Source organism: Lonchura striata, chromosome 1 (genome assembly GCF_050655825.1).
Source record: "Lonchura striata isolate lonStrDom1 chromosome 1, ASM5065582v1, whole genome shotgun sequence".
Taxonomy (NCBI): domain Eukaryota; kingdom Metazoa; phylum Chordata; class Aves; order Passeriformes; family Estrildidae; genus Lonchura; species Lonchura striata.
The window spans coordinates 30,722,595-30,963,211 of NC_140703.1; the positions used below are offsets into that span (position 1 = coordinate 30,722,595).

Sequence of the window (240,617 nt, forward strand, 5' to 3'; positions counted from 1 at the left end):
AGACAAGATTAGATCTCCTTTTAAAAAATCATTCTTTGATCTAGTTCTGAAAAAACTTTATCCAGCCTCTGTGCAGGGAGGGTCAGCCTAGGTGAACAGGGAGGTCCCTTCCGTCCAGAGAGTCTGAAAGTCCTTGAACACAAATGAATCTCTGTTGATGTTTAATTGGTTACTGCAACCCTTTCAGTTTTTAATTTCCCCACAACAGTGCAGATTTGAATCCTGCCCATTTCAGAACCTTTGTTAGGTGTAATTCATCAATGTAATTCCAGGTTTCCCAAACTTTCTATGGGGTTGGCCCTTTTCATATTTCTCTTATTCTCTCCTTGCACCCTGCTGCCTCATTGTATTTTCCAGTGTTTGTTTGCACACTGGTCTACAGGCATTCAGGAATCTTCACTTCTGATTCATCTCTTCCTGCAGCTGCCCAGCAATAACATGAAAGGCAAAAGACATAAGTTAGAACATGAAAAACTTCAATTATAGATGACTTTTTTTTTTTTTTCTTGGTTTGGGTTTCTTTTTTTTTTTACCTTGAGAGTGGTCAGATACTGGAAGAGGTTGCCCAGAGAGGTTAAAGGATCTCCTTCCCAAGAGCTGTTCAAGACAACTAAAAATTGTCCAGAGCAACCTGATGTAATTATACTTTGAGCAGGGAGGTTCCCCAGATGACCCCCCAGAGGTCCCTTTCAACCTAAATAATTCATGGCTCTATGATAGACCTAAAACAAGATAATTGTATCTCCATTGTGCAATCCTACCTCTGAAGCTCTTTTTTTCCTCTCTATCTGTCTTAATCACATCATAACCAGAGGTGTTAACATTCACATCATTAACATCTCAGCAGGTCAATGTAATTGATAATGTCAGTGAAATTAAAATGTCTTTTTATTAAGGCTGTACCATTTCTTCTGGTCTTTTCCTCACCAGACTTGAACCCAGCCTTTATGCTTCATAAAAACAAAATCCTTGATAATATTTCAAGGGTTAGTTTGCCAGCATAGTGAGGTACTCCAATGCTGCTCCAGGCTTTTTGTAGGATATAAATAGTATGTAACAGAAATAATGCATTGAAGGAGGTGTTTGAATGATACTACACAAAAGCAGATACATCTGCCTCAATTAATGAGGTTTTGACGATGCCATTCTTGCACAATGCTGGTTTTGGTACTACATGAATGAATGCACTGGGCAAGGCAGTGGAGCATTATAATATATGCAGGAATTTCTGAGTTTTGAAGAGCCTGTCTTTGCAATAAAAATGTAAATCTAGAATGTATAAAAACCATCTTTGTCAATTATAATCATGTTTTGGCGTATTCTGCTGGACTAAATATTTAAGGCATTGCTAATAAACTCCACAGCTCTTCACTTGTGTTTGACAGATCTGTGATGAGGTACCAGAAGCACATGAAATCACCTTGAAGAATATTTCAAGATCCATTGGCTGTTATACATAATGCAAATTCAAGGTGAAGTACTTCGAGTTCTAGAAGTTACAGCAGTTAAAAAAGTAGAGCCTAGTTGTGGCACATGACAAAATATAGTGAGAACTGCAGTGTAGGTCAAATAGATTTTTGGAAGACCATAGTTGCACAAACAATCCATAAAACCTTCTGAAGTTACATTTAATTAGAAATAGCTAGGGATTTTTTAATATTTATTCCTACCCTGTTAATATAGTACTCACTGACACACAGATATATGTAGGCATCTAAAACCTAAGGTAATGTAAGGTATGTAGTCCTAAAACCTAAGGTAAGCAAGTGTCTTACCCAGAAGTGTACAATGTGCTGTGAAGAGCACAGGTACATCAAGAGATAGGGGTAAATATTTACCAGCAGAATTACTATAGCTTTTATAACCTTGCTACATTTCTGAAAGGGAAAAACCCTATGCCTGAGAGCCTTTTACAAGGGTGATTACCCATTAATAAACTAAGAGGCCTGAACCCAGTATTACCCATTAAGCTAAATAAAATGAAGCAGGATAGATCTCAAATTAAATTATAACTACAATAAAGTGAATTAATATACTTTTAAGATACAATATTAAGTCAACAACTGCACTTTATATGAGCACAAGTGGGATTCAGTTTGTGAAATTACCTGTCTGAGACTTAAGAACACACGATAATGGCAATATAACAAACATAACACCCTTCCAGCCTCTTTGAGGCAGCTGCTAGGATCATCAGAATTGCTGTTTACTGAGCAACTTACGCAATTTTCCATTATTTCACCTAATTGCCCTTGTTTCGTTCAAAACGGCTTAAAACCTTCTCTTTCCCATTTTGGCAAGCTAATACATGACAAACACAGTTTCCAACCCTTGGAATGCAAAATTATTTAAGACAGCAATTTCTACATATTTGGATGTGTATAAGTTGTCGTGCAGACACACTTAATCACAGTTTCTAAAGGTTACAAATATTACTCACCCATAGGGAAACCATCTATAGGCAAGTTTGCAGAGCCTTGAGCCAACATCTGCTTTGGACTAGCCCCAGGACAGCAGTAATCTGCATGTTGTTGGTCCAAGAGGAAACTTCCTGTGCTGCTTTCCCTTCTGGATGGGATCCTCCTTTCTCTTCAACTGCTCAGATGTACTGAGGGCTGTCACATCGGACATCTCTGAAATTTGCTGTTTTCTCTCCTTTTTTCTGTCCTCTTTAGTTTCTGGAGATTATCTTCAGTTTAGCCCCATGTCAAACCCTGTAAATGGAACTTTTCTTCTAGCAGTTTGCATGTTGTCAACCTCTTTTAAAGCCATGATAGGAGGGTCTCAAAATAGGAAGGTTTCAGGATAAGGAGATTAGTGCACAGCTCTTTTATCAAATCCCACATAGGATAAGAGGTGAATTGATGATGCTGTCAGTTTCTCCCACTTCCTCTGGTTGTTTCATTTCACTGATGATATAATTCACTAATATTTTCTCTGACTTCATTGATACTCCCATTGCACCTGCCAATATTTTGAACTCTCTCAATGATTTTTCAATCATTTTTGGTCCTATGGGCAGCAAAGGGTCAGGAGAATTAAGTCATTTTATTCACCCCAGCCAAGGGAAGGTCACCCCTGGCAGAAGAATTTTTTGCAGGTACATCAATAAGAAATTTAGTTAAGCAAGTAAAAACAATGTTAGCAGAGCATTAGGAGAGTATGGAAAAACAGCTTTAAATACATAAGCTTTGTCCAAAGGAGTTTATTATTTTACTGCTGTCACCAAGCAATGACTTCAAAGAAACTAATCATTCTCATATTTATTTTTAAAAAATGCACAAAAGTGATTGAGAGATTATAAGTTGTCAACTTCTGTGATTATTTTCATTTTTCAGCAATGAGATTAATTTATTTTAAGGTATATATAAAAATCCATCAAAAACATTTAAAAGTAAAATCTTATATTTCTCCTTTGATAATATTTCCACACAGTGGACTTGCACTGCAGAAGAGATTGCAGTAATTTTCTTCCATTTTCAGCCAGATTTTTTTTTATTTTTTTATAGGAGGACTGCCAGATTGTCTTATACTTGGAGAGGACTTGAATTGAAAAGAATATTCTCTCTGGTCTCAAATGTCATAAGTCTTCCAGCTGGCATAATATATAAGAAGAGTGAATAAGTATATAGCATGCATGGGACAAGAGCACTTCAGTACATCAGCATATATACATGGGTAAGTATTTGTAAATACTCATTCCCTGTATTTAAATTTCATGGATTTTATGCTCTTGCATGTTAGCATCACTTCCACATCAAAGAATCACATTTTATTTAAACAAGTTGAGAAACCAGATGCATGAGAATGAAATCCTCTCCAGATGCACTGGATGCTTTAATCTCCATCTCTCAAAATGCAGGCATTATATATCAAATAAACTTTGCTCCCAGTTTAACTGGAACATCCTGTAAGATCCAGTCCATTCAATAAACCTAAAGACTGAAGTTTAAATGTAGTTCCCCTGCCTCATAATAGCATCTCCTTCTTTCTCTGAGTCAAAACAAGCAGGGTGTGCCTGAGAGTTCTCATTCCTGGACAACTGTTAGGACTTGCCAAAATGGACCACGGGACTGGCAGAATTTTAAATCTCAGTCTTTTCTGAAGGGTAGAGGGTTTTCCCAGGCACTGCTGGCCATGGCTCCTAGGAACTGTAGTAAGTACCTCCTTCCTAAAGATTTCCTTTAATCTCCAGAAGTCTTATGGGTTGAAAAGGTGTGGGATGTAATTTTCAGCAGACATTGGTACTCACCAGTGATCAAAGACATAGCACAAAGCAGCGCAGAAGCTGCCCCTGGGCATGAAAGGAGAGAAAAAGTCTGTCCAGTTAGGACAAATCCACTGGAATGTCTCAGCACTTAGGATGGTTCCTGGCCTGGATTTAAGGCATCTAAATACAGTGACAAAGATAAAAGCCCCTTTTCAGCTGTTATTTAGCCTAAATTCTTTAGGCCTCCAGGATTTCAGGTTTCCAGGTGGCAAAACCTGAGATGCTTAGAGACAGTTTACTAACTTAGGCCCTACAAAGAGCCAGTCCCAGCTTTTCCTCTTGTCTTGTTTGACACATGTGACGTAGTTGGTTGTCTCAGAACATACATATTGAATGAGTCTCTGCACAAAATTGCATTGCAGGTGCTTATTCCTTTGGAAATATGGTTAGAGGAATGATGTCTCTCTCTCTGCCGACTGGACTGGGACTATTTTTACACTTGCTTAGTGGTTAGAGTTCTCATTCAGAGCTAAGGAGGGTGCAGGCCAATTCCCAGTCCTGCCTGTCAGATGCTGGTATGCTTCCAGCTCCCACATTATGGAATAGCACTCTAGACAGCTATTCCCTGGTAGATGGCAATCCTCAACCTCTCCCGAACCTTTGAATTAGAAAGGAGGAATATTGCTTTAGCTACATGATGCAAGCAGTCTCAAAGAAGAGGTCATTCCCGGTCTTCTTTTCACAGCCCCAACCACTGCCTGTGCATTTGGCATAATAATATTAACACAAAATTCTTAATACAGTCCTGGGTGCAGCAACATTAATCCAGAGTTCCCACATCCCACTTGAAGCACTAGTACATAGAGTACATAGTACATTATGCTCCTTCTTTTCTGACCAAAAGATTTTTAACTCTCCTGTGCAAAGTGGAGCTGGTTCAAAAGGGATTTGGTCCTACTACAGGACTGCCTTTAGCCTGCTACACAAAGTAGTCCTACAGTGTGAAAATAGAAACTTCTGATGAACCTGAGCCTCCTAAAGAAGGGAAAAGGGATTTGCTTGTGTCTTTATGATATAGTGGTGTACCCTTCTTTTTAGAGGAGGTGATGAAGGCACCTATTAGCAGAACAAGCTTTTGGACTGGGAATCCTGAGGGAAATTAGCATAGAATGAGAAAGCTATATTCCTAGAAATTGATCAGATTGAAGACATATTTTTGCAGGCTTCTCCCATAGATTCATGTAGGTGACTCCCTCCTCAGTGTGCTAATTGCCAAAATTTCCATTTGGAAGCATTGCATTCTCCCCATAAACTATATTTAGCATTTCTTGTTTTCTGGATGTGGGCATTCAAAACCTTAATTATAATAGCAGTATTGATGTGGCCAGCATAGTCTAAATGAAGTGAGATTTGTAGACAGATCATGTTTCCTATAAGAAAGGAAAAAACCAGGAAAAAGAAAGCAGGCTATCAGACATTTTTAAAGCCTTTTGCAGCTCCTCCTGTTTTTTTCTGACAATATTTGGATTAATAAAAGATATTTCTCTGTCTACAAAACTTGCCTCATCAATTCATGGTAAAAAATGCATCACCACCTTCCCTAGATTTTAAGATTTGTCAAGTACAACCCATTTTGGTAATATTCCACGCCTTTCATTTCTCAAAGTGAGCTGTGACTGTGGGAGCAGAAATAAGACAGCTTGGTTTCTCAATCTTTTTTGTACTTTGTACCCTCAAGCCACTTAGCAGAGGATTTGGCCTTGGTGGTAGCCAGAGACTCTAGGAGAACTTTGCCAAAGCAACTTCCTAATCCTATCTCCAGAGTCAAGATACCTCCTAACGATACCTTGGGTCCTTCCCTGTTGTTTACTGTAACACACCTTTGTATGGAACTCATCTTGCTTTTTAATCACTCAGGCATCATTTCTGCATTGGCATTTAATACTCTGGGGATAATGAAGAATATTTTGCCATCCCTTATGCCTTTAACAGAAAATTCAGATCCTACATATGGCTAAAGGGGTTCTGTCACTGTAAAATGGGTGGTACTCTTTGCCACTGATGCCACCACCGCAGTTTTGGAGTCCTCATGATTTCTCACCTGCCTTCCTGGTTGCTACATCAGCCTTAGGCATTGGATCACACAGTTCCTCTGGAAGCTTTCTGAAGTTCCCAAGGAAGGCAGCACTCATTTTCAGGCCACAATTTCCTAGGGCACTAAGACCCCTTCCTTCAGGATGTCCTTTACCTCCTTTCCAGTACAACCCAATATCAGCTTTCTAAAACAACCCTCTCCACATCTTCACATGGTTCAGTACACCATCTGCTTGCCTTTGATCATTTTATTCCTACTCTGATAAGCACCTAAAAAACATCTGCCTACCATAAGTAAAATCTTTCTAACAGTAATTGGTAAGTAGTATCTGTGTGTACAAAAAATAAGACTTAGGCATCCTCACTGTGGCCCTGTGTCAGCTTGGGGTGTCTGCTGAGCATGTCTGGGCTGCTCACAGCATTCACACCTGTGCTGTGGGTGACAGTCTTATGTCCCCATGTGTACCCATATGCTTCAGTCCGTCTTTTTTTCCTACAATCCTGCGGTAATATAAATGTATTGCAATATCACAAGCAGCTCCAGATTGCCAAACCTTTTTAACCTGCAGCCTTGATGCACAACTGTAAATTTCAGTGAAGCTTTGTGTTCACCATAGCATCTTGTCCTTGCTGCTACATATCTCCAAGGGAAACCTTTTCAAAGCTGGAATCTAGGCTACAAGGAAACATCTTTCTAAATACCTGTCAGCTTTTAGGGTTGTGCTATATTAGTCATACACACATTTTGTGTGACCCGGTTTCAACAAAGAACATGTTTCCTCTTTCTATATGTGCCAAGTTGGAGATCTATTTTCAATCCTTACTTTGTTATCTTTGTTATTTCTTCAATTTCAACTTCAAGGTCTTTCTTTTAGCAACAGACAATGGAGTGGATGAAATTCTGATGAAAACTGATGAAAACTCACTCTTAAGCCTGGGCTTTCAAGTTCAGTCCGTCTTTCTAAATAATTGCTTACCTTTTATTTATGACCTACCATGAAGTATGTTTTTTCCCCTAACATTATTAAAGTGTTCTCACTGACCTCTTCTTAAAAACCTTCTTATCATCTGTTAACTTATAATTCTATTCTGCAAAATCCCTGCCTCTCTATAATCTTCTCATGTAGTTTTTATGTGTTTCAATTAAAGCTTAATCTAGTTTCTCCTTCCTTCCTACAAACTGTCTTTGTCTTGCTTCAAACTTTTTAGATTCTCTGCTGATTTAGACACACTGGTTTCCTATTTCAGATGTCACCCAACAAGTTTTTAAGAGAGCATCACAAGCAATACATTGCCAACACAACTATCCCCATTAAATATATATTATTATTTTTTAGAAATATAGGTAAAGCTAATATATTAATGCATAGCAAAACTTTCACCATGAACTAGGAATCACATCCCATCTCATCAAAAGTTACCCAGGTTCATACAAAGAGCACTACCTTCTAATCCATCTGCAACCAGCCTGGCTGGTGGGGGATTTGACTCAGATGAGAACTGAACTCAATAAATTAGTTTGACATTCAGTATAAATGGTGAGACTCTGTAGGCAGAAAGACAAAAAATATTTAACGTTTCCACTTTGATTTATTCCAGTGCAATGTTTAGGTCTCATCCATCATTACTTTTGGTGACATCTTAGAGAGGGAGGAGCATACTCCATCATCTCTGAAAATCTTATGCACTTCTCCTGTTTTTCTTCTTAACTGCAAGACTAAGTTGCATGCAAGGAAAAATCTGAAGCCTGTAAATGCTCCTAGGTTTTAGATTTTTGCTGAACATGTTTGGGAAACACTTAAATTAGGTCCAATTAGTCTTCAATCAATCTAGTTGAAGAAATTATTCTTTTGGCTGCATTCACAGGAAACTGTTAAAAGTAAATTATAGTTCTCTGATTGCTACAGACTGGAGAAAAAACTTCCCCTTCTTCAGTCCTAACAGCCTACTTCTCTATTTTTAATCAGAGCTGTTGAGTAGTTTGTCCTGGGCAAAAAAAAACGTGCATACAGAAACTGATTTGGAATTCATTTCTAATAATAGGCAATAGATGCAGATGCTTAATAGGCAAAGGATACAGGATAGATTTTTTTTTTTTTCTCCCCAGGCAGCCCCTTTTTGAATGCCACATATAAAATTTGGTTCAGACAAAGGAGACTCAGGTGTGAATATTGTTTGATCTACAGCTGGCAAGAACAACTTCACTCATTAAGCTGGGCTTTTATGAGGCTCACTGCATGCTCATAAGCCAACTTGAAGCAAATATAAATTGATGATAAAATTACAAGTTTTACTAAGCTGGCAGAATCAAAATGAGCTTACAGGAGAAATCAAATTCCATGAAAATAAATTGGCAGTACAAGAAAATGAAGTTATCAATTTACCAAAGAATTATACATATAAATAGTCAAACATATAATCATGAAGTCTTTACTCAGTCATGTAGAAAAGTCAATGAGAATATGAGAAGAAGGGCAGATGTGGCATAGATATGGCCTTAAATTTCTTCCATTTCCTACAAATATTATGGAATCAATACTGATATTGCTGATTTTGCATAACAATCCATTCAGATGTGTTTTTACTGTGTCATCAGTTCTTAAATTAACTTGGTGACTTTCAGCAGTGGAGTATTGAGGAAGGACAGGCTGCTTTTTTAAATATCATTGTAGTAACTTCAGTCTTTGCCAAAAAGCTGTATTTTATATTCAAAGACTCATCTAAGCAAAGAAAAGTGAATGGTATTTGCCAGCCATAAGAACTTCTTCAAAAAGGGTTATTTCCTTCAGGCAAGATCGGAGCAAAGGTTTTCGTGAAGGCTGGGGTTACACAGCAGCTCAGGGACAGTGAATAACACTGGCACTTTTTTTGTGCTTGAAAGGGGAATTTCAACTTAAAAAGAGGAAGCTTCTTTTGCACAGAGAGTACTTGCTATAAGTAGAACAAAAGTATTCTGATAGGAAAGGGTGGATTTTCTGTGATCTGGGCTTTCTGCACATAGTGGAAGACAGGCACTGAGGGCAGAGGAAAGGATGAACATTTCTGTTATCAAGCATGATCCACACTGGAGTATTTTGCTGCCTCTGAGATAGAAACACTGGAGAAAGAAATAAGACATTCTCCAGTATTGTAGTAATCCTCTTGATTGAGTGCTTTAGCCTTTCTTCTTTATCTAATAATGATTTGGACAGTTACAGACACAAGCATTTGTAATGCTCCTATAAACAAGTAAGAGCACACCTTCATAAAAACATAATTGCTACTAGTGAAGTGACTCCACAGCTGCTCTCTTTTTCATTTGAGCCACAGCTGCTGTCATAGCAGCTTCGCACACATCCCTTACTTCCTGGAGCAAGCTGCTGTAGCAGAATGAGCCAGAGCCCATCCTATGGTGGCATCAGCACAATCATTTCCTGAATTCCTGGAACAAGATGTTTATAATCAGGACCTGGCTGAAAGGCCCAAAGTGGATCTCCAGGGTGTTGTCTGATCACACACATTATAAGGAGGCTGATCCTAATTTACACCAGTGAGTACGAGAATCAGGTCCTTTCTTCACAGCTCGGTTCTGATGGTTGAAAGAAGAAACCAAAACTGAAAGGCAGAATCTTTTCCTTTACCTTGTAAAGTTAATGTGCCATAAGAAGCACTGTGAGAAAATCAGTATGTGTCCCCAGAGTGATTTCTGCACTAGAACAGAAGCTTGGCTCATTTAACTGAGCTACTGAATATCACATCTTAATTTAATAATTGAGATTAATTTATTGCAAGAAAAGTAGCACTTGATCAGCACTCCTTCTGTTTGGAAAGCACTATGAGGTTTGTGTCACATGCCCAGCTGATTTTGAAAGACTCCCACTGAAAATGAAGAATGTAACACCTGAGGACTAAGCATAGAGTATATTGCATGGCAGCTAATCCTCATTAGCTGGGTTTGTATAGTTAGGAATCAAATACAGATTCATCTTGCTGTATACAGCACACACCTTGACACCAGAGGTGCCTTGCAAGCTGCTATTTGAAGTTATGCTTGTATGTGTATGTGTAGTCATGATGCCATTTCTAGGCAGTGTCCTGTGCAGAAATGGGGGGCTTGGAAAAGAGACAGCCTGGGAATGGGCATTTACATTCTCTTTTCTGTACAATGACTGTTGAAGAGACTCCAGCAACTGACTGGCCTGTGAATCAGCTGTCACCTCTAAATAGTCACCTGTGTGGGAATAGGGGTGTGCTCCCTCTCTGTTTCACTGCAAAGTCACACAGGCTGCTGTGATTTGCCGAGATGTGAACCCAGCAGACAAGTTTGCTTTACAAGACTTGATACAAGTGTGAGAGCTCAGAAAAGAGCACAGCCATCACCTATCATACCTGTGATGCAGAAGTGGTTCAATAAACTTGCCAACTCTGCGGCCAGGTCTCTCTTAAAGTGAGGAAAAATATGTACATCTGACCTTTCCTTTAGGTGGAACTCAAACACCACAGCTAATCCAAATGAGTGTCTAATTCTGGTTTGATGACGTTCTTCCCTTCCGAATTTCCCCCTCAGTTTCACTTGCAGGGAGAACACAGTTGTGTCCTGTAATTTGTGCAGCGGCACTCTGTGTCATTAGGCAGCCGCTGTGCCCTCTTTCAGAGATACCTGCCCCAAGTCGTGGATGAAGGATTCTGCTTGCAGAGGCACTGGAATGCTCCATGATCTCTGGACCAAAGGTATTATTTATATAATTGGTGTTTTTTATTGTTGTTAAAAGAAGAGTTTCTAGATGTTAGAGCAGAGTGATCCCAGAATCATAGTAAAAGTCATGGTTCTCCTGAAGGTATTAGGCAGAGTATAGGATATTGATGAATGGGAAGGGATACAAAATGCATTCAGAAATCAAACATTAGAAAGACAGAATGTTGGATTTTCTTCATGTAATAAAAAATAATTAAACAACAAGCCCATAAATTTTAAATGTAATTTTGAATGAAAGATAGTTATAAAAGAATGAGCAATAGAAAAGGTTTTGCAATTGATTAAAACGGTGGCGCTTTCCTGACTGGGAAAGCACATCGGAAACACAAGTTGCCTGAGTAATGTATGTTTTTAAAACGTGTCCCTTGTTGGACAGTTATATGGTCATATGGCTTAGTATGTTGGTGGTGGGGATCATAGAATCCTCTGAACTTGCCATGTTAAGGCAATTTTCTTAAAGTGTAATTTCCTTTGATAAGATTTGTAGAAATGAACCTGTATTTACAACATGGGGAAGGCTGGTAAATGCACTTGTAGGATAATTTCATTTATAAGCCCATGGAATAGCTTCCAAGTCAGCAGTGGAAAGTCTTTGTCACAGATGTCCTGCTCCAGGAGGCTCACAGCACTGCTCATGGAGCTTCTCAGTGTTGCATAGGGTGGAAACTTTTAGAAAAATTCCCCATGCTAGAAAAATAAAAAGAGTAATTTACTAGTTCAGTGTTTAGTTTTGTTTTGAGTTCAACATGGGGCAGGAGAGTCTTCCCATAGAATATGTGTACCTGTTTTAAGAAAACAAGATATCTACCTGTGGGAATATGCAAGAAAGGAACATTTTGGAAGAGACTTAAGGGTAATGAAGGAATTTAGGAGTCAAAGAGCACAGATGTGACAGTGTCTTTCAAAATATAATGACTACATCCAAACCTGCAAACAGCAAAAAGGAGAGCAAATGAAAATGCAGGCAAGCATACTCTCGGGGTTCTGTGGTCAAGATGACTCCGAGATCGTAAAAAGTCTTTTTCTCCCAGCCCCGCAGCCAAAGAAGAAGTCCACATGCATTGGTTTTGCTTCTCAAGGTTGTTTATTTTCTCTTATCTAGAACATTCTTTCTCTGACCTCCTAAACTCTGTCTAGCAAGTCGGATTGTCACATTCTTCCTGCCCTCTTAGGGCAGTGTTTACATTTTATACTATGAACTATGTGTACTTTATTTGCAATTAATTCCCAATACCTATCACCTACGTTAGACAGTGTGTCTCTACTCTAAACCAATAAAAATTGTCACCATCACAGTGAAAGATGGAGGACAAGAAGGAGAAGAAGGTCAGGACACGCCCAAATCCCTCCATCTTGTCCCCTTGAACCCCTTATTTGAAAACCCTAAAATTTTACTTTTTCACCCTGTGTTAATTCAACTACTACACTACTCAAACCCTTGTGGCTTGTAATTCTTCATACAAAGTTGGCAGCTTTTTCCACGGGCTAAAATTGAAGCCACAAGTGTTTTTGACTTCATGCCAAGGTCTCCAAGCTCTCTGCCAGGGTTTCAAGACAGCCAGGGCAGCCAGAGGGATGTCCTGGGTTCCCACAGCGTACCTGATACAAAGCTCTTGCTTACTCAAAAACCTTCATGCTTCACTGTGTCTATTGGGTTTTACATGCTGGTTTCACACACTGGACTGGGAGGAACAGGAGACAGAAAGCCAATCTCAATAAGTCGCACTGGGCTTTCTGGCAATTGCTCTCAAAAATAAAGGAATGAAGTTTCCTCTTTTTCCCAAACACTGGTGTTAGTTTTTGCCATCCAGAGGGACCTTGACATACTTGAGAGGCAGATCAATGCAAACATTAAGGTGTTTAATGATGCAAAGTGCAAGGGCCTACACCTGTGTTGTGGCAATCCCAGGGACACCAACAGGTTGGTGAAGTGATTGAGAGCAGCCCTGTGGAGAAGGATTTGGGTGTGATGGTTGATGAAAAACTCAACATGAGCAGGAAGTGTGCACTCATAGCTCAGAAAGCCAAGCATACCCTGGGCTGTATCTAAAGCAGCATGGCCAGCAGACTGAGGGAGGTGACTCTCCCCCACTACTCTCCTCTCCTTTCATGAAACCCCACCTGGAGTGATGCATAGAGTTCTGGTGCCCCCACACAGGAAGGACATGGAACTCTTGGAGCAAGTCTGGAGAAGGCCACAAGGTTGATAAGAGGACAGGAGTCACTCCCATAGCAACCTTCCAGTATATGAAGGGGGCTGCAGGGAAGGGAGAGGGATTCTTCATCAGGAACTGTAGTGATAGGAAAGGGAGGAATGGGTGCAACTTGCAAGAGGGGACATTTAGGCTGGATATTAGGAAGAAATTCTTTACTGTGAGGGTGGTGACGCACTGGAAGTAGTTGCCCAGAGAAGTTGTGGATATCTCAACCCCTGACCCTCTTCAAAACCAGGTTGGATGGGCTTGGAACAGCCTAGTCCAGTGGGATATGTCCCTCCCTATGGCAGGGGGAATTGGGACTAGGTGATCTCTAAGGTTTCTTCCAACTCTTAACATTCTATGATTTTATGGTTCTTGACAGGAATCCCCCTGTACTGAGCCAGGCTGCCTCATGAGTTTTCTCAGACTGGTTTGGACCAAACCAAAGCCCTCATGAATCAGGCTTGTAAAGTGCATGTGCTCATATGGTTTCTTCTCCTTTCAGTGATTGCACTGCAGAAGTAGTAAATAAAAGGTTGAGTGTGACTCTTGACTGCATACTGACATAATTTCAATTAATATGCTTCTCCATTTTCATCTCTGACACGTGATTTGTAATTGTGAGTCATGGAGACACCTCCAGGAATGGCTGAAAATGTTCCAAAGGGAAAGTAAGACACACCATATATGATAGTTTTATTTAGAAAAGGAAAATATTTACCTCCCCATGGACTGACCTCACATTATTCAAGATGTCAGAAGTAATTTTACAGCCCTCAGTCTCCAAGCCACTCCCATCTCATCAGTTATCACTGTCACCATGAAAAACTTCCACAGATGGATTCACTCAGCCTGTGAACAGCAGAACTGCACATCCACACACAGACCCACAATGTCTATCTTTCATTTCTTACCTGCCCCCCTTTGACTGCTGGTCAGTTCTGAAACACAACAAGACTTTCAATAGCCTGCACATAAAAGAGAGAATTGAGCACAGAATTTGTATATAATATGGCAAAGGAAAGGCGTAGGTAGCCCACAGTGATACTGTGTAATTCCCCTTCCTCCCTTCAGTCTTCTGGACAATAGCTCCAAGGATTTGCATTTGTTGGTTAAAGGCATTTTATAAAAAAAGGGGAAGAAAAGCTCCTTGCAGCACTGAAGTTGTAGTGGCCCAGTTAATGATTCAGCAATTCTCTATAAGCAACTCCTATGAGAGAAGCATCAATTCCCCTCTGCAGGGAAGGTGAGTGTACATCCCTCTGCATCATGAGATCCTTCTTCATGACAGCACCCCCAGCAATGTGACTTCTGGAAGATGGCAGGCAGGAAAACATGTAGGAACTTTGACGACTTCTGTGCTCACAACTCCAAATCCAAACCATAAAGAAAGGCATGCAGTGCTAATTGGTATTTTTGCCTGGGTTTTTTCTCTCTTACTCTCATTTTCAGTTCTTGTTTTGCTCTTTGCTTCTGTGAGACAGTCATTGCAAAACATGCAGAACACTCTCTCCACTTATATCAGTAGTTGCTGAATTGCTTTAATTTCTCCTCTTACACACCTGCACTAAATCCAAAAAAAATAGCGCTATCCTTTATTTTTCACTTGACTGAAAGCCAGAATTCTTATTTATAGGATGGAAATATAACTGCTGCAAAGTAGTTTCTGTCATTTTCAATGGCTTGGCACAGGCATTTTAACTTAGGCAATCAGTTCTCTGGTTTAGTTCAGTGGGACCCAGCCTGGGAGGGGAAAACCCCTGGATAAACGTTTACCATGCAGTTGGGGTGGCTGGAGCAGAAGAAGAATTACCTCTGTCTATGATAATGGATTCTGCATGAGTCTTCCCTCCCCTCCTGCCTCTTCTGCTATGACATGTGGATCAAAAGAAAGTTATCTATATTCTCCAAGCCATGTGGACTTCTTTCTCCCCTTTCCTAAGAAAAGGTAGGATGAATTTGGAAAAAATACCATTGTCAGTCCTGTACATTACAGTAAACTCACAAAACACGTCAGTGGACTGAGTGGAATTCTGTATTAAAGAGAAGAAGACACCAGAGACCTGGAGTAAAGACCCAAGTGTACCAGCCTAAAATAAAACAAAACAAAAAGTGGGAAACCATCCATTGGGAAAGTATATTACTAGTGAGGACAGCAGACAGAGATCTCACAGGTTTTAGGTAGTATGAGAGCTGGAGTTTACATCTGCTCCTGCAAAAGTGGTTTCTTCGGAGCTGTTTGAAGGAGGAGAGCGAAGGACTTTGGCAAGGTGGTATGGAGGCTTCTCCCAAATATATGGAAAAGGCACACATAAATCACAAAGGTGCTGCTAAAATGCAAAATAACAAACACAGACTGGATGCAGGTACTGCTCTCAGACTGCATGGAAATGAGATTTGGCTGTTTACCAGGACTATGGGCCCTTACTCCACAGGAACCCAAGTAGCTAGAGAGGTGTTTTGCTTAGGAGACAAGACATAGGGGTTTTTTTCTTGTTTTCTGAAGAGAAACTAATGTTTTCTTTACAATGAACTGTGTGCTGTTTAGCATCAGCTCTTTGTATTATATATCATATGATTTCTCTATGTTGTCCTTTGCTGCTGCTAAGGAGAGGTTCCTGTCACAAAAATGAAGATCACACACTTCATCACTTCTGGTAGCTGACATCACTAAAACATTTCCCCCACCTCTTCCTTTTTCATCACACTCTCCTCCCCCTCTACTTTCAATTCCCCATCTTCTTCCCCACACTGTCAGGCCAAGCATGCTTCCCATTCCTCTTTCCTCCATTCCAGGCATTTTGAGTATTTGTCCTGCCCTTTGGACCTCAGGGGCTCTGTGTTCCTCCCATGGCATACACAGTCTGCAGTAATCTTGCACCACATCACTTTCTCTGTAAACCAGAGATCTGCCATAGCATGCTAGTTGTGGTTGCTAAAGGCTGTGAAACACATAGAATCCCTTGCACCAGTCTATAGAAAAAGGTGAGATTAACTTTCTCAATACTCTCTCTTGCTAAAATGTCTTATTTTACCACTTCTTTGGGAGTACTGGAGTGTTTTCAACTTCTAACATATTTCTTTGTTTCTTTCCTTCTTCTTACAGTATCATGGAGGTCTGCATATTCTTCCTTTGTGCTATGATATTTCTCCCAGGTAAAAGGCACATTTTTAATTGTTGAAACTGTTTTGATTGTTTGTGTCCTGCTATGTGATACTTTCTCCTCCACTAAAAAGCTCATTCCTTAGTAGTATTAATCACTTCCATTGTACAGTCAAGGTCATGTAGCCTATGTGACATGTATTTAAATAGTGTTCAGGGACTCTATAAAACATATATAGTAAGTACTTTCTCTCTTCAACTTTATATCTTTACATTACACTTATTTTATGATGCTCTTAAATTCTCAATTTAAATCTGTCTTTAAAATGTGTGTGTATCACCTGTGTGGATTATAGAGAAGAGCGGTACTAAACTGAAAACTGGCAGTTTGATATGGGTCAACTGGAGTTTGAGACAGCCACAGAGATCATTTTGAAGTCTGGTTCTCTGGAAGAACAGTCAAAACTTTGCACCAGGAGAGACTGTAAATCTTACCCCCTTTTGAACACAGCAGAGATGTTTGTATCTTCTGGGACAGAGGGCTGCATTTCTTCTTCCAAGAAAACTCAGTCCCCCCTGGCCACCATTCATAATAATGGACACACAGACACAGTGGAAAGCAGTAGAAAAATCATCCCTTGTGTAGTGCAGTTCATCCTTTCTTTGCATGAAGGCATAATTGTGTTTATTGACCATTCCTGTTAACAAGATCAGCAACAGAACAGTTAAATCTGACATTTACTCTGTCATTAAATTCTAAATTAATTAGAGAACAGTTAAATCTGACATTTAATTTGTCATTAAACTTTAGATTAATTCTTCATTGAGACTGAAAGTGTTCACCTGTTTCTGACCTTCTGGTCATGCATTCCCCATGACATTCATATTTACCACACAGTGTGTATTTCACAGTTTCTTCAAAAATTTAATGCATTCTTATTTTCTTAGGAGAATTAACTCAACTTTTTAAACAGAAATTGTGCAACTATATTCTTTGTGGCAGAATCTCATTACACTCAGGATGCTGCAAGCAAGACTTTTTCGATCTTTGGCCTGCAGATAAGTCTTCTAAAATACAGATGCTCATGATCTCTGTGTGGTAGACCTTTTTTGGAAAGTAAAATATAGGAAGAAAAATAAGAAACAGTTTTATCACCTGAACTCCTCCAGACTAAATGAGTCAGTTTGAACAACTACATGTCCTGTCATGCCTAGTGGGAGAATTAGTGTCTAAATGCTAGTATTTTTATTTCCACTGTTGTTAAGTGTCGGGTCTCTGAGTGCACCTTGGTATTCTTTTGTAGCTGATGTAAATCTTCATTTTTCTCTCTTTCTGTCTAAGGTGTTGCTGCTGCCAGTGTGCATCCAGTGCAGGCATTTCTCCATCACACTGTATACCTATCCTGCTATTTTCCAAACTCTCAGAAATTTGATGTGAAGGATTTAATAATTTTTTGGCAAAAAGAGAGTAATAAAGTGCTGCATGAAGTATATCATGGCCAAGAAAAACATGACAACCTTAGTCCTGAATATATAAATCGCACCAAGGTGGACATGGGCAAATGGACCTTGCAGTTGTTAAATGCAGGAATTGAGGATGAGGGACTCTATCAGTGTATTATACAAAAAATAGTTGAACAATCAAAAGAGGTCGTACACCAATCTGAGTGCTCACTACGCATCATTGGTAAGTAATCACTTCCAATTGCCAGCTGGTCTGTGGGATTCTCTGTGATTTTGTTCAGTCCAGAAATATGGGTCCTGTCTCCAAGCCCCTGAAATTGTGCCTGTTCTGGAGCCAGAATTTCTAAAGATGGATAATAGATTTGCAAATTTTATGGCTTTTAGGACTCTGGAAAATAGACTTGTTTATTTGCATCTGACAAACTACCTTCTATTAAAAGTAGAAGTAGTTATCCAACCTTACCAACACCGGTGGCAAATTAGAATTGAAACATAGCAAGATCTTTGCAAACACACAGCTATTTTATTATCATATATATCATAGGGAAAATAAAGAAAAAACAGTCCACATGGAGGAGTAGAAATTCATATGTTCAGCTAAAGGATGACAGAAAATACCCCTGAAGAAAATTATATACATGCATTGGTGAGATTCCACCTGATTTTTTTTGCATCAGAGAATTTTTGGTAATCAGAGGACAGTAAATCTTTTAACAGGGAAATGGAAATGAGGCACCAATGTTTTCTTCAAATTTTCGAATATTTTTTAAATTCCTAATATATAATTCTAAAGTTTCTCTATTTTAAGCTATTCTGTTAGTAACCTTTATCTGTATGCCTGTGTTCTATCTTCCACTGTGGTAGTGCTAGTCATTCTAACTTGCACTGGTGTTTTCAGGCTACAGCATACTGCTTTAAAAGAGAACAGGCCAAGTGTAACAGCAGCCAAAAACAGGGTATCAGGACAATTTACCCTATTTAGCTTTGTGCTACTACCAAGTGTTCCCTTTATCCACAGACAGAAAATGTAGATTGTTAATTTTGATTCTCCCAGGATCTACTGGAGAAGCATTTTCAGTTTCGGAACTCAGAAACTCATAATGTGCACTCAGTATCAAGGTCCTCGGTTTAAGATGTGTAGCATCAAGTGCTCAATCAATTCAAAGAGTTGAATCAGTTATCAGCTTAGCCAAAATCTGAGCAACATGTTATCGATATCTCACACTTAGGACTAAAAGTTTACTACACCTTTTAAGGTTTAGCTTAGGAAGACAGTTTTAACAATGTGCTGTTGTCTTCCTTCCAAATTACTTTGTTCAATAAATGCCCAAAGGAAGGAACATAATAAAATCATATTTTAAAAAAACTCAAGCCCTTCAAAATAATTAGATGAAAAATGCAAATATTGAAATGTACCTGTGCTTACATGCTGCTTTTTAATTAGAATCTCATATCATGCATGGAGGGATTTTTGTAGTTTGGCATGTCACACTTAAAATGGGCATAAGAAAAACTGAGGGCTGTACAAGAATGACAGAGCAGTCACACAAAGCTATCTAGATCACTTGATGACAAAGCATTCAGAAATACTGCAGTACCTTCAAATACAATTTAAACATGTTATTTTTATTATTACATTAGTACAATATATAGATAGCATGTGTCAGGGGAGGTTTAGATTAGATAGAAGGAAAAGGTTCTTCACCCAGGGGTGCATGGTCAGGCACTGACAAGTTCCCCAAGGAAGTGGTCACATCACCAAGCCTGAGAGAGTTCAAGAACAGTTTGGACAATGCTCTCAGGCACATAGTTGTGACTTTTGGGTGTCCTTTGTGGGGCCAAGGGTTGGACTTGATCTTTATGCGTCCCTTCTGACTCAAGAAATTCTAGGATTCTATATATATGTTAGAGGTGTTTCATACAGCCATGATGACTTATATAACAACTCAGATAAGGACTCAGATCCTTCTCCAGATAAAAAAGGAAGGCTTCACAGTGGAAAACTTTGGCTCTTAAAAATGCGAGGTAGGGACCAAGCAGCTTAACTGGAAAATCTGCTATTGTGGCATGTCTGCAGTGCTTCCTCTGGAAAGATCAATAGGGGAAGTAGGTGAGACTAGGGAAGCTGTTTCAAAATATGCACTATTAAAAATGTTGAGACTGAAATGATGTCACAAGAGACACGGTCATTTTAAAGGGCATGTTGAAAAACTGAAAAGTGTGGAAAAAGCTCTAGTAGAGTTATCTGAAGGCTGAAAAAAATACAGTCCAACTAGAAACATAAAAACAACAATCTTATAACCTTATAACACAGAATAAGCAGAAGAGTTTTGTTTCCAGAATGTGAGAACCTGAAATACATGTAAAATACTGGATATTTAAAAGAAAAAGAAGTAAAAGCTAGTTAATTAATTCAGTGACAGTCAGTGTCTGGAAGGAAGTAAGGCAGATGGTCACTTAAGAAAATAGAACAAAAACAAAGTGATTAAGGCATTGAGAAAAATATTAAGGGCTTTATGGACTGCTGTCTCTTGAGGCATTTAATCTAATCCCAAAATTATTTGGAAGACACTATCTTTAAATACAAAAGACTTCCTGAAATGTATTTTTCTGTTAACAAACACAAACCCCATATATGTAGCCCACACCCTGAATGCAGCCAGCATCACTTTTCAGTAAACTGAGGTTCCAGAAGATATAAAAGAGAAGTGCAAGGTATATTCCACTATTTCCACTTCCTTACTGTCAATAAGATTGAAGCCCTTAAATCACTTGGATGTTGTGGCAAGTTTCATAGCCATGGATTACATTCTTGCCATCCCTATAAAATACCAAGGAGAGAATAAATACTCTAGGCCAGAAGTCTGACAGCTGTCAGCTAAGCAAGTCAAACCTTGAGCTTTTCTGAGGGACAACTTAACTAAATTTTGGGGTATAGAAAAGGGGGAGCTTTTTCCATTTTGAATTCATATCCATCAACTCTCTTTGGGGGATTTAAGTGGCTAAGCTAAATCCTATGCATTGTGTACTAGGATAGAGAAAATAAAAGCAACATGTTTCTTCGTTCATCCATATTAGGATTCTCTAGGGCAAGGATTAGATCCTTGTTCCAACACATTGAGTGTGTGTGCAGAAGAGTGAGACCCTCTCAAGACTCACATTTTTCTAAGAACCCTTTGCTCTTCTCCAGTATTTCTCCATATTGTCTTTAGTCCTATTTGCCCTAAAATAATGAACCATTTTTTAATTAAATCTTTTGTCTATTTCTCAGGATTGATTTCTGATTTTTGGGAGTTTGTTAGGTTTTTTTTTTTTACTTGCTATGTGCCAATATAGTGGCCAGTATTATGTCAACATTCCCTCCTTCTCATTTTCCATTACAATCTACTGGTTTTACTATGAACCTCTAACCAAATAAATCCTGGTTGAAAATATCTATATTAAGAGAGGATATTAGTTAAAAGTTTATATTTATAATTCATATTTTATGCTTAAATAGTTATTCCCAATCCTGTTTCACTATTTCTTGCATGGGAAACTTGGCTTTTTAAAGAAACAGGTGTGTTTTTCATTTATTGTGATGAGTACTCAATGACACAAAATCAAAAACCCTTATGCTGTAGTCAATTCCAGAATTGACTTAGAAAAGCTAAGGGAACCCTACCACAAAGTGATGATGAATTATATGCTGCAAAATGTTTACTTACAGTACTGACAGACACAGGGATATTTCTACTTAAACAGTGCTGCACTTTGAACTTACCCCATCTGAATTCTCTCAGATTATTTCTTTCTTTACATTTCCCAGTTAGAAGTGTGTGGGTTTCCCCTTGCCTATCAGGAGGCCAAAGGTATGGAATATTGTGGTCCCTTTCCATTTTCTGCTTAAGCTCTTACTTGTAAATAGGTCAGGTTTCATTATTCTGAGGTATTAATTGTCTTTAAGAGGTGGGAGAGACAGAGGTCCATTGTCTGACTGATCAGACTTACATCCTTTAAACACCCTGAGAACAAGAAGCAGGAAGTCTATATACACACCAAAAAAAAATGCCATACAAATCCTCTATTGGAATGCCCATTGTCTTCCTGAAGAAAACTGTTTAGACTTGTTTCTGCCTGAAAATCTTAAATAACTGGCAGAAAAACTTAAATAACTTTGGATTGTCACAAGCATGGTATAACTGGCTCATGATGCTCTGTCTTTGGTCTATTTCAGCCAACTATAGTCAACCTGAGATAGCAGAACTGCACTCCGGGGAACTAAAGCCCAATGGATACTTGAACCTCTCCTGTTCTTCCAGTGGAGGTTATCCAGAGCCCAAGGAGATGACTTGGCTAATTTCACATGAGAACATAACACACAGCAGTACGGCTCACATGGATGTCTCACAGGATGCTGTGACAAAGCTATACAACGTTACTAGCAAGCTGAATATCCCGGTTCCTACAAAGAGCCGCACTAATATCAGCTGCTTGCTTCACCTTAGGGAGCAACTGGGAAGCCTTGTCTCAGTCCCACTGGTCATAGGTGAGTCTCTGCCCATTCCAGTTTCTGCAGGGGTAGGAGCAGGCAGTACTGCAGCACAGCTGATCACAGATAGCAGCATGGTCAAGGCATGGAATAAACTCTAAGTAGGAGTTGGTTAAAAGGGTTTTATGTTCTCCATCCTGTTTGACACCAAACTTCCTCTTTTTTCCACGTGGGAAATCTTATTTCAGCAAGGAGAGGGCAGAGAAAAGGAATTGCTACATGATCCAGAACACAGCCCTATTGATCCCTTCCCTGGAAGATGCTACAGTAGCATCAAAGCAACCTAGGAGTCTGGATCAGGCAGCAACTGGTCTCTGAAGGTGACAGCTGTTGGGAGAGGTTGTCACTTCACAGAATCAGAGGACTGGTGAGGTTGGAAGAAGCATCTGGAGATGATCTAGTTCAACCACTCTGCTCAAAGTAGGGTCAATAGGTAGCACAGCACTTTATCCAGTTGAATTTTAAACATCTCCCAGGATAAAGACTCCACAATCTCTCTCAGCAAACTGTCCCAGAGTTTGACTACCTTGATAGTAAAAAAAAGGATCTTTTGCTGGTTTAAAGTGCTTGCACTGCTATCCTTCATCATTCCTTAGAAAGAGGCAGAAGGCTAAACCAAAGAGTTCCATGGACCATATTTGGTTCACAAACTGCAAAATAGACTGTGCTGAGTTTAAGTGTAAAGACCATGAAACTTGGACTATTATTAGAAGCATTCCTGGTGGTTTTCATAACATTTGGCAGAATTAAGTGCACATTCCAAAATGACTATTTGGGGATTTTTCTTCTATGAAATTGTATCTTTTTTCAGACACCTCTTGCAAGAAGAAGCTGGGGACCTGAGTTCCATTATGACTTTACTCCCGGATTATCTCAGGGTTCCACATGGCTGATCCTTTATTTAAACTAAAGCAGTATTTTATTTATCTTCTGGACCAGTAAAAGTTCTTTTCACACGTTTTTGTTTATAAGCTATGGCACATGAACATCAAAATAAAGACAATTCCCACTTTGGCCATAGGTTCATTTGGCTTGCACATGTCTCTTTTAGACAATGAGGAAGATGGAGAGCTGTGCTTCCATTAACAGGAACAAGAAGCCAAGAGGGAATGGTAGCATTGCAGGAAAGCCTACCAGGGTAGTATAAACATGCACCTTATTACTGCAGATGTAAAAGAAATTTGCCACTTGTTCTGAAAAAGTTTCACAGTGCAGTTTCCTTAATATAAATTTAGCTAAAGAGTTATCAACACCAGATATGACAAACTGCCTCTGTCTTTGAATTCTAGGACTTTTAAATACCATTAAAATACAATCCAAACGCCTTCTAATGTTTGTTCAGCTCTGTATATTGCTCATTAGTCTTGAAATTGTTATGTTAGTTATAATACTGACTCTTCCTCGTCCCTCTTCAATTCTTCTCTCCTCTCTGGCTTTATGAAAATAGATACCTGACAAACAGTGATGGTGGGTAAGAAACCAGGAACTCCACACAAACATAAGTTTTGTTTGGCAATAACTGAAGCTCTATCAGCTGCTAACCCTGCCAACCAAAACCTCAAAAACACAAAAACCAGAAATAGAGGGAAAGTCCTTTGAAGTCCCTGCTACTTTCACATCCCTTACAGCATTTCATTAGGCTTCGACCATCAGTTCCAATAGATACCATGTAGTAACGTGTTCCAGGATCTTCCAACTTGCATGGTAACATGGAGCAGCAGTGGCACAGTAGCTGCCTCATAGGCTGTTGTACCAATTAAGCTGCTGATCTTTCACATGCTACCCAAACCTCAGAAAGAGTGCTTTGCTTTACTGCTGTTGAAGTGACAAGTAAGGCCAGGTAATTTCACTAGTTATTGGAAAGGGAAAAAAAATAATATGGATAGTGATTTATTGACACTAGTAAAGCAAAAAAAGGATGCCAGAGGCAATGACCTAAACTTCTATTTCATGTAACTTTGGGATAGAGCATTTAAAGTAATTGTCACCAAATTAAATCTTTGCCATGTGTATCTTCTCTGTTGTCTTATTCAGAGATACAAGAGAAAGAAATGGAACAAGCAAAGATAAATTTCTTTGTCCCACTTATAGCTGTGGTTGTACTGATCACTCCTGCACTTCTTCTGGGTTTTGTGATATTAAAGAAGAACAGCAAAATCTTGTCTACCAACCAAAGTAAGTTACTACTTGTCATTCAGCTCCACTGTCCCTCATCTTACAGGCTTTACCCTTTGTAATTATCCCTACTTTCAAGCTGCTGACAGAAAATTAGATTTCATGTTGGACTTAATCTAAACATCCTAGGACAATTTAGTTCCTGTAGCAACTTAGTCCATCCTAAGTCAAAGCATCTTTCTCCTGTCTCATCCTGGAATCCACTTCTCCCTCTTTTTTGTGCTCTATGAGACTGCCATGGCACCAGCTTACCACCTTTTCCAAAGTTTCATCCTTCTTTTTTCTGGGTTTGGCGTATATTTGGCTCTTAAAATCATTGAACTATATAAATCTTTCTTGCCTATCACTACTTATAAGAAAGGTGGAGTTGAGGCAGGGATGAGATGAACTTACGTGAAGTTCACAGAAGGATCTCTGTCATCACAGAGCTGAACATTGCTCCACCACAAGCTGCCCACACACTGGGCTGGAAGAATCATCTTGTACTGGGAACAGACTTTGATCTTGGCATTTCATTTCTCTATTTTGTTCTGAGACTAATTCTTAGCAGTCCAGGGTTTATTCAGCACTGAATCATGTTGACACCAGAATTTATTTTCCTTGTAGCAAGAGGGAAATGCAATTCTCAGTCAGTCCTGTTTCCCTATACAGCCAAGGGTTCTGAGCCCTACCTTGTTATTTTCTCAAATTCTAAGATAACTGGATATTTACTACCAACTTCTTTACAGCTCCTATTTTTCACTTTTCTGTAAATCACATATTGATCTATTCTAGGTGTCAGTCTAGCAGTCTAGAAGCTATCCAGCTTGAAACTGAGGCCATCAGCCAGGCTGCTGACTGGGAACTATGTCTACACCCAGCAAAGCATGAGGTCCCATGTTTTTAGAGGTTCTGCCAGAACAAGAATCCTCTCCAGAAGCCCTACAAAACAACATGCAACACTTTTGTTTGATGGCTGAAACCTACTGCCCAGTGTTCTCTGCTTTTATTGTTGCTCCAGAATGGTAGTAAATGGTAGTAAATATGATGCTCTGCCTGTCTGCATGACTACCTTTTTGTTGTATCTTTTATTATGCTGTGACAATGTAAAATCCTGAGAGTCAATGGAGAAAGCAGAGCTGCATGGGTCACAGAATGTCTCAGAAATAGAAAGAGTTAAACCACACTCTGTGAATCATAAACATCACTGCAAACACAATCAGAGGTAAGCTATTACCCATAAATCATAGAATCATAGAACCATAGAATAGTAGAATGACATGGGTTGGAAGGGACCTTGAAGGTCATTAAGTTTCAAGCCTCCTGTCTAACCATGAGCCATAAATGCTTTTGGCAGAGCCACTGTGGCTTTGTACCAGTAGCTTCCTTGTAAAGCATCAGGAAGAAGAACTTCAGGGCACATCCGTGCTTTCTGAGAAAGATCATGGAATTCCTATCAAGCATTTGAAGCTAGAAATAATCTAAAGGAAATACTTGCTTTAAACATAATTTGTGATTAGCTTCATTTTTTTTAGTATCATCCAAGCTCAATATACTCAGACAGTTAGTACCTTCACACTTTGTTCCCCTGTATTCTGACTGAGAGTTATAAGAGTTGTTCAGATGGATGCAGGGATAGAAAATGATAGCATGAGGTATCATAAGTGTGTATATCTAACCATACAAAATTAGGCTGAGCAGATAATGAAAAAATATTGCATAAGTCATGTTCCTTTTTGATTGACTATGTTTTCCTTTTCTTAATTTTACTTCAGACCTTGATGATAGAGCTATTCATACACTGTGGTATGTTCAGCCATAGGAAGGAGTTTTATCCTTCAGAAAAGATCCTTTGTTGTGCTCAAAATGTGTCAGTTCTCCAATCTTGAATGATCTCTGCACTTTATATTCTTCAACAGCACTGACATCTTTCCGGAGGAAGAATGCAGCAGAACTGAGACAAAATTCTTCTGAGATCTTGATTGTGTTTGTAGGTCTGACACTTTCAGAAAGAGCAGGGACATTAGCATCATATTCTTAAGACAAATTTCAGCTCAGAGTTGCAGTCTGGGGGCATAAATTCTTTACAGTTGTTGGGTAGAAATATTCTTTTCTGTTAAATTATGTGAGTTGCTAGATTCCACCTCAATTTTTATTCCATTTTCAAGTGTGTGAGAGAAATGCATATCCTTTTGAGTTAGCTAAACTATTTGGGAGTCAGTTTAAGCTATTACACGAACATTCCAGATATTTTCATTCAGATTAATATCAGTCAAATATTATTAGAAGGTAAAGGTTTAAAATATTTGTAGAAGTTTATACTTTCTAGCAAACTTATTTAATGATGGATTAAAACATATGTCTTTTTCTGTGTTGCTGTTTTTATTCTCCTTCCATTAAAGCATCATGTTAGGGGATACCAACATTTGGTATTCTCAGGGAGGAAGCATTTCCAGAATTACATCTTGGAATCAAATTAATAAAAAAGGTATTGCTGCAATGACTGAGATTGGTTTCATATGTTCATTCATACATATGTATATATGATATGTACATCAGCAGCTGTAACTAGTGGAAAAGGCAACCTGGTGGGTGATGTTTATCCTTTGAAAACTCCCTTCCATCCTTAATTTGTTCCTAATTGGTGAAGTAGTTTGTTTTCTCCCTTGCCATCCCTCTACTTTAGGCTGCCAACCTCCTACTATTAACTGCTCAATTTCTCTACCTCCTCTATTCTTTCCCTTAAATCAAGTCTAATTCCTTCCTGCAGGTAAAGATTTAAGGAAAAAAGAGCAGATGGGCTTCAGGGAAAATCTTAATTTGTCTCTGTATATTGAAACATTAATCCTCTGCACTAGCAGGTGTAATGAGCACAGTAGCAAGGCACAGGAAAAGCATGGCTGATGTGCTGGTGTTTTTGTCCTCTGTACAAATGCATTCAGATTTCCAGGCTATCGCCTCACACACTTCATTTCTTTCTTTGGCAGCTTTCAGGCAGTTAGTGACTCCATCAATGTGTCAAGCACATGAAAGAGTGTACATCCACTACATACCACAGCATGGAGCAGCTTCAGTCAAAAACACCATTCCTTTATTTTTAGGCAGAACATTATGAATTTCAGAAAACAAAGAAATGTTAACAAAGAAATGGCAAAGATGTATCAAATTCACATCCAATGCCCTAATGTAAAATTCCATTATCGGACTTGGAGTTGTGATATTTTGCTTCAAGTTCACTGATTAACCAGCACTAAATTGAGATTGGAATGGATCTAGGGAGTGTGTCCAACTCAACCCTCCTGCTTTAGCAAGGTCACCTGAAGCAAGTTGCCTGGGTCTATGTCCAGACAGTTTGTGAATGTCTCCAAGGAAGGAGACTCCACTGGACATCTGGGCAACCTGGTTCAGGGCTGAGTCATCCTTCACAGTTAAAAGGATTTCCTTCTGAAAGATGTTCAGAGAGAACTTCCCATGTTTCAATTTGTGCCTATTGCCTTTGGGCCTGTCTGGGCACCACTGAGAAGAGTCTGGCTCAGTCTCTTTTGCATCCTCCCTTTGGGCATTTATACACACTCATGAGATCTCTCTGAGGCTTCTTTTCTCCAGGCTGAGCAGCCTCAGTGTACTCAGCCTGTGCCCAGACAAGAGATGCTCCAGTCCTTTAATCATCCTTGTAGTTCTTCACTGGACTCTCTCCAGTATGTCCATGTCTCTCACATACTTGGAAGCCCAGAACTGGACACAGGACTCCAGATGGTGCCTCACCAGTGCTGATTAGAGGGGCAGGACTACATGCCTCAGCCTGCTGGCAGCACTTTCCCCGATGCAGCCCAGACACTGTTGGCCGCCTTTGCCACGAGGGCGCACTGCTGCCTCATCTTCAGTTTGTCCACTAGGACATTCCTGTCCTTTTCGGCTCAGCTGCTTTCCGGATGGATTGCCCCAGCCTGTACCTGTGCATTTTGGGGGCTATTCCTACCAGGATGCAGGACTTTAGATTTCCTTAGATTTCCTCTGCCCATCTCCCCAGCCTCTTGAGATCCCTCTGGATGGCCACACAACTGTCTGGGGTCCTCTCCTCCAAGTCCTTTGTCATTTTTAAACTTGGTGAGTGTACACTTACTTCCAGCATACAGGTCATTAGTGAAAGAGGAAAGTCAGTTACTTTTACTGAAAATTCCTTCATGTCAGCCAGTGCTACTGCAACAAGCAATATTTCCCTGTGTTTAACAAGTGATAGAACAGTGGAGTGCTGCATTTCCAGAATATTCTACAGTTACTTCTGAGGAGATTGATATTACCAAAGCACCCCACGACAAGTATGCCTTTGGGCACTTTTTCCTCTTTCAGGTGAATTTTTTGCTACTGGAAGTTACACTTAACCACAAAAATACAGTAATTATATTAAAGAAATCTATCTATGCTTTGGTTTCAAATTATCTTTCTTCCTTGTTTCCAAACTCAGAAGGCAAAAAGCAAAGCTATACATATATATATATATATATATATATAATGTTGCTTTTTACACTGGAATGCCAGGCTATCATAATTTATAACTGATCTCTCCTTGGTTTTCAATCTTCTATACTAGGAGGACCATAATGCTGGGACAGGGAAGGATTTAAGGATTTAAGCAACATGTCTTCTGATTTCAGGATGGACTGCCAGAAGGTTTTCAAGGAAAAAACCTACAATTAGACAGGAAAGCTGGTGAAAGTTGAGAAAAATGGGGAATGGATGAGGACTGAGAAAGTCGAAGGGGATGAGTGATACACAAAGCTGGCTTGCAACAGGAAGTGCAACAGGAAATGCAAATGCATCAAGTGCAGAGCTACTTCACAGACTCCAGGAAAGCTGGGTAAGGCTTGCCCAGCAAAGATTCTGCACAGAGGTCCAGAAATTCAGTATATATATGACATTAGTGTGTCATACCTCCTCACATACCTGTCAAATTTATGGCAGATATGCAAACTCAAATTATCCTCAACTTGGTGTGTTCTTTATATTGAGACCAGCATACCTTTTGTCAGTCTCTTAAAACAAAACAAAAACAAAAAAAAACCAAAACCAAAACCAACCTCATTAAAATAATAAAAAATTATGGCCAGCCATGCTTCTAATAAGGAATGCTTATTATTTCAGAAGGGCACAGACCTAGGAAAAAATGGAACAATGAGTTGAGAGTAGCTCAGATTGCAGTTACATACCTATATGCACAGCTGGTGAACCATGTATATTGCCTGCCTTCTTATGAACCATGCTTTTGGTTTAACTTGTACAGGTTTTTAAATGGGATTATGACACAGAAGGAATGGAGAGATCTTACTTCTTTACCTTGCACTGTTAAATGCACTACCATATCCAGAAACTTGTCATATTTTTTAGAAAGTTAAAATATTAGAATTGGAGAAGAAGTAAAAAAAAGATTATTATGTCTCTAGAAAGCATGTTTATAATGTGGAGTTTATGGAGTTTGACCTATGCAGGTGATGAAGAAAATTGAAAAAGTACCTGATGAATCTGTCCAGTATTCCAACACTTTAAATGACTGATTAAAGAAGGAAGATGTGACAGATCCTTCCTACTAAGTGACTCTTACTGGAGAGCCCAAAAGTGGACACAGCACTACAGGTGTGGCCTCATCAGTGCTGAGTGGGGGAAGAACACGCCTCCTAACCCAGTCCAGGATACCATTAGCTTTCTTTGTCACTTATGTTCAGCTTGGTGTCCACCAGGACTATTTCTGCAAAGCTGCTTTCCAACTTGTCATCTGTCAGCATGTGCTGCTTCATGGAAAGGAGACAAAGAAGTTGGGTTGAAAGAGTCAGAATAATGAGGTTTCTTTAATGTATATTAAAGATCCAGCATATAATACATTTGCACTGTAGAATAGAAAGGGATTTATTTAACAAAATATGAGGAGGGAAAACAAATTATGACACCTAGCAAAAAATTCTATGTGGAAAGAAAAGCCAAGACAAAGCCAAGGAAAAAAAAATATGCTCGCTATCCTATTCCTTTATCACTAGATAGTTTCTTGAAAGAATTATGAGTAACCACAGCTTCTATTTCTCAAGTTGCCTATGGCAACAGAGCATATTGTGAGCAAGGCAGAAGCCTTTCCCAGTAGATCATACATCCAGAAGCAAAGGATCTTAAAACAGCAAGATCTTCTTTCTTCAGCAATTTTTCTTTCTGTGCCTGAGATACTGTGCAAGATCCGCTGTCCAGTTACTGTTTGGAGACTGATACAGCTGAGGCTGGATTGGATTGGATTGGATTGGATTGGATTGGATTGGATTGGATTGGATTGGATTGGATTGGATTGGATTGGATTGGCTGAAACTGCCAGAATTATACTGAGGGATAACAACAGGTCACATGGCCAGTCATCTTTGTCCAGCTGTATCGGAAAAGATTATTTAAAATAATGAACTCCTCAGTAACAACTTATTCCTTCTTCTGCTTTAATTTAATCAGACCTAGAATTTATACTTAAAAGGCAAAGCTATTGCTTAAGAACTTTGAAATCATGGGAAAGCAGGCTAGAAGTGCTCAGGAGTGAAAACTATTTTGCAGACCTAAGCCTTTATAGAAATACAATTAGACTTTTAAGAAGGTGGTTTTTTAATTGGGTCAGTGGTTAAGTCCCTCAATATTATGTATGCACCCAGAGCAGAAAGTATATAAAAACGATTCATCCAATTCAGTACAGGAACACAGAAGGTTTTATCAATGAAAATACAAAAACACTTGATCAGCATAACTCACTGAAACATCAAACCCCAGCTTCCCCTAAAGAGATGCAAAGTGGCCATTTGATCCCAGAACACAGAGTTAGGAACAGTGGCACCTTCTTGTATCAGTTTTACCACATCTAAGCTTCCTCTCACTGGCAAAGAGTGAGTGGAAGTCTGGATTCAAAGGTATCACATCCCAGACACCCATCACCAGAGGAATTTCAGGGTGCTGGCTGTATCTGCCCGCTCTAAAGCCCAGCACAAACACCTGCAATGGCTGTACACCGCAGAGGGCAAACATAGTTATGTCTGGTGATGACGGTCTCCAGTCAGGCCATTGGGCTTGAGTCTTTGTCTTTCTCTTCCTTTTTCCCCTCAGCAGCCCCCACAGACCCCGAATAGGCCTGGCGGCCCACATCCCCCCTCTCCCTCAGACTGCCTGAGGCAGGGAGCATGGCTGAACTGACATCACAGGACCCTTTGGGTTCCACATCAATTTCTCTTGAATTGCACATCGATTTTATTCCTTAAAAACCAATGCTGCGGCGCCGGCACCGCAGGCTGAGGCGCGATGTCCCCCTGCCGGCTCCGGGATGTGAGGGGCTCTGAGGGGATGTGAGGGGCTGAGAGGGGCTGAGAGGGGCTGAGAGGGGATGTGAGGGGCTGAGAGGGGCTGAGAGGGGCGGCTATGATGGAGCTGTGAGGGGCTGTGCGATGTTGTGTGGGGTCACAGTGCCAAGGGCTGGAGGCACCACCAGGAGGGCACCAGTTCCCTCATTCTCCCAACAGGGTCAGCAATGAGACCGGACTGGGCTGCCCAGGACCATGTCCTGCCAAGTCCTGTAACCAGAAGCATGGAATCACTGAATCAATAAGGTTGGAAAAGACCTTCAGGATCACTGAGTCCAACCTTTGAGCGAACACCACAACCAGGCCAGAGCACTGAGTGCCACATCCAGTCTTTCCTTAAACACCTCCAGGGACAGTGACTCCACACCTCCCTGGGCAGGCCATTCTAATGTTTAAACCATCCTTTCTGGGAAGAAATTCCTCCTGATGTCCAACCTAAACCAGTCCTGGTACAGCTTGGGACTACATCTTCTCCTCCTGTCACTAGTTGCATGGGAGAGGAGGCCAACACCACATCTGGCTATGACCTCCTTTCAAGTAGTTGCAGATAGCAGTAAGGTCTCCCCTGATCCCCTTTCTTGCAAGCTAGACACCCTCTGCTCCCTTAGCCACTCTTCATAGGACTTACATGCCTGATCCTTCCACAGTTTTATTGCCCTTCTCTGCACTCAAGGATGGAAATGGCACACCCTCCCTGGAGTACTTGTTTGTTCTGCTGCTTGAGTGTCATAGAGAAAAATTTTTACCTTGCACCAAACCTGAGCTGCTTTTCTTTCAGTTTCTGGCTGCCATCTCTGATCCTCTCACCATGCACCACTGCGAACAACCTGGCTCCATTTTCTCAATAACCTCCTTGTGGTTGTTGGAAAGGTGTAATTTGGTATCTCTTCTCCAGGCCAAACACAGGAGCTCTCTTGGCCTCTCCTCACAGTGGAAGTGCTCCAGTCCCATCACCACCAAACTTGTACTAGTGTATCTATGTCTTTCTTGCATTGTGGAACCCAGGAGTGGAAAGGCTATTCTAGAGGTGGTCCAAGTAGTGCTGAGCAAAAAGCAGTAGCATCATTCCTCTTGCATGATCTATTGGCAATGCTGCTGTCAGTACAACCCTAGCAAACATCAGCCTTCTCTGCTGCCACTCTTTTGTCATGAGCTACAGGGACAGAAGTCATCTTACCAGCATCTTCCCCTTTCCACCTTTTCCCCAGAGCAGCTACAGCACTTTGGGACATGAAGCATCAAGAGCCTATGCATTCACTCTGCTGGTGTTTAATATTGCACTGTAGTTTTCTTGTCACTTCTCCCCCTCCACTCAAGCCTGCATCATGATCAATCCCACAAGTCTAGCCCACTCTCAACAAATTCTTTGCAATTTGCTCCATTCTTATTCTGGGAAATTTTCATATAAAGCTAGAAGAAAATACAGGGAAAAGGAGAATTATTCATGTGAACAGAACTCTGAGGCAGTCAAAGCAAAGACAATATGGGACAAGAAGACTGAGGTTTAGAAAAGAGGGGAAATTAATTATAAGGTGTGTTTGAAAGTCTAAAGCTATTCAGACAACTGAATGCAACAGGAAGAATAGAATTCATCCAGAAAAATGAGAATATGGATGATAGCCCTTTGGAGACAGAGACTTTTTAAGGGTAAAGTTCCTATTTAATAAAACTTGCAAACTGTGCAGGTGAAAATTGCAGCTGATAGAAAGCAGTTTTCCTCTCAGAGAAATCATTAAGAATTCAAAGTATACTCTTAAAAAGGAAATTATTTTTAAAGTATCTGTAAAACCTTGAAAAAATCTAGCCAAAGCATTTAATTTCAATTGTGACAATACACCACAACCAAACAAACTTGGGAACAGAATGAGAACATATAAAATACAAAAAAAAAAAAAAAAAAAAAAAAAATCCTTTTAAATTTTTAATTATTTCCCCCCCACCCCCAACTTCCAAAGATGATCTTTGCAAATTTTTTCAACATTTCTAAGAGAAATTTTTAAATTTGTTGAAAGTTTCTGTTCTTATACCAGAGGTTTCCCTGCACTAAATTTTCTTTATGAGCTGATTTTAACTGGCCTAAAGAGAAGCACTCAGAGACTGATCTACCAGACCTGATAAGTTTGGTTATCAAACACAGGTCATAAGACATGTATCAGAATAAGTATATGGTGGATTTTAAGCTTCATAGTACTGCACAAACCCATTGTGTATACTCTTCTCCATCAACGGTTTCCTAAATGTTTTATTGGTGTGAATAAGTACAATTTCAGAAACAAGTAACAATATGAAAAAAGTAATACCAGTAAAAGAAGGAATGTCAGACTATAAAAGATGACGTCAGACAAAAAATCCCCATCAGACAGAACTGTGAGAAGCCAAGAGGTGTAGTACCTATCCTTTCAGTTTACGTTAACAGTCCATACTTCTGAGACATGGAAATCCATTCTTTTACATGCCTCTGACAATTCCCTTTTTTGGATGGACAAAACATTACAAAGCAATTACAAAACACTGAGAGGCAAATTGCACAAGAAGCTCAAAAATGTATGCAGGAAAATCATGCAGAGAAGTATTACTCCTGATTCAAGTGAACTCCTTAAAAAGCCTCTGATAAGTTTGTTAACAAATACAGTATTTTGTTGGACAGCAGGCAACTGCAATGGGTCTTTACCTTTCTTTCTCTTCCAGGTGATGTAAATGCAACCAAAATGTTCATGTGAAAAGATGAGGAAGACAGCAGATCACCACAGGCTTCTGAGCATTAGTGAGGTAAACCTAGATTTTGGTGCATTAGGACATTCAAAGTAGTTCAGTGAGAAAAAAAAATCAGAAAAAAATGTTCTTTCATGTACAATGGCAATACTACTTCTCAGTATTCAGTGGGAGGATGCACTGCTTTTATTTTAAGCAAGTAGTCCAATATAGCTGGTAGAAATGCAGTTTCAGGAAGAAGTGAGCTAGATTTCACACATAATTGAGAACATGGATTGTTCTGACCTGTGTGCCCAGTCCCACTGATTAAAAGTGCCTGTTATGAAGAGGAACAAACTTACTCTAGTCCTCCTTCTGAGAGCAGGGAGCAGCATATGTGATTAAACAAGTGAGTGATAGGGCCACTCTTGACTAATCTGAAGAAGATCAGTGAGAAGAGGTAAAACTGTGGAACTTTGAACTAGAAAATATAATGGGCCCTGGAAACGATCTTGTATGAACCATGCTGGCTGGGAATTACAAGAAAAATCACAGGCTCATCTTTCTAGTAAGTACACATAGACCTGTAAAAAGAGGTGAACTTACCTGTGTATACTTGCATACTTGGAAATGTGGGTGTTCTGTGTTTTTTTACACGTGAAAGAGTAAAGATGTTCAAAGCTTCACTCTGTTCAGCAATTTCTACAGTAGAACACTAGGTACAATTGATTTTAGCAAAGAGGGGTGGTTGCCCTGTTAGTCATCCAGTCTGATGTAAAATTAAACAAGAGGGAATTTTTTTTAAACTAAGTACAATTTCTCAATTTGTAAACTAAAGGAGGAATCTGCTACTTTAAGTCATAACAAAAAGAATTGCAGGCTCATCCTCTAAAATGTCCCTGATGAGAATGAAAACCAAGTCACTGGTTGTACTGGGATGACTTTATGATGCTTGTATTCTCATTTGTCTGTTTAGACCAGAAATAAGTTTTGCAGCTTTAAGATTATTTCAGAGAACAAAAGTGGGGAGTGGAGTTTGCTGTCAAGAGCTGCACTTGCTCCCAGCATCCTTCTCCTAGACTGTGTTGTCTGCAGCACAGACAGCGAGAGAGAGCTCTCCTTTAGTTTAAGTTAGTTTTTAGCTAGCTGAGGCAGAGAAGTTCCCTGGACTGAGGTTTTCTTCTTTTTCTTAGAATTGTTTAAACCTGCTCTAGACTGAAAACCCAAAAGAGCATAGGCAGCTCTCACCTATGGCCTACTGGAGCCTGGCCTGGGCCACAGCATTTCCTAGCACTGGTTGGACTGATAAGAGTCTGAGTAAGCCGAGCTACAGCCCATGAAGGAGACTTTCTGAGTTTGTCATCTCTTCAGAGTGGCACAAGGTTTTATTGTTTAATATTGTTCAATTTTTTTTTTTTTTTTTTTTTTTTTTTTTTTTTTTTTTTTTTTTTTTTTGTGCTAGTGAATCCTTTGCCACTTAAATGAACAGTTTTTCTCCACTTTTCTCCAAGGAAATATTTTCCCAAACCAATTGAGAGAGGAGACTCTTAAATTTGCTTTCTAGGAGAACCCCTTTGGAGGTTTTCTCCCAAATTTGCCCTAAACCAGGACACTGGTGTTGTGGACCTCTGCTACAGTAACACATTCCAAGAATGAGCTGCAATGGAGTCTCAGACACAAGGAAATGTACCTGGGGATTGTTAACTTCAGCAAGGGAGCCATGTCAAGGCTCTAGTTCTCTTCCTGTCACAGTTATTCTGTGTAGGACTAACTCACTACTGAAATATCTGAGAAGGACCACAGCAATTTTTTAACATTGCCTACAGAGAAATGGTTCAAATGAAATTAGAAGGATGGCTGACTAGTTGAAAATGCTAGGAAGCTTATTTCCTGCATTTGAAAGTAGATAGGAAAAAAAATTAAATGGCTGTTTCCATTAGCTACAATCTGATTTATAATCTGGCACAAATGAAACATTTCAGCAATAAGGAAAGCCTGGAATTGAAATAATGGAGATAAGTGGTTCCAGAGAAAAGCTGAGAAAACACTAGCTTTGAAACACCGAAACTGAGAAAAAGTTAACTGAGGGAAGGCATTTGTGAAGGTTCTGGTATCTTTGTAGCACTGAGGTTTATGTCAGGGCAGATACAGCTTTGGAGAAATTGGCATTGGAGTTATCTAGACATTTAGGTGCTTTATTTGTCAGCATCACAGCATTTCCCAAGAAAAGTAGACAAGTACTGTCACACTGCGAGAGAATTAAAGCAGAGTTAAGCAATTTGACCAAAGTCATTCAGGAAAGTTGTGAAAAAGCAAGGTACAGAATCTGATCTCCTGAGAATCACTCACTCTCTGATCCACAAGGCCATTCTTCCTTGTTGAGCCAACTGTTCCACAACAGATCTCACTCAGTGCAAACCACTTTTCCAACAGGAAATCAACGTTCTGGGCTTTGATTAAATTGGGTTAAAAAAGGATGTGCTTGTATCTGAGTGGCAATTGGATAACAAGCATATTTAGAACCTGGGCAGACTTTGATCTGCAAGGGAAAAAGAGCACAGTGGAGGAAAAACAAGTCAAGGCAGAGGCTTGCAAGTAGCATTTTGACAAATGTGAACTAAAGGAAGCATTGGTTTATTGGTTTGATTAACCCATATTCTTGTCAGAATATGCTTTTGCACTGTCTAAAGCAAATATCCCTGCTTGTCATTCATCCAAGTGAATACACCTAATCTCTTTTAATAACTTTGTTTCTTAAACCAGCCATTGCCATTTCCGTCGCATCTGATCCTAAAATATTGTACATGTGCAATCAGTACACAGCAGTGTTAATAGATTTTTTCCCATAATAATCTTTTTATAGTTGTTCACTTCCCAGACACCCAAGGAAATGCATCATATCTGCAATACAGTGCAGAGACAGCTAATGGGAAGTACCACGAAGCTGGCAACAGGCAGTAGGGATCAACTTCCGAATCTGATCAGGAATTTTTGAGCTTTACCATGCTGGGGACCATATAGCAAGACACATTTCCTTGCAAATGATTTCATGTCTCATTTTCAGACCACAGGGAACAAACTTTCTTGTGTGCTTATCCATGTGACTAATTGATGCCTCCAGTAATTCCAGCCTCTGTCTGTTAAAAAAAAAAAAAAAAAAAAAAAAAAAAAAAGCCCTCATGTTATCATCTCCTCATCTTACTTGGTCAGGCTTCATACTCAGAATACCCGCATCAGCACCTTTTTTTCTGTGCTGGTCTTGCTGACCTGTACCTTTTGACAGCTATTGATAAAAAGCTGGTTACCACCAGGTGATGATATGTTTGTTGCTGACAAGCAGCATGGGTTCCCAGGCCCCCATGTGAGGAGTTTTGCAGTGCTTTTGAACACAGTGCCTCTTAAAACTGGTTATAGTTTTTCTGAAATAACACTGTTTATTAGGAAAAGCCAATTCTTTTAAATCAGCCCTGCTGGTGAGAAAGTGCAGCTTTTTATTAATTGATTCAGTAAAATCTGGGGAAGAAATTAGGTGGTTATGCTATCTGAATTTAATATTTTCAAAATTAGGCATTCTTCTTCAACTGGAATACCTTTTTTCCAACATTTATGTTTTAAAAGGTTTAAAATATTTGGAAGTTCAGATGGAAGAAGCGGTTTTCAAAATCGGTGGAACAATATTTCAAATTTCCCCTATTATTTTTTACCCACAGAATTTCTGCTCACTATTTTTGGTAAGTTAAGGGTCTTTGTGACTCTTCAGGAAGAAAAGATACTTCAGAATCAGACCCTCACTGAATCCAAAACTACTTCACTTCTCTGTAAACTGCCTTCCCAGATACTGCAAATCAGTCACTCTTCTAAAGTGGTCCTTACTAGGGCCTTTGCCAATAACTTTGCCTATTTCTGAACATCTGCTTGAGTTTAGTGTGCTTCATTTAAACTCATAGACATTTGGCAACATGAGTACATTCCATCATGCCCTTTTCTATAGATCACTTCGGTACTCTAGGTGTTACTCAGATTTTCTAGATCAAAGAAACAGCCACTTCATATTTCAATTCCAGGATCTGCAGTACTGTAAGAACAATCTGGTCTACCTGTTCAGTACTGTGCTATTTAGAAATAGTTTCATTCCTTATTGATAAGGGCAAGTGAAAAGATATGTAAGCACTTAAAAGCATAGATCAAATCTGAACCTGGAGCACTGATGTTTAGTAGAAACATGGACAAAACATGCCTAGCATTGCTGTTGTCAAGCTCTGTATCCAGAAAATAGTTTATTTGATACTGATGGCATCAGTAGCCCAATGTGTGGTGTCCCAGGTAGAGAGTTGATACTAAGTGCTCAGGGAGAAAATCAGAGCCTACAAGAAGGCTAAGATTTCAGCAACTGTGCTGCTGTTTGTCTAAAGGTGTGTGTTTCAGTATGTGTCCTTTTACAAGTGGGTAGAGTAGGGGTAGAAATATCTTTTCATCCATTAGAACACAAAATAGAGTGTTGAATATCTCATCTTTAAAATGGAAATAATAATATTTCATTACCAGTGTAGGCATCAGTCTTTCCTTTTGATAAATCACAGTACAAAGTAATCTTTTGATACTCTTTTGGCTATAGGAAGCATTAGCCTGGTCATAAACACACTACTAAAAATTATTTGGCCCTTTTAAAAATTAAAGCTTTGGTGTTGTAAAAGTCCACGGAGAAAGGCACAGTCTCTGCTTTTGCCAGCCCTTACTTTCTGATTCCGTGACTTGACTTTGCACCTCAACTCTCTGTACATTAGTATCCCTGATTGTTAGATAAGGTAATGGTCCCTAGATTTACAAAAACGCTTTAGCATCCCTAGACAAAAGGAGAGGTACTGTGGAAGCACAAAGAATTGTTTACATGAGTTAAAAAATAACTTTTAACCTTTGATCTTGGAGATCTATTTCATATGTGCACCATATGCTCAAAGGCCTGACAGCTTCAGCTTCACCTTTTTTCTGTGGATGCACTCTTTGACTTCACAGCCCTTATGCTTTTAGCTTGATGGCATCCAAGATGCATCTTAGCAATCATATTCTGCCAGTAACACATATTCTTTGCCCCTCAGGATCTGGGAAATTTGCTTCATTCCTTTCTTTTCCACATGGCTCTTTGGAGAAGTTAACCTCTGAAGAAACCCAAGCAAACAAACAGAAATCCCACAAGCATAAGGGATTTGCAGCATGTTGAAAATGCATAGGGGTGGAAAAACAACTCCGTAGTTGTCAGCTGAATCTGATCCAAACAATCTGATCAAGAATGATAACTCAACTTTGTTTTGTGCAAAAAGATCTTTGTTTATACATGGGTGCACAACAAGGGGAAACCATTAGCAACATTGAAGTAGCTGGCCTGAAATGAAAAATGTGCTGGCTAGAAGAGAGGAGAGGCAGCCTGCAGAAGAAGTTCAATTTTTGCAGGGCTTCTGGTGACAAAGGGAATGTTATGGAATGTGTAAGGTTTATTTCAGGGCAGATTTTTTTGAACTGATACCTTGCCTCTAATATTTGATTTAGAGAATGTTGTGTGTCTGTGAAAGGGCCAGGAATAGAAACAGGCATGGCCATGAACACCTTACTTATATGATGACTATGCTGGAAGAGTTATTTGAGAAACTGCTTGACCAAGGCAAAGGGTCACAAAGACAATGTTAACATGGGGAAGGTAGAAAACCAGACAGCAGCCTTGCAGTGAAAACTGTGAGCTAAGCCACTTGAAAGTGCACAAGCAGGAGAGGAAAAGGCAGATTCTTCCCCTGCTCTCCTAATATCTGTCTTTCCTGTCCAGAAGTCAACTAGCAATCACATCACTCAGGACTGTCTCACTGGTGACTTGATCTCACAGCATAATGCATCCAGGGCCCCTCTCCACACCTCCTTCCCTGGTTCCAGGTTGCCTTTGCAGGTGAGAACAACCATACTAAAGGTCCAGATAAGAAGGCAGCATACTTCCCCTGTAGACCAGGGACAAATGCTGAGGGAGGGAGTACATGAACAGTCCAAATGTAGTTCAACTGTCTCCCAGGTTCTAAAATCCACCAGTTCTAGTCCTCCATGAAAGCCAAAACAGTCCTGAGGGAGGCATTGAAATGGCAAATTCATCTTTTGTTTTTTCCAACCCAGTCATGATCTTTCAGACTTCTACCATAACATACCTCAGCTGCCTCATTTCCAAGTTGAACAGCATATTTAATCTCTGCCTGTATGTAAGTTTTTCCAGTTCACTGACAATCCTAATTCTTTTGTACCTCTTCTAGTTCCAGTATATCCTGTTTTCAGTGGGAAAGACCAGAGCTGAGGACAGCATTCAGGATGTGGACGTGACAGTCTTTTAATCTTCACATGGCATCTCCTAGCCTACTACATTCAACAAGAAGCTGAAAGGTAAACAGCTGGTAGCTGAGATGCAAGCAGTTGTAATCACTGTAAGCCCTCTTGGACTGCACAAGTACTTCTAAAAACAATGAGTACAACAAATAAAACCATCTACCATTAAAATAAAAAGAAGAAAAAAGCCAGTGCAAATTACAAAATTTTTGCTATCACCCAAAACAAACCAGCAGTAGAAAAATAAGTTTGAAAAATGTTACTAACACCAAGCTACAGTGCCAAGTGTTGTCTCCTGTCTTACAAGATGATGGATGGTGGGTTTAATTCAAACTCCAAGCAAAATAATTGGATTCTGGAAAAAGTTAAAAAATTAATAACTACAATATCTTCTGAGGGCTGAAAGTGGTACTAGAAAAGCAAACAACTCAAGGCAAGCGTAAAGACTAAAAGAGAAAGAAAACAGTGAAAGCAGTAAGTGTGACAACTACTGATGAAGGACTACACAATAATCAACATAAGGAAAAAGGTAGAATACTAATATTTTGACTCTGGAACACTTAGAATAGTTTTAGGAAGCCTCAAGGAATAGAGGGATATTTCAGGCCACTTTCTACAACTATTTCTCCTGGTTCTGGCAGATTCCCTTTCCCTCCTATCTACCCTCTTTAAGTCATGGTGATACCATTTTTTGCAGGTCTGTATAGAAGACCAGATTAAATACATACATATTTTTAATTTTGACTCTTTAGTTGGACCTACTTCCCAATTTCCTGTCCACCTCCACAGTCAACCACACCAAAGAGGGGTAAATGAGTGTTTGAGTCTGAGGGAGGCAAACAGGAATCCCTTGGTCTTGTGGCTCTGCTTAGGATGATTTTCTTGGAGCCATAGCTTCAGATTCAACCAGGTGATGAATATTCATATAGATACTTAGATATTCATCTAAATATCTTGTTAGGCTCTTTCTTTTTGATAAAAATCCAGAACTATTTGGGTCAGGTTCTTTTGTTTATTTCAACAGTAACTTAGTTATTGAATCAGCCACCAGGCAGAGATGTGAGTGTGCCTGTAGAATCAGTCAGGTAAACTGGCCAGTCACTGACAGATAATGAGGTAAAGAATATTGGACCAAGATTTGTTACAGACAATTAGACCAAGTCACAGCTGGTAAGGTGGAAAGTACTAAAATCCTGTGGAATAGATCAATGCCCAGCAGGACAGAGACTGTTTGCGGAGTTTCTCATTCTTGCAACTATCTGCAACTTATCTCTGCAATAGTGGATGAGGATATTAATTCGAGTGAGTTGATTCCTGTGTACAAAGATAAACAAGTGTGGTTTTGGAGCAAAAAGCTTTCCAAGAAGTAAAAATCTTCCTTACTTGAGTCATCTTGTCATGGGAACTATTAAGACCAATGTAGAAAAAGAATGTTGTAGGACATATAGCTAAACATGATTACCACTTTTTCCCATGCTCTTCAAACACAAATATCATTATTGACCAAAACATGCGAATTTAAAAGCCAGCCAGAAATTTCTCATTGTCTGTAAAACCTTGAAGACTCACTCTACCCAAGAAGCACATTCTAAAGCATGGTAAGTGTGGGAAAGGCTATGACAAAAAGTAGGTACAACACATTAGCAACATTTTCAATTACTTTTTATGCTTTTAAAAAGAAACACAATTTACTTTCTAATCTACATTTTAAATATCATATCATCCCACTAGCAACTGTGACACAGATGACAAGAGGAGAATAATTATTTCCTTTCTTTAATGAGTAGATTTATTCAGTAATGGCTGAATAGTATGTGTGACCATTTCACAGGAAAGCAGAGGTGGTTAATGAGAGCTTCATTATGACTGATAATCAAACAATACTGTAATGAAAGCATAAATTGAGGCTGGATATTATAAAGACAGGAGCATTGTGAACACATAGTTTTATTCCTCTGCAATAGAGACTGTTTGATTTTGTATGAATGTCCTAAAACTAAAAAAAAACAGTTTTTAATAGAAAATATTTTGCATGAGTAATTCTTGGTAATCGTTCCGACAATTATTTGTCAGCAATATTACGAAATTTACTTGAATTCAAGTCTGAATTTGCATAAATTCAGATTCCAATAAGTGTCTCTTCCTGGACTAGGTGTCTGGGTGTAAATGCAGGAAAATGGGTGTCTCTCCATATCTGAGGAGTTGAGAACTTACCCATCTCTTTCTGCCTAGCTTGGGACACTAAACAGGAAAGGTTATTTACTTTTTTCCTTTTAGTACCAGAAAACTGACTTTGACTTTGAAACTGAACTCTATTTACCACTTTGCCCACCACCATGTTGGTGTTGAATGGCTGAGATAAATTCACACCTCCATCTTCCTTTTCATAAACTAAACAAATCTGTCTCTTTCAAATTTTCACTGAGGTTTTTTTTCTGAATCTTCCATCATTCTTATGTCCTTTTGCTTGCTCATCTCCAGTTTTAAGGCCATCTGTCTTAAAGGAAGAACACTTGCACTTGATACAGAATTCCATCTGTTGCCACAGTAGTGCAAATCAGAGGCAGAAGATCCCCAGTTTACAAATTAACACTTTTCTGGGAAGCATTGTTTGGGTGGACCTGATGTTCATCTACATGTCCATTGAGATGTCCAAGTGCTTTCATTGCAGTTGAGGCCTAAGCCTTAGTGAATACATGCACAAATGTCAATGTGTGTGAATTATTGTCTCATTTCTCAGTCAGCATCAGCTAAAGTGTTTAGATTGTTGTGAATGAGTAGAAGTGCAGAGGCAAGACTGGTGGCATTTTGTGTGAATCTAAAAAGATACGGAGAACTACATTCATCCTGGTTTTAAGAATTTTTTTCATTCAAGTTTTAAGGTCCTGGCTGAAGTGTCTTATTTAGGAGCAAATATTGCCACATGCTGACTCTTAACTTCACAAAGAACCTTCAGAGGGCTGTTCAGATCTCTTGATGGGGCCTTATACTTTCAGTCACTTCCTGTTACATGTTATACAGTAAGTATGCTAAAGGATCTGCTCTACTTCATTGCTCACTCCACCAGTTCTTCATGTCTATTGTTATTAGATAACAATAGGAGACAGTAACTAATTTGTAGAAAGGCAGATCCCTGTGATTTATTTAGAACAGTACATTAGCATTCAGTCTTTACTAGATTAAAAACTTTGACTTGCAAAGATTGTGGAAAAAAATAGCTATTAACTTTGATCATCAAGAATAATTAACCACGACAGCAGCTGAACTTAAGATTCATCTCAGTTAATGTTTGTCAAGGTAGATAATACCTGAACTGACCAAAATCAAACACAAAACCCACATCCAGCCAATCTGTCAAAATCTGCTCACATTTGCAATCACATGAAACAGAACTGACTGTTTCAATAAATCACATTTTAAGATTATAGTTAGTGTGTGAGCTAATTAAGATTCTTCTGTTCTTAGAAGGCTGCTTATTATTCTAAGTGCAAATTCTTTGGGAATGCTATGATTTTGGGGAAGATAGTATGTACAAGTCAAAAATGGAATAGAAATTACAAGAGAAAGAGAAAGGAGCTGGGATAGGAACTCAAAAAAGCAAGCACATATACATATGGCTAGAAATCTGCCTGAAATGCAGCACTTCTGTGACTCATTCTCTTGACAGAAGAGCAGCAGAATAGGAAGGATGGCAGCTAGGGAGCTGTGGGAAACATGAGAGAAGACCAAGAGGCTTCCCAAGAGTAAATGAGCACTTATGGTTCAGTTTTCACCTTGAAAATTTTCAGTATGTACATATAGGTGCTCAAAAAGCCCTTCTAAATATAGAAAGGGTAAAACACTCCTGAAACTTCAAAAGGTCTTCTGATTTCAATGTATTTCTGATTTCTGTGTTTATTTTTAATCCTACAGTATAACTCTTGCTTGGGTTGTCTATGCTAAAGAGATGTTTGGAAGCCTCCTCTGTGGTCAGATTTGGGGGTTTTCCATCCCAACATTTCACTAACTGCAGACTAATACAAAAGGGATTACATTTACAGACCTGCAGGCTTAATAATCACTATTGCCTCAGTCTGATGTGCTGCTTTTGCTCTTCAGCCTAAGGTAAAAAAGCCAGGACAATGTGTGCAAGCTTTTTCTGTAGCTGACCTGAACCAAATGATGAAAACACAGAGAAGAAATACGGATGTAAAAATAAAGGAAGACAGTGGCTCACATCTGGAAAATTTTCTTTGCAATCATAAAATGTGGTCATGAAACTGTTATTTTATCCATGGCTAGCTCCTGAAGCACAAGATGACTGTCTTGAGGGAAAACAGCCAGCTCACTAAGCTGCCTCAAGTAGACCAAGTGTGACCTGTAGATCATACCAACGCAGGAACTGGGTAACAAACAAAGGAACTGCAATAGTTATAAATAATCTCTTTAGCAGAATATTCCTTGCCAAAGAATTATAACAGAATAGGATTTTAAGAAGAGTGTGCTTGGCTGTGTTTAATAGAGGGCCAATGTTCTCTGTGTGCTTCTGCTTTGATATTCAGCAAATACCTTGGAGATTTTGTTTTGGTTTTTCATACTCCCCAGGACAGGATATTCCAGGGTAGGGTTGCTCAACAAATAACTGCTCGAATGATATTGCTTGGGCTGCTTGCATCTGCCAGAGTAATCCTGCCCAACTGTGCATATCCTTTTAAAAATCTAAGGAAGGAGAAGAAACATTTAAGGATAACCAAATAAGAAGTACCTGTGCCCAAAAAAGGAATGCAAGAACAAAGAAGATGAAGAGGGAATGGAGTAAAGAAAATGTGAGAATAAAGAAGATGAAGGGAGAAAGGAATGAAGGAAGATGATAATGGGCATCACCAGCTACTTCCAGATCTGTACACGAGGAATACAGACCCTCGCCAAGAAAGTAGAAATTTCAAAATTAGTTTGGAGGTGGTCCTGGAAAATGTACATGCAGAACAATTCGGCAGTGGCAGCAGGGGGGATGGACTGGATGTGAACTTATTGGGTCTCTTCCATCTTCAGTTTCTATGAAAACAGTCACCATTCTTTAGCAATATGATAAATATTTTAAAAAATCATAGATACAAACTAAATAAAACATATTAAATAACAAGTGCAGCCAATTTAATCATGACTTTTCAACTTTTTAAACCAAGACAGCAGGGAGGAAGAAGGAACAGGCTCGAGATTTTTAGTCCTCTTTGTTTAAGGCTAATTCGCATAGGACACACCTTCATGAGACTTGTTCAATAACATTTGTGGAGCTGGACTAGAGTTGTTGTTGGATTGTTCTCAGTCCACAGGGCTGCTGGTTTTATCCAATGCACACTGGGTGCTGTCTCTCTCTAGCAGCTTTCAATTCAGATTCTGCCGTGTTTATGCTTTACTCCTAGCTGGACCAGTAGATTTCATTTTGGGTAGTGCAATACCAGTCTAATCCTTAGGCATTTCATAACCAAAATCTGATTCCTCTCTTCATTCCTGCACTGACTAAAACAATATAAACTACCCTTCAAGAGCAAATCTCCTCCTCTCTAAGGAATCCATGTGTTGCAGATACACAAACTTCATGTTCCTCAGCAGGGGGAGAAAAATTTTTGGCTTAAAAAACATAGAGCTCATTATTTGAGCACGTGGTGTGTCCACAAAGTCTAGCTGCAGCAAGGGGACTTGTGTTCCATGGCACAGCCACTAGACAGTGATATAGCCACATGTACACAACCAAAGCACACCCCTCTAACAGCATCTCCTTCATATAACCTCTCTCCAGCATTTCCTTCACAACCCAGCAGCACAAATTTTCTCTGAATCCCTATAAAAACTTATCTTGCATATTTCTTCTGAGCAGAGAGGAAGGCTTTAATAATACCTTTTCTCCAGTACAAGCTGAAGCTGAAGAACATTCTAAGGTAGAGGGAGACAGGGATATGTCTTCCTATGGTGCTCAGTTTGTACTATGGGAAGAAGACCTCAGCTTTCTGGGCTGTCATTCTTCAAACTATCAGTCTAGCTTCTTTTATTTGTAGCAAAAGTAGTTTAAGAACTTGAAGCAGATATCATCATTCTCCTGGTTGCATTCTTCCCTGAACTTATGTTCCAGAACAAGACAATGGAGAGCCTGGTTTAGGCTCATTGTAAAATCCTCTTCAGCATGCCAGGCCTTGGGAAAAAGACTCAGCCATGAGTAAATTGGTACAATTTTGGGCTTCAGCTTCCCAGAACTGGCTCGAGGCACTTATATCCACACCCATTTTATGAGGCATATCTCTGACAAACACCAGCTGCTTCACTTCTGCCTCAGGAAGCTTTGTCAGAAGGAACATTAAACTTTGCAGTTATCCCATTTAACTTTGCACCTTGGCATCTAGCTTTTATATCTCCTTCCTGACTCTTTCTTCTACACCATGGACAAGGGACCCAGGTAAACTGGAGGAGGCTAACTTAAAAGAACAAGAAGCCTGTCCTAACACCAGTTCATACTCCTGACAAAGACTAGGTGAATCAAGTAGTTTTCCAAACCCTTTTACAGTGCTTCTTGACTTGAGAGACTCAACCTGAGAGCTGCAGGAGTTCTGTTTGTTCTACATTCTGTTTGTTTCTACATTTTTGTCCAAATGATGGGAAGAGTTGCCCCTTTGAAGAGTTTCTGCAGAAAAATGCCCCTGTGGGATTATTGTCCTCCACAGCTAGAGACAATTGATGAACAAAATGCCTGTATGTAATGAGAAGTCTTCAGTACTTTGTCTTACAAGCTGTCACCTACCCTGCTCACATCAACACAGGGCCTCACCACTCCCCTCACCTCTGTGAGACTCCATCACCTCATGGCATCTGCACATTTCCTACTCTGGCTACTCACTAGGAAATTAACTTGGAGTACAGAAAACAATTCACAGAGCTGGTGTAAGATGTCTGTGCAATGCCATCCAACAGAGCTATTATTCCTGACCAGGAACCATCAGAGACATCATCAAGACAATCATCAGTCAGCATAACTTGCCCAGTAGTGCCCTAAAAGACAGTCCATGAGACCCTATCTACCTTAGTTCTGCTCAATATATACATCATTGGTAGGCGCAGCTGATTACAGATGCCACTCCAATCACTGATCTCTTCCAAGAGTCCTTTCCAGCAGCTGCCATCCTCTCTCCCAGTCTTTGGTCTGAGTTTCTACTGCATCTGGGCATCTGATGAGATGCAGCTGAAAACCATAACAGCCTTTCAATCAAACAACACTCTTACAAGAAGAAAGTAGTTGTTTCTGAGCAACCTTCTGTCCTTCTGAACTCCCTGTTCTGTGAGACCCCCTTGGTAGCTCCCTGAAGAATCTGCCCACTGACACCCCTGGTGTCTTTCCATCACAAGGGACCTGCTGCAACTTGGTCAGATTGGCCTGACAGTGCAGCCTTTGATCCTTTGAGACCAAACCCGGAAGACCACAGTGCAGTAGAGATGATCACACTATCCTGGAAGCCAGAGAAGTCTCTTGCCACCTCAACTTTTCTCTCCTTTATCCTTAGGTTTGATATTCCATCTCAGCCCTTCACAGCTTTTTCTTCTTTCAAAGCTTGTGGTATTTTCAATAAATAGTCAAAGGCAGGCTTGACTTGTAGTTTCAAAGGAACTAAGGTTCAGTAGTTCTGTGTATTCTTTTTCCTTTTGCTCTCACATGTGCCTTTTAAGTAGAAGTGATTCTCGGTATTTGTTGGTTTCCTCCTTTCACAGGCATTGTATCACTGAGCTGCTGATGCTGTTCAGTATTACAATAGAGAAGGAAATAAATAAATAAATATGTGGATTTTACTTGTTATTTTTATGCTGTATTTTACATTCTTGTTGTATATGGCAAAGGCAGAGAGAAGCTGAGATGTAAGGACTCCAAAATCAGGTCACTAGTGAAACTGGCTTGGGTCCAGAGTCTCTACGACAAATGTCAGCTTCATCTGAAAAAGGCAATAGAGTCAAAACTGCAATTACTGTCATTATCACAAGACTCAGAATGTTAGTATTTCCCTGGTGTAGGTAGCTTACTATTTCTTTTCCCTCCCACCTAATTCAAAATAAAATAAAGCCATGTGAATAAAAATGAAGGATAGCACAGGTTTGAAAAAGGCGTCATAGGTAATTCTTTCTCTGGAATGCTCTGTGGTGAGCTGTTTAGGCAATGTCCTTGCTAAGTGAGAGATGTGGGTTCAATCTGCTTAGAAATTGGAAGAATTGAGCCTTCTACATCCTGGCTGGGCTCCCCAACACACTGGGTTCTGAGGGTTCTCTGATACAGCGCATTCTGGTATGATCTGCTCAAACTCTGTAGGTGAGAGAGAGGAAGAAAGCCTGCCATGCTGCATGGGCTTAAATACAAGGGCCCTGAATGGATGTCATCCTGCTGGCTTGCCTTGTGTTGCTGAGTTCTAGAAGCCAAAGAGATTCCCAGCAAGATCAAAGACTGTCCCAGTGGGCTTGTCCTGATGCCTCTTCCTTGCCTGATTTTTATTGCTGGAAACAGTTTTTGTTCTGTTGCTATTGTCATGGTAGAAGAAGCCATCACAATGTGATGAAGTCACAGACAATGGGGAACTACAATTAATATTGAGAGAAATTAAAAAATAAAACTTTCTGTTACATTGTTTTCTATTTGATACAACCATGCATGAAGTACCGGGCCACAAAAACCCCTGTGGCATAAATAGCATGGCTGGCTATGTGGGGGTAGTGCAGCAATGAATATAGCAGTAATTGATTTACAGATTTCGTGGAAGTTTGAAGGTTGCCATTTTAAAGGTTTTCTTTCATCTCTTCTGTCTCTGCCCCACAACTACATGATTATTTAAAATAACCAACTTCCTGTTCTCTCCAATTTTCTTAATAAGTGAACTGCCTTACAAAATAGTTCAGATTTATTGCCATGCTACAACATGGTCTTGAAGAGCCTGAGTCCAAATACTTGGTGTACAAAGAAATCTGTATTGTTTCTTCAAACAAAATTTTATTCTGATTTAGGATTTGAAACATTAACACTTTTGACTGCTGCAGGGAAGTGTTACATTTTCTTGGGGCTGCAAATCAAAGTTTAATACAACATTAGTAGGGAATCCTCTGAATCTGTAGACCTTGTATCTGGAACCATCTCCAGTTAAGCATGATTAAGAATTAAGAAAGCTCTTCTTCCCCCTTTGGAATCAGTAATTTTTTATTATTTTTTTTAATCTGAAAAGTATTTGCTGGCATTTTATTATGTTTGTTCAATTATACTGTATTAACTATCAAAAGAATGATTATCTATTTCTTAAAAAGTTACTGTACTGCAGTAGAAATAGGAAAGGAAAACTATTTTGCAAAATTAACTGTATCCTAATACGAGAAATGCTATTTGAGTATGTAAGCAACTTTGTGGGTAATTCTCCAATAATACATAGACTACACATTTACTAAAGTTAGGTCTCATAGATCTCCTTCAGAAATGAAGGTTTCTATCACCTTTTCAAGGTAAAAATATAACACACTTTAAATACATTCTAAGTGTCACTCTTAGCAGTATATTGCAACTCTAACAACATTTTTGCTGTTATTATTTGGCAAAGGAAAACTATATAGTCAGGACAGAGCCAAACCTCTAAAGTTGGGCTGGCTGTAGAATGGCACCAGAGTCTGTGTATAGGGCTACATTCTACTTTTCCTTTAAAAAAAAAGAAGCATTTTATGAGGTTAAGAGTTTTCAAATACAAACTGTATAATGATCCCAAAAGACTGTTGCTTTCAAACAGTGTTGAAAGATTTTTGGACTAGGGAAGCAATGTAATAATGTAAGCGCTACCATATAATAATGAAAATATTTTGTTCTCTGCATTTCAATTCTTAAGATCCAAATCAACTGGTGGGTATAACAGATCTGTAGCTGTAAAAATCTGCAAAACCACACCAAAATTCAACTGTACAGAGCAATATGACGATTTTCATCTTCAAGAAATACAGGTCCCTGGTGTCTGCTCTGTCAGCTTCAGGTACCAGGGAACAGCATAAGCCGGGAGGTCAGACTTTTTCGTTGAGAGCTGGAAGAAAACCCTAGTCTTGAAAAGAAAACTGAGCAAGCAATGATTTTTTATTAATATTTTTTTCCTCCCCCACAGTTGCGTCCCGCTGCAGGGTTAAGTACCCGTGTGCCAACCTGCCGGGTGCCGCTGCACGGAGAGCCGCAGGGTCAGCGCCCCGAAGCCTGGCAGCAGGGAGGCTCACGGAGAGGTATCCGGCGTCCCTTCCCCTCCGGGGCGGTGCGCTCGGAGCCCGCCCGGGGCCGCCGCTACCTGCGGGGCAGCGCGGGGCGGCGCGGAGCGAGGAGCGCCCGGGCGGGTCCCCGCGGTCGCCGCCGCCGCCCGCCCCGCCTTGCGTGGCCCGTGGGAGCGGGCCCGGGTGCCGGAGGCGGTGGGGAGGGCTGGGACGGGGCCCTGGCCAGGGGTTTCTCTCTCCCCCACCCCCTCCTCCTCTCGCCGCCGGTTCCCGTGAGGCTGCAAGTGCCGCCGCGGCAGCTGGGGGGCCGGCGGGGGATGCTGCTGCCGCCGCCCTGCCCAGCGCCGGAGTGAGGGCAGAGCTGGTGGCGGCAGGAGCAGCCCCGGCGGCGGGACGAGGTGAGCGGGGCGCGGGCCAGGTGGGTGCGCGCCCGGGATGGGAGCGGGGCCGGGAGGGCAGCGCTCCCGCCGGGACCAGCCCGCCCGCGCCGGGGGCGCACGGGGGAGCGACGGACGGGGTCTGACGGGCGGGGAGCGCTGCGCAGCGCCGGGTCTGGCTTTGGGGCGCAGAAACCGGGAGAAGCAGAGCCCCTGGCCAGGCGGGGTGCGGAGCGAGCCAAGGGCGATAGGGAGCCGGGGGCACTTCAGGCTGAGCCCGGCCGGCCATGCCAGGTGAAGACGTAATTCCACGGAGAGACCCCTCCGCCTCCCCTCCCCAAATCTTGGGCAGGATGATTTCTGATACATGTAGGATCAGGCGAAAGGAGAAATTTCCGCAGAGCTCTGAGGTGTTTTCTCTGGCTCAAGTTATCTAGGAATAATATTGAGGGGAAGAAGAACAGTAATTCATAACAAAACTTTAAAGAGCAACAAGTTGTTTTACTGAAATCACACGCGCTGGGGAAAAAAAAATCACCTCACTGATCCTGATAGAAAGAGGCTAATAGCAGTATCTTGAAACCGATTTATACCACAGTTACGAGTTTCTGAAGCCTTAGCACTATTCAAAACGAGTTCCACCATATATATATGAAGAGGGTTTTTGAGAAGTCCTGAATCTTCCCTTAAAATCTTCATTTTTACTTGGGTAGATATAGGATATGATAAAATTATTTATGTATTTGTTTGAAGTGTCCCCCTGGGGGTTTTTTGGGTTTGTTTTTTTTTGTTTTGTTTTGTTTTGCTTTTTTTTTTTTTTTTTTTTTTGGGGGGGGGGGGTGTTTACTGTTTTGGGGTTTTTTTTCCTACTTGAAACAGGTGGTCTATTTTGCACTGTCCTCCTGCTCCCTCTCAGGCTCTGCCCCCAAAACCACTTCTGTGTGTCTTTCTGCACAGTCATGGTGCAAACTAGATTAACCTTGTTGGACACTCTGGGCTGGATTCAGAGGAGCAGAGGAGGCTGGTAGCCCTACATCTTCCAGCCATGGCCAGTGCAGTTCTCCTGTTTGGTCATGTATCATGGAGGAGAGAGTGACTTTGCAGGCTTTCCCGATTTCCCCTTTTGCGTAGCGTCTCTATCACAGCTGGGACTTTTTTGCCTCCTACTCAAGTTTCACCGCCCGGTGTAAACGCAGAGAGGATGTGCTGGGAGGGCCAAGGTCAGGAGAGTATCAGTGAGGCGTTGCTAAGGCTATTTCCCAGGCACTGTGGTGCCCCTGAAAGTGTTTATGCTAATGGTGGAAATTAGAGCCCTTAAGTCTTGTACTTGATTTAGTCTGAGGTTGGGCAGTTGTGCACTTTTTTCACTTACTGTTCTATGCTTCTCCTCTCACAACACTGCAGGACTAAATAGAAGTTTCAGCCCCAAGAACAAAATCTGTTTCTCTGCTCTGTGCGTTCACTGGGTTCTGGCCATTGACCCCGTGTTGTGAAGACCAAATTTTTACATCTTTTCTAGCTGTGAGAGTGGAAAAATTAGTTGGATGATTATTAGGAGTATGTTTAACTGAGCAGTGGTGATGGCTGTTCAGATGAAGTACTATTCCAAAATCTAGTTTACTTTTAATTGATATAATTGAAGTTGTTGAAATGTAATTTTTTTTAAAAAGGATAGATTATGGCAGGTTAGTGACTAGAAACCATACAAAGCATCCCAAAGTAATTTCTTTTGTTCTAGGACATGACAAGGCTGATGTTTGGAGACCTCTAGGAAGTTATTAGGGTGATCCTAACTCTGTGCCCAAGTGTGTGTCAAATCTCATTACAGTATTTGACACCAGACTGTCCTATCCTTAACTTCTCAGGAAGGTCAGTGATGGAATGGGTGACAGCAGGCAAAATTTTGACATAGTTGTCAAAATGTCCATAGACCAATATAGAAGAGGTTGAACAGCTACTTCCTATGTTAAACTTTATGGCTTATTGGAAGAATTCAGATCCCACGTCTGCCAGCCTGACACTCTTTCTACCATTCTCAAACCTCAATATTTTCTTGGTATTTGATAAGATTATTAGAATTATCTTCTGAATTATGAGCAAAAATATTGAGTGAGACATGGGGACCTTTTCAGTTCAATCTCATTCCATTTACATGTTGGTTGCAAGCTGTTGGATATATTGTTGGTTGCAAACAACTTCTCCTGCATAAATTGACAGCCTTTCTCAGTCATTTATTAACTGCAACAGTGCAGAATTCTTTGGTTGCACTAATTCATGCAAACGATTTTGAGAACATTATTGACACCAAGTAAACGAAGGGAGGACATTGACAGAGAGGTGGTAGCTTTAGTACCAAAGTCTTCTCTGCTCATGTTTCAAGGTTGACTCCATGCAGGCATATTTTTTTGTTGTTGTTCAGCTGAGAAAGTTAGGTGAGATGAACTGCCCAGCTCACAAAACACAAGAGACTATAATCTCTTCATACCTACATTAAATGATGGTGAAGGCAACAAAATCTAGTGACTCAGTTGTAAAGACCATTCCAGAGCCTGTTCTGGGCTTGGACACTGACCTCAGACAAACCATTTTCTGTCAGTTTTCTGGTTTGGAAAAAATGAGGATAAGAACCGTACTTCACAGGGTCTTGTTAGAACTACCTTGGATAGAAACGGGTTTCTGAAGCACACTAGAATTTTCATGCAAAAAGCTTTGCAGTGTTTTATGGTAAGGTTGGCACATGAGAGCAGGCAAAGCAGAGGGGTTCAAAAGTATCTGATCCTTTCCCCCTCCACTTTCAGGACAATTCAACTGACTTTTGTGGTGCATAGGGTCAGTTGACCACTTCTCTGATCTGCAGCCTTCATGTGGTCCTTGTAACTAGAACCCCTGTGTCTGAAACCAGCTTTAGTGATCTAAATCCATTTTGGAGCTTGAGGGAAAACTTTATGCTACTGAACTTTTAATTTTTGTATATTAATAGTTAATTTGGGGCACTTGGGGCTGACATGTTAACCTGCCTCCGCCTTCATTGCCTGGAACAGACTACTTTGTGTTGAATACTTTGGTGGACGAGATAGAGAACACCTGGGTGAGTGTCCAGTATGGGCAAAAGAGTTATTAAGTGCTTGGGTCCTGATTTTTTTTTCTTGAAAAATACTGGGGTGGGGGGAAGGTGGGGGGGGCGGGGAAGGATGTATTAAACCCAGCTGTAACATTGCAGATATAAATATGCAATATTCTCTTGAGCAGAAAGTGAGGGCCATTGTGCTGTGTCCTCAGTTTGGAGAGAGATCTGAACCAGTGTTCCTCGGGAGTTGTCAGAATGCGAGTACTTGTGGTTAATGGTGGCACTGTACGTGTTACAGTGAACATTCCAACTCAGTGCACAGGGAGTGGGAATCTGCAATGATACATGCAAAGAGAAGAAAAGGAAGACAGAAAAAAGAAAGAAGGATGGGGAAGGGAAAAGGGACAGGAGGCAAGGGTGGCAATGATCCTAGCAAAGAGAACATTTTCCAGTAAGCAGTTCTGAATGTGATGTAAAAAATAACAACTGAAAGTTTTATTTTACTACACAGAGCCCAAATTCTTCCTTTGATCTCTGTACAAGCTTCCTTTTGGCATCTGTGGGAGATCAGTGGAGAGTGAGCAGTCTTGAATTTATGATGCAGCCTGTAGCCAGTCATGAAATGAAATTCAGTCCTCTCAAAAAATGATTATATAGCTGTGAGTCAGCCAGAAGGTACAGCATAGTTCTGAAATAAATTATAAAAGTCAGTCAACACAAAGACATCTCACAACCAAAACAGTAGGTAAGTTATGTGAATACTCTGATCATTGCAGCTAAACTGTTGGCATCTGTTTAAATAAGTTATCTTGGTGTCCATGCTAGTATCTACAAAAATTTCTTGATGGACTATTTTTTTTTCTTGTAATAGTTCACACAAATACAATTTTTTGAAACTTGTTTGAACAAATGGAGTACTTTTGAGACAGTACTCAGCATCTAAAGTCAGGTATTTCATCTTAATAAGTTAGAAACACATTAAGTGACCTCTGATGAACAACAATAATTTCACTACAACACTTCCTTAAATTATGGAGTCTGTTTAGTAATTTTTCCTAATGAAACATTCTACTTGAAAACAGCAGTTGGGAGCTTTAAAAGATAACAGATGCACCAACCTGTCAGAGCAAACCAAATACACAGGAAATCATTAAACTTAAGACAGATAATATCAGGATTTTTTTTTTCATATAATTAACACGAATAATCAACATATATATAGGTCTGCTAATCTACAGAAAGATCATTTTTACTTTCAAGAATTTGACTTTTGATGCTTCTTTTTGCCTATTGGGCTGCTGATATTCTTGGACACTTGATATCTTGAATTAAAACATTGAAAAACTAGGGGTTTGGAGGTTCTTTACATACTTACTATGAGAAGCAGAACATTGAGGAGCAACCCAAAGTAAAATCTAATATTGAAGTGTTGCTAAAAATCATCCCTGCTGTAAGCAGCTCTGCTAACTTTCTCCCTTCAGTCAGCAAGTCCTTCCAGCACCATCACCACTACACTGTTCAGAGTCTGCTGGATTTTGCAAGCAATAGGGCTCCTGATCTGATACTTGTCTTCACTTCAGAGAACATGTTATATACCAGAATAGTGGTCTACAGTATGTTCTGCAAACAGAGAATAACTGGTCCCTGCTGCAGAGTGCTGAAGTTGTCTTAGGCAGACTCGTTTAAGGAGAAGAAGGACTCTTCATCTTTCAATTTCATGTCATCTCCTCAGGACAGAGCTTAACAGATGTTTCTTTCCTCCAGGAACAACAGTTCCTTTCCTCCAAGTACTGTCTAACCTATATTTTCTGCTTTCTGTCCTCTGTGCTTTCTTGTTACCTTGTAGCCCTAATCTTCCTGAAAAGGAGGACATTCATTCCCCACTCCTGTTTTTCTACCCTCCGGCTCACCCATGGCCTGGCAGCATTAATTAAGCTTTTACTAGTGAAGTTTGTTTAAGAACTGCCTGGTAAAAGAACATTACTAAAGACAAGCTGTTGAATAAACGTAATACTTGGGGGCAGGGGGGTGATTTCCTCCAGCCCCATTATTCCTGGCTCCTCTAGTAACCAGCTAGACATGAAAGCATAAGGGTTGGGAGCAGACTGATTGTTCCAGTGAATGCAACAGATACATGTCTCTCATTCTCGTTGGTAGTGTCAAAGTGTCCATCAAACTCAGGAGCCCCATGGAACCATCCACCATGGCTGTTCACATGAGCCATTGCACAAAACTCCATAGTGTCAAGGGAAAAGGGAGGTTGAGGTCTGGTGGTGATAGAGTTCATAATTGTATTTACAGATTAGGGACCTGGGTGTCAACCTTTGCACCCTTTCATCTTCTCAGAAAGATTGGTACCTTTAAAGTTTTCAGTGAGTACCATTTCAGGTGCTCTGAGTAGATCTTTTGCAGGTCCTGTGTCACCTCTGCCAGATGCTGCAGTCATCTCTGATATTCCAGCAAGGCACAGTGCAGGCAAGTTTAAATGTCTGGGCTAGTGCCTCAGTAATAGGTGCTTGTGGCAGGGATTTTTTCCTTATTCCCATCTTCTTCCACCTTTTACCTCACTGCTGTCTTTGCCGCACAACACATGTTTCTATTCAGTTCTTTGAAACTGCTTGAAGCCCTGTTGTGGGAAGTCATGGTGGAATGAGTCCACATGTACCAGACTCAGTCTGCTATGGTAGTTGCTTCCAAGATGACCAATATAACTCTGTTGTTTTTAAATATTTTGAATGTACCATAACTGGTACTCACCAGGATCTTTTGACTAACCCTGGGTAAGCCAGCTGTCCAAGCCCTGCAACAAAGATCCAGTTTTCAGATCTCTGTGAGAACATGTTTTACACTGAGCCCTTGAGGAGAAATTTAACTAAGCTATAACCAGTCAACACCAAGCAGTATGCTCTACACCAGATGCCATTCTTTCTATATGAGTGTTCTGTAAGTATTTTGAATTGTGGAGGTAGTTCCTTTCAGGAACTTTGTGTTGGAAAGACAACAATCTGCTCAAAGGACAACTAATCTATGCCACATATAAATCCCACAGATATTTTATGCCTTCTGCATAGCCATATATTTTGTGAGACTGTCATATTCTTCTACAAATTATAAAATGTCATACCCTACTGATGAATTTCCTCCATTTAGTGGCCTTCAGTATGGGAAAAACACATAGATTTATAAACCAAGCTGTAATACTAAATCTTCTGCTGCCTGTGTTTATTATTTCAGACAACCTGCATATACTCTTTATCTCACCTTAGGGAGGCAACTGTGATTGTCCTGATTCATGTATTAGAGATCGAAGGGGCTGGATTCAGTTAGTGAGTGACAAACTGAGTATAAAAGTCTGGTTTCTAAACAACAGAGATAGGTTCCACTTTTTGTACCACTATGTCTTTTCAGTACATTATTCTATATGAAATCCTTGTCTAAAGCATTGTAATAAGGTTACAAACATAAATATCATCAGTGATATGTGAATATACATATATATATATATATATATGCGTGTATAAACATGGATTCTTCATAACATGTAGACTTCTGTCTTTAACAAACACATTGATAGCATATTGTGCTTCTTTTACTTCCCAGGATAGTCCTGCTTTAAGCAATTTCAGCAGCTAGCTAGGGTACAATTACTGCTGCTTTCATTTCTTAGGAAGCAGTGTTTACATAGTTAATGGTCTCTGATGTGTCATGTCCATTTTCATACCAAAGCCTTCAAAAGCATCAGTCAATCAGAAAGCTGAGCTTAATCTTAATCAGGCCTTTACCCTCCCTCCTCCACAGTTAGAGCACATATTTTGAATACTCTGCCTGGGAGCTTTCAGCTAAGAGATTTGAGCAGTCTCTCCATGAAGTGGTGCAGGATGTAGTGTCAGCGTACTGGCTTGCAGAGATGAGATCCCAGTCCTCCAGGCTTAAGTAGCAGGTGGATGACATTTCTGGGGGTGAAAAATTCTGTGTGCCTTAAGAAGGTGAAGAGTATCTCCAGAACTTTTGAGGACTTGAGCTTTAACTCCTCATTATTAGTAACTACAACCTCTTCCTCCTCTGGAGCTCCTGCAACACTTACTCTATTTGTTTTACTCTGTTTAAGCACTGGAGTTTTGGTTCACAGCTGTGAAAGGCAGGAGTATTTAGTTTAATTTGAAAACTGGGGTTGAAATGAAACCACGTGGTGGTGTCTGGTCACCAGTCATAGGTACATTCTTGCTTAGATTGTGCTCTGACAATGGGTACATGAGGAACTCTGTGGCTGGAATCTGACACAGGCATGATCAGTCACCATATGCTGGAAATAGCCACAATGAAGTAGATTAGGTATTTGGTAGTTGTTTGTCTTTAGTTGTTTTCATTCCTTGCATAGAGTCTATTTCAGTTTTCAGTTGGTAAACTGAGGCATTTTATGAAGGACAATAAAAACTGGACACTTAATGGAAAGGAACTCAGTACAATCAGAAATATCCATACATTTTGGTCATTGTCATAGATGAACAGCATGGAGAGAAAGTCAGTGGTTCTCTGTGCTGTTGGACTTCTGTGTGCAGTGATAGAGCTGAAGGTATGAATGTCGGAGCCTGGATGCAGCCATTCTCCCCTACTTGTCAAGCTGTAATTGCTCTAGCTGAAGCAGGACATGTCTGATGTTTTATCATCGGCACCACAGCTGGCAGCACAGTATAGTGAGAGATGCTGCAGGGTTAGCACTGAAACTAACAGCAGTGAGAGGGTTTGGAGCATATGGGGAGACCTGACAAGAGGCAGTAGTGGGGTAGGAATTGAGGCAGACAGAGAGTTGGCACTGGGCCAAAGTGCACAGTGCCAACTTACAGACCTGCCTAAGAGAAATGTGGGAAGAACATCATCCCTGTTGGAGTAAACAGGATCAACAAGATAAAACAAGGGACTGTGAGGCTGAGTGCTCCCTGTTTGTTGTTTGTATGAGATGCTTTCCTTATGTAATACCTGCTTTCTATTTCCCCTAACAACTTATTTCTTGCTTTGTACATCAAAATGTATTTGTACAAATAGACTTATTGCCTGCTACTGACACTGAGGCATAGCACTTAATTTTCCTTGGTTCTAGGCACAGAGTATTGCTAGTTATAGCTGCAGATGATCATATTTCTAAGAACCTTTAGGCTGGTGACAGTGCCTGGCAGATGACACTGAAAAGACATTCCTGTGAGAAGAGACCATTGACAGAGACTATTATAGCGGAACAGATTATTTTAAAGCCTCTATATCAAAACAGTGTAAATTACTTACTCTGAAATGACTTATTTTTTCTGAAAGTTTCAGAGTTTTACCAAAACATCTTTCCTACAAGCAATGCCACGACATTGTTCATATTTGCGGTTTTTAAAGTGAAAATCTTATTCTAGGAGGGTATTTGTAGCATTTTCATTTTTTCACACAATATGTCTTTTGTGATGTTTATCAGGGCAATAGCTGCAGTTACTAAAGTCTAAAACAAATCTTGGTGCTGTAATTTCTATTAACATTGCAAAACTGTCAGAGCTGACACAATAATTTGGATCCTCTCTCTGTTTACCTTGCCCAAAAAATTACTGACGTGTAACAGAGAGTCGTTGACAGTTGTACCAACAACCTGGGGGATGCAGAAGACTGTAGGTGACACCAAGGGTGCAGTTTATCCTCACAGTTTCCTGTTGCTGTTAGCGATTTGCAAACTGACAGGTAGGTTTGGAGTGATGTCCATTAAAAACAACAACATCTTGTAAATTATAAGGAATACACTTGCACGCAACACATGTGGACTAGTAAGATTTTGTTATTATAGGCACTTTGAAACAACCCTACATTATATGGCCTTGTTTGAAAAGTCTCTTGTAGTAAATCGAAACACATTGAAATAGCTGTCTCAGAAATACAAAAGGTTGACGTGATATCGTTTTAAACATACAATTCCAGACAGTAAAAATGTTGGCAACAGCTTGGCATCCAGATATTGTGTTTCATTCAGAGATCTGAAATAACTTTTAAAAATGTCTAATTGCAGTGTAATGAGTTCCCATTTTGTATCAAGGATTATTAAATTAGAAAAAATGCATAACTATAATTTTCAGATTCAGATTTCTATTGTTGGATGCTTATGTTCATATTCATGTCCTTGATCTAAATATAGGTTTTGATGGAACTTGCATTCAATTTTGAAAAATTATTTGATTTCCCAGCCCAGAGATTGAAAAGAGGAATTTTTGATAAGCATATGAAACATCTAAAAGCCTAAATATTTTGTTCCTCACTGGGATTCATCCTTTTTTCTTCTTTTTTTTTTTTTTTTTAATACTTGTCTCTGGCTTTAGACAGCGATTGCCAGTTAATTTATCTCTGTGATGCTCACACTAATATTACACCACCTTCTTCAGAAGAAAAGCAATAAAAATTATTCAGGTATCTAATAACCTTACAACCAGGAAGGAGAGTTCATCATTCTTAGTTTAGCATGTAATGCAGCAGTGCTGCTGTGTACCTAACAATGCTGGACATAATGTCCTCCCTAGGTTAAGCATTTTAGATGAGCAAGAGCTCACATCCTGTTGGGGAAAGGGATTATGAGACCTATATCTCTTAATTAAGAGAACATGATTTCACCAAAGAGCTGGCAGTAGAGTTAGATAACTCATGGCTCTCATCTTTTTTTTCAGTGCTGTGGCCTGATAGAAATTGAGCACAGTGACCTGCGGGATTATAGGATGGTTTGGGTTGGAAGAAGGCATAAAGGCCATTCCATTCCAACCTCCCTGCTATGGACAGGGAGGCCTTCCATCAGACCAGGTTTCTCAGAGTCCCATCCAGCCTGGCCTCAAACACTTCCAGTGATGGGATGGGGCATCCACAGCTTTTCTGGGAAACCTGTTCCAGTGTTTCACCACCCTCGCAGGAAAGATATTTTTTCCCTAATTTTGAATCTAAATATCTTTCATTTTAAGTCCATCACCTCTCATATGGTCACTACATCCTCTTATAAAAAGTTCCTCTCCAGCTGTCTTGTAGTCCTTTTTTTACTGGAAGGCTGCCATATAGTGTCCCTCAGATTTCTGTTTTCCAGTCTTCTTATGTCAGAGACCCCAGAGCTGGATGCAGCACTCCAGGTGGGGTCTCATGACAGTGGAGTAGAAAGAGAGAATCACCTTCCTTGATCTGGTGGCCAGCCAGAATGTGGTAGGTTTTCTGTGCTGGAAGTGCACTTTGCTGGGTCATGTCAATCTTCCCATCCACCAACACCCCAAGTCTTCCTTGAGCTGCTCTCAGTTGCCTTGCTTGTACTCGCTGCCTGTCTTGCCTGTATATTTAGCCCAGTTTAAATTAAAGTGCTCTAAGTTAATATTATGGCATTGTTTCATCCAAAAAGTTCACAGAGGAGAGTTTTTCAGTTGAGCTGTTTCTAAAATCCAGATACCCATTGCCTTGGTACCAGCCAGCTCACTTAATGTTTCCTGTGCCTTGGGAAAACACCTGTAACTATTAAAGTTCTCCTTCTCCTCATGGTCCTCAGTTATCAAATACCCTGCTGGAACCACAGGCAAGTGGGTGATAGGCAGAGCAGTCCTGTAGCTACACTGCATGCAGGGCTGGAGCTGGCCTCTCTCTGTGTTACTGATTTGGGCAATTGCAAGGATGACATAAAGCTATTTTTGTTTCACCTTTGCTGGTCTTATGCCAAGAACAGCTTGGAGAACCTTGGCATGACTTGTACAGCAATGATTACTTCTGTGTAATTGTTTGCTGCAGCACAAAGTCTCTTCTCAGTCAACTGTTCAAATTATAGGGGGGGTCACAGATGCTTAGATTCATTGCCTTCTGCTATCTTTAGTTTTTATTAATAAAGCAATAAAATCCTTATCTGCATGGATTGTGTAAATTGTAAAAAGGAAAAAAAATAAACCTCTGTCACAAGTTTATTTCATTTGTAAAGCCCTTTGCAGGCCTAACATCTGTTTAACATGGTGTATGTTTACAGTCCAACTTAAATGGTTGAGTAATAATTCCATTTAAAAATATACAGATGTCCTCATTCTGAACAAAATTCATAACTATGTCAGATTGCAAACCCTATCCCAATTCTTACTCACTATGCCTCTGTTTTTCACAAACACCCAAAGAAAGAGGATCTTCTGGTTCCTCTGCAGATTGATAACTGAGCTGTCCTTCTTACACTATCTTCTTGGACCATTTCTTTAGAAATATTCTGCATGTTTCAAGACTCTACATCAATATATATAAACTACAGTAACAGCTGCTTGACATGGTATTATTCTAGGAATACCCTGTGACTGTGTAAACAAAGATTGTATGATAAAGCAAATCTCAATTAAAAAATCAAAAGGTCATTTTCATTCATTCTATATTGAGATGAAAGATGAAAAAAAAATGGATGAATAGAGCAGTACAGACTTGAGCTCATGTTGTGAGGCTTAGCTAGTCATTTCTTCAGCTCTGTCCTAAGTCATGTGTTTCCAAGACAGAAGTTATTTAAAATCATTTATATAAAATAGCAAAATAATAATTCATATTCAATTGTGATTTGAGGAAAAACTCCTGCTCCCTGGCTACAGTGTGATTAAATCATGCATAAGTAATAAGTAATTACAAAAGAAATATGGGTAAAATTGAAAGCAGGTTCTGAAATTTTAATTAGCTTTACACAGATTTTAGTATTTGCTTAGAAATTTGCATTGGGAATCATTTTAGCTTACAGTTTTTCAAGTAATACTAGCTATTTCATGGTCCTAAATTGTTATTACTTTGGAAATCAGAAAGCATGTGGTACATGACTGTTGGGTCCTTTTAAGATCACACCATATCAAGAGAATGGAAGCTCGTCAAGTGTTGTTTGCCTGGACATCTCTTTTGCATTCAAAAATTAGAGCAGAGTTTGAACATTTGTTCCAAGCTATGTCCTCTTTTAATCCAGTTCCTGGCTTTGGGGGCTTTGCATTTTTCCCGTTGTCACACCTTCCCCACATGGCACGTTTGATTTGATCCTTTTGCTGTGTGGTCTGACCATTGGCAAAGCATGTTTGGAGGTTCATGTTCTGCAGGTGAGATACATGTTCTTCAGCCCAGGTTAAAACATCAGTTTTTGAGATCTGAGCCAGGCATCTGAGCAGACTGCCAGCATGTTCAAAAACAAGACAGCAGATGCTTGTGGTTCTCTGTGAATAGGGAAGAGGAGACTGAGGATGTTGTGGATTATACTGCTCCAAATAAGAAGTGAGGGTAGGATTTGACAGAGAAACTGAAATTATGTAAAACAAATTGTGGAAGCATATAAAAGTTATATATGGAATTTCTTACTTTCAGGTAATTTCTTCATTTCCTATCATCAATCATTGTAGCAATGTGTTTTGTGGACCTCTGTTGGAAATAGGTCTTTATTTATAGGTCTTCATAGGTATAGGTCTATATAAACCCCTCTGGCTTAGGGAAAGCTGATCTAACTGCAATGATTGCTCCATTTCAACATGTGTCAAATGCATTAACAGTGAATGGTGCTTAAACAGAAACCTGACTCAAGATCTGAACCTCTTAAGGTGATGGACCTGTGTAACCATATTGATTTGGAATCTCTGCCCTTGCAAATGAGACATTGGGGTTTTTTTTCCATATAAACTGTGTTGTTTTAAAGCTGCAAATTTTCCTAGGCTGTTATGATGCAGACTTTATTCAACATGGCTAGATCCCAGAAGATGCAGCAAAGTTGATAGAAACAGCTAGGCTGATAGAATATAGTCTGACAAACACACAAAGACACACTGATGGGTTTGTGTGTTTCTAAATACATAAATACACTAAATACCTCAATATAAACATGTGTTTATAAATTCAGAAATATTAATCACCAAAATACAAAAATATGAGCAATGGTAGTGTCTGATTCATAGTTCTCAGTAGAAGGTATGATGGCAAACACCCATGGTAAGGACAATTGGCTGAAAAATTGCTCACCTTTGAAATGGGAAAAGGAAGAACTGAACTTGGATTCCTGGATCTCCACATAGGAGTCCTCATTTTTTGTCTCCTGAGTACAGTTTGAGCACTGACTCTTCCTGATGGTCTTAACCTGTGCACAGTAATATGGCTGAGAAACTTACCCAACTGCGTTGTTCAGTCAGGACAGACTGAAGACAGAAAATCAGTGTGGGTTTTAAAAAACACCCTTGATATGTATATCAGTAAGTATGTCAGAAAATTTAAGCACCAGTGAAAATTTACTGGCCCAAGAATACAGGAGGCTTGTAAAATGGGTTTTTTAAAAGTGATGATGTAAGACTACATGATAAGTCTTAGGAGTAAGAATATTCATTGCTAATGATGACAGTGATAGAAACATTAAGCACTTTTGCCTCGGTGCTTAAGACACTTTAAATTGTTGGAGATGATGGTGGGACCTGAGGTGGGAAGTTAACTATCCCAGCTCATTGTGACTTGTTCTGAAATAAGCAGTGATGATTTCTGCTGGAGAGAGAACCTGGGCAAGTTATACATAGGTGAGCATACATTCTTTTTTTTTCTGTGTACATTAATTTTGGTGTACACTGCAATACTGAGAAGCTACTAATAAAAGTAATATGTTATTGTAGTTGTCACCTCTTAATAATCTTTCTCTAAAATAAATAATAGAATTTTTCTTTCGGTCTCGCCAGAAAGCTCTTTGCTGTTTTCCTCTAAACTCTGAAGACAAGATCCCTCGATACTGATGTTCCAGACAGAGCTATTAGATCTGAGCCTCCAGACAGAGAAATTGAATTTACACGCTTGATGTTGTAAGGTTTCAAAGAGCTGAAGGGGTGGAGAGAGACTGGCATGAAATAGTACTCTTTTCTCAGTTTCACTTTTGGGAAATTAAATAAACATTTAGAAATAAAATCATGAAAGCATTTTTTAAAATTAGATATGTAAGCATTAGCTGTTCATTACATTCTCCCACTTGCAAACAAATTGTAGCAATGTATCAATTGTCTTCCAAGAGTGTGGTGGCAAGGTTTAATTTAATGTTTGGTAGGAAGTCTTAGATCCATGGAGAGAAGCTATGAGAGCTGTCCACAGATCATTATCATAATTTTATATATAATAATATTGTGTTATTTCATTTTCCTGAGGAACAATTATTCAGTCTCAACATCCTCCATTCTCCACAAAAGTGGTCACAGCTAATTGCTATCTATTTATTGGATAGGGAAGCAGAGGTTTGTTTTTTTTTTCTGCATTCAACGTTGCACAAGAAGTAAATGAGCAAGAAATGAAGCTGGCAAGAAATTAAGCATATACAGTGAACACTTGAAATCTTGCTGATGTAGTTGTTCACTGAAGTACCTCCTATTACTGTTTTCTTAGCAATGTTTCTGTAGCTAATGGGTTTAGCTCAGAAAGAGGTTACAAATGCTAATGGTAGTTTTGTGCTTTCCTTGATTCCTTTCGGAAGGACTCAGAGGGGGGTGCTTTGTTTGTTTGAAATTGTTGCGTTTAGCATTGTAGATACAAAAGAGGTGAATATTCTGTGTTCTGAAATTTTAGGAACAGTCTGCCTTGACCCTTTGTAATTTGGAAAGGTCACGGAGTCTCTAGCAAGACTCTTTAACAATGTTGTCTGACATAATCAAGGTAAGCAACAAAAAAAGGGTTGAATGATTTGCTTAAAATTGCTCTTCCCAGTCACTTGGTAATGCTTGTTGCTTTGACTGTTGTGGTGGTGCTTTTTTACTGCCAGTCTGCTGTTTTAGTAGAGTTTTCTTGTTTACAGAAATCCAAGTGCATTCCTGTGGTACACCTTAGGTCTGTCTTCCCTTCCCTGTGGGAAGAGAATTCCATGGATAAAATAATTTTAAGAGTATTCCCTTTCGTTTTGTAACATATTGCTCTTTAGATGGCTACAGATCTGGTAGGTTTGGTCTTAGCAAGGGTATATTTTGAGTATTGAATCTGTACAGTCAAAAAACAGAGAAAATCAGACATCACTTCAGTGAGGGTTTGAGAATGCATTTCCAGGTTCAATGTTTGCTTTTCCCTTTGTAAGTGTGGGCAGCTCTCTAAATAGTGAGATATCAATGAAATAACCTCTTGCTCATCTATATTTATTCTTATTTTGAGGCCTTGTCTTTGCTCTCTTCAGTGTGTAAGTCAAAACAAGACATCACACCATTGCTAACACTGCAGGTTTAGCCTGCTATCTGAACATCAAGCCAGCCTTGTTCTGCTTCACTACAGTAGCACCCACAGGAAAAGGGCTCCAGATCTGGAAATTATCAGGGTTTTTTGTTTATGTTTGAGACAAGTATACATGTGACCTAGACTTCAACTTTTACAGTGCTGACACTATAGGAAACACTTTTCTTGTCAGTAAGCTGATCTGTCAACACCAGAAGTAGTTCTAACTAGTGGCTACTTTTTAGCCCATTTACTGGTCACTTTGGTTAGATGGGCTCTAGGAGGATTGCCTTAAACAGCTGAAGGATCGAAGTGGAGGAGTTACTCAAGAACCAAAGTTTTGATGATCTGCAGCAGAATTCAGTATCACATTGTTCTCATTTTACGAGAGTAGCACATCTATGGCACTGTCTATACACACTGTCTCTCCTTATGCCCTGAGGCTTGTGTTGTGTCCTGAGCTCTCAATACAACTGTTGTGAGACGTGAAACACCACATATACTTTTCCCATACCAAAACACTATACATGCTTTCTGCCCCTCATTGACTCAGGAGAATCAAGCCTCTGAGTCATGCAGTGATTGCAACCCCTAAAGAAATAAGTCCCTTTTTTATTTTAAGATCTTGTAAGTCTATTAAATCTCTGGGTTTAAGTTTGTTATTTGCATCTCCCTGTACAAGTCTAGGGAGATAAGAAGAGAAAACAGTGAGTTAGTTGCACTTGGGATTGTCGCCAGTCTTTGTGGGATGGAAAATTCCTTCCTAATTCCATATCTGACTTTAAATTTGACCCTCAGCGTGTGAGCAAGTTAGACCAACATACGCACTTAAGAAAAAATAGATCCTTTGTGTCCTAGCAGGACACTGGTGCAACTTTTTCAGGGTATCGGTCTAGCTGCTGCCAATCAGTGAAGCTTTGTCTTCCTTCAAGCATCCTAGAGCATGCGGGTAAATTGGGCATCAGAAAAAGAGCAGTCCTCTCCCTCCTGCAGGCTGTCCACAGAAGTCTTGAAACATGAGATTGAGTTATGGAGTTATTTCAATGCAGAGCCACGAGGAGGATGAGTACATTGAGCACAGCACACTGGTGCCCAGGGGAGAGTTTAGTTTGTACATGCCAACATTAGTGATCAATCATACATTTAAACTGTCTTCTTCACTGCTAGCTTTTGTGTTTGTATCAGCTTTTAAGAAACATGGCTTCATTTTATAGAGGACTGATCAAAAAATATGGACTATGTTCACAATGAGATTGATCTCTAGGTGGTGTCTTTAGAAAATACTCCTCTCATTGATACCACCCCTTAAACAAAACCTTTAAGATCTATTCATGAACAAGTTCTGAATCTATTAATTGCAACTTTTAATCTGGTTTGCTTTTAAACTTTTAATGCCTTGGACATGCCCATGTTGTAGCTATATAGTTGTCTTTATCTAGTTCATAATTTCATAAAAAGAACAGTGGAGGTTTTTAAAAGTAGGGCTTGAATTAATAAATATTTTATCCTCATTGATATTTAGAAAGACTGCTGGCTTATTTAATTTCATTAGTGTACCCACACTCATATTGGGGTATGGTGCCTATAGTTTCCTGGGCCTTTCTTCTTTAGTAGTTATTTAATAACTGCATATACTTGCAGTTCTCTAACCCTTCGAAATTTTCCCATTTTTCCATGAGTTGTTCAGTATCAACACTAGTGATTCAGAGAACTCCTTATTTAGTTTATGTTAGACTCCAGGCCTGTTGATTTGAAAACATTTAATTTTAGCAGATCTCGTCTCACATCTCCTTTTATTACCTACGGTGAATTTTGTTGGGCTGACGTAATATGGGATGATACTTTCTACAGCTTCATTCCAAGGACAAAGCAATGTGCAAAGGACAAAATGTTTATTCGATATTTCCGCCTTTTTTTTTGATTGTCATTTACAGTTTTATCACCCGCATCAAGCAATGGGCTCATGGCCAGTCTCAGGCACATTTCATATTTATAAAAATATCATTTTTGCCTCTTTACCTCTGTTAACTATTTACTACTTCCTTGATCTTATAAACTTCCTTCATAAATTCCCTGCATGTTTAGGATCTTAGCATTTATTAATGGTTTTTCTTTACCCTTCCATCAATGTTACAAATAAGTGGTCTTTAGTATTTTTATTGCCAACATTTTTTTTTCAGACAGCTTCTGGTTTAGTGTAAATATTTTTGTGCCTGAAAGTGCATTTTTGGTCCATGACTGGATAAGCTTAACACTTTAGTTTACATTTCCCATTTGATTTTACAGTACCAATCACTGGGAATAATGATTGTCAAAGTTTGCCCTGTTTAAACTCCAAGCCTGGTTGAAACCAGCCCCCTCTGACTGATTCATGCCACATTCTGCTTGAATATCATAATTGTAACCACATCACCAGTATTGGTACCCAGGCAATTACCAGATGAAGGCAAGCACTAAAAATTTTTAGTCCATCAAAAACAATTCTGTGGCTGCACTGACTGAACTCCCACAGGGAAATTTTTACGTTACCACTAGAGCCCCAGGAAGCTTAAAAATCATCTTGTTGCTGGCCACTTGATGGGTACAGCAATTGCCCCTCAACACATTTTTTTTCAAGTTAGCAAGGAAATTGTAATAAGAAGCAGGCAGGAAACAGGAGTATAAGGTTATTAGGAACAATTCCAGTGAGTTTCCCAAAGGAAGCATGAGAGGTTGCCTGAAAATCCTTGAGTTATTTTTCCTTGCATTGGCTGCTTGTGTTTGCTCCATGCTGTTTGCTGCCACTGATGTTGCGTTGATGGAAATGCTTATAGGGCTGTGATGTAAATAAGAACACCAAGACTCAATCAGATTTTTAAAATGTTACCAGTGAGGATGTGTTCTGATTTACAGCAGGATCCTCTGGAACTTTTATCAGCCAAGTAGCCAAATATCTATTCTTGGAAATTTTAATACGAGACATGAATAAAACACAGGATATTTTGTACCAGTCCCCAAGGCAGAGAACTAAAATAGATGTAGGTTGTCCTTTACATGGTGGCAAGTATGGAGTGCTTCTGTGACTCCAATGTATGAGCAATTTTGGCTCCAGTTTAAGGAGACTGTTCTCTGAGATGCTATAGGACTCCCACTCAGAGAGGAAAGGGAGAAACAAAGTCAGGTATACAGCTGGGATCTTGTTGGGAGCTGTTAAGAAAAAAGACCATCCAAAGGGAAGGCTATTCCTTCCACTGTGAAGTGAATTTTTTGGTTTATCACTTTAGGTGAAGGGGAATCTGGTTCATACCTGGTCTTGCACTCTTCTACTCTTCTTGTTGCTGAAGAACAGATCCCTAAAGGAAGAGGACCCTCACCTTTTGAAACTTATAAAAGGGTCTATATTTCTTCCACTTTTTCTGAGATTTTCTGAGGCAAGGGGTAGCATTTCATTCTTTGAGTGGCTTATGGGATGCCAGGAAAAAAAATTGAATTCAAAAGAGGATAGTATGGTTTTCTTTGGGTAGGTACCAAGATTCCTCCCAGGAGATAAAAAAGTATGGCTGAGAAATGGTGAATGGACAGTTGGCTAGTGGTGTCAGCTACTTCCTTTGCTGTTCCTGAAATAGTCACTCTTGTCACCTGCCTTTCCTCTCACCTTTTCTCCCACTCATCTTTCCCCTCCCACTTAGATAATGAAAGCACCTATTCTCTCAGCCCTTACAAGACCTAAGTGAGGATGGAGTGAAGCCCTATGGGTATGGGGCTGATTGCTGTGGAAAATAATTGGAAGTGGAAATGCTTGTCCTAATCTGGCTCCCTTCTGGTACTCCTTCATTTGATGCATTAATCCTGCTACCAGCAGGACTAGTCAGCATAATGTCCCATTATAAATAAAACTATACACATAAATATCTAGTCAAGGTAGAAAATATGTTTGGTGGGTTTGCCTCCTCTCCTCTCCTCTCCTCTCCTCTCCTCTCCTCTCCTCTCCTCTCCTCTCCTCTCCTCTCCTCTCCTCTCCTCTCCTCTCCTCTCCTCTCCTCTCCTCTCCTCTCCTCTCCTCTCCTCTCCTCTCCTCTCCTCTCCTCTCCTCTCCTCTCCTCTCCTCTCCTCTCCTCTCCTCTCCTCTCCTCTCCTCTCCTCTCCTCTCCTCTCCTCTCCTCTCCTCTCCTCTCCTCTCCTCTCCTCTCCTCTCCTCTCCTCTCCTCTCCTCTCCTCTCCTCTCCTCTCCTCTCCTCTCCTCTCCTCTCCTCTCCTCTCCTCTCCTCTTTTTTCCCCATGCTGAAATAAGCACAGCAGAGTTGTTTCTTTATCATGCTCCTGCTCCTGCATTTTTCCAGCCCAATTAGGCCATTACCAGGGCTAAATGAGGCATAGAGCCTCCAAAAGTCACACCGTCGTCCCGGAGATGAAACGCATAGAGCTGCAGAGCTGGCTGGCAGGCAGGCAAGGCGGCTGGGGCTCAACAGAGTGTGACCCCAGGTGTTTTTCTGCTCCAGAAAGATCACCTTCAAAAAGGAGTGAGGGGGAAGTCAATAAAAGAATATTATTTTTGAAAGTGCTGTGTTAACAAGAAGTGGCCATATTGTGGTCAATTAACTCAATTGTGTTTCTCAGGGATGAACAGAGGAAGTGAGTGGCCATGATGTCTTCTGATTTCTGGACCATGTGGCAGAACAGGCCATGAAGACCACGAAAGCTTTCAAGTATTTTCCAGTAGTTCTGGTATTAGTTTTTTGCTTGCTGGTCAAGAGTTCTCCTCCCTGCCCCTAGGTCTGGGAGTAGTGGGCAATCCCACTCTCCTGACATACAGCTGGTATTCCAGCATCCACGCTCCCTATCCAGCTGAGAGCCTTCAATTATTCATATCATGCCAGTTTGTGCAAGAAAGCAGGGTGCTCTTCAGTTCTTTCCATGGCACAAACCCTGTATTTGATTCTATTCCCAAGCTGCTGGGAACTCTCTGTTGGATATGGAAATGATGCAGAGGAGGATGTCGTCTCTCCTGCCCGGAAGCTCTGGTATTCCTCACCAATCATGCTTAAATTATGAACTGGAAAAAATTATGGTGTAATATCTAACACAATGGGAACAGGCCCTATTTAGAAAGGCGGAGGACACAAAGCCTAGCAATTCAGTTCATTAAAGCCTGGGATCCCTTGCTTTATTTCAGAAAGGAGCTGTGCCAGAAAAGAGGCTGATTTTCCATAATATGCTGTTTCAAGAACATAAGGTGTTGTGTGCTGAAAGAAAAATAACACATGCACGCTTATGAATTTTATTTTTGTGCAATGCAGATAATGGATGAAATCCTTTGCTGTGAATACAGATTATTTTGGAAGCTAAATAGCTTTGCTTGTCCCTGCTTTTACTTGAGTTCTGCTGCCTTTACTCTCACTGAAAAATACCTTAGTTACCAGCTAAATCATATGAAAATTCCTGAAGAATGTGGTAGTAGTAATACTAAATTCAACAACTAAATGAATCTAGAAGTGAGAAAGATACAATTCCTAGCCTTTTTCTGGTTTAAAAGCATGATAGAGGACCTGTTTGAGATAGATGTAGTTAAAAGGAGCCCACACTTTAGCATTATTAGACGTGTTCCTTTGGATTTAGTTATTTGAGGTGCTAGTCTCAAAAGAGCGTGCTCTTCATCTGGGCAGTCTCCCCAGCAAGTGTCATGCTCCTGGTCTTCCTCAGTGCCAAATCCAGCTGATTTTGTTAATTGAGTCATCACAGCAGTTTAACCTAAACTGCCAGAATTTGCAGGAGAAAGCTAAGGTGAGGATTCAAGATCTATTTTGATGACTCTTTGGAGCTCCTGATGACCTCCAGTAGTGATGCAATAAAAAATCACAGTAAGATTGTGATATCTGTGGTGATTGTATTAGCTAAGGAGAATGACAGGGAAATTTTAATAGGGGAATACCTTGTTCACAGGAGTGTTTGATTTTTTTTTTTTCTTTTTTAAAATTAAGGCTGGTTTTCATAAATCTTTTCCTATTTGCTAAGGACATTAATCAACTGCTAGCTAGTGGAGCAAGACATGCCCTTTATTACACCAGCCCTATAATTTTCTAACTGAACATTTTTGAAGCAGGCATTACTGGATACAGCTGGAGGCTGGTTCTTATACTGAATGGACTGTGATTTTCATCTGGATGGCAATTTCCAGCATCCTCTTATATTATAGGGCAGGTAACATGCATCTGTAGGGTTCAAGATGAATTCTATAAAAATTTAGGTGATTATACTTGTCCAGTCCATCTTTTACAAATCATTGTGGAAAGTTTTCTTCCTACAAACTTGTAAATAATATGATGTATCCCTGGAGAGGGCAGGGGGTACAATGGGGGAGAACAACACTGGCAGTTTGCACTGGTGTCGCTACTTGCCAGTACTGGCTCCCTGTCATGGATCCGTGGTATCACCTTACTGACATCCACAGCCACAAAATGCAGCCCCACAGGCCCAGGCAGCATTTCTTGGGTTAATAAAGTAAATAATCATAACTGACAAACAAGTTCTTGCATATCACATTGCATATCACATAGGCAGATGAGGGTCACTATTCCTATTCCAGGGGTCAGTGTATAGCGTACAGGATTGTATTCCTCCCTGCCCGTTCCATGGAACATGCTAGCACAAGATAGATCTGCAAAGAAAAGTCAGCAAAACTTGCCTTCTCTCACTGTAGGACTAGAATGGTACATGTGCCTGTGCCCATAACTCACTTCCCCTCACTCTTTCAGTTCTACTCTTGAATTTCTTCTGTGCCTTTCACTGTTCTATTTTAATGATTTATAGCTTAGCAGAGCTTCTGTCCTTGCTAGAGTTCAATATTTCTGATGACCTTTCCAAGACTCTCTTTACATTGAATCTGTTTTCTTTTCCTGGGGACCCTATTCACTCCTGCCTTCTCTAGCAGGAAGAAGTTACAGGTCATGTACAGGCAAAAGAAATACAAAAATAGACAAAAATGTTTTGTTATTAGAATGAAAGGAGGTGAGAGAAGAAAACTGGAGAAGGAACAATAATTATTCCATTCAGAAAATCATAATGAAGAGAAAATAAGCAATGGAGAAATGTTAAAAAAAAAAAAAGAAAGAAAAGAAAAATAATAAGAAAAAGAAAAGGCAGCCTGTGACAGCAGAGAACTAGAAAAAATAAAGGAAAATATTAGGAATAAAAAAGCCACAAAAATCCATAAGAATTTATTAATAAATCATGCTGGACTCATTATAAAAAGAAATTATCCAACACAAAAAAAATTGTTTATTTGTTTTTAATAATAGTATAAATGAGAAAGGAGCAATCACCCAGAGGCTACTTTAGCCTCTGATTCAGCAAACCACTGAAGTACATGCTAAGCTTTTAGAATCTACTAATTTCATTAAAAACAAGTCTCACTAAAGTTGGGCACATACTTAAGTGTTTTTACTGAATTGGATTTATGTTGAAACTGGCTCAGAATTACAGTTGTCCTTATTGTTTGGTTCACTGAGGATTCTGCAGGGGAAAAAAAATGTGAATAAAGCATTTTACTTCAATCACAGATGTTTTTAAAAACAAAATCAAATAAAATTAAAATAAATTACAAAGCAAAATATGTTTTCCATTTGAAGCAATTTGACAAAGCTGAATTTGAAAAAGTGTTCAGCTCTCAGTTCTGGTTTTGTTGTTTTTTTTTTTTCCCTAGAGAAAAGCCTGAATCAGCCTTGATTCAGCTGATATTCAGTTTGACATCTGTTGACATAGATGAAGCATAGTTGCAATACACTTCTAAAATTATTTCTGGACACTGTTACAAGTTGGGAAGCAAAGTCTCAAAGTAATTGACATAAGGCTGCCAAGCCAGGCAGAATAAAGAAACAGGTATCATGTCAAGGATCCTTCCCCACAATAGCTGTGGGAGAATGCCACTTCCAACAAACCCATACCAATTTGTAATCAGAAACATGCTATCCTAGTTTACTTAAAAGTTGCACTTAACAGACAGATCGACTTTTCTAGGGGCTTGCGCCTAGTCCTAACTGATCATAGGTTTTGGAAATAAGAATTTTGCTGATACAAATCAGATTCTTCTCATGCTTATTTACATGATCTGAGCTTACTGGCTCTTGCTGTTTTGTAGAGGAATAATCCAAAATTGGTTGATTAACTGAGAGAAATACAAAAAGGTAATTATTCATTGACTTATTTGAGAAATCTTTTTCTGTTATTTCATCTTCCCTGACCTTTCTGTTTGCTAACCAGCAGATCTAATGCTGGTCAATCAAAAAGCATGACATCTCTTTTGAATAACACTCCACTAAATTGTGTAATTTTAATTCTAACTACTCACAAATGACTGGCTGCCTTGGCACCTCTCTGACCCCTCTTCTGTTCTTTTCCGCCTCACAATGTAGAACAGAAAAAAAAAAGCAGTTCAAGATGCCCTACCCTGGTGACCAGTTGTTCTAACCTATTATTTTCTAAAGAGAAGAAAGAGAGGAAAAAATTAGAGATAAATTTAAGGTATAGAGCATCCAGGAGTTAATAACAACAATCCTTCCTCCTTATTCTTTCCAGACAGACTACAGCAACACAGTTTCATAAACTGTGTTCTTTGACTGGCATTTTTTGATATTAAAGAACTGAGCTGAAGACTTTTCATTTTCTTGTAGAAAAGCTCATCTTAAAAAAGTGGGTTTATGCAAAGAGCATAACATGATCATGTTGGTTTGTTTTTTTTTTTATGGGCATTCTGACCAAGGAAAAAGGACTTTGCTAGAGAGATTCAGTCCTTTTGTCAGCCTAAGAGATGTTTCTTCTAAGAGAGGAAGAAAAGACATTAGAAGCTGGGAAAGATGAAGAAACTTCCCAGTTACCTACCCAAGGTCATTTTGCGCTGGTGGACTTCACTTCTGTGGGCTGTGAACACAGCACCTGTTAACACTTCTATGTGTCTCAAGGCCAGACACACAGAAAAAGTCCTGCAAATCAGGAACTAAGAGCAATTCAGTTGGGTGACATTTGCTGGCAAAGCTCCTGCATTGGATGTCCAGGAAAGACTTGCTTGAGATGCAGGAATGTACATATGATGGTGCAGAAATTTAATGTGCCCTGAAAGGCACACAGGGTGAGTGCATGGCTGTTTCACCTGCAGGCAAAATCTGAACAACTCAAATTTCACAAACCACATCCCAGTGCCATATGCACCATGACACAAGGATGGAAATTGTCTTCATTCTCCAGAGAATCCCCCAGGCATTCTTTCTCTAGCTGTTCAGGAGCATCTAGTCACATCCCAAAAACATTGGATGGAGTAAAGTATCTCTGACTGAAGTGCACAGTCATTAGCATTGTTAGCATGGTTGAGACTTTCTTTAGGAGCAAAGAAAGAGAAATCAATTTAATAAAAAATTTTACCTTAGCAAAGTTTTTCACTTCCTATTTTATTGCAGCTCTTACTGGTCTCCTGTGATCTCCTCCTTATATAAAGGCAAAAATCATCCAAACTATGAAGACATCTATAGATTGGTATTATATCAAAGGCATATTTTATCCACTTTAAACAATTGGATAAAATGATGGGCTTTTTAACAGTCAAGGTAGGAAACAACCAAGGTAGCAAACCATAGCAGAGCAACAGAAGGTCAGAATCTGTAATACAGAGAGGCAAAACAGGACACCTTTAAGATGTAGACAAGATGGATTCCCTGGTGCTTGTAGTCTCTAGATCTGAGATTGCTCAAGGGTTTGATGCAGCTCACAGCATAAATTAGAGTAATCAATAACTAGTGGGTTTATGGCAATATCCCAAAAGGCTGCAGATCAGCTGCTGTGGCTCTGGAACTCCCTAGGACTTGGAAATCCCTCCAAGCCCACTTGTTCTGTATGGATCCTCTTTGGTGCTGTAGCTCTTAAGCATTTCTTAGCAGTTCTAGTGAATTTGTCACAGGTCCTTGTCCAAGATGCCATGATAAACTCGTGCATTCCAATGCTTCCTTGGATGTGTACACATATGCACTTTTCACTTATACTGAAGAAGGCACAGGATTGGAAAGATGAGGAGTTGTAGAATTGTCTTATTCACTTCCAGTATTTGTTTCAGAGGTTTGTGATATGGCTTGTAGAAGAGAGCTTTAGCTCTTATTGCAGAAAACACTTAAAGCCTTCAGAGGAGCAAAAGCAGTCACGCCTGTGAGGTCCCCAGAGCTGCTTCTCATCCGGACTTACAGCCACACCTGTGAAGAAATTACTCCAAAGACATAAGTCACCCTCCACATGGACTTCCACCAAACACTCACCACTCAAAAACCACTTACAGGTCTGTGTTCGCTAATGGTGTTCACTGAGTGCATCCAATGAGTCTCTAAGGTATTTTCTATTGCCACTTCTGGTTTTTTGCTTCCTGCCATCAGCAAACAGCATTATTTCCACAAAGGGATATCACATCCCAAATCACAATTATTATGGATATTGAGCGTGATACTGACGCAAGTTACTTGAGAAATGTTCAGTGAATCCCAGAGCCGGATACAGTCCTGATGGAAGGGTGGTTGCTACAAAGCTCTGCAATTGCGGCTACGTGGCTTGGCATGGGATTGTGTGCACTTTGTGAGCCTGTGCTGAAGTGGGAAAGAGATCAGAGGTCTTGTAATTCCACATTAAATACACGGAAAATGCTGCCTGTGGGCAGGTTTGGGTTTTTACCTAGTTATGCAACTCTCAGGAGATGATGCTCTTTTGACTGTTGTTTCTACAACTAGATTTGTTTGAGACTCCATGAAAAAAAGCATTCTGCTTATTCTTGGTTCTATTTCCCATACCTGCAGTTCCCAAGAGTCTGGGATATCAGCCTCTAACATTTTAGGCTTCCTTGATCCCAAGTTTCTCAGCTGAGCAGAGTATCAGCAGTGATATCCTAGGTATATTCTGTCACTCTGATATTTTGTAGTGCTAAGTAGATCAGGGTGGGACTCCACACTTTCATAGTAGATTCTGTATTATTTGGACACCAGTATAGTACCTTAGGAGTAAAGGAAAATTAAAGATCTGGCTGCTAAATAAAAATAATGTTATAGATAGGAAAGCTCTAGAAACCTAAATGGTAACTCTCAGACAAACTTGACGATGTTGGGTATGTCAGACACAGCAGGATTGAATGTTACAATTGCCTGGTTTACTTTACTGTTTTCAACATTTAGTTTATCCTGGAGAATTGAGAATGTTACTCTAGAACAAGTGGTCAGATTTTTCATGACCAGACTAGGTTCTTAGACCTACATTTCCTCCTGCAGTCTCTTCCTCCCTGTCCTTCTTAATTTGAAGTGGCCAAGTCTTGTTATGTATAAGCTTCAGCAGCTTCTTCAGTACCATGGCTGATTTGTGTGATGTGGTTTTGGCCTCCTCTCAGTTTTTGCAATGCCAGGTGAGACTGTAATATATCATTTTTAACATACATTTGCTGTAGTGTGATGGTATATTACCATCTTGACTTCTGCCAGAAAAAGACAATTTATAGCAGATAACATGTCCTTAAGCTAATAGCAGGGCATAGAAATACTGTCCTGGTGACCCTGATGGTCTTGATGATTTTTAAAATCTTTTTATTGGTTAAAGCTCTTGAATTTGTGTTTTGTATTTAGTTCAAAACCAAGTGTGGGGGTAGTGTTTCAGAGCAGAATCATTGATCTGAATTTTTCTCTACACTCATCTGAAATCTCCAGATTTTTCTAAGGCTGACATTCCATCTCTCATTCATGCTATTTGTCCAGATAAAAAAAATCTCCTCAACTTAGGCGGTGTTTGTGTAAGAATGGCCTTTTTCTGCATAGGCAGAAAGTTCTTTGTAGGAAATTTTGAGTTAACATTTGCCTTCTTTAAAGATGGAACAATCTTAATTCCACAAAATTCAAGCACATCTCCTCCATTTGAGCATCCCAATGTTGCCCTGTTGTTTTGAGAGTTTTAAAGTTATTCTAAAAGTTTTCTATTCTTTCTGATGTTTACATATTTCTACTTAATTTTCTCACACTGTTCATATAAACAATTATTGTTTTGCATTCTTCTTTGTGAGTGGAGAGAATTGATGAACTGTTGGTTTGACCAGTGTGGTTGGAGAGGTGGCAATTTCATCCTCCAATCCACTGTCACTTTTGATATTCTATGTACAGTGGAGTCAGAAAATAAAATCTCTCTTTTAGTTATTTTCTTTGCTCTTTTACATCTGGCATCCATGTATGAGTTATTTCATGTCATAGTGTGACACCCCAACACTCTGGTTTTGATTGCATCTTTAATGCACTTGTCCCTCATTTTGACCAAAGAGGTGCAGGAAGGTTAAGCTTGCTCTGGTGACAAAAGTGAACAATTTACTTTTTCTCATACTGTCATGGTACCTAACCATTAGAAGTCTGGTCTGGTCTTAAAAATATGAAGACATATATTTGTGTTCATTGTCCATTGTCCACTGAAGTGTCATTCTTTAGCTTCCTTGGGGCATCCAGGCCTCCCAGAAGCAGAACAAACCTGCTGTGTGTGAGGCCAGGGTCTTCTTGGGTCTGGGACAGCCCTTTTTCCACGGTTGTAAGCAGGAATCTTCCCCAGCTCTCTGCTGTGAAAAGGTCCTGAAAGCCCAGGAGACTTAGTTGAGCTTGTCCTTTTTGGTGTCCAGGATGATTATGTAAAATTTAGCAGGTTCTACCTTTGAACTGTATGTGAGGGAAAAGCTTTTAGAAAATGATAATTTCTTGTAAGGTTTCATGGCCTTGTGAATATAAACATGCTGAACTTTGCTTTGTGTTTAGCTTATAACTTACCATAAGTTAACAATATCATGCTGTTCCAAAAAAAGACAAATGCCATGCTAAGATGTACAAACAGGGCTGTAGCCTGCAAGACACACAAAGTAATTCTACTTTGCTCAGTGCTTGTAAGGGCCAAACAAGGACACTGTCCATTTCTGGGCACTGGTCTGCAGCAAATGTGAAGACATACTGGAGAGAGGCCAGAGGAATGAAACAAGAATAATCTGAGCTCAGGAAAGCATCTTTATGCAAAAAAAAAGAAAAAGAAAAAAAAAAGTTAATTTAATTTGCTTGGTCTAAGAAAAAGAGTAAAAAGGGAGGTGAATCAAATCCCAAATAAAGTGATTATGAGCAAGGAGGCACTGCCCTTCATGTGGTAGATGGGAGAAGACAGGCTTAAGTTGTAACAAAAAGCACTCATGTTAAATGTGAGAAAACATTTTCTTTGGTAAGAGCAGAGAAGCATTGAAAGAGGCTTCCCTGAGTGTCTGTTTGGTTTTCTTCCTGACAAGGTTTTAGAGAAAATATGCCAGGAACAGTATTACCATTGCTGAGCCCTTCTTGGGCTAAGGGGCAGCTTCATGGTCCCTTGAGATCCTTCCCATGCCAGCTCTTAGATGTACCTGAGCAGCTGCTGTTGAGACTTTTGATTAGTTCCTGTTTGATTACTAATTTCTTCATCAGTAATGCACGCCATGAGTGTGCCATTCAGCTTCCTTTCACCCCAAAAAACAAAGATTTATTGAACATTTCTGGTTTTTCTGCCTGATTTAGTCTGACAACTAAAATTTTCATTCAACTGGCAAAATGGTACTGCTTGCTTCAAGTTTTCCAAGTACCCACAGTTGTACCTGGCTATCATCCCTCCCCACCTCAGATACAGCTGCCTGTAGCTCATCCTGTCCCTGGGACCAGTTCAAATTCTCCATGGAAGCTTAGAAACTCTCTTCCAAAACAACTCAGAATCAAAATGTCTCATAGTTAATGACACAGAGTGAAAAAACTATTGAGGATTATTTTTAAAAGGGGAGGGGGATTAAAAATCAGGCCATGTCAAAAAAAAAAAAAGAGCTAATTACTATTTAGTTTTTATATTTTCTTGCAAAAATAATCATATGGAATTTTATTGGCTGAATATATGTACCAGGGAAAACTATTCTGCATTGAGGAGCTCATAGTCAAATACTAAATAATGTTCTACATGTAAAAACATTTGCAAAGGAAAAAGATACCAATGGATTCCTTCTTAATTCAGTTGCTTGTTAATTTAATCTTTTTTTTAATTTATTAGCTGAGACTGCAGGACCACAGTAATTTGTTCTATTAGTAGTACAATTTCCACTTGTAGTATGCTAAGTTTTATGTCTGGAAGCATACATCAGCAGGTAATTCAATCATTATCTGTGTAATGCTCTCTATAATAAGGAAGAGGCTCATAACCTTAACCTAATAAAAGAGAACTGAAGGAAAATTTGCCACAACTGAAGTTGATACTAGAGAATATTATCTGGGGCACTGGCAACAAGATCACAACCATTCATCGGAAAATCGGTGCCTTCAAATATTTTCATCTTCAGTTGTGCAGAGCACTTGAAAATAGCTGTGAGTCCTCTGTTTCTTGTTAAATTAGTTTAGTTTTCCAGCTATAGCTGAAATTTAGGTATGGAGAGTTGTAAATTTGGACACTGAGATTTATGAGGAGCTGAGCATACACTTAGTTTTGCTTTTCTGTGCTGGTGCATCTTTGGACATTTATCCTTCTGCTTTCTGTCTCAGGGGTGTGCTTTATATATACACAGCCCATCTTGTTCTCAGACATCACCTCTGATGTTACTTCAGTTCTGTGTCCTGTCCCTGAGAACTGCTAGTTCCAAATTACTCAGAGGGATACCAACTAATGCCCTATACCATGAATGAATGATTTTGTTTTCATAGTCTATTCCATTGTCATTCTCTTGAATGACAACTGGGATTTAACTGCTGTAAATACTGTTTTAAAATTTGCTGCATTTTACCAGTTTGGATGCTTTGACTTTGTCTACTGTGAGAAAAGAGAAATAAGAATGTGAATTTACTTTTTCTACATTCCATACTTCAGCCATGTACTGTTTTGTGGTGAAGAGTTCCTTAATATTCAGTAGCATCAGCCCAAACCCCTACACAGCAGCCCAGCAAACAAAATTATATTGTCTGCTGCTGATGGAAACAGTTTCCTTTTTCATAAGCCAATAACCCCAAAGGCAAAAGAAAGCCTTATTAAAGTAAAAGCAGCAAAACTGAGTAGTAAATCAGCAGGCTGTGGTCTTTTCACAGCAGACGGGGAAGCCGCTGACCTCATTCCACCTTGGCTGACTCCCATGCATGGTTCCTTGCCCAGACTCCAGTGATGCCATCCCTGCGCCTATCTGAGCATGCAGTTCCCCAGGTCCCTGCCATCCCAGAGGCAGCTGGGAGAGGGAATGAGCTGGACTAAAGAGCATTACTCAGACCATCCCATGGCTTTGCAGTGTCTCTTCAGAAATTACTTGCCCTGTTTCAAATGTCTCACCTCTAAGTGTTGGCCCTGCCTGTGCTGGTCCTCACCTCAGGATGTTGTATCAGCACTTCACTAGTGTTTGTCTCTTTCCTGAAGCCACAGGTGATGGGAGGAAGATGACATTTCTCTAACTGAAATATGGAAAAGTGTTTTATTCTTTATTGTGTTGGGCATGAAGAAGCCAAAACCACCATCCATCTGCCAAAGATCAAAACCCAAACACTTCATGACACTCACTCATTGCATTGCTCTGTCCCTTCCTAACCCTGGTTCTGCTTAAAATTTTATAACCCAGATGTCAAAGGGCCACTTGCCAATACCTATACATATCTTGTTATCTAGCCAAAGACTTGATTGCCCTTGCCAATAAAAATGCACTTGTTCAAACCAGGGCCAAAGCATAGTTTAGAGTGGACTGACCACAGAGAATTGCAGTGTCTGCCCAGCTAAGTGCAGTAACCACAGAGGCACAACAACAACAGGAGCTTTGTCTCTTCTCTCTCATTGACTGCTGCATCCAAACCTTCATTGTAATGAAAATGTATTAAATAGTTCCACATGCTTGGTGCTCATACAGCATGCATGATCATCCAGACTGGCTACCAGAAGAAGCCTCACAATCACAATTTTTCTCTGCAGTAGCTCTTTATTTGACCTAGGTGAAGATCAAATCCATACAGCTGCATTTAGTGATAATAAGTCAGCCTCATAAAAAGGTTCTCAGCACTTAAAAACTCTTGATGACTTGCTTCAGAAATTAATTGTCCTCAGGATTAGCAATGTATGCCTAGTTTCTACTATTAAGTTTGACTAACTTCAGATTCTTACTACTAGCTTTTAGACCTGTTTCAAATAGGCTGAAGAGCTGTTCATTGTGAATTTTCTGTGCTATCTCCTCTCCTGTAGTCATAGCCATTTTCATATGCCATAATTAAGTTAGTTCTTCATTTGGGAGCCCTGTAGACATGCTGCAGGGAAAATGTATTGAGCATGGAGATGCTGCAGTATTTTTCATCCCCAGGAAACAGGCTTCAAAGGCTGCTATAGCTAAGCTTACAAAGGCACGATTGCCGAACCTTTCAAGCCTTCGTGACTCATTATGGAGAAGTTTCAAATCTTGCTTTCAAATGCTTCCCTGGAGTTCATTCTCCCTTTCAATGCAAAAGAACTCTTTCTGGTGACCTTGCTTTGTTTTTATCAAGGATAAATTCTAAGGCAGAGGGTTAAGAATGATCAATGGATAGGAGATGATGGACCAATACCAAGAGATTATTATGGTTATTTGCTTAAGAGAAAGACTTGATTTTTACTGTGTTTGATGCTTCCTTATTCCCCACTTGCCCACCCAGGTCTCACAGTGTGCTCTGTTCATGGACACAGGTTTTACAGCATCTGCTATGACCAGAGTCACACAGAACCATAGGAAGATTAAGCCACCCACCTTAGGTATGTGGCAGAGAATCAGGCACCTGACATCGTTTGAGGAGGTGTGGCTGTGTCACCAGGGTGCCTGGATGACTTTGCCAAGGTTGTGATATGTCCCAGGTGGGTTGTTGAGTGGGGGCAGCTTCAGGGGCGTATTGAGGACTTAGCTTGACATGTCAATGAGGGGTCCTGGTGTATAGCTGGAGTCACTTTTCAAATCTTTCTCTTACAGTTTTCAGAGATGGGCTCACTATAATACTTCAGTTATGAAGGAAGAAGGGAAGCTGAATTGTTTTTTTGCAATGGAGAAGACAGAGGGAGAAACACCAGCACTGTGGCTTCCACCTTGTTGCTTATCTCCCTGCCAACATGTGCCCCAAATCCTCTTTGTGCTGTACTAAGGAAAGGAAAAGCTTTGATATCTGCTTTCTTACATCATCTTTTCCAATTTTGCATCCAATAACCCCCTGGTGAAAAGAGGAACAATGACTTCATATAGCTGCTGCTTGATTCTTTTGCTGTTTACCTGGAGCACTGTTGCCTATGGGCCAAACCAACGGGCACAGAAGAAGGGAGACATTATTCTTGGAGGATTGTTCCCCATTCATTTTGGAGTGGCTGCTAAAGATCAGGATCTAAAATCAAGGCCAGAATCAGTGGAGTGTATAAGGTAAGCTGGTAAAAGGGAAAATAAAAAGTTTTGGTGGGGTAGTCTTCACATTTCTTGACTGTAAATTGTGTAAATATGGTCTGTAATCTGATGCTTGCGATTGGAAGTTATGATGTAAATAATGAAAAAAACAAGTGTGTGGGTTAAACAATAACATAAATACTATTTGGACACTAAAAGAGGGCAAACTTTGTACTACCTGAAGCTGCCAAAACATTAATATACTGATCTATCTGGCCATTCACAGGGAACCTTTTAATATTATCAGAAAAATAGCTTCCCTAGCAGGACAGAAAATTACCAATAGTGCCCTTTAGTTCATTTGATTAAAGTAATGTATGGCCAAATAGTTTAGAAATCAATTTTTTGTCCAGTTCTACCTGTCATCTTCTAAGACTTTACAAACTGTTAAGTTGCCTAAGCAAGTGAAAATGTTAAAGTGAGATAGGTCAGGGCTTTTGAAAAAACTCAGTGAATGACACCTAAATGTCTCTTTTGGACTTTGTAAAAGTCCCAAACTTGAGACCAGGTTTTCCTCACCCAGGGTTCTTCTCTTTTGTGTAAACAACACATCTATGTTTTGTCTTAAGTGTTTGGGAGTTAACCTTGGAGTGAGAAATGCACATAAAAACAGTTTCTCTTATTGAAGTGTAGACATTTTTATGACAAAATGTGAGGAATTTTTAACATTACAAGCCTGCACATAACACACAGAACAAGTGGAAAGTGTGACAGAAACTGATTTCAACTGGAACATCATATAAACAAAATATAAGAAATTCATGTGGATTTCTGTCATGACAATGCATGAGAAAACACTTCATTGTTATGGGACTTCTATTACCATGTGTGAGGAACTGTGTATCTGTAATTATTTGGACCTCTCATCCAAGGCTGGGGATCTAGTACAGTTTTGTTGCAGATGGCAATGAGGGATGGCCAAGAGCATTCTTGTTACAGATTTCAGGTGTGGTTTCCCACTGAGATACTGAGCAAGACACATCTATCTAAGTTATGAGATCATCCCTGGAATCTGTCATAGGGAGCACGCACAAGTGTCAATAAGCAGGGATTATTTTGGCTTCTTCTGTGTGTGCACAGGAAAGTGGTGAACTAAAAGTTGTGCAATGTCTATTGCATGGAGCAAGAATCTCTGCCGGCTTTTCAGCATTTTTTTCCTCTACCAAATGCATAATTTTAAAAGTGGAATGCTGGAAAGCAATAGATGTTTTCAGCTCTAGTTTCTTCTTCTCCTGCTCCAGCTGGCAGGCAGGACAATGCAGATATTTGCAAACTGAACAGCTTTCATTTCCATCGACTCTGGGTCAGCCTCAGTGGCTGGTCTTGACATGGTCACATTATTGGAAGAGATGTCTGGAAAATGTTCTGCCACAAGTACTACAAGTGTGTGGTTGCCAAAAGGCATGTTAATGAGGTAGCACTGCCAACAACAGGCAAATCCTGAAAAGCCAGACTAGCTGTTCTGAGGACACAATGGGAGATCTTTCTGGGTGTCATTCAATCTGCTAAAAGGTATCCTCCAGCTGAAATTTGCCTGGATAAAATCTCTGTTCTTTTTATTCTTGTAAGTAGGTGATGAAGGTAGAAGATATAGGTGCAAAAGAGAAAAAAGATGTCTGCAGAGGCAGGCATTTGTGGCACATATCCTTGAGGGAGTTGGATAAATTGAGAGTTGATAGCATAACACAGTTGGAGAAAAAATGAAGGTCAGAGATCTAGCTGCAGAGGTAGTAGAAACTACAAAAGGAACAAGGGGATGATTGGACCAGAAGTAACTGGAAATTGCTTCATTGCACACATCTTTACCAGAAACTGTCCATTTGCAGAAAATGTATAATTCAAAAGAGGTTGGATTGACAAGACCTTTTGAGATTGGTCATCAGGTTTTAATGACAGAGGTAATAAATACATGGGAATGTTTGTGTGTATTCCTTGTTTTGGTACACATAAAATTGAGAGCAGATATTTTTTTCTGAAAGGATTTTCTATTTTAAGCAGTATTGAAGTCAGAAAATACCTTCTGCTCAAGTTGTACAGAAATCTCTCAACACAACCATGGTAGTAATTTTTTGTTTTGGACCCTGTGATTAGGCATTAGATTAGGCATCTTTGGCAGGGTTGTGCATGCTGAATCTAGGAGTTCAATACATTCTTCAAGTTTTTTGCTAAAATCCTACATTATCACATGGGAGTTTCTAGGTACCAGGCAACTGACTGGTCTAGGATTATTAAACTTATATTTTTAGGGGCAGAAAAAAAAAAGTAGGTTCTAGTTTCTTCACAAAGTAAGTCTCCAAAATTTTGTAATGTCAAAAACTGCTGTAGGGTGGGAAATCCACAATTAGCAAATTAGATAGAAATCTATAGGGAAGCACAAATGTGACTGTACATGGTTAAACCAAAGTTGCTAAATCTGTCACATACTTTTACCTGCCCTTGTTGCCCTTCTCTAAGCCTTCTCCACCACTGGTGTATCTTTTCAAAGCTGAGGTTAATAAGTTTAATACCCACCCCCTTTTCAGATGGCCACATACAGTTTTTAATCTCTTTATTATGTAGAAAAATGTATCTCATATCACATAAGAAAATTAGATCCAGCTCACTCTGGGATAATGAGCATCCTCTCTCTTTCCTCATGCTCTCTTGCAGCAGCACATCATCAGACTGTATGAAAAGCTCCACGACAAGACCTAAGGGTCCCACTGAAACCCTGTGGGTGGTCTGTTTCAGAGTTCAGAATCAAACAACTTAAGATAATATGGTTTTCCTCTATTTTGAGGACTGTTCAATCTGATCAGTGCTGTTTGGACATTTACCTGTGTTCAGTGCTATACCTGTGCTCCCAAACTGGACTTCCCAATGGATAGGACAGCTGGGGCTTCTCAAAAAGGATAGGACAGTTTTCTCTCCACTTTCTCAGTTTTTATGTTCTTCATGCTCTTGTGTCTCAGCACCTTTCTCTCCAGCTCAGCAAACCTACTGGCCTGAACCTACTGTGCATATCTGGCACATGATTATTTAGAAACAATATGCATAACTCAGCAGTGAAAGGAAAAGGGAACGGTAGCAATCAGTTCCCCATTCTTTTTGTGCTGTTGCTACTGATAATGCATCCTTGCGCTCTAAACACTGAATTGTAGAACCCAAAGTGAAAATATACCCATGGTTTTGCCACACTAAATGTCAGATAGGAATACACAAAGTGAGAGCAGTTTTGTTTCCTGTTTGTTGTTTCAGCAATCAAGGATCCTGCATTTGATATAAATACACCCCCTGTCTTTGTATGCCTCAGGTGCTGCTGCAGCAACTTTCCGTATAACGTTTGCTGATGCATATCTGATGTGTGCGGGGGAGGCAGAGAGTGAGCACAGCACAAGCAAGCCCCGACCCCCATTCCATCCCTGCCAGCACCCCCATAGGCCTATTCATAACCTCATTTCTCTGCCCCTTCTTGATTTCAGGAAGATTAGCAGTTTTCTTGTATTCTGATCATCAGTCTAGCCAAGGTCCCGCACTGTGACACAAAGCTTTCAAGCTGTGAAACTGTGGCAAGACATTGTCCGCACATCATAGTGCAAGACTTCACAGAGCATGGCTCCAGGAGTCTTTAGCAGACTGAGCTTCTCTGTCCATCTGAGAGAACAGAATTTTAATTCTAGCCCTTGCAGATGTATTTGCTAATCTCATTGCAGACCTGAATGTACAACAAGATATTAGGAATTTCTCTTCCCTAAGATGTAATTAGATCATTTTCTCTCTCTTCCATTCACCTTCTGAATTGTAATTTTTTAATTTTTTATTTTCTTTGTTCTGCATAATTCCTCTCACCCATAGTTCTTGATTGTAAGAGTGGTAAGCAACTCATTATACCTATGACTGCAGGAATCCAACAAATGAATGAAAGTCTCCCCCTTGCATAGCTTAGAAGTAAAAGTGGTAGTAGCAGTGATAACATGCAATTAATGTACTGGAAATCTAGAGAGGACAGAGAAATTAGTATGTGCATGCAACCACTAGAGAAAGAGGAGTGCTGGCATGATTGAAAGATATATGCAGGCTCTGCCACCATTTCTGAGTATAAGTACCTGTCAGATATGGGGGGGATAAGTGAAAGCTTTATTCAGAGCTTTCACATCACTTTCTCTCTTTTTTTTTTTTTTTTTTTTTTTTTTTTTTTTTTTTTTGCTTCATATTCCATTGCTTAGTACCTTGCAAGTGTGATAAATGAAGGTCATGAATACACATGAGGCTGTGAATTATTTCTTCATGGAGACTAGCAAGGATCAGGACCAATTTCCCTGCTGGATACAGACAGTAAGAGCTGTTAAAACCAAACCATACAAACAAAGAGGGGATGGAGCTATGGGGAGCTTAAACCATGCAGGCAGCTTTGCCCCTTAATTTGCATAGGGGGCAAATTGCTTGTTTTAAAACGTTGACTGGGGCATTTAAACCATCCTGATCACAGTTTGACAGACGTTTAGTTTCTAGCAAACTGGTCTGCTGCACAGCTGTCCTCTGCAGAGGTGACAGTTACAGCAAGGTATTGTTTCCAATTTCTCTCTCCCAGTTTGTGCTTCTCCTTGGGAATAGAGATCAGTGGGCTGAATACTCTGAGAGGTGGAAGAACAAGTATCAGAAGGGAAACCTTTAAGGAAGGAGTGTAAATAAAAATTCCCCTCTACACCTGTGGGCTCTGAATTATTTACATTAAACTCTCATTTAGAGCTTAATGGCCACTTTTCATAGCACCACATCTCACAAAATGCAAGACTAAGTGAACATACCTGTAAAGTAATACTGCAGAAAATGAGCTTTGGAGGCTGCTTCTTTTCCATCAAGAAAATACCAGTGGCTATTTAAATATTCTGGAAATCTAATGAAAGCTTGTTTCTGATAGTAAATACTGTACAGGTTCTTCATGTAAATTACCAGTCAAATTTCTGCATGGTTGACAGAGCATTCTAGTGACTGATCATATTAATCACAGCAGCAGCACAGCACAGGAGTTCAGCTGCATCAGTGGGACCTATTGCCAGGTTCAAAGGCTGCTCTTAGCAATCCCTCATGTACACACCAAGCAAAGAGGAACCTATCTGCAGCCCCTTGCTGGGATCTTTCAGTACAGTGGGAGAGAAATTGTCCACAAAATATCCATTCATAGAAATTGGAAGGATCTTGCTTTATTTGGAGCAGTTTGGCAGCACTGCCTTTGTCTGACCATATCTGTGTTACGGAATCGATACAGCACTGTCTCAGATGACAAAATGACAGCTTGTCTGAAGATCTATCAGGTGTTAGAGAAGACAGAGTGAGGAGTGCTGTCTTCATCCCATCTGATCCTCTCCTCCTGAGCTGCTCATGCTGCTGTCAGCAGAGGTGCAAGTGAAGAGAAACACAAGTCTCTTGCCTACGTTAGTTTAAGATAAATTATTGAAAGTATTTCAAAGATATTTTGGATTCTAGCTCCCAGAAAGCAGCCTCTACTCTCCTTTCCCTCCAAAATAAAATCATTCCAAATGCAAGTACCTGAACTAGAGGCCTTATAAATATACACTAATCAGGAGCATATGTCAGAAAGGAAAAAAACAGCAACTCTGTATCATTGGTCTTAGTCTGCATTTGCTGAATTAAATGCCAAACATTTCTTTGAAGTGAAGACGATCCAGATCATTGCTTTCAAAGATACATCTGAAGATACCACCTTGTGGCATTTAAAAAAAAATAAAGCCAAATTCCTTTCAAGCAGGCAAAATAATTTTCTTTCATATTTCACTTGTATAATTTAAAGTGAGCAGGCTTAAATTTGCTTTTACATATATTCAAATGTGTGAAGCTTATCCCAGTAGCATAGTGGCATCTTTGAATTTCCTAGGTTCTCAGTAGCCTCCCCTTTAAATATAGATGTGATCCGATTTTTCTCTTTTACATGAGGAGCCTGAATATGGCTCCTTGCTTCAAATCCTATTCATATTAAAAATATCTGTAAACATGTGCAGCTTTTTAAAAAGAAGTGTCACAACACCCTTCCTTGTTTCTATTTATCCCAATGGGCATTACTGACCACATGGAGCGACATGGTGTGCCCAGCACATCTTTTCCTGTACACAGAACTCACTGACTCGATCCCTCTGAGCCTTGCCCTTTTATTTCAGAGCTCTCTTGTTGCATCTCATTCCTTAATGGTTTGGAACTAGAGCAAAAATATATTCTAAATGACCAAATTACGTCTGTCAGTAACCCACGCTCCCATGCATCTAAAGACTAATCTTAATAGAGCTAACTGTCCCTTTGGTAACAAGTTAGTAATTTGCTATAACTAAAGACTCAAACTTTTTGACTTGAAGAGATCTGTACTGTGCTGTCTGGGCTTTGAGGTATAACCTCAGAGCTGAACCTCATTTGGAATTTGGCCAAAGATGTATGGAGAGGTGAAGTCAAGTTAAATAAATGAAGTTTTTAAGACTTAAAGATAAACCTTAGATGTGATATCATTAGAAATTCTGATCCAGATGAATCAGATAGAACTCCTGGAATGGAAGTAATGTGGCTTTGTTCATTCAGCTTTGAAAAAGTAAGACATAGCTAACATCAACTCTGGAAGCAATTAATTTAATCCAGCCATTAAAGATGTTTAGGTTATATATCTCAGAGGTTGAAAGGTTGTGATTTCATGAAGCTTATCTTTAGAAATCTTCACCTTAGTAATGGAAACATTTCTCTAAGCATTTCAAAGTGTAACTCATGTGAAACCTACAATTTACTATTTCATATAGAATCTGTTCTTGGGCAGGCTATTTCCCCAGGCTTTTCCAGTTTTGGAGCCTGTCACTTTTCCCAGTGTATCTCAAGCATAACAGCATTGACACTTTCCTGTTTCCACCTGCAACTCAGCACAACTGCAAACTAGCTGGTGTCCTGACTCACACTGCATTCCAAGGAAAGGGAGGTTTCAGCTGATGAAAGATTCTGCCATTCCAGCTGCATCGCCCTAAAACACGGCAGCCTCACAGGCACACAGCTGGTTGCCAGGACAACTTTTTAGGGGAAACACAGTAAAACTTTAGAATTATATGTATCAAAGATGCTTTCTTGCTGCTGCTTTCTACGAAGAAGTTTCTCTCCTTTGTGGATAAACAATCATCGTGCTTCAGCTTCTTCCACTGCCAGAATATTGATGCCGTAAACAGTGACTGCCAGCTCCTGCAGGACGGTGGCCACCAATTTCATCTGTGCCTTAGCTGCTTATCTATGAACAGGTGCAACATAATCAGAAAACTCAGATTCTCCATCTTAGAGAAAAGCAGAGGCTTCAAAAAACAGTTTCAGTGTCACAGACCAGTTCTGAGGGCATCTTCTGAGTTCGTGTATAGAGCAAATTGTGTGAGAGAACCATAACAATGAGAAAAGTTACTCCTTCCGTGAAGGCACTGGAGTATCCAATTAACAAGTTATCAGTTTGTACTTGGAGTTATATTTATAGCATGTCTCTGATCTCTGGTGTGAACAGTCTGACTGTGCTCTCTCTCACAAACTGAAGGGTGTCATGTGAGGCCGAATTCCCCTGAGCAGAGCTCCTGGGCACCTCTGCATCCAGCAGCATGCCAGTGCTGTGGCTCAGCCTGCTCTGCCTGCCCAAAGCCAGGAGGAGCTGACACGCTCCGGGAGTATCCCTGAGCCTAAGTGCCAGGCAGCATCGGCGCAGGCTTAGCAGACACTGCCATCTGCATTCAGAAACATGTCAGAGGAGGCTGGAAGCAAACCTGGTAGGTGTAGCTTTCAGTCAGAGGATCACAACATCCATTTCCTCAGGGATCATGAGACCAGGTTTAGGGTCCTGAACACAAGGGATAGGCCAGAGTCATCGCTCCAGACTGTCTTTCAACTTTCCCAGGTTTCAGGGGACTTAGAAAAGTTTATCTCTGGAGTGAGCACCCAAACTGAAAAGTTGAAAGCCAGAACTAAACCTTGTAGCAAAAACATGCCTCTTCTGTAGTAGAGACAAAAGCACAATTTTCCAAATTTTTAGTAGGGTGCAAGAAATAGCGTAAGTTGCTTTTGCCTTTTGTACCTGGAATTTTTCACTCTGACTTTGCCTCGTTCTCTGCTCTGCTCTGTTTCCCTCCTTCTCACTCTATTTTGTTTTTATTTTTGCTCCCCCAGGTACAATTTCCGAGGCTTCCGCTGGCTCCAGGCTATGATCTTTGCCATAGAAGAAATAAACAGTAGCCCAACTCTCCTTCCCAACATGACCCTGGGATATAGGATATTTGACACTTGCAATACAGTCTCAAAAGCCCTGGAGGCCACACTGAGTTTTGTGGCCCAGAACAAGATAGACTCCTTGAACCTGGATGAATTCTGTAACTGCTCAGAACATATCCCTTCCACCATTGCAGTCGTGGGAGCAACTGGCTCTGGCATCTCCACTGCTGTGGCAAATCTGCTGGGACTCTTTTACATACCTCAGGTATGCTTCCACCTCACTTATTTAGGTTACAGAAGTGGCCTGCTCCTCTACTCTGCAGAGATTAAGCAAAGATTGCTTAATCTTTGCCATTTCAAATAGAATTTATAGGAGAGAAACAATAAAATGGGGGGCAGGAGGGGGAGTGAGTGTCATTGTTGTGATAGAATATGTCTTACTAGCGCTCTGCAGTCCCCAGATACAAAGGTTACTGGGCAGCCATAACAGCATTTGGCCAACAGCAGCCTAGCCTAGGAGGACTGGAGTCCTCTAGAGTGGTTGAGTCTGTGAATACAGCAATAACTGTAAGCATTCTGACTCTGCTGGAGCCAGTGCCAGCATCTATGGCCCCATCCTTTGGTTTAAGAGGCTTGTTGATCTGCCAAGACCTTAAGTAAAGTACAAGGCTGGCTTAATGTTGGTGCTCTTGATTTTACTTTTCTACACTGAAGTCAGCTTTGGAATAAATGCTTGGCTTTATCCATTTAAGTGCTGCCTTGTACAGCCTAACACTTCCAATCCCTCTTCCAAAATTAAGAGGTGCCAGAGCTCACAAGAGCCCTTATAACAAGATTGTGTCAGAATGTGCTCTCAGTCTGTCCTGAGAAATGTATCTTTCCTTAGCCAGGGCTCCAATTCCCATCACACCATGAATGAAGAAGGAAGGATTCTTGATTGCCCTGTGCACAGTAATATATCTTGTCTGTTGAGTCTGATCAGTCTGACTCCTTTGCAGGAGTCTCAAAAACTGGACATTTGGTCTCTGAGCAGGGCAAGAATGATTTCAGCTGTGCTATCTGGGTATTGCTCAGAGTGGCATTGGAAGCTGGCATGTAATAAACACCCTAATGACATCTTATGGGGCATTGTTGATTTACACATCACATTACCAGGTGAACAAGGGCAGCTGAGAAGGGTTGGTGAGTTCAGCTGAATGTAAGAGATGTTTGCACTTCTCAGACTTCCTCTTTAAACAGAGAATGACATTTGTCCTATGAGGCAGTACCCTTATCTAGAGGCTGCAGTAAAGGGTAGATGTCAGGAGGTTCAGTTCTGGAACGAAGTCTCAGCCAGGTGGTTGAAGCATGACAACTGAAAGCAGGCTTTTAGACTGGCAGATGTTGGGTAGAATTGTCACAGCCATTTATAGCAAGGCCATTAGCAAATCTAGGCTTATTAGACCCAGCATTTCAGTAGGAGTTGGAGGTGTATTTTACAATTAATGTATGGCTCATTACTCATTCTGTTGACGTAGACACTGAAGATGTTACAACTTCTGTTCTGTTTCTCAATACCTCAGGTCTGTGTCCCCTTACAGCACACGTGGCATGGGGACACATTGCCTGTACTCCTGAAAAAAGGTTGATGGGTGTGAGAGTAGCACTGGGCAAGAGCTTGTCCAGGGGAAAGTACAGTTCTGTGAAAGGAGGATTTACTCCTGGGGCCCTTGAAACTGCACTATGAGACCTCCTTTTCTTTCTTCCTGCAGAAACATTAAATAAAAGAGTTTAAGGAGAAGATAAGGTTTTCTGTAAATTTCCAATTTGTACAAAATGAACTGTTTATAGAAGACTTTTTCAAATGAGAGTCAGTCCTAAAGAATTCAGATACCAATCTCAAAATGTGTTTTAGAAGTTCTCCAGATCTCTAAACAGTTATTATCTGGGGTTTATGGTTTTCTTCCGAATTGTAGATAAATTATATTCTAAGAGAATGTGGCACTAGTTGTGATTAGGAAAATAAAATACTTCTTGATAGTTTTAGAAAAGGAAATAAAATCCAGTTTTAACCATAAAACATGGTGGCTTATGAAGCATGGACTGGCTTCTTTGCTGATTCTGGCCAGCAATCAGGAAACATTGCTCAAGTAGCATTACCATAACACTCTGCAGGATCAAGGAATCTGATATACGTCACATTCTTCTTATGTCACCTGACAGGGATTGTATATAAAAGGCAAAAGGAGCCTGTTTAAGGTTGGAGATGGATGTCAGAGGTAAGAAGAGAAAGACTGAGTATCTTTGTAATGACAATACCATCCTGCTGTCTCAAGTCTGGTTCAGGACAGAGAAAGCCTGTGTTTTGTCTTAATTCGGTGCATTGACATCATTTATCTAGATGGCACATTCTTTTTATTTCTGGATTTGACAGAAATCTTTGCTGTTTCTCCAATCTAGTGTCCATTTCTCCCTCCCTTGGATCCTTGACCTTGTGGATGAGCACAGGCTGGCTCCAGCCTCTCAGGTCTGAGCAGCTGCTCCTGTATGAGTGCCTCTGGAGGATAGGCACAGCTAGAAGAACGTGCAGGCCCTCAGAGTGGATCATCTGCAAACACAGGCTAAGAAAATGTGGTTCCAAGGCTGACAGTGATGCTAGGTAAATGGAGGCAATTTATTTCAGGCATTTCACTTTATGGTGTGTTTTCCTTGTTTGCTATGTTCTAACAGGTCAGCTATGCCTCATCCAGTCGTCTCCTGAGCAATAAGAACCAGTTCAAGTCCTTCCTGCGCACAATACCCAACGATGAGCATCAGGCCACAGCCATGGCAGACATCATCGAATACTTTCGCTGGAACTGGGTAGGAACAATCGCAGCTGATGATGACTATGGCCGGCCAGGGATTGAAAAATTTCGGGAAGAGGCAGAGGAGAGAGATATCTGCATTGATTTTAGCGAGCTCATCTCCCAGTACTCAGATGAAGAGGAGATCCAGCAGGTGGTAGAGGTCATCCAGAACTCCACAGCAAGAGTGATTGTTGTTTTCTCCAGTGGCCCAGATCTGGAGCCTCTCATCAAAGAGATTGTCAGGAGAAACATCACTGGCAAGATCTGGCTAGCAAGTGAGGCCTGGGCCAGCTCTTCCCTAATAGCCATGCCAGAGTTCTTCCGTGTCATTGGCAGCACCATTGGGTTTGCACTGAAAGCAGGACAGATCCCAGGCTTTCGTGAGTTCCTGCAGAAGGTGCATCCCAAGAAGTCCACCAACAATGGCTTTGCCAAGGAGTTTTGGGAGGAGACATTTAACTGCTATCTCCCTGATGGATCCAAAAGTTCTCCTGCTTCAAATTCCTTCCACAAGGGCCATGAAGAGGGGCTGGGAGCTGGAAATGGAACATCTGCCTTCCGACCTCCATGCACAGGGGATGAGAACATCACCAGCGTGGAGACACCATACATGGACTACACACACTTGCGGATATCCTATAATGTGTACTTGGCAGTGTATTCCATCGCCCATGCCTTGCAGGATATTTATACCTGTACCCCTGGGAAGGGACTCTTCACCAACGGGTCCTGTGCAGACATAAAGAAGGTGGAGGCATGGCAGGTAAGCCCTTCATTCGTGTGCCTGTGCAATATACCTGCAGAAGGAACATTAAGCTGTCCTAAATACCCTTTAGGTGCCTTTTCTAATCCTGGGTCTCAGACACAGCATAAGGCTCCTGGGATACAGTGTGTGACTGTGTTTGAGGTAGGTGCATGCTCCTACCCCACAGGGAATGTAAGGTAAGTTGGGCTAGGCCTGCAGTGAAAGAGACTTAAACCAGGTTAAATTTTCTTGCATTTGCTGCGGGCCAAAAGTGCACACACAGACAATTACCACAGCCTGGCTGACGCAAAGTAACTTGATCATATATTGAGCCTTACATAAACAAGAGGGCCCGGGGAGAGCACATAAACAAGGAAAACAGTTTTTAGAGTTCATCTTCTTTGCCAAGCTTTATATCTTTTGCAATCCCACAGCAATTTTCCATACAGGCTGTATTTTTCTCCTCACAGTTTTAAGTTTATATAGGATCAAACTAAAGAAGATTGAGTAATGAAGGAAAATAATGTGTGGCTCTTGGGTAGAAAATGGATAGCTGCTTTGATTTGGCAGCAGTAATTGTGAACTGACGAAATTATATTAATGACTTAGTTCCATTTACCCATTCATTCAATGCATTCTGCCCACTGGCACATGGATCACATTTTGTCTTCTGATCCTTTATGAATACTCTCTACCTTACTATGTGTTTGATCATGATATCCAATGTGGTATTCACTTTGTGGTGTTAATATCTACTGCATTCTAAACACAATTAGCATGGACTGATGTTGATATGTCAATTATGTAGCAAATTCTGTCTGCCTCATTCTGGTTGTCACAGAACACTTGAGCCCAAACATGCCTGAAATCAGAACAACACAGGTGAATAAATGGAGAATCACCTCCCTGTTTGCATTGGTGTTTTCCTCTCTTTGGGATAGTCTAATCAAAATAAAGGCTGCCCTTGCCACAAACTGCAGATGTCAGGTCACATTCACATATGGGAACTGCAGTTTGGTTCCTGTCTAGTCTCTGTTAACTCAAAAACATCAGTCAGATCAAAGTAAAAGCTTTGTCTTGGCATTTATGGGAAACTTGCACTGCTCTAGGTACCTGAATAGGTTTATCAAAACCACTTTGCTCAGAGTTGATGAGTGTAAGGTTTGACCCTGATTTAGAGGAATCCTGCAATTGCTTTCTGTCTGTAAAGTTTCTGTCTTTCAAAGCTATTTCGCTTTTCAGGAAATACTGGCAGAAATGGGAAAGTCACAAACAGATGTAGCTTTCACTGTTGTCAGTAAAAATGATCCAGAATAAATGCAGATTAATTCATTCCTTTATGCCTTGTCAGCTTGGAAATTAAAGCTGGATATTTATGCCATTGCTAAGTAAAAGAAGGTGTTTGTTGAAGATTCCATGGTTGAGAAGCATGACCTCTCATTTCTGTGTTGCTTGTTGAGTGCTGAAGGATATACACATCAAAATGTAAAGCATCCTGCTGATCTAGGCATTTGGATATGCATACCTGCCTGAGGGGAGGGAATGAGCAAGGAGTATGTAAAGAATAACCTCACTGCACAGGAGGAGGGAGTGCTACAATGGAACAGGCTATACTTATAATGACCACCATTATATGCTGACTTTCAAGTCCACTTGTGCATTTTTTTCACTCTGTCTCAAAATCAAATACATGAAGAGCAAGTAAATACCAAATTTGTGTACACACCTACTTCATACCAGGCATTGCAGCTCATTACCTTCAGGAAGCTTTCCTCAGCCCTGGGAGTAATGAGTTCACTTCACAAACACGCAGCCTCCAGCATTTCCAGAGTGATTTTATGAGAACCACACAGAAAAAAAGTCTTTCTAGTAAAGCCAATCTCATTTGCAGTGTACTTCTGCCAGTGTTCACTGCCTGCTCCCTTTCTCACAGTCAGGTCAGGCTTTTCTTGATGGGAAGTGACCTGAGAAAGCAAGGACAGTGCTAGGAGGCCCCCACACCTGTGACCAAGGGCAGCTGCTCACGGTGTGTGCAATTACTGGCCAGGTGCTGTGGGGTACAGATAAGGTGAACCTGCTGAACTTGTGGCTCCATTAACCTGAGCTCCTGTCCAGAGCAGCCTTTGCTAGCAGGGTCAGTGGCTGGGGAGCAAAAATGATACATTCCACAATTTAATTATGTACCATTTAATTTTGTTGCCTTTCAATGGTGTTATCCTATTAACACATATGAATTTTTATTGTTGCCTGGTAATTGCTAATTTTATTTATTTATAACACAAATCCTCTGGGGGATGTGTTCTGTATCATTTGTGGACTGTGTGCTCGTGTGGGTCCATATATAAGCCCAGGTGTTTTACCTCAGTGATCAGTTCATTTGAAATGGACACCTAGCACAAATCACTGTGACTGAAGTTCTCCTGTTAAAAATTCACCATCTATAGTTTAAGAAGGCTCTAGGTGTGTTTCAGCATGGGGAGCACAGGATTTTTGTCTCCTAAGGTGAAATATCAAATACTACCTACTTTCATGTTTACTTATTTATAGCTACTTGTTTAAGAAACCGTTGGCTCATTTTCTCCACCTGGGTCAGTGATCTGTGACAGATCCTGTTCACAAACCCAGTTGTGCTTCCTTTTGTTTTACCAGTGCCTCTGAAGCTGGCTATGGCCATTCCCAGTGGAGATGGGACTGGCCAGCCTGAACTGTCTGGCTGCCCAGCCTGTGCAGAGATGCAGGCAGGACAGGTTCCAGGCTGTGCCTGGAGGAACCTGTGCCACTCATTCCATATGCAGAGCTGGCCAGGGAATTCAGAATCCTGTATCTGAAAATGGGGCAGCTGGCACTTCAGAACTCTGCAGAAAATTGCAGATTTTATTAGGATGCCTGTGCTGCCCTTATTCTAAGCAATCTGAGCTGTCTTGTTTTAAGAATCTACACTGCTGCAAGGCAGAAGATAATCGAGGTGCACACCTTTGCAAGATGCCTGCAAAGGGCAGACAGTATTGTCTGCATGTGCCATTGTTGTGTCCTGCACAATATTGAACAAGATCAGATTAATTACTTCTTTTCACACTGTTTTGTTCAGGTAACAAAAAGGTACAGGGCAATCCCTGCAAAACAAAATTGATAAATCCCCCAAAACAGAATGGATAGATTCTGTCACTTCAGGGCAAGGCAAAATTTTATAAAAAGCACTAAGAATTAAAGTGCATGGGTGCAAGTAGTAGAACAGAAAAATTCCTCATAAAGGTTTCCAATACCTCTGTCAGAAGATCACTCTTTTCTGCTGGAGAGTTGTGACTTTTTAGGACGCCATATAAAGTAGAGCTAATTCTGTGCATTGCTCTGGTTTGTGGACTTGCCTACCCCAAACACAGGCTCTCCCATAAGCTACAGAATGGAAGTGGGAAGTTATGGCAAGGGGTGGGATACAGGCTGAGAACTGCTGTACTGATGCTGCCTCTTTGTCAAAATTCCCTGTATTTTTGGCCTATTTCTCTTTAACTGCTTTAACAGTCTGGTTTTGAAACCCTTTTTTCTTAATATCTTCCCTGATAAGATTTCTCAAGTCCCTCAAGTTCCTTCATTTTCTTAGTCAAATGTCTCATGAGGCTGTTTCTGTGGTCACTTCTAGGAAAAAGTCCATCTGTTCTTTTTTCAGTTCCCCTCTGAGAAGGAGCCTCTCTGGTGTCTCCCTCTCACTACAAACACTCTGTGGTCCTGCAAAAAAATAGGGAGAAAATTAATAGGGAATCTGTCCTTCAGAACAAAGATTTCCTGCTTCATATTATTTCTGTGTGAGAAGTTGAAAGACCCATCTTTTCTTCAGACTGAGGTAGCCCAGTTTCTGCCCATTCATTTGGATTCTTGATGAGCAGCTGCTGGACCTCTTTTTGTTTCTTGCAGTAAAAGCATTGTGATTAAATGGGGATGACAGGCTCCCAGTGATCTGAGAAGGCAAAGGTGTGCAGCCACAGGGTCACTTAGCAGAGAATCTTTGGGTTGACTCCCAGACAATTTGCAGGTTGCTGTTAACACTGGAGGATTTGAACTTTGGCATGAGTGAAAAACAAGAGCTCTTCTAGGCACCAAGGCAATGCACACTGCAAGGGCTGAAAAATGTGTTGTGCTAATGATTCACAGCTTAGAGACATGCTTTTGTGTATTACTCTATGCCTGGAAATCTGACTGACCTCAGACTCAGTGAAAAGTTGCCATATGCTGTTCCACAAAATAAAAACAAATACAAAATGGCTTCACCCAGCAACACCTGAATTTTTTAATTACTCTTGTGAACCTCTCAGCCAACAGTTCCTTCCTCAGTGATGGTGATATGCGTGGTGAAGAGGTAAAAATGGACTGGTGCTGTCTCCAGCTTTACATTTAGGTGTGTCTGCCTGGCTGGAAATTGATTGTGCAAGGCTTTAAAGAAGTAAATAATGCCTTAGATGCCATAGACCTTTGAGCTTAATGGGTTATCTAATCAATTTTTGTGTCTATTATACTAGAGGCCAGTCTGAACAATTTAAAACCAGCTGCTTTCTGGTATACAGAATTAAATAGTATCAGAACAGCTATTAGCTATGGCTGGTGGGAAAATTAGTAATTTGAGGAGAATCACAAAGAAAACAGAGGAAGCTGTTGAATGTCAGGCAACTGCAAAACCTTGCCTTCTCTGCATTACAAACGCACTGGAGATGTATTTGTTGTGAACAGAAGGCAAGAGGTGTGCCTTTGTTGTGGGAGACAGAACTGAGAGGGACACTACATGAACCACATACAGAAATATGGGGGTCAATAGAGCAAACGCAGCTATTTCCTCTCCAGGCCAATAACAGACAATTGCTTATTCATCAGTTTGAAGATAGCAACTTGCCATCAGCTGAGAACATCAACTAAGCAGACAATAGATGGAGTAATATTTAAATCTCTCTACAGCTAAAAGGATAGAGACTTAACTGGACTCACCAGTAGAAAATGTGCTAGGAAATGATTGCTGTGACAAGACTGCTAGAAGAAGGGTGAATGAACTGCAGGCAGCAAATACAACAAAGGAGTTATGGCTATTAATTACTAAGTAAAGAATGGCTGAGATTCTTCTGAATTGGGGTAGTACACACTGCCTGATGACCAAACCCAGAGTGTTCTTGTCTGCCCCTAAGCACATTGGATTTTTCATAGAAGTCACTTTTAATATAGTGATTTATGCACTGCTTTACAACAAAAGCTGTATTTTAAAAGAACTTTTTTTATATTTATGAAGCTCATTTATGAAGTACTTCTGTCAGTTGGAGAAAAGTCAGTTTTTCAGCTTATAGTGGGAATTTTAGGGAAGGCTCCATGAAATGCTTATACAATGTCTCTCTGTAACAATTTCAGATAACAATTATCCCTTGAATTACCAAGACCTCAGATGCCAGTATCTGTTACAAAGACACAGCATGTCTTTGTTGCACAAAAGAATGTAAAATTTCTTCCAGGACTGACCTTTCCTGATACCACTCACAAATGGAACTGGTGACAAAGGGCACCTTGAGAGCTTCCTAAAGGCACTCACAAAGTGGGATGAGGAAACAAGTGGATATATAAAAAATTTCCATTTATACCAAGATGGGGTTGAAGCTAACTTCAAAGTCATTATAATCATAGCATAGGTTATTATTTCATTTCTTTCTGGGTAGTCAGCTATCTTCACAAATGCTTTACTAACCAATCACAGTTAGTTATCCCCAAAGTGAACTTTTATGCACTATGAAGGACTGGTGTTGCTCCTCACAGAAGTTAGAGGAATGAGAACAAATTACTTTTTACGGACCCTTTTGCCTTGTAGAATTATAAGAGTGATCTTCAAACTGGACTAGAAGCAATACTTTGCTTTGAAAGGACCTTTACCAGTGCCTGTAGGAAGAAATACATAAAAGACTGAAGAAATCAAAGTCTTGACATGAGATTTCTTTGTTGGCCAAGACTTATATTGATAGAGGAAATGGAAAAATCAGATTTAAGCCAGTAGGCAAGTGGAAGATGTGCCCAGACACAGTAACTGAATCCCCTGGAACATTAGTTGACCATTCATGGGACCTATGACTCTGCTTGCACACTCTGAATGTCTGAAACACCTGTGTGAGTGCAGTTAACTCACTGTGACTATAGGAAACTTTGGGACTCATTTTTTTACCCCCATGGATAGTACTTCTTGAATCAATTATAAATAATCATTGAACTCAGGCTTCATGAATTACCATGGTTTTGTTAAAAGGAATGACACCTAGAGTGCAAAATCTGTTGGTTCTCATTCTAACAAAGAGCTTACCCAAGGGTTGAAGGAATTCATCCTGTCACTCCAAATAGGAACCAATTTGCAGTCGAAAGCTCTGACTTTCTCCTGGCCTAGAGAGCAGCACAGTTCTTCAAAGCAGTATCAGCAGTGCTCTGTGTGGAATGCAGTTTCAGACCTCACTGGGACTTTGAAGAGACTGATCCATAAAGGGCTATTTGAAGAAAGTGACAGCAAAGGACTGTAAAGGGACATATCTACACAGATGGACTCTGCACAGCTGGGCAGGGATGGCATTAAATGCCTCCCAGAAAATAAACATTTCAATCTTATGTAAACAAAAGATAACATATATGAATTATACATATATGAATTATACTACTTGAAAACACTTGAACCTTTGGGTCTACTAGTAGCCTTAATAATAGGACAATTTTCTACATATTATTTAATATTAAACTTAAATTAATAAAAGAGCCCTATCTTAAGCTGTTAGGTACTTCACTGTAACAGTTATTGTGCAGTATGGTGATGTCCCAAGAACATTAAAGCATCATTTACTCAGTTAGGACTCCTGCCAACAGATCCTTCATCCTTAGTACACAGCAACCTGGGCTATTGTACCCAATGGATTTCTCCATATTATATTTGCTGCAAGTGAAAACCAAAGCAATAATGGCATCAAGTCTAGACTAAGTGGCTCTGATTTTCTTTCATACTATGCTAGGTAGGTAAAGACAGGAGAACACAACACAAAATACCATATAGCAGCACTGACAATTAAGTTTCATTGTACCTGTACAATTGCCTTTTTCTGTCTGGAGACCATCCCTCTCCACAAAACCTCAGCAGAAACCTAAAATATGTTTAAACAGGGTGAGTTCCAAATGATCATGCAGCTTGAAATCCTTTGTATAATTAGTTATGTAAATTTATGCCACGTTCAGGAAAGTAAGTAATCTTGATCCAGCTAAAGGCTGCTTCACATCAAATGTAAAACTTAGGTATTTCATTTCTGAAAGGCTATGTTTGACAGCCAAACTTGTGTTTAGCAAGATTTATTTTCCCCAAAGACATGCTGACTGGTAGACCTTTTTTTTTTAATTAGTATGATCCATGGCAGGCCACGTCTCTTGTCACAGATCATGTCTGATTTCCTGTTGGGATTTACTGACCTTTAGTTTCATTGGTCCTTACTTGGGCTTGCTTTATTAGATTTAAAAGTCCAGATGAAGTATGCATCATTTTTCTCCATGTAATATTTATGCACATTGATCAAATTATTCCTTGGTACCTTGATAATTTAAACACAGTGGTCTTTTACTCATAAGGTATGTTTTCTGCTTTAGTTCTATACCTTGTCCATTCACTCATCCCTCTTTTTGGCATGTATTTAGTATTCCTTCAACAGACTCAGCACAGCCAGACAGTGGAAAAAATCCCACATTTGCATACTCCTATTACTTCCTCATTTGTAGGAGCACAGGGTACCTGAGCCTTCAGTGCCACCAGGTGCAATGGAAAGGTCACACTTAGTTGCCAGTAATCCTTTGCAGCAGGTGGTACCCCTTCTGTGCTGGCTGTGAATTCCTTGTGCCTTGATGCACAAGCCTGAATTTCACTCTATTAAACACATATATTTGAAAGCAATCTGAGGAGAAATGCTTTTTCTTGAATATTATTTACCATTACATTAATCCCTGAATTGTCAGCAAATTTTGCCACCAGTGCTTTTGTAGCTGCTGCCAGGGTACTGATGAACATATTGGGAAACAGTGAGTTGTTTACTGAGGCTGGAGAAATTCCCCATGAACTGATGATCTGCCTCTGTTGATGTCTGTTGGGTAATTCCTGATCCATGTTACATGAAGTATAAAGCTCAGTTATTTCACTTCTGAAGGGTTATGTCTGTCAATCCAACTTGAATTTAAGAAGACCTGTATTCCTCAAATGTTACTAGGTGACAGCAATTATATTTGCATCATACAGTTTTGTATTAATTGCTCCTCAGCCCTAAACTCTTGTTTTCCATTGTTTTTCCTATCAGGCTAACTAGCCTTTGGCTTCAGAGGACCTCCCTCTGCCTTTTACAGTATTGTCTTTTCTTGGCAGCTGTTGTAGCCCACCAGAGGCTGACACTGAACAGAACTTTGGACACAGTGTTGGGAATGCATTACACTTGTAGGAGCAGCAGAAAGGTGGATTGGGGGTGCTGTGGAATAAGATTAGATAGCATATTGACTTTGTCATTCAAAGCCAGTGGTATTTTTATGTGTATATCATAAACCTACTGTATTAATGCTCTCTTTATTGCTCATGGACTGCTATGATGAACTGTCTGGTTCTGTCAGCCTTTTAAATCCAATTTAAATTGCTCAGGCTGCTCTCTAATCTCTCTTTAAGGACTTTCTACCTCAGTTAATGTCACATTATGGCTCCAAAACAAGTGCCCTTGAGATAAGAAGTCTGTGATTTTTTCTAATAGCAAGGGTACTAACACATCATTCATTTAGCTTTCCTGCTCCTCCTCAGCTCTCTCTTTAGGATTCCATCCTCTTTAGCTGTCTCTTACAGCTTACTTTATATCGTGAGGATCTGGCATACGTGACACCTTTCAATTTTAATATGCTCAAGGATCTTCTTATACATTGCCTGGTGACTTTTTTCTTCTTTCCTCTCCAGGATTTTTTATGTTCTGCTTTCTGACAATACAACATCTGTGGTTTTCAGTCTTATTTGGATGCTCCATGTTGGATTAGTGCTTTTAGAGCCCACCATGATAAATACTGCTATTTCAGCTATGTTTGTATTATGAGGATGGCAACATATCATTACTCTCTAATTAATAAGCTTTTATTTTAATGAGCACAGGCAAACTTTTGAATTGAAAATGGGTTTATCATGCATAGGGTACAGTCAGTCCTTTCCTCTAGCTTGTTCATGGATTTTTTTTTCCATTCTGTGGAGTTCCATCATCACTCTCTTATGCTTGTACGACATCAGAGCAGAGACTAGTCAGAAGCCTCCTTGATTTTATATAGCATTATATGCTGCATCTAGGGGTTTTCCACAGACATTATTTTTGATTTTGCTGCCATAACTTTTCTCCTGATTCCTAGGAAAAGAATTAATGCTCACAGAACTTAAGGAGGGGAGAGGTGCAGTCACTTCAGCCATTTCTCCCCACAAGAAACCTACTGCAGTCAATAGATCAGATTAAGTCTGTTTGGGATGGCACTGAACTGGGATTGAAGCTACTCCAAATGCCCTAACTCCTGAAGCTGCTTGTAGGAAGGATTTTTTTTTTACTCTAGGGAACTAATACTACACTATAATGCTTTGGGCCATATAAATATGTTGGGAGTACCATCATACAGCTGGATCTCAATTTAAAACAGAAAAAGGGAAAATGTTAGAGGTAAAAAAGTATTTTTCTACTCTCGAGCTATTCAAGTTCACTAATGGCAGTTAATGGAAACATCACTGTCCAAACCAGCATTTTGACAGACTCAAAATTAATTGTTACCCCTTTTTCCCCACTAAAAATAAGTACAGTTAAAAAACAAGCTGTCACTTGAAGGTCACACTTTTGAGTTTGACTTTAAAAAAATATGTTTGTACTGAATTTCATTTGACAGGATTTCACATTTCCCTATGTAAATCTTTGGTCACACTGAGTGAGATCATTATTCTTTACCATAGAACACCTATGTGAGGTGCTGTTTGCTATCACCTAAGCATTACACAGCACAGGCTTAGGACAGGTGTTCTATGGACAATTGCATTTAGAACTGTAAGTGTGCACAGGGCCAGCAGGAGTTGTGGAGGACCTTGGGGAAACAAAATATACTGACTTGTCCCATCCCTGCTGTGTCCTACAGCCTCCTAACTGATGATTAAATCAGTCTGGAAAAATCAGCCATGCAATGCCAAAATGATGCAAGGTCATTTCTTGATTCCTTTGGGAACCTCTGGGACTCATCAGACAAGTCTTTTGGAAGCATTTCAGACTCAGGTTTGCAATGGAATTGAGGCATCTGCAATCACCAGTAAATACTACATGGGTTTTTCTGAAGTATCACAATTGGACCTGACTTGTGCAGCCTCTGTTATGAAATCCACTAGGCTTGGGCTTTTGATTTTTCTCTGGACATCCTTGTAAATATGGTACTGTAGTTAGTCTGATCCTAGATCAGATTAGTCCCATTTTATATTAGTCCCATTTAGAAGTGCTTGCCTTTGACATTTTTGGTTTAAGTTACTTGCTTCTACTGCTGTAGTAGTAGCTATTATTTTGTTCATTTTGTCACCTTTCATTGTCAAGAAAGCATCAAAGCTGCTGCAGTTTTTAAGCAGCAGAGCAGTCACTTTGTTGCTGGTGAGAACACCACATAAGCTGACCCATGAAGCCCAGTTACAGGCACTAAAACTGGTCCTTGTCTTAGGAAACTCTAGGCTTCACCGTTTCCAAACAGACTAAGCACTCACAGCATAGAATGAGACACATGAAGCACCTTGCACCTTCCTCTGAGCAGCAAGTGAGGGTATTTCCAACACAGTACACATGAGTTCCTTGCTCTCCCAATTTCTGCAAGTTCCTGTTGGAGATCCTGCTCCTCTCTGAGAATACACATGGGTCCCCATGTCAGCACCAGTGCTGCCCCTCCTCAAGGACAGGGCACTGGTCAATGGAAGAAGCAGAGAGAGATCCAGCCCCCTTCTGCCTAGGGATCATATCCTTGACAGAAGCAGAACAGAACCACTTATCAGTTACAATATGACAATCAGCACATCTTGACATGTCAACTGGATGTCCTGTATTTCTCTGGAGACCTGAATAAGGTCAGTTGCCTTTGCAGGGACAGGAGTCTCTGCTTTGTGAGAATATACTACCTCTTTCCCACAAATCACTGTATGTGACATAAACAATTAAATAATTCCATTATTTCATTTCTCTTGAAATGGAGGACTGACTGTCCAAGAGCTATCATCACAACCTATGGACCCCTCTTATCTTAATTTAATTTATTCATATCTTCTGATCAAATTACTTGAACTAACAGCTTTTTCCAGAGAACACTTGTACTATTGGTGCTATATTTTCAGTATACTTTTTTCTTACTTTCATATTCTAATATTTAGTTTGTTCTTCCCACTGCATAAGGCACAGAGTGTTTTTACTGAGTTGACTACAATAATGAACAGGTCTTTGTCTTGTGGTTAGTTAATTTTCTTCAATAAAGATTATGAATAGCTTAAGTTATTACTTCTAACATATGGCATGTTGTTTTTGTCATACACATTTAATTGTGTTTTCCAATGACCTTCCCAGATTTACAAGGAAATAATTCGGTTCTTATCAAAGCATAACAACATTGAATGTTCTTGAGTTATTCTCAGGCTTCACACAGCTATTCTTGAGAATTGAATGAGCTCTTGCTTTCATTCTGTTTTTCAATTCAGTGCAGATCTAGCATTTCACCAGAGCTGTGATGTCCATCCTGTCTTGCCAAATTTCCCTTGGAGTAGTGTCTGTGTATCTCTGGCTGACCATCAATTCCTCTCTCTTTGACACCAGCCCTTCTTCCAGAGTCTACCTCCTTTTTTCATCTGCCCTCTTACCAACCTGACAGTTTAATCCTAGAGTACAGCCTAGGCCTTGTGCAGCAGGTGCTGACTGGTTTTCAATATTTTGGCATGAAGTGCTCAGCATCCGAACTACATCCCAGGCACTCCTTGTGCATGCAGCTGGATGTGTGTAACAGGCAGATATCCAAATTTCTTGTGAGGTATTTACAGTGAGAATCACAGCTCTGTTCCTGGGTACCTTTCAGCTTCTCCACCTAAGATACCCTTATAGTGATAAAAAGTATTAACAGTCACTTATTCAGAGCAGTAAACCAATAGACACCAGGCAGCTTAGGTGGAATCTGGTCACCAGAAGTAGGACCTAAGGGAATGTCCTGAAGCTCTGTCAGAGGAGGTTTAGATAGATATTAAGATAAGGTTCTTCACCAAGAGGGTGGCTGAGCACTGGAACAGGTTCCCCAGGGAAGTGGCCACAGAACCAAGCCTGACAGAGTTCAAGAACCATTTGGACAGTGCTCTCAGTCATATGGTGTGATTCTTGGGGTGTCCTGTGCAGGGTCAGGAGTTGGACTTGATGATCCTTGTGGGTCCCTTCCAACTCAGAATATTCTATGATTCTGTGAATGTAGCAAGTGGTGTGAAGCAATGAATCACATCCCTTACTGGCTGAAAAATTCCCTATCTTCTGAACAGCTTTTGGAAAAAGGTGAGATTAATGGTGTTGGCATATTCTGGCATCTTGGTTTTAAACACAGCATCAGCCCTACATGCTAAACCTCTTGGTGTACAAAGGGCAGCAGGGAAGGAGGAGAGGTCATAGAGGGGAAGGAAAGACCAGCTCCTGATGGCAAGAATAATGTTTTGGACAGAAGGGTGAAATTCATCTTGCCCTGCCTCAGGTTTCTGGAAACAGGTATTACTGACCCAGGGGGCCAGGGCCAGCACCTTTCTGCCTTCTCTGTTCCTGTGTGTCAGAACTTGTTGATGTTGTGATGACAGCGCTGCCTTTCAGAGAGCCTAAGAGTTGGCCCTACATAAAAAAAGGGCAGAACAAGATATTCCAAATTAGAGAATGCAGCAGAAATCGAGGATTTGATACAGAAAGTAAAAACCTGAGTTTTGGTATCCTGTAAATGAAGATTGACACATAGGTAGTTGAAAGTGAAAATAAGAAAGGAAAAAAAACCACCAAAAAACTGGTGCTTCAAACAACACTTCCCTTGAAGTATTTTATGAGTGGTCCTTCCAGAACTGGCCTGGGCATATATTACCTCGTGATACCTGACCACTGGCAAAACCCAGTTCCTGTGCACCATAACCCATGGCCTAATGCAATAGCTGATCTCTCAAGTCCTTATGCCTGTTGCAGCATTATGAAGGCATCTTCTCTATGTGCATGATGAGAGATCCTAAACTAGAGAGAAGACTGGGCCCTCTGCAACTGAAAGTGAAAGTCAAGACTTGACATCTTGAGGACAATTGCCGGCTTTTCATTTTCATTCACACTGAGCCAAGATGTGGCATTTTTGGCTGTTCTCAGCATGGGCACTCTACCAAACCAAAGAGAAAAACATGTGGTACCTATCAGTCCAGAACTGTTTTACAGGCCTGAAGAGAGATAGGTAGACAAAAATTAAAACTTAAGCATGGGAAAATATATGTTAATTGTTAAGACAGGATTGCTTCCAACTGTGTGTTAGGAGGGGTAATTGTCTGTGTTTTATATGGTGACAGACACCTATAATGTGCCCAGGTTCTCTTCTGTTGCAGGACCATTTGACCTAGGGAGGAAAAACATCAGAAAGAAACTGCAGAAAGAAGCCAAGGATATGAAACCTTTATGTTTCATATATGACAGTATATGGAGACTAGTTAAGGACCTGTCAGAGTTGAGATAAAGGACAACTCATAGCACACCTGGATACTGACTTTTATTTATTTTTATTTAGAAATTAACAAGACTACAACTTTTAACTGCTTGGTATCTCATACACTCTTGCTTTCCCCACAGTGTTACATCACCAGGTCTCATCTTCCCTTCACGGTAGGGACATGGTGGAGGTCTGTCAAGGTGGAAGTTCTCACTTTATGCTGTGCAGCTTCTCTCAGTTGCCTTTCTCAAGCATTACTGGCCAAGGTTACTGAGCATCCCCCAACATTGTCTCCACACATATCCTTCATCTGCAGGATCCTGCCCTACATCCACTGGTTTTCATCCAAATACGATCTTCACTTTCATGCTGCTAGCCCTGAGCCCTAGGTTTTGGATGCAATCAGCCTCCTAACTGGTGGATCAGTCTCCAATCTTGTTAATAATTGGAGTGGTTAGGACATGCATCTATTGTTTGGTCCAGCTGCTATCAAAATGTTCAACTAGTTTGTGGCTTGTGCTTCAGAGCACAGCTCAAAGTTCAGGTTTGGGCATGAATGCACACACAAAATTCTCTGCTATCTGACAGCATCCAAAATTTAAAAAGGATGTTTTTGCCTGCCACCAGCCTCAATACTAGTGACAGGAAGTGAGTGTGTACTGTAGATCAAGAAAAGGCTGAGAAAGGAAGCTGGTAAAACAAAGGTATTAGGTGGAGTTTGTTAAAAGTGAGACATCATCCTTCAAATAAATGAGTTATGTTCAGTGAGTAAAATTGAAAGATTCATAAACTCTGGCAGATTAAATGTACAAATAAAATAAGGCAGGCCATAAAAATGAATTGGCAATATCCTGAAATAGGGTAAAACTCATAAATTCTATTTGAAACATTTCAGGAGTAGGATTGTTTGTTGAGACATAGATTATCACTGCAAAAGACAAGGTAAGGCCATGACAGAAGAAAAGTGTGCTCCTCATGGGCAAACAAGAAGGTTTAGATATTTATGTGGGACTTTTAGAGGATCTGTCTAATTGAACTGACTATAGAAGAAACTATGGAACACAAGAGCAAAATGAACTTGATACTTCAGGGCAAGTGAACAGTATTCACCCAAAGGATATGCCAGCCCTCACAGATGAAGTAGCAGAAGAGCTGGCTGCAGTTTCCATCTCCTCACTTGAAAAATCCTAGGCTCTGAGGTCTAGAAAACTGAAAGATGGGACATCAGTTTTCTGAAAGGGTTCTGGAGGAGATCCAAGGAACTAGCAGAGCCTGATTGAGCACATTATTAAAAATTGGGGTTTAAAAATTTAGGAAGGAAAAATAGAATATACTGAGGAAGAATGACCATGACTTCTTTAAATAGAAGCCCTACCTCACAAACATCCTGAAGTGCTTTGAAGGCTTTGGGATGTGTATGGATAAGGGAACTTCTATTCATAGAGTATGCTTAGGCTTCTTGAAGGCATCTTCTGGTAGTCTGTCAGCAAATTCAGAACTTATGTGAGCATTGGTTGAAAGATAGTCATCAGAGGATAAAAATAAATTACAAGACCTGACTTATCACAAATGAAGTTGATCAAGTCTATGGTGGACTCCTTAGGTTTATCTGAATAGCAGTCAAAAAAAGCAAATGCATTTTTAAGAATAGTCACACTGGAAAAGGGACAGAGAGGTAAACAGGGTGTCCTGGGGCCACTTTCTCAACCCTTTGGTGCATCTCTCTTCAGTATCATGTGCAGGACACAGAATTGATGAAGAAGACTGGGAATACTTGGAGAAGGGTCAGTGAAACAGCTTCTGTACAAGATGTAGCAACATCAGATAGGGCTCAGCAGCCTGAGAAAGAGTTGTCTGAAGAGAGGTGATTGTAAAATCCTGAGAGGCATGGAAAAGATGATCAGCAAATTACAGTCCTTTGGGAATATAAGCTTGAAGGTCATCAAAAGAGATTCATATCTGCTCTGTTCCAAAAAGGATGAAGATGTGCTTGTCTCATAAAATGTAGGTCTCTGTGCTGTAGGAGGCTGTGGATGTGAAAAGTTCACATTGGTGCAGAACACAAATGTGCAACATCATGGAAGAAAAATCCACCCAAAACCTTTATCATGTACAAAACTTCTGGCCCAGGAAGTCACTGAGCTGCAAAATGGGTGAGGGTGTTCAGGGGAAGTACCACAGCCCCCGTGTTCTTATTGTAGGTATTTGCTCTTGGCCACAGTCTGAAACAGGTCCTGGGCAGGTGAGCTGCCAGCCTGGTCTAAGACAATGGCATTTGTGCTACAGCTTTATGATCCTCCCATAAAAGTGGAAACCACATGACCCAGAATATCTAGCCTGGGTAAACTGTGAGATGCTGCATGTCTGGGAATGGCCTTACCAGGAATAATGGGAAGGTAATCTAGAGGGCAGCTTACAAGTCCTTTCCAATAATAGGTGTTTTAACTAAAAGGCACTGCAATTCAACATGAAGTCTGTGACAGAGAGAAAAGAAAAGAAGGAAAAAATACAGAAAGAAGTATCTGAAGACAGCATCTTGCACAATGCTCTCCCCACCAGCTGCTGACAGTGTATCCAAGCCACAAGGTCAGCACTTCTTCCATAATCTCTTTGTTCCAGGATATGATACACCTACCCCTGACACATGCTGTTGGCCTGGCTGAAGCAGGGTCTTTTAGGTCTTTGTGGACTGAGTCCTGCTTATGTATGTTTCTATCTTTAGTTACAAAACACATTATTAACTTCTATGAATAGAAGTTCCCTTATCCATACACATCCCAAAGCCTTTAAAGCACTTCAGGATGTTTGTGAGGTAGGGCTTCTATTTAAAGAAGTCATGGTTAATAACACATTATTAACTGTAAAGCCTTTAGCTAATCGTTGATAGATTGGTGACTATAAAATAGTGTTGCAGTTATTCAGAGTCTACAATTTCCTCTTTCAAAGTTTAGTGCTTATATATTCCTTGTCTGTTTAAACTATATTTTCACCCTGTAAAGAGCAGAACTTGTAAGATACAGAGATATGATCCTGGGACTTTCTTGCTCTCTAAAAAAGGAACATGTTCTGGTGCTTCATTTTACAAGCTGCCCCTCAGAAATTTAGATTTGAAGAAAACTGTTGTTTTCTGGAAAGAAAAAAAAAACAGGCTTTGTTATTTCTGTTGTTCCTGTTGCCTCTCCATTTGGAATTTTAATCAGGTCATGTGCCTTTCGTGCATGAACAGATACACATTTTGTACCCTCTGGCTACAGTTGCAGAGCTGAAGCTCTTATACTATGCCTGGGGAAAGACAAAATTAATTGCAGATCAGTGCTCTTAATATGCTTTTATATGAATTAACAGTCAGACAGACATATCAGGTGATACATGAAATCATTTATAACCTGAATCCTCAGGTGCAGTGTGTGTGTGTGACCAAGGGAAAGATCCTATAAAACTGATCCTACAAAACCCCACTAAAAGCCAGGGGTATGTATTACTTCTTAAGAAACATAATGGCAGGAGGGAAGGCCAAAGAACAGACTAATTATTATGAATGTTATGAAAATAAACAAAAAAAAATTGCATTAAGGGAATCCAGAAGTTTCTCCACCATTCATCTTGCTGACTCTAAGGCCAGTGAGCCTCCTGCTGCTGCAGCTGACCAGGAGAGGCAGGACTTGAACAGACGAATCTTCAATATGCCTCTTGCAAGATTGTCTCCTAGTGTGTAGCAACTGCAGTCAAAACAAGGACGAGGTCTCCTGTCTATGGAGGTAAGAGTCCAGCCAGCAGTTATACTCAAGATATCCTGGTGTTGTTCAGAAGGATGCAGTAGTGCTGCATGAGTGTCATACTGAGTTGGAGAGAGGAGAAACATGGCATAAGGCTCAGCGTAGGGACAAACCTGATCTGGACATCAAAGCTGCAGCTGTCACCCTGTGGTAGGTGCCAGAGCCTGCAGAGGAATGTGAGCTGCCCTGCTGAGCTCCTGCACTGCTGACGGACAAAGTTTCTGGTAACAACCAGACCAAGACTGAAGCCCCTGTGCAGATGAGGCCAAAGGGAGGTGAGGCAGTACAACAGATCACTGTGGGGCTGCAGACCCTGTCACCCATTCTGACCTCAGAGCTGCTTCTGCTCTGCTCTCACTGTCCTCTGATGGAGTTGGGCAAGCAGCACCTTCCTGGGTACCCCTCAGGAATGAGGGGAATGAGAGGGGAGCAGCAGTCTCCTGTTTCCTTACCCAGCAGGCAATGCCCAGCTCTCCACAGCAAAGTGCCAGCACAGAGCACCTTCTTTTGCTGAGTCCATCAGGGGATGAGCTCTTCTAGGGACAGGTCCTGGTTCTTTTGTGAGATCATTCCAGCTGCACACCTTATGGGTGGACTGGTCTCCAGAGGAGGGGCAACAGGGATGAGAAAGGCAGAATAAAATCCTGCCTTCTCTGTCTCACCCATTATTCAAAAATAGAATACTGCAGCAATATTTTGATATCCTTCCATCAACATCACATAAGCTCAAAAGGTTTTGTTGGTCACATCCTTTGTAGTACTACAACTATTTTTCCAGACTTTCTCAGGCTGGCATTCAAACAGGCAGTGGGAGGAGGGTATCTGTGGCTCTGGGGATTTTAACTTGAGATAGGAGGATTCCAAAAGGAAACAGCGAAAAATGAGACAATTTAGCAAAACTGACAGGAATTAATGAAGTGATTCTGTTCCCCTGTCCCTGTGTTTCTAGGTGAGAAGGATTCATCAAAACAATATTGTCTGTTCTGTCTGTGGGGTGAAGAGGACTCTGCCTGCCCAGACAAATTGATTTAATTTTGGCTTCTCTTACATTTTGCCATCCAGAGTTGTATGTTTGGGCACTCATGGGAGGGGGGGAGAGGGAGAGAGACAGAGAGAAGCTATGGGCTTACAAGCTGTCACAAGTAATAGAAGCACAGCAGCAACTATGCTGCTGGGGTCTAGGGGCATCTGACATCCAGGACCCCTCAGAGTCACCTCATCTTTCCATGGATGAGCTAGGGGAGAAAACTGGTAGGTGTCTAAACCAGCAATTATTTTTTGAACAGAAATATGATATGGATGAATGATACCACAGTTGCCAGGACAGGCTTTCTTTCATGATGCAGTTTCTTAGGTCTACTTGTTAGGCTATCTAAGTCACGAACTTTACAACTACTGTTGTCCCTGGGATTAGGGACATGCAGCATACTAGAGAGCCAGCTGAACATGAGCCAGCTGTGCCCAGGTGGCCAAGAAGGCCAGTGGCATCTGGCACTATCAGCAATAGTGTGGCCAGCAGGACCAGGGCAGGGATTGTCCCCCCATATACGGCACTGGAGAGGCCACACCTCCAGTGCTGTGTCCAGTTCTGGGCCCTTCCCTACAAGACAGACACTGAGGTGCTGGAGCACATCCAGAGAAGGGCAACAGAGCAGGTGAAGGGTCTGGAAAACAACTGATGAGGAGCAGTTGAGTGGAGGAGGGGCCTGTTTAACCAGAGAAAAGGAGGGTTAGGGACCTTATCACCCTCTATAACTCCCTAAAAGGTGGTTGTGGCAAGGAGGAGGTTGGTCTTTTCTCACAGGTAACAAGTGACATGATGAGAGGAAATGGCCTTAAGTTGTGCCAGAGAAGGCTTAGATTGAATATTAGGAAAAATTTCTTCACTGAAAGGGTGGCCAGGCACTGGAATAGGCTGTCAAGGAAATTGCAGAAATCACTGTTCCTGGAAGGGTTCAAAAAACATATGGAGATGGTACCTGGGACATGGTTTGGTGGTGAATAGAGCAGTGCTGGGTTAATGGTTGGACTTGATAATCTTGGAGGTATTTTTCAGCCTTAATTATTTTATGATTCTATATAATACTTAAAGGCATAAGGTGAAAATTACAGGGAAGAATTCCTGGGAACAGGCAGAATGTGATTACTTTCAACTATGCAACCATGAGACAGAAGCCCAAAAAAAAGTGGCAAGAATTCTTCAGGTCTGCCATATGGCAAATGAGGTTGATTTGTTGGGGTCTTGTTACTGAAGTGCTTTGGGCTTGGGTTTTTTCAGTTGAGAGTCAAGTCTGAGTTCTGTATCTCAAGCACTCCTGTTTCTGAGTGATCAATCATTCAGAGACTAGAGATACCAACTGAGAGCATTCATGCAGTGGTTGCAAGAGCAGGGTGAGAGCAATGCATGGGTGACTGAAACACATGAGAGGCTGCTGCCAGTTCCCTGGTCCTAACAAAGAGCTCTGGGCTTGCAGAGGTGACTCAGAGGAGCAAAGAGGAATGTTAAATGCATGATGGGGTAGCATCAGTAAGTGTTACCAATGGGTTGCCAACCACCCAGAGGGCGGTTGTGTGTTCATGTGATCAAAAACCTTCTACTGCTGCAAATAAAAGATTTTAAGAGATTAATGTTTATAGTAAAGTGATTCTTCCCAGTTCTGTCCCTGTAGAAGATGTGTGCTGTGGTAGAGTTGTAACACACAGGCATTCATAGTGTCTCTCTGTCTCTCTCCAGGTTCTCAAGCATCTGCGACACTTAAATTTCACCAATAACATGGGGGAGCAAGTGGATTTTGATGAGTTTGGGGACCTGGTAGGAAACTACTCAATAATCAATTGGCATCTCTCTCCGGAGGATGGCTCAGTCGTCTTTGAAGAGGTTGGGCACTACAATGTTTATGCCAAGAAAGGGGAGAGGCTTTTTATCAATGAAAACAAGATCCTATGGGGTGGATTCTCTAAGGAGGTAAGTGCTTAAATTCTAGCAGCAATGTTTTCCAGGTCCACAAGCTGAAATTTGAACTAGCCCTGCACACTCCTCATATTATGGCTCCTCATGCTAGGATCCATTCACCTTACTGTATACACAGTCTCCACCATAGTCTTTCATACCCTTCTTATACACTAAAATAACAGACAATGTCTCCTCCCCTTCCATACATTTGTTCACCTTGAGTATTAATGTTTTAAATTATGTCTTTTTTTCCTAGCCCAAGCAGATACAGTAGAATTTTATAACAGGTTTTCAAAAGAGATGAAAAATCCATTACCCAAGTCTGGTTGTTGACTACATCAGCTTTTCCTGAGCTCAGTAGTTTCATTGCTGTAAAGAACCATCTCGTTCCCTCCCATTATCTCTGTATCAAGAAGTGTCTCTTCTTGCTCTTAGTTATATTTACAACTCTTTCTGTTAGCTTCACCCACCAAGTCCCAGAGCCTTCCTCACTCCCTTGCCTTGCAAACCAATAGAAAAAGCCCTGTCAATCTGCCTGGGTTAACTTGGACATGGTGCTCAAATAGTGGAAGATGCCAGCACCTACTACCTTTTTTTTTTTTTTTTTGTATTTGGCTTGAGGATGCTTTTGCAGCCTCAGACGTAGCCTCAGATATCTCAAGAGGTATCAATTGACTTAAGCCCTTCTCCACTGTCTTGCATATGTTTAATCTTTTCATCATAGTTATTGTCACTAGCAGCCAGGCTGTGTCTGACCCACATGATGGAAATGTGCTGCAGACATCTCCAGACCAGAGCCAAATGAACTGCTGTCATAGCTGGCAGCAGCCAGATAGGCAGAAACTCTGACTCCCAGAGGGAATACTGAGTGTGCATATGGTTTGTGGTCTGGGAATTGACACAGGGAGTAGAGATTTAGCTCAGAAATGTCACTGCCAGGCCCTGCTGGGATGTTTCAATGTGGTAAGCCAGCATCTGATTAATGAACAAGGCAATTCACTTCCAGGTGATTATTCACATTGGCTAGCAGATCAGGTAATGCTTCTGCCTTAGCTACTTGCCCAAAACACTTACAGCATAAGTTCAGCCTTTCCTTTACTCCAACTTCACTTCTGGTTCAAGTCCAGAGCACTCTGAAGGAGGCATGAATTGAACAGAGCATACTACCACAGAAATACTGAGCTCAGAGCTTTTCTAAGTCCACTTAGAGTCTCTAAGCACAAACTACAAGTGGAATTTAAAAAACCCTGATATTATAATCCCTCCTTCTGATTGTTGCAAATGCATCTTGCACTTTTCCCAACAGTTAGAATGTATTGCTTTTTACTTAATCTGAGTGATTGTGTTCTCTTGGTCTAAATTTCTCTGGGAGTGTGATATTTAACTTCATTCTCTGTCCTAAACTGTTAAAAATGTGACAGCATGTTGCTGAGTGTAGTGCCAGGGCATGTAAATTTTGTGCAGTGGAGGGCTTTGCAATCTCTGTGTCTGCTGCAGCCTTTTTTTCAGTTTATGTATTTCTAATTTCTTTCAGATAAAAGTAGTCAACACTTAACTCACTGTGCCTCTTGTCATCCCCAACAAAAGTTTAAATGTAGGTAATTTTAACATTCAGGAACTTGAGCATTGGGCAGACTTGCAAAAGAATGAGTTAAAGAGTAGGTAAGATAGATAGATTCATTTTGGCAGAACCTGATGAAATTCCCCACAGAATACTTAAGAATTCAGCTAAAGCAATCACAAAAGTACTAGCAATTCATCTTCAAGAGATGTGGAGGATGCATGATGTCTCAAAGGATCAGAGAGCAATCATAATATCTGGTTTTAAAGCAGTTATAGGAGAACCAAGGGAATTATACACAATTGAGTTGAGCTTCAGTAACCTAAAAGACTTGATAAAAAAAAATAAACCATTTATAAACACTTAAAGGATAATAAACTGATAAGAACAAGCCAACATGTATTTGTCAAGATAAACTCATGCCAAACCAATTTTAATTTTCCTCCTTGGAAGCTCAATCGACTTTGTAGATAATGGGGAAGCAGTGTGTAACTTCAGCCAGGCCTTTGATTCAACTGTGTTAAAAATCTGGTGGCAGCCTAGGGAAAGACAGCCTAGACTGATGAAGTCCTCTTGATGGATGCACTGCCTGCTCAAAGACTGTCCCAAGGAATAGGAGCGCTGTATTTATAGCAATAGGCACTAACAGCAGAGTGCTTCAAGCCAGGAGCTGCACAGAATTGCCCTATGTATATCCTATCAATGATGTAATCCTGATGAACAGCATTCCCAAACTGGGCTGCAGCTGCACTTTAGAGTGATAGGTAACAGAGACTGCTCTCACCCAAGCCATATCGTGGTCATCTCTGCATAGCAATTGTCATTAGCGAGGACTTTGCTTCCCCTGTGGCTAGGCAACTTCCAAACCACAGCTAGGATTCATTGCACAAGTGCATCAACACAGGAGGCTCCTGGAGATCAGCAGACTGGCAGCACTTGGGTAAACTAGCATCAAACTTCCAATAAGTTAATAGAGGCTTCCAAACAGAACAGCCATTAACTATGTATGGATCATGGTACTTTGCTAGCAGCAGTAATGGTAGGTTTAACTCTTCTGAGCTGAGAAGGCCACGTTCTGTGTCAGCTCTCTTTCTTTAATTTAGTTGTAAAGAGGTGAACTCAACCTCAGGTCATGACTCTGTGTGACAAAGGCCCAGGCTTCCATTCCTCATGCTGAAGCCTTTGTGTCAGTGTACTTCGGGCATGCAGTGAGCGTGCCCATGCAACCACGCTGCCAGGACACCACAGTGCTCAGGTGGGCTCAGGCACAGCATAAATGCACAGCCAGCTGGTGACATCATTTACAGCAGCGGTCTGGAAACCTTTGGATCTGTAAAGCACCACTGATTTGCATCTTTTGATGTTCAGTGTTCTTAAAGAAGAAGCGAGTTTCAGAAAACATTTTTTTAACAATTTCCATAAATTAGTAGCAGACAATATGCAATATATCGGATTGGGGATCAGACATCAGGGCCCATCAACCCCAAGGCTGACTCAAATTCCTGCCAGTAGAGATTGACTGTCTTTTCTTCTAACCATCTAATGATTGTTTTGGGGCATGTATATCATGGTCACACTCCAGTTTGCTATGCCCCCAACACCGTAGAGATTACAAAGTTCTGCTGATCTTCCTTACTATCCCTTGATGTGTTCCTTTAGAGACATCTCACTGCAGTGGGTTGGGGAAGGACTATTGTGCAAAATGTGTCTGTCTGTGGAAGGAAGAGGTGAGCATTTGAGGCTCTTCATCCAGCAATGCCAACCAAGCAACAATACCCTTGGTGGAAGCCAAGATCTTGCCATAGCAAGGCATTGACACCATTAACCTGCTCGGGCTCTTTTCTTGCAGGTGCCTTTCTCCAACTGCAGCAGGGACTGTCTGCCGGGCACAAGGAAGGGCATCATTGAGGGGGAGCCCACCTGCTGCTTCGAGTGCGTGGACTGCCCCGACGGGGAGTACAGTGACGAGACAGGTAACACCCACAGAGCTGCCCTGGGCCTTGTGCCCTCCAGGCATCACCCACAGTTGTGCTGAAATCACTTCCCTGTCAGCCTGGGCTGGTGCCTGCCTTGCCAGGAGGCTTCACAGAAAATCTTAGGGACTTCTGAGAAGCTTACAGGAGTTAAGTCCTGTGGTCCTGTCTACTGGTAAGCCTGCTTGTCCCTTCTGCTCTGCATTAGAAAAATTAAGGCAGAGAACCTGAAAAACAACTTACATATAGAAAGCCTCTGAGGCAGCCACCAGAAAATTCTACTGCACTGTAGCAGTAGCTTTTTTTTCTCCAAAAACTTGGAGGAGGGAGAGATTCCCCATCCTAAACTCTGTAGTTATCTGTCTGCCCCCATGTTTTCCTCAAACGGTTAGGGTTTTATTTCATGCTTTACAAAGAAATAACATCCATTACATCCCACATTTCACAAGCAGAGAGAAATATTTCCCTTTATGGACTCACCAACTACAGGTTCTCTTGATCACTGGCATACAAAAAATAAGAATCTGTGGATCCTACTGAGCACCCATGGACATGTTTTTTGTTTGTTTCATTGGGAGCTTGGATCAAACTACAGGTTCTGGAAGAGACGGAAAAGGTAAACTCAGGCCTAGAAATGGTTGAAAAATTTTGAATTTCCAACACCATTAGTGGTCCCTCAGTATTGGGCATCCCCAGGGTAATGAAGGCAAGTAAATTATTTCAGAATATCAGTCCTCTCTACACTGTAAGGCACTTGGGACCTCCTCATACTCTGTCTGGTGCACTGGTCCCAGCAAACGCTGCAGACCTTGCCAGAGATGAGCAATTCAAAACTGCTTGCAAAACTGAAAAAGCGTTCTTTGGGAGAATCTAATTTGTGTCCTATCAGACAGGAATGATATTTTTTTAGCATGACCATATAGGATAGTTACAGGATGCTTGAAAGCAGGATTTTCAGATTGAATAGAAGCAATTCTGGTCATGTGTAATAGGGATCTTCTGGTGTTCTTCACATAATTTTGAGAACTAGCTCTGGTGTGGAGGTGAAATTTATGGGGCTGAGCTGGTGACTGTCTTCTGACTCTACAGTTTCCTGCTGCAATTTCAGCTGACAGTAACAGTCTTTATTTCCTGTACTTGCCAGTTTTATAGGCATAGAGAGCAACTTTACAACCAGTTCCATCCAGCTGAGACAGCGATGCTACCAGAGGAAACAATCTGTCCTTTCCCAGATGTTTGCTCCCACACTTTGTCTGGGAGCAGTTCTGGTACTTGTGCAGCCATGGAGTGGGTTGGATCAGATCTTTGGTCTTCCTGAAAAGCTCTTGGGAGGCTGAGTTTCCAACTAGAATGAGAAGCTGCGTGGCCTCAAGTGTTAACAATGCAAAGGAGAGGGAAAGAACGAGTAGTCTGGCAGGAGGAGGGAGACTTGGTTTACTCCCTTCAGTGGCAGCATGGTCTCTAAGCCACCACAAGACAGCAGTGAAAGTTTGTCTTTAGGGTGCAGTGCTAAATAGCTGTCTCTGGCATTCCTGCTACACAAAATTAACTTTGCTTTGTCTGCTTGCAGTTTGTAATGAACTTCCAGGTAAAAAGCACAAGAAAAATAAGAATTAATGGCTGAATGGATGTAAATGAAATGATGTGCTGATGACAGCTTCTGACTGAACTTTTGCATCTAGTGGCAGATTTTCAAACACCTTAGGTGAGACAAAAAGTCCTTAGGGAAGCAGTGCCTATCAGGTCATGGATGATCTCCAACCACACCTCAAGAACAAGAGAGCCTGAAAGCCTTTGGCCTCATTAGCTGGGCATTCCTAACTTTTTCATTAGCATCAATCTCTGCTTTGGAAACTGTTGTCAGAGTCTGGGTCTGTGCTCAGGTGCAAAACTCAGAGGGTTCTTGCTGTTAAAGGAGTTTGTGGACCCTCTGCAGCCCCTTGCTATCCTTCTGGGATCCCAAAAGCAGAGGTAAGTTGAGACCTCCAACTCTCTGCTCTCAACCCCTTTCTACTGCCATCAAAAGAGTTGTGACCCTCCCTGCTAGAGCACAAGACCCATTTGAGTCAAAGAGGAAGAGCAGAAGCAACAGGTCCTTGCTTTTTGATCGTGCAAGCCATTGGCATGGCCATGCTATCACAATAGGCCCAACTACCTTCATGAAGGAGATGGAGGCACCAATTTTCCCTTTGCAAGCATTAGTGGGACATTTGCTGGGTGTAGAGAGAGTGATATTATTAAGACACATCTTTCCCTGGCATTCCAACATGAAATGAGAATGATCTGCAAGTCAAGGGCATTGCCTGCCTTCAGGGAAGAGCAATTTAAACACTAAGACTTGCCTCCATGGAATATGAAATAGGCTTTTGAAGCATTTAAGGAAGCAAGCACGTTTTTAATTTTCTCTGTAATAGAAAAAGCAGGATATTCAAATGATGATAAAAGTTTGAGAGGTAGGAAGACAGACAGAAGTAGAAGATAAAGTAAAGGAACAAGCAAGAGGGAAAACCAGAGCTTGTGTAAGAGCTGATAGCAATCAAAGTTTGCAAAGTTTTGCCAAGAAATGGATTACAAAAAACCATGAGTGCAGAGGCAGGACTTCTTTTAAGCCAGAACCAAGAATGCTTTCTGTTTTGCTATATAGCCCACAGGAGGTTGGTTGTTTCAGAGTAAGAAACTCTGAGGCATCAATACATGACTCTGGGATCTGCACACAGGAGCACAACACTCTGTATGTTTAAGATCAAGGCTAGTGTGTAGCTGCCATATATGTTACACTTCAGCCTCTCATTCTGACAAACTTTCCCTCTCCTTGTCACTTCTTTTTCAGATGCAAGTGCCTGTGACAAGTGCCCTGAGGATTACTGGTCCAACGAGAACCACACGTCCTGCATCCCCAAGCAGATAGAGTTCCTGGCCTGGACCGAGCCCTTTGGGATTGCTCTGACTCTCTTTGCTGTGCTTGGAATTTTCCTGACTTCTTTTGTTCTGGGAGTCTTCACCAAATTTCGGAACACACCCATCGTTAAGGCCACAAACCGGGAGCTATCCTACCTCCTCCTCTTTTCCTTGCTATGCTGCTTCTCCAGCTCATTGTTTTTCATTGGTGAGCCCCAGAATTGGACTTGCCGTCTGCGGCAGCCAGCTTTTGGCATCAGCTTTGTCCTCTGCATCTCCTGCATCCTGGTGAAAACCAACCGTGTCCTTCTTGTCTTTGAGGCAAAGATCCCCACAAGTCTCCACCGAAAGTGGTGGGGCCTCAACCTTCAGTTCCTCCTGGTATTCTTGTGCACGTTTGTGCAGATTGTCATCTGTGTGATTTGGCTCTATACGGCCCCACCATCCAGTTACCGAAACCATGAACTGGAGGATGAGATCATATTTATCACCTGCCATGAAGGCTCCCTGATGGCCCTCGGCTTCCTCATTGGCTACACCTGCCTACTGGCAGCCATCTGTTTCTTCTTCGCCTTCAAGTCTCGAAAGCTGCCTGAGAATTTTAACGAGGCCAAGTTCATCACCTTCAGCATGCTGATATTCTTCATCGTGTGGATCTCCTTCATCCCTGCTTACGCCAGCACGTACGGCAAGTTCGTGTCTGCTGTGGAAGTGATTGCAATACTGGCTGCCAGCTTTGGGCTTCTGGCCTGCATCTTCTTCAACAAAGTCTACATCATCCTCTTCAAGCCCTCCCGCAACACAATCGAGGAGGTGCGCTGCAGCACAGCTGCCCACGCTTTCAAAGTGGCTGCCAGGGCCACACTGAGACGGAGCAACGTGTCCCGCAAGCGCTCCAACAGCCTGGGAGGCTCCACCGGCTCCACCCCTTCCTCCTCCATCAGCAGCAAGAGCAACCACGAGGACCCTTTTCCTCTACCAGCCTGCGCCGAGCGGCAGCGCCAGCAGCAGCGCGGGTGCAAGCAGAAAGTCAGCTTTGGGAGTGGAACGGTCACCCTGTCGCTGAGCTTCGAGGAGCCACAGAAGAACGCCATGGCCAGCAGGAACGCCAAGCGCCGGAACTCGCTGGAGGCCCAGAACAGTGACGACAGCCTGATGCGGCACCGGGCCCTGCTTCCCCTGCAGATCAATGAGCCCCTCGGGGCTGAGCCTGGCTTCCAGGCAGCTTCCAGCCCAGAGACCAGCTCACAGGAGTCGGTGGCAGGAGACAACAAAGAAGAGGGACCAAACCCTGAGGCAGAGCCTTCCCTGCCGTCGGTTAACTCCCGAAATTTTATAGGCACCGGAGGTGGCTCTGTCACAGAGAATACGGTACATTCCTAACGAAAGAAGATTGCGAAAAGTACACCAGGCCCGAGAGGAACTTGCTCACCTCTTGCTTCTGAACGGGAAAGGTAACAAAGACACACTGCTGTGACACAGCCCCACCACACCTTAAAGTTAGCGTCGGCAGGGTAGCACATGTGCCTCCAGAGGAAGGACTGTGTCTGGGGAGCCTTGGACTGAATTTGCATTTGCTTTATTGAAACCAGGACATCTCAGAAGGACAAGTGAAGATCGCCTTGGGTGGGGCTTAAGCAGAAGTCTGCATGCTGCCTCGCCTCCTTAAGCTTTTCCTGCCAGACTGCAACTCAGCTGACTATGGGAGGCACTAGGCAATTCCACTATACCCTGCTTTTACATTTATGTATAATATTCCTCTTTCCCACTATGTATGATATTCCCTCTTTATCCAGTATATGTGATCTGTAACCATGTGCGTCAGGACTCTCAGCTCTACAAAAGCAAGGTACACGGTTTCACTTCAGGAAAGCACAGTCATGGGGAAAATAAAAAAGCCCCCAACATCCTGCATGCTGTGTACAGCCAAGGGTGTGAACATGTAAAGTATTTAATGTGACAGAGCGCCCTGCTATTTATATTTAGTAATGTCCCAGTCTCTCCTTTCAGCCCAACAGGAAATACTGGACAATACTCTCCGTAGACTCCATTGCACTAGACCAAGCTACTTAGGTTCCTACTGGTTTCCTCCAACTGGAATAGCTTTACCTCCAGCCTGCCTGCTTTGGTGGAGGGGGAGAACAGCTTGTAAAGCCCTCCCAGAGAACGCTGCAAAAGCACAATGAGATGTATCCCTGATTATGTCGCTAGTAGTTGTGTGCTTAACCAAGTGTTGCTGCTGTACTATCCCACAAGGCATACATGGCTAACCCTTTCACACCATAGTCAGTGTTGTGCTTTGCTGTATTAATCTGCCTCACACCTACACGGAACATTGCGACAGTCCTGGTGGTACTGGTGGGCCTGACACAGCAAATGAAACAAGGGGAAATGGAGGAGTTAGGGATGGAGGAGGTAATGGGATCACCAGAGCAGGTGAATATCTGAAGTGTTCATGATGGTAGATGACTGGGTGAGAAAGACATTCAGGCCTAGGTTCTTAGACACACATAAGTGACAAATAGATGAACTGAATACAGTTTTTCTCCTAAAGGCCACCTACTAGGTTATTTCTCAATTTGAAGAGAGGTGGACGTATCACAAGAATGGTGGGCTGTACCTAAAGGAAAACACTAAGGATGTCAGCAGAGAGCATAGCAGAACTTGATTACTCTTGTCCTACTCTTCCTAAAGCAGACATAAGTGCGCCTGGTTTTTCAAGGCATGCCTCATTCTTTTTGATTTGTGCTGGAAAAGTTGAAGAGAGTCATTTGCAGAGAGATTTGTTGCATCCTGATGAGAGAAGAAACATCCCTGGACAGCCTGGGAGGGAGGGCTAGAGTTACATTGCAGAATTTAATTCCCTCTTCCCAGATTCCCCATGGAAGATCAAGCATCTGTCAGGAAGATGTCAGTACCCTCCCTCATTGAGCATGAAGGTAGTCTAGACCTCTTCTAGAAAGATAGATGGGCCTGCAGCTCAGTGTGAGCAGAGACAAAAGGACTGTGTTCAAATGCATTGGGGGAAACACCACAACTCTCTTGTTATTGTTTTTGCTTGGTTGTTCTTCTGCCAGGGCAGGCAAATAAAACTTACAGGTGAGATTACTGTATAAAAACTTTGTTTTGCCACCTCTACTTGTTGACAAGGAAGAGAAGTTTTGACTAACAGGAGCAAAGTGGAAGTCCAGAACCCGAAGAAGCAGGCTATTCAGACCAGTTGTTTTAACCCTTTTGTTGATCTGTTACATCCCCCTTGGACTGGGCTCAAATTTTAACTACACCACATAAGGACCAACTCAACTATAATTGCAAGGCTTGCAAATCACAATATTTGATTAAAAATCTGACTCAGATGATTGGGGCGGGAGGGGGAGGGAAGTGAGTTTGAAAACACAAATCTTTCCAGCCCAAATTTTGGAAACAACATTTTGCCCCTGGACCCAGACAAGAGACGCTTACTGCTTCTGAAACTAAGGTTCCTTCCCCAGGCTGCTGACTGTGGCAGTGGGCTCAGTTTAGGGTACGGAATTGAGCTCCAGGGGCTCCTGAATCTAACTGCACAAGCAGGGATAAGCACTAGATGGCAGAGAGGTCTAAAAAAGGCATTTTGGTTATGGCCTACACTTCCAAAAATTCCAATAGCCAAGTAGTTTTAATGCTAGTGAATCATTCCTACTGGAGCAAACCCAGCTCAGCAATCCTTGAAGTGAAGCTGACAGCACTGAAACATGTAAGAGTTCAATGAATGAAATGAAAATAACACCATTTACTTGTGCAAACCAAAGACTGTGTATGAACATAGGCAATGTAAGAAACAGAAAGTCACCATCAGCTGCCTTGTCTGGAGAGCAATATTCACTAGCTGTGTATACTAGCTATGCATTTGGGTGCTTTTCATTCCTTGGGTGTTTTTAATTATTTACATTTACTTAAAAGGAATTTATACCCTGGCACACAATGAGTCTCCAAGAGCTGCAATCATTTTTTAGCATGGCCAACTGCACTGTATTTGCTGGGGAAGCCCCTTTCACCCTCCGTGCTCTCATACATGGAGTCCTAAGCCTGCAGCTCCAATGCTGCATGAGAGCTGCTGCTGCAGCTGATAGCAGCGCACACACGCTGGACACAAGGGAAGTTCAGTAAAAAAGGACCCCTTTGGGAAGGTGCTTTGTAACCAAATCCCTTTTCCCATGCAAGGAGAGGTGGATATGTTCTCATCCTGTGAGGTCCAGGAGAGGAGAAGGCTTGCTCCGGACAGCACTCATGAAGTCATGCTGGGGAACATTCTTCTGTTGAAAGCCTGAGCACCTCCACTGACATTTCCTACCAGAAGATGCCCACATGAATGCCTCATCCCACCCACCATGGCTCAAAAATCCACCAGAAAGTTTGCCTCAGTGTGAGGTTTCCTGAACTGTCCAGTGTGAAACAACAACAGTGTATCAGCTCTCTGGTGGGATTTCCACTGCAAAACTTGGGAACCACCCCAGTGAAGAGCCCAACCCTTCATTCCCAGTCTCCTGACAAACCTGGCAGAACTCTGCCTACTGAAAGCCCCAGCAGAGGATTTATTTATAGACTATACCAGAGGAAAGAAAACCTTCCCCATTATATTTCATTATATTTCACCATGTCCTCCTCGTCAATCCATGAGCTCTGTTCAGTTTGTAATACCTGCTATTGTTAAATTTAGGTTTATATTGACCAAATTTATCAAGGGGTGCTGCCAAGTGGGAGGAGGAAGGTAGGTGTTTGTTGTTGGTTTTGCAAGTCTGGATGTTTAAATTGTGAGGAAATTTAGGTAAAGACCTGAACGTTCAAACTAAAATCTCCCCAGGGATGTCCCAGAGGTTGGGTAATTCACCACCGCCTTCAGCTTGCTGGCTGGGGGGCGGCAAAATCAGCGTGGGAGAGGGAATGATGAACGTGGTGAGCGAGGGAGTCGGGAGACGGCCGCTTCCAGGCGGCGGAGGGAGCGGGGCGCTGCGGGGAAGCGCGGGGAGGGGACCGCAGCGGCTGAGGGCGGCGGCCCTGTCCCCTCCGGGCTGGCACGGAGGCGCCGCTCGCTGAGCAGCCCTTCCGTGCGGGGCGCCGAATAAATCCTGCCGGCAGCGAGCGACGCCTCAGGCTGGTTTTGTCTTCGATCGGTCCCGCTGGGCCGCGCTGACCGCAGCCCGGCTGGGCGGAGCCGGGCCCGGCCGCTCCCGCCCGCCGAGCCCCGCCCGCGGGCTGCAGCCCGGCCCGGCACCGCCCGGCACGGCCGAGGGGCGGCCCCGGGCGGAGCGGAGCGCCGCTGCTGCCGCTGTGCCGCCGCTGCCATGTTGTGCGGGGGTGCCTCGGCGGCCCGGCCCGCCACCGAGGAGACGCAGCGGATCGCGGAGCAGGTGAGCGGCCGGGGCGCGGCCCGGGAGCGTCCCGCAGGCGGGGAAGGCCCGTGCGGGCCTGTCCGGGGCCCAGCGTGGGCTCGGCCATTGCTCCGCGGCTGAGCGCCGGGACGCCGCCCCCGGTGTAGAGCGGGGCAGGAACGGGCCGTGCGCGGAGCAGCCGGCGGCTCCCGGAGCTCCTTCCCTGCGGCCCGGCTGGCTCCGCGGGGCCGTGGGCAGCGCCGGGGAAACCCGGCAGAGCCACTGCCTTCAGCGAGCGAGCTCCTGTGCTGCTGACAGAATCCGACCCTGTGCATGCCTTTGGGCTTTCGTTCTGTGCCTGGGAAAGGGGGGATTGATTGTTGTGTTTATTTTTGAGGGGGTGAAACGTGGAATAAGCAAGAAAGCTTCTTTGCTGCGTCTGCTTTTCCCCAACACAGAATTCGGCTCCAAATCCTGATACTACTTACAGTACCTGAGGTTACCGCTCGTGTTATTGGAGCAAATGCTTTTACTCTAAAAACGCCATCGTGCAACTAAGTTCCTTCAAACCACACGTTCTTCTTTTTGTCACAGAAACTCAAGTTCCTTCTGCTTTTTGCCTTTGTCGACTAAGATGTGGTAAGCTAGAGAGCAACAATTAAGAATGCGCTCCAGCTTCTGACACTTTGTCATTGCCTGAGCCTGTTCCCCAGGCAGGAGGAGTTCCCAAACACATACATAGCACCCAGAGGCACAGCAGCTACTGAAATGAACATTTGCCTTGTACAGTCTGAGGATTCTGTGTTTTAGGAAAAGGGAGAGATGTGCGTCTCCTAAGCACCAGCCTGAGTTTGCAGTAATAAGCACATAATTGAGAATTGCTGAGTTGCAATTATTGCTTTCACCTGAAAAGGCTTACATGTCACGTTAAAGGTAATGCAGATATGCCCTTAACATGGGCTTAAAACTAGGTTTGAAATCCTGACTTTTTGTTCTGTAGCACACTGCAGTGGTTTGATAATCCAAAAACAAAACCCTGTTGGATTCAGAAGTGAGCAGAATTAACAAAAAAACCCTCATGTTTTCATTTAAATCACCTAAATACTTTTAAAGTTTATCCAGCTTGTTTTGGCTGCCAGTTTAAATTACTTCCTTTAATGAAATACGGGTGGGAAAACTCAAACTTGAAACTTGCCCATGCACTCAGATTCTCATCTGGACACTGCTGGAGAAAACATTAGTTTTGTTAAATCGATGTAGCCTTCTCAAATAATTTTGTTTGCTTAAAAGTCAGGTCTTTTTGGAGATTTATTAGAGTCTGCCAGTTTGCTTGCCATAAACATATTCCCCATTCCTGCTTTTCCAGTTCTTGCCTTCATTTTACAGTTTCATAAGCATCCTTGTGATGGCCAAATGTTGTTCAGTTTTGTGACCCACAGCGGGTGTAGTGTCACACAGGGCAGGAAGGCTTCCTTTGGCAGTGTCTGGCTTAGGAATCCCATAGGAACAGCCTCCTCACAGCAAGGATTTCCAGCCAGGCCCGTTCAGCTTTGGCTCCTCACTGGTAATTGTGGCAGAGCTTATCCAGGGTGATTGTGAACCATCTGCTTTTTATTTAACTGCTCTGGCAGTGCAGGGCAAATAGGCCATGCAGGGCAGTGGAGAGTCTTCAGGGCATGATCATTTCCAGCCCTGTGACTGAATCATGGATTGTTTGGGTGGGAAGGGACTGCACCTCCTGCATGAGCACAGGGTCAGCATCCTCAGGCTGCTCAGAACTTTGTCCTGTCAGTCTTGAAAACTTCCAAGGATGGACTCCTGCTGTAGTGCAGTCCTCAGGGGAAAGGTTTCTCATGATATCCAGCCTGAACCTCCAGTTTCGGTTTATGACCACTGTGTCTCATTCTTGTGCCCTGTGGAAAATTTCATCCCTGTAAAGACCCTGGCTTCTTGTAGGTACTGGAAAGTTTTCTTCAAAGCCTTCTCTTCCCTGGGCTGAGTAAGCTCATTTTCTTCCTCTCCTCACAGCACAAGTGCTCCAGCCATCCTGGTGTGCTCGTGGAGTGCTCCTGGTGACCCTTCACTGGGCTCACTACAGTTCATTGGTGTCTGGCTTGTACTGGGGGCCCAGAACTGGGTGCAGGATTCCACATTTTCTGACAAAGGCCGAGTAAAGGGTAATAATCACTCCCCTGTCTTCTGGCTAGGCTCCTGCTGATGCAGCCCAGTATGCCATTAACTTTGTACCACTAGGACACAGTGCTGGCTCCTGTACTCCAGGATTCCCAAATCCAGACTGAGATCAAGAACCAGGTCTTTGGGAGAGTATTTCTGTCTGGGATCTCCCTCTGCACACTGAGGCAGGATGCTGGTTTGTCACATGCTGTGGTGACTCACAAACACCCTGACAAGCTTGCAGCTGCAGGACTCTGAGCTGTCTGTAGCCAGGGTCCAGTGTTCAGCTTCTTGGTGGAAACAAAAAATGTGCTGAGCTGGAGTGATTGAGTGACCTCAGAAACTAATGCTGCCCAGTGCCTAGGATTGCTAAAGGAGCACAGGACAGGATAGGGTCAGTGGGAGACCTATGTCTGCCCTGCTGCTTAAAATTTGTAAAAGTGTGATGAAAACTGAACACTTGCTCCAACCTCTGACTCGGGAGAAGGGGAGGAGGCAGGAGTGAATCATGGTGTTTCTTAGAATGCAGCTTGGATTCCCGTATGGCAAAGAACAAACAGGAAAGTGTTCAAACATCATTATCTTGCTTGTGACATACTGATCATAATCTGGAGGAAGTGTAGAGGTATGGCCTCTGAGAGGAGATAAAAAGCATGGTCACAGCTCTCAGGGACAGGATGGTCACTGAAAAGGCACCAGAGTTCTGGGAGTTGGAGAGGTGGGAGAACACACCCCATTGCAGGAATGGTTCTTCTGTTCCTGCTTCACCTACAGCACCTGACCAGTGGCAAGTTGGCACTTGTTTTCCCCCAAGGAAGCCTGTGGGATTTAGGCAGGAGTGCAGATGTATCTATTTTCCTTGAATTTAGAAAAAGGAGAAGTACACCATACAGCTGGAGGATCTACTCATTGCTGGTACTACTGCCTTGGGAGTGAAGGGAGGGCTGTGCAATGATGCTGCAGGAGGTGCAGCCTGGAGCAGGCAAGGACTTTCAAGCAAGGACTCCAAGACTAACTCATCTTGGCTTGCAAAACAAAGGCTGAAATCTGCTTTCCTGACTAAGATTTTTCCATACAGCCACAACGTGCTAAGAGTGCCCAGTGCAGGAGAGAAGAGCTGCATCTCAGGCATTCATGGCTCCCTCTTGGGTACTGAACAGGTTATTTTGACTTCTTGAGCACTGTTTTGCAATTTGAAAACACAGATTCCAACAGACACGCTGAAAGAACTGTCAGGTGTTTTCCAGACTTGGTGTCAGCCTGTACTGACTGACTCCCAGCTCTGCCTCAGTTTGTTACCTCCGCAGATTCCTGGTCCTGCTTTCACACAAAACTTAACATGATTCATTCCAATCTTGGAAAAGTGGTAACTCTGTGTCTGGGAATTCAGCAGCAGTGAACTGTAAGCCTTAAGTCCTAAATACTTGAATATTGCATCAGTCTTAAAGAATCTATTGTTTCCTTAAGGTAAAAGCTCAGCTAGAAGAAAAAGAAGGGAAGACCTTTGATGTCTTCACTGCAGTGGAGTTTAAAACTCAATTGGTTGCTGGAACAAACTACTTCATCAAGGTAGAGCAACAACAACCTGGGTTGTTTCTTTTCTAATTAATGTGTATAATCTTTGGAGTGGTGGGTTTTCCCCTTTCTTAACTAGAGGAGAATACTTACAATTTGACCTTAATAAGAAAAAAAGTTGTGCATTAAAAAGCCACAAATATCCACCTCCCAGCCCCTCTCCCTGTCTGTTAAATAGAGATCATCTTTTCTCCATTTTCATGGGAAGATTAGGTGGTATTTCTGCAAAGTCATGGCTCCTAGACTGGTTTGAAACAAGTCAGTGTTTTTTCTTACTGCCTGTGTGCTGCTGCATCCTCGAACCAGCCCAACCTCTGCCACCCCTCCTGCTGCAGGTTGCTCCCCCTGCAGGGATCTTCTCACTGGGTTTCATGCTTTGCAGGTCCACGTTGGGAATGAGGAGTTCCTGCACCTGCGGGTGTTCAAGAGCCTCCCCCACGAGAATGAGCAGCTGAGCCTCCACAGTTACCAGGGCAGCAAGACAAAGCATGATGAACTGGCTTATTTCTAGCAACCTTCTCTGCTGTGTTTCCCTTGCTGGTTCTTATGTGCATTTTCTGCAGGCTGCAAAATGTTGATTCCTGTGCCAGCAAAGGTGGAAAAGAGTGTTTTTTGGTTTTTTTTATCATGGTGGAAAAATCAATTTCTTTTATGCCATTCTCTTCCTGTGCAATCTCCAAACTTGAAAGTCACAGGGTTCTCCTATTACCTGCACTAATGTAAATCCTACTTTTATTGCAACTTAGCTTAGGCTTTAGTGCAACTTAATGAGAATACTGTTTGTGGACTTCCTTGGTCTGGAAATCAGAAGGGGAATGACACCAGCACTCATATATTTGCAGCAAGGAACAAGAGTGTTGTTTTATAACTGTGAATATATGTGTAGATTTAAACTGTACTTTGTATTTTATGGGCAAACACCTGATGAGAGACTCGACCTGAAGCGATTTTGTAAGGAAGAGAAAGAGGCTTGCAGTAGTTAGAAACAAACATTCCCTTGGTAATCATGCTCATCTTCTTGCAGCAGTAGCATGTAATGTCCTGTAGAGGGTGTGTGAGTTTAAAATACCAAACCAGCTTGTTTATGTTCTTGGTCCTATTGCAAAGTCCTGGAAAGGAACTTAAGCTGGATGAGCATTTATGCATTTATAACAATAAGCATTTCTTTTGACTTGAGATGGCATCTTTGACTGGTGCTTTAGTGTTCTCTTCTTTGGTTTTCATTATTGGTTATTATCTTGCTCAGCTTTTTTTTCCTTAAATGTTTTTTATATTCCAGCTTTTTTCCCTTAAGTATTTTTTATATTCCAGGTAAGGTTATGTTTATTCTATGTCTTAATTGGAAATACTTTGTTTTAGTCTTGTGACAGACATGAAAGATAACAAGATCCCTGCAGGTATATCAGCAGCAAAATGAAAATATGGACAATATTATTTTATTTACTTATTTTATTTACTGTTATGGGCAGAATCCCCATAGGATTTGCAGAGGTGAGGCACTGCAACACATCATGTCTTAGAAGTAGGTCAGAGGGTCTTCCTTGCTTTTGCCAGTCTGAAAACCGACAAGGCTGGGACCTGCGTTCTCATGAGGAAGACTCTCAAACACCTTCAAGTGGACATACTCACCATCAGAAACTTGGACCTAGAAACCAAAAGAATAGGCAAGTGAGGATCATGGGCTCAAAGCAGGTTCAAACAAAAGGCTGTTTCTTTACATTCTTGAAAGAACATCTTTGCCAGGATCTTAATTTTAGATGTACTTTCATTTTTACTTCAACAGCTCTTACCAAAGTTTGGATAGTAACTGGTGGCAGAAACTGTCTACACCTGTAGAAAACTCTATTAAAAACCCTCAGACTCAGGTGAAGGGAGAATGAGCAGAACTGCTTGGGTGTGGAAGCACCAGAAGATGCAACAGGAGACAGGTTTTGATGGTGTCTGGTTTCAGTCACCAGGATGTCAGCACATTTGCTCACAGCCTCCTGATACACTCGTAGGAGACAATGAGGAAATCTCCATGATTTGGGGGGTGGGACACAGTGCAAACACCATGTCACCTCCCAAAGGGTACAGAAAGATCTAACACATAAAGACCTGCACATGGTCCTGAGAAGCAATGACAACCTGAAAGCCAGGATCCCTGGTCTGCAGAGTTATTCCAAACACATCAGTGCCTGAACAGGGAACCTGACATACCCCAGTGCTTTTGGGAGTGCATGGGAGTGCCTGCAATAAATACTCTTCCAAAGAAATTTGTCTTCCCTCCTAGAAAGTCCTCACATAAAGACTTGGTAGGAAGCTGTAAAATTTCATTCTTAGAGAGCCAAACACAACAGGTGCCAAACTCTCCCTTGGTGAGGAACATGGCAACTTTAATGCCTTAGGCTCCAAAAAGTTTTTACGTGCTTTCTGGTGGCTGTAGTGGGGCACTATGCTTGGTCTGGGTTCCAGCTCAGCTGTAAGTCTGCTGGTGAAACATCAGTGAGGTGGAAGATTCAGAAATATAAAAGAATGAATCTTGTTTAATGCTAAAATGAGGAACTGTTTTCCATCACTGGTAAAATTGGGAAAGAAGAGACAAATCATCCATTTCCAGTGCTACAAATTAATTTCTTCAAAGTTCAGTAATACATCAATCTTTGTTTCTGAGTTGAGAGTTCTTTTAAGGAAGCACCTGGGAAAGAAGAAGGTTTGGCAGCATCTGTCCTTCCTGATATCAACTAAGTATGAGAAGTATGGAGCTAATGCTCGCAGTGTCTCTCTGCAGAATTACTCTCCCCCTGACTTTACAGGCCAATTCCTCTAACAAAAGAATTATTCCCATTCCCTTGGAATACGACATGCCCTGTCAGGCACATGCCCACGCACACATGAGGTTTCAGCAGTCACAGGCCATGCCTGCTCTGCTCCGAAGGCCAGCCTGCTGCTCAGCAGTGCTTGCTGGCCTTCAGAGGAAAAATACACCCAGCCATTTCTTCTGTGCTACTTCACAGCAAGCTGCTCACATCCATCGGTCAGGGTTTCCAGTAGAGGAGGAATGGTGCTATCAGAGGGCTCCAAATTAAGCATTACCCATTTTTCCTCTGCAGCAGAGAGGGGGTTTTGAAAATACAGAAAGAACCAGCAGGCAGGCTGTACCTCTTCAGCACCTGACACAGAACCAAAACATCAACACACCTACTTGCATGCAAAACTAGCCAGCAGATGTGTGTACTGCATTATCTTTCCATTGGTTCCTTAAGCTGATTTCAATTTCATCCCAACAAACACAACCGAAGGACTCGGATATTATTCTGCCTTGAAAGGAAACAGGGGACTAGTTATACTCATTGAAATAATTTGAGTTGGGAAAGCAATCTATAGTCCTTGAGGGGGATGATCCCAAAAAGCTTACCAGTCACATCTGAATAAGCACAGCACATTTTTTGTATTCCTGCTTACAGTAGTGCCAAACAGAGGAATTTAATAAGCATTTGGAGGTAGTCCCCACTTCTGTTACTCAGACAGTTTCCTATTATGTTTGCTCTCTTGCTAGCTGTAAGCCACTCTGCCAGTCACCTGTATAATTTCATTCCAAAACACTCCCTCCTACAAGATATACAAACCTTAATAAAGTACATTGTCCCAGCAACCACTTGAGTCTTATATATTATGGCTGTAAAGACAGCACAGTTCGTGTTTGCCTGGCTTTGAAACTGTGGCTTCACCTGTAAAAAGAAAGGGAAAAATGATTGGCAGGTTGATACTTGGGGATTTTTTTCACATATACCACTCCAATTTTCATCCTTTCACACATACTCCTTAACAAATCTCCACAAAGTGACTGAGAGCACCCTCAAACCCCTTGTCCAAATCATCAATAAAGATGTTAATCAGAGCTGGCCCCAACACGGAGCCCTGGGTGCACCACCTCAGACCAGACAGATGCAACCACCTCTCCCTGGGCCTGGCTCCAGCCAGTTTTTTCACCCAGTGAGCAGTGCACCTGTCCAGGCTTCTTCAGTAGAATGCTGCAGGAACTGGAGCCTCAGGCTTTACTAAGGTCCAGGGAAACAACATCCACAGCCTTTCCCTCATCCACTCAACATGTCGTGGAAAGAGATCAGGTTGGTCAAGCAGAACCTGCCTTGCATGAACCCATCCTGGCTGGGCTTGAATCCCTGGTTGCTGCACACGCTGTGTGATGGCACTCAGGATGAGCTGTTCCTTGACCTTCCCTGGAACTGAGCTCAGCCTGACAGGTCTGTAGTTCCCTGGATCCTCCTTCCTAGCATTCTTGTAGATGTTCTTTTAGGGGGGCATCAAATTAGCCAAACTCCAGTTGTGTGAGACCTCCCTGATTCACCAGGACCACTGGTAAACCATGGACAATGGCTTGGAGAGCTCTTCCATGAGCTCCCTCAGTACCCTCAGGTGATTCCATCCAGCCCCATAGATTTACACATGGAGAAGCAGGTCACTGTTTCCTGCTGGATTGTGGGGGTGTTGTAGTGTTCCTTGTCTCTGTCTTCCAGCTCAGGGAGCTGGTACCCTTAGGACAACTGCTCTGACTACTAATGGTTGAGATTAAGAAGGGTTTAAGTACCTCAGCCTTTTCTATATTTTTTGTGGCAATGATTTCCCCAACATCCAGCAAATGATGGAGATTCTCCTTAGCCCTCTTTTTGTTGCTTATGTATTCTTTAGAACACTTTTTGTCATTGCTTTTGGCAGTGAACAGAGCTAAGTCCTAAGAGGGGTTTTGCCTTTCTGACTTTCTGCATAACCTCGCAACACCTTTGTAATCCTGAATTGCCTGCCCCATCTTCCAAAGTTTATAAACTATCTTTTACCCTGGGTTCCAGCTAAAACCCTCTCTTCAGCCAATCCAGTCTTCTTCCCCACCAGCTTGTCTTTTGGTATATGGGGACACCCTGCTCTTGCACCTTTAGGATTTCCTGGATTTCCTTCTTGAAGAATGCCCAGGCTTCCTGGATCTCTTTGCCCTTCAGGACTGCCTCCCAAGGGACTCTTTCAACCAGTCTGCCAAAGTCTTCCCTCCAGAAGTCCAAGGTTTTGCTGTTGCTCTTCCTTACTTCTCCAAGAATTAAAAACGCTCCCATTTCATGATCACTGCATGACCACCACACAGAAAGCAGAGACAATCCCTCCTAGGCTGGGTGACACAATGCTCCTCTGCACGCGACACCCACACTGATGCCCGGATGCATTACTGAGCTTGGGCAGAGGAGCAGTGTCAGTGCCAGCCTGCTCAGCCTGCCCTGGGCCAGGCCCGCAGTACCTCAGCGTTTCTCACTACCCACCTGTTTCACAGGAACCCACTGAATTAATTAACTTTCCCAGCACAAGCACCTGCAGCTGCCTGCCACTCCCATGACATTCCTTCCTAGCAGGAAGGCCACAGAAAGCGTCCAAGAAACATCCAGATCATTTCCAAAGAGCCAGAAATTATCATCCTATTCAGCTTCCTCATGATCTCTTACACTGCTCTTCTGCTGAGTAGCTTCCAAAGGGCTTCTATCCCCAGGAACAGACAACTATACTTTCAGCTGAAGAGCTGCTAACTCTGGCAAACCAGGGAAATTTTAATTCCCAACAACCTTCCAGCTGACTGGGGCAGGGGGCTCCTAGAATGCGCTAAGTAGCAACTTTTGGTGCATGATACTCCTTCTCAGAATAAAGCAAAACAAAGTCACTTCTCTCCAGTTTTGCTCTCTCTCCTCTGGCCACTGTATCCTCTATTTGTTAGTTACAGGCTGAGCCATCAGTAAAATCAAGAAGAAAAACAGATCCTTAATCCTCAGGTGAAAAAATGTAACATTCCTAGCTCTTATCTAACAGCATCCTAAACCCAAAACATTCCTCAGTTTTGGGCAACAGCTGTAAAACAGGGAGACCAAATAAATCACATTCCTCAGCTCACTAATGATGGCTAGATACAAGGCACAGGTATAAGTAAATAATTGTGTAATCCCATGAGCAGACAGACCTTGAGCATCCCAAGTTCTGCAAATGCTCTTCACAACTTCACTGAAATCATAGGAATTGCTTCTCTGCTCAGCAGAGCATAAAAGCCCCCAGAAATGCTTCATGAAATGGTGACACCTATGCTGGAAGGACTGCAGGATTTCCCCAGCATAAGGTTTCCATAAGAATATTTTCCATAGACAACTGTACCAAAGCCTCTGGAAAGGGGGAAAGGAGCGGGAAGAGTTCTCTCTCCTGCTCTCAGCACAGGGCAGAAATTTCACCTTGAAGGAAATAAAGAGCAAAGAACAATCTGTATTCATTTTCCTGAAGTTACTGAGAACAAAAGAACACTAAAATTAGGATCAGTCCTTTTCTGGAATCAAACAGAAACTTTGCACTATCCACATTTCAGATTCCATCTATACCCTGTACTCCGGGGGCATTAACACTGCCTGAAACCAGCATTCACATTTTCAAGTGCCTGTTTGCTCACAGACACCCAAGTGCTGTGGTTACACCTCCAATACACACTGCAAGACTTCTGATGACCCATAAATAACACAGCCCAGCATTGAAAATGAAGCTCAGTATCTAGTATGGTGCTTGAGGCATTTCACAGACTCATAAATTAAATTTCACAGCCCTCAGCTGGCCCCATCTTAAACATGAGGAAACAAGAATGGCAAATAAACAAAGGTGCTACAAGTCCCTTGCTAGGGTCTTCCCTCCATAGGTAAAAAGGGAATTTCTGATCTCTGCAAGTGCTGCTCTTTCAAACATTCCTGCCAGCATAGAAGAAAGAGTTGTACTGCTCCCAACTAATTCAGTTAGTGCCTCCCAACAACTGTAGACCATTCATTTCTGTTCTGCAGTAAATCCATTTCTTCTCTGCAGTAAATCATCTCTGACTAACCAGTTACCCCAAACTCCAGCCCTCCCTCATGTACATGCCCCAAACTCTGGTGACCCCAGCTGTGACTGACCAATAAAGCCCTGTAATGGAAGAAGGCTCAGAGGAGCTGGGGAGGGTAATGGTTCCACCCATGAAACTCAGGGAATAATGCAGGGTGTCACTGACCACAGCTTTTGCAAATGAGTTGACTTTATCTCAACGCAAAGGTTGACCACAGGGTGTTTTTGATAAATATCTCTGTCAGTGCAGGGGACAATGTGGTGGTGTAACTACCCGAGTTCAGTAAGAGAAAGTGAACACGCCCCTGAGTTAGCCAGACCAGCATGTGGGGAGTGAACACATGGCTCTGCCCAACCCTGAGTATAAAAACTAAATGGTTGGACAAAAGCATTTTGAAGAAAACTGCTGGCTAGAGCTGACTTCAACCCACATCCCCCTTCCCAGTGACTCAGGATGCCCAGTGTAGTGACACGGAGGTTATTGTACACCAGCAGTGCAGAGCACGCTGGTATCCTCAGAGAATTGGGATTGCAGTCACTACATTTTGCTAAGAGTAACTTAGACCTGTATCAAGTTGCCAGCATATTTGTATCACTCTGCTAAATCAGACACATGGAATAACATGGAGTATCTTCTAATCAGTAAACTGGATGTTAAAGTTATCCCCTCCACCTGTGGACTACAGAAAAGAGCCCTGTCAGAATACTGGGCTGCCTGGTCTCAGTTGCAAGATCATGGAAGATGTGGGAGGATGCTTGATGGAAGGATGTGCAGACTCTGTCCTCGGTGGCACAGCAAAGGAGAGAGCTGGGAGCCCTGCACATCAGGTATAGTGAGTGTGCTGCAGTGTTGCCAATGCATTCAGCTCTGCTACTTCCTGGTTTTGTCTTCTCAAAGAGTGCCCAAGTGCAATTGCCAAAGGGACAAGAGCTCATCTTTCAGAGGCAGAAGAGTGAAGACAATTGGGTGGGTGGGTGGAAACCCCTTTCATTCCTCAGGACGCGTTTTGTGCCTTCATTAAAAAGAGCTGCTGCACTGCAGGGCATCAGAGGATCGCATCTGTGTGAGGTGCTGCTCACACAGCTCTCCAGTTCAGGACCACTGCCTGTAACCAACCACCTGGCAACTGGGCTCACTTAGTGGCCTGCCTTGTGCCAAGCTCATCTTGCCCCAGCAGCAGCCCCTGTATCACAGCTGTGACTCTAGAAAACACATAATGCCAGCAGGGAACACACAATTTAAAAGCTTTGTGCTGCATTTATAATTCTTTATTGCATACTAGCATCTGGTTTGTCCTACACAGTCCTTCACTGAGGAATGAACTCTATCAGGTACAACCTTTTCCCTTCCAATATGCCACCTCTCATTTCAAACAAGTGACCTCACTGCTGGCGTAGCAGAGCCGGGCTTGGAACTTCACACAGACATTAACTGAAGGTAGCCAGTACCATGCCTGGCCATGGACGAAGAGGAGACAGAGAAGTGGTTTGTCTCAGTCTTACCAAGGCACTTCCTACATAGAATGCTGAGAAAACACTGCCAGTCGAGGGGATTCCCACTTTCAGCATGAGCTTCTTCAGTTTAAAACCTGTCTCAGTCTCCCAGGCTTTACACAAGCTTCAGGAATAGCATCTTTGCACACAACTTAATCTAGAGAGAGGGTGCAACTCACCTGGTTAGCAAGCTGCTGAACTTCTGGAGTAGCTGGCTTGGCCTCAGATAAACCCCCAGTCATCATGGTGGCAAGTGACTTCTCTGAAATGGCGAGCAGCTCTGAAGAGGGAAGTTCAGCGCAGTCTGAGCAGAGTCCCCAGGCATCTCACATATATACACACACACACATGTGTCATAGAACCATGTGACCTGCAACACACGGAGCCTACCATTACTGAACTGGAGGAGACAAAAGGGGAAAAAGGGCGGGGGGGAAAGCAATGTAAAGCACTGGCAATATTACTAATAAACGTAAAAAGCACTCAAAGAAATGTTTATGGTCTTCACATCCAAAAGAAAAGCAGAAATCAGCCTCCAGTCACCCACATCTTAAATAGTTGGTTTGGGCTGCAGCTGAAATCTCTTGCCTCCCCACCCAAGTACAGATGACTAGGCTGAGGTCTTGAGAAACAAATCAAAGACACACCCAGTATTTCCCAATACCTTTACTGATCAGAGGATGATGCAGCACTTGCCTTAGTGAAGGTCCCGTTAAACTTGAAATTTTAATCTCTCAAAATCCTTCTAAGTGGGGAAACAGGAACAGACAGCATTTTACATTCAGTGACTTGACTTCCCTCTGCCTGACCAAAAATATGCCAAGGTAAACACCAGCATCAGAAGTAGAAAATAATTCCATCCCAGATTCAGGTAAGTACTGAAAATAAGGTATTTCTGCTCCTTTCCCATCAAACCAAGAGCTGCATTCAGGCAATCATAATAGCAACTGAATGTGCAATAAAATCTGCTTTTTAACTCTAGTGCCAATTTCCTGGAAGACAAAGTACAATCAAAAAACACAAAAGCTGTCCCATTTTCAACGTATGCTGTTGAAACAGATCACATGAGAACATACAGTCAGAAGTATTCATTCTGCAGTTAGTGTCATGGCACAATCAGACTCACGAATGTGAATGCACGAAGCTCAAATCCAACTGGGGGAAGGCTAATAACTGCTAGCAGCCCTCCCTGGTAAGGGAGAACTAACACTTGAAGACCACAGATAAAATTACTCCCTGTCAATATTCCTGCCATCCTCCTCAGCAGCAAAAAAGAGGAATGTTGTTCCACAGCAAGTACCAGAGAAGCAGGAACAGACCAGACACTTTTTAGTCTGTAGGGGCAGGTACATGGCAGCAGATGAAATGAGAATATGTGCTGCACACAGGCAATGGGCATTTCTGCTGGGATCAGTATTAGGGAATATGCTAGGAAGAGGTGGGTTTATGGTCATAGCAACTTCTCTGTGTCCTACCCATACTACTGAACCTCCTCCTCACAGATAACAAATGATGCAAGACACTGTAAAAAGTACTTCAGATCTGACTTCAAAACCAGGGGTTTTGGTACAAAGCCCCTGAGATTGAGAAACTGGGGCTGTAGGAGCCCTACACTCAACAGTATTGATGAGTATTACAGCATGTTACTGAAAAAGATACTGCAGAATTTTCTAGACTTGAACAATAGTGCTATGGAAGCAGACAAAAAGCATTTGAGGAAAGTTCATTTTCCTGAGACAATATTTTTGTGAACAGAGAGAAAAATCCTTCCTATACTCAGGAATAAAGGGAGTGGCAGCTGATAAAACTGGAATTCTGTCATTTTCAACAACTTCTCTCCAGATGAGGAGTTCCTCAAAGTCCTATTCATGGAGCTGATGACAACTCAAATCTTCTTTTGCATAGGAGCTTGCTGATTCACTCAAATGCTGATCATGTTCCACCACCCCTTATTCATACAGCAGGACAGATAAGTTAAGGAACTGGAAGACCCAGTTCACCTTACTAAGGCCAGAAATCAGAGAATGTGTCCAACAACTGCACAGCACCAGTACTAAAACAGGGTATTTTATAAACCTGTCCACTCACCAGGACACAGATCCTGCTAACTTCCTTGGGAAGGGATGTTAAGATCCCTAGGGCAGTAGTACATTCCTGGAGAACTCTTGATTTTGTCTAGCAACAAATACACTGAGCACAAAGTCTAGGAGGGTTCACTTATAATTTTGGAAAGAATCTAGGTGTGAAACTGAAGATATTAATGTTGCATGGAAATCATTCACTCCATATTTCTGGGTTTGCTGGTTTTTTACTTTAAAGCAACTTTTTTTTCCCTAGAATGCACAGTTTTGCAGAAGGGGAAAAAAAATCACGCCTAAGTATCAGCAAGTTGATGCTGAAGTTTACAGAGGCAAACAGACTGTTTCCTTTCCATGGCAGTGCTAATGGCTCTCCCAAAATACCAAAAAGTGGTATTTGTAAGACTGGGATGCAGTACTCTCATCCTGCACAAGTATTTCATGAAACCACTTTGAAGTGCTGACATTTCACAGACCTGTGATCAAAGATAACCATAGGCAATTGATCAACATTATCTGGGGCAACCTCCACCTCCAGCCACCCTTCTCTACATCAAGTTTTGGATGTAATGAACCAGGATTTGGAGCACTGCCTTGAAAAGAACAGCTGCCTCCACGTCATCTCTTGCACAACAAGGTGAGTGTACCCCCTGTGATGTTTGAGATGTGGCTGGTATCACGTAGCAGGTCAGTCTACTCTCCATCAGCACAACTGGCAGCTTCCTCTCATGACACTGTGCTGCTGTTATCCTGGAGAATCTCTGCTGGGAAACCACCACTGGCATTCTGTACAGCTTTGAAGCTGAGTAACATCTTGCACCATGTACTATTCCAACACAGAAGAAACAGATCTTTACCATTGGCAGACCACTACCCTCCGGTCCTGTTTAAGCAATTTTAAGAGTGCCAAGCTATTGCTGATAAAAACACCAGTACAAAAAAAGCAAAAAAAATTAACCTCCACCAAATCCAAACCCCAGGGTTATGTATTTACAAGTAATTTTTAAAGCAGGAATGAAGTCAGCTCTGTAGAAATGATTGTGAAAGCCAAGTCAGTAAGGTCAGTCTTCTGGTTTCACAGTGACATGTAATTGTGGCTGCACATGACATGATCTGAATGTCTTTAAGAGCTTCTAGAGGAAAGCAGCCCTCCATGTACCAGGTGAAGATCTGCTCTCATCATCACAGGAACAGCCTTGATTTTCAATGTGCTGGTCTGCAAAAAAGGCTTCCACTCCTGCTACCCATCCCAATTTTGAAAGATTTCTGACATTGTACATGAAAAAGGATCAACAGAAACCTGACCTTCAGCAGCACAGTTATCATGGCCCAGCCTATGCTGAGCCTCTTCCTCTCAGTCTGCTTCAAGACAACTGAAATCTACTGTTAAAAATATTCTATAAAGAAATTACCTGTTTCATCAGTCTTTCATGTCTACAGGCTGCAGAAGACAACAGCACTGAATGCTAGAAAAAGAACAACACATCTTTCTATTTCACAGAAAGAAAGGTGCACAAGCTTGAGAGGACTTTCCAAGCATGTGGGATCTGTCCACCTCTGTTCACCACCTGCAAGCAATGGGAAAGCCCTAGTGGGAGAGGCAAGGCATCCACAGGACTCTGGACACGGCCATCAGCTATGCTCAAATGTCTTTACTTGCAGAAATAGAACTTAAAACCAGAGAAAGGAAGAAATTCTGCTGTTTGTAGTGTCCACTATTTGACCCCAATATGACAGCAAACAGTAATTTTGTAACTACCTCAATGGTAATGTTGAGGCAAGGTTCAATCCCTGACTAAACACCATCCTGGAATCCTCAGGGGTCCCTAGACACAGACATCACCTGCCTGTGTTCAGTGTGGCACACAGCTCACACCGATGCTGTTTGCACACATTCCAGAACATCCTGCTCCACACGCAGCTCTGAGGCTCTCAGGAACCAGCAGAGCCGTGTCCTCCAGCCCGCACCCAAAGCGTGGCATGCACTTCTATTTACTCACCTTCATGTTCCATCAAGTTCAACAGCAACGTTAAGCTGCCTCTGAGCCACCAGATTTGCTGTGGACTACTGTTAAGAGACACCCCCTGCACTCAGAGCAAACTGTATAAAGCAATTCAATGTCTTACTGCAACCCTCTGTATGCAATCACCCCAAGAAGGGATGCTGGGGATTCAGGAGTCTTCTCATGGTAGCAGTTTTCCATACTCAGGTTTGTATAGGACTACTAGCTTGGCCTTATATTCAAACTGAAAATAATTCTGTGTTGGGCTGAGTTTTTGGGGTTGTGGGTTTTGGGATTTTTTTAACATAGTTTTCCTCATAACTAATAAAAAAAAACAAAAAACAAAAACAAAAAAAAACTGTGTATCACATCCATTTCGCAGGTAATTTATCACAGCATCTGCTTAAGTGAAGAAGCTTTCCACAGCAGCTGAGGAAACATCTGGATGGATAAAGGAAGACAATGATTAATTCTCATTACAGTCTCTAGTTTATACAGAAATAAAAAATTATTATTTCAAGACTATTGACCCAAGTCTACACACACTCGTAGAAGTTTCTATTGTACAACTGGCTAAAAAGGAGAATTTGTCCTTGCAGTTGATCCAAGGCCTGGAGAGAACAAATATTTTAGACACCTATCCTTGTAGAGTGTCTAATAAATAATGAAGTACCAGCTTTGAAACCAAAACTTAGTGTTCTATACATCTCATTAATTGATCGTCTCCTGTTGAAATTTCATTAGTGCCAATTCAGCCCAGAGTGATGAGCAGTATTTGATTTACACTTTGATGACAAACAATTATAAGAATTTAACAACTGAAGAATAAACACATTTTCTGCTTTCAGAGTTGCAGAAAAACAAGGAGAAATCTTCAAGAATGAGTGCTCCAACTCAAAGTTCTGGATAAAGAAGTTGCAGTACTTCAAGAAAAAAAGAGGGGGAAAAATGATGTTTGAACATTAGGATTTACATCCTCAAAGATTTAAAATATATTTCTACTTCATTCTCAAAAAAAGGTGAGATAAAATGACCCTGATGCCTAAAAATAAAAGGCTTCCAAGCAGTTTGAGTCTTAACTGCAACTATAAAACAGATGCTGCTGCACAGATCTTTGCCAGCTCTCAGTAACACAGGTACATTGCTTCATTTATTTCCCACTCCCTATATATGCAAAGCTTTAGGGATGTGAGAGTATATCCAGTAATTTCATTGCTGTTGCTGAATTCCAAAGTGTTTGCAAGACAGGGCCTGTATTTTTAGGGATCTGTTTAAGTTCAGTGGTTCTTAAGATCGTATCAGCTGGCAACCACGCAGACCTTGTCACTTCACTGTCAGCCTATCTGAGATAAATACAAAATAAAAAGTAAAATATACAGGTGTAATTGCAACAATTCAGCTTTCCTCCTACTTATCTGCCTTTAAATGCTGTGTTACTGCAGGGGTGCTGCATTCAAGCTTTCTAAACACAACACCACGGCCAGGATCAGCAGGATCAAGTATGCACAGCTGTTTCCTCAGCTCAAACACAATTCACCTTTAGAACTACTCTTAAATATTCAGAGAGAGGGACAAAAAAGGGTCCCTGGCAGTCTCATTCCCAAATGAGACACATCTTCAGCTCCAACCTTACGTGGTTTTAATATACACCACTTCCCCTGTACAATGGAAAACTCCAGAACTTGCAAACACAGACCAAAGGGCAGCAAGCAACAGATGCTGCCTGTCAGCATTGCAGGAGCAATGGCAAACCTGTGCCTATACACAGCTCTGAGCCACTGCTGCTCATGCTGAGCAGTTCAGAACAAGGCTGGTCACGTCTTACTTTCAGCAATGCTGAATCTAATACATCTGTTGATCAGTCTGCAATTTTTACTTCCTTTCAGACTTCAGCAGATTATTTCCACAAAAAGACTATGTTCACTGATATTTTAGTAGGCACCAGCTCAGGGAGAGCCTTCTCCTCCCTGCTCAGGATAGGTTTTACTCTTTCTTCCCCTCTGGGATCACTGAAGCTGTGGAAGTTCAAGAAAGATGCCAGTTTTGCATTCCGATTGAAAATTGTTTTAATACTATAAAACTCATTTGTTCACATATTTTGTACAAAAGATGAGTTGTTTTCTCTTAATTACAGGAGAATCATTTCAAGTTGAGAATTCATCTAAGTAGGTCCAAAACAAAACAAGACTGGGTTCTACTGGTTCTGGAGGGTCCCAGTTCAGCTCACCCAAGGTCTCTTTCCAGTTTTGCTCTCACAGTTATGGACCACCTTGATGGAAAATACCCCACATCATCATTGACTCTTCGGAGGCTTGTAGTGAATTCGGCACCGCTCGTTAAATACCTGAGACACCAAAACAGAAGAGCAAAAGTGAATCAACCCCATCCAGGAAATGAGCAGAACTTCACAGACTACTTCTTCATGTAGCACCCATCTCAAGCTGCCCAGCTCTGAGGTATCAATAAATGGCACTTACCAAGACATCCATCTCCATTCACCTTGACTCCTGGCTTTAGTAAATCCAAAGTCTGCAGCCTGATGTTGGGAGACTCCACAGCACTAAGTGTTCTCCCTCAGAAAATGCAGACTCTTAATCCTGGCAGGCTGTTACCATCAAAAATGCTGATGCCTTTTTGTTTTTAAAAGAGAGGGAAATAATCATGGGAAGGCTCCTGAATGGTTGTGTTCTATTAGGTTCACTCTGGCATTCAAACTTGGGTGCTGAATTCCTGTCTTTCCTGAGCAGGCACATTTTACATTGGCATGACAGCCAAGAAGAGGGGCAAGGGCTCCTGAAAGCCACGTGCACACTTCCAGTGACCTGCTTGCCTGTGCCAATGCTGCCAGCACTCCCTGCAAAGGGCACAGCACCCCTGCCTCACTCACCTCTGGCACCTTCTCTGGGTAAAATTTAGCCTCCAGAACTGGATGCTGAGAATCGTGTATATTTAGCTTCAACTGCTGCCATCCTACCCTAAGGAGGGCCAAAAAACGTGACTATTTAAAGAAAGGCAGCCTGAATCCAAAGCAAACCACACAGCCTCCCACCAAGGTTGCAAGTGCTCTTCATAAGCCATTTAGATTTATCAGTTTTTATCCAAATTTGTCCAGCACAAGTCCTGAAAGCGACACAAGCACCACCTGACACCAAGCTGAGGCTCTGGCAGGTTGTTTGTTGGTTGTCCCGCCAGCATTCCCACAAGAGCATATTTTGCCAAGCTGTCCAGAGATGTGGCAGACCCAAGTGCCTGTGATCATCAGGATATGAAGTTTCATGAACTCTCCCAATGGCTTTATGTGCAAAGTGAGTGATCTTGTAATTTTGGGGAAGTTATCCGACACTTTATATAAATATACAGTTTCAAGCTGTATCTTCCTAAAATCTTCTAGAGCAGATCTTATTCACAGTTCAGAACCTACGGCAACTTCAGCAAAAGTGAAGCCTGGAGCACACATTAGTTTCAGCATTGCTTCTCAACAATTTTGGAGCAATTTTCAACTACCTTTCAAATTTAATTTATTTAAAGAAATAGACATGTATTACAAACTGATTCATACTGCAGAAAGCAAAAACTGTGATATAGTTTCTTTCACACACAGTAACGTGCAGCCATTATGTTACCACATGGAATGGACACCTCTGGAAAAGTTCAGATGAGGTAAAGATTTGAGATCAGTGATAGGAAGAAACTGTAGAAATTAAGAGCAACAGCATGAAGTCCAATTAGAAACATTTTACTCAAGAACAAATCACACCGTTTTATGTCCATTGTCTGTTAATGACATTTGAATGGAATAATGTCTAAAAGGGTGCTGGAAATGCTCTCTAAAGCACTGCAAGGGTCTCTAACATCAAAGAACACATCAGCTTGCTTGCTATCACACTAACTTTCAAAGTATCTTCAACAGTAACTCCACAACCTATGGCAGGAAGACCAACACTGCACTCTTACTAACACTGCCTCCTACTTTTAGGATCATTGCCTCACAGATCTTAGTGTTACTTAGTGTTACTAAGGCCATTTAACTCCATTGGTCTACTTGTAAAGTGCTAGTCTCATTTATCAGACATTTTTCAGGAAAATCAATGGCTGAGAAACATTAAAATGCATGTAACTATGCAAAAGTTTGATTTTGCTGGCTTTTACATATTTGCATAAACCACTCCAACAATAAACTCCAATCTCCAATCTAGAGGTGCTGGATAGAGACTACTGGAAGTGTCTTGTTTGAAACTCTATTCCTTGTATGGTATCATCCAAATTCCACATGCATTTCTCTAAAGGAGCATTCTGTATGCCACTATTGCTACAGCCTCTAGTGTTTAAACATCTGTTTCCTAATCAGATTTTTCCCATTAGTTTTCAGTTGTTTAGGATTAATGGACATACACAAGTGTACTTCCCAACCAGAAGTCCACAAAAGTGAAACACCAGCCTGCACACCAATAATCATATCCATGTAACAAATTGCATTCAGTCTGCAACCATGACTGGTTCTAACTGACATTTTAACAAGCAGCTAAAGGAGAAATTTATGTGTATATTCAGAGCACAGTGTAACAGAACTGGAGATAAAACTCAGAAATATTTATCTCTTCAAGCCCCACTCTGAACATTGGCTGAGGAATATACCAGCAGCCTAAAGTACCCCTACACCATGCATACCTCACTGTTTATAAACTCTCCATCTTTAGGAAAAAATTAGACAGTTCTGCCACCAGTAAAAGCTTAATGCAGCTACAAGAAGCCTCCAGAATCTTTACTAAATTTGGTGCTTCAGAAGGAAGATTAGGGTGGGGGCTGTTCCCCTGTAGCAGAGTCACTGTAAAATATTTGCCCCTGGTGACCTGCAGCATGTTGTTGTTAAGGCAGTGGCATCGCTTAGTCAGATCTGAGTGGGTTTAAAACTACACTGAAGTGCATGCTTAGCTTTTTTGGGACAGTACTACAGAGGTGTACTGATGACAATGCATATGCAGAAAACTGTGTAAATGCTCATTTCATCAGCTTGCACTGAGGTTACTGATGAACACCCAAGACACAAAGCCGTATTGGTTTTACACTGGTGTAATCTAGGAGACTAAAATCATGAAGTAGGGATTAAAAAGGAAGGTGCAGCTAGTAGTGGCTATTTGCAAAAATCCTTTTTGCATTTAGAGAGGGAAAGAGGTTCTCTCTGCAGTACTGAAAGCTCTGAGAAGCTACATCAAACCAGCAAAGGATGCCAGATGTGAAATGCTGCAGTGATGCAATACAGCCGCCTCAGAACTTAAGCTCAGTGCTAAAATCACCGGATAGACTTCAGGGCCATCATCCAGAGGGTGATCTGCACCCTCTGCTGACACAGGAGAGCAACGGCAAGGCTGCCCTCTGCACCACGGAGTGTCTGTTCAGGCCCGAAGAAACTCCATCAGGAAAAGGTTCAGCTTCTACAGCCTCACCCTCCCCTGGGCTCTGCTCCGAGTTGTGATCAGCACCAGATACAGGCAAATGTGAAAGACTCTTCTCTCAGACATTGTTAGAGGCCCTGAAAAGCTCTTCAGAGAAGTCACCACAGAAAAGCCTACAAGTGCTCAGCCACTGGCAAGGGGGAGAAAGGGACACAGGGAATAATTCACAGTCCTTCCTCCATGCTAAATCAGAGGCTTTTCTTCCTTGGCAGTGCAACTGAAGAGCTTTGATCTCTGCTTAGAGAACTGGGAAAATTACTGACTTGAAGCATTTCCCCTAGCAGTGCCTTCATCTATTTCCAGTTAATCTGCTTCACAAGGCACCAGTCCCACACCTCCAGTGCAGGACATCTGTTGGGATGTCTGTTGGGACAGGACATCATCACTATTAAATGACTGAGTACCTTCCAGCTTCTGTCGTTTACCACTTCTTCAACATTGAGCTCCGACTGCATCAATTTCAACTGCAGAAAATAAGAGATAAAAGGGTTATTGTCAAACTGCAGCCTTCAGTATTTACTACCAACGCAACTTTCCAGCTCCTAACCCCAGCACCAGGTGCACACCTCCTCTGATGGTGCAAACCAAAGGACACAATGCATAGTCACCCTGGGAGCCTGTCCCTTCCAGTCAGCCAGTGCTCAAGGCAGACACAGCTCCGCAAGGGCACAGTGAAGGCAGACTCACTAAACAAGCCTGGCAGTAGATCCTAATTACCCATGCTCTATTCCTAAATAATGCCCATCAAGATTTACTAGCAATTAACAGATTAACACTGATGGCTTCACAGGCACAAATAACTGCCCCTAAAGCAAGCACTGAGCACAGGGAATGCCAGGGCTGGGGTTTGCCCTGCAGCCTTCAGTTGCCACATTAGAGTCATATATGAAGCTGGCAGCAAAGCTACTACTCCTGCTGGGATTCTGGATTTAAAACTAAGGCATGAACAGACCCTCTCTGCTTCATTTGCCATCTAGTCAGTGCACTGACCAAAAAGGTTTGCAGTCTGATCACGTGTTGTTTGTGCTGTCTGAACCAGTTAGTATTTTATGTCATCACTGCAGGACAAATCAGCTCTACACAGATGCAAAAACTCTGGCAAGAACTACCACCAATACACAGTTTTTGAGCACTCACTTGACCTGTGAGGAGGGTAAGAATCTCTTTGTTTCACACCTATTAGAAACCCTGAGGGGCAGGTGTGACAGTTGTGTTTGGGTAATTTGGTCTTGAGGAGATTTAAGAACCATCTGCCATTTTGCCCAAATATAGGATGTGTTCTTGTTGGAGTCTTTAACACAACAGACAAAGAGTCGGAGTTTATCCATTTTCAATACACGGTTCCAATTAGAAGCCTGGTGAACAGGTGCAAGCAAAGACAGCAATCCCACTAAAAACCTTCCAAGTAAGATATCTAAGGACACAGAGTTGCTACAGCTGTTGGATGCACTTTCCCCAGCTCAACAGGACTTCAATCTGTTTGAAATAACAATCCAGCATCCAGAGTGACTGATGACCAGGATAAGTATCTATAAAATAAACACTCAGAGGATCTTTAATAGTTCAAAGAAACTACTCCTCCGAGTTTTCTCATTCAGTGACCCAGAAGTAATAATTATGCATGAAGTCCTCCAAGTTGTACAACTAGCAGGATGAGAGAAACAGACATAACAAGGGAAAAGAGATCTGTATTGCAAAAAGTTAACAGATATTTGAAATTCCCAATCTTAAAACTAGGATGTGTTCTGTCAAGATAGCTTTTCTGACTTGTAGAAAAAATGCAATTCTCTGTGTTTTGGAGAGCCAAAAAAAAAAAAAAAAAAAAAAAAAAAGTCAGGAGATCACACCTCATAGGGTCCAAGTACAAATCTGAGGTGATCTAATAAAAAATTTCTGAGATGTGTCTAAATCATGAATTGCTTTTAATATTTGAAGCAACCTCCAATCATTAAACACTTTTATTGTGATCCTCCCAGTGTTTCCAATAAGAGATTTTGGGCTCAGTAACTAAATGATTTAAGGAACTGGCTGTGCTAACAAAATTTGTAGAAAATACTAAGCAACCACTCCAGTTTTATAAACTAATATCCATGCTTGTTGGCAGTTCAATAAGTGAGGCTTTAAGAATAAAACTGCTCATCTGCCACGTGGTTCTCTCAGTATCCTTTTCCTTACAAAAGCAGTCCTGGAAATGAGGAGAACTTCAGTGGGGTTCCCAGAATTCCCTCTCTCACAGGATGACAAGGTACTCCAAATATTAATCCAAGAAATACCAACCAGAAAAAAGGCTGTGCAAGTGGAATTCAAGGTTGCCTGGGAGCATCTTGTAGTGAACAGGAAAAGTTAAGCTGTGCCTTGGTGTTGTCAGTCAGTGAAGGTTAGAATCCACCACAGGAAAGAATGTGTTTTTCTACAGTATACATGTAAAAGAATCTCAGAAAATGCTCCAGTTGCAGGATAAAACCTCTCTGCCTTGAGGCCTTGGGAAAAATAATTCTCACAAGACCCAACAAGAGCCAATGAGAACTTTGGAAAAGACTGCTTGACTCAGAATCCACTGCAGGCTCTCTCCATCACACTGGTCTTTCCATTTGGGAAAGATACCCACTTCTACCTCTGTAAGTGATCTCTCAAAGGCTCCACCACTCACCTTTGTCTGTTCTTTCCTGAGTTGCTTTAATAATGCTGCATCTTCATGGGCCTTTTCCCTCTCTTCTTTGAGAGTTTTCACTATGGCAGAAGTCTGAGAGATGCAGTTTTTGATGATTCTTTCTCTGTTGGTGTGAGCATCCATCAACTAAGTGGGGAGAAAAAGAAAGTCACAGTGACTCAGAATAAAAACCTCCTAGTTATAAGTTTAAACAGACACTTCCTAAAGTCATGGTATTGCTGTGCCTACAGAAATCCCTTTGAATTCATAATCCACATGTGGGAAACAACACAGCTTTGAGCAGCAGCTACTCTCACCTTAGATTACCCTGTCGTTCTTGCTCTTACCAAGTTGATCAAAAGTCAAAGGTAAACATGAGGAGTCTTGCAGAGCAGCAGAAAAGCACCCTTTTAAAAAGATCCTCAAAGGATCAGTATTGCAGAACAAAGAACTGCCCTGCATGGTTTTAAACTGAAGCAGTGTGTGGAGATGATGAGCAGTGCTGTTAGTAATACACAAAGCAGGATCTCCCAGGGCAGTGTTTTCCTCAGACACTGAGGATGCTTTACTGGCCACTGCACACGACAAAGCAGTGGGAAGAGAGCTGAAAGTGGAAGGTGTGCACACTCACAGACTCATACAGCTCTCTGCACGTCTGGCCAGGATCAACTTTCCCCACAAAGGAAGCTGTTGGAATCGTAGTGTTTAATTCATGAACAATTCTATCATCGATTGTCCTCATCACCCTGAGCAGCTCCTGTATTAAAAGAGAGAGATACTCGGTTATATCTCTCAGAAAAGCCTACTACAAAAAAAATTTGCATAGTTAAGCATTTTAATAGAAACTAAATCGGGTTCCTTACAAAGAGCTAGAAGCACACCGAAGGAGCAATCCCACATGCAGGAGTATGTGCTGCAAACCACGGAGTGTCCTTGGCAGCAAGGGCCAGAGCAGGGGTGAGTAACTGATGCCCCCTGAAGTCCCCTGGCCCTGCCGGCAGCATGGACAGGCTGAAGAGCCTGTGCCCAAGTCCCCGACCCCACTTCCACACGGGAAACTGGCACCAAACCTGCACCAAAAAGGCAAACTTTGAATAAAACCCCCCTAGCATTCTGGGGACCGTGAAGCTGAGCTGGGGGAGGTTTAGGTTGGATAGCACGAAGAAGTTTTTCACACAGAGCAGCAGAGCACTGGGACAGGCTCCTCAGGGCAGTGGCCACAGCAGCGAGCCCGACGGAGCTCAAGATGTGTTCGGACACCCTCAGGCACACGATGTGACCCTTGGGGCGTCCCGTGCAGGGCCGGGAGCTGGACTCGGTGGCTCCGGAGGGTCCCTGGCTACTCAGGACGTTCTGGGATCCCGCGGTGCAGACACAGCCGGTTCCCAGAGCCGGCTCGCCCCGCCGAAGGCACGGGTGGCCCCCGCTCCCTTACACGCCGCGGAGGCGCCCGCGGAGCTCCCGCCGCCCGCGTGGCTCCCGCGCCGCGAGCGCTGCGTCCCGGGAAAGGCGGGGAGGGGTCCGGCCGCGCTCCCGCCGGAGGGAAGGGAACGGGGAGGAGGGAAGGGGGAAGGGGAGGGGAAGGCCGGCCCCGCTCCCTCCCGCCGCATCCCGCCGGCCCCGGCACCGGGGTCACCTCGCGCGGGGCGCGCTCCCGCGGGGCCGCTCGCGGGAAGCGCCGGGAGCGCGCGGGACGGGCGGCGGCAGCGCCCGCCCCGGCCCGGCCCGGCCCGGCTCGGCCCGCCCGCCCCGCGCGGGTTACCTGGAACTCGGCGAAGTCCTCGCAGCTCGCGGCCCCGCCGGGCGCCGCCATCCTGGATCGGCCGAGGGAGCCGCGGCGCCCAATCCGGCGGGGAGCCGGGATGACGCGCGGGGCGGAGCGGGGCGGGCCCCGCCGGAGCGCGGCCCCCGGCGCAGCGGCCCCCGGCAGGGCATCGCCACCGGCAGCGGCCCCGCTCCCCTCCGCCTCCTCCGGCCGCTGCGAGCGCTCCGGCCGCCCCACCGGAGGCGGCGCCGGCCCCGAGCGCCCCGCGGCGCGGCTCCCTCCAATCGCGGGCCCGGGGCGGGGCCCGGCCGTGACATTGAGCTGCGCCCCGCGGGCCCGCAGCGCCATGTGGGGCCGCGCCGGTGAGTGAGCGACGGGGCGGGCGGGGAGGCACCGACCGAGCCCGGCCCGGGACCGCGGGCGGCCGGGACCGCAGCGCGGGGCGGGAGCCGAGGCGAGCCTGGGGCCGGGCCTGGCGGCCGAAACCCTGACGGGAGCGGAGCGGCTGTGCCTCGGCTTCCCTAAAAGGGCCAGCTTCCCTGGCGGTGTCGCCTGGAAATGTAAATTACTGGCTTTTCAGAGCGGGAGTACCTTATTCCGCGAAAGTAAAGGGCCTTAGGAGGGACAGCTTCAGGCAGTATAGCAAAGTAAAATAAGAACTCCTTTTATATTTTTAAGTGCCGTTTTTGCCTTTCTGAGATTGGTTGGTTGTTTGGAGCTTTTTCCTAAACTTTTTCATTATCTTAATTAATGCATTCGAAGCGCCTACTGTAAAGTATGTGTTCGTATATAAGGTGTCCTGGCTTTTCTAATGTGCTACAAAGTAGTTACCTCTCAGTGCTAAATATTATGCTTTTTTGACTTTTTTTTTTACTTGACTCTCAATGCTTTTGGCATGTGACAAGATTGATAGAATGCTGGTGTGCAGTCCTTGAAATAGCACCATCCAAAGTGTATCTGAAACATTTGTATAGATTAGTCCCTGGAAATTGTAATGCGTTTTAGAAATTGCTAGCAGGACATTATTTTGCTTCCCCCCCCCCCCCAAAAAATGAATGTAATTGCATTCACATTTTTCTACATAAGATTACTGAGCAAGCTCAAGGCATACCTTATAAGCAAGTTTTCATTGGTAGGCTATTACAACTAAATCTGGTACTTCTTGCCTTCACTTGTACCTATTGGTTTTCTTTCTTTTTTCCGTCTTATATTAAAAAAACCCCAAATGCTTCCATTTAAAAGCTGGTTCCCACTTTCTACTGCTCTGAGTTAAACTTGGCTTTTTTCTTCCTCTGCTTCCTTTTCCAGATAAGGCTGTTAAACTGCTGGGAAGAAATATTCCCTCAGTTCTGAGGATGACCGAGGGAGTGGACCTGAAGATAAACAGAAGGCTGTGCATTAAACCCCAGCAAGACCTTCAGTCAAAGCGTAAGAGTCTTTGATAAAGTCATGGAATGTTTCATGCCACAGAATACTCACATATCCCTGCTGCAATCATCTGAACAGGAATTTTGCTGATATAGGTGATCATGTCCCTGATTTTGTGAGAGTTCTGGTCTCTAGACTGAAAAAATGGAGCATTAAATTTGGTAGTCTTGTTTTCTAACAAAAAGACAGGGGTCGATGTTTCCACTTGTGAGGGTCACACAGCATTCACTTTGTAGCAGATCACCAGAACCTTATCTAGTGCACACTCCTACACTGAGGCTCCTCAGCTCTGTTCTGGAACTGCTTCTTCAGACCCACTGTAAACTGTTCATGTTTAGAAATGTTGTGTGAGCTAAAAGACTTTTGCAGTTTTTTGGAGTGCAGCTGTTCCAAAAACTGAATGTGCCCTGCAGGGAAGAGTCTGAGTTGTTCACCTTTAAGGGTGTAACTGGTAAGGGACATCTCAAGCGATTAAACACTTTTTCACTATTTACAGGACAGTTTCTGTGCTCCCTGTATCACAGGCTCCTTATGGCACACCCATGCAGGAGAAAAGGAACACACAGATGTGAAGCATTTGGCATGACTCTGTGTTAAAAACATGAATTAGCTGTACTGGGTAGGAAGGTCTCCTTAAAAATGTGATGTCTCCAGTAGGGGCCAGTAAAGGAAGTCCCTTACATTTTTGTAAAGTGGGAATAAGGAAGAGAATGGGAAGAGGGTTCCTGTATATCACTGCCCCAGAGGTGGCATCTTGGCGTTTAATAGTCCTCACTGGATTTCTTTTTCCCCAACAAATTTCCTGATGCTAGATTAGATGTATTTTTAGCATCCACATTCTCTAAGAATGTGGATGCTAAAGTTCCCTAAGAATTTCTTCTCTAAGAAGAAATTCCTCAGCTACAGTCTTGTGTTTGTTTTTTTAACCCAATGTGCACTTTTTTGTAATCTGATTTTCCTTTATTCAGTACCCTTTCTATTAAAACCCACACTCCCAATGTCTCTTATAATGCTCTGCTGGGCTGAAGAGAGCTTCAGTCACTGCTTTTCCAGGCCAAAGGGTCTCGGTCTGTGACACAGTTTCTTACACGATGTCCATGCCATACCTGTGGCTGTCCTTACCAGGGTTCTCTGTGCCTGTTCTCTTTTAGCTCCCTCTAAGTATTTCCCATGCTTTTCAGAAAGCTGGAGTGAATTTTTCACAGAGGCTCAGTAATGCTGCTGTGTTGGTCAGAGTTCCTGATCAGGGGCAGTTATGCTGTTTCCTGTTCTGTTGCTTGCCAGAAGCACTGTGGAACCCCAAGGCCTTGCTCAGGCCTAGGTAATGATTTGTAAGCAAGGGCAGTGTCTGTCACTTGTGTGTGAACTGGAATTGCTTCCTGTTTATAGACAAGGGAGTTCCCAGGCCAGTTCATTGACTCTGAGTTCTGAAGCCCCGTGGCATTTTGGGCTCAGCCCTCTTCTTTGTTTTTGAATAAGCTGGTGCTGTCAGCAAACTGTATCCACCCCACTTCCTACATAATTCATGAATCCATGAGGGAGAACATGGCCATACAGGATACTGCCTATTGTTTAAAAGGAAAAAGCTGTCTATCTTTGCACTTTGTTTCTTGGATTTTAATGGTATGTTATATATGAAAAGCTTCCCCTGTTACATTATGGATATTTTGTTTATGGAGTTTGATAGACTGACCTGATAATTATGCGTCCAATCTTTGCCTATGGTCACGTGTTTATTTTTACCTTCAGATAAAATCTTACACTGCCTGAAAATGTTAACATTCTGTGATGTTATATTGGCTTTTTTTGTTATTGTGCATCATGTTGGCTTTTCTGTAGCTGTTCCATTTGGGTTTTTTAACCTTATTTAAATGAAATAGAAAACCAGTACCTTGGGAACCTTAGAAGCTGGAGCAGCTTCTGCACATTTAGCCCTGCAGATACAGAGGTTTTGAGAAGGATTTGGCTTTCCTTACATTTTAACCCATATTTACATGTTTGTTAATCTGTGATACAGTTTTCATTCTCTAACCACCTCTAGCAATCATATGTAGAGTTCTGCATTGCTCACCCTAACTGGTTTTGTTACAGCTCTGACCATCCAGCCTCTCTGACTGTTGTTTTTGGTGGTGTTTTGTTGGGTTTTTTAGGTCGATCTGCTTCGGGAGTGCCTGGATACAAGCCTACACTCTGGGAGAGAAGGTTTTTGTTGTGGGCAGGCCATTTCAAAAAGCTAGAGGATATTCCAGAGACTGTCTCGTAAGTATCACATTTGAAGCTGTAAAAGAGACTTGTCTATGCAGAAATAAGTTACTTGCATGCAACTCCAGAGTAACTTTTCTAGAAAGGAATGGGTTTGCACAGCTGAAAATCCTTACCCTGCTGTGTTTGGTGTATCATCCTTGTATATGAAATGACCTCAGCAATTCTCTGGTGCTAAGAGGATGTATTCCTCTTGATTTTTTTTCCTTTTTTTGCAAAGGGTTGACCAGCATTTATGAGTTGTTTCATTAGAAAACCATGTCAGATCAGTTAATTTTTATTCTTCTCTTGCAATCAGAAAGCTTTTTTCAAACATTAGTGTGAGCGTTTTGTAGTGTTTTTCATTATATGTCAGTCTCTTGCAGTGGGAAACTTTCATATACAGCTATAAAATAACTGAAACTCATATAAAGTATTTATTAATGAAAACCTAAAGGGCACGGGCCAACTTCCTTTACTGTTGGAATTTAAACTAACAAAGTGTTAAGGCTCCCTGACTATACATAGTCAAAATTTCCCTGTTGCTGCTGAGTCCAAATGTCAAAAGCTTTGTCCCGTGTGAAAAGTAGAAAATAAAACTGGATGTTCTGGTTTGGACACCAAAAATAAAGATCAAACTTATCAACAATAGACAACTATTAGTCTAAAAAACATTCCTATTGGTACTATAGTTATCTTTTAAAGCATGCTTGTAATGCTTTTAAATACATGTATTTATTTCAATTTAAAAGAAACAGTAAATTTTTCACTACTTGAGTAAGAAAATTATGTAGCTGCCCTCTTACATATTTTGTTTGTCTGGATGCACCACATGGGAATTGAAAATCCATCCCTGTATTTAAATGTATCACAGTGAATGAATTTTGTTAAATGTGGAATCCTTCCATTTTGTACTGAATCTTTTTTCTTAAAACTACATTTGAAATACATACAGGAGTAAATTATTAAAACTTACTACAACTTCATGTATTTTTGTACACCAAATACCTGTTATGAATGTTTTTAAGAAAACAGAGTTAGCAGAGTGATTGATTTCAGTAGTTTATTGAAAGGACAAACCAACTTCTGATAAAAGCTGACCATTTCTGCAAGTGCATAGGGAATTATTTTTATTTAGATAAATAATTCAGCCAAATCTGAGAAGACAGTTGAGAACTATAAAAGCACAAAAACTTGTTTTCCTGTTCTGAGATTAATTATGTGTTGTAAGGGCTTGTGCTATAACTCAGTAATCTTGTAAAATGTGGTGAAGCAACCCATTTATTAAACAAGTGTTAAACTCAGCCACTGAACTGATTTAAAATGCAACTTGTGTTTAGATATCTACCTTTTGCTCTTGTAAATTCTTAACACACCTAAGATATTTCCAAAATTAACTAGCAAACTTTTTAAAATCCTACTGCTGTGCATTTCAGCTTAATTGCAGCCTGAACTCAAGGCTTTCACTGCAGATTATTAGCAGAAGCAAATAACCTGGATGCTAAAATTAACCATTAGTTTCATTGTAGATGGATGTGTTTGTTCCCTATGATCAGAAATCTTGTACTCAAATCAATGCTCTGACAAAAACAAGAACAAAACTTCTCAGCTCTCAGGTCTTGTGTAATTTACCACTCTGAACTACCATGGATCCTCAAATATCATTTTTTTTTTTCCTTCCAAATGTAAAGATCAAAATGTAGTAACTGACTCCATATTCACTCATGTTTATGTACAGTAATAATTTCCCAGTTCCATTAAATGCATTCTCCACATCAGTTTTGGGGTATAAGTAACCTGTTGGTGCTTTTCCAGTCTTCTGGAATTTTGTCATATGCCAAATATAATCAGTGAGAGTATCAGCCCTCCTTGAGAAGGGAGTCATCTGCCCTAAATATTCTGTAAGGAGAGTTAAATGTACAGGGTGTATGTCTTTGGTTGTTATGGAAAGCACTTCTAAAAAAAGCATTTAATGCTTCACTGGCCCTTCTTGCATTGCCCTGACACAGACTTAAAACCTGCTGTAACCAAGATGTCATTTCGGTTAGAATAACCTTCAGAGTTAACTCAAACAAAAATCTCTTTTTACTCTCCACACAGCTGGAAGGTGTCAGTAACTGCTACTCTTCTGGTGGAAGACTTCTGATTTTTAAAAGATAACAGGAAAGTAGGCAATAAGTTTCCCAAAAGGGTGGTATAGCTGCTGCTGTGGCTAGTTAAGCCCCCTAAACTTAAAAAGAAAAATTTTAAAAGTTCATCTATCCAGAGATGATAGAAAAGTTTACAATCTTCCACACCTCCTTAGTTTCTCAGGGAAGCAGATCACTTTAGGACTATTTATTCCAGCAGGAATGGGGACCACTGGTCTTTTAGCAAGCCCTATTCAGAATTTCTGAGTGTTGAATTCAGCAGCCTGTGTGTCACTTACTGCACTTCCAAGTGCAATAGCACTTTCCTGTAGCAGAGGAAGCACCTTGCTGGGAAATAAGACTGCCTCATAAATGAAACCACTGTGAAGTTCAGGCAGAAGAAGATGCAAAGGTGTGCTGATGCTTCCCTCTGCCCAATAAACTCTCAACTGTTAAAACACCATATTTTGGGTTTTACCAGACTTCCACTATTGAGAAAAAAATGCATGTTTTACTATGTTAAATACATCACAATTATAATACAGATGAGTTTTCCCTAACTTTGCAGATATTGGAAGGTGGTAGTGAGCACAGAGGGAGTTGACAATAAGAAAAATACAGTATTTGTTAAACTATTCCTCTCTTTTTCCTGTTCTTTCATAATGAGCATACACAAATCCTGCAGCCTTCCTCCTTTGCATTGCAGTCAAGTGGTCTGCAAAGGCAGTATTTTAACAAGAGAGTAAGCTGAGTTTAAAAAGTTTTGCTTGTTTCCAGCTTTGAGAGGAATGCCTGTTACCAAGTATATCCCAATGTAGTTAGGGATCAGCCTTTACTGTTCTTGTAAAACTTTTTTGTGCAAAGAGCCAAGTGCTGTTGGCATTACACAAAACTACCAAGACAGCACACTAGGACAAATCAAATAATTAGCCAAATGAATTATTTGGGTCTCTGATAATGAGTCTCTTACTCATTGTTTTTTACTTTTTCTTGAGGCTTGACACAGTGCAAGCAGCAAAGACCACCCTGCGCATCAAGTTCAGCTATGTCATGATTGCCTTGACAATAGTGGGATGCATCACCATGGTGATCAGAGGGAAGCAGGTAAGCACAGAATTTGGGCTGATGAGGGCAAATAAACCTTCATTTAAACTTCTTAGTTCCTCTATGGATTTTTAGTACAATCTTGCTTTGGGGGTTTGGGGTTTTTTGTCCATTTTAGAGTTTTTTGTCATTTTATCGCTGAACAAAATTTTAACAAGCCCTCCTGGTTCCCCAGAAGTGACCCTCATTGACTAATTCTCATCAGAAAAGGATGATGTCACCATTAAGATGCTTCCTTAAAAAACAAAAAAAAACCCAAACAAAACCCCTGAGCTTAAAGCATCTGGATGCCAGAAGAACCTTATTTGTTATGCTGCCTCTCTTCTGATGATAATGTTCAGGTCTGGTTTCTGTGGACTACTGTGTTGTAGAGAAACCTTAAAAGTAGTGACAGTCTTAACCCCCGCACTGTGAGTTACTGAGTGTCACCTGACATTTCCATCAGGAGTTGTCTATTACAATGAAAAGGATGCAGCAGTCTGAAATGAAACAGTGGAAGGATTTTTCCTGGCTTTACTAGCAGAGATCAAACATTGATGATTCCCAGAGCATTTTCCTTTGTACTGGAGAAGTATGAATGCAAATACCAGGAAGAAAGAACAGTTTCTTTGGAATCCTTGTTTTCAAAGCAGCTGGAATTATTTTTGTTTCCTGAGATGAGCTCAGTTGGCTGGAGAATGATGCTAATAATGCCAAGGTTACAAGTTTGATCCCCCGTGGGCCATTCACTGAAGAGTTGGAATTGATGGTACATGCGGTCTCTTCCATCTCAAGATATTCTATGAGTCTGTGATTATGTTTAACTTTTGATTTGTTTCTCTGTCTTGTGAAAATCAGATCAGTACAAAATACTGACCAGAAGCACACAATGTATCTGCTAGTGCCTTGAAAAAAGGGTTTAATTTATTCCCAGAGAAGTAATTACTTTCAGCCAAAATAATCTCTCAATATTTTACTTTAACCCTCTTGGCTTCCTGGCATTAAAGCTGTGGCAGAACTGTGCCTTGGTGAGGACAGGTCAGGTATTTTATAAGTTATTGATCAAGATTCAACTCCATGGTCCTTCAGGTGATAACTGATGATCTTATCACATTGTAGGGTATGAAAAGACATGAATCTCTTACGAACATAAACTTGGAGAAGAAAGCCCAGTGGAAAGCGGAAGCATCTGCTAAACCATAGAGGAGGAAATGAAGATATCAAGGACTGGGGTAGACAAGCGCTGACAGAATATCATCACATCTTTCCTGTTAGTTCTGTACACTCTAGGTTCAAGAAAGAATGAATATGCTGTCTTGTAGTCAATAAAACCAGAAATACCTATTTTCTTTTCCTTGTAACTGCGCTTTTCTTCATGGTTAGTGGGACAGGACACGCAAGCACAGTGGATGAGAAATTGAATTGTTTCCCACGTGCTGTGCACCAGAGCATCTTTTAAAGTACTGCAGGACCTGTACCTGAATTTTTGGTACCAATACCCTGCATGAAGTCTCATGTTCTTACTTACCACTTACAGGAAGGTAACCGTAACACAAAAGAAGGGTCCATTTGGTTTCCATTTGTACATCCATGCTTGTACAAAAAAGATACCTTTACTAGCCAGCCATCCACTATCACTGACTATTTCAGGTCAGCAAGAATGGAACTGTATTTATTCTGTATTGGTATTGGCTACTTCAAGTAATCCACATGTTCATCTTTCTGCAAGACACAAAACTGAGGCAGCCCTTGAGTCTAAAGTTACTGTCTAACCTACATTAACATCAGCAAAATGATCCTAAGGTATTAGAAAGCCTAATTCCCTGGTCTAGGTCCTGTTATTCTATAATATTGAACTTGTTTAAATGAGGGATAACTTCCTGTGAAGAACTGCCTGCCTTCAAGAAAATGAGGAAGGAGATGAAGAGTGAAAGAGCATTCCAGAGAACCACGTGTTGCAGCTGACATCTAAGTGTGGTCCAGCAGAGCTGGCAGTGAGATGAGAGAACATCCAAGCTAAGGGAACAGAGATGACTATTTGAGATATACTGAGTAACTGCTTCAACCTGTACTGTCAGATTTACTAGAGACACATAAGTACGAGAAAGTAAATCAGGCATCCCTGCTCTCTGCTACTAAGCACTTTCTTTATGAATCTCATTTAGATTTATATGTATTTTGCTCTTTTAAATTGTCTGTGCTTTCATCATACTAGGCCCACCTAGAGATCACTTGCCTCTAGAGTACTATTTCTGGCATTGAGCCCAGTCATGCACTATTCACGCTGAAGAGCCCACAGCAACCAGGGAAAATATTTTCCTTCCTTCTTTCACTTAATCTGTAAGGAAATGTAGACTGAAGGGTCAGGACTGCTCAGAATGCTGCCCAGCACTGCCCTGCTGATTGGCCCTGGGGACTACAAAACCACAAGAGAACAAGAGACATATCAAAAGCTTTGATTTTTTTTCACAAAAATTAGTTTGTGAACTTTCTAAGAGTGAGAGGGAGATTATTTTTGCTGTACCCCTAAAATTTAGCAGTATTGCTGATAATTAAAAGCCCCACAAAAACACAGGTTAAATCTTCACTAGCTGCTGCAGTTCCAGCTATGAATTGCACTTCTGAGTACCACAGTGAGATGTAACCCATCAGACAAGGTGTGTAGTCAATTCCACCACAGCAGTCACAACCTTCAGATGATACAACAACCTGTCATCAGATTCTCTGGATGGAAATAATAATAAGTACACTGTCAATCAAGCAGAGCAGGATTGCACAGATATGTCCACTTAATTAGCACTGAATGCAAGCTATGTTTAATTTCACTGCAGGTATGTGAACAGATATTCCATGACAATTCTGGTTCTTTGCCACACCAGTAGGCACACAGGTGGGAACCAAGCAAAATCTTGCCCAATTACATGCCTGTGGTCATGTATGTACTAACTGACACCAAAAAAGAGAACGTGCACTTCAGGTTTCTGTGAAGGAAAACTTGCGATTTATGCTTGGTGATGGCAAAGCTTAAAACTCTGCATCTCAAAAATACCACCCTTTCAACATATCTCTGAGTGCACTCTGTGAATAGAACCAGCAGGTACCTCTCCTAGTTTTGGGAATAAAACTATTTGGACACATCCAGCTGGTAAAGTACTTCAAATAAAAATATGCAATACACCACTTCAAAAGCAATACCTCAGAACAGCAATAGTAACCAGTTTTTCATTTTACTTAAATTTCTATAAGCTTTAGGCCATTTACTCAAAACCTGAAGTCTGGTCCAGTGGTTTGACAAAAGCTCCACATATCCTCCTGTCACCCCAGTATCTCCATTTCAGAATCTGCCAAAAAGACTTAGCATCACTGCCCAACTTTATATTTTCTTTCAGCTTCTGCATAGGCTCAAGTCTCAAACCAAAGCCCAAGACAATGGGCTCTGTTTGGTGTCCAGCTTGCTCCCAGCCACTGTATTGTTTTCTTTGCAAGTAGCTGGGTACTGTAAAATGATGTAACATTTCCTCAGTGAGGCAAGTGAAAGGAACCATCTCTTTTCTGGTGTGATGGCTTCCCAAAAGCAGTTCTAAACACAGACAGTGGTTACAAAACCAGCACATGTTTCTGGCCAAAGCAGCCAGTCTAGCTGATGGGAGAACTTAACACCCTTCAGATCACTGAGAGCCCACAGCTTCAACAGTGCACAATGGAAAGAACATACTAAGCCTGAAATGGTACCTCATTTTCTTTCTCCTCTTTGGCTTGGTCTGTAACACCACTCCCATTTATTCATAACAGTCCAGTTTATCAATCCTATACCATGTGCCTTATTGCTGTACCTGGTCCAGAGGCAACTGAAGCTTCCTAATGCAGCAATCACCTGAGAACTCCAACACTGCATCAGTGGAACATGCAAGAGCCATAGCAGGACATGGCCATAGCAGTACACAGAGGTCTTGCTTACTTTTGTACTAAGACTCAGACACCTGAAGAAAGACCTTCAAGTCTAAAATGGGCATGGGAAAGTACCAATGGTGTGTTGTGGCAATTTCCAGAAGGAAAAAAAAAAATCACACTGGAAGAGATGGGGATTTACTGTAAGCTGGCATAGAAATCAAAGTGTACAGAGCTAAGACAGGTGTTCTGGAAGTCTCCAGAAAAGCAGAGAAGTGTATTGCCAGGAGCACTGTCACATGTAGGACCATGTGCTGCAATCTAGTTCTTCAATAGTTTTGCGTGCTGACAGTAAAAAAGAAAAAGCAGGTCCAGGGTCATTGCCTTCCTCCCTTCTTCTAACATTAGGAAAAAGGTCTTCAACCACCTGTATTTGGTTGGCATCAAGGAACAAACCTGAATTTAGGAACAGGCTGAAGTCTTTAGGCAGCAGTTCCCTCAAATTATTGTGTGATACCTTTCCAGGAGCCCCAAGTGCTGGCCCTGACTTAGTTACTGAGCTTTCAGTAACGTACTCCATCATCCTTTGTATCCTCCTAAATCAAAAACACTGACCTTGCCTGCCATGTTCCACTGGGAACTTTGCCAACAGAAAGAATAATGGCTCCTGTTTGCTGCCCAAACAAAACCACAACTTTAATGGCATTACAGATCTGTGTGCTGAACTGCTACATAGCAATTCCAGGTATTCCTGCATCTTCCTTTCTCTAATACCCAGTTTAAAACAGACATTGTTAAAATCTAAGTGCAGTTCTTCCACCTCATTCCTGATGTTTCAGAAAAATTCAATATAGTCTCATTACCATCCTGTGGGGCTTTTCGAAGACGCTTAGATCGGATCTCCACAAGCAGACAGAAACCAAAGCGTGTCTTTTAATTTTGAAGAAAACAGAAGACTCTTTTCTAGCATTACATGCTGCCTGACAGAGCTAAGAGAAGAACACAAGAACTCCAAAAGCTCCCTCACCTACCCTCTACATGAGACCATGCTGCCTCTTATTTAGACAAAAACCAACAACAGATAATTCAAAACACAGCGTGACCTTCAGAAAAGCAGCAGCTAGAGGCGTTCTCTGAGATGATCCCTATCTGAGCACATCCTTCAGGAGAGCAGAGAATACTGCTTTCAGTGCTTCTAGCAAGGGACACAGCCACACAGAACTGTGTTAGGAAGCAGTGTTCAAGCAATATGATATAATGATCCTCATACTTTCACCGGCACTTTTCCTCCAAAACAGAGTTCTCAATCTGTGGCCTGAATGTTACTTACTAGATGGGTAAAGTTACACTACATGTTTGGCTCTGTTAGAATGCAAGCAGTTTAGTTGCCCTTGGCTTACCAAGTAATTCTGGTCAGTCTGTATCAGTGAGCTTTTCCTTTTATAATTAAAAAGTCTGATCTCCCTTCTGTACCCATTTAATTTGCAGCCTTTGTTAGAAGATTTTGTTTCTTTTCAACCTATTAATAAGGCTAAATAAAGCAACGCTAAGAACTGGTTGCTGGAAGATCCTGATGGAAATACACTCAATTAAGCACCATTTAAAATTACATTGAGACCTATGAGTTAGCCACATTTTAATCCATTTAATGTGTGCCATGGTGATTCTTGTATTGGTGTGGTTTTCACTCAAAATATTATGCAGTACCAGTCAAATGCCTTACACAGTCTAAGTATTTAGAATAACAATATTACCTGCATCAACCAGGCCTGTCACTTCAAGCAAAGATATCAAGTTTAAAGATTTATACTTATCTGCTCTGAATTCACATATCCATGGCAAAAATAACAATTACTGGCCAGGCTCCCTACACAGGAAGGCACACCAATCAGCTTAAATGGACTCTTTTTTTAATTCACTCATTTAGAGGCAATTGTCATTACTTTCTTGGGGGGCAGGGGAGGGAAATGCCAATGCACCACATTGTTTTCACTAGCCTGGAAGAGAAAACACTTATATATATAGATATATAGGTATGTATATATATACACACACTTTATGCGTGTGTGTATATATATGTGTGTGTGTATATATGTATATATACACACTAGTGTATATATACACAGAATATACATATATGAATATACAGAATATATGCACACACACTTTGCTCAGATTTGTTTACAAAATATGTAGCATTTTTATACCATCCAATAAGAGGTACATGGTTTTAAACAAATCTTATAGAAATGACATGTTATTGGAAATTTACACGTAAAAAAATCCAGCACAAAAAAATCCAAAAGCTAAAACAAGATTTTGCTACTAATCAGTGCTTCTATCACCCTTCAAGAAAAGAGAAACACAGTTATTTATATGTGATGTAAAGGCAACATTGAGGGGTTTTTCTTTTTTAAATTAACCACCAAATTTAACCCCCTAAAATTACAAAGAATTGAAGTCCATTTACAGATCAAGTGCAGTAAACTAAATGTTCCTTCAGCACAAAGCAGCACTAGAGAAAATAACTGGGAGAGGGAATGTGGAGGCCAACTGGCTTAGCTAGGGAGGCAGCAGGTGGCTTCTGCAGTGGCCACACAGGTCAGAGTCTCCATCCTGAAGCAGAGACAGAAGACTTTATTTAAATAATGTCACACAGAGCTGATGTTCAGACCTTTGCCTAGCTTCTTTCAGCAGTATGACAAATGACTTATGTATTTTTTATAACTCTGTATCCAATGGGCTGGTTTTGCTTTTGCAGTGGCTTATCACTGAGAGGAGTCATGAGGATCTTGAAGACAGTTCTGCCACAAACATTTACCACAGGTACATGACACTGCAGATGCCAGTGGCGATTTTGAAATGTTTACACAATGTTCCAAGCATCCAAAATGGCTTGAAAGAACATAGCCCGATGCCGGGGGGGAGCGGACAGCCTAGGGAATCCATTGCCTTCTCAAAATGGAACTGCCACTTTCAATCAGGCAGCATCTCCCCAGGTGTGTGAAGTTTGGTGTCAGTATCAGCTGAACCCAGTGAGGAGTGGCTGGCCTTTGCATCAGAGGTCTGTGATCCAAGCAGGCTGCAGAGCCAAGAACATGCAGAAGGGCAGTCTCCAGCTGCGCGTGGCAGCTGCTATGCAGTCAAAGATGCCGTACAGATGTCACCTGGAGGAACCATGCGTTCCATGCTAATTCACCTGAAGTGTCATCAACAGCGAAAGGGGACAGTGAAATGAGAAGGCCAGGTGGATACAGATGTTATATTACTATCCTGCAAATGTAGTGTCATTTTAGTTAAATAAGGGCCTTGACCAGGAGGACTATATTCCATCAGGTGATCTGGAGAGGAAGCTCTTGTCTCATGAAAATGAAAAGGAGATCTAATGCTCCTTGTGCCAAGTTTTACAGATGAAGATTTCTGTATTCAGAAGTTAACTTTTCAGAAGACAAATCTGTTCAAGTCACGCTGTGTAAAAATGTAAAGAGGCAGACAGGAACTTTTCAGCCATAACTAGAATACCGGGGACCAGACTGGAGCATGGAGCCAGAAAGGGCTTGATCTTTAAGGAAGGCCCGGCTGGATCATACTGTGCTGGCAAGCAGAAGTGGGGGCGGTTTCTCCATTCTAGAAGTTGTTTTGGAAAGTAATTTCTGGGGAGGTGTTAAGAGTGACCTATTCACAGGTTCTTTTTTTGTGGATGGAGAGGAAAAACTGGGAAGGTATACAAATCTCCACAGTGGTCTGCAATCCAACTTGGGAGCTCAGTGTTGAGACGAGACGGGACGGGGCCAGATGTGTTCAGTATTCCTAAGAACCACAAAATATGTCCATTGCAGCCTGTTGTTGCACGGGACAGAGAACTTACTCCATTGTTTGCAACATGCTCCTCATGCCAATAACCCCAGCTGGCACATACAGCACAGTAGATAGATTGCGTGTGAAGGTTTAACGCATCTCTCGAAGCCGTCCAAAGAGGCATCCAGGGGAGAACATGAGGGATGAATTCAGCTACGTTCTCAGAAAGTCTGAATGTCTCCCTGGACTGCAGACACACTCTGCAGCAAATACAAGAGAAAGACAGCCTTCTCTTGGATGTCAGGAGTGGGGGCCCCAAGTGGAGGAGGGATTACTTTCCTGTAATAGGAACAGGGAATATCTCAAAGTATAGAAAGGTGCCTCAACTCCACAAAGATGACAGTGGAGAGATTCAGAATCTAGAGGAGAAGGGTGATTCTGGTGACCCCTTGCCAAGGAGGGGGCATCCTGCCACGGAGAGCCAAAAGTTTTCCAGACGTATGTAAGAGCATGTGCACAAGGCAAGCGAATGAGCGCAAACAGGGTTATGGAAAACATTGAGAGAATCACTCCACAGGTGGCTTGTGGCTCGACAACAGGATTGGCTAGGTAGAGGAGCACACAGCACAGGGGCACCTCAAAGCTGGAAGCCTTCCATGGGAGCCTCACACTGCTGGAAGATGTATTGTTGCTGGTTGATATCTACTTGTGGGGCAATGCTGCTGTCTTCATCCTCTGTTCCAAAGTAGTGCTCAATCAGATCAAAGGCCTTCTGATAAATCTCTTGATTCTCATGGCTCTGCAGGAATTCAATCTTGTCTAGGCCTGCAGAGAAAAGCAGTACATAAAAGTTACAGCTCAGTCAAAGGATATGACCACAATAATTTTCAGTCTCTTCCATTATTTTCTCCCACCTTCAGAAAGAATAGGCCCCTCTATAGAGACTTGCATCCAACTTGTACTCACCAGAACCAAGGAAAGCCAGTTTGAAATACAGAGATCTCTGTAACTGTGTTATGTGTTTTGTACTTTCTATGTGCCTTTGCTCTTTCACTCAAAAATTAAATCAAACAGCTTGAATGGGTAAAGAACAAGGCCTCAAGCTCTAAGCCTTTTTCTGAAGAGACTTTTAGGACCATGTTTCCTAAAAGCGTGTTCACAGTGCTGTCTTTATGAAGACTGTGACTACAGAATCACCTATGTGTAAGCTGAAATAGACTTCTGATAATCATCTAGTCCAACCTGCAGCCCATCCCAGCAGTACTAACCAATACCAGATAAGATCTGATGCGTCTGGACAAGTATTCCTAACTTCCAAGGATGGAGACTCCATTTCCTAACTTGTATAATATATATGTATACAATGCAATTAAACTCGGCCAACCAGTTTTTGGGCAAGCATTAAAGCACATGGGCAAACTCAAGCCTTGAAGTCAGATACCAATAAAAATAAAACAGCAGGAATGATACCATAATGAAATCCAAGTGTTAGCCATTCTAGTAAATCTCTACTGCTGGGAACTGTAGTGGTTTTCTTGTTAACACCTTTTACTCTGTATGAATCAAGAAAAGAAGATCTGCACATTCTGTCTCCAATCCATACACAGACAAAGATAATGTAGATGATGGAGTACTCTGAAGATTTATCAAAGAACAGGTTATTTTCAGTAACAGTGATAAGGGAACAAAACTGGGCCTGCTGAGACGCCAATGAGTTTGTGACCATTTCTGTAATCCCCGATTTCCCCAGGTGTTTTGCTCATACCATACGCTTCTTCAATAAGAGCGCAGTAAGGATTAATGCCAGTGCCGCTGCGTTTGGATTCCTGCTCTCCAAGCCTCAGGATGTTCTCCAGTCCATTCAGTGCTACTTGCACAATCTTGGAATCCATTACTGTAAGGAGGTCACAGAGTGGTTTGATGCATCCCAGTTCTACTAAATACCTGAAAAACATCACATGGAACCCAGTAAATTGTCTGCAAAATTGTAATTAGTGTAGCTATTTAAGCACTTAGTATGAAGGTCAAACAAATCAAAACTATCAGATAAAGTACCAACTTGACTGGAAAAATTAGAGAAATTAAAGATATCTATTTCTATCCAGTCAATTCTTCTGAAACAATGACAATACCTTTAAAATCCCTTCTCTGTCTCACCTCTCTCCCTATAGCTACGAAATAACAACTTTTTTTTAGTACCATAAACTATATTTCTGTAATGGTAACTTATAAATATTTTCTATAAAGAGCAATTATATTAATTTAACATGCTTTCAAGTATTTTTTTTTATTTTATACAAAACTGCATTTAAGCATCATGTACAGGTATAAGCTAAAGGAGATGCATATGATGCCATTGTCCAAGGGGCTTAGCTATTTCTCTCCAGACTGTTACTGTACTCTGCTATACTCTACACCCCTCAGAAGTTAGCTTAAAAGCTGCCTTTCATTTTTTTTCACATAAGACAAATGGTTCAATTATGTAAGTAAGTATTACAGCTGAAATACTTTTATGTACTTTTTTAATACTTCTCCCTAAAGGAATGAAAGGCTCATTCATAACAAGGACATGGTCTCTCTGGATACAGCACTGAAAGCATAGTGAAAGCTTTTTCAGTTTCTAGGCTGATGGTTTGTTTTCTTACACAAACACTAACTCAGTCTATTACATGGAAAGATTTAAACTGTTTCGTACTTGATCTGCTCGGCAGAGCCTCCCGATGTCGCGTTTGTGATTGCCCAAGCAGCTTCCTTCCTTGTCCGAAACTCAGCCGTTTGCAAAATATTTATGAGAGCTGGGAAGATATGGGCATCTATGACTGTCTGCAAAAAGAAATTACATAGCAGGGTCATCATAAAAATTAGAAATAACTTCTTTGTCCTCAGTTAGTTAATGTCCATGCCCAGCACAACACATTAAACTATGAAATGTCATTTTATCAAACATCAAAACTGATTACTAAGTTTTCAGGTTTACAGTCAAAACCTTAGTTATTGCTGTGGTCTGTTTTTACTCTAAATGAATTCAAAACACATTCAGACTCAAATGACTGCCATATCTAATGAGTTACTTAATCATATCCTGACAGCAAAAGAATGTCACAGTTCCCTTATTTTTCCAGGTAGTAAACCTCTCAGCTTTTAAGTCAGTAAACCATAAAGTCATTAAGATCCCCTAAACTTCATAGGCCTGTGTGCCATAATACATTTCCAGTGTGCAAGACAACAGAACAAAGTTGCTCATGGAAGAACTCAAAACAAGCAACCATCTGATGAAAAGACAAAGCACTGATACTTTGGCAGTAGGGTTCTCTGCTTAGCTCAACAAAGTGATAGAAATCAAATGAATATTTGGGCAGCAACTTTAAGTTTCTGGTAACTCCTTCTGAAAACAGCCTTTTGCAATAAGATTAAAATTAAAACAGTTTTGTTACATACCTGTGACAAGGATTTGAAACACTTTGATAAGGATCACTCAAACAAGCAAGATCTCAGGATTACTTTTTTAATCTACCACTTTACAAGCATAAATCATCACAGAACTAACAAAGAGAAATCCAGAAAAGCCAAAAAGATCCTTTGCACAGAGCTCTGTAGACGACAACAGATTACATACAGCAACAAGCTACAGTCAATTCCTAGTGTGAATTCCTGGTGAAAATAAAACCATTATTTGATATTTCTTTTATCCTTCCTGTTTGTCTGGGCATCCACACTGCCTCTGCTTTGTAAATCCATACAGCCTCTCAGTTGCACCAACAGGCTCATGAACACTGTCTCCTATGCCAAAGAATCCACACTTCTGATACAGCAATCTGGGGTCCTCAAGGAACCTGTTACTTCCACCATGCCATGTTGTATTACATTTGTACATTGCCAACAATATTTCAAAAAGTGTCCTTTAACTGAAATTTTAGAACATGACAGTTAAAAGTGAGAAATCATAAACAGGAGTCACCTATTTTTAAAAAACAGGAATGATAAAAGGAAGTATCTTAAAAAGAGATGCATTTCACCTTCTCACATATTTTACTGAAAAAAACACAATTAATTTGTGAAATTACCACTGTAGGGTATTTGGAACATGAGAGCATCTGCTTCATTAAGGTTATCAGATCAAGAACCTTTCCAGCTCAAAGGCAGATATAAATAACAGGAAAGTAATAAATAAAACACAAAGTGACACAAACCTGATAGACAAGGGATAAGGAAACAATCACAAAGAAGAAAAGGTTCCACTCACTAATTAATAGGTCATTAAGAAACTACAGGCAGAGAGCCAGCCTGAACTTTGTAACTGATGACAGGGACAAGTGGAACTGTGCGAAACTTAGGAACAAATATTTTCTTAACTATTTAAGACAATTTAAGACAACAATTTAACTATTAACACATAACCCCTCTCTCTCTCCCACCTGAGCACTGTAAAGATTAGGTGCTAGCAACTGAGCACAACGCACTTTGGGCCAGGAATTGGACCAGACCCTCAGGAGAACCTCTTGTGCCTGTGGGGCCAGCAGCTACAGTGGGTGGGGGTGTCTCAGCAGCAAAACAGGCCCTGAAACCAGGTCCTATAAAATGTGAATTTGGGGTCAGCAACTAGTGTCAGGTCTTGGATGAAAGGGTCACCCACAACTGGAGCACACGAAGGTCTCAGCATCAACCTGGGGCAGGATCCCAGCCCATAGGGCCCATGTGCCTGGATACCAGTTACTAGAGGGACTGGAGCAAAGTTTAATGAAAATCACAGCACTTCAGCTGCAAAGGAACAGCAGGTCACAGAACCCATTTGCCTGGGCACCTGCCATGTGTGGTGGGGGAATTTATGTTATCCCCAAAAGCAGTGGTGGGTATGGAAGATCACAGTGCACTCAGATTGCTGGCAAACTGGGCAGCAACTGGGAGGTCCAGGATCCAGGCATGGACAGAGGGCTTGTGCTGATGTTCAGTGGGTCTGCAAGCATGGAGATGCCCAAGACAAATGTGTTCATCTGTTTGCCAGTGAGAATCAAAGTGAACCAGCCAGTGAGTAGAACCCAAGCACAGGGAGTTAAGAGAGCTCCGGATGCAGCCATGGACAGCAGCTGAGCACACAACCCACACTGGTACTTGAGATGTCTGTGATTCTGCACCTAGTGAGTGAGACTGTAAGTTGTTTGTTTTTTTTTTCTCCAGCGAACTTCAGTCCTCATCAGATGGAGAGGAGAAAGGGGACTTGTCAGTCTGCACTTTGCTTTATGAGTCCAGATAATTCTATACAAGGGTGTTGTTGAGGCAGAAGCCATCAGAAGAACAACGTGTTCAAGCACTGCCTACTGAAAGATCTTGATATAGATCTAGGATAGGGGTATTTGAGGGCATTAGGATTATACTATTGTGGCAAAAAACAAGTCAAAAAAATCTCATTATCACTTCTTAAATCCTCTCCTCAAAACAATCCTTTTAAAGGAGATTAATTTCCTTAGAAAGTGTCTTCTTAAAACCAACGTCTATAATAAATACTAAAATCAGAGTATGTTACATGATAGTGTGCAACTACATCAGCACATCTTATCTGACAGGCAGTAACTAACACTTGAGTCTTCTTACTGCCAAAAAAACCTGTTACCTTAAAATGTTTCAACTTCAAACTTGTAAATAATAAGACAATTTCAGAATAAAGGGAACTAGCAACAAGAGGGCAATTAAATGGGAGAAACACAAAAGATTGTTACTGTTTTTCTTCAGGCACAATCAACTTTGAACTCTTTGCTTCAGTGCTTGGATGCTTTAGTTCAGTGGGTAAAATTACTCTTCTTAAGACTGGAGAAATACACACTTGAACCTTCTCAGAAAGAACCGAATCCAGATCTCACATCTCTTGGCCGAGTGCTCTTATTTCTATTTCTACTGCATAAAAGGCTATGAGGCCCTTGCTTCATTTCTGCTTTACAATGAAATTGTCCATCTTTACCCAAGCAGAACAAGTAAAAGCACGACAATGCATCACAGCCTCTCATAAGGCACTTCTCTGAAAGAGACTGACTCAAGAGAAATGATTACCAGTCAGTATACTTTTATGTTTTCTACTGCCTGACAGGCAACATAAGTGTTGCCATCTCACCCTAGCATGAGTCTTAGTGAAAGGTTCTCAATTCTCTCTCTGTAACACAGACACACTTTTCCACTAGCACTCTCTCAAACAGTTGAAACTCTCAAAGCTCAGGTTTGTTAAAAAAAACCCCACCATTAACTAGGTGAGAAAATGGTCTGCTTTAACCTTAATATCTTCACTAGATTTCAAAAGTCTAGTTAAGCTCAGCAAGGGAGGAAACAATAAAGTACCAACACAGAGCAAGTGCTAAGCAGAATCTATTATTTACACCCTATGACTTGTAGCCTGCCCACAGCAGTTACTCTTGAAAACACATTAGAATGCCTAAGGATTCCCATTTCTTTGATATTTTATGTGGAAACAACAGTTACTGTGCAAATAGGCCATGTTTCCCTTTCAGGTAAATTTCTTTTAAGTGATAAAAATAGTAAATGCTAAAACAGAATTTGATTTAGTTTTTTTTGGTAGTTTTTTTGAGAAAAGCAAGCCCCATGCAGAGCAAAACACTAAAGAACTGTAGCAGCATGAGGCACATAAAACTTCTAAGGACTCAGACTTGCATAATTCAAATTATTTTACTTTTTTAGCATTCCTATACTGTGTGTGCCTGAAATAGAAGTGTGTTGAAGACTAAAACAGTGTAGTGCATAGAAAATGCTCAAGATAAGTACAGCTTTCAAACAAAAGGAACAGAGCTGAGATTTCAGTTCAACTAGAACTTGAAAAACATTAAATAAATAAAAAGGTTTTAGACTGGTGCTACTAGGCATGGAGGTGCTACCTACAAAATACATTAGAAATCTCTTTTTTGCACAACAGACAATCCAAAGCCCATCCTTTAATACATTAAACTAACACTGAAGTTTTTGTCAAGCTGCATCCATCAGTATTTGTTGGAACTGAACCCCATCTGCAGTTGTAACTACAAGTTTTTCAGAAAACTAAAACTGAATTTTAACTGAAATTGAATTTTAATTGAAATATGAACTTTCAAATTTAATTTGTAATGCTCAGTACCTCAGCAAACCTGATCCTCACTTCTAAAGTGTCAATTTTTCTATGTTTGGTTTGGGGTGTGTATGTTGTTTTGGTTTGGGGTGGTTTTTTTAATAGTTGGTATCCCAGTGGTGTAGTCCTCTAGGAGGGTTGCTTGTCTCTTGGAAATACTCTACCTCTCTTATTTTAATTATGCTTCTTCTCTTCACAGTACTAGATTTTTAAAAAATGAAGCTAGATTACAAAAATTAATTTTCTAAGTATCATTACACCTTCATGGATGTTTACCCTAAATATGTTGTAGTCATTGTTAGGGAGGTCTTCAGCCATATTAAATTCATATTTTGAGCTCGTCAATACCCTGTGAGAATCTGCTTCTCCTGCTTTGGGTTCCCACACCTAAATCACTTGTGATATGCAAACACACACACACATTTAGTGTGCATGTGCTGGCATCACATGTCTACATACCATTCATCACATAAATGTGAAAGCAAACAAGCCTTAGACTGTGATTTTTTTCCCTGCTCCTGCAAGCTCTCTCATTACCTTTAATGAATCAAAATTACAGCCACCATAAAAATTGGCAGCTGCAAATACAGCCCCACTGCTATGACCTCCCCCTCCTGGCTGGAAATGCTAGTTCACAGAAGCTTCTCAGGGACTTCTTTTCCAGTTACGCTGTTTATTTATTCAATTTACAACTGCTTCATAAATAAGTTAGCAAATATTTGTAAGCCGAAACTCCTTCACACTATGGCATGGGTACAAAAAACACTGCCTTTCTAGAGTGAGAGGGAAGCATTCATATCTCACTTCTAATGAACCTTTATGTTGTTGACACAGACACCTAAGCCTATATCCTCCGAACTGTGTATGAAGCTAATTTCTAGCCAGTTTACACAAGGCTTTTATTGCCATCATGAAGAATCTACCGTACAACGCACGTGAGCACCTTGTTGAGCTCTCTCCTTCTTTTAAAGTCAGTCAATCCTAAAAAAACCAAAACACGGAAAGAAGAAGCCAAACAGACCAACCAGCCTCCCAAAGGCAGTAACACATCACTGACTGCTGTGGGTTTCAGACAGAATAAAGAAATTAAAGGCATTCTAGCTCTGCTGCCCTCAATGTGGTAAAAGGTATGCAGAAACCTGCAAGCAGATTTTGTACTTAAACACAAAGTCAAACCTGAAAGAGATTCTTTGACTTTCACTAGTCTGCAAACTAATATGACCTTGTCAGCAATGCCATATTTTCCTCTTAATGGATATACCTTTTAAAGTTCTACTACCAAAACAGCATGTTAAGATTCTTAGGTTACTTATGCAAACTATGACATAAACTAAATACACTTTATATTTAAGGTAAGTTGATGCCTGTATAAACCACAGCTCTGTATGAATCATGTAACTTCTTTTCCATGTCCCCAGCACTACTTTTGGAGTGGTCCCCAGTGGTCCTTTTGGAGAAGAGCCTCTGACAACTCTGAGCTTGTAACTTTTGTAAAGCTTGTAACCACATTTTGTAAAAAATGCATTTCATTCCAGAGTTTTTAAAACTGGCACGCAATATATAATTTGCTACATTTGTCCATATCACTCTTTTGCAAGGTTAAGAAACTCTAGAGGAGGAAAAATATGCCACAGATCCTGTTGCTACCATGCCTATCCATACTCTGACTTCCAGATGTTCTTGTAAACATTTAAGGTATGTTAGAAAAGAAGTGAGAAGTTTCTTAACCTGTCAAGAGCAGAGAACTCCTATGATGTCTTCACTGTCAGACATGGAAGACTGTGTCTGATGTACTACCCTCCATAGCTTTTCAACAGGTAACGAAGTTAAGACACAGAACATTTTCTGAGTTATGTGATAGCCTTTCATACCCTTCAGAAGGGTCGACAGTCAGGATTAAGCTTCAGCTGTGCAGTTCTTCTGACTCCCAGGAAGATGTAGTTCCCCTTCTCCCTGACTGGGGAAGCTATCCACTGAAGTACAGCAAAGCTGTATACAAACTAGGAAATTAACAAACAAAAACTATACTTAGTGACAATCACGACTGCATCAGGATATACACCTCCACCCCAAACCTTGAAAGCACAGAAATAAAGAGGGGAAAGACTGCTGCATTCCACCACACTTTTCTGTTGCCTAGGCACTGTTGATAACACACTCTGAAAGGCTTTCACTTCCACCTTTGGTGGGGAAAAAAACCCAAACCTCCTGTGCTTTAGTAACAGCCACCAAAGAAAGTTCAGCACGCACTTTCACACATTTCATGCATGTTAATTTACATTGCCTTAACACTAGAAAGAGTTTACTTCATTGTGTTGGAGTGCAAATCTAACAGTGATAGGCTGCTGCCTTATCTTTTAGAAATGGCAATGAAAGCCTTTGGAGTGTGCTACCAAACAGCATCATAGGCAGTATGAAAGTGGAGATGAATATAAAAGTCCTTCCCTCTGACTTTATATTTCTATACTTTACAGTGGGTAGATGGAGGGAGTGTAACCCAATGCAATCTTAGACAACACTAAATATAGTTCTGTCTGTTAATACTGCTTAGGTAAAATACCTCTTAGATTCAACAAAATATTTTAATGTCTTCTTGGTGTGCAGAAAGGATTGCTCGATTATGGCTTTAGCACTACCCAAAGTTCCATAGAATTGTAACATCCCAATTGTTCTGAAGCAACAATCCACTATATTAGATCAGCTGGTAACTTGCAAAAATGTGGGTTACTATGCCAAGCAGACATGAAAAAAATTACCATGTGCTAAAATAATTCTTGTCTGATTTTTGGCTAGAGATTCTGCACATTCAAAATCCAGTAAACATCACAGAGAGCAGAACAGATCTACTCCAGTTTATGACCTCTAGTAGCAACTACTGAGCAATTTAGAGGGACTGGGAAGAATGGAGAATATATAATTTAATTTAGAGCTGCATTTAATATCTTAGAATTCCTTCTGTAAGACATTACTTCTCGAGAACTGGTTGTCCTTAATTCACCACAATGTGAATTTAATGTAGAGAAAGAAAAAAAACCTACCTCAACTCACAGATGAAACAGGTTCACCCATGAACTTAATTAAATCAAGTATTCACCCCAGATGGGAATTGTCCTTTATCATCAAAGCAATTAAAAACAGACTACATTTTTATTCACTGTTTTAGCGTATGACCATCTTCAAGAAACATTTTACCAAACAGCATTTTTCAACTTCAGAAATCCTTTTTTACCAAGTGCTTTTCAGCTCAAATGTTTACAATTATTTTGCCATGAAATAGGAGTTGTCTGAAGTAATACCTCAAAGGCATTTTTTAAGAAATGCAGACTTATCAGCTCTGGAGCTGAAAGTAGACTTCATCACACCTTGTATCTCACACAACAGTCTCTAGCTTGAGACTAAAAACTAAAGAATCAAGGGTCTTTCTGGAACTTGTTACACATCTCTGATGAGACTTTCCTTTCAACACAAGGCAATCATTGCCATCAATCTGCAATTGCCAATTTTAGTTCCAAGAAACACTGACTTTGAGCTCTCCAATCAAGCATGTTGTAAGCATTCTCCACTGTGCTTTACTTCACAGCTTTCTCTAATGATCCATTTTCTGCAGTTCCAAAAATCAAGGCCTCATGATGGACACAATTTGCAGTATGTCATCATTAAGAGGATAGTTATATCCTGCTTACAATCAGAAACACTGGTTTTAATTTAATTTTTGTAACTGTCAGTAAAGGGTATGCACTTAGGGCAGTCATTTTTTCACTACAGAGCAAGTGTGTGCTTGCAGTTTGAAGGCAGATCAATTACTCTGAATGGGGCCTGAGGGACTCTTAAATTAAACACAGCTTTCACCTTCAAGAAGATGCTTCTTACATTCTTTTTCCCTGGACTTGCATAATACATCAACACACTTCTAACTTTGTCTGTGACATATCCTAAGGCAGCTGCTTTTAAACTGGATTCTTTTAAATCCACATGTATTCTTGTGATTTGTTTGACACTGTTTTCTTCTTGATACAAGACTCCTGAGAAAGAGAGCTTCTGTGCACATAATCCCAAGTATTCTTCTATGGAGAGTTAAAGGGCTTTTTTTGCACTTTTTAAAGAGTCGCTGCTAGAAATGAAGATGCAATACTAATGGCTTAAAGCATTAATTTCCCTCTCCCTTCTGACCTCACCTTTTCAAGTCACCATGCAATTCTTATCTGATCTCAATAGAAAGGCAGCTGATCAGTGATAAAATACCTCAAAACATTTAAAAACTTCTAAACACACACATGCATAGACTAATGATTTTGTTCAGGTAGATTAGGCAAATTCTGTTTTAACAAAGGAGAGGTTATTTTATCCTTACTCATTTTCAAACAAAGACGTTGCTAACAGTTTAGAAGACCAAAGATTTCCAGGGATACAGATAAGACTCTTCAGCTAAAGCCTCACTTGTGCCTGAGGAGTGAATACCAGGTGTAAGAGTACTGTGCAGTCAAGGACAGGCATCTACTCCTTCACAATGTGGTTACAGTGAATACTTAGAAAGACGTTACAGAAGCAAATAGACTACTGAAATAGCTTCTGGTGCACTAGAATTCAAGTTACCTCTAGGACTCTTCATTAACCGTATCTTCAGTAGATAACGAATATGAAAAAAAGAGATCCCAAAGTTTTGAAAAAGATGTTTTAACAACAAACTATTTTCCACTGTCACTTCTGATAAGTCTTTATGAAATGACTTGTATAGGTATCTGGCTTTCTAAAGCTCTTCTCAAGTTTGGAACATCCTGAAGTAACCCTCCAACAGACTTGAGAAAAAACACAAACTTAAGACAACGTATTTGGTTGCACTGTAGACTTTCCAGAAAAAGCAGAAATGCCCTACTAGAGAGAAAATACTGTATTTCAAAAGTGGGTGTTGAAGGGAGAAAGAGCAAAAAAAGAAGAAGAAACACAAGAAATAAAAAGGCAAAAACATTTTTACTTTGGTACCAGCAGCAGTAACTACCTTCTGGGCACTGCTACTTGCACAGCAATTACAATTGCTGATGTGGGAAAAAAAAAACAGTGGTACAGTTGCTGATTTTACACAGCACTTTTTGTTAGAAATTCAGCTAATCCACAGATTAACACATAAGCCACAATAAAAGCAGAATCAAAATTCTTGGAGCTCCACCAAGGTTAGATTGAGTGACCATATCGTACCCTCTATCTGACAAAAAGCATGACCTCCAGCAGTAAAAACAAAATCCTGACTGAGAAAGCCAGAGCAAATACCACTGTAGAGGGTTTCTTTCCTCACAATCCCACTTCTATCTTAGTCACATCTTTACATCAAACAAGAAGGACCTATAGAGCTTTCCACCTTTCTAAGTTTTTGGGTTTTGCTTACTCATTTCCTAACATAAGGATCTCTGAATATTAGATGAGCACTCGCTCTCATTTTCAGGAATTTCAGGTATCTTAGCAAAGACTGAAGTATTTTTCATAAAGGTATTAACTTTATTTCCTATGCCTTCTGAGATGAAGCTCTCACTGAAGATATTAAAGCTTTATGCTTGCCTCTTGAGCAGCTGAATGTTCTTTTTAAGGGAGAATGCAAACTGAAAATTTTCCAATTTACCTGCAAAGGGTATAATACACTTACTCCTCAGGAAAAAAAAATGCAGACTTTTCATAGTCTTGTGCAAGTTTTCTGCAAAAAGAGAAGTAAATCCACCCCATAAGTGAAGAGGGTTAACCACTTCATGCTAATTCTGATCATACAGTATGAGTAATCTACTGTCACCATTGTCAGAGCAGAAATCAGGCTGCCTTCCAAGGAAAACAGAGGCAACAAGTACGCCTTGGCTACTTTTGCCAATATATTAAGAGATTTGGTTCATTTTCTGTGTAAATATTGTTTCTTCCAGGTTACTAATGTGTAAGACAAATATTTCCAGAGTCTAATATTTCTGACATTTACTGCCATTCCTCAAAGAATAAATGTCTCCAACCAGACTTTCATGCACCCTCTGCAATCTCTGAAAATACTTTATATACCCAATAAGGGAAAAAGGAATTGAAAAAGAACCTCAGAACTAAATTAGATTTACATGAGACTGTTATTTAACTGCCTTGATAGAAACACTTGTATTTATCAGATAATGCCAGGTTTCAGGGCCAGGTTGGATAAGGCCACGGGCAACCCGATCTAGTGAATGGCATCCCTGCCCATGGCAGGGGGGCTGAAACTAGATGATATTTAAGGTCCTTTCCAAACCAAGCCTTCATTATTCTATCATTCACTACAATCTCTTTTTCCAACATTTCTGCAAAAGACAAGGAATGAGGCAATGTTCTTTGTATTGTGTTCGCATGGCAAGGTTTTGGCAGCAGTGGGGGGAGCTACAGGACCAGCTTCTGAGAGAATATGCCAGAATCTCCCCCATGTCTGACAGAGCCAATGCCAGCTGGCTCCAAGATGGACCTGCAACCAAGGGCTGAGCCCACCAGAAACAGTGACAGCAGCTCTGTGATAACTCATTTAAGAAAGGGAAAATAATACTGGGCAAAAGTAATGGCAGCCAGAGAAGAGAGGAGTGAGAATATGTGAGAGAATCAGCCCTGCAGACACCAAGGTCAGTGCAGAAGGAAGGGCAGAAGGTGCTCCAGGTGCCAGAGCACAGGTTCCCCTGCAGCTCCATGGTGAGGCAGGATACCCTCCTGCAGCCCATAGAAGTCCATGGGGGAGCAGAGATCCACCTGCAGCCCATGGAGGACCCCAGAACACGTGGATGCCTCATGGAGGCTGTGACCCCATGGGAAGCCCACACTGGAGCAGAGTCCTGGTAGGACTTGTGGCCCCTTGGAGAGAGAAGCCCGCACTGGAGCAGGTTTGCTGGTGGGACTGGTGATGCCAGAAGGGACCCATGCTGGACCAGCCAGTTTCTGAAGGACTGTCTCTCCTGGGAGGGACCCCATGCTGGAGCATGGGCAAAGGACTTCCCTCCTTGAGGAGGAAGCAGCAGCAGCAGAAACAACTTGTGAAGAACTGAGTGTATTCTGCACTGCCAAGGAGAGGAGGAAAAGAATTAGGGATAAAGTCCAGAAACAAGGGAGGGGTGGGGGAAAGGTGCTTTTTAAGATTAGTTTTACTTCTCATTATCCCACTCTGATCTTGATTGGTAATAAATTCTATTGATTTCTCAAGTTGAGTCTGGATTTGCCTATGGCAGTAATTGGTAAGTGACCTCTCCCTGACCTTAACATCAATGAAACATCCCTTGTATTTTCTCTCCCCTGACCAGTTGAACAGAGTCACAGAGCAGCTTTGGGGGGGATCCCTGACACCCCACCAGGTCAAACCACATCCCTGAAAGACAAGCAAAAAATTCCCTAGTACAATTGCTCTTGAACAAAACTCCATATTCAGGGAAAACAAAATATATTGAGCTGTTTCTTCTTCATCTAGCCAAAGACTTTTCTCTGGGGAAAAGATATTCCATCTCTCATTTATACCACCTGGAGATGAGTCCTGGGAATTCTTCCTGACAGCTGTCAATCAGTCCAGACTCAGAACAACAATTTGATCTTTTGAAGTCTAATTGTAATGACAGACATAAGGGAATGGGACTCAGCTTCTGTGTGCTACCACTTAATATGAAGGAATTGCAACATTTGGTGTAATCAGAAAGGGCAAATCCCAGGACAACATGTTAGATAGCTTCCATTACTGTTCCATTTTATAAACAGCAAAGTTAGATGTGGCTAAGTACACATGCCTACAACAGGGCACTACAAGTCCCATTTATGAAAAATTATAAAAGGAATTATAAGAAAATATAAACAGAAATAAAGTACTTTTAAATGTATGTCCGTGTCTGATGGTGAAACCAAGAAATAAGTGAAATTATTTGATTCTCAAAGTTTGTAGCCTATTCTTTTCATACTTGAGAATTTCTGTATCTTAAGTGTCTGTCAAAAGTACAAAGCAAATTATTTAAGACAAAATTTTCTTGAACTTAGCCATGTTTTGGCATCTTCTGCCATGACTGTCTTCCCCCCTTATAATGTGTAGAGGATTAGAAAATTAAATCATTTGAGTTTGGAGATGACTAGGCCCTTGAAATATTCTAATTACACACAGTAATATACTTCTTGTATGTAATTATGTATCAGTGACAATGCATACACAAAAATATGCACTTTATGCACAAAAATTCACTTATGTTCCTTCTAGTCTGCAGAACAAAGATTCCTGATCATAGCTGAACAGCTTACCTGGATCTGGGCTTTGTTTCCAGCTGTTATATTAGATATTGTCCAGCATGCTTCCTTTTTGATAGATTCTTTTGGGCTGCTTAGCAAGTGCAGCAAACTCTGCAGAGCTGAACAATTCAGAATTACCTGAATACAACAGAAAAAAAAAAAAAAAAAAAAAAAAAAAAAAAAAAACACACCATAGAAGAAATTTAGGATAAAGAATCACAGGAATAAGGAGTACAATGTCTTGAAAATATAAAAAGCATACATCATTAGAGGATCATAGAGGTATTTAACAAAAAAAAAAAAACACCACTCAATATACACTAAAAAAAGTAAAAAAAAAAAAAAAAAACCAAACAAACAAAAAAAAACCAGCAAGAATTAAGAAATAAATGTTTGCAGGAACTAAAGAGCAAAACTACCATGTCTTTCAGGTGAGAGATTAAATGTTCATAATGATTTCAGTGTGATCCGAAAACAAGAAGATACTAAGTACATTATGACCAAACAAAAATTAAATTATGGTATTTTCCTGTATTTTTGTACAACTGTAAGCGCCAACTACTTCCATTTCCACATCTGCTGGCACTGTGGTGCAGAGTGTGACCAGTGTCGTATGCAGTAACATTATGAATTGACAATTCTTATTTTAAAAATTCCAAAAATTGCAAAACTCTGCAATTTTACAGTGCAGAAAAATTGCAACATTTCCTTTTCCTAAATGACTGAAATACAGCAGAAAATGCCCCAGAACTTGGATGTTACAAGACAGCCCCCTTGATTACTGCACACATCATAGTGAAAGATTTTTTTGACTGTCTAAAATAGCACAACATGATTCAAAAAATGAAAAATTAACAATCTTTTTTTTTTTAAATTCAATTCTAACTTTCCTAACTTCTAAGAATGAAGCCAAAAATTGGGAGAGTATACAAAGAAGCACAGCAGTTTTGCCTTGGGTGGCAAAAGCAGCACCTTGGAAAGAACAGTGTGGTACAGAATTTTATGAGAAATACTCCAGTCAAGCTGAATCACGGTCATGACTTCTGATCATGGAATCTGAGGACTTAATTCCCTTTCTTGCATTCCCCCTGCTCCATATTCTTAAAATCTTTGTACTCCCCACTAAGATTAAAAAAGCAAAGATTATTATTCAGGATTTTATTATGTGTCTGCTGGGTCAATTTTTTTTCCTTCATGCATACTATCTATGGTTTTAGCCATGTTCAAGCACTGCCAATTGTTAGTAGCTGAAAATGAGAAAAAGTAAAAGCAAGTTTGTGCCCCAAGGTTTTACAGAGAACAGTTCTTGAAGAACTATCTTGTATGTTGATGCATATTCAGCAATGTATCAGCTCTCAAAGCTGGGCTCTTCCCTGTGATTACTGATTTTTACATGCATCTTGTATTTTTTAGCATACAGCACAATATACAGGCAGGACTATCAATCAAACTATCCTACCTATACCCTTCTCTAGAATTTTAGGAAAGCTCATGGTATGCTCCTCAAAAAGTCATGCACAACAAAAAATTTAACTATTTTTAAATTAAAATCTAAGATTCATGCAGTATTTAATAACCTGCATTGCATGTGAATTAGTGATCCCTTGTGGTTTTATCTTTAACAAGGTTATGAAATCCCACCTCAGTCATTCTTTATAACTGATCTGTAAAACAAATGCCACTGAAAAAATACAAAAATGCCTCTGCAATTCAGCTACACAAAATATATTGCAACAATCAAAAAATCATGTTATCTTCCTCCTAGGAATAAGATACTGACAGTGCCCTGATGCTGCTAATTCATCTTTAACTCTGATCTCAGAATCACTGAACTACAGAAGCATCCCAGTGACAACGTAGTGCCTCTGAAGCACCAGGTTTCCTGCCTTCCAGTTTAATTCCAATACAGTGGTGGGAGTCACTGCCTCCTACCAATGCTTCTCCAAATAAATGCCCAGACACAGCTACACACCACCCAAAATATGACCAGACACTTGTTTTTCATCGTAATATGACATATTTTCATCATATATATGATAGATTAATCACAGATTGGCAACAGCACTGAATGTGACAGGCCTTTGATGGCACTACCACCGTACATCACTCAGCACAAAATTCAACTTAAGACACCAACTTGATTTAGATAAGCCAAAAAACATCCCACCCTTGAGGGGTGTTGCACAGCTGCACACAAGTCCCAGACACAGCCACGTAAGAACCATCACCAGTTCAAGACTGAACAGAAAAACTGAAAACCATCACATTTTGAAGCAGTTAGTGTCATCAACCTTCAGTTTCAAGCTTCAAAAGGAATAAGAGGAGCTGCTTGTGAACAGGTTACCACAATTAACAGAAACAGTACAACACAAGAAAAAGTCCATCCATACCTGGGTCTGGATATCATCTCCTGTAACGATGTTTCCAACAGCTCGCAAGGCAGGAGATACAACTTTGTAGTCATTGTGCCTAAAATTGACAAAGAAAAATAAAAGTATATTAACCTTCCCATAGCATCTCCAGCTTCACATTCTCAAGGAAGAAACAGCTATCAGCCTGGGGAAAACTTCCCTGATAAATCTGTTTTTCACTATCTAAATAAACATCGATTTTAAACTAATGGTAAACCTTTCTAGGGTTTCTAGACCTTTAGATGTCACTCAGCAGCTCCCATCCTTGGGAGGAAAAAGTAATTATCTTTAACTACAAAATACACTTAATGTAGCACACACAAAGGCCAAGAATGAGACATAAGAACAGGGTTAAAAGTTGTGTGTTTAACCCATCAAACCCTGTTTGATCATCTTCCACCATCATATGCATCCCTCCATCATCATTGGTAAATCAGAACTGGAACAGGAAAGGTGAATTAAGGATTTTTTTTCTCCAATGAAAACACTATAAAACACTACCTAGAAGCAGTATGTTCTATTCATTAATCAGCATCACATTTGCTCTAATGTTAGAGGCCTTAATAGTCTTTTTATTTCCACCACTGAAAACCATTATTCTTTGTTCTTAAGCCATTGAATGGTCCATGTCTGACCCTGGATCTGAAGCAATGGCTCTGAACAAGGCCAGACTCTGTGACCCCAACTCTCACAGCTACACTTTACTGACCAAAATGTGCATCTACTCTTCTATAGTAAGGGTTGAGGAAATTATTTACATTTCAAGTCCTTGGTACAGACAATTCTAGTAAATGGAACTGTTTCTTATATTTTTATCTTTGATATCCTTTAGGGAATTTCCTATAGGTAACTATAATATGTACTTCAATGACACAAGGAAAATTCCAATGTATACTGTGGATTTTGCAAAAATGTAGCTCTTAGGTACAGGAAAAAAATCTTAAGAAACAGCTAAACTAATTTATCTTAAGAAATTAGTGTAAGTTCAGTTGTTTTTCTTACTCATGACAAATAGAGAACACTGGACAGGTAAAATTAAAACTCAAATCTTGCTCTTTGGAAATTACATTTCAAGACCTATTTAATTAAACTTCTCATTGTGACAATCTTCATGTCAGGTAGAAGAGTAACACTCGCTTGCAATAGATTTCTTACATCAGCAGTTCCACAAGTCTTCTGCAGACTCCTGCATCAATAACAGCCTGGATTTTATCATTGGGGCCATCAGACAAATAGGACAAAGCCCAGCAGGCATCAGCTAATACATCTGTATCATTGACAAATAGCAGCCAGGAAAGCACACTAAGACAAGGTGAAACCTGTAAGACATTAAGAAGAGATACATACATTAAAATTGCCAGAAGACCAGTTATCATGTCAGCTAATTTTTTATGTCATTATTGGATTAGGCACTGGCAACTTAAGAAAATTTGAGACCTAGCTAGCACTTCTGTGCAGGACTGTAGCTGTACAAGCATGGAGAAGCATGTCTCCAAAAAAGCACCACAGCAACTCTTCAGCCTCTACAGAACATCTGTCAATGAAACGCAGCCTTGTCCACTAAGATGTGTTAGGTGCTGTTCTACAGCAGCCAAGATGTGCAGAGTTTTGTTCTGCTATGGGACAGTTGTCTCCAGCACACAAACAGTAACAAAAAGGTACAAGGCAGCCGTGTTAAAACAGTGGTTGTGAATGTCTGCCCAAAGGACTAAGCAAAAAACTTCAAAAAACTTCATCTGGAAGACAGCCATCAAATATTTCAGAATTTCTCTTTGTTTACTTTAAGTTTCACCACCTTAAACTAATAATTTAGCTATCACCACTTCATAACACATTTTCTTTCAAGTATCTCTTACCTTGGCAAAATCAGGAGGAGGATTTTTCCCTCTGCAGAGGTTGGAGAGAGCCCATACAGCATTTCGGGTCATAGTGAGACGATTCTGTTTTGAAAGCAATCTAAAACAAACCAACAAAAAATTCCAACCCTTGCTTTTAAAAAATCAAAGCCAGGCAAGTCAGTTAACTCTATGAACCATTAAATCGATTTTTTTTTAATATACACCAGGGCAAAACATGATAGTTTTGGGGTTTTTTTCAAAAATACATTGTAAAGAAAATCATCCTTGATGGCTACTAACATACATGCTAGACACAGAACCTAGTATCCCAACAAGAACAGTAAACATTACACTAAATTTTACTCAAATGCTAAGATACTGACGTGGCAGATTAACAGTCAAAAGAGGTGCAGGAATTGTGACAAAATTCCTCTAAGAAGAATGACATGCAGGTAGTTTTGAAGAGAACTCTCCTAGCCAAACTGCATTTTTATATAAGTCTCAGACTATGAGTCCCACTTTGGCCTAGAAAAATGCAGAAAGTCAAGACCTAATTTTCCCACAAGTGTAACAATTCAGTTTCTTTTTCTTATAACCATCTCCCACTGTACCAATGTCTTTATGAGAGCATGGGGAATTCCTCTGCTGCAGTCTGCAAAGGACAGAGACTGAGTAACTGTAATTTGGACATGACAACACAAGATGGTGTCATTGTTTAAGCAATAATATGCTTCTTAAGCAGAGGATCACCAAGATAATTAGCAGGCTAGAGAAATGACACACAGTGGGACGTCAGTGACCTGGATTTGTTCAGCCTTCGAAGGAGATGGTGTGAGAGGAGATACAACTGCTGCCAACAACACTTTAACAGGAGGATACAGAAATCAGGAAGCCAGAGCCTTCTCAAAGGTGCACAGTGACAGGACAAGAGGTAAAACACAGAAAATTCTGATTAGGTATCAGAACACCGTGCTTCACCAAGCCATGGTCAAACACTGCAACAGGTTACTCCGGGTAGTTACGGAATCTACTTTTGATGTTCCAGATTTGACTGGTTAAGTAGTTGAGCAATTTAATCTGATCTCACCTGCTATGAAGAAAGGCTTTGACTAGATGACCTCCAAAGGTGCCTTTCAATTTAAATTATTCAGTGACTCTAAAATAAGCCCAGACATCCACCCACACTGTAGAATAAAATAGTTCCAGCTTAGCTGCTTCTAAAGTGTGTTTTCATTTTAGCTTCATTAAAAAAATAGCTCAGGACTCCCCTTTAAAAACTGTGATTAGTCCACAATAAAAGAAAACAGTATTACTATTCTTCAAGGCAAAACCCAAATTTTAGTCATATCAGACACTCAAGCAAAATTCTGAAAAACACATTAAAACAAACTTACTGCAATAAAGGGGGCAAGATATTACAGTCCAAAACATAGTCTCTGCACATAGTGCTGTCTCCAGCAATGTTGCCAAGAGCCCATACTGCCTGCAATGAAAAACAGAATAATGTTTTATTCTCAAAATTTGACCAGTTTAACATATGTGTTAGAGTTGAGAGATAATCTCTTCTCTCTGTTAGGTCCTGGACAATGCACAGAAGGGGAACGCATTCTGGATGCATATTACATTAATACACTCAAGCTTATTACATGATTCAGGAGTATTTGTGGAGATCTAAGAACACCATAACAGCAAACGTATGTCTCCAAAGATTGTGCAGGCTTTGCTCTGCTCACAATGTAAGAGATGAGCTCACCTCCACAGGCTTAGGAACATTCTAATTCTACCCTCCTTGTTCACACATAATTTAAAACCAGACATTTGTAGCATAGGTCAAGTAAGTCTGTATCTACCCAAAAATATTTGTGTGGAACAGACTGTATTAGTATTTACTACGAAGGCATAAAAGTATGCATTGTTTACATAGTCATAGATAAAAATTAGAATATATGTTCAAGATAAATTAATATTCAGAATCAAAGAATTCGGGTGGGTCTGGACATAAATTCTTTAAAATAAAACTATATGAGACAGAACCAGTGTTGCTGATTAAGTCATATGCATAGCAAAATGTAAGGGCTTGGACATCAGCTACCCCAACTTCATTTTGAGAAGATGAAAAATACCAGAATTAAAGTGGTATAAAATCCATCTTTTGTAATATGCTGAGAATAAAATATTTATGTGGTTTTGATTTATATTTTGGGCCAAGTGGTGTTTTTTGTACTGTCCACTAGTATGAGAGCTGTAACTTTAAAAAGTAGAAACAGTCTATGTCAAGTATAAAAGCAATTTTATGAATTCCGTGCAAATTGCAATATTTTGTCACACAAGAAAAATTATGAAGTTCACATATGCTATTTACTTCAAGTTAGCAGAAGACTAAGTGTCTTATTAAATAGATACATGTATCTATCTGCTCATGTATCTGGTTGGCTTATTTGGATTTTGGCTTTACAGACACATATCTACACAACCACTGAAGTACTTCCAAATCTACGTACAGAGGACAAAAGCAATACTATTTGTCATGGATAGCAGCTGAATGTCCTCCTCAAATTTCTCTTCAGTTGAAGGCTATGTATTTAGCTGCAATAAAATGAGTTATAGTGTATAACTATTCCTCCAATTGAACAAAGCAAGTTGCTCATACAAAATAAATATCTTCTTCCCTCTCTCTATACCTGTTTAAAATAAAATCTCCTCTAAAAAAACTGACAGAATCGCCAACCTTTTTACCTAAAGGAAATTTTTTGGTAACCTGAAATAAACGTATTTATTAATTTCCAATATGGTGTCAATTAATTTAATGCATTGGGTTTCTCTTGGAAGATGTTTTTTAATGGTGGCAAAAAGATGCTACTATAAAAAAACAAGACTCCAATCACTGTAGAGGCCCAAATGCACTAGCAAACCCTGCAAAATGAATACAACTAAAACCAGAAGTATATAAAGAATGTAGATAGAGATGTCAGCTTGCTAGATACAAAATATAAAGACTCCTCCTCTGTACCACTACTACCAACAACAGCATAGGATTGGAGCCATTAAATTACAAGTTGTGAAGAGAGTAGGCGACTGTTCCGCGGAAGGATTAGTTTGTTTTCTACTGTTTTCCAGGCTTCTGCTTTCAGTCACAGTCAGAGGCAGGGCACGAGACTTTATTGACCTGTGCTATGAAACAGCACAGCCATTATAACTACGTGATGTTTTCCCAAAACTGATCTTCATCATCATTTTTCATTCTAACTCTTGTTCTTTTTACAACTATTGTGACAACAGTTCATCTAAAAAGTGTAACTTTGATCTGGCAGCCTATTGGACTCAATGCACACAAGACAGCTACCAGGAAAATTTAGCTTAAGAGACAGAATATATGTTACCTCCTGCAAAATATCACGCCAGAACTTTCAGGAGCCACAACTGTTGTTCACTCCAATACTTAGATTTCTACAGCAAGGAGAAGCCTGAGGAATGAACTAAAGACTTCAGAAAGTTCTAAATAAATTTGTGCATCTTCTGAAAATACTTTGGGAGGGAAAACGAATAATTCTCTTTCACTGAAGATGTGAGTGATTTTGCATGAAGGCACAGTTTCCTTGTCTGGACACCCTTACACAGGTAAAAAACAAGGAAGCTCTATTTCATTTGTCTGTGGTTTTTGTTTCTGCCATTACAGCAATACCTATTTTTACGGTTGACAAGAGTGATAATCACTTAATCCAAGAATCCATTCTGACCCTGAATGACTGACTGGTTTTGCAACAGCAAATCTCACATCAAAAAGTCTGACCAGAGAAGTCAAATAGCACCTCTGCTTTCCCATTCTTCATTGTTTTTAAGGCAAGGAAAGTCTGGCTGTGTGGTCTGCTGTCACAGGAGCTGGTAAGAGAAGATGTCGTAACAAATCCTTGTATTGCTAATCACTGATAGCACACAAGATGCCAATTAATTGAAATACCATGTCCTGGGGTGACTTTAGAAAAATATGCAATGTTTCATTCAACAAGGAAGATGTCTCTCCTTAGGGAATTACTTTAGCTCTTCAGATAAGTAAGGAATGGAGTCAAGCTCATTCAAACTCTTCTCATCAAACATTGCCATAAATACAAAGCTCTGTCATGGTTTCCACAAACATATGAACAATCACAAGTTTCTTCAGGGTTTTTTTCTCTATTGAATAATGTTCAATTATTTCCATTTCTTCTTTTGCGCACTCCTCAAGATGCAAATACTTGCCACAACATTTTGGCTTTGGTTTCATTCTACACAACTTAAATGTTTTCATGTTCATTCAATTTTAGAGCTTATTCAATCAAAAAATATTTGACTAAAAAAAAATCCATTTCAATACCTTCTACTATCTAAATCTCAACTTAAAGAAGACATGAATTTTAAGATTTGTAGCCTGATTTTTTTTAACCCACATCTTAGGTAAAAAGCTGCGTGCAAACTGAAAGTGCAAATGCTGCCTTGTTAATTTACATCACCTATTTTTATACACTTGTATAAATTACCATTTATTGCTAACAGCAGAGTAGGGTTTGTTGCAAATCTTCAATTTATTTTACTCATCACTGAACTCTAGTGTTTTTTCCTCCAGTGCTGGACAACTTCAGTAGTCAGTAAAAGCAAAGTGCAAGTCTTTTAGAGTACTGTTGAGTCATATGGTGCCTTCTGTGAATAATCCATGTGGTTTTTGACAACTCTCCACTGCCCCCTGGATTCTGAAGATTCTTAGCTATTATTTCTTTGGATATTTAAACTAAGTGCTTAACCCATCACCAACAGTGTGCAATTTGCCTCTTAGTGAAGAAGAAATATTACAAAGAATCAACCCTTTCTCAACATTTGGATGCTGACTTGGGAAAAGGATCCAACGCTAAGATGAAGATGGTGAAGATTAGCTTGCACGCAAGTGTGATTGGCTAAGTGAACACATGGAAGGACACCAGAAGGACACATTCCTAGGTGATGACTGCTACTATGTCCTAACACAGAAAACATCTTTCTTTCAGTGGCTGGGGTGATTATAGCTCCTTCTTCTCATATCTAATCTGACAAACAGAGAAAGTAGCACATCCTCATACCTTGACTGTTTGTCCTGATTTTGATTACCAACAGCTTGTTAATAGGACTGCTGGTGTAAAAGCCAAACAGAGCCTGGACACCAGACTCACAGGTCAGCTCTGCCAAGCTGATGGTTACCAAAAGGAATAGCAATACTACTAGAAATGGAAAAATACTGAGGGAGAAACATACTGGTTGGCTCAGCTGGAAATACAAACTTTCTCAAAGAGGAACAGGGCAGCTGGGGATGCTCCTGCCACCGTCTGTCCAGCGGAGCACAGTGACACACACCTGTCCCTGTGAGACAACAGCCATCCTCCTCAACAGGCAGCACAACGCCTAGTATGGGTTTTGAAGGAAATTCCACATTCATCAAGGAAACCCAAGCTGACACATGGGTTTTAAGTACCACAGCAAGGGAAATCAGGAAAGAACTGCAGCTAAGACACTGCTAAAGTCACATCAACCTTAAGCATGTCTAAAAGGCTTTGATGGAGTCTTTCAATATAAATAATTTCAGGCAGGTAGATCAAAATTTCTAGATGTCTTTTGGAAGAAATACACTGTGGTAAGTGGAAAAGGACTAGGACATCTGACACTGACTAAACCTAAAAATCAGTACACCAAAAACAGAAAAGGGGAGAGAAGGGCGATGTAGCCAGTGTTTTTCATAAATAATGCTGGTGTAGATTCTGTGATAAATACAATTTCTCTGATGGGAAAAATATATGCTAAATGGTCTAACCACTGACAACAGAGTGGTCTGACCACTGACTGACACATAATACAAGCAATGAAAGAGTTAAAGGATGGTAGGCTAATTAAATAAGGCCTGCACAGCTTAATGGGAAACAGATCTTGTAAAAGGATGTAAGGAATGATTCTATTAACATACATGTTGCTTATTAAATATAGCTATAAAGATTGCCTAACAGACTTCTATAAAACAGCTGACTTAGACTCTTCACTAGACCCAGAAACTAGCATATGCAAAGGAAAAAAGTGTAAAATTAAAACTGGCTTATAGATATGAAAAATACATGTTGGGAACATTGTGATCAGAAGATAAGGTACACTGATATCTGTTCCTGAATTACTGCTAAGGGAAGTTAGCAATAAAAGACAAAGTAAACACATACATCTTTAAAACTGACCTACTGTAAAACAAAAACAGTGGGTAATGACTAGCCAATAAGCAAGAAATTATACATATTATTTGTTTATGCCATGCTACATATTCAAAATAATGTTATCACCTAACATTTCCTTCTAAAGAATTGCTATCCCAATTAGAACACAGCCTTCAATACTTCTTTATCTCTTCATCTTTTACTATATGATTGATTACAGGGTTAGTTTCTGGCCCCTCTGCCCTGAGCATGTTGTTGTATTTTCTGTAGTTTCCTGTATTTTTGTGATTTGTTGAAAATGCAGTTGCTTGCAAATAATAATCTTCACAGTACTACTGTGAGACATAATTAGGGTGATTATTTTAGAATAAATTGTAGCCAAATATCACCCAGTTTCAGAAATCTAACTTGAGAACTCCAGGATCAGACCTGCTCAGAACACAGGCCTAACCACAAAAATCACTGCTGAGTTGTCCTCAACTACAAAATGAAAAAGAAATATTTCACCTTGAGCTTTAAAAAACCCCAGAACAAGTACCCACTTACTGAAAACTGAGAGAAGGAAATCACCCCACATCAGACACTAAGCAGTAGAAACATTTTTCTCACAAACCTACTATCAGGCTTAATTGTAAGAATTTCTTCCCTATTGTCCTCCCATGTACTATAATTTGTTCCAACTTTAACAAACAGGGTCATAGTGTGACAAATAAAAGCCTCCTTTACTACCCACTCATCTGTTACCAGGGCAACAATCTGTGCATACACTGAATGAGACAAGTCTCATCTGGAAAAATACTATGCAATTGTGTACTACTGCTATCCTGTAATACAGAAGTACAAGAGCTATCTTCTCAGTGCTTATATGCTCCTAATTTTTGTTTCAGATGATACTATGGTGAAGTGTTTAAAGCTGTTGGGGCCGAGCAGAATTCCTCTTTTGTTGGCCAGCATTAAACCCCATGTCAGCTGTGAGCAGGGCTGCAATCTCCAGAGCTGCAGCACAGAAACCCATGATGAAACAGTGCAAGTAACACTTTGCCATGGGACATTTTCCTTCTTCAGCACAGCTTATTACAGAGCAATCTGTAACTACTACTTGGAGATTACCAGTAAGAGAGAGATCATGAATTTGGCAGCACTTGAACAGCATGGAAGAATATTTTTCATTAATGACAACCAAGCCTCTCTGCCTGCCTGCAATCTGAATTTTAATATGTCAGCAGTTTATTAGGAGGCAGGGAGAGGGGAACGAGTCAGATAAACTACTTAACTGCAGCCCCTAAGGTCTTCTGTTAATTCACCCATTTAAAGATTGAAGGCTGCACAACTTAATCTAAACAGGTTTGCTCTTCCCACCTGCTCTCTGAACATCAGCAGGGATTATAACAACCTAACAAAAAAAGCAAGTTAGCTCTTGCACAGAAGATCAATCATTAGAAGAAAAACTAAGAACAGCCTTTACTCTATACAGAGCACCAAACATTCTGCAGGAACAGCACTCTTCAAGTGACAGCTGAATTTGGAAAGCAATACTATTCAGTTCAACCCCCAAACTACAAAATCTGAAAAAATCCATATAGCTAAGTCTGGATGGATTTTCACACAGGCAGAACACAGCATTTATCTGCCATTTTGCCAAATTCCCTATCACATTTCTAATTTCTACAACAGCAGACTCAACTCCTCAAAGCTAAAGTAATGGACAAAAAATACTTATTTTCTTTAACATTTTTTCAAATACCTGAATTCCATTCCTCTTTAAAAGCCTTCTCAACAATAATTCAGTCTGAGACAGAACATTGAAAATGGAAAGTGGAGTAACTTGAAAGCTAAAAGCAACTAAGAAAAAAATCTGCCTTGTGGAAAATGTTAGGCAACCTTAAGTACAGGTGGTACACTCTGAGCCAAGAAAGCTACAGGAAAGAAAGGAAAGTTACACAAAGCAGTCCAATGTTTATGAGTTGGGACTCCTCCAATCATGCATCTCAATTCAGCCAAATGCAAGGTCAGATATCTAGGAACACAGAACAGAGGTCACACTTACAGGATGGAGAACTGAACCCTGGAAGTCAGTGACTCTGAAAAGAACAATGGATCATATTGGATAATCAGCTTAACCTGAACTCACAGCCAGCTTCTGTGGCAGAGTCCACAAAGACACTGGATATTTACACACCATATATCGAGCAGAAGTGAAAATGAGCTACTATCTCTGCAAACAACAGTGCTGAAAGGGTGCTAGTGGAATAGCCAGTGCTTGTCATTTCACCACCACAAAAAGATACTGAAACTAAGAAATGTTCAGAAAGAGGTCACCAAAAAACAAACCAACCACCACAGAAACATTCTCAAAATAAGAATACAGTGCTTAATTTCATTTACTCAAGTAAAACCTAAGCCATGGTCTGCAAGTAGCCATAGGAAAAAACACAGAACTTACTAATGGAGTAAAGAATGTAACAAAAGCGATACCAGGACCCAAAGCTAGTCAAATTTGTATAGTAAAGGTATATATTTTCAAGTTAGGATTAAGATTGGCTGAATCTAAATTTGTTAACATCATTAATGTTTCATTCACTCTAAGTCTTCAAAGCAAGATTATATGTCTGAAGTACATCCTTGTTTAAATACAAGTTACAGACCTCAACTGGAATCTACTGAATTCAATGTTTGGTCTGTGGTTTATACTGATCCTTGTGGGCCTTGAAGAATATTTGTCTATGCTGCAAGGAACGCGGAGAACAAGCTATAATTTCTACTCATGCTTCATCTTCAGGAGAAACAGGCATGAACTTCTCATATCTAAAGCAATTATTCAAACAAGGCTCCCTGAATTCCTCAATAGACAAAAATATACCAACCTGTTATAGAGCAAAATTAATTACCTCATTAGCTATGGTTAAGTTTATAATTTCCAGAAAGAGAAAAATACTTGCTTAGGTAACTTAACACATACTAAGCACTGCATTTTCTCTAAAGGCTTTCTTACAGGATAGCCTTGTGCCTTTTCAGAGAAGGGGGAAAAAAAACCAACAAAACATCAAACAAACAAACCAAACAAAAAGTCAAACAAAAAAGCCTCCAATTCCACAAATTAACACACACAAAATTCAACACGGTTCTCAATCTTTACCTGTTCCTGTACATCTTCAAACTCTGAACTGAGCAGCTCTATGAAGATGGGGACAGCTCCTGCTTGGATCACTATTCGAGTCTGAAGGGAATTTCCCGAGGCAATATTTGTCAGCACCCATGCAGCTTCGAACTGGGAAACAAAATACAAATCAGTTTACTAGGAGCTCTCTGTGCCACACCAAACATGGAGATTAAATGTCCTTGAAAACCAGAGAGATCTGACAGATAGATTTGGCATAGGGGAAACATAAGATATTACTAATTAACAGATAATTTGCAAAAAAACAGAATCATGTATTTAAGAGTTATCACTATCACTTGAAACAAAAATTTGCAGCAGTTCCTTATGAGAACATCAGGTTTGGCGTGGCTTTTCAAACTTTTCCTTTTTTGCTATGCATTTATGTTACCTTTACCTTTCTTACTGGCTAAGAACCTGTACACAAAACAATGTAAAGCTTTCCCACAACATGAGACCTGCATTCACTGGATCACCAGTGATATTCCTGAAGATGCAAGAGTAAAAAATGTTTGACAAAACTTCATGGATATGAAGCAAATAAAAGATCTAGAAGAGATTAAAAAAACCATATAAAAATAGATTTCTAAAAAACAACACAAAGTACTTCTCTCCAATTCTGATCAGTACTGATGCCAAATGTTATTAGTGTATCATGTTTTTATTCATGACTTGAAGAAAAAGTGAGATCCTGAACACTTTGCATTTTAATAGGTTTTGTCATTTATTATTTTAATGCCAACTTGCAAAAGCATTAACTTTTTAAGAATGATTTTGACATTACCAAAAGACACTGATCCAGCTGTATTCCAGCGGAAACACTGACATATCTTCAAAAACAATCTGTCTCTGTCTGAAGAGACACAGCAAGGACTTATATTTAGGGTTTAGTTACAAAACCAAAAACTCCTGCAAAGGAGTTGCCACCAAATCCTGAAATATGCCTGAAATAAGAACTTAAGAATTAAGCCTAGACTTCTAAGGCTTTTCATTTCTAAGTGTTGTTAAAGACTTTGGTTTTGAAAATACAATTAATTAATACAATACAATTAATCCCGCCCTTCTGATCAACTGAACATTCTAGTAAAATGTGATCAGAATAAACAATTCCAAAATGCATCACTGCAATGCACAAAGTATGGGCTACAAAACAAAGAAGAAACAGATAAAGTCAAAATTGTAAGATTCACCATTAATGAACAAGAAGCAAAACAGTGTGACCAGAACCTAAGGCCAACGTAAAATGTTTTTTCCTGTAATTCTACTTTCTCTGGAGTATCCAGTGTTCTGGGGTATGTTATAACATAACTCATTTTTAAACCAGAGGTATCTTATCCATATTTTAAAGTTTGTCCTCCAGCTTCCTAGTGGTACCACCAGCTTGAACAATTCACAGCTTGGAGACTCACACTGTCTCCAGTGTAAGTCACAGAAAGGTTAGAGAGTGACAGTTTCTCTCTTCCTTCTTCTCTGTGGACACCAGATGCTCCAGGATGTATAAACTAAGGAGCAGTCACATTAATGGCAAAGATATCTTTGTGGTGCTGTTCTTTTGTAAGATTCCTCTCTCCACATGAGACAAATGTACTTGCTCATGTATGGCTAAACTGACCCTGGAGAACAGGGGAGCTTTTTAAAGTCTTCCATTTACCTTAAGTAAAAACAAGACTAAGGAATTCCTAACAAATTAGGCCTTCCTATTACTGATCTCAGAGGCCTAGTTTTTACAGGATATTCCACTGAAAACATATAAGAAAAACAGACCATAAATTCCCATAAAGTTCTAAGTTCATTAACATGAAAGTTGCATATTCAATCCACCATACAAGCAGTATAAATTACACTTCACTGTCTCGGAACAACTTGAAAATCCTTTCCTTCTAGGTTAGGCTACAGTTAGAAATGCCTAGAATGCCAAACCCAAAGGAATATTTTTGGAAACAATAACAGAGCAAATAAAAACATTAAAAGGTGAGTTCCAGAGAACTTCCCAACTGATCACAGCAGAAAGTTCTACCTGCAGACACTAAATTGCCAAGCAGGCAGAGAGAATTGCCAAGATGGAAAATAACCCAGGCAGAATGGAATATCAAGAGCAACATACTCAAGCTTGTTATTTTCACCGCTTTCCTAAAACCCCTTTAGGACAAGCTTGCACATTTCCACTCTGACTGATTTTCCCCATTTCCATGTAAATATCAATAAATGTTACACCAATAAGGCCACAAGAATTGCTTCCATTTATTTGCCTGCCTTAGGTTTCTATGCTTGACCCCAATAAGTAATAAAAGGCATTCAATTTTTTTTTTTTTTTTTACAAGAGATAGCTTACAGATCTTCCATTGGGGCTACAAACCAACCAGCACAAATCTGATACATATTCTTTGTTACAGTCCCGACTCCTCAAAGGAAGCTAACAGACCTCTGGAATTCTGTGGATAACAATCTGAAAAATAATACCTGTAAATGCTTTCTCTAATGTGTAAAAAAACCTAAAGTTTTGCATAGATCCAGTCAACAAAATTTGGATTTCACATGGCATTCACAAACCTGCTGCCTTATGCATTTTAAAAGAACACTGATTCTATGTGCTGTATTTAATGGTTATATGTTAACATATTTTTTTCTTAACCAGGTAATTTGTTTTCTTTCACTTTCTATTAGCCAAGAAAGATTGACCAGAAAAACACACAGCTGGAAATAAGACAAAGGTCAAGAAAATTAACCACCATTGTAGCACATATAATTCAGTTTTTTCAAACCACAGTAAGGTTTCCAGCTTTCTGTGTTTATCACTACAGATTTTATTTCTAATTCTAAACTTTTTTTTCACTTTAACCAAAAATTTAAATCCTAATTCTAAAGATTTAAAACTGCCTTCAATTTGTACAAAGAAGACAAACATCAAAGTTTTGTTTAATAGCTTTTCATCTGTTGAGTTCCAAATCTCAAATTCAGTATTTGCTGCAGACCCCATCCTATCAGTCATGCAATGCATGTCAGACATCTCTCTCACTCTCTCTCCTGTGCTATTCCCAGAGGTCTTGTCAGAAATTCTGAAGATAAAATAGCTTTTTTAACATAGTGAAAAAAGAGAGGAAGTACAGCTGAACAAATCACTCATTTTTCTCCTATCTAATTTGCATCACCAAATGCCTTCCTAAACTAGGAAAGCAGATACATTTATATTTTTATACCTGTAATGTACAGTTTTCTTTCCGCTTCAGGAACTCCACAAACCTGGCCACTACTCCTTGTGTGCTTATGACTTCATCTATTGGAGGATTTGGTTCTGTTTAAAACAAAAAGTTAAGTTAGATCCATTGATTTCTTTGTAAGGAAATTCTCAAATTACTGCATCAAGACACTATCCAGTGATATACTGACTGCTCTTTTCTTGGGAGTGTGCTCTTTTTCTACAATACTTCACTAAAAGGCAACGGATTCCTATCTGCCAACATAAGAAAACTCCTGAGTTTTGAGGTAATAAGATAACATGATTTAGAGCACTGATGCACTCAGTAGTTTAGACAAACTGATTTCAGAGCAGCAGCTCTGTGCAGTCACTCTGGCATGCACACGTGCAAAGCACCTTTGGCATATCAGTATGTTTGGGCCACAGAGACGCTGCCTACAAAATTTAAACTTCCATCCAAGAGGAGATCTCACATCTGCAACACTCAGGACAGATTTCAAGAAAGTAAGTGACTATTGTATACATCAAGCTGGCACGGTGTCAAGCAAGAGCTTGATCCACAAATTTCAGCATGAAACTCAATTTTTACTGCTGTCAAAGTAAAACCACATGCTAGAGAGGCTTCTACATTTTTCTCTAAGTAATTTCAGCCCTTACCTTTAGAAAGCAGCTTTCGGAACTTCTGGGTGGCTGAGAGCTGCTGTTCTGGACTATTGGAGAAAATCATCTCAATCATATCAGCAGTGATGACTGCACTCTAGAATTTACATGGGGAAAAAGAATGAGGGTGATAGAGAAGAAAAGGGGGGAAAATCTGGAATTAGCAACAAACAGGTTACATTTACTAAACCAGTATAAAGTTTATTTCTTATTGGATAACAACTTAGGTAAAACCATTATGGACAACAAAGGAATCATTATATATGTACATCTACGTAAGGCAGCATCATTCTCAAATGCAACTTTGTCTTACTGAAAGCCAAAATTAAAATTTTCCTGAATATATGGCAAGAAAATTACTCTTCAGAATTTTTCACTGGTATTCTCTCCCTTCCTCTAAAATAATTGTAAAATTGTCAGCTTCAATAAAAAGTAATTATGTTAGCATTTAGATTTCCCTAACATGTACATTTTGACTCACTCTCTTACACTAAAATCTATAGGACTTGTCATTTCTAGAACAGTCAAACCCTAATGCTTGTTATCAAAATCAAGTAGAGGTATTAAATTTACCATAATAGTGATGGTTTCCAATAATATAAATAAATTAAATCAGTAACCTTTCTTATGCTAGGTAAAATCTGACATTCTGTTCACTACACATGTACCCATGTAAAAAAGCATAAGGAAAGTCAGATTTTTTTCTTCCACTTCTAATCTAATCTTCAGATAAAGCTGATACAAACCCTTAGACAGACAAGGAGACAGATGACAGTGCTGAAAATACTTAAGCGTTGTCTGTAACAGCCAACAGCTCCAACTGTTAAGAGCCTGAAATTAATGGCATTTAACATAGCAAACTGTGTAATGACACTATCTATCAATTAGGCAAAATCCTTTCCTCACTTTTTACTCTCTATTTGTTTAATATAAGCTTCCACACAAGATTAATGGTTTTTAGGACTCACCTTGATATTTGAATAGTATCTTGAAGAGTAAAACCATATATTCTATTACTGATCTACCACAATGTTTATAAGCATTTCTCTTATGCTTAAATTCTCAGTAATTTTCAAGGCTCATATAACCACCAATAGCTCAGCCTGATTTCTACTGAAACATCACTTGCATACTCTGAACATAGACACTGTGAAGATCACTGACACTTTTAAATGAGAACTGCACTTTCCTTAAACTTTTCTGTTGTAGAACTGAAACCTTAGCCATTTTTCTTTCCAGAGAGAAAGTAAAATGTCTGATTCCCACAAGAAGTATTTTTCTGTAGTTTTTAATTCTAGCACAGAAAGGAGTTCAAGGCCTCATAAATACACTTAAACTAGGTCTAGCAGTGTTTCCAACACTTAGGTTAAAAATGGTGCCACTTGAAAGTCTGCTAAGAAAGATTTCCACTGAGCCCCTTTTTAACTTTGTAAATTGCAATAACACACTGCCTGATTAGTATTTACATGCTTCAAGCAGTATGAATTTCAGATTAAAAAAACTCTGGGCAACAGTTGACAGAATCACCCATAATGGTGAACACTAAATCCAGGAAGTGATCAGCCTGCCAGGACAATGACATTTTGTTTCATTTTCTTGAGCACATATCCTCTGAAAAACCACTCACTATATACCCCTGGCATTTTTCTCTCATGTAATCTGTTTCAGGGTGGTTCATTGACATGGATGTTTCAGAGTTGTCCATCTCTGAATGCATTCTTCACATCACTCTGGAATTTCATTTCCATCACATCACTGCACAAGAGACTTGTCCAGCTTTATCCAACACTGTATTCATTTCTCATCACTTACAGAAGTCATCTCCATGTTGTTCATCTGAGCCTCATGGAAGCCCCCATCTGACATCACTTCCTCCTCCGCTTCTTCCTCAGCCGTTGCAACATTTCGGCGTTTAAACAACTAAAGAGAGAAAGTATTTAACATATATATATGTATTTAATATATATTACATAACCAATATATACACAGCATGTTGCATTAGGCTTCTATAAAAACTACATATGCTATCACCTGAGAGCAGACAGTTCAGTGGCTACAGGACTTCAACTGAAAGCACATGGAGAAAGCTTAGCCGCGGAGTAAATGAATATAGCAATGTGCTAAAATATTGGTTCCTAACATTTCTGGAGAACGTTCACTGATATCCTCTTCTCTTCTTCACTATCTGCCTCCATCTACAAGCTGTCTAGCTTCCACACCACTGCTTTCTTGCAGAGGATGCTGGGGTTCAAATTCCTGATAAATATTGTGTGTTACACATCTTCAGAGAACACCTGCAGGGCCTCTGACTGTCCAGTTGCAGTGGCAAAGAGGGCTTTGGAGGATTATCATACATAGGTTATTATACTGGGATGAGCAGAATTTGGCCTCTAAGAATGACTTAGAGAAGGTACCCAGTTTAAGATGTCATGAGAAGACCTGGAGAAGCAACAGCTACTGGTCAGACAGTTTTGTTCAAACCCTCAAGCTGCTCTGGCCAATATCACACTTGCATGAATGAGGAGCACTCACACTACGTCTTGTAGAGCCTGCAGAAGAGGCAGTGAAGTGTGCAAGTAATTCTGATTTCAGACTGACTGTGTATGAATTTGGAAGGCAGGAACAAGTAAGAAGGGGTTAGGGAGAAGCATAGAGTCAGAGACACTGCGAGACAGAACTGTTTAAAGGACTGGTCACAGATATCTCAGCTGCTGTGAATTACCTGCTCCTCTCTCTTTTGCTTCCGTAGCTGAAGACCTTCTTCCTCCCGCCTGCGACGCATCTCATCAGGGTTTAGAGATTTGTTCTTGTAGCTCTTCAGCCGGAAATTCTCTTTTCCTGAGGTCGTCATGATTCCTTCAAAATGCAATTTAAAAAAGAAGACAAAATTACTCTTCACAACACATCATTTTATATTGTGTCCACTCCTTAAACTCTGTAGCCATGAACTTCCAGCCACTGCCCCTCTTTATTCCATCACCTAACTTCTACTACAATTTAGAAGGTGGAAAGTAAAACTTCACAGAATTATAACTTTGCCGTGTCAGTTCTTTACATTAGTCAAACAAACTTTAATCATTTTGAGGCATCGGAGAGTAAGTAAAATATTTTACTAAGAACTAAGGTCTATAAGGCAGAGTATATAGCCTGGGCTAAAAAGAAAACTATACCAAAAAATTTTAACATTTCTCCACACAGAGAATTAGCCAAATTACATACTCCTGTTTTTACTCAAAAGTGAAGATGTCTTAGCTGCTTTTTAGCTTAATTTACTTTGCATGTCAGTACAGGGGCTTTTTTTTTTGCACTTCATATCCAACATTTTAAGTTAATTCAACACAATCTTGTTGAAGAAACACTGTGTTCTTTCTATCCAGACAAAGCCTACAAGGAAATTGAAACGAAAATAAAAAATTTAGGTGAAGATGGTTTAACCACAGGTTTAACCACATAAAATGTTCAGTCCTGCAAAGAAAGCAGTGCTGTTGTTCCCCTCCTCCCCACCCCCAATCCCTAATCCTGCCACTGTTTATGCAGAGGGGCCTTTTTGCAGTCTGTGATTTCCATGCGTCTTACATAATTCAGTGGGTCAGCATTTATAGCTGCCCATGATGGTTTGCAAATGTACAACACCACACTTTGGAGTCACTTAGCATAAAGCAGTAGGTGGAGAACTGTGTGGAAAGAACTTGTTCCCCTGAAAGTAATGGGTGTGGATCAGGTCTCTACTCTTAGTGCTCCATTCTGCTGCTACTTCTCTCCTTACATCATCCCTTTTAAATCCAAAAGAGTTTGGGAAACAAATTCTCAACACGTCAGTGTTTCCATGCATCTTCACAGAGATGCAGGGTCTCCAACACACTGTAAATCCTGCAACATGAGAATTTAGGAAGCTGCACTATATAAAAAGTTACTCTACAGGACTTTTAAAGATCTCTTTCAAATGCTCTAATGTGTTGTATTAAATAAGCTACCTACCTCAAATTCCATAAGCACAGAACCACCAGATGATAAATGATCTCCTGTGCATCTTCTACTTTAAAATGAAGCAACACAAGTCTGTACAGATTCTCAACAGCTTAGGTTTCCTCTTTAAAATACATCAAATGTATATTGAGTCTACTCTAACACCTCTTCTTTCAGTTAGCACAAAGAGTTGTAAGAGAAAAATAATAATAATAAATACTCAAATATGCTTCTTGTTAGAGCCTCTTTTCAAGTTGCTACTACCTGACAACCATTTATAAGAATTCTGACGATCAGAACTGACTTTCACAGAAAACATTTTGGACATCAAGTGTTACTGTATTCTGACAATTGAGATTTAAAAAACTGTTCAGGGAGACAGAACTACTACGCTGATTGTCAGTCAATCACAGATTGCACCGAATGCAACATGAACAACCTGAGCATAGAGGTAAGCAATTCAGCAGCCTAATTTTGCTGAAAAGGCTCTCCTGAAATGGCCTTTTTCTAATAAAAGGACAACAAAAAGATAAACCTCACATCACCAGAAGTTCCCTACATCTTTCTTAACAGCTTTGAGACCCATTTCTTCCTGTGTTTACACGTCTGAGCTTCAAGTGTTCTTGTTTCTTACAGTTTACTTGGCAATTATAAGTTCTTCACATTTTTAGTTTAAGTGACTACTACCTGTGTATTAAACACACATACTATTTGAATAAGCCAGGGATTTTAACTGTAAAAAGTTCAGTCAACAAACACTCAAAATTTCTTTCATTCCTAAAATATTTTGAACAAAGCATTTTATATATTTTAGAATAAGCAAGTTGAATTCAAACACCAGGTGGACAACCATGAGCAAGAAGGACATTCCTAACAGGAAAATGGCTTTGCAGACTCTGATCATTCTGTCCCTGGCCATGAATACACTACAGGCATACACTACAGCCCAGATAATATCTCAGGCCTTCCACAGTGTTATTAATAATTCTCTATTTTTGTCTGAAGTCCGTCTTCTCCAAATCATAAGACACTATTTGCCTTTGTTTGGGATTTCAGGACACAAATAACTCCTTTGATAAACTCCTGTGGTCATTTCACACCTTCACTTTCAATACTTACAAGTTCTTAATTTAACTGAAATCTTGACAGCGAACATCTTCATCCCTTAATACTAAATTTCATTTAATTTCTATTATGGAGCCTCTATATAATGTTCCAATGTTTCTGAACATCAATGATACAACCAACTTCATCATAAGTAGGTTTCCTTAAGTGTATTCTTCCTTACTGTACTTATTAACCTAGTTTCCTCCCAATCTCCCAGTCTGCATAATGATTTTCTTTCAATTAATTTTGCTTCTGTCTTTAAGATAATAAATTCCATTTTCCTCTCAGAGTTCTCTTAGCCCCTCCTGTTGTACCTAAATCATTGTTTCACTTATTGAAAAAACAGGTACAGGATTTACTTGAATTCTTTCTCTGACTTTACTGCAGACCAACAGTAACAGGTATTACTACCCAACAGCTTCACAGGTATTATCTTTCTTACGCCCTCTACAATCTGTAGCTGCAGGTTTTGGTTATGCTTATTCCTGACTTTCAAGACAGCTCACTTGGCTGACTAACCCTTTCCTCTACTTCATGAGTAAACTGTACACTTAAAATCCTTTCAAAATAGTATGTCTTTTACCTGGGAGTACAAATACCAACCACCAAATGACTGGGAAGAGTTTCTTTCATCAAAGGTGAAAAGATTAAATTCTCTTCATCATTGACAAGTTATCAATCCAACTAGAGATGGGTTCAATACTTTATTTTATACTAGGCCATCACTGGTAGTAAATAAAATCCCAGGACATAGCCACATACCTATTTTATACACCTGTCTAATCTCTATAACTGTTAAACCCATAGTTATTTTCTAAAAATAGTTCTTACATCCTGAATGTATCTTAAAATCAATCCTTTCTTTAGCATTCTTTTACTGGTTTTCTGACCATTGGTGAAAAATTCAATGAGTGCATCAAAGATTCCATTCAGCCTACACATACTGACAGCATCTTTGGACCTACTTAAATGTGTGAGCACACAATGGCTTTTTAGGACTAAAAATGTAACAACTCTATGTTAGTGTTACAGTCATCCAAGGATTGTTTGCTATAAATCCCCTCCTCCATTTTTGAGGATGTAGCTTTTTCCCCAGACTAAACCACAGAAGCAAAACAATTTCAAATTGTCTCTCTGGTCTTCAGCAGCTTTGGTGTGATTTAGCTGAAAATCCTTCCGTGGTTACTTCAAGATCACCCTTGCAGCAAATAGCAAACCCTGGATCTCCTCTGCATTGTCAAAATTAATGCTACTTCTGGATAAAATCTGTGGTGGTTGTCATGGAAATGTTCTACCCATCTTTTCTTTCCTAAAGATAGCACGGCATTGTCCACATTTTTTGATACTCCTGGCTACAGAGAAAAACCTCTGGAGACCTGGTAAGGAATTTTCATGGTATATTTCTTGGGCTTTTGTGCATCACCACTCAAGCACCATATGACACTTTCTCCTTCTCAGTCTTTCTGCATAAAAACAAATTTTAGCAAAATTAAACCCACTATTCTTGGATAGGGCATACATGATCCCAAATTTTTTTGCTGATTAAGACAAGAACCGTACCGAATGTGGATGTATTCTAAGCACACATTTTTAGGGAAATAAGAAGTTCTGCATTTCTCCTTGGTCATCAAGTCAAAGGAATTCTGAAACACTGGGACATACAGAGTCACTTACTGCCATGACCTACCTTGTCCCAAGCAATCATCTAGATAGGAATAAAAATGAACTCCCTGACTTCTTAAATCAGCTATCACTGTCACTAGACTTAAGGGCTTTGCCAGAAGGAAAACCTTGTGACTAATACTCTTGGATATTCCACACGTCAGAGGTACCAAGATGTAAAAATACAGCCCTTATAAATCAAAAGATATATAATTACATAAATGTATAAAATCCATATTTTTATACATGTAATAGCATATATGTACCATGTATACATAATGAAAATAAGATTACCAAATACACTACTGCTATTAAGGCCTATTAGAGACAGACTTTCCTTCTTTGGATATAGGGGCAATTATATGGAAAATAATGTGTTTCAGAAGTGTAGATCTATATGTGACATTCTACCTCACAATGGGAATAGGTCAGAAGGGGAAGAATTGAAAATTAAGGCAGAATAAGAGCTTGAAGAGAAACATTGTGATAAAAAATTATCAAAATACCACAATTTGCCATACTATGAGAGTACATTTCCTAACTGAGGTAGCTGTCAGAAGGAAAGGAGTCACTGGAGGCAGACTTGGGAGCTCTGCTGTGCTGTCACACTGCTGTCTCTCCTTTAGATTGCTGCCACAGAGACACAGAAAAGATACAAGAGGCATCATCAGCCCTGAAAGGACAACTCGTGTTAGAAATGGCACTGTCAAGCAGCGAGAGAAGCTGGAATTATTCAAGGGAAGAAATGCACAAAAGCTTTACTTCCAAGGAGATTTGAGTTTGTTTACTGACTCTGCTACGAGATTCTACATGTCCTAGAGAAGAAGTTTCCTCACAATCACACTTCTTGACATCAGGCCAAATACCTACAGCACAGTCTGGACAGATGTTTGAGCAATTCACTGAGCTCTGATTACAGGATACATCACCTTCTGACACTCTTCAGTGTGAGACTAGAAAACCTATCCAATTAAAAAAGCCAATCTGAAAGCAGCACTTGGTCATTCATTGCTCTCATCAACACATTCTCAAAAAAAAAAAAAATAAAAAAAAAAATCAGTATTTTGGCCACAAATGTGTCTGGGTTTTTTTCCCCTAAGAAGTGTAGATTTTGGAAAGTCTTTCTGATTTGCTTTTTGGTAATTCACAGGCAACAAGTCAGGATGCTAACAGAAGTATTTAAATCTCGGGGAAGTAAATGGTCAACTTTCTTGGACAGGACAGAAGGACAGACAACAAAAGCCCTTCCTAATAAAACCATGAAAAATACAGAGCATAGAATGATAAAAATATCACCTGGGATTAATGCTATTTCCCTGGAAAAACTTCTAGAGCAAAACCCTACATTTGGCATCATCCTACAGAGATGACAACTCATCCACCAAGTCTCTATACTGTTGACAGTGTTATCTGAGACATAAAGAAAAATTAAGGAAATCAACAGACTGACTTCTCTCTTCACTGCTGTCTCCTGTTTCTCAAAAGTCAGCTCAGCCAAATAAACACTTTGATGAGGTTGTACCAACTTCTAATGCAAAACTATGTGACAAACCATACTGGCTTACATGGGTCTGTGGGAATGCCCATCAGAAGGAACACCCATATCATCTGAGGGACCGGGGTTTTACTTCCTCTCTGTCCTCAGACTCTTGTAAAGCTCCGGACATCTACAGGAAAGGATATTTAATCATCTCAACTACAAAAAGCTATTGTTCAAGCAAAGCACAGCCAATTTCCAAGACTTCTGCTTACCTCTATCTAGCTGTAAGAGCGGATTAGGAAACACATCTCACAGTCACTATAAAATCAGCGGTTACAGTGTTTGCAAAGACCTGTAAAGTAAGTTTTGCTCCAGCCCTAACAAGGAAACAAAACAATCCTGCGTATTTCATTTTCTGTGGTTTATGAAAGCTGCAGCAGCCAAGCAGCAGGGATCCACACTCCTAGGGTAACCAGCATACAACAACAATGGAGAAGAAAAGACACCATCACCCTCTGCTATCCAGAAAGCCAGAAGATTAAAGGAGCTTCAAATGCAACATAAGAATGGTAGTCAAACATGAATAGAATGTATACCCTTGAAACAGGGTTCAGACTTTAGGAGACTTTCTGTTAAAAATTGAAATTAAGAAATGGACTTATTCATGGAACTGCTGCCCATTTCCATATCTTTCAAATCTGCTTTATTTTGCAGGCTTCCTAGTCCTCTTAGGGCTTTTCCCTGCCCAGTGGTAAGCCTTAATTCACAATTGCTTCTGTTCTAGCACTTTTATATCCCTGTGAAATATCAAAACAAGTACTAACCCAACTAATCTATAGCTAATTTGGCATGCTCTAGCTCTAGACCACTTGGCAAGTTGGACTGGCTCTTGCTTAAAAATAAGAGTAACCTTAAAATAATTAATACAAGACCTGAAAGACAAACAACATCGCACAACATGGAATGTGATATTACAGACAAGATTACAAACGTTAATATTGCTCAAAGGCAAAAAAAAAAAAAAAAAAAAAAAAGGAGGGGGGAATACATAGTGGGCGATATATCTGAACAATGTTGAGACACCTCTGTCAAATCTCCAGGGTACATTGATTTTCTCTCCAGGTAACATTCAGAAAGATCTTCTGTCCTTACAAAAAAAGTACCTATTTTTTAAGATATATACTTAAAACCCGGCCAACATCAGCTTGCCAGGCTCCTGATCCTTACATTTAAAAAAAAACCCATAGGGGAAAAAAAAAACCAAGGAAGTCTATTTCTGGTTGCATAAAGAAACCGACCACTAACAGAAACAGAACTACCTGACACTTGGTGCTACCTCTGACTGATCTGGCACATCAGTCCTGTATTACTACCTAAATCCACTGAGCCACAGAGCTGGACATCTAATTTTTAAAAGTTTGATGACTGTGTGCTTTTTTTTTCCTCTTTTTTGAGGAAATGCTGCTGAACATATTAACAAGTAATGCATTTACAAGGTTTATTGGAAAGCCATTTTAGCAAGGGGACATGCACAATAAAAGATTATATGCAGTGTATCTAGCACTTCACTATACATTTACTACCATGAAGATATTAACAAGATGTTTTGAGTTCCATTTTTAAAAGATCCATTTTGACTTAACAAGGCAGCAGATACAGTTTTCAAAGTTCCAGAAAGCTTTTCATTTGAGTGAGAAAGCAAAAAAACTGACTGCCAAAGCCAGGTCGATTTGAAATGAAAACATCTTCAAATTTGTTAACTGAGACTTTCTGACTTGAGTTGAAAACACAAAATTCCTTTACTGCGTTCAAAGATACTGCAGTGCAATAAATCTGTTTAAATTTTAAAAAAAACTCACCTTCATTTCAATAATCCCACAGTCCACAATCAACCTGAAACCAAAAGGTCCCACAAGGCATAACACAAAGCAGCAAGTGACAGGGAATTAAACTATTCAGCCACACAGGATTATACTGACATTAAAAAAAACACTCATGTTAATGTACCCATCCACATGAAACAACAGAAGTGGTTATTCCTGTGTGCAAAATGAAAATGTAATCTGTTTTTCTTTTAAAAAGGAGATTCATTTGTATTTTGATCAAGATAACAGCACACCCTCCCTACACCCACTATGTGTTTTCTGTAAGGTCATATTTAAAAGACGGACTGCTTGAAAACCACATTTGACAGTCATCTGTCAGAAAAAAAAATCACCCTAAAATTTCCAAAATCCTAACTTGCCCTAAACATTCTTTATGAATGAACAAGAGTGCACCTTTCAAAATTTCACACCATGAAAAGAAGAAATCTCTGACAGTTTAAAACTAATTAGGTTAAAAATAACCTAAATTAATAATTAAGTTGACTTTGTAGTTTCAAGCAGCTTTTGTTTAGGGTTGGAAATATCAGAAGGCACCAAAAGCAAAGCTACCTCATGCTTCCCATGATGACAAATGTGCCTGCCACAATTGTATTATTTGCTGTGACTCAGCACTATGGAAGATACGTGTGCAAGCCCACAAAATAACAACAAGACAAAATTCTACTTTTCATCCTAGCTTTGATTTCATCCTAGCTTTGGACATCAGCAATGAAAAAGTCACACAGCACTGAGGCATCACCCACACGAAGCCAAAACCAACAGGCACTTCAAAGCTTAGTTACACTCATTCTGCCTCCCTCATCCCATTTACACCCAATATCCCTCCTACCAAAAGCTCCGGAATCCATCTAACAGCACATTCACAGAGACACCTCTTCCCTTTTCTGATAACTTATCAATACCAAAAGAAAGGTAGAATGAGAACACTTAGGCAGTTGAAGAAAGGATCATGTGGAAGCTCTACAAAGAATCCCTTTGTCTTTTAAGAGGCAATCCCACCCTACTTCAGACAAAGACCACAACAACTTCATGTTAATCACAACATTATTATTGGACTTTACTAACAGACACTTACAGTTTGTGATCCACTAACAGGCGGCTTGCTTGCCAAAATGACATTTTCATAATTCAACAGGTGAATCTGCTTTCAAGTGTTACCTCAGCACTAAATTTAGTAGGCTTACAAAGCCTTATTTGGAGTTATGTTCAGGATGTTTAGCCACAGGGTATTTATTTTATGGTTTTAGAAGCAGCACATCACTTACATATAATTTCAACTTTATATAAAATAAAAATCTGTGTGTGTCAAACCACTTCGTATCTCACAGAACATATGAATCCTCCTGCTGAGCCTGACAAGCACTCTGAACTACCAACAAAAACAGAAAAACAGAGAAAATAAGTACTCTGGATCACAAGGAAGCTGTCAGCAGCAGGTGGCTGGCTAAATCTTATGTCACACTCTGAAAGCCCAAGTCCATAACTCTCCACACACATCCAGGAACAGTCGTATTTCTTTCAGTTCCAATGAGTTTTAGCGTCTGTCTCTTTATGACAAAAAGCAATAATTATGCTTCACTAAAGTGTTCACATATTCCAAACCAAATTTCTTCTGTCACTGAACTCCATTTATTCCTGTCTAACATGACCAGACCAGCAGAAGTGGCCCTGTGATGTGCAGTCTACCACAACTTTCTAACACTTTTTCAAACCTTCCTGCTACTAACATCCTTTTTAAATCAATTCTGGTGAAAGGAAATTTACTGTCACCTGCCTTAGACTACCTCTACTTTTTATCCTCAAAATGAATTATTAAGTCTGCACAATGTTTAATGCAATTCAAGACATTCAGGAGGTGGAATAATATAATTTCCAGTCCTACTGGTCTACAGATTTTATATTCAATATAGGTTTTGAGTGTTTCGCTTAAAATTACCTCTTCTGTTTTTCCAGAGTCCCTTTACCTTGTCCACAATAATTTAAAAGTACTGATATTTATACAGGCCTTGCATTCTACTGCTGGCATTTTGTATCTTGAAAACTCCACATTTATTGTTGGAAATAATCGAGCAGTTTCATCCACTTACTTGCTTAACAGACCTTAAAAACTGTAACAGACGAGGGTTTTTTTTTTCCTCAGAGCAGAAAAAAAGCTGACTTGCTATCATAATGCTGTCTCTGTTCTCTGTAATTTACATCAGCATTTCTCTCTATTAGTATTATTACATTAGTCAAACAAGTACATCCATTATGCTTTCGTCCCTTAGTATGAAGCTGAATAATTTTTCTATCAGTTCAGCTTCCACTTGGTTCTCTGAAAAAGAGGTGGTCTGGTCTTTCTACCTTGTTTGTCCATTACACCATTCCAGAACCTCCTGTGCGGATATTTCATCCACTCAGAATATTTCATCAAGTGTGTAATTCCTTTAATGTCTTTTATCTTTCTTCACTTATTCACAGCCTACTAGGCTCGCTCACTATTACCTTTGGCCTTCAGAAGTATTTGCTGCTGCCTTTCTATTTCTCTCATGTTTCAAATTAACAATAAAGCTCCTAGCCCTAAATCACATCACTTTTTTTTTTTTTTAATGTGCTATATGCTATTTTGGAAAAAGTTGATTTCAGTTTTTCAGGAAGGCACTAGTTCACGTCCATTATCCTCTTGCCATAAAAAAAAAATTTGCAACTTAAGAACTTGTTTAGTTACCTTTAAAATTACACTTTTATTTTGTCTACTCAAAGATAGAAATTACGCCCCCTCACAAACTTGTGGGACACTTCAGAAGAAAAAATTCAGAACCCCATGGAGGGGCAAACATAAACATTTTAAATCAAGCCTGCAGAATCAGGACCGTAAAAGAAAATGTACTGTTCTATTAACCTTAGCTCATTCAACGGAAGGGGAGGAAATAAAAAAAAAGAAAGAAAGAAAAGAGCACTGTATAGAAACACCAAAGCTGAAATAAGATGAAATAAGACTATCAAATAACCTGCTTAAATAAACATTTACATTTAGGAAATTCTATAAAGAACCTTTCAGAAACTGCCACAACTGACTGTAGGACTTTCAGTTCTCGTGGTGATCGGGCCAGTGCTGCTGCCATGGGCTTTTGCTGCCTTTTCCTTTCCAAATGGACTAAACTGGGACTTCTCCAGGAGCTAACACTCAGCTGAATATAGAGGACCACATGAGCATGCCAGCTCTGAAGTCATCAACACAGAGAACACAACATTGGAGAAAATCAGCACATGGCATGCTGACAGCAAGAGGTGAACACCCTGGTACAGGGTCAGAGTGAGAGACGGGATGCGACAAAGACTCTGCTTTGAAGTTGGGGGTCAGTGGGGGGATGCCAAGCCCCCAAAACAGTCACATCTCTCAGAAGTGAAGCATCACTGAATCTGTTTGAAAGACTGAAAAGAAAATCCATATTGAGAAAAACCTCTACCTCACGTGTCATCTTGAGTTACCCTGCCTCAAGCTACAATTCATTTCCCCTGTGCCTATGGGTATGTCTAAAGGGTAATTAAAAGGTGCAACCACAGTTCAAGTAGAAACTTCAAAACTGGGTTTGAATGAGTTAATTCACATGTCAATGCAGGTGGTAACACTGAAAGGAGAACACAATGAAGTTACAATAAAAACAAGGCCAAATACACAAAAGATCAGCTTGATACAACCTATTAATTTACACAGTGCTTCGTTAACTATACTACTCTAAGTGACAGCGGTATATATAAAATAGCTTTAAAATAAAGAGCTTCTGAGGATAAAGTCCCATTTCCTGAGAGTTCAATGACAGATCCCAGCTTTCCTAAGTCTTTCATTAACATCAAGCAGTCAGAGCAGAAAATACGCCAGCAAACAAAAAAACCCAGAGGAAAAGCAGCCTGAATAAAGGATAAAGGGACCATTAAACACCACCATTCAGCACCATTTGGGAATTCTGCAGAAACAGCAGCCCGGTATTTTCACAGCTCATGACGTATCTTTTCAGCCCGGAGTTTCATTTTCATGAAACGCCCTCAAGAGGCAAAACTTAAAATCATTGCTACATGGACCGTGCTACGGGCAACAAGATTTAGAGACTATGAATGGGACGGGTTCCTGTTGCATATAAAGTCTCTGGAACAGCACACGGCTGGAAACGGCTACCAAGAGCTAACCTGTCATCGTATACAGGCAGTCAAAAAAATAACATAAGTGAGATAATGAGGGCTACGGGGTGATATTTGCAGGGAGATGGCAGAGTTTTTGTAAATCACAAAACTAACACAGCAAAGAAAAAAAAATAAAATAAAAAAAAAAAGAAGCTTGGAAGACCCAGGAGAAAGTTTCCCTTCCCCTCCACGGATTCAATCAGGTTGGAAAAGACCTCTCAGATCACCGAGTCCAACTGTGACCCAACACCACCATGTCAAACACACCACGGCACCGAGTGCCACGAGTGCCACATCCAGTCTTTCCTCAAGCACCTCCAGGGACGATGGCTCCACCATCTCCTTGGGCAGCCCATTCCAATGCTTAACCACGCTTCTCGTGAAAAAATTCCACCTGATCTTCAAGCTAAACCTCCCTTGGCTCAGCTTAAGACGATGTCGTCTCGTCCAGCTGACGCCTTGCCTCTGCCCACCCCGTCCCGCCGTGGGAGCAGCAGCACCGGGCCATCCCGTCCCCGCGGCACCGAGTTCTCCGACTCCGCGCAGCCAGCCACGGTGACTTCCAAAGCCGGCGCGCGGCCCCGCCACCGGCACGAGCCAAGAGAGTCCCTCCGGCCACGAGGGGCCCCTCCCTGGGCAGAGCAGGACCGGCCCGTCTGTTCCCAGCTCCCCGCCAGGTGCCGGTCCCGGTCCCGGTCCCGGTCCCAATCCCGGCCCACGCGCGCGCCGCTCCCGCCGCGCCGGGCTCGGCCCCGCCCCGCGCGCGGCCCCCGCGCGCCTGTTGCGCGCGCGCGGGCCGGGGGTTCGCGAGAGGGCTCCCGCCGCGCGCGGCACCCCCGGCCCGGGCCTTCCCTCCCCCGCACACACACACAACCCGAGCCGCCGGCAGCCGATCCCCGCCCGGTCCCTCCTCCCGCGGGGACGCGGCCCCGCGCACCGCCCGGCTGCCGTCACGCTCGCCCCGCCGGGGCCGAGGTAACGGGGCTCCCCCCCGCCCCCGTACCTGCTGCCGGCCCGGCGCGGCACCGCGCTGTCTCCTCTCGGGCCCGAGGCGCGCGAGCGCCGCTCCCTCCCTGCCTCCCTCCTTCCCTCCCTGCCTGCCCGGCGCTGGCTGGCGGCGGCACTGCGCACGCGCGCGGCGCGCCGCGGCGCCCTCTGGGAGGGAGAGCCCTTCCGGCGAGACCGGCCGGCAGCGGCGGCGCCCTCCTCAGGACGGCGCGGCCCCGAAGGAAAGACTACGACTCCCGGCAAGCAGCGCGCGCCCCCGCGCGGGCGCGCCTCTCCCTCACGGGGCACGCCGGGAGTTGTAGTGCGACGGGCGGCTGCGCCGCGCCTCGGAGGGTTTGGGGAGCGGGGAGGAGGTGCCGCGTCCCTTTCCCGCCTGAGGGACGGCGGCGGCCGGCCGGTGGGGTGGCGTACCGGGACACGGAGGCGGCGGTGGCGATGGCGCAGCAGCCGTCAATGTTACGGCGGTGCTAGGCCCCAAGGCGCCGCCCGCCAGCGCCGCCGCCAGGGAGCTCCGTGCCGGGAAGTGCTGAAAGGGGCAGGGATGCTCCCGGGGCTGGTGCGGCCCAAGATAACGCAGCGGGCTGATGTCTCCACTTGAATTAATGCAGGTCCCCTAGCGGTGGCCTCGGTGTCACCGCAGACCGCGTCACTGCGGTGCGGCGGCCGCGGAGCCATTTCGCTGTGCCGCGGGCGGACAGAGGCGCGGGCCGGGGAGGCTGCGGCCAGCCACGGTGTGCGCTGCGGCAGACACGGGCAGCGCGTTCTGTGGCACAGGCGGGCCCGCACACCCACACAGGAGCACAGGCGGTGATGGCAGGAGGGGGAGCCCAAGCAGCACCTGCCAGGCTGCTTCCAGGCCCGTCCCAGGAGCCATCAGCCCAGTAAAGGCCCATTTCGAGAGGCACAGTGGCAGGTGGAAACCCAAACTAAGGACTCAGAGAAAAGAACATCCTGTCCAGTGCCATCCCAGGGGAGCCTCAGCCCCAGAGCACCTTTAGCATTGGGGGTGTCGCTGTCTTCAGGGGTGTGGGACAGGATGAGACGCAGGGGAAGAGCATTTGGGGATTGCACAGGACTCGTTAGGGAGTGATTAGGGCAGGAGCCAGGGTGACCTAGGTCACAGAGAAACAAATACAGCACACAGGAATAAAAAGGGCCAGTCCTGTGTAAATGGTTTGTGATGATTTGTCCATGTCCTGCACCTGATCAGCGCAGCCTGTCAGATCTTCTCATTAAACTCCTTCTGCACTTTGCCCTGCGTGAGGAACTTGTGGTCAGAACACCACAGGGAGCTGCTGCTGGGGGCTGGAGAGGTTGGGAGTGAGGGGCAGCTCCTGGGCACTGCCTGAGGCAGCTGCTGGAAGGAGACCCGCTGTACACGAGTGTAAATTCTTCTGTAAATACACAGATGGACACAGACGGTCACTAGCGCACTTCTGTCCTGCTCAGCTGGAGCAGGGCGTGGGATGAGGCTGTCAGTGCTGTGTGGGAGTGCTCTGTGTGGATGGATGTGTAATCTGTGACCATGTGTATTTGCTTAATTGGTGCATATGAAAATTCATGCATGTGCCTATTGGGAATACAAACTGTGTCTGGCTATTACTTGAACATGAACATGGGGCTGCAGGAGCCTCACCTCTCTCAGGCTACCAGATCTCAGACAATTTTGCCACATCAATAGATACATATATTTGTGTACATACACACATCGGTATATTTCACAGGGCTTCATATAGAAGCACAGCATTTCTACCCAGTGAATAAGATAGATTAAAGCAGACAGGCAACAGCTTTCTCCCAAAGCATTTGCACCAAAAAAAAAAAAAAAAAAAAAAAACACAGTTTCACTTTCCTTTCAGGGATTTCACATTTCTTGCACCCTACCTAAGCACATCTGTAATGCAGCAGGAGGTCTGGTTATAGTATTGGCTGGCATTCCTGATATACCTTGAATCAAATTAGCACAGTTATGGGTGGGAGCAGATACCTTCAGGTTCTCCTGGTTTTGATGAAAGTCCGGTTTCAGGTGCAACTGAGCTAATGCAGTGCAGGTACAAGGATGAATTCCTGTTTCCTGTCTCTCTGCTCTTCTCCCTTCTCCCCACCAAGTACATATTTTAAGGCGTGGTGAACTATGTTCATTCAGCATGTCTTGTGATAACCTGCCCTTAACAGCCACCACAGATGACACCTTTTTGAATCACAGTTATCACCTGCAGGCAAAGATTTGCAAAACTTGGGGCCTTGTGTGGGGTGAGGCTGTGAGGAAGCCTACCAGAGAGAGAGAGAGAGAGAGAGGCAGGCCCAGGCTGTCTGGATCTGTGTGATCACGGAATAAGGCATGGAAACAGCAAAAAGCACCACCAGAGTTCCAGCTGTCTGAAAGCAAAGATATCTGAGATCAGGCTGACATCAGGTGCTGGTAAAATTAAGACAGAAGGTAGCTCCGTTTCAGACAACTTCTGAAGCCCTGAGTGTTTTTGTAATCTGAGTTAATTCAGCTGGAGGGAATTTTCTCTTAAACCAATACACAATTTTGAGTAGACTTTTCCTTCATGCAAAAGCAAGGCACACCCTCAGCATGGTTTTAAACACAGCTTGAAAAGATGACAACAACATTTAAGGCTGACAAATGACCCTGAGCTGGGGGAGGAAGAGTGGAAGTGGACAAAGTAAATAGATCAGCCTTCACGTGTGATTGGGTTAAATTCAAGTTTAGGCAAAATACCCCTGGCTCTTGTTTTCCCCAGTGCAATGGGATGCCAGAAAATGGTATCATGATAATACAGCCCTTTCTAAAAAAGGCCACGGAGCCAGACTGCTGGCCATATTTAGCTCTACTAAGTTGCAATTGGCACCAGCAAGCCTTGGTTGTCACCCACTGACATTTTGTTCAGCCCTAAAAATGAAAACAGTTGCCTGCAATGTTTCAAGCCATGAGAGTCACTGGGGACTCACAGACAGGGAAAGAGAAAGATAAGGCAAAGTATCAAGTTCATCATGATTTAGGAACTCAAGGCCACCACAGCCAAAAGCGTTGTTCTGTGTTTCTGAGGCGGTGAGAGGTGGCAGCAAACAGCAGCAGGGTCACAAGGGATGTCTGCAGCCAAACAGGGTGAGCACCCACCAGGGAGAAGCAGGTCCTGCCCCATCTGAACCCCTGAACCTCACTGGCACCATTAGTTTGAAGTGCTCACCGTGGAAGTCACCGTGAAGTGCTGTAATGGGTCTGTGCCTGCAGTAAAACATGACTGCTCTCCTTTGCTCCTTTGCTTCCCCAGGTTTGGCTGAGGAAGGTGGTGCTGGGAGCTGTACCAAGGCTTACTCTTGGTGGCTGGTGGGACCTTTTCACTATGCAGTGGAGGGATTGAAGCTTGGGAGTCTCCTGGGGGTCCCCAGAAGGAGGGCAGGCACCTTTGCCCAGCTGCTCAAGCTTGGGCCATTCCCACTCTCCTCTCCTTGTGTCCACCCTGCCTGGACAGATCAGAAAACCACCACTGCTGTCTGTGCCAGCTGCTATGTCCAGTGACAGTGGGAATGGGGTGACAATTCCAACTGCAGAAACCACAAACTGGTGTGGGCACCAAGGGCAAACCTCCATCAGAAAGCATCAGGGAGCTGATACAGGGCTGGGGAAGGGGTTCAATCTTTTCCTCTCATGCAGGGGCCACAGAGTACTATTGGTTCTGCCTCTCCACTTGTCTGTGAAGTATCACTCCAGGAGTGACAGAGTTAACAAATACAGTGGAAGAGACAGCTCTGTAAGCTGAGCTACATGGTCACATGCACGGGTTTTATTTTTAACATCCCAAAACTACTTGATGTTTCTGCCTGGGCTTGCTCCGTGTCCTTCTGTTCTCTTCCCTTTCTTTGCGTGCAGGTCTCCCTCACCCACCTCACTTCAGCCCAGCTGAGCACAACCAGGAGAGAAGTGTTTAGTACGTGCACAGGGACTCTATGATCAAGGTAAGGCTTTGTAAATAGAGTTGGAGGTTTTATTGTACAAACCTTGGTGCAATGTAATGGTTACTGTAGCAAGCTATGAAAATCAAGACATCTTCAAAACAGCCTTTGTAATTAAGATGAAATAGAATAATCATGAGATGTCTTAAATGACACTCTAAAACAGAGGCAGCTGGTAACTGTGAGCACTTCTGTGACATACTACTCTAAAAAAAACCCTCCATAATATATTCAGTGAATTAGCTGTAGTTTGCAGCACTGTTTGCAGGATTTAAAAAAAAACTAAAATGCTGATTGTAAGATGGAAGCTTCAGCAGCAGATCAGATGATAAATCAAAAATTAAATTTCTGTTATTTTCAGGAAACTCAGAGAAGACAAGGAGATACAGTAAGGGTCAGAGGAAAGGGAAGAGCAATTTCATGGCAAAAGTGCTTATACTTAAAATGAGATTTGTAGATTGAGACTGCAAACTTTATGTTGGTAATCTAGACTGAATGAATGATGAAGTAAGAATTTCAATAGTTAAAGGTACTACTGTACCATTTAGTATTGTGACTGCTTAGCAATTTTTATTAATTAATCTCTTTTATTTTTATTTTATTACTTAGATCTTAACAAATAGCTCTGAGATTCTATACACCGGACACCTTTCAGAAAAGTATGTTAATGAGATTGTTACCAGAGCATAAAATTGAACCTGAGCCCAAAGAGAAAAAAAAAAACATGGTTTGGACCATTACCCTTCCTTTTTTTTCTTAAACTGCAACGAAACTGGACCCATTCTTTTAAAGCACTTGTTGAACTCAAACCAAGACCAAACCTATTTCCTAGTTACCAATGCAAAGTGAAAGTTTGCTTGACTGTGTCTACCAAGGACAGCACAGGGACTCCTGACATGTCTGAGGAGCAGCAGAGCAGCTCCATGTCACAGCCTGCTGATCTGCCTCCCCACAGGACTCCCCAGCAAGCCCAGCACATGATGCTGATGCTGAGCTATCCTGCACTATGCCACCAGCCCAGGGGACCATTTCAGCACCTGGAATTTTTGGGTGGGTTTCTCTCAGATGAGCTATGGCTACATTGAACCAGGTAGGGAGGAGCAAGAAACATTGCTGATTCAGGTCTTTTAGTGGGGAGTGCAGTGAAGGGTTCCCTGTCTTACCTGTGCCTCACTGCTCTGAAGTGTCCCTGCTCCTCCTGTAACAGCTTTCGTGCATTTCACCAGAAATTGCACAAGCAGATTTTTGGCGCCACTTTACTGCCCATGTGCAGCACAGATTTTTCCAGGCAAGGAGGAGGCCTGATGGTGCAACAGCTTCTCTTGATCTCCATGGTCCTGCAGGTCAGGTGTAGGGAGCTGATGTGCTGTTCTCAGAACCTGAGCAACAGGCAAGCTCCAGAAGAAAGGCAAGGAGCATGGATTGAATTCCTTGCCCAACTGATGAACTGTACAGTGGATTTCTTTCTTCAGTATAAAGCAATTCCAACCTGTTCAGTAACTCTGAAATAGTGGTTATTGCCATGAAACACCACGGCCTCATCCAGATGATCTCCAGGTAGGAAATACAGGCAGTAGCTCCCAAATTGTCACAGCTTCATCCTTCCATTGTTGGGCTTACCCAACAAGTCAGTTGTTTCACAGAAAATCATAGTCCTCCCCATGTCTTACGCTAAGGATTTGAAGTTCACCAGGATTGCCCTGGAATCAAAGGACCCTTTAAAATCCATGTGAATTTGTTCAAGGTCACTTCAAAAGTAGGTGTTGTTTATGCTCACTATCAGTGTTATTGAGGAAGATTTCATCTACACCTTTAATTCTCCCTTTCCAGCAGCTCTGAGCCATACCATACTCACTGCCTGCCTTATTTAAAGCTTGGCTGGGAACTTGTATGTACAAGGTCAGTCTGAATGGCAACTGCAGAGCAGGAGTGCCATGAAGGACAGTGACCCACTGTGCTGAGTGCCAAGGGGGTCATTCAAGCTGTAAGTGACCCTGCTGTGGATGTTGAGGTGTGGTGTTCAGCTTATTTAGAGGTCCCCACGATTCCAGGTGGTGCCATTTTTTGATTTGCCTTTTATTTTGTGTCTAAGAAGAGGACTTAAGAAAACTTGGGCTCCTGGGATTCATGTATAAATGCAGTACAGTATGGTTTCCAATGGCATAGTGATTTTGTCCTCACCTCTAAGAAATATCTATTTAGCAAAAGGAGACCCAAGCTTGATTTCTTGACAAGGTTGTTAAGCAAGTAGTGATTGAGGAAGAGCAGTGCATGAAGAGAAAAGAAAATAACTAGTTAAAGAAGACTTACTTGGTGTCCTAGAAAATGTGATTCTACAGCTGGCTCTGCCAAAGTTTTTGTGCAAGAGGCATGCAACTGCAGGTGAAACATAAACCTGAGCATCTCTATGCTTGGCATTTTTGCTTGGCTTTACATATTTGTATAAAACACCATATTTAATTCTACAGATTTTCATCTCTCTAAACTTAAATTTTACGTCTGCCAAATAGAAGTAATAGTATTTTTCAACCTCCAGTGCTTCTATAGTATTGCAAAGATAAATTAATTATTGTGAACATGGTTAGATCTAAGATAGTAAATATGCTGACATGAAAATACTTATATTGTAAGAAAATTGATAACTATTCCCCTCAAGATTTCAGTATGATAAATATGAGATAAACATTATATATTAGGTAACAAGGGTTAAAAGAAATAGAGAATATTGCCTATCTACCCTATACACTTCACCAAAAATATTCACATTCCTTCTGTTGTAACTTTATATATAACTTCAGCATTCTTGGCTCCAGTATTTGGATGTGAATTTTCATGAGATTTTTTTAAGAACTTGTTATCATGTTGTAAAATTTAGAAAGATTGTTTTATGTTCATTTGCAATTTCATCTCAGAGGCACTCTTTAGGGTCATTATCTGGGTTTCTGGTGGCCCTTTTTGATGTTTCTTCAAACTGGGAGGTATCCCTTGATTCTGTGTAAGGAGGTCAGGTACAATGTATGAACTTAGTATGCCAAATGGTCAGTCACATGCCAAATGAGAAAATACTTGTATTATTTTGCCTCATTTACTGCAAATTAATTAAATATGTGTCTTCTGAAAATAAATTTAATTGGTTTATAAACTGTAATTTATTATCACTGAAAAGGCCCACTCCAGACAGAGACATAGCTGCAGTTAAAATAGCAGCTGTATATTTTTAAACCTTACTTGATTTGCTGTCATGATGGTCTAAAAATATTTACCAAAGTGGACAGACTGGACTGTAATGTGCATTCTTTCCTTACACAGTAGCTTGAACATGATTGAAATAATAATTTTCTGGTTTGTTTGGTTTTTTTGTTTCCTAAACCAGACCTTGAGAAATTTTGCAAGTTGGATGGAATAAAGAAGTGTACAAGTTTAGAGAAATGTTTTGTCACCTGCCTTATCTGTGTGTCACCTACCTCTGGACGTTATGTATCAAACATACTGAGGCAAAATTTGTAAACTTTCTGCTGAGCATTTTGAGTTTGCTGTTTGTGTACTTGCAATAATACCATCAACTAAACCACAGCCAACTAAATTATCAATTAAAATACAGCGCTCCTGATTACTGGCATGGCAGAATAGAAGAAGCATTCAAACCCTGATAAATATCAGAAAAACTCTCTGTCCCTTCTTCCTGTTCTCTATGTTCACAGATTTGACAATGAGAGGAATAGATATCTTTTGTCTAAAAAGAACAGCATATACAAGTTAGAGATGAGATAAACTAAACTAAAAAACGCCTGAATAACAAGGAAGGCTGATTCTGCATCTGAATGCTGTGATATGGTCACTTTTCATAAACAAAGCATGTATTTTCTTTCTCTACACATGATTTGGACAGGGTTTATTTCAGCATACAACAATGTGAAAGCAGGCTTCTCTCCAGAAACTTTGCCATCAGTCCTTTCTGTATTTTGGAGAACAATAAGGCCTGTGCCTCTAATGTAGGGGGTTTTTTATCAACTATTTCTCCACAAGAGTTACTTTTGCAGTGGAAAGTATTGTTCACACAGTCGTGTTTTTATTGCAGTGTAATGTACCCAGCCTTCCTCTGACCTTATGCAAGTCATGGCTGGGACTATTTTTAGAGATTATATTTGCACCAAAATGCTACAAGAATGAGAGCAGCAAGGATGCCGCCAGTGTGAAATAAATCCATCTGTATCTCCTGCTTCTCTGAGCTGCATAAAAGTAGATGTAACTAAACAGCCTAAAGCAGGACAGGTGCCACCCCAAACCACAGGTATTTAAGGGCTTGGTGTGGCTGAGGCCACCCTGGCCAGCACCCTCGTGTCACCTCTGTGGAGAAGCCAGTGTTTCCAAGGCAAGGAAGGGATGTTATAATGAAAGTCACAACATTTTATTTTCTGCATTGCTGTATTGAGCTCTTTCCCTGCAAAGGTGATGGTACCTTATACTTGAGAGTATAAGTTTGAGTAAAGGGACCACAAAAGGTGTATGTTCTTTACTCAGCAGGGCCAAGAGAGAATGGGGTTGTTTCATTAAGAGGGTAAGCAGGTATTGATCAGCATTTTAAATTGCAAAAGATGGAACAAACTTGTGTTCAGCAATTAATGCACATCAAATTTTCAAATATGAGTGTTGGTATTTTGTGCAGAGACACACAAGCATTGCCTTTCCCAGACATTTTTTCTTCTCTGGTGTTGTTCATGACTTCCACTGCCAGGGTGTAAAGGTGTGAAAGACACAAAGTCAAGAGAACACCTTCAAGAAAGAGAGAGGAAGTTCTTCACATAAAATCTCTTCCCCTGAGCCTGAGCCCACTTCCTCTGCAGCACACCACTCCCCGGGGCTAGGTCACTTAACCCTGGGTTTGCAAAAGAAAGCACATCTAGGTAAACACTACTTTCTTTAACTTGTTTTCTTTAACCCTAGGAAAAATAATACAAAGTCAAAACTACTTTACAACCAATACCTGTCTTTTCTCAGAGCCAAGTGAGAGTCTATTGGGCCTATGGTAGTTCTTACTGCATGAAATGTATGGGGAGACGATTGGTCAAAAATTTTCTCCTATTTTCACATGAAAAGGAAAAGCAACCTGGGGCCTGTTTGAAAACAAAACTTGAGTTCTTCCTTATCATTAGCTTTTTTCTTTTGGCAAAGATTCACAGTGATTCCAGAACCAGGCTGGAATGCAGCTCCTATAGTAAGGAGCAAGAAGTCAAAAGCTGGGAAGTTTCTACTTGTAGCAGGTCTTCTATGGGCCAAGTTACTGATACCAGTTGAAAGTATCCAGGGAAGTAGCTTCAAGTCATGACTGGGAAGCCTCTAGTTCTGTAAGCCAACAATTGGAGTGTAAGGGTAAATCAGGAAAGCAGAGTAAAGAAGGCCAAGGAAGCTACCTCTTACCCAGGTTGTTTTCCACACTGGAATTATCCTGAAGATAATCCTCGCTCTTGACCTTGGTCGTGTAGAGTAAAGGGAGGTTCATTGTGCAACATCCATGTCTTTGTAGGGAGATGAGAAGAGGCCTAGGCCAAATGTTGAGAGGAAAAAGGAATGTCATTTTTCCTACTCACTGTTGAGGAAGTGGGATGCTCCTTCACTGTGCCCCTAGCAGTCTTGGTTTCAGCAGCCTGGTGAAATACTGGGACAGAAAACAGCTCATATCCTGGCTGCCTGAGCTAAGGAGTTAAGACCTTGTCTGTATCTGTGCTGCTACCAGGCAAGCTGTACCGTGGGGGTCAGAGGTGATAGGTGACTCTATGGAGCTGGCAGCCACTTTCTCCACCCTCATTCCCACCAGAAGTGCATGTTAACACCTCGTGAGGGGAAACCAGCTGTGGGCGTGGAGGGTCTGTGGCCATCCTCGTTCCTTCAGACAATAACTCTTGCCTTCTTGTCTTTGCCACAAACAGCACCGGGCCCAGAAAGCTCCCCCTGGGCAACACAGGCACTGTGAGCGATGTTTCAGCCGGCACTGCCGCGCACCCATTGAGATCTCCGTGTCCTGCATGGTGATCAGCTGCCACCTCCACTGCGGGGCCACCTTCCACATGTGCAAGGAAGAGGAGCACAAATTGCTCTGCCCCTTGGAGCAGGTGTCCTGCCTCAACTCAGCCTATGGCTGCCCTTTCTCCATGGCCCGCTTTAAGCTGGGGAAGCACCTCCAGGTCTGCCCAGCCAGTGTTGTCTGCTGCTCCATGGAGTGGAACCGCTGGCCAAACGTGGATTCAGACACAACGCTGCACAAGAATATTATGAAAGAGACCTTGAATGAAGAATGTCTGGACACAGCTTTGGCACTCAGAGACCAGAAGATACTTTTCAGGGCTTTGAAAATAGCTGAATTATTTCCAGAGTGGAGGAAAAAGGATGAACTGGAAGAACTAATGGATCAAGCCATGGGTGGGGAAGCAGGTGCTGTGGGAGGAGCTGCCTGTGGTTCCCAAGAGGGCAATGACCAGTCTGAGCTCAGCCAACGTGAGCGGGAAGATTTAGCAAAGGACAAAGAGGGAATGGATCTGGGGAGTTACAAGACGTGGGAGAACATTTTCAGCAAAGAGCTTCTGGCTTGCCAGGTAACAGGCTCAGCAGCCAGCACAGGACAAAAGACAGAGGAGGCTTCCAAGAAAACAGCATCAGCCTCTCGTGCTGCCAGCTCCACAGACAAGGCAAAGGAAGGACCTGATGGTGCAGAAGAGGGAAAGGGCCAAAAGTCTGAACAAGTAACACCGAGTAGAGAACTGAATGGACTGGCTCCCTGGCAAGAAGGAGTCCTGGAGAGGCTGAAGAAGGAAGTCGGTGTAGCGGATTACAACATGTATCTGGTACATCACGGGGGAATGCTCATCCGCTTTGGCCAGATGGCTGCGTGCACTCCCAGAGAAAAGGACTTTGTCTATGGGAACTTGGAAGCCCAGGAGGTGAAGACTGTCTACACCTTCAAAGTGCCAGTTAGTTACTGTGGCAAAAGAGCACGACTAGGAGATGCACTGGGCCACAAGATGCCAACTTCAGACAAGTCAGTGGATACCTCAGAACTGGGAATAAGCATAGAAGAACTACCTAAGACAAATATAGTTGAAGCCACGCTACTGTGTGCTCTGGAAAAAGAGCTGAAAGGTCATGAGATCTCTGAAGCAAGAGGTATCGACGGACTCTTTGTGGATTTTGCAACACAGACATACAGCTTTCCTTTGGAGCCTTTCTCCTCCAGCGCAGTTCTAGCAGATATTCTGGATGAAAACAGCCCACCAGAACTGCACATGGAGCTCTACACTGAATGTGTAACCAGAAGACACAACAAAAGCAGTTCAGCTTTCACGTTCACTTGCAGTCATTTCTTTAGGAGGGATGAGTTCCCATTCCACTTCAAGAATGTGCATGCTGATATCCAGTCATGCCTGGATGGATGGTTCCAGCATCGCTGCCCACTGGCCTACTTGGGATGTCCTTTTGTCCAAAATCACTTCCGCCCCGAGGGACTTAAGGCCAAGGTTATTTACAGCAAGCCTCTCAAGACATTTGCTATTAAGCCAGAGGTGGACACCCTTCTTGCTGAACCGGGCAAGTGCAATTCCATAGTGGATAGTCGAGGGAGAAACAAGGACTTGCTGAGCAGCCTCCCAGTGGAAGTGCTCAAGTACATTGCAGGATTCCTGGACAGCTTCAGTTTATCTCAGCTATCACAAGTGTCAGTGCTCATGAGGGACATCTGTGCAACTCTTCTTCAAGAGAGGGGAATGGTCCTGCTGGTTTGGGAGAAAAAAAGATATTCCCATGGTGGTACTTCTTGGAGAGCTCGCAAAAAGGCAAGTGACTGTGACACTGGGAAAAAGAGTCATGTGTTCTCTTCAGATAAAACATGGGAATGACAAGAAAAGCTGCATGTAAACGTGCAGACGTGGGGAAGGTTCATGAGGTTGTGAATTTGCACAGGGTTTTTTTTTTTGTCAGGGGCCAGGGCTGTAGAGTGCAGTACATCTAACAAAAGGATGAAGGTGTAACTAGACATTTTCTGAAAGTCCCCACCCAAGTTCATCTTGGGTAACCCATTTGCATGTGCACCACTTCTAGGCACTGAGAACTAAGAATTCCTGATATTTAAGTATTACCATCCCCATTAAAAATGGCAAGTGATAACTAAAGCAGCAAAACCAGCAAGTATGAGGTACATAACAATACACACCCTACTTTCACTTGCTATGCCAGCACTTCACCATCAGACGTTCATTGCAGCATCTAGAGTGAGTAATGTACACCCATTGTAAGCATAGACAGGTATTTAAAATCCTCATTTCCTCTCCCCAATTCCTGTCCCCTCTCTTGCATTAGATCTGGCAGTTCAGCAGCCTGTTCTCCAGAGTTCACAACTGGCAGCGCAGCGACGTCCCGAGCATGTCAGAGCACCTGAGGAATTGTCCCTTCTACCAGGCAGAGCACAGGACAGACCCCGTGCTGCTGACGGGCATGAGCGAATCTCGGGAGCAGACTCGAAAGACTTTGGTCTCTACTTTCAGGCACAGAGTCTGAACAACTTGCTTCCCCTCTGACATGCTCCCTTCAGGGCTCTGAGATGAAGATTTGGGGATTCAGGTGTAAAGGTTGTTGCTTCCAACTCTCCTTTGGACGTACAAAATTGGCTTCTCCCCAACTGCATTTGAAACCTCTGCATTTTTTTTCCCCGCATTAAATTGTTAAAGCTTCAACCACTGCTTACTAACATCACATGCTTTCTGTTTTCTGTTCCTGGTTTAATACAGCATCCTGAAGAAAGCAATGAGGATCTTACTTGAAAACATTTTTACATCCTTGAAGGTAGGCTGCTGCTCCTGTACCATGTGCCTGAGAGAAGCAAGAGCAGTTAATGTACTTAGCTCAAATAGATCTGAAACACCTTAGTTTTGTCTGGAAAGCCAAGTTCTTGGAGCACAAGTAGATACCATCCTGCCTGGCAGACCTAGGGACTGCTAACCTGCTCTGAGACATGGGCAAAAGAAAAAGACGCCCCAAAATTATATGAATTAATTAAAACTCCAGTGAGAACTCGGGAATCCACTGCGGGGCCACTGACCATAATTTAGGACCCTGACTAAGACAAGCACACCTAGCTGAGTGTAAGCCTAAAGCTGAGCTCATGGGAGCATTCAAACCAAACCAAAGCAAACAAACTTGCTCTTTGTTAGAAGTAACCAAGTAGCAAACAATTTTTGAGACTCAATTAACTTTTTATATTTTAAACTAACAACTTTCTGTGTTTTATCTGAAAATTCATTAAAACAATCAAAGAATATTAAAAATCATTTTTAGAATGCCTTACCAACTCAGTTTTGCAGTTGTAAATTGCGAATTCTGATTGTAAGCAACTGAAAAGAGGATGTCAAAGAAATATTATTCTTTTCCATAAAAGAAAAGTAATTCAGTAACCCATTCAGTATGGATAACAGTATGGATAATGTTTGCTTCAGTTGAATGGTCTGGAGTATGGAATCTTTTTTTACGGAGCAGAAAAGTGATTAGGATTTGGCTTATCTTTTAATAAATACACTAACTTAAACCAGAATGGGCTTGCTGAGGCAACAGATGAGAGAAAACAGGCATATTACCAGCAGTGTCTGTCCCATTACACTACTTGAAACCATTTCAGTGGTGCTAGTCAGAAATGCCATGGATGTGGTGGTGGGTGAGATTGCTCTGAAACAGCCATAAATTTATTTGTCAGTTTAGGACAGTTTGCAGCCACTGCACTGCCACAGGGTGCTGACTCACCCCCTTTCTTTTTTAACCTCATAGCCAGAAGTGTGAGCCCAGGACTGAGGTCTGGCTTTCATCTCTCTGTCTCAGGCAGGAGAGCCTTGCTGGGAGCTGGGATGTGCTCTAGACATGAAAATAAACTTCTCTGCACAGGTATCCTGCAGAAAACACAATTAGCATCCCAGGTTTATGAAGAGGAAACTGAAAGAAATGAACACAAGGAACCTAAGCTGGGCCAGGAGCAGTTAGAACCAGACACTCTGGTCCTTCATCCTGAGGCTTAAGGCCACTGCACAAAAACAAACTCTATTCTTTAAAGCTGCTTACAAAAACTCACCTATCCTCAAAACATTCCATGTAACATGTGCTGCCCAATATTATCTCCTTGGTTTACCCAGCAAAGTTGACAGATGTGAAAACATACAGCCAGAATTCCTAGACTTCCTAGGTCTGTAGGAATTCCTAAGAGACCTAGAATTCCTAGGTCTCTACATCAGGGCCTCATTCTTCACTTATCATGTGTCTGGTTTTGAAAGATGCTGAGCACCCAACCACAGCTGCAGACCACAGTATCTGCAAATGCATGTCCAAAATGCATTGAGTGCCAGAATCTATGCTGGGTGCTTGAAAATGGAGCCACTTACTTTTGTGGATAATCTGGGGAGGGTGGAAAAAAGTTGCTTAAATAACAAGACCTCAGAGTAAGTCAGTGCTCAAGGCTGGCAGGAGACCATGAAAAATTTCAGCCTGTGAACGATCTCTCACATGATCAGCCACTGTAGTTGCTATAAAGTGCTGTGGCTGCCCTGAAATTTTGGCCTATGTCAGGTGTGAATTTGGCTCATTTTACCTTTAGCGTCACCAGCACTGCTGCTATTCTGCTCCTGGCTGCATTCTGTCAGTTCCAGAGGATTTTGTTCTTGCCACTCCCTGCTCCTGGAGAGGCACGACTTCAGTTCCAGCCTTGTTAAAATGGATCCTGCTTCTTCCCTCCACAGGGGGTGCCTGAGTCAGACTTCAGGGGGATGCAACCTTTAGAAATACAAAGGTTGGTGCAGGTCAGAGTTAGGGATATTGTAACCTCTACCTCGTGGGATCAGCCAGAGTGTGCATAGAACATCCAGGAGACTGGATCATTTCCCTTCTGGTATTCCTACAGGGCATCCCAGCCTTACCCAGGGTGGAGAGCTGCAGGCTGGTGTCAGATGCAGTTTTATTAATCTAAGGGTCATGCCAAGCTAGCTCAGTGTTGATGTTCCTGCCATTAGCAGAGTCAGCAGAAGATTTAGGAGCTGGAAAGAACTGAATTTTCCTGCACTCTGTGTCTTGGTGAGCACAATGTTGGCTTATTTAAAAGGCGAGAGGCTTCGGTTTGGGTTCAGCAAGTTCTTAGCTCCTGGTTTGAGTTTGTAATTTGGCCAAGAAAACTTTGGTTAAATCTCAGTTTGAGTAATCTGGTTAGAAGAAACTGAGCATGTGGTGTTTTTCAAAATAGTCTATTGTTTTGGCAGGGTCTGAACTGGAAAAGGGGATCCAATTCCAGCAGAGCATTGAGGTTGCTCTCAGTCCAGCCTTCACACTCTGGATCTTCATGACTTTGATCTTGTTTGTGCTGTCCACAAGTCCTGTGAAGTGCAAGAGCAGTACTCCACACAGCCCAGTCTGACATGTCTTGCAGTGTTTTCTCTCACTGGAAAAGTGGAAGTGAAATGAAGGAATCATGGAAATCAGAAAGGTCAGAACAGGGCAAAAAAACTCATGACACGAGAAGACAAGAAACAGAAAAGGTAATGGGTTTGGATAGAGACCTGCCTCTTTGTAGCTGGTGTGAGGAGGGGCAAGAGGAGACAGGTGAAAGGGCACAGGAATGAAAGGAGCTGGGATGTGCTGCCAAAACCAGAGGTTTTCTGGATAAAAGCATTTCCTTGACAAATACTCCAGAAATTCCTAACTGGTGCTATACAGTAACATGGGGCAGATGAAAATTTTTAAGGGGTGAAAGGGCAAGTGACCTACTGACATGTATCCTAAGTCTGGGTTGAAGGAAGGAATTTTCTGATGGACCTCCAATTCCCAAAACTGAGAGAGCGCAGATAAGGCAAAGTTTATCTGAACAGTGCCTGTTATTTTGTGAAACTCTGTAACTCTTTGTTGCATTCTTGGGAATAAAAAAATATTATGGTATAAAAAAATACATTCAAATTCAGGTCTTAGCTTATTTTTTTGACTTCATCACATAAATTTTGCCTTCAAACTGGGGGTGGCAATTCCTGTACTGTCATATTAATTATGCTCCTGTCCTCTGCTCTGCTCTTCACTATAATTTTGCTGGTTGAAGACTTTTATTTATATATGTTTTATATTTATTTAATTTTAACAAAGATTTTTAGGTTTGACCTCATCTTCTTTTCACAGCCACTTTCTCCTTCCTGGTTCAGTTATTTACTTAAATGAAAAACTATATTTTCTTTTAAAAATCCATTTTCCAGATTAATGTTACATTATATCTACAAACATATGAAGAAAAGTTTTCTCCTTACCCTTCATTTTGTGGCTGCTCATCCAAGGGGCTTTTGCTTTTTTGCTTTGCATATTCCAGAGACACTGCACATCTCTCAGAAATTCTGAGCATTTTTCACATAGAGTTTCCTTACCACTGCATTCCACACTAAAGACTCTCAAAGTTCCTTGAAGCTTAATTCCTTTTGGAGTTTAATTCCTTGGAGTTTAATTTCTTTTGAAATAAAACATGCATATGCAGTGCAGGCTTATTTATCTTCCCACTGAATTTATATGTAAGGAAATTGTGATTGCACACTCCAAATTTATTTTTGATGGCCACCTGCTCTATGACTTAATTGCTATTTACAGCTAACAAATCTGTTGCAGGTTCAGTGATGGTTTGGTGAAGGAATTTGTCATGTCATTATGAGAATCATAGGCCTGAGGCCCATTATAATGATGAGATTATTCACTGGTCCATAAATCTGTTATTTTCCCATGTCAAGTTCTTTTCCCGATGTCAGCAGAGTTCTTACTGGGGTTTATCTCTCTTAATATTTGCTCTCTCTCTACATATCCAGGTATGAATTCAAGAAGTTCATGGCTGACACAGAGCTGCACCAGAGAAAAGCCTCTTTTAGCTTTCTGAGTTCCATCTAAACAACCTGTGACATCAAACATATTATATTAATGAACTAGTTTTATTTTCCTTTCTACCAGCCCCAAACAGCAGAATTTTTAACACTGGGGATGACTGTTAAGCTACCATGTTCCTGGTACTTGCCTAGTATCTAATTTACACCCTATATTGTTTCCTACCAATATCTAGAAGGTGGTTATAAAGATAATGGAGCCAAGGTCTTCTCAATAGTAGCAGGTGATGTATCAAGGGACAGTGACAACAAGCCGAATCCTGGTAAGCTCAGGCTGAACTTCAGGAAGGAGTTTTTTACCAGAAGGGCAGAAAAGCAACACTGGAACAGGTCCCCAGAAAGGTGGCAGTCTCTCCACTCTTGGCGGGTTTGCAGATTTGGCTGGACAAAGTTATGGGTCTGAGTCAGAGGTTGGACCAGAGACCTCTGGAGGTCTCCCAGCATCACTTTTCTGATTCCACAGCATTGCTTGAGATTCCCTCAGTGCACCAGCATCTGCCACTCTGGCCTCACCTGCTTCCCTTAGCTGGACTGGATGGTCCTTTGGCTACTGCTTTTGTCTGGTGTTGTTTCTCTCATCACAATGAGTGTATTCTTTCCCCTTGATGCCTAGGCCTCTGTTCATTGATACCTCCTTATCTGTCATCACATAGTGATTTAACAGGTTTTCATTTCCCTGAGTAGGAAAACAGATCTCCCAGCAGCTGTAGCACCACTGAATGGCTCTCTGGAGCTCAATGCCTTCATGGTAAAGCTGTGCTTTGCTGGAATATATGGGTGCCCTCTGGGAGCACAGATAATGCTGGACAACAGTGTTGGCCCCTGTAGGGCCAGGGGAGCACAGGTGAGCACATCTCAGCCTGGCAGGGACTCACAGGGTGTGCTGGCAGGTGTGTGTGACCTTACCCTGGAGAGGCACCAGGCAGAGCATCTGCCTGCTTATGGCTGGCAGGCCACATCTGACAGCTCATGGCTCCTAAGCATAGCTTCTGCAGGAGGAGTTAGCATTCCTTGTGAGGCTTTTCCAAGCAGGACTGAACTGGTGAGTGAGGATGGGACTGGGATGCAGAGTCTGTATCCAGACCTCCAAGATGTGTCTGGTGGTTATCATGATTTCCTGCAGGTGTGTATCCATGATTTTAGCTGCCCACAGCAAGGGTGAGTTCTGTTACTGTGAGGAGAGGAAACAGACCAGCAGAGAAGCAGCCAACTTCTCCCCATGTGTTTGAAAGACAGAGAAAAGGCAGAAGTTAAACACCATCAGAGCTCATCCATTTCCTTTCTCGCAGCTTGTTTCATCCCCAGTGATGTTTCTTCCTGCAAAGCCAGGGCTGAATTGGCAGCTGCTGATGGCACTACACACCCACTGGGCTAAAGGGGAGCTGGAGCTGGCTCATGCACTGCAGAGCAACCATCTTCTTTCCAGCTGAAGAAGGTTTTGCAGGAAAAAAAAAAAGAAAATAAAAAGAAACCCTCTTCAGCCTCCAAGTCTTTCACAAAAATAAAGTAGTCTAAAAAGCAAATATGCAGAGAGGTGACTGCTTTCAAACACTGCAGGTTGGGAAGGGCTCCTTGACACCAGCAGTTGTGCCTGATTTCCCTGCTGCCTCCAGGCTCCCAAGCTTGGTGCAGGAAGAGTTAATAGGTTTAAATGTAGGTTTTTTTTTCCCTGTAGCTATGTCAGAGTGAAAGTGAGGCAGCTCTGGTAGCCAGTGTGGGGCTTCTCCTGCACCCCCACCCCTGTAGTGAAGGTCACCCAGTGAAAACAGGGTCCTCCTAAAGGTGAATGCTTTTCCAGAGAGGAAAATGGTACAGGGTGAGAGGGGTCCACTGCCAGTCAGTATCCATCCCCCATGCAGAATCCTATGTATGGTCTGGGATGGGGAGGAGGTGGACCCTGAGATCCCCACACACAACTTTCAGTGGCCTGGTGAAGGCCCTGCCTTATGTCCTGGCTTATGGTCACTCCGTGGCTCTCCAGCAGGGTCAGCATTGCCCTGCTGCTCAGAAAAACCCACTGCAGCAGCCAAGGAGGGAACAATGCTGACTACAGGTGACCAGGTGGCCAAAAGTCCATGTGGCTGTATCAAAGCTGCTAGGAAGTGGGGACCCATCCCTTGGCTGCAAGGACTGAGCCTGGGAGACAAGAGATGTAGCATTTGTTTGTTTGTCCACTCCACAGCACCAGGCCCAGCAATCACTCAGCTGTGTTTGGTCAGTGAGGAAGGGAAGTTCCTGGGGGACAAGAGTCCCCTGTCCTCAGGCACTGAAACTGTCCTGCACTCTCCTACCACTGCTCCCAACACCCGTCATCACAGGTTGCTCAACTCCTTTCCATTGTGTACAGACTTTTGTACTGTGCTACCAATAAATCAATTCCCTGTTTGCCTCCTCCAGAACTTCCAAGAATTCATGTCATTCCAGCAGTGGCATCATTTGAGAGAGGTGTGAAGACTAGTCTGGCCTGCCACAACACAGAAATTCCTCTCCCAAACACACATTTCTCCTGGCACTGGCAAAGCTGAGATGGCCCTTTCAGCATCACCTTCTGCCTCAGCATCAGCTCAGTCCCAATGCAGGCACCAGCCACCCAGAGCTACCCTGGCAGAGCCCATCTCTGTGAGTGCCCATCTGAAGGCACCAGGTAGGTGTCAGGGGCAGAGGGACAAGTTCTTCAACCTGCCCAGACCTCCTCACACCCCACCTACCCACCACAGGCATCAAAACCTCTGAGTCACTCCACATCTTCCTGGTTGCCCATGCTTTCTTTCTGGTGTCCTCTCATACCCATTCTCTCCGTCCTCCTCTACCCTTTCACTTCTTCAGCTTTTATTTGACTCCCTGAGGTTCTGAGGTGGAAAATATCTCATTTCCTTCAGGGGAAAAGAGATTTTATGACTGAAGACGAAGCAACAGAACAAAGGTCTGTAGCAAGTGGACTGGACCCCAGCGGACAGGCACAAGAAAGCAGCCATGCCCCAAGGAGTTAGGCACACAGCTGGACCCCATGTTCAGCTGGAGGCTGAAGCTACCAAGGAGCTATAGCAAAAAATGCTTCCCCCTGTTGGAGCTGCTGGGCTTCGCACTCTCCTTGCCGCTGTCAGATTGCTCCTGTGTCTCCTGACCCGCAGGGAACAGCAAGCCACGCTCGCAGTTTAACGAGTCACGGCACATCAGTGCAGCCGGTGCCCCTGGCCCTGGGTCTGTGTGGCTTTGGCTCGCTTGTTCCCTGTCACATGTGTGACAAGAGCACGCACACGGCCGGCTGCTGGGCTGTTCAGCCGTGACAACTCGCTGGCTACTCTGCTGCTCCAGGCACCACAACATCACTGACCCTTCTCTTCCTCTGCAGAGCAAGGGACATCCCAAGGACAGGTGGGGGATGTTATTGGCTGCTGTCATCTTCATCACTGACCACTGTGCTCAGGAGAAGAACAGGTGGGAGTTTAAAATGCTGAGCCTCTTCCCTGGTGGTCGAGATCCAGAGAAAAGCATCTGCCTCTCCCCTGCACTGCTGCTTGAGAGAGATGGAGGTCAGGATATCCCAGGATCCTGCAGAGAGAGGGGGGAAGTGAATGAGCTGGAGACTCATTTCTGATGAAAGGCAGCACGGGGTGATGTTTTGCACTGCTTTAGTCTTAATGCATTTTACTTCTTTTATTGCTTCTCTCTCCTTTTCAGATAAACCAAAGCCTCGGCAACATGGAAGGGCTTCAGAATAGAGGACAACTTTGTGCCACTCACCTGCAGTCCTTTGCCTCCTGTCTCTTGACACATCCTGCTCAGAAAAGCCAGCCCTGTCCAAATATTAAGAGTGCTTGGTTAGTCTGAAAGGGGGAGGCCTTCCCTTGGTGGAGGAGTTGAGTGACCATTCAGGGGTGGACTCACAGAAAAATACATCTTCATCCAGGGAGGGAGCCCGGACAGCCTCAGCTCCGTGCTGCATGACTGTGCTGCAGGCAACAGGCACACACTTTTAGAAATGCCTCTTTTCTGCTTTCAGAGAAAAAAATACATTGCATATAGGTGTGTTTGTATGCCTGCATGCATGATGTGGAAACGCAGGTACATGCATGTATGTGTCCATGTTGTAAGTAGATATACAGCATGTATGTAGATGTGCACCTGTAGATGTATAGAAGTACACTTGGTCAATGCCTGCAAGGCATTAACCAAGATCTTTATGTATTTATGCATTTTATCTGTGAAGCTGAGCATATATGTAGGCAAAAATTGCCATTTCAAAATGGTAAATCCTCAAGCAGGGGAAGTTATGGGTTAAACTGATGGCTAATCAAGCAATCAGAAAAATAGGACTCCCCAGGAGAAAGCTGCAATGAAATTTTTATTAATAGACATTTCACTGCTGGGAGTTTATAAGATGAAGAAGATGTGTGTCTCTGTAGTTGTGAAAAAAAGACACTCAATTCAACACTTTTCTGACCTAACAGGGAATTTGAAGGTTAACACTTAGAAGTCTCGTATAAAACCAACAGGAGGGGGGGAAAAATGCAGAAGGAAGGGGTATGGAAAGGAGGTATATGGCACACAATAAAAGTGAGAATTTATGAAGCATACAAGGTGATAAGGAGTGTTCAAAATAATCTGGAAAAACTGGATTGCTGCAAGTGCTAACAGCATTTGAAAGCAGTTTTTTTCAAAATACATTGAAAAGTAAGGAACAGCAGTGACAGCCTAGGTTCTTACTGGGTGGATACAGGTAAAACTGTTGATAGTGATGACTTTTGATGGAGGTTTCTTGATACTGAAAAGTTAGTCATTTAAATACAAAAAGAAACAGATTTCTGTATTCACACTACAAGAGGATAGTGAAAAATTTCTTCATCTTTCTGCAAACTGCAGGAAGTTTTAACAGCACCTATTAAGCATAAGTATTTTCAGATCACTAGACAAGCAAATTTGCATCTCAGAATCATAGAAAAAATTGACTGAGGAGGCACCTGGCCCAATGGAGTTTGGTATTTAAAAATCCTGGTGTACTAGAGAAATCCCAAGGTCTTGGAAAAACATGTGCCAGTGTCCAGAGATAGAAAGTGAGATGACACCTGACTGTTAAATGGTTCTGTAGTAATAATCACAGGTAAAAGAGTGTGAAGTTATTACAAGTTAGCTAACAGATGCTCAAACAATTTAAATAATTTTCATAATTTAGTATTAAGAAAAGAAAGTTGTGAGAAAAAACCCTGACTTAATTCTTTGACAAAACAATACCTTTGGCTGATGAAAGCACTGATGCAAACAAATCAAGAAATTTGTAAATTCTGAAGAAAAAAGGGTAATATCTGTATACATCACAATTTGCATTACATGGATTAAGTAGCAGCTAACAGGCAAAACTTCATTGTCCAAAAAGAAGCACCAATCACTGATGAAAATGTGTGTCTCTCTGCAAGAACTGTGCTGTTTAATAATTGCACCAGGAGATACAACAGTAAAAAACACTTTTGATAAAATTTGCAAATGTCAAGGTCAGTCGCTAAAGGAGAGGGAGTCCTTCAGATGAGCACGAGGCAGGTGAACACCCTCAGCTGAGACAGGATGCTCAGTGGTGTTAGTGGAGTCTCGTCAGGTCCTGGACCACCACGCTCCCTCAGTGCTGTTGATCCTTGAATCCCTCTGAATTGTCTGACCTGTGGGAACACCTAAGAGTGGCCAGGGGCAGAGTGTGACTGCTGGTGGAAGCAGTTTTTTTGCTCATATCCTTTCCTCTTCACTTTTAACGTCGCTGCTCTGGCTCAGGACTCACGGAAGGTTCGTGGACGGCCCGCTGGACTCGGACACCCCCGGACACCCCCAGGCGGGTGTGTGAGCGCTGGCTGCTGTGCAGACAGCGAGGAAGGATGAGTGCCAAGAGCAGGAGCCTCGCTGGCAGCCACTGGAGAAGTCACCGTCACCTGTGGCTGACAGTGCAGAGTTCAAAGCCTGCAGCAGCAGCACCCACCCACGGAGCAGCCGCCCGCACGGCTCTTCATCATCCCGAGAGCCTGGAGAGGGGCCAGAGCACAATGAAGGAGCAATCAGGAAGGTCAGACAAGGCCTGACAGGGACACTCGGAGCCATTAGTCGGGTCTCACCAATCCAGAACCTCTCAGTCACACCACAGAAAATACCATCACCTGCAGAGAAAGGCACGGTGAGAATCGACCGCTAAAAGTTTCATGGAGACATGTTCAGAGCAGAATAAGACATCACATCCTCAGCAGTGAGGATGACTGTCCTAGCTAGCAGTCAGTCAGAGGGTTACACTGTCTTTTAAGGTATTCAAGTAAAGGTCAAGATAGTTTTTCAAGCTGTCCTTTCATAACAATAATAAAATAAAATAAAATTACATCAGTGAAAAGAGACACTGGGTAAAATTCCAAGGCCTGTGTTCCACCGGAAATAGAGCTGGCAGTTTGTCTGCCTTTTTGGCTCATAAACTGACTTTGAAGGAAGGAAAAATAATGGAGATATGGAAGAAATGCATTAGGAGTGGCTGTATTGCTCATAAGGAGAAATATACCATGGCATTTGATTTTGTTGACTACCTGCTCTCTGATACTCTCCACTAGAGTCTGCAATTACTGCGTCTCTGAAGGTCTCAAGCTGGATTTAAATCACAAAAACAAGTGAAGTAGATACTCTGAAGCAGAAAAAAGTAATACTCACTGATAAACAAGGTGACCTTGTGCTTAACAGCAATACTCATTCCATTTTAAATATAAAACACTTATTACAGAAAATGTCACTGAGACTGAGTGCATCAAATATAAGCTTGATTGCATTAAGAAGACAGGGATA

General features: G+C 41.3%; 8 protein-coding genes across 12 annotated transcripts; 5 read left to right on the plus strand and 3 right to left on the minus strand.

Annotated features, from left to right (window-relative positions):
- The first annotated feature begins 10,854 nt into the window (after positions 1–10,854).
- Positions 10,855–26,997, plus strand: CD86 (CD86 molecule). 2 transcript variants are annotated; one of them, XM_077790803.2, is made up of 6 exons: positions 10,855–11,014; positions 16,344–16,393; positions 17,683–18,027; positions 22,021–22,332; positions 24,370–24,510; positions 25,285–26,997. In XM_077790803.2, exons 2-6 carry the CDS (start codon positions 16,348–16,350, stop codon positions 25,302–25,304), a joined length of 864 nt encoding a protein of 287 aa, XP_077646929.2. In that variant the 5' UTR covers positions 10,855–11,014; positions 16,344–16,347; the 3' UTR covers positions 25,305–26,997. The 2 variants fall into 2 exon arrangements, with proteins under 2 accessions (XP_077646929.2, XP_085448174.1); XM_085592048.1 differs by lacking the exon at positions 10,855–11,014 and adding an exon at positions 15,983–16,222 and having other exon boundaries at positions 25,285–26,994.
- Positions 26,998–51,399: 24,402 nt separating this feature from the next.
- CASR (calcium sensing receptor) lies at positions 51,400–125,577 on the plus strand. Of its 2 annotated transcripts, none has more exons than XM_021548851.3 (7): positions 51,400–51,535; positions 83,734–84,171; positions 92,356–92,662; positions 95,107–95,988; positions 116,221–116,451; positions 119,850–119,973; positions 122,804–125,577. In XM_021548851.3, the coding sequence occupies exons 2-7, from the start codon at positions 83,987–83,989 to the stop codon at positions 124,252–124,254; spliced, it is 3,180 nt and encodes a 1,059-aa protein (XP_021404526.2). In that variant the 5' UTR covers positions 51,400–51,535; positions 83,734–83,986; the 3' UTR covers positions 124,255–125,577. The 2 variants fall into 2 exon arrangements, with proteins under 2 accessions (XP_021404526.2, XP_085448006.1); XM_085591880.1 differs by having other exon boundaries at positions 51,418–51,555; positions 122,804–125,156.
- A 2,553-nt stretch (positions 125,578–128,130) lies between these two features.
- Positions 128,131–135,603, plus strand: LOC110480881 (cystatin-B). Its single transcript, XM_021549199.4, has 3 exons — positions 128,131–128,258; positions 131,862–131,963; positions 132,352–135,603. The coding sequence occupies exons 1-3, from the start codon at positions 128,193–128,195 to the stop codon at positions 132,478–132,480; spliced, it is 297 nt and encodes a 98-aa protein (XP_021404874.1). The 5' UTR covers positions 128,131–128,192; the 3' UTR covers positions 132,481–135,603.
- On the minus strand, positions 133,401–140,869 carry LOC144245883 (cystatin-A-like). Its single transcript, XM_085592124.1, has 4 exons — positions 140,813–140,869; positions 140,528–140,718; positions 135,578–135,679; positions 133,401–133,614 (listed from the first exon to the last, which is right to left on the minus strand). Exons 2-4 carry the CDS (start codon positions 140,591–140,593, stop codon positions 133,486–133,488), a joined length of 297 nt encoding a protein of 98 aa, XP_085448250.1. The 5' UTR covers positions 140,594–140,718; positions 140,813–140,869; the 3' UTR covers positions 133,401–133,485.
- A 5,601-nt stretch (positions 140,870–146,470) lies between these two features.
- Positions 146,471–154,353, minus strand: MIX23 (mitochondrial matrix import factor 23). 2 transcript variants are annotated; one of them, XM_085592065.1, is made up of 6 exons: positions 154,295–154,353; positions 153,396–153,602; positions 153,164–153,289; positions 152,533–152,679; positions 150,287–150,346; positions 146,471–146,773 (listed from the first exon to the last, which is right to left on the minus strand). In XM_085592065.1, the coding sequence occupies exons 3-6, from the start codon at positions 153,272–153,274 to the stop codon at positions 146,723–146,725; spliced, it is 369 nt and encodes a 122-aa protein (XP_085448191.1). In that variant the 5' UTR covers positions 153,275–153,289; positions 153,396–153,602; positions 154,295–154,353; the 3' UTR covers positions 146,471–146,722. The 2 variants fall into 2 exon arrangements, with proteins under 2 accessions (XP_085448191.1, XP_021404872.2); XM_021549197.4 differs by lacking the exon at positions 153,396–153,602.
- Positions 154,354–154,591: 238 nt separating this feature from the next.
- On the plus strand, positions 154,592–162,522 carry FAM162A (family with sequence similarity 162 member A). Its single transcript, XM_021549198.4, has 5 exons — positions 154,592–154,659; positions 155,606–155,725; positions 157,876–157,984; positions 161,091–161,199; positions 162,298–162,522. The coding sequence occupies exons 1-5, from the start codon at positions 154,644–154,646 to the stop codon at positions 162,379–162,381; spliced, it is 438 nt and encodes a 145-aa protein (XP_021404873.2). The 5' UTR covers positions 154,592–154,643; the 3' UTR covers positions 162,382–162,522.
- Positions 162,523–166,691: 4,169 nt separating this feature from the next.
- On the minus strand, positions 166,692–217,034 carry KPNA1 (karyopherin subunit alpha 1). 2 transcript variants are annotated; one of them, XM_077781250.2, is made up of 14 exons: positions 216,929–217,034; positions 204,386–204,519; positions 203,476–203,583; positions 201,661–201,760; positions 201,005–201,099; positions 197,787–197,918; positions 189,848–189,936; positions 188,472–188,571; positions 187,771–187,934; positions 186,595–186,673; positions 184,217–184,342; positions 171,560–171,687; positions 170,630–170,808; positions 166,692–169,689 (listed from the first exon to the last, which is right to left on the minus strand). In XM_077781250.2, exons 2-14 carry the CDS (start codon positions 204,512–204,514, stop codon positions 169,502–169,504), a joined length of 1,617 nt encoding a protein of 538 aa, XP_077637376.1. In that variant the 5' UTR covers positions 204,515–204,519; positions 216,929–217,034; the 3' UTR covers positions 166,692–169,501. The 2 variants fall into 2 exon arrangements, with proteins under 2 accessions (XP_077637376.1, XP_085448062.1); XM_085591936.1 differs by lacking the exon at positions 216,929–217,034 and adding an exon at positions 205,642–205,691.
- Positions 217,035–220,755: 3,721 nt separating this feature from the next.
- On the plus strand, positions 220,756–229,628 carry FBXO40 (F-box protein 40). The gene is made up of 3 exons (XM_021549023.4): positions 220,756–220,899; positions 226,824–228,719; positions 229,243–229,628. The coding sequence occupies exons 1-3, from the start codon at positions 220,891–220,893 to the stop codon at positions 229,438–229,440; spliced, it is 2,103 nt and encodes a 700-aa protein (XP_021404698.3). The 5' UTR covers positions 220,756–220,890; the 3' UTR covers positions 229,441–229,628.
- The last annotated feature ends 10,989 nt before the right edge of the window (positions 229,629–240,617 follow it).

Bases quoted from the DNA above. Each gene is read 5' to 3' on its own strand.
- LOC110480881 (XM_021549199.4), top strand. From the start codon at position 128,193: ATGTTGTGCGGGGGTGCCTCGGCGGCCCGGCCCGCCACCGAGGAGACG. The intron at 128,259-131,861 runs GTGAGCGGCCGG...TGTTTCCTTAAG, and splicing joins CGCAGCGGATCGCGGAGCAG to GTAAAAGCTCAGCTAGAAGA. The intron at 131,964-132,351 runs GTAGAGCAACAA...CATGCTTTGCAG, and splicing joins GAACAAACTACTTCATCAAG to GTCCACGTTGGGAATGAGGA.
- KPNA1 (XM_077781250.2), bottom strand. From the start codon at position 204,514: ATGACGACCTCAGGAAAAGAGAATTTCCGGCTGAAGAGCTACAAGAAC. The intron at 187,935-188,471 runs GTAAGAGATACT...AATGTCTTACAG, and splicing joins CTCCTCCTGATTTTGCCAAG to GTTTCACCTTGTCTTAGTGT. The intron at 170,809-171,559 runs GTACGAAACAGT...GATGTTTTTCAG, and splicing joins GGCTCTGCCGAGCAGATCAA to GTATTTAGTAGAACTGGGAT.
- CASR (XM_021548851.3), top strand. From the start codon at position 83,987: ATGACTTCATATAGCTGCTGCTTGATTCTTTTGCTGTTTACCTGGAGC. The intron at 95,989-116,220 runs GTAAGCCCTTCA...GTCTCTCTCCAG, and splicing joins AGAAGGTGGAGGCATGGCAG to GTTCTCAAGCATCTGCGACA. The intron at 119,974-122,803 runs GTAACACCCACA...CTTCTTTTTCAG, and splicing joins GGAGTACAGTGACGAGACAG to ATGCAAGTGCCTGTGACAAG.
- FBXO40 (XM_021549023.4), top strand. The intron at 228,720-229,242 runs GCAAGTGACTGT...CTCTTGCATTAG, and splicing joins CTTGGAGAGCTCGCAAAAAG to ATCTGGCAGTTCAGCAGCCT.
- FAM162A (XM_021549198.4), top strand. The intron at 157,985-161,090 runs GTAAGTATCACA...CTTTTTCTTGAG, and splicing joins GATATTCCAGAGACTGTCTC to GCTTGACACAGTGCAAGCAG. The intron at 161,200-162,297 runs GTAAGCACAGAA...ATCACATTGTAG, and splicing joins TGGTGATCAGAGGGAAGCAG to GGTATGAAAAGACATGAATC.
- LOC144245883 (XM_085592124.1), bottom strand. From the start codon at position 140,593: ATGATGACTGGGGGTTTATCTGAGGCCAAGCCAGCTACTCCAGAAGTT. The intron at 135,680-140,527 runs GTGAGTTGCACC...TTCTTTTTACAG, and splicing joins TTCAGCAGCTTGCTAACCAG to GTGAAGCCACAGTTTCAAAG. The intron at 133,615-135,577 runs GTTTGTATATCT...TTTGGTTTCTAG, and splicing joins GGACAATGTACTTTATTAAG to GTCCAAGTTTCTGATGGTGA.
- CD86 (XM_077790803.2), top strand. From the start codon at position 16,348: ATGGAGGTCTGCATATTCTTCCTTTGTGCTATGATATTTCTCCCAG. The intron at 18,028-22,020 runs GTAAGTAATCAC...GGTCTATTTCAG, and splicing joins GTGCTCACTACGCATCATTG to CCAACTATAGTCAACCTGAG. The intron at 22,333-24,369 runs GTGAGTCTCTGC...TGTCTTATTCAG, and splicing joins CTCAGTCCCACTGGTCATAG to AGATACAAGAGAAAGAAATG.
- MIX23 (XM_021549197.4), bottom strand. From the start codon at position 154,345: ATGGCGGCGCCCGGCGGGGCCGCGAGCTGCGAGGACTTCGCCGAGTTC. The intron at 153,290-154,294 runs GTAACCCGCGCG...CTTTTAATACAG, and splicing joins AGGACTTCGCCGAGTTCCAG to GAGCTGCTCAGGGTGATGAG. The intron at 146,774-150,286 runs GTACTCAGTCAT...TTGGTGTCTCAG, and splicing joins TAAACGACAGAAGCTGGAAG to GTATTTAACGAGCGGTGCCG.